General features: G+C 36.9%; 2 protein-coding genes across 3 annotated transcripts; one reads left to right on the forward strand and one right to left on the reverse strand.

Moving 5' to 3' along the window:
* The first annotated feature begins 54,929 nt into the window (after positions 1–54,929).
* Positions 54,930–96,434, forward strand: camkvb (CaM kinase-like vesicle-associated b). 2 transcript variants are annotated; one of them, XM_065240976.1, is made up of 11 exons: positions 54,930–55,108; positions 83,798–83,905; positions 86,619–86,750; positions 89,965–90,039; positions 90,776–90,914; positions 91,284–91,404; positions 91,612–91,687; positions 94,251–94,387; positions 94,501–94,579; positions 94,690–94,777; positions 94,859–96,434. In XM_065240976.1, the coding sequence occupies exons 2-11, from the start codon at positions 83,811–83,813 to the stop codon at positions 95,180–95,182; spliced, it is 1,266 nt and encodes a 421-aa protein (XP_065097048.1). In that variant the 5' UTR covers positions 54,930–55,108; positions 83,798–83,810; the 3' UTR covers positions 95,183–96,434. The 2 variants fall into 2 exon arrangements, with proteins under 2 accessions (XP_065097048.1, XP_065097047.1); XM_065240975.1 differs by having other exon boundaries at positions 83,803–83,905.
* Positions 96,435–115,508: 19,074 nt separating this feature from the next.
* Positions 115,509–201,072, reverse strand: sema3fb (sema domain, immunoglobulin domain (Ig), short basic domain, secreted, (semaphorin) 3Fb). The gene is made up of 19 exons (XM_065240974.2): positions 200,808–201,072; positions 197,864–198,014; positions 155,579–155,739; positions 149,807–149,869; positions 147,347–147,466; positions 145,838–145,927; positions 142,294–142,387; positions 138,142–138,261; positions 136,955–137,094; positions 132,733–132,847; positions 128,631–128,700; positions 128,237–128,381; positions 125,338–125,560; positions 124,388–124,476; positions 122,221–122,262; positions 121,523–121,680; positions 120,730–120,797; positions 118,176–118,309; positions 115,509–117,376 (listed from the first exon to the last, which is right to left on the reverse strand). The coding sequence occupies exons 2-19, from the start codon at positions 197,973–197,975 to the stop codon at positions 116,957–116,959; spliced, it is 2,364 nt and encodes a 787-aa protein (XP_065097046.1). The 5' UTR covers positions 197,976–198,014; positions 200,808–201,072; the 3' UTR covers positions 115,509–116,956.
* Between the last annotated feature and the right edge of the window lie 41,508 nt (positions 201,073–242,580).

Below are 242,580 nucleotides of genomic sequence, written 5' to 3' on the forward strand. Positions count from 1 at the left end.
GTGTTAATTTCAAACCAAATGCTGGGCTGCTTTAACTCATAGTTGGGTCAAATGTTGACAAACCCAACAGCTGTGTTAATTTTGACCCAAATGCTGGGTTGCTTCAACTCATAGTTGGGTCAAATATGGACAAACCCAAAAGATGTGTTAATTTCGACCCAAATGCTGGGTTGCTTCGACTCATAGTTCGGTCAAATATGGACAAACCCAAAAGCTGTGTTAATTTCAACCCAAATGCTGGGTTGCTTCGACTCTTAGTTCGGTCAAATATGGACAAACCCAAAAGATGTGTTAATTTCAACCCAAATGCTGGGTTGCTTCGACTTTTAGTTCGGTCAAATATGGACAAACCCAAAAGCTGTGTTAATTTCAACCCAAATGCTGGGTTGCTTCGACTCATAGTTCGGTCAAATATGGACAAACCCAAAAGCTGTGTTAATTTCAACCCAAATGCTGGGTTGCTTCGACTCTTAGTTCGGTCAAATATGGACAAACCCAAAAGATGTGTTAATTTCAACCCAAATGCTGGGTTGCTTCGACTCTTAGTTCGGTCAAATATGGACAAACCCAAAAGATGTGTTAATTTCAACCCAAATGCTGGGTTGCTTCGACTCTTAGTTCGGTCAAATATGGACAAACCCAAAAGATGTGTTAATTTCAACCCATCATTGCGTTGTGTATGTAAAAAAGTTGGATCCCCTCCGTCAACAGTTGGATTTGTACATATTTTACCCAACTATGGGTTTAAACAACCAATAATTTGGGACTCATTCACCAAACCCAACCATTGGGCTAAAATTAACCACAGGTTGAAACATACCAGCATCTCATTCTCATCTTGGACACCAACCTGACAACAAATAATATAACTTAACTTTTGACCCTAATTAATGCAGTATTGATTTGGATCCCAAAGGTCAATGTCGATGAATTTTTCATTAGAGGCATTGGAAGATTTACAGATATATGTAATAACCATATATCAAGGTTGTATGGTGGCTTTTACAGAAAATTGGATAAGCCCCACCCTAACTTGAACAAGGGCGGGGCTTATCCAAGAGCTCATCTCTTTATTGTAAAAGCCAACCATGATTGGCTACTTTTATATCTGGTGTGAGGCAGGTTATTTAAAGGATGGTAATATAGCGAGCTCATTGTATATTTTACTGGACAAACATTTGGAGTAACTAATGTGTTCAAATTAAACGTCCTTTTTTTGGAGGAAGAGAAACACTGACAAGTTTTAAATATGCATATCTTCAAAGAGAAATTTACTTGATCTTATTACTTTAAGAATATGAATCTACAATATGAATGCATGGGCTAAAAGCCACAAGAAACCCATTTGGTGGTGGCACAGAAATGACAAACATCTGAAGAAAAGGTGCTAAAATGTTTCATGCAGATATGGGACTGACTTTTGCAGTAAGTTCAGTTTAAATATGGCAAATCCTGCGTCTTTAAGCATTTGGCTGGCGCTAATGACTGTAGATGAAATAAGCCATTACAACTCATGACATCCTGGGATTTATCAGCATCCAGGGAGGCATTAGCACCTTCATCAGGGTGTGATGAGGAGCATCAGTGACAGACGATCAACACCGGTTTGCGGCATCTGAGAGGAAAACCTGATGCCAATGGCAGGAATGGGTGAATCTTTTTCTGAGTTTACTGCGTATTATGTTGGAATATTAGACTTATTTAAGGATATGTGTTTGTGAGGGTGTTAATGACATGGAAATGTGTGATATCACAGGTACTGTAGCTGTTTTTACTGTCATGAAATTTACTTCTATTCAGTGTGAAATCTGAAAAGAGCTGGTTTCAATAAAGATATGAAGGAAAATTGTATACTGTCATACCGTATCAAAGTGCACAATATATTCACAAGCTACAGATGCATCTCAAGAGATCTGATGCTTTAATGCATCTATCCATTCATACATTTCAGTCTGTTACAGCTTTTTCCTTCTATAATAAGAAACAGTTTTTTTATTTTAAAACTTCAGACAGTTTGTCCTAATTTTATGGAATTTGTGCATATTTTTTATATTTTATAACGTAACTTGTCATATTTGGTGGTCAAAACATGGTCCAAAGCTGTCATTGGAGCAGTACCCTTTGAAGTGGTCCAACCATTTAGGTACAGAAATGTATCTTTGAGGTACTAATATGCATTTTTTTAGGTGCAAAAGTTTATAATGACAGCTAGGGACCCTTTTTTGACCATTCTGGAGAAGGGAGGGAGGTTAATATTTCAAAATCACCATACAGAACATATATTTTATCCTCCAAAATAAACAGTGTACAAAATAAGTACACTTTTTCATGTGCTGTCTGATAAATCATCTCTCGGTTAACAGGAAGCACACTTCTGCATAAAAATTCAATATGCAGAAGTATCAGAAAGATTTTAAATGAGAAATGGAGTGTAAAAGGGTTGGTTTACTGTATACTGCTAGCATTTGCATAAAGCTGTGTTCAGCCCTGCAGGGACTAAGATGCAGTACTATTTTTAATTCACAAATCTCAATAGGAAAAGAATGGCTCAGACTAAACCATACAGTAATGATCAATGCCAGTTCTCTGGTCATTTCAGGTTATGTCTTATCTTGTATAAGCATGTGATTCAAGTGTGTGTGGTGCGGTAGGTTTCTAAAATCATCAATACTATAATCAGTCAATAGCTCAAAATGGTTAATTTTCAAGAGGCTGGTCAATATCAACATCCCTAATATCCATATATTCTTCCCCCAACACAAAGCCTATAACCGTTGGGAAAACAGCTAAAATACTCTTGCTTGTGTGATGGGTTTACTGCAAAATCACTCTTACAACTTTCAATCTGAACATTCACATCCATATTTAATATGAGTAGCCTGGATGTGCTGCCACCTGTCAAGCACTCATCACGAAACACACACACCTGACCCCGGTGGGTTTACACAGAGGGATATAAGAGCTCTTGTGTGCATCAAACTGAAGCTATTGGTTCTGCAGCATTTAAGAATGACCATTAGCTGACATGAGTCCAATGACGTCAATACTGTTACTGTTTAGAGATTTTATACTCTCAAATGTACTCTCAAATACTCTCTAAATCCGATAATTATAAGATATCCCCCCTTTTATAATACACCAGCTTCACTAGTTAGATGCATAATGTAGTTTTGATTATGGTTACTTTTTAGTGTAAACTAAAACAGGCAAATGCATTAACATTTATTTTCAGTCTCTACCTATTTTTTCGATACGCATAGGTTGCAGCTGCCCGAAAGTACATCTCTCAAAGTTAATCTTTTACTGTACCAAAAACCAATAACATATCTGATGCTGGAGAGAATATGTTATGATTGAAATCTCTTGTGAGCATTGGAGGATGGAGGGCGAGAATACAGAGAATTTTAGCTTGGTGAGATATTGCTGCATTCTGACAAGTCCACAGTAAACCTAACGTGCACTGCATGCATGCTATAATTTATAACACTGAAGACTGAATCTCATCACTTCTTTAAATACAGTATGTATAATGAATAAGTCAAAGTACACACAGCCTTTTAGATTTTTGAGCGATGCAAAATGAAACAAAAACTTAAATCCACATTCAACATTAAATTCTACGATCATTATGAAACGGCAAAAACCAATACAGTATGAATGCCTGAAAGGAAAGTGACTGTGGATATATTTTTTAATAAATTATTTGGGTTGCTTGTTGAATAATATCTGAAGGTTTTCTTGTCAGCTGGACTACAGTATGTAACTGTAAATGGGGCATTTCTATGTTTCTGTGCTGTACATTTAAATGTATGCATCATGAAATCACATCTTTGGCATGAATCCTACAGAACATTGATGGGGTAATATTATTAATTTCACTATCAATATGTTTTCTTAAGATAACATGATTTCTTAGGAATATTGTTTTAATTTGTACATTTGTATTTTATTTTTTATCCCTTTCACCATAGATATGTATAAAGGCTAGATGTCTCGTCCGCGCTGCTGGCCAATTGAGTGGAACGTCCGCATTTTGGCGGCCATCTTACCACAGGGCGCTCGCTCACTCGTAGCATTGAGTTTTAATGATGCAAGTACTTTTAAATGACCATAACTTGCTTAATTTTTTACCGATTTTCAAACGGTTTGGTTTTTATAAGCGTCAAAGATGTACCTATGACACTGCATACCTATACTAAAAATAAATAAAAAATTCATGAAACATGTTAAAGCATCCAGAATTATAACCAACCCAAAACCAAACCGTTTGAAAATCGGTAGAAAACTGAGCAAGTTATGGTCATTTAAAAGTACCTGCACCATTAAACTCAATGCTACGAGTGAGCGAGCGCCCTGTGGTAAGATGGCCGCCAGGTGATGCCGTTAGGGACTCGGCGGTAAGACATCTAGCCTTTATACATATCTATGCCTTTAACTTGTAAAAAGCCACTTCCTTAATGACATCATCTTCCAGGAAGTGACATCATTTTGGAGGGAAAGGAACCATCAGTAAGTATTAGCAAAGAATTTCTTTTTTAGTGCATTTTGCACCTGGATAAACTGTATTTTGGGTGAATATTGGGTGAATATGTTGCAGATTTGGGTTACACTTTATTTTGATAGTCCACTTTAGACATTCTACTAACTATAAATAACTTTGCAACTACATGTCAACTAACTTTCAATAATTTGCAACTATACGTCAATTAACTGTCATTAGAGTATTAGTAGACTGTAAGGGTTGGGGTTAGGGAAGAGGTTTGGGTTAGTGGAATAAGTTGACATGCACCTGCAAAGATACTTATAGACAGTTGAATGTCTGTTGAGATATCATCGCAATCAAGTGTTAGTAGATATTAAGCAGACAGTTTACTAATTATCTAAAGATTGGTAGTTGATAAGTAATTGATAAGTAGTTGCAAAGTTTCTTATAATCAGTAAAATGTCTAAAGTGGACTATCGAAATAAAGTGTTACCCAGATTTGTTATGGAAATGTGATATATGTATAATTAAGACACATCACATCATGTATAAAAAAATCAAACAAACTGATTTTTGTAATGAAAAGCCTGTCATTTTATAGTACAGGCAAGGCAAAACATACAAATGGCATATATGAACCCCTATTTGAGCAATTCTTATTGATTATTGCAAAGTTATAAAAACAAATAATCATATTTTTATGCAGTACTGTTTACATTCTTGTGAAACTTACAATGAGTAGATTTAAGCAAAATATTTATTGGGAGACATTTAAGCGCAGATATTTGGCATATTTGGCATCAAGTTGTCTATAGCTGTATTACAGTAATGTAGGGACGTTAGGGTGGCCATTCATGCCAGTTTGCCGGACACGTCCCGAACATGTTTTCGGGTGCATTCTCCGGAAGTTGTGTTGGTCGACCGCATACATAATCAAGGTTTAATATTTCGGGTTCAATTTCAGAAAAGCAACCATTACATTTCAAGGTAAGAATGAAACTACAATGACTGTATGTCTAAAAAGAAATAAATCTTAATTTTTTAATGTATTTTAACTGAAATGTGAGAACCTCGATGACGTATGCGGTCGAGCAACTCGACTTCCGGAGAACGCACCCGAAAACATGAACTGGCACGAGTGGCCACCCTAGTGACAATCTCGGCTGTCAAGGCTGTCAATTTGGTTTAACTCGACGAAACTTCGGATTACCGCAAGCGACGTGCAGAGTTAAAACATTCTTGAAATTGTAACTTAGATTTAGTTTAATTTCAATTAATTTGAAAGACGCGCAGGGGTTGTTTTACCACCCAAAATGGAAACAATGGGACAAAATAAGGTGATGATTTTCGAGTTTCAAATGGCCAGTATTTTGTTATTCTTAAACCCATAGACATGGTCTTGGTGTCATTGTAAAGTTTTTTTCAAGCTCTTTCTATCTAAACAACTAATTTTGGCATTTAAGGGAGCAGTATGTACGATTGTGGCCAAAACTGGTATTGCAGTAACAAAACTTGTGGCTAAAACTGGTACTGCAATCACACAACTGGTGGTCAATAGACCCTTTTACAGCTCACGTGATCAAATAGCCTGCGCGCGCATTTGGGCAACAGAAGTGGTGTTATTCCCCATTGGTTCTAACGTGGTAGAAACTCAGAAAGTTTATTAAAACGGTTTCTCAACATCAGAATGTCCCGTTGTTGCGTTTGGTTGCACTAATATAATATACTAATATACGTAGCCTATATATGTATCTGGCAACTTTATTTTTGGCCATCTGCTAACGTCTTTTATCCACTCCACTATAGTACACGGATCTGGTAGCTGTGTTGAAAATGTTGATAAAGTCAATTTTTTTAAATAACTTACTGTTTGTGTTGCTTCACTGTTGATTCTTACGATACTTCCGTTGCCTAAATGCGCGCGCATACGCTGCCACGTCATCATTGTGTACAAACAGTAAAAGGGTCTATACACGACAACATAAACATCAGAAAGTAGATGTATGGCCAATATTAACCATTTGCACCAATTATCTGTTTGTTTAATCAGGAATTTTTGGTTATATAATACTTAACGTTACTGTATAGCCCTTCTTGGTGCCGTCGTACATTACCTCAAAATATACAACAGGTTCTGAAAGAGATCCTTCAAAAATGATACTAGAAATTTCACTACAATTGCACCAAGTAGGATATATTAATCTTGGCTGTCTTAAACTGTCATCATATTGCAGATGGGCTCGTATTCATTCGCCTTTCTGAGAAACCCGTCTATAGTGTCTGTCACCCTCATTGAATGTAAAACACTGAAATGTAAGGTATTGTGAGATGTGTGCAGTATTCTGTCAGCAGTCATTTCATGGGCTGAAGTCATTAGGGGTCTTCAGTCATTCATCCCGCCTAACTTTTCATCCCCCTGTCACTGATTTATTTGCCTTCGGCTGTCAGTTTAGAGGAAGGCTGCTGGATATGTGACATCTACTGAAAAAAAATGTCGAAATTACACATCTTTCATAAAATGCTTGTTTAAATGTGTTTACAAAAGAATTTTAAGAAATGAATAAATCATCATATACTCTGGACATGAAGGCTTTAGCCATCTGTTACAGTACATCAAAAAGCAAAGAAGCATTTATTTTTCATGTGCATGTAGATTTCAGTTTCCATATTTTGCAACTAGTTTTGTTTATTTACAATTTGTTTACCCAAATTTATATTATAAAAATTATATTCACAATTCACTTCAGATCAATATTTTTTCATTTTTTTGCTACTGATCAAAAATTCAAGGATTTTAACTCTTTAATTGCCAAATTATAAATGATGTCACTGATTTGGAGGGAAAAACACAAAGTGAAAAAAAAACATTGGCTTTATGCATTGTTAGTTTTTGTGCAGCTTTTTATTTATTTTTATTAATCTATCAGATTTTATATTTATCTCCCTCATTTACTGTTCGTGGCTGTTTTTGCTAGCCTGGTTAGCCAGACCTACATCAAGATGTAAGGTCTGGCAACTCTTCACAGAAACGGCTCAATGCAAGGGGCGGGATATAAGGTTGTCCCTCAAAATGCCTCTGCACGCAATAGGATAGCGCTATGACGGATCAGAGCAACGAAGAAGGTGACGTAGTTACCGTAACCAGTCGGCAAAACTCCAAACACATCTTTCTTGCTTAAAAAGGACTTCAGTAGGGTTTATTTGCTCTTCTCTCAAAGAAAAACATAAGTCTAAGTCCTCCAGAGTCGCGGCCAAAGCCGCTTCAAAAGAAAGCTGTTCGCCAGCAGCAGCAGCCATTCTCTGTTTTCAAGTAGGAACCGTTGCAGCTCTGTCGTCATCATGTTAAGCCCGCCCCACAGACGCTACACACGATGTGATTGGCCTGACCAAATTTTGGTTTTTGGACCCGTTAAGTGTATTGTGAGTGCCTAGACTAAACCCTGGCAGCAAATATATTTTGCGGCCGCTAGGGTGCGTCTAGATTTCTAGGCTATGTTTTTGCCCCATTGACTTCCATTATAACGACTTTTTTTTAAAGCTCACGTAACACACGCTGTTTCTGCATTTCTGATGTTAATCTGGAGTACCTATAGAGTATGACATCCTTTATATCTCCGAAGAGTCTTTAGTTTAATCAGATTTATAAAAGAAAGATTAGCTTTACCGAATCTTTCCGATAACGTACGAAAAAATGAAGAAGGACGAGTTATACCGCGGGAGGAGCGAGTTCGAGTCATGCAACACTATGTTTTAACTTATGATTCACTACATGTTCGTGTCATTTATATAATATGCACGCGACTATATCCAACATAAGACAGAAGTCTTACTTACCGCATGCAATTCGTCATGACCCGGTTGGGAAAATCCACCGCATCAAACACACACGCAAAACTTCGCTGTTACTCCGGATAATAAACTATATCCATTGTTTTCATAAGGCTGGATTTCTTCTCCTTACATCCAAAAACACACTTCATCTTTCGTGCCATTGTTGAGTTTTGAAATTAAACAAAGCTGAGTGGCGTGATAAGCTGTTTGCAAGCTCTAGCGTCTCCCGCTGATTGACGGGTGGGCGGGGTTTTCCGCGGGAAGTGCCCATATAAAGAAATGATACGTATAGAAAACCCCTGAAACGTCAGTTGGACCTGTAATCGGAAAAACTTTCCGAAACTTGTACGAACCCTGGCGAAGTGCATTCGGCACAGAAATACTCTGTAACATGTCCAACTGCTTTTTTGACACTTTGCCTACGTTTAGCATGAGGAAACAACTCTATAACTGTGTTAATAAGTCAGAATGCTTGAAATACCATTGAACCCCCCCCCCCCCCTTAAAGCAAAGCAACGACACCATATAATCATGCATTTTTGATTGTTGGTGGTTTTTCCATTGCAAAAAAAGTGTCACTTTACTGTTAATCACCATGTGGCATCATTAAACCTTCATATAGGCTTGTGCAAAATCAAAGCAGTCCACAAGTACTTTTTCTATTGAAAATCAGTCATTTTGTGTGTGTTTTCCCCTAAGTCCGTCACATTATTTATAATATTGGCAATTAAAGAGTTAAAATCCTAGAATTTTTGTAAACATTTAGTAGTTTTGTTCAGGACTGAGTTTGATTAACACATTTATGCAAAAAATTCAACATTTTTACAGCAGTTGATTTCATCCCGAACAACACGAAAGGGTAGTGAATTTGCCCATGGTGTATTGTTGAGGTTTTTTTTACTTTTTAAATGTCAAAGCATTCCCCTGTCAATATAAGTTTTGTCAACAAAAATTTGCCAAAGCCAAATTAAGACTCAAAAACCCCATGATGGATAAAAATGTCCCTATACATAAGGATACTGTTTACCACATTATATATATTATAGTATACAGGAAAACAAAAGTACCTTTTTGTCACTGGGACGGTACCTTTTAAAATGTCCTAATATGTACTATTTAGGCACTTTAAGGTACAGTACCAGTGTGTACATATACCTTTTAGGTACCAAAGTGTACTTTTTGAAAAGGTACATGTACCGCTCCAGTGACAACTTTGTACCTTCGTGTAATTATTTTTTGGAGAGTGTATAGTATAAGTGTTGTAATCTTGCTGTGCCACCGAGTAAAAGCACATCCAGCGCCTGTCAACACTCATGTGTGCTACCATTGTAATCCACATAATCGGATCAAAAGAGCCCATAGGCACTCAACAGTGTGCAGATTATGTGCTATACACTGGGCTAAACAGCAGGACACATGGTTTTGTCACATATGACCCATTTCTCCTCATGATAATTTTTATCCATATCCTGCAGTGGTTTGATAGAAATATAAACATATTTGGGATTGGGAGTATGTGTGTCTAAATCCATATGTTGGTCATGGAGTCACATTGCCATAGAGACCTGCCGGACCTCATCACATCCTCTAGATACTGTAGTCACCGCCATGACCGTATTTCTGTCTCTCTGTATTTGATCATATACAGAGGTGGGGGATATACTGTAAACAAGGTTTCTACAGGATTTCAGCATTGTTTTTGCTATAGGCACATAGTGGGTGAAATCACTTTAGATTTGATTCTGTATTGGGAAGATGGTGACATATTTTATAAAAGATAAAAAGGTAAAAAGTTTATGCCAAATGGGCGAGTGCAGTGTGAGTCATTAATATTTTTTATCTGTATTGCTAGAAAAAAAGACTGTAGATTTTGTTTTTAACATAATCAAAAATATCAAAAATTACGACTTTATTCAGCATTGTCTTCTCTTCCACGTCTTTTGTGAAGCGCATGCGCGAGACTAAAGTCACGTGACTGCAGTGACGCGGCTGACGTGTTATCTGGTGCGCCCCATCTGTTTTTTTGGGGGGGGGCTTCGTTTACAGTCTGAGGAAGACGCATGCTTTAAGTTTGAAAAAAGAAACATTTGCAAACATGTCTGAAGATAACACTGCAGTCATGTGACTTTAGTCTCACGCATGCGCTTCCCAACAGACGTGGAAAGTCGTAATTTTTGTTATTTTTGGACCAAAATGTATTTTCGATGCTTCAACACATTCTTACTGACCCACTGATGTCACATGGACTACTTTGATGATGTTTTTATTACCTTTTTAGACATGGACAGTATACCGTACGTAGTTTTTCAATGAATGGTCAACAAGCTCTCGGACTAAATATAAAACATCTTAAACTATGTTCTGAAGATGAACGGAGGTCTTACGAGTTTGGAACGACATGACGGTGAGTCATTAACAGTGTTGGGGAAGTTACTTTAAAAAAGTAGTGTTTGCTCGTTACTCGTTACTTTTTAAAAAAGTAATTCATTACTTTACTTAGTTACCGGCTTTGGAAAGTAACTTTTTACGTTACTCGTTACTTTTACGTTACTTTTATGTTGCCTGTATTTTGAAAATATTTTGGAAACACACACAAACACACGAACACATACACACAATACCCTGTTACTCAGGCATTTGATCTTGACATTGTTAAAATCTTGTCTTTTTTACATGTTTTAACACTGTACATTTAACTTAAAATATTTAATTGTGTACAAGAAAACAGCTCTTATTAATGAATTATTAGTAGCATGTTGTAGTGTCTCGGGAGATTGTGCTCATTGTTAAATAGCTTTGTGGCTATACTGCACTGGAGCGGCAGTTTAAAATATAAACCCAGAATTCAGCGAACGTCAAGAACAAGAAAAAAACAATAAGGCCAAGACGCTGCACTGGAGCTGCAGTTTAAAAAATAAACCCAGAATTCAGCGAACGTCAAGAACAAGAAAAAAACAATAAGGCCAAGACGCGGGATTTAAATTACGTTACACGGACCATGTATAAATTTCAATGTTTCTGGACAGAAATACCAACTTTGTCTGGTATTAATAAGCTGCACATTGGAGTGCTGGCTGCTCCCCGCGGTGCTGAAGACGCGTGATGGCACATATACACAGATATCTACGTGCAATCTATTGGAAAGTGGAGGAGTCATTAGTTGGGTTAGTAAAATAACGAAATTACAGCTTTTAAATAGAAGAAAAAAAGGTTTTTTGTAAAGAGATATATTTTTTAAGTTTAAAAGTGCAGAACTCTTCTCAAGGGGAAGAAAGCTATACTTTTCCCCTTACGTGCAACCTATCGGAAAGCCCCGATGAGTTAGTTGGGTTAGTAAAATAATGAAATTATAGATTTAAGTACAAAATAGTATTTATATAAAGAGAAATATTGAAATAAAAAGTGCAGAACTCTTCTTAAGTGGAAGTAATAAAGTAAAATAACGAATAATAATTATATAGTAACGAATAATAGTTTCCAATAGGTTGCAGGTAAATATCTATGCTGCCACCAGACTCCGTCCGAGCGCGTCTTCAGCACCGCGGCCAGCACTCCAATGCGCAGCTTATTAATACCAAACAAAGTGAACAAGTTGGTATTTCTGTGCAGAAACATTGAAATTTAAACATGGTCTGTGTAACATTATGTAAATTCCGCGTCTCTGTCTGATTGTTGTGTCCGTTTTCTTGTTCTTGACGGTCGCTGAATTCTGGGTTATATTTTAAACTGCCGCTTCAGTGCAGTCACAGAGCTATTTAACAAGCACGATCTTCCGAGATACTATGCTAAGATACAATTAATACAAAACGAAATTCACTTCAAACGGAGTGGGTAGACATGATTTTGACCACTTTATTAAGTTTGTTTTCGTAGAAACCTTTCTCTAAAGTGAATTTCGTTTTGTATTAATTGTATCTTAATTTCAATCAATGTTTTATCAACCAATTGCTTGAATTTAATAAATAAGAAATAAATAAAAGAAAACGTTTTAGTTTTATATTTATGTTTAAAAAAATATTTCATTTAAACATAAATATGAAGCTGAATCGTTTTCTTTAATTTATTTCTTATTTATTAAAATCAGGCAATTGGTTGATAAAACATTGATTAAAATTAAGATGCCTCCATCCCTCAAAAGTTAGGGTAAGCTGCTTCTTGCTTGCCATGATTTCTTTGCAGACTGATACGAGCCTCTGTCGTGTGTGGACGTTGTGACTATTGCACAAGCGCAGATGGCAGTGTCGCTGTCAAATCTAACCAAAAGTAACGTTGCGCTGAATTGGAAAATGAACTACGTTACGTTACCAAATTTTCAGTAGTAACGCGTTACACTACTTTTTTCTCAAAAAAGTAGTTACGTTACTGTAACGCGTTACTTTGTAACGCGTTACACACAACACTGGTCATTAATGACATTATTTTTTATTTTTGGGTGAACTATGCCTTTAAGGATGTTAAACTGTAAGTATCTGCCCAGTCAAAACTGTAGATCTCTCTGTCAGTAACATAATGCTTATATTGATCAAACAAATGTATCGGTGCCGGCTCTGGCCACTCTCTCTCCCAATTACACAGAATAACATCAGCAATTACTCTCCAGTTTGAAATATAGTCCAATATTTGAGCGTGTAAAGGCATTAGCCGGCAGTGCAGATAGCATTTTATACTCGACCACAGTCATTCGCACCCATAGAGAGAGATAGACAGGGCAGTTGTCTAAATCAATGTCTTCTCAGCAGTCTGGGAAACTATAAAAATGAAATAATGAGCGTTATTTTTTAGGCAAGTGGTCAGAGTTGAACGTTCATTCCGATATCGAGTTCTGCCGGGTTGTCTGATGTCAGAAACTTGAGCTGGAAAGTTACAAGTGATCTGTAGATATGGAAAGAAACAGAGCAGGCCAACAAAAAAGGTTACTTGCTGAAGTATGAGTTAATGGGATTTCGCTAGCAACACAAAGGTCATGGGTTCGATTTCAAATGAACACCTATAGGGGTGAGCGGGGCACAAACTAACGCAGGGTTAATTGTTACACGGCTACTTTACATATTTATACAGGGCCGAGCAATCTGTGTTTTTGGTCAGAAGTTGATTTCCTGTTAAAATTGGTGAAAAGCTTTGATGTGTTTTTGTTAAGATATTGAACAAAGAGTGTTTTGGAGGCATAAAAGGAAATGTGCACAACATGGTATGCTTGGCAATAAGACCACCATAAATATACATCGTTTAAGGCGATAATACAAAAAAGCACAACATTCTGTTTTTTTTAAATGTTTCATGAATAGACCAAATTAGCTGTTTTGCCGTTGCTTGTATTTCTTTATAATTCTTGTATTATGAACATCGACTCCATGTTTGCCTAAAGTTATTTTTCACATTCCTGGCTTGCGTTGCAGCATAAGGCTGATTAAATCCTAGAAAAGATTGTGTTGTAGTATAATTTTCGTGGAAATGAATCACCGTGTCCTGCCGAGACGTTGTTCATTTAGGACTCGTAAAACATCACCTGCAGTTTACGGCCAAGTCTTTGTGTTCGCTCGAATCGCATAAGAGTTTAATAAACGTCAACGGCGGTGATGTGACATCCGTGATGTATTGAGATCCATAAAATTTGTGTTGCCGTTACAGCGTCCCCTCTTGGTTGCATATAATTGGATTTTGGATAGTAACTGTCCTCTAGGTAAGAGAAATATAGGTCGACCACAGAAGGTCTCAACCTGAGGTAATGGTGTGATTGTAAGTCTTAAGATGATTTGAATCATCATAGTTTTTATGCACTAACACCTGTTTTTGTCAGAATGCATTTATATGCAGTAAATCATTACATTAGCAGTACAAAGATCACAGGTTTGATTCCCAGAAAAAATGCATACTAATGTATATGCGGTGTAAGTCACTTTGTATGAAATCATCTGCCAAATGCATAAATGCGCAGAACATGTGACATGGTGTGTTGTGGTTTTGCATTCTCTTTGACTATAGTGCTTAAAATGAGATGTTACCAGATCTAAACTCCTCTGATCATTTCTGCTTTTTTGTTCTTTTGAACAGTACTACACATTCAACTCAATTGTAATACCCAGAGGACAGTTATATTTCTCAGATGTTGCTCTTTAGCTCAGTGGACTATAGTGCTCAGTTATGTATTAACTTGCTTTCAAATGTTTCTATTTGAGCGAGTGTTTCAGTGTCTGACTAGACGTCATGCTCTAATTTTGATGTCATAGATCTGCCATGCATCTGAAACCGTGTACTTTCCTACTATATAATAGAGCCCGACCGATATGCATTTTTTTGGGCCGATGCCGATACAGATATTAGGGAGTAAAAAAAGACCGATAATGATATATCCGCAGATATTCTTTATGTATATATTATAGTACAGTACACAAATATTACAGTATATTATACTACAGCAGGCTACTGTACATATAATACACTATATACATTAACAGAATATACTATATATAAATACTTTTTTTGCAATGATCACTCACAAATGTGGTGATCAAACACTTAAAATGACGTGACAAAGATATGTAATATAGGCAGGTGTGTTTTACAAGTTAACAATAAACTTTATTATCCAAAATGATTCTAATATAAGTTCACAAAACAGTAAACTTGACTAATTATAAATAACTTTAAATCACAAACAAAACAAAATACATATAACTTAAATGATTGGCAGTTTTGACGAGAATAATGTTATATTGGGCATATTTTGAAAATGGAAACTTATAAAGTCATTGTTTATTAGCTTTACAATAAGTTATGTACTTCACAAATTATTTGGAAATTTACCGTTAAGACGACAATGCTTGACTTGCTAACAACATACTGATGTAGGCTTATGTTTAATGTACTGCACAACGTTTTTATAACACGAACCCACAGTGTTCTGCCGGGACTTTAAACTTTTATAAAACTAAAGCGTCTTCTGTCCGCCTCTTTAATTTAACGAGGGTGTAAAGTTGCGCGAGCTTATTTAATCAATTGCTTTGAAATGAGCATGTTCAGTAACAGCACAAGCAGCTATACTCCCACAGACTGCGCGTCAGTTAAAGCGCGTCCTTTCTCCGCCTCGCGTCATTTCTTCCGCTTGCGTTTTAAACAACTCGCAAGTGGACAAAAGAGACGGATTAAAAACACCAAATGTAAAACGGAATTTATAATCCAGAGCTTATAATAAAGCAATAAACCCCCTCGAAGCAGTGGGGTTACAGTGCATTTTATAACAGCTAAGGGGGTTTTAACAAAGCTCCTTAGCTGTTATAAAATGCACTGGTAACCCACTGCTTCTTGGGGTTTATTGCTTTATTATAAGCTCACTAAACGATTTTTATTTTACCAAAAAGTTATGGATTGCAGCTTTCTGACATAAAAAAATACACACTTCACTGTAAGAGAAACTCCCCTTAAAGAAATTTTTTGTCTCTCGCATTACAGGTTTTTTTCTTATTAGCTGTGAAAAGTTACATTTTAATATTTTCACCTAGCGTCAACACTGTAGCTCCAGCAAACCTAAACCTGCGAATGCGATATGTAAGCATGCAACAGTTCGGCTTATTGCATCATGATCCCCCAAATCTCATGTTTCCAAATACCAGAACATTCCAAATGTTCCATATGGGCTGTTTTTCTTTTGCTTGAATTGTATACGGCTATAGACAGAAAGGACTGCAGCTGTGCTTTTTCGAGCGTTTCCGTGGAGATGGCATTGAGAAGATCAGTACAGTAGAAGCGTTCGTGATTACGTAAAAGCGTCTCACCGATTCAGCCTCCACTCTTTGCTATCGCTACGTTTGTTTCTACCCTACCATGGCCTTATTGTCGTGATCCTGTTGCCTAGGTAACAGATATTTTGACAATGAGGATGTGTAGGTTGCCAGAGGCAAAGCCAGAATTTCGGTTTTATAGATGAACAGGGTGTGCATGCGCTTTATACGTGCATTTATAATACACACACAGAGAGAGAGAGATTTAGTTCTTGACTGACTTTTATTAAAAATATTTGCAACTCAAACTCCCGTTTTCAAAACATCTCCTCTAAACCAGATCAAATAGCGTTTGCTTGTGCTGCTTTGAAAGATATAGATGTAGTGAATAATGGATTAAGTTCACCATGAAGAGGGATCTGTGTGTGCTCGAACAATCTGAACTCCAGGCAAAAGTGTACCGTTTTTCTAGAAATGTTTATGTTACATAAGATTTATTGGGTCATAAGCGTACATGTTTATCAGAAGTAGTACAAATACAGAAAGGCTATAAGGACGGAGGCGTGCAGCTCTCGCTGGATTGTTTCTTTTGTCTGACTGTGCGGTCAGGGTGAGATGAAGCATTGGCAAACAGCGAGTCTAGCCTGTGGACTAGAAAAACTCTTAGATCTGTTAAAACAACATGAATATGCAAAATCTGGCTACAGGTATCTTTAATATTGACTGAGTAAGGTCAAGTCTTGAAATCAAACTTTAATACTCCTAATATTCTGTAAACAAAGACTATGTGTTTCTCCATGAATACTGATCATGGTTGTAGATGTTATTAGAATCAGATAATGGTAATGATACAGCCAATGGATGCCAGTAAGGCCCCTAAATTATTTATTTCTCACCGGTCGGTCGAATGATTCACGGTGCAGAGGGTTCCCGCCTCCTGCCGTGTCTCTCAGTAGAGATGGAGATGTAATTGCTCCTGTCCAGCGGGGTTGTTCAATTAAAGATTACACATAGACCTGCACCTCTGTACCTGGAAAAAACCCCGTTCCCTCTTCCAGAAAGCCTTGAAAGCCGTGAAACCTGCAAATGTCATCTGCAGGCGAAGAGGTCCACCTGAGTTAAAAAGCAAAGCCAGACAGCAATGCCTTGTTAGAGGTGTGAGTGCACTCAAGCTCATTGCACTTTTCTTAAGGACCCCTGGGAGCTAATAGTGCTCCATTTCGAGTGTCCTGACATAAATCTACCAAAAAACAGCATCCTTGAGGTGAAGAAAACACGAAGGAGCGTTTTATAAACACAAGCTAAATGAGTAATCAATTAGGCAGATATTCAAAACAGTGCACTGTTGAAGGACTCTCATCCATCAGCACTCCGTCCGACCTCTCCTGCTTTTCCGAGCACGGAGGACCTCAGAAACGTGAGCGATGCGGTTCCCATGGCGATTTGTTATGAGGATGAATGCGGTGGTCTTTCATCATTGTCATCTTCACAGGTTATAAGAGCCCTGAACTCTTGAGCTCGCTTGGTAGACACTTCATTAAACGAAAATCAACTTAAGGGCCGCGGTGAACCGAAGGGACGTTCTTGAGAAAACAGCCTATTTTCGGTTTCCTCGCCAGAGCGAACATCTCTGATTCAGTGTATGAATGTGTTTCAGTGCTTGAAAGAATTCAAAAATTTTATTTAAATACTGAATAAGTGTTGCAAGTGGTTTGAAAGATTGTTGCTGAAATACTGCTATGTTGTCAAAAGCAATGCTTTAAAATAATCTATTAATAATAGCTAATGAGCCTATAATTTTGATGCATAACGATTAATCGCAATTTATCAATAGCAGAATAAAAGTTTTTGTTTACATTATATATGTGTGTGTGAACTGTGTATAATAATTATGTATATATAAATATACACACATGCATGTATAATTTTAAGAAAAATATATATTTATATATTAAGTATTTATATATAATATAAATTATATATAAATCTACAAATGTGTAAACATTTCTTAAATATATACAAAGTTATTATACACAATTCACACACATATATGATGTAAACAAAAACTTTTATTAATCGCGATTAATCGTTATGCATCCCTATGTTTAAAATATTTCAAAATATAGGCTACAATAAATTACCAAAAATATATGTACTGAAATATATTTTAAAATGTTTACAAAAATGTATTTTTACCAATATATTTTTTGGGCTTTTTGTATATTTTGAAAAATATATTTGAAATTTGCATTGTGTAACTTTAAGAAGAATCTCTTGAAAGATATAAAATATAATATACATAACTATATTGTCAGTGGTGTATAAATCCCTTACATAATGAACGGTATTGTTTTTATTACCTGAGAGAATGAGACGTTTTTATCTCCATAAACTAAATATATTTTCAAATTCAAAAATAGAAGCTTAATCTTTACTTTCTACAAAACGCATTTAGCATATATTTAAAGCATATTTTTGGCCGAAGAAATTTTTTTCTTTTTGCCGTATGGGAGTGATCAATGATGATACAAGCCTTTTCTATAGACGGTTTCTTCGGACGCACGTGCGCTGACGCGATACACGTCTGGATCCGAACTTTACTTCCGGTTTCATTTTTTTAATGGTCTGACTATAGTTGCTAAACTGATCTCTTGAACAAATGCCTCGTCGGAAATAACAAATGTTTTGGTTTCCTAGGTAATCTATGTGTGTTGTTTTTTGCTTGTTATATAAATAAACTACGTTGAAATAATTTTTTTTAGCGGAGTTTATCGGAAGTTACGTGCGGACCACGACAGCCGCTTGTTTATGTTGTTACTGCTAAATCCGTCTATAATTAAATCAATAAAAGTTATTCATAAAAATGTGATCTTGTCTGTGAAATTCAGGTTCAAGTTGTTGTTTTTTTCTTCTTCTAAAAACAAATGCATCATTGCATTGCAAAAACAAACTCTGCAGAACAAAGCAGATCTTGACACGTGTTAAACAGGATAGTGTATTTCACTTCTCATTGCATTCTTTAATCTCTCATACAGGCTGTTATCATAAACGCAGCCGTGCTGTTCTGTTTACCTGTCATTTGTGAGAAATATCATCAAAGTTTATTTCGCTACCATCACTGCTGTTTTTCCATTACCTCTCTATAACTATGGCAACCCTGATATGTTGGATATCTGTACTGCGTCTTTACTAAAACAACAACAAGCAGATATTGACTGCTGACTTCTGGCTTTGTAAAGATAGACCATCTCACGCAATTTTTCCGTCAATGGATAGTGAGAGAGAGAAAGCGAGGTTAAAAAAGCCGCACAGACGAGCAACCCACGAGCAGACGTCAACAGCACCTCACCACCTACCAGCTGCTTGTGATGCAGACACAGTGTGGGGGAGAAGCGTGCATCCTTGAAAGTCTGCAGATTGATATTCCTCCCTCTGTTTCTACACATCTGCTCTATCCCACTTCTCCTACATGTTGCTTTTAGCTGTTCATTGCAACTCATTACTCAGCATAAAAGAACAAAACGTTGGTAGTGTTCTTGTAGCTCAATTGGTAGAGCAATGGTTCTCAAACTGGGAGCTGGGGCCGCGAGATGGTGCCAGGGGGGCCCATGTTTTATAATATTTTATAAAATACATTAATTTATCATGAATTCTGTGTAATTAAACCAAACAAAAATAAGGCTAACCAACAGCACTACTTTGTTTAACTTAATATTGGCGCTTTTCCATTGCATAGTACCCCACGGTTTAGTTTAGTTTGGGTCGGGTCAGTTTACTTTTGGGAGCTTTTCCATTGGGTGCAGTACGTAGTACCCGATACTTTTTTTCATACCACCTCGGTTGGGGTTCCAAGCGACCCGAGCTGATACCAAACGTGACGCGAAAACACTGTAGATCACTGATTGGTCTGAGAGAATCGTCACGTCATTGCTATAATGTAAATATTAGCTTTAGCTTACTGCTAGCTTGCGCTGTCTCAAGCAAACATGTTGTTATCTGAGTTCTGCTATAAGTTTCCAAACACCCTTTTAGCGATGAAAAACATCCACAGGTTGAGAATCCGGGACACCATAACAGTTTTTTCCAGACTTGCAGTTTGTGGCGGCACATTCACGACGTGCACGTCCGCATTATATATGCTTAAATGCAACTTGAATGAGGCTCAGCGGAGCGCCGTCGACTGACGCCACGGGTCGGGTGTTTGAACAGAAACTGTCATGTGAGACAGAGGTAGTTATAAACGCGATGTGCAAACATCTATTTGTGGTGGCCAATTTTAATTTTGTGGCAGACTGAGAAATAAATGAATGTATGGGAATGTACAGCAACGCTCTCACGTGTATGATGTCACAGCAGTAGGCAGCGTAAATATAATGACACGCCTATAATCCCTCCCACTCCGAAGTGATACTAAACTCGATGGAAAAGCAAACCACGCCAAAGTGAGGTGAGGTGAGCTGACCCGACCCAAACTAAACTAAACCGTGGGGTACTATGCAATGGAAAAGCGCCATATGTTTTGTTTAATTAAAATGTAAAATTTTAGAGCAGTTTTTTGTCATACATTTTCTTTGGGGGGCCGTGAAGGAATGCACCGTACACAAGGGGGGCCGCACGTGGATAAAGTTTGAGAACCACTGTGGTAGAGCATTATGTTAGCAACGCAAATGGTCAAGTGTTCGATCACAGGTAGCACACACATTGATAAAAGATATGTCTTCGGATAAAAGCATCTGCCAAATATATGAATGTAACATAGCATTCCTGTAGATCAAATAGTAGAGCGTGGAGCTGGAAACGGCAAGATCTGGGTTCAATTCCTTTCTGCATATTGGTAATAGTACTATTTGGGTGTTTGGGCGGAAGTTTGATACCGTGGCTCTGCCTCCGGGCTCCACAGACGATTCCTTTTGCGCAGACCCAGTCTCCAAAATGACGTTTTGCGTAACACATTCAGTTCATTACAATGGAAGGAAGCGGTGTCATGGCATCCTTTTTTTTTACAGTGTATGTTAAGAACACAAATCGCACATGTGAACTGCTATTAAAGAAACGTGTGGCCGTGTTTGTGCTCATTAACATTGATGAATTCATGAAACATTTTGATAATAAAAGTAAATGCTATCAAAATAATAAGCATACAGTAACAAACATCTCTTCATGTACTATTTTGCACATGATTCCAAATTACATCATACAAACCATTTTTTTTCCATATTTAAGGGGAAAATTCTCATTACCGCAACGTGTCCATGACTGGATTTGGGTTCTTTGACATGGAAATATTTATAATTAAAAAATCTAAAAAATAAAACGCTTCAATGCATGTTATACTATAAACATTTACAGTAAAGAAACATGTGGTATTTGGTGATCATTGGTAAATGTAGAGACAATAATCAGGAATATAAATGTGTCCAAGACCAATTTTCTCATCCTCCGCAACAATTTTCAATCATTGTTTAAGCCCTCAAGCAACTAACATTTTCAAAAACAAAATGTTGGAAGGGACATAATTAACTGTGACACTCAAGATGGCTACCAGGTAAGCAGTTCTTATTTTTTTATCCAGATAAAAGTTGAAATTTTGTCATAACCGAAACATGAGTTTGGAAATGCATATATTTAATGTAATACCATGTTGCGGTAATGATAATTTTTATAATATATTTTTATATAAAAAAATTATATTTTTTAATCTTCTAAAAAATAATGATTATAGTAAGTTCAGACCTTAATCTTATATGTGCAAAAAATGGCTTCAAGGGCTTTTTGAAAATTCTGATGCTGGACACCTTCTAAATCTGGATTTCGTAAGAATCACCCAGATGAATGATTAACTTTTTAAATTGTGACACTAAAAAAGCTACTGTATTTGTCCTGTAAACACTGGAGACTGCTTGTGGAGGTGTGGAAACATCACGACTGCCTAAATGATCGTTGCCTCAGAAATGAGTTGGAAGAGAAATCTCAATGCGCTTACATGCAGTATTTTGTGACGTCACATGAAGTGCTCCCTCTAGCACGATAATCTCAATAATATCTTGAAGTGTGTGATGCGTCAAACCCTTTTAAGCACCTTTATTTATACTGTGTGCATCATTACTGCACCATAAACCATCTGCATTATCCTGAGATTGCAATATTATCAATCACATACAGAAGCAAACAAACCAGGTAAGGGAAGGAGTGTTAAACCCCTAAGCAAAGATAGTTGAGGTCTAATCAATGGCTTTGGGCATGGGGACTTGGAGATGTAGGATAGCTCTCTGGAGGAATTATACAGTAGACATCCTCAATCTGCGACTTTGAAGCTTGAGGGCAGCAGGTCTTAACATTCAACTGCTGACACACATCTGAGACCCCATCGATCGTGGGAGGTGGGGAAATGTAATGATGTAACACCTAAAGCATTTCCTTTCATGAGATAAATCGCAAACAGTCATACCCTGAGGACACAACAAATGACACTAAGGTGTCACCTAAGGTTTATAAACTCGTAATTATGGTAAATTATTTTTTAAATTAATGTATAAGAAAATGCTACCGAGGGAATGAGAAAAACAGATATTCGGTGGCATGTTTGTGAAAATGAATAAACGGGGCGATTTAATAGAATTGTTGTTTTGACAGGTTATAGGCGAGCTGGTAAAAAGCACGCAAGCAATTATTGCTCTCCTCGTGGCACCAACACCATTTCAGCAGAGCAAACACGACAATCGGTTTTGTTTCATTTTGAATTAGTCTCTCAGTATCTGTTTAAATGGGTCTTCGTCCTGTAATCCTGCTGCGTTGAATGTCTGCAGGCTAAATCATTCGCTCCAGCTTTGTATTATCTGAAAAACGCATTAATCTTGTGTACTTACAATCTTGCATAACCTCGAAAAGATTTTCTTACTGTCCTAAACCTTATTGTGACAGCGACAGTATCGGTGGCGTAAATGAGACCTCTTTCTGTAGGAAGCAAATATCCATTAGTAACTTTAGGGTGATTGGTTTAATTTTCTTTGTTAAAATAGTTTCTCATATGGCAGCTTAATTTAAGATATTTAAAGGCAGAAAAAATATGTCGCTGGGGCTTTACCCTTTCAAAGAGTACACCTATAGGGCCCTATTTTAACGATCGAAGCGCATGGTCTTAATAAGGTAGTCCTTCCAGAAAAACGCAGAGTTTTTTTGTAATTGTTGTGGGCAATTTCTGTGATCTTGCGGCCCATTTTCAAAAAAAAATTGATGGAATAGCAAAAAAATATGCGCGAACTTGCAAAAATTGCACAAACTTGCAAAATTGCGTGAACTTGCAAAAACTGCAGGAACTTGCAAAAACTGTTTGCAGTTTTTCAGTGATGTTCACGTCACATAATCACGTCACGTTCCCATTGCAAGAGGGGACATGGCTGCTCTTGTGTGAGGTAAATGCAAAATTTTTCAACTTTTTGCTAAGATATGTGATTTTTGCTCCGCATATTTTGCGCACGGAAATCTGCAATTTATGCTGCGAAAGTGCGGCGTATTTAAAAAAAAAGCGTCCCCCGCATAAATATGCGGACTTTGGCTGATTATGCGTTAAATCTTGCGATCGCATAATCACGTTTTTTGGAGGGACTGATAATGTGTGTCTGAATCCACTTCTGCTAATTTAACAACAGGAAAATGGTCTTTGCGCCTGGCACACAGTCTAAAACGGTTGTTCTTCTTCGTAATGAGTAATGGGTGTGTTTTGGGCGTAACGTGCAATAAACCAATGAGAGTCTCATCTCTCAACCCCTTTTAACCTCTCGACGCGCACTAGCTCGCGGACGGAAAGACGTCAGTTTTTTTTAATGCTGCTAACAATATATATATAGCCTACTGTGTACAAACAACAATAATAATAACACTACTATACATCGTTTAAAAGGTCTAAGGGTTTAGCATCAGTGTATGGTGTCCGTTTTGAGATTAAATTGCTCTAGCATCATAAATATAGTATTTTATTACAGAAGTCCAGATAACAACATGCATAATATAAACTGACTCCTTACCTTTGTGCTGGTATAAGGAAGGCGAATCGAATCCAGTCTGTTTCAGATGTGTGAATAACCCATAAAAACTCTCCAACAAAGTACATCCAATGACCATTTTTGTCCACAAATGCGTATAATCCGTGAAATATGGATATATTTTCCATTGTTTACATCAGATTTCAGATGCACGTCTTGTAATAGATTATAATATACAATCTGAGGACTATTAACATCGTAACACTTGTATATGAGATCACACTCGCGTTCAAAACCAGCGGTCAAACTTGATTGTACAAGTAGGCGGGAGTATAATACATAATATCCAAACAGCGCTGTCAAATATCGTGACGTCATCTGACTCGCGTGTTCCTCCAATGACTTCATGGAAAATATTGATAGACAGAACGTGTAGCCAATTAGAACACGAATTCAACGATCTTTGTGTGAAGCTTTATTTCCTGGTGTGGATACGGCATTTTATACGCTTATATAAGGATAAACAATAAAAAGAACGAACGTGTATGCATGTAAACAAAAGACTTTTATTTTGTGGCTGACTGGCACTTAGAAAAGGCACTAGTCTTACAAAAACTCTTGCAAGAACCTCATTTTTGGGTCTATTGACTTCAAACGTGAAATATAACTTCTTTAGACTTGTGGCCTCATTGCATTTCTAGGTTTCACACATTTATCATTAAGATTTTTAGTGTTAAAAAAGATGTTATGCAAAAAATGTTTTATTACAATGTACTTCAGCCTCTCTAACTTTTTAAATTTTTAACTTAAAATAATTTTGAAACATGGAAAACGAAGCTCCAAGTGTCTTCTATCTAATGATACCACAGTTATGCTTATACTATAAATGGTTTAGTAAAAACAGCCCTTTTAGTGAAAGTAGGTATTTTCATGGTTTCGGGCCAGAATGGGGGTGCTTTTCAAGAGGTTAAAAGCCAGTTGTGCTCGTGCCAAGGTGGATTGTCTATTCTATAAACAATTGCGCATTGTCGTCCCGTTTATAGGTGCATATTACGAATGTGCTCTTTAAATAACAAAACAGTATTGCGCCACTGACCTAAGACTTAGAGCAGGTTTTAGTTGGCCAATGGCGTAGTCTATTTTAGTTGCCTCAAAATAGCAACGTGCCAGTTTTACATCTGGTCACATCTAAGTATTAACAACCTATACCTAATAAATATAATAAATATTGGGATTTCAGAAACACTGAGGTATTTCATTTTCCTCCTACATACTCTGTTGAATGCAAAGGTTTGGTGCTGTATCTACAGATGTCTGGAGAACATTAAAATTTCATGTCTTGCCTCTGCATGTTGGTGTGTATTCTCTCGTATTTTCGCACTCGGGCTATTTAAAACACGGTTGTGCACTTCAAGAGACCCGTAGAGATTGTTTGAAATCCGCACCCATGAATAATGCAAATTTAGCTCTACCTGCATTTATATGATTGTTTATTATCTACCCGGTTGGCATGATGTGAAAAGCATCTTAGTTAAAAATGATTAATGTACTGCAGGAGTCTTATACCACAGATCAAACTACATCTTATCACAGATTTTAATAGCGGCTCTGGGTAACTGTGGCCGTCTGTGAGAGCTTTGTTGTTTCTCGTTCTGCACGTGGTAAACCGAAATGGTTTTCTGTAAAGCGCTGCACTTCCTTTCACAGCAGCAAGCTCTTCAACCTGAAATGGTTGCTCATTTGTCAATGTCTTGCAGTTGTTTTGGGTGTCCGGCTTGAGTTTTAGTTTTGAACATACATTATTTGCAATTTCGCACAGGCAGCTGAAGGCAAAAACAATAACTCATTTTACTCTCTGTGTTTGTAGACCGTAAAAAATGTTAAGCCTGCACTTTTTTTCTTTACTTAACTTTTTGGCCAAGTAGTTCACCTACTGTAACTCAGTTTATTGTGTAATGTCACATGTCTTTCAACTGCAATACAAAAAAATGCGGGGGGAAATGGTTTTTAAAAAGTAATGTACTAAAAATATTATTTTAATTATATTATTTACACTATCTCCTTAAAAGAAACCAACACATTGGTGGGTGATTCTCGCGAAATTATGAGGTGTCATGAAACATTTAGATAAAAAAGTAAATGCTATCAAAATAAGAAGCATACAGTTACAAACATCTCTTCATGTACTATTTTGCACATGATTTCAAATGACGTCATACAAATCATTTTTCCACATTTAAGGGGAAAATTCTCATTACCGCAACGTGTCCATGACTGGATTTGGGTTCTTTGACATGGAAATATTTATAATTAAAAAATCTAAAAAATAAAAAACTTCAGTGCATGTTATACTATAAACATTTACAGTAAAGAAACATGTGGTATTTGGTGATCATTGGTAAATGTAGAGAAAATAATAAGGAATATAAATGTGTCCAAGACCAATTTTCTCATCCTCCACAACAATTTTCAATCATTGTTAAAGCTCTCAAGGAACTAACTTTTAAAAAAAAATAGTTGGAAGGGACACAATTGACTGTGACACTCAAGATGGCTACCAGGTAAGCAGTTCTTATTTTTTCTCTTCAGATAAAAGTTGAAATTTTGTTTGACATAGTACCTAGACAACTTTTTAGTTCTCATCACCGAAACCTGAGTTTGTAAACACATATATTGAATGTAATATCATGTTGCGGTATTGATAATTTTAAAAAATGATAATCTAAAAAATGTAAATAATTCTATAGTTAATATTTTTTAAATCCTCTAAAAATTATGGTTATAGTAAGTTCAGAGCTTAATCTTAAATGTGCAAAAAAAATTGGCTTCAAGGGCTTTTTGAAAATTCTGATGCTGCACACCTTCTAAGTCTGGATTTCGTGAGAATCACCCAAATGTGTGTTTACTATGTATAATAATTCTCTCTCATTAATATAAATTATATATAAATATAAAAATGTTTACACATAAATGTTCACACTCTCCTTAAAAGACACCAACACATTGGTTTGTTTTTATTGCACAGCATCATACACTTGGACCTTAACAACAAACACACAAACCTTAATCTTGGTGACAATTAAGAAACATCAACTCTGAACAAAACAGAAAACTATCAGAGACAATGACAACAACATAAATAATGCCAGCGAACACAACAATAATAGTTTTAAAACTGAATTGAACATGCAGCAATGCATGCTGGGAACTTTCACTCCTTGTTTATTTTAAAATGTTCAGATTATACAGTTTGGCAAACCTTTTGACACATTTTGGACAAACACTTAAGTATTTAATTGAAGATTAATCATATAATTTAGTTTATAAGATAAATTATTTTAGTTATATTTAGTTAAATACTAGCTAAAGCTTTATTCACAAAGTGAATTTGCCATAATGCAACATACTGAATTATGTAGGATTTTAATAAGAATAAATTTTTTATATGACTTGATTTAACCTATCAAGAGTTAGATTGTGAGGTGTTGTGTCTACAGCAGTGTCGGCTCATGACTGCTCATCCGAGGGGCGCTAATCTAAAATAAGTGTTCGGAGTGTCATGTGTGTAGCTTGCGTTTATAAAATATGTGTTTGTTGCGTCATGTGAACCATGTGCATCACGTGTTTTGTCAAAATAAGTGCCTGATTCACACGCGTCAAAACCGTTTATGATAAAAGAGACGCTCACATTCACAAAATACACAAAAGACACTCGCCTAACAGTAAACTCTGATTACGCATGAGATTATGCGAGTATCTGGCCAAAAACACGAGCGTCTCTTTTATCATAAAGCCTTTAGATGCATCTGCAGGCACTTATTTTGACAAGACACGTGATGCACACAAGATCACTCAATGCGCAGAACACATATTTTGAAATGACAAACCACACACATGACGAGCTACATGCATGTTTTGGCAACCTGCGCATCGAGCACCCTCGAAAAAAGAAGTCACCGGCCGCCACTGGTCTACAGTACATGACAGGTGGTTGGAAGAGAATGCTTGTAATATAAAACCTCTTAAGAGGTCGAAACGGAGAGCAATTTATTACATTCTGATGAAAGATTTACAAAAAAACATGTTTTTTTGAATAATGTGCTCCAATAAATCCTTGATTTAAATCGTATTGACGAATAGGGCAATTAATAAGACATAGGAGATATCTGAAACGCATTGCACGGTGGTTATGTGAGGTCACATGAACAGGAAACTATTTTACAGTAAGGGATTTAAGAGAGGAGCTGCTGGAAATCTATCTGGAAGATAAGTTTGGCTTTTCAGTAACGGATGAACAGTTGACTAACCAAAGCTATCAGGAGCAGCATCTCTGCAGAGTCAGTGAGCGAGAAAGAGGAAGATGTATCTGATGATAAATGATGTTTTTCTTAAGTGTGTGAGTTAACTTGACTTCGATCTAAGCAGTATTGCATTATGAATGGCGCGCAGTCGTGTGTTTCTGGCTGACTTATGGGAACAGAAGTTCAAACCTGAAACTGTGCCAACAGCCCAACGCAAAGCAAAAAAGCCATAAAAAGCAAGTGTAATACATAATGTGTCTTGTTTTGCTGATGTTGGTTTCCGGGTCTTTTACTTTTATCATTTTTTTTTACATTTTCATTGTAGTAAGCCGACATGTACCAAAGCAACTACAACTTCTAAGCTATAATAAATTTACTGGCTATTATGGATGAACCATCAGGATGAACAGCTTGGAATATGCACAGTCTTCCTTAAGATGCTTCAAGCTTTTTTATTAAACCAAATTTAGTTGAAAGAGGACCTATTTCATTAGTAAAAAAGATAGTTTGTGTATTTGGTATAATACAATGTGTTTGCGTGGTTTGTGGTTCAAAAACACATTGTTTTCCACATACTGTACATTTTTGTAGCTCCAGATTTCACTCTCTTCCTAAACACACGGATTTGAAAAGCTCTGTGTCCCTGATTGGCCAGCTAATCTGTATGTTATGATTGGTCTGAATACCTCTGACATCAGCTGGAAATGTGACGCTCCTTACCATGTTTAAAAGATTCGGTTGCTAACAGGAGTTAACTTACAGGCTGAGTTATAATGTCGGTTGTCTACATCACCAATCCCAGGAAGTAGGCTAAACCAAATGTTGGAGACGATAACTCGCTTAATCGTTTACTTTGGGGTTTGTACCTTTTGCATATCGTTAACATGTACTAATACACACTTACACACCAAAGGAAATGTAAAATCGTAAAATCGGACAATAGGTCCTTTTTAATAAAATCTTTTATAATGCATCTGTCCTTCCTCAACCTTTGAGAAGTTTATCCGGCTGCCTATATCGTTTTATTAATACATTTAGGTCTCTCACACAATACTGTCAGAAAACTTCAAATGGGGTGCACCAGTCATAATGTTTCTGATACTTTTGCAAGCTTATTGAAGATTAAAAACTTTGGCCGCCATTTAGTGCAATTTCTTAAAAAAGAGTGACAAAATACAGTATCTCCTGTGTTTAACAGATGAAAAAGTCATAAAGGTTTAGAACACCATAGTGAGTAAATAATGAAATAATTTCTTTTTTTCCTGACAATTTATGTAACTAGATTTATAGACTTTAGTACGGTATGACTCTGAGCTTTGTGTTCACTTCTAACCTCTCTTGGATAAAGAGAAATGAGCAAATTCTCCAGGGACATTAAATGACTGCCAGCAAACCTATGAGTCTCTGAGTTTTTTCCCTCTGGTCCCAGGCAGTCTTATCAAGCATCTATCATTTCTCTCTTAAAGCTGTGTGTTTCTCTGCTATTGCACGAGTGCTAAAACGCCTGGACTCACTGGGTCACACACTGCTTATATTGGAACAATTCATCATAGATTGGGTGTAAAATTTTGAGAGTTATACTGTAACTGCATTTTTACACGCAGGTTATTTTGTAACCGTTATTGCCTCTGGAAATTCACTCTATTAATATTAAACAGTGAAGTGTATTAAGTTTAATAATTTTTCTGTTATTTCCATATAAAGAAATTACATTTACTTAAACATTAGAGCTTTTGAATAATTAAAGTCGCAATGAAATTAAAATGAAAACTAATTTGTTTTAATATTGTGGTATTAATCTGTCTGTTTCATTATTTTTTTTATTCATGTGCCCTCATAAACTTTTATCAAAAACATAAATCTCCTCCCCTCCTCGAACTAATCTCTATTTACTGCTGGTCATATGGTATGGCAGGTGGGTCGGGTCCGGGAAAAGATCACAGCAATTAGCAAAAACTTATCATTGCCAGGGAATTGGCGTGCTAACTTGTTAATGGCAGGGAAAGAGTTAATAAACTGCTTATGTTTAAATCATGCACATGCATAAAACATTTTCCTTTATCATCTTGAAAGTTCATAAACGGTTAAAGCAAAATTGGTGTCACAGGAGTGTCACAATTCTCCAAATCCTCGATTCGATTACTTTTTCGATTCTTGGGTCACAATTCAAAATTGATTTTTTTTTTGAAAGCACAAAAAAAATGCTGTGCAATTTTTAGACTAGACTTTTATGAAATATAAAATCTGACCTTGAACCCGGAGATGCCCTGCCATGTTAGTCGTGCTACCAGTGGAAAAATATGGTACAAGCACAAACCTGATAAAACGAAACTTCCTGTCAGATGAACATCTGTCAGTACTTTGCACCTTAAAAAAGCGCTTTTATTACCATCAGATGAGGTTATGAGACTATAACCCAATAAGTCATGTTTAAATGCTGTTTTCATAATAAATAAAATAAGTTGTTGTCAAACTTCGAAATCATGACACCTTTAATCGGCACAGGTGCAATTCTGCCCATTACCAGAATTTTGCATTATGTAACCCTGTAATCTCATCACTATGGAGGACCACAAGAGTCAAAATTCATGCATTTTGCTTGACTCTTTTGGTCCTCCACACATCACTGCCAGCAAGAAACCTTACAAATCTCCAAATCCTAATGCAGTTTTCTGCGTAGCTGGTTTATTGATTTGCATGCAAATGCGTGGAAATCAGCTAGATACCTACTTATTTTGTTTAAATGCACTTTTTCCTTTTGGCCTGGTAATTTTATAGGAAGCATTTTTTCTTTAATAAAAAATTATCATAGTAGCTATCATTTTATTCATTTTTTTTAGATAAGTACATTATAATTACATTATTCACAATTTAATGTTTGTATAGATAGTAGAAATTGTAATTAGTAATTATTGTTGCAACAAGTTATGTACTTTATATTCAAGATTAAAAGCGTTTATTGTCATCTGGAAAGCAAGTTTCCTTGAGCAATGAAATTTTTACTTTGCCATCCACAAAGAATGCCAGAACTGTACATACACAAACTGTACATACAAGTGATACTGTATATAGGCAAGTATTACTTTTTTCTAGTAATAATCAAAGAAAAAATCTTCTTTTGTGTAATCTAATTTTGTGTAAACTGTGGTCACCGCGGTGCGTTTATAGAACTTGACAAGAACAGATGTTAACCGATGTTTTAACAGTTGTTAACAATCTCAAAAGATTGGCAGTATTTAAAAACCACTTAAAGCTTAAAGGCTTACCTTTTACTTTGGAGTGCAATACTGTTATGTAATTAAATGTGAAAGGCTTTTTTCGAATGGCAACGTATTCCCTAGTGTCAAGGAACTTTTATGTTGTGTTTGGACCAAAGCCACCAATGTCAGGTGCTTAGCTTTATAAGCTGATTTAGTAGAACTAGAACATTGATCACATTTATAAGCGGTAAAGAAAGAATTTACTATCAGAAACACAGTAACTCACCTTAAACTCTGTTCTGGGCTGTGTTTAGTCCTGTTTGTCCTGTTATTAATGCTGAATTGATACCCTCTTCAATAACCTGTCCAATAATTTTTTTTACAGTGGTTTGGAAACTCCCAAAACACCCAATGTCTCCTCCACACGCTCATCGATTCTTTAGGACACTTTCTGAAAATATATTTTTTGATTCAGTTGTAGACATTGGCATGGTATCGCTGCAGTACAGGAATAACACAAAGCATAGATCTACAGTCCCTATAGCACAGTTGACTTAAATGTTTATTTGCGACTTCAATATAAAGTTATCCACTATGTGCTTGCCAAACAAAAAAACATATTCCTAAGTTGTCCCTCAAACCTCATTGGCACAAAGCTAAACTGGAATTTCAGTGAGGATAGAGCAAGCGTTGGGATAAATGTATTTCTGTACTTTTCATTTCAAAACGTCAGCTTAGTTGTGGCTCAGTTAAACTGCTTCATAAGATGATGTATGCGTGAATCAACGCTGTTCAATCCGAGGTGGGACCGCCGTGCTACTTCCCAGATGATAACAGTTAAGCATGTGTTGCAGGAACTGCTGAAGCAGCTCGTCCTACTGTATCTCTCCGTCACGGTAACGCCTGCGGCTCACCGTAATCACCTGCATCTCAAATATTCATGGCCTGTCTTCCATTCTGAGAAACTGAAATCATGGATTTCTAAACACGGTGAAAAGAGGGAATGATAGATTTGTTTTTAATGACTTCGTATAGGAGAAACTGGAGTATGAAAGCGATGATGCACAAAAACACTGTACCTGTTTTGTGTTATTGTATGTTTCTCATTCTGCGTTAATATTTGTACATTGTTTACAGGTAGACACTGTGTTCCTGTAGCTCAGTGGTATTGTGTTAGCAGCGCAAAGTTCATGGGTTCGATATTCACGAAACATACTGTACACTATAAAAAAGTATATAACAGTGAATGCACTGTAAGCTTTGGATAAAAGCCATCAGCTAATAAAGTAAATACACATAAGTGTAAATGTAGGAACAAACTGACTGCTCCTCTTAGGGATTATGGAAGAGGATGTCTTTTAGGGACAACATATAAAAAAAAACCTATAGAAAATTGTGCAAAATTCATAATTTACATATGCATTTGGCACACTTCCATCCAAAGTGACTTGCAGTGCATTACAAAGTATAAATTTTTTATCAGTATGTGTGATTCCTAGGTTCAAACCGGGTGTGCCTCATACGTCTTGAAAGTAAAGCGGCTGGCTCTTTGATCGTCCCCTGGTGGCTGGCTGCAATACAAGTCATAAACCCCACCTTTTCCATGCAAACCAACATGGCAGCGACCATGGTCAGACATTCATTCAACCAACGCTTGATATTGTCCGTAAGCAGTCACCCGGAGCTATACGACACAAGTTCTTATTTCAATAGAGGAGACAGTAATAAAAAGGACCTCGCTTGGAAGAGTGTCAGTGAGGACATTGTGGTAAGTTGTACCTGGTAAGTTGTAATACACATTTCACTTTTGAGTCATGTGACGTTTATCGACCCGCGCCGTTTACTTTCCCCCTATAGTAAGATTACCAAATATAAACTGGTTACTCTCTCGATAAATGCACAATCAACATCAGTCATCTTGCAACAGACAACCGCATAGCACTTGCCCCTCACACAAGAAACGGAGTTTGCCTCTGACGCGCGTCAAATGCTTTCTGTTTTCCGCGCGTCTACTTCGCTCTACACGCGTGAATGCATTCAAACTGTTCAAGCGGCAAACTAGGCGCGGTAGATGCGATTTTGACGCCTGAAACGCGGTTGGTGTAAACGCAGCATTAAGCGTTGGTGAATAGCGCGTTGCGCGCGAATTGAGTGTTTCCGCGGGAAATGCGCAAGTTGAAAATCTGAACTCCCGTTAACCAATCAGAACCTTGCTGTAGTAGTGACGTGATTACAGGAAGCGAGCGGAGTCTCAGCAGAGTCGCAGAAGCCCCTCCCATGATGTGAATTTCCGCGTGAGTGTCTCGAATGACTAGAATTTCATGCGCAAATGAAGCAAGTTAACTCAAATGTTCAAGCGTCCAACAACGCGCGAATAGCCTCTACCGGGGCTGGTGGAAATGCACCATTAGTGTTTCATAAGGTGGTTAAGAGGGATATGGATTGCCGTAAAAAATCGTCATTGGCAGGAAAGCATTTTCTCTTAATTGACGCGATAACTTCTCAGAGCGTTTGGGCGGATTTTAATACCACAGCTCCGCCTCTGGCTCCACGGACTATTCCTTCTGCGTATACCCTGGCTCCAAACTGACATACGTAACATGGCAGCGACCAAGATCAGACATTTTTGGCTTCAATTCATTACAAAAGAATGAGGCGGCGGCGCGGTGTCCATTTTTTTTCAGTCTATGGTTCAAACCCATGATCCTTTGCACTGCTAACACTGAGCTCTACAGAATTTTAAATGATTAAAGGTTATTTACTTATCCTCTCTTCATCTTTAAGACCTGAATGATAAAGTGTATCTGGTATTATTAAGTTAATTTATTCTGAATGTCACATAACCCTAAAAAGCCCGTCCACCTCTAAATCTGGCAGTTCTGGTCCCATAATGCATTTCCACTGGGTTTACATTGAGTTTTAATTGGGTTTCTCGCTGTCTTCCCTACAGCTGTAGTGTGGTTTTTGCTCTTGGGGATAAAGGAGTAACGTCGCTACAAAGGAAAGTCTACAGGAATAATGGAGGGATGAAGAAAGAGTAAATGATCTGCAATGAAGAGCATCATTAGCGCCCAGGCCGTATTAATGCTGATCGGGTTAAAGCGAGAGCCTGCGGACCGCCTTTATCAGCTCCAGCCTTAATGACTGCTAAATTCTAGAAACGGGAAGAGACTGATGGTGCCTACACAAATTAATGCTACAGAACACTGTGCTAGGATGTAATGGGTGGTTGCTAGGTGGTTGTTAGGATGTTGCTAAAGGACCTGGAGCATTGCTGTTGCACATGACATTCTTTATAGGAATTCTTGCTAGACTGTAGCAAGATAAGAAAGAAATGTGACACTGGACTATTGCTACAAAAAATACTCGTGCTACTTATGACCGGTTTTGTGGTCTAGGTTCACAAATGGTTTTTAAGGATCTCTGTTGATCTAAAGGGTTCTTTGGGGAACCAAAAGTGTCTCTTCTGTGCAAAAAACATAATGCGTGACCGGGTTCATTTGCACGATTTTATGTCATCATGCACTCCATTAATCTACCGATGGGTCTATACGCAATACCGCGTAAAGTCGAATACACACACTCAGAACCTCAAGTAGGTGTGGTCATTAGATATTGCAGAGATGAGAGATAGAGAGAGTGGTAGAATTCCTAAATTTATGCAAAAAAAAAACTTTACTTGAAAACACTTTATTTAAAGGGGTGTTCATAAGACTGACACAACACCTTCATAATCATGACATGACGTGCTATGAACATGAAGGAGATTTTATGGACGTTTATGACAACTGTAAATAAGTGTTATTCATTCATTCAAATATGTCATTTTTAATGCAAAGATTACATTGTTTGAAATGTCTTTATGACAACTTGACATAAACTAATACATCATAATTTGTCATGACATCTTGACATAACCAAGAAACATAATCACTTGATCACTTGATACAACTTGAATGTGTCATTAAAATGTCATTAAGTGTTAATACTCTGTCATATAAGAGTCATGAATATTTTTCTTGACCTCATCTACAGTGGTACAAATATAATTTGTCATTAAAATGTCATTAGGTGTTAATAATCTGTCAAATAGTTTTATAACAGCGTCACAAATATTTTTCTTGACCTCAACTACAGTTGTACAAATATAATTTGTCATTAAAATGTCATCAAGTGTTACTACTCTGTCAAATAGTTTTATAACAGTGTCATGAATATTTTTCTTGACCTTAAATACAGTGGTACAAATATAATTTGTCATTAAAATGTCATCAAGTGTTAATACTCTGTTATATAGTTTTATAACAGCGTCATGAATATTTTTCTTGACCTCAACCACAGTTGTACAAATATAATTTGTTATTATAATGTCATTAAGTGTTAATACTCTGTCAAATAGTTTTATAACAGTGTCATGAATATTTTTCTTGACCTCAACTACAGTTGTACAAATATAATTTGTCATTAAAATGTCATTAAGTGTTAATACTCTGTCATATAGTTTATAATAGTGTCATGAATATTTTTCTTGAATATTATTTAGTTCATAATGTTTTTTTTAAGTTTCCTCCATCTGTTCAACAATTAAAACCAATCATTTAATAATAATAATAATTAAAATTGATAAAATTATATTTTATTGCGATTCACCTAAAATTAATTGAAACCTGTTCAATAATGGGTTAAGCCATGCAGCTTTGCGTCCATATTGCTGGAAAAACAGTTAATTACATTAAATGTATTAAAGGTGACATAGAATGATTGAACGGGGTATTTATCCTTGTTCTGTGATGTGACATGTAGACAAATTTTTTTTGTTTGGGTCTGTAATGCCTTAGAAGCTTCCTAAAAACCTCTCTCAGATAGCTCTATTAGGGTGGGGGATTTTAAACAAGTGGTTTTGCACCTATTTGGCTTCCCCTACTGGCTTAACTTGCAATCTCATTACTGATTGGCTGACTTTGCTGCCACTCAAAAAATGTAGCCAATTATTTTAAAGTGGAGGGGCAGTCAGATGCCTGTGATGTCATAAGCATCAGTTTTTCAGATTGGGGCGTTTTCTGGCTGACATTTCTAAAAGAGGAATTTCTATGAGACTGAAATGTTTAGCATGTCTAGCACTTTTTGTATGTTTGTGAATGTGGGTAGACTACCATTATTCAACAAAGACAAGGTAAAAATGGTTTTTCATTCTCTGTCCACTTTAAATCAATGAAATGTTTTGATAGTTTTTTCTTCTATGTCAGAAAATTTCAGAACTCTGAAGTTATGTTTGTTGCATTTTGTTGAGGTATTTACAATTATTTGTCATGTTTATGACAGATTTTAACAAGTTATGATGTATTGGTTTATGTCAAGTTGTCATAACAAAGACATCTCAAACAATGTCATCTTTGAATTAAAAATGACATAATTGAACAAATGACACTTAAAGGTAGGGTTACAGATTTGATCCTGAAACATTTTTAGTTATGCTGGTTAAAAGTCTCCTCACATTCTGATAGCAATCACTGTGTTAAGTTCTTTAAATGTATTTGTAAAAATTTATGTCATCTGTGAAAGGCGTAGGACCAAAAAATGTTCAACAAATCATAGATTTCGGTCCGAACGGATGTTTCCTTTTATGTCCCTCATACGTAAGCGTAATTTGAATTCCCACCGCGCAGCGAGTCCACGCAGATACCATACGTCATCGGCGCGTTCACGTGCGCTCTGTCTGTAAACAGCGAGAACAGCAAACTTTTCTGCTGAATCGACAACCTACACAGGAGCAACAAAACTAAATGCATCTTTTATAACAACAACAGCAAAAACTGCCTGGATCAGCAAGAGCAAAAACCCAAATTAACATCGGAAACTTTAGTGCTTTACCACGAGATGCAAACAGCTACAGGAGGCAAAGGGTCTGTAAGGGTCGTTGCACTGTTTATTTTGGTAAGGTAGGTACGCGATATGTTTGTATTGAGATGGATTCAGATATTCTACTTTGATGAAACGTTGTGTTGCTTATGAAATTTGTGTTCGTTTTCCGGATTAGCATAACGATATAGTTACTACGTCTACACAATCGAACGGGTGCTTAAACTAATTCTGATGTAAACCAGTTGTTTATGTTGGTTATTTTGGAAATGTTATTCACTTTGTACTGCAAAGTTTTCTCACTGGTGAATGAGACATGAGAAGTGACCGTCTGATCTGTGCGTGTTCATGTGTTTGGAAAGAGGCGTGACTTTGGATGGCGATTTGACTTGAGGGTGGGATCGGGATTTCATTGCTAGGCGGCTACCGTTAGCATTTTTCAAAATGTGTTACCCTACCTTTAATGACAGTTGTCATAAATGTGCATAAAACTCCTTCATGTTCATGGGGGGTGGCACTTAAAATGTGGTCACCGTAGGGCACTACATTTGGTTAATCTGGGACTGCTTCTGCTGTATGGCATTGCTGTGAGGAACCCTTTGTACTTTAGCACCTTTATTTTTTTAGAGCATACATTTAAACATATTGTGTTATCCAGTTTAGTTGTCTAGATTGCAGTGGTGGAGTGATGCTTTACTACAGTCCAGGTGTAGTACTTTATGCTAGATCATGGTCTACTGCATCCTTCACAGCCAAGTACACAGAGGAATTGTGCTGTGCAAATTCTGTTTGTGTCATTACTTGCCTAAACCCTTTAGTGACTCGGGCGCTGAAACAACAGACATTGTTATCATTCACAGTGGCTTTTAAAAATCAAATGCACACATATGTTTGTAACTTGAATGAACGTTTGCAGAGTGACTTAAATTCAGCCTGAAAGACAAGAACAGGCCTCCAACAAAACCAGGGGTTGCTTAGAAATGAACAAACATATTGCTGTCTTAATCTACTCACCGCAAAGCCCAGTAAAACCCGCTCGCTGCCAGACATAATGCTGTAATAGAATTTGAACTGTGCTTCGCATATGGATGAGCAAAAGATGTGAGAAAGAAATGATTCTGATAGATCTCTTTGTAGCGTTTGTTCGACAGGCTTAAAGGAGAGCCCCGGGGAAGCGAGAAATCTCATTTAGATAGATCTGTCCTTTACCCTTCAAATCTTTCAAATAATAATGTAGTAAAGACAGTGAACAATTCTTCCTAATACGACCAATGTGAGATTCAATTAGATGCGAACAATAATAATGACGGCTTGTAGTGGTTTACAGTTAAGATGATAGATGAATTGTTGCAGTTTAGTACTTTTTTACATTTACATGATCTGTAGTGTTTTAGCTTACAGTCATCACACTGTTGAGTGTCCTTGAGCTTACAATGATTTTTCATCTCGTGTGATGCATTACTGTGGATTGCTTGTTTAAAGAGATTGAGTGTCATAAGCTGCTACCTATTTTGATGGGTTTTGAATGTCGTCATTTCAGGCTTTAGAGCCGTTTGCACATAACTGACGTCCTAAGAGACGCTTTAGCGTTTTATAAGAAACAAAAAATTCTTTTCAGCACACATGCCTGGTCAAGGTGAAGTTTATATTCGAGCTGTTTAAAGGAGCTGTATGTAACATTGACTTGGCGGTTAAACTTGGCACCGCAATCTAAATAAAATAAAATATTAGAGACATTTTTCCCTGCCTCCCTCTTATGCTACGTACACACCAAATGCGGGGCATCGCGTTACTCGCTCTAGATTACTTGCGGGATTTAACTTCGTCTCATGCGAATTTTTCACTCGTTGAATATTTTCAACTTGGACGAAGCCGCGTTTGAGGCAAATAGCGTGTTCTCACGGCAAACGCGCGGCCCATATCACGTCATTCGCATCACCCCACGCGAAGACACATCTGATCGCGTCTTTGCATTGACTTTGTATGTAATCTACTCGCGCAAATCCTTGAACTCGCTAACACAGTCTCACCCCATTTCGTCAATATTTGACGACACTTGACCATTCGTCATATGTTGACGTGAAGGGTATACCTTTCGCGTCATTTTTTGACGAACTGGGGACTTCAATACTATTACGTCCGTTGCATTCTCTTTCCTATTTTATTACCGTTTGCGCGTCGGTTTAGGGTTAGATTACGCGAAATTAAACAGTGTACGCGAAATTAAACAGTTGTCACCTGGCGTTGGGGTTAGAAACAGTTGTCACCTGGCGTTGGGGTTAGAGTTAGGTTTGGGTAGGGATGTCATTATGTAAATCTAACCCTAAACCGACGCGCAAACGGTAATAAAATAGGAAAGAGAATGCAACGGACGTAATAGTATTGAAGTCCCCAGTTCGTCAAAAAAGGTATACCCTTCACGTCAACATATGACGAATGGTCAAGTGTCGTCAAATATTGACGAAATGGGGTGAGACTGGGTTGAACTCGCATCTTGTGCAGTGGCGGCTGGTGACTTCTTTTTTTGAAGCGCATGATGAAAGTTCGTCACAACATGTATGTAGCTTGTCATGTGTGTGGTTCGTCATTTCAAAATATGTGTTCTGCGCTTTGAGAGATCGTGTGTGCATCACGTGTCATGCCAAAATATGTGCCTGCTGCCTTGAACTTGAAAGGAGACGCTCGCGTGTGCCAGATACTCGCACAATCTCATGCGCAATCAGAGTTTACTGTTAAGGGAGTGTGTTTAGGGAACGTGAGCGTCCCTTTTATCATAAACGGTTTTGACGCGTCTCCAGCAGGCACTTATTTTGACAAAACACGTGATGAACACAGGATCTCTCCACACGCATGACACATATTTTGGAAAAGGGAACCACACACGTGACAATCCAAACACTTATTTTGAATTAGCGCATCCTCAGAAGAGCAGTCAAGAGCCACCACTGGTCTGGTGTGACACCACACCAGGTTGCCAGACATATACAGGCGCGCAACTGATGATGGAAAGCATAGATTTAAGTTTAATTTGCAGTAGCTTTTGTAATTTGCAAATTGCATACACGCTCGTGTGGATTTTTATAACTCTATCTGTGGCTCATTTCATAGGTTGCGTCCACTAGAGGTCGCATTTATGCGCCATTGCGGTCTCATTTATGCAAACGTGATAACTGGCAACCGAGCTGTCGAAATACACTATTGGGTAAATTGGCAGTGGACATTAATACTTTATAGTACGTTATTTTTCAGTTAGTACATTGAAAAACCTACATACAGCTCCTTTAAAGGTGCAATCTGTAACTTGCCTCTATCGCCATCTGTTTTTGAAACATTACATTGCATGTTACTTTACTATATATTTGTTTATTGGAAAACAACTGACAAAATCTGACCTCCCCAAAATCTGCCCCGACAGGACAACTTGTATATCATTAAGATAAGCGTACACATTTTTGAATACTAATTGTTTCAGCAGATTTTTTTATCAAAAAGTTATAAATTGCAGTTTTGAAGGATTAGTCAATTTTCTTTAAAAAAAAAGATAATTTACTCACCATTCAAAATGTTGATGTCTTTCTTTATTCAGTTTCAGGTTGGAGACCCTGTATGTTTAGTGTTCAGTCTAGTTTATTGTTAAGTGTATCCAGTTTAGTGTTTAAGTGTAGTTTTGTGTCTTGCCCAGTTTAGTGTTTATTCCTTCTCATTTAGTATTCCTGTTTGTGTTGTTTTGCCCCCTCGTGGGTTTTATTTTCTGTTTTGTATATAATAAAAGTATTTTGTGTATATCCACTGCCGTCTGCACTTGGGTTCATCCACCACCATCCCTAACACATTAAAACTGTTAAGTATTGGGGTCCATTGAAGTCCATTAAAATTAGAAAAGTCCTGGAATGTTTTCCTAAAAAAAAAAACATAATTTCTTCTCGACTGAACAAGGAAAGACATCAACATTTTGGATGACATGGTGGTGAGTAAATTATCTGGATTTTTTTAAGAAAATGGACCAATCCTTTAAAAAGGAAAGGATAGGAAAGATAATCATGTATCTGCAAGCATTGTGTCTGTAGCTCAGCAGTTTTTCTATGTGTAATGGTTGTGAGTTCAGTTCCTGAACACACAAAGTGATTTAAGACAAAACTAATCTGTGTCGTCAATGCGCTGTAATTCACTTTGGATAAAGCGTCTGCCTAATGTGTAGACGCAAGGAATAAAGCTTTCCTTATTAAGAACAAACAGATTGTGCAGCAATTTAGCAGCATTTATTAGCTAATGTGCCTCATCCTACGCAAACGAGTGCAAAAACAGAAAATCTTTTCCTGCAAGCGACGTCATCCCAGTAATGAATTGTTGACATCCGTTACGGAAGGCCAGGAATTTATGACGTCATTCCTCAGGGGCAAAGCAACGTCGCAGACAAACTAACTGCTTTTCTGGAACCCTGCCTGAGCAACAGAAGGCAGATAAGTGACTGTTTGGTTATGCAAATACTGATCCGATGCCCAAGATGATGTCAGTGGCTTTAAATTTATTTTATAATTTAAATGACATCACACAGTGGGCATGGCCTTTGAAAGCCACACTTCTGAAGAACAATGTTGTATTGTTAGTTATAATGGCTTTGTACTGTGGCCATTTTGGATCTTGATTTGTTTGTTTTAATGGATACTTATGAAGACTATTGTAAAGGAATAGTTCATCCAAAATTACAATTTGACATTACTCTCCATTTAAAAACCTGGAATTCATTTGTATGTGTAGCAGTGGTCCAATCTGTTGAGCAGATTTGTTTTGAAGTTTGTATAAAATCATATATAGTTAAAATTATGCACATTACGATCCTCTGGTTTCTCATGATCAACTGTGATGTGCAAAGACAAAGGCTACTGTATTAAGAAAAAGTCACGCTGATGCTAAACGCTGCAGAAATAAGCCTGGAGACATCTGCGTATATTCTGTATGCTGAACTTTTGGCTATAGATAGCACTGTTTAGCTCTGCAATGTGTCAGACGGATACAGTTTTTCTGTTTAGATTCTCAGACTCTAATGGCAAAGCCCTGACTTAACAGCTGGTGCACTTTCTGGTTTTCCACATGGTTTCACACCTAAACCATCACTTTAACTCAGTCAAACATGCACACAAAATTCACAACAGTGTCTGAGAGTGTAAATGTATTCAAGCGAGAAAAGTTATGAGGTTTCCCCTTAAAATCTTTTTATGTTAAACCATTCTTTATTATAGTATAAGTTATTTAATTTGGTTTGTTCGTTTAATGACTGATCAAATTATAACTTTCAGTAGATAATGAATCACATGTTTGGCCCAATTCTGCGCTATTCACCGAACAGTACGTGATGTTCTTGTCGTGCTTTAATTTGCCATTTAAAGGAGGCTGTAGGAAAACATGTTCTTCCCTTTTTGACAGTGACATACCTTGTGAGACAGGTGGTTTAACTATCTTGTCAAAGTGACATGAACGATAATGCTTTAACGGTATCTGTCAGAAACATCAACAGGCGCTACTTTTAGATTAAATATGCCACCTAAATGATTATGCACTTTTAGGCTTTGGGTAAAGTGCATCCTAAAATAAGGATGCTTATCAATTATATATCTGCTATTTTGAACAGCTGTTTCTTGTAATTAAATTGCGCTTATTTAACAGCATCCAAGTTAACGGCTTACCTTTTGTTGCAATGACGTGGGTCACGTGTTGGGTCAACATGATGGTCCGAATTTCATCTACACTACCTATATTCATACTATATTTAACATACTGTTTTAACGGTCAGTGTGTAGGTCATTTATCTAATTCAGTACTGTACAGTATGCAGTTTAGATGCAGGGAGCAAGTCCCCAAAATTGACTTAAAGGATTAGTCAATTTTCTTTAAAAAAATCCAGATAATTTACTCACCACCATGTCCATCCGTCTTTCTTTGTTCAGTCGAGAAGAAATTATGTTTTTTCACTAAAACATTCCAGAATCTTTCTCATTTTAATGGACTTTAATGGACCCCAACACGTTACAGTTTTAATGCAGTATAAAATTGCAGTTTCAAAGGACTCTAAACGATACCAAGCGAGGCATAAGGGTCTTATCTAGCAAAATGATTGTCATTTTTGACAAGAAAAATAAAAAAATGCAATTTTAAACCACAACTTTTTGTCTTCCTCTGGTCGTGTGACACACCAGCGTGACCTCACGTAAAACGTCATAAAGTCAAGAGGTCACGGATGCAAAACTACGCCCCAGTCTGACGTTGTTGTATGTGGAATGATAATAATTAATGTGTTTGCGTCAGTTTATTGTTTAAAATGGTCTGCAAATGTGATTTTCATATATGTTACACATGACCTTTCCACAGCATTACGCAATTACATGAGGTCGCGCTGACGTGTCACAGGACCGGAAGAAGACGAGAAGTTATGGTTTAAAAGTGCATATTTTTTATTTTTCTTGTCAAAAATGACAATCGTTTCACTAGATAAGACCCTTATGCCTCGTTTGGGATCGTTTAGAGTGCTTTGAAACTGCAATTTTAAACTGCATTAAAACTGTTACGTGTTGGTGTCCATTAAAGTCTATTAAAATGATAAAAATCTTGGAATGTTTTCCTCAAAAAACATAATTTCTTCTCGACTGAACGAAGAAAGACATCAACATTTTGAATGACATGGTGGTGAGTAAATTATCTGGATTTTTTTTAAGAAACTGGACTAATCCTTTAAGCAACTTAGAGTGCATTTCAAGCTATATATTTACTGTATTTGTATATGATTCTCAACCACAAAACCAGTCATAATTTTTATTTTTAACTGAGGCTTATACATCATTGGAAAGATGAATTATAAAGCTGTCATTGATGTATGGTTTGTTAGGATATGACAATATTTGGCGAAAATACAACTATTTGAAAATCTAGAATCTGAGGGTGCCAACAATATCAAAATACTGAAAAAATCACCTTTAGCAACCAACATGATTTCATGGAAAGTCGTGTTATAGTCACGAAAAATTGTATTAATTTATTTGTGTCCATGGCATGAAATTCAGCTTTTGTCCTTGCCTTGAGCATGAATGGCTTTTTCGTGTCACTCGCACAAATTTCTATAAATAGTTTGCTTTCATTTTTGTGTCATTTTATAAATTGTTTTCTCATTTTTTTTCTATTTTGAAATCATTGTCACTTGGGATTGGGGTTAGATTTGTCGTTTGGGTTAGGATGTACTTTTATGTTTTGGTTTTTACATGTTTTTCTTCCACTTTTAAAACTATTCTCGCCTGGAGTTGGGGTTAGGATGTCTAAAAATGTAACAGAAAGTGATTCTAACCCCAACCCCAAGCGACAATGGTAAGAAAATAGGAAAAAACTATTAGAAAACAATACATAAAATGACACAAAAAACTATTTATCGAAATTTGTGCGACTGATATGAAAAAGACATTTGTGCTCAAGGCACAAAGAAAAGCTGAATTTCGTGCCATGGAGACAAATAAATTGATATGTTTTTGTGACTATAACACGACTTTCCGTGAGATCAGTCTGTAGCAACACGTATTACTAATGATGATAAATACATTTTTTATAAGTTTACGTGTGTTACAATGTATTGTTGGCTATTGCCACAAATATACGACTTATGACTGGTTTGTGGTCCAGGGTCACATGTGTTACCCAGGTTCAAACCCATGACCTTTTATGCAGCTAATGCAATCCTCCATTAACTGAGCTATACAGAAACATCACAGGAAAATTTTCCATCACAGCCACAAAATCGGACCAAGCTGCACCCTGGAGTTGTCACTTTCAGTGGCGTGTTTACCATTTTGGGGGCCCTAAGCAAAGTCCAAGGACCTGGGGCCCCCCATGCCCCAACATTAAGAAAAAAATTCTTGGTTTAAAAATACAAATAGTGCCCATTGTCTTATTCAAAAGAATAAAGAATCATTATCTGTCAAAAACATAAAGGTCTTGGTTTTACCGCAGTGGTTTCCAAACTTTTTCCAAAAGGCCTCCCTTTTGTACAGAAAAATATTTTTAAGCCTATCTCAGATATATCCTTTGCTGGCAAATTCCTTATAGGATGTATTTAAAATGATGTTATTAATACAGTACTGCAACTTCAGTGTGTGATCTTAAAAAAAGATAAAAAGATCTTAAAAAAAAAATAAGAAAAAAGCGGAATGCTTACCACGCAGACTTTTTATAACTCTGCAATCATTAAATAAAAAAATCATTAAATAAGTTAACCGCTTGTGGACAGTAGGGGGCCCCCCAAGCCCGTGGGGCCCCAAGCAATTGCGTGGTTTGCGTGGTGGGTAAACACGCCACTGGTCACTTTATGCTGGTTTGATATATAAGGGTATGTTTTACAGTTTACCGAACCGTAGGTGCTATTTTTGGAGATATTTAGTGGCTTTATTTAGCTGTCCTGTGAATCAGCGAGTGGGGGAGGGTGTAGTCCTCTGGGGTTCATTACGGTATTGTGATTTTCCAGCATTTGTAGGGAGGTCTCTCTGGAGGTTTGTGTTGGTTAAAAAGTGCCTTTTTGCTCACACTTTAATGAGGTTATGATCTCTGTCATAAATCTGTCTCATATAACAGGCTCTTCATTTTGGTAACACATCTGTAATCTTCTATCAGTTTTATTATTCTGATTCATTCAACGCTGTTCTGAAAAGTTATAGGTCCTACTCGGCAAATGATGCAAGACGAATTCAATATACCACAGGAGAAGATTAGATGGAGTAGTCTAGATAACTGTTAGGCCATCACAGTTTCTAATCACTGTCCTGATGTTTATTTATCACCACCAAAAAGAGCAACATATTGGTCAGCAGAAACCAGTGTAATTCTCAATTTCCATGAATTGTCAAAGCTGTTTACTCCAGCTTCCAGGAACCCTACAAAATAATTTGAAGTTGTTGAAAGATGCTTTAAAGGGACACTCCACTTTTTTTAAAAAAAAATATAATTTTTCTGCTCCCGTACACTGTAAAAAAAATCCGTAGAAATTTCAATGTTATTGCAGCTGCAGCAGGTTGCCGGTAATTTACCGTAGATTTACATTTATGTTATTTACTGGCAAGAGTTTGTTCAAAGTTAAATAAATGTCAAATATTAACAAGTCTTTATCTTTACAGAATAAAACTATACAATAACAGCCTCATGCAAAGCATTCTGGGAACCAGAAATCATCATCAACCTTTTTCTGTTTTTTGGTCCAGATTTTGTTTCCCAGAATGTTTTGCTTGATGCTGTTTTTTAGTTTTACTCTGTAAAGATAAAGACTTGTAAATGTTTAATTTTCATTTAACTTTGAACAAAATGTTGCCAGAAAAAAACATAAATGTAAATCTACGGTAAATTACCGGCAACTCAGCTGCAATTTCTACGGAATTTTTTTACAGTGTAGAGTTAAACATTTGATTCTTACTGTTTTGGTATCCATTCAGCTGATCTCCAGGTCTGGCGGTACCACTTTTAGCATAGCTTAGCACAATCCATTGAATCTGATTAGACCATTAACATTGCACTTAAAAATAAACAATAAGTTTCAATATTTTTAGAAAATTGCAACTTTTAATTTTCTTAGTACACAACGTAACTACAGAAGAGTCAAGTTTTAAATAGGAAAAATATTTTTGAGGGCGATGCTAATGGTCTAATCAGATTCAATAGATTCTGCTAAGGTATGCTAAAAAGTGGTAGCGCCAGACCCGGAGATCAGCTGAATAAATTCCAAAACGGTAAAAATCAAATGTTTAACTCGAGGGGAGCTGAAAAATAAGCATATTTTTAAAACAAGTGGAGTGTCCCTTTAAAAGCAGGTTGCATGATTTTTGAAAAACACTTTGGAAAAGGGAGTCGGGCCGATTACCAAAACACACTTGTAGCCAATCAGCAGTTCCATGAAACGAACGGATTTGAAAAGCGCAGTTTCCCTGATTGGCCATCTAATCTGTACGTTGTGATTGGCCTGAATACCTCTGACATCAGATGTGACGCTCTTTACAATGTTTGAAAGATTCGCTCACAGTGCAATTCTAACAGGAGTTAACTTAGAGGCTGTGAGTCTGAAGCAGGAGGAATTATGATAATGTTGGTCTTGTCTACATCATCAATCCCAGGAAGTAAACCGTTGCATACAATCCGTGTGTTTGATGTAGTCCAAGAAAAGAGATTTACGTTGGAGACGTTAACACGTGTCATCGTTTACTTTTGGGGTTTGTACCGTTTGCATATCGTTAACATGAACTAATACACACTTACGCACCAAAGGAAATTTAAAATTGTGAATCGGACCATCGGCGCTCCTTAAATAAAATACTGTCAACGAATAGACACAAACCAAAATTGAACCAAACCCATATAAAAAAGAATCAAATCGAACGGAATGGCCACATTGGTTGTTATACCCAGCCCTAATTTCCGGTTTATTTGTTTATTATTTGAAAGACAAAAATCACACTGCAATATACAGTGTCTATTGAATTAATAAAATGTTTCTTAAGCCGCCTTTCCACTGCACACGACATACGGAAACGACAGTCGGAGTTCTCCCCCTAGTGGCAGTCGTAATGAGTTTTCGGTTTAATCGTATATGGGAGAGAAGCTCATTTCAGCGCAAGAGGCTTCATTCTAATATGTTTACCATGGTGGAATAAATAAATGAACGCAATTGAATGAAACGATAAACAGCTATGCATATATGACAAAGATTGACAATATTTTTTGGAGAGAACATATAAAGACAAGATTAAAATAATAACGTACACGAATTAAATTAATATTGTATTACTTATCAGTAATCAAAAGTGTTTTTTTAAGAATTCAAGTGTTACTAATAAAGTTAAACCAAAAGGATTAATCATTTTCACCTCACACACAGTTTGTGATTGGAATACAATGAAAAACATAACTTCCGGTCGGCATATCGCATGCGGTTTAGTCGCACAAGTTCAAATTTTTTAACGGATCCAACGCTCAAAACGGATCCGATATTTACGCATCCGCAGATGGTCGGCACCTCACGCAACCCCTTTGCGACTCTCCATAGGAAATGAATGACTTCCGGCTTATCGGCCGTCGTTTGTCGTGTGCAGTGGAAAGGCGGCTTTACTAACCTGTCAGGTTAAGGATGCTAACTTCAGCCTTTACAAATATTACAAAGCCTTTGCAAACATTACAAATAATTTAAAAATACGTCATTTAAAATCATTAAACTTACACATGTAACTTATTTTCACCACTGACTGCAATTAAAGCTGACACCGTATAAGAGGAAAGAAGCCCTTTATTTGAGATGTGGAAGTTAAAAATAGATGAGATGATCTTGGCTGTGAATACCTGGAGTATATAAACAGACTGTGACAGATTTCAGTGATTTGTGTGAGGCAGTTGGTGCAAGTTTGTCACGGAGGAACGCTGTGAACTTTATCATTTTATGGTCGATACAAATAAGCATATCTGCAGGATGTAAATGTGACTTGATGACACTGAAAGTTGAAGAAGGTCTGCCAGCAGACAACAAATCTGACACAGTGACACTTTCTTACATCCTCAATGGCGTTAACTCTGAATTTCAGCATTTTGTCAGAATCTGCGATTTTGAAATGAGAACAAATCGTTTCTGACATGTCACTTCTTGGAAGCAATGCAGTGTTTATTTATTTTCAGTTTCTTATTTAGGTTTTGTAAACATGATGTTTGTAATATGAACATCTTGCAGTGGTTATTTTAACAGCTCAGGTGAAGATCATGTCAATGTGAACCGTTTTACCTTCAGCTTTGTTTTTGCTTCAGGCAAAACAATGTCAGTAAAAATTCTGTAGACATGATGCAGACATAGCTGGGTCATTTCTGTCTACACTATGCAGTGCCTCATGATCTCCGTAACTTTTTAAAAATAAAATTGCCTGTATTTTACAGTAGAAAAAGTAGTATTGACTTTGCTCGAACTAGACTTTACTAGTTTATCCAATATATGTGGGTGTATTTGATGGAAACATAAAATACATCATAATACAAAAGCATTAGAGGGAAATGGATGAGATCTCTTGGAAATGTTTTATATTTCAAGATCAAATCTCTTATAGAGAAATGAGAATGTTGACACACAGATGAAATAGACAATAGACCCTGCAAAGTGACGTATTGTACAGTCAGCCCAGATGATATAGAGAGAATATGTGAAGTGAAACTTATAGTCAACCCTGTTCAACTTTCCTTTTTTCTGTGCACGTTGTGAAGTAAAAGTTTGAAAACTTTGCTCCTTTCATATGACATGTGTCAGAACCTCGACATGTTGAGAAGGTAGTCTGACAGGTGAGACGGTCTATCTCCACATTGTGTTTCCGTCATGCATCGTTTTTTCCCCTGCATGTCATGATTTGCTTTGACGTTGTGTTGTGCAATCAATGCATCTGGATAGACAGGAGATTGGCCTCTCAGCTATTTCATTGCTCTTACACCACCCATATATTGATAGGTTTTGGTTCTACAGTTCAGAAGGTCACAGACAAACAGGGTCAAAGGTCATCACAACATGCAATGTGGTACAGTTGGGGAGGAGGTGATGGTTTGGCTCTTTAGTTTATTGGATCAGGGCACACTTGGAAAGACAAAGGCAGCATCCGAAATCGCATACATGATCCCTGCACAATCTAATGTGTCTTATTATTTCATTCTCTTGCACTGTGTGCAACACGTTTCGTCTCCCTCTTCGCGTTTTGTCCACTTTCCCTGCTGCTTATGAATTCTTAAGCTTCTTAAAAGTCCTCGACATAACAATTTTGGACCTTAAGAGCTCTTTTAGGGGATAAGATGCTTTCTGAATTACTTTTTTCACTAGATTATTTTCTTATTTTTCAGTGGAAACGCACACATCTATAAGAAATGTCTTAAAGGAGACATATCATGAAAATCTGACTTGTGCTATAGTTGGGTCCACAGTGCTTTTATCAACCTAGAAATAGGAATAAGAACGACCCAGTAACTTAGTTTTGGTAAACCATTCTCCACAAGCATGTGAAAAAATAGGTAATTAAAATGTGGCTCCCCTGGTGATGTCAGAAGGGGATAATACCTCCCCTTAATCTGCACTATCCAACCACGCCACTGCCATTTAGTACAGAGATCAGCTCATTTGCATGTTAAAGGACACACACAAAAACGGCACATTTTTCCAAACACCTACAAAGCGACAATTTTGCAACGAAGTATCACGAAATGACGTACCTATGCTTATGCTTTCTGACGCGGTTTTCCGCCTCATGTCATGCATTTCTGTTTACATGTCACTGTCACGTATTTGTTACTCAACTGTTTTGTCCTATTTTCTTACCATTGTCGGTTTAGGGTTAGATTTACATAAAATGAGATCCTTACCCAACTCTAACCCTAATGCCAGGTGAAAAAATTTTTTAAATATAAAAAACAATCATGAAAAAAAGGTATAAACCAATACTGGAAGTGACATCCTAACGCAAACACCAAATTTAACCCTAAACCGAAGGGTCAATGGTTTGAAAATAGGACAAAACAGTTGAGTAACAAATATGTGACAGTGACACGTAAACAGAAGTGCGTGACATGTTCACGCAAAAAGCTGGAAAACCGTGTCAGTGTAACGTATAAGACTCACACATTTACGTGACTATATAATTTTGTGATACAAGGTTGCAATTTAAACATGTTATAATAAATTATCTATATGATATTTTGAGCTAAAACTACACATATGTACTCTGGGGACACCAAAGATTTATTCGACGTCTTAAAAAAGTCTTGTATAATTTCCCCTTTAAAATTTTGTCACTAAAGGGTAATTTAGTATTTTTCCTGAATACGGGCCCTGGTTTGTAGTATTGTGCAATGCTATCTTTGTTGCTAAATTATTCGAATGTTTATGTGTCATATTCAATGCAAGCATTGTAAAAAGTTAATCACCTTTCATTATAATCACCAAACAATACTAGATGAACTGCTGCTTGTCCCATTGAGTTTTCCCAGTCCTCTCTAGAGATCATTGTTATATTTCATTACGTTGTGCATGTGGCTTTACAGAAATCAAGATGTACATGGAGTGCGGTTTAGGAGTTGTGTGCACATGGGGGAGCAGAGTAGCTCCCCGAGGCAGATTTCACATGTTTTCCTCTTGAATTCAAACAATCTCTGCTACGGTACAATCCCTACAGCTGCGCTCTCACAAGGCGGTTAAACACTAAGTGAAATCAAGTTGAATTACTTGACATCTAATACGTGGATACTGTATATGCGAGAGCTCAAGATGATTTGTGACTTCATCATAAAAGCGTAACACGCATGGCTGTAAAAAGTCAGTTGCTTCGTTTTCTTTAATGTTGTTGTGTGATTAATGGGCCTTAACTTAACGTCAACTTAAAACATCATTAACAACCTGTTTTACTTCTTTAATGTGATGTATTTCCAAGTGGAAAAAATGTTGGGTGGTTTGGAGATAAAGTTGTATCATATTATGTAGACAATTTTGAAGTAACATGCTTAATAAGTGGTTCACAATAAGACTAAAAAAACGTGTTTTTTATATTTTTTTCTTTTTTGAGTAGTAATAATCATTGAAAAAATCAGGGTGTTTATCAAATTTATGCCATATACTTAGCTAAGCGTTCTAGTTTTTCAAGCAGGGGATCCAATTAGATCAACATCAACCTGAAACCCAGAGTTCTTTCATAACCTCATAATCTCACCACCGGCTAGCATATCACTTTGAATTCCTGTGTATCACTTGCCCAGTTCTTCTAGTGAACCATCTGTCATATCAGTTTGCACTGATTTCCAGCCCTATAGCACATAATGTGCTCCTAAATAACAAAGCATTACTGGATGCCTCATAAATTGTGATGCGTCGATGGAGATCTAAAGAGGATTTGTAGTGCGCTAGATCGCTTCCCGCAAGAATTCATGAACAGTTTGAATACTCATCATTGTGAAGGGAACTATGAAACCGTAATGCTTCATTTTATATGCACCGAATTGTTTTATCATTAGGTGAATATATTGTAAGACCTTCCAGTACTTTTTAACTTTAAAATATGTTGAGATGATTCTGACTGTCTGTATTTTTGAAACCAGATTGATTTAGAGATGAAATCCATCACTTTTTTGTCTCCCCCTTTCATTTCATCAGTCATAATATCCATGCTGTGCATATTTGCCTGTGATAATCGGTAACCAAAGTAACACAGGCTTGTGTAATGTGGTGATGTTAACAGTGCATGAGCACTGTAATGCCACACATGAGCACTATCCTATTAAAAAGCAGCGATCGCAGTTTTGTGCTGCTGGTTCTCAGCAAGAAATTTAAGAGAAAAATTAGATTCTAGCTTCTGACCACAGTTCTTCTTATAGCGTTATTACGGGTCAGATTTAAGCAATACTTGCTTTTCTGGTTCCTACAGGGCCGATTAAATCAGTTAGGTGTTTTACATCTAAAAATAGTAGGTTTGGGGAACTGTGAAGTGCTGAATGAGTAAAATGTCAAATCTGTGAGGATGTACAGATCAGTGGTCTCTGGTGGATTTTGGAGTTAGTTTTAACGTTTTTAATGGCAGGAGGTACACAATGTGTCAGTCATCTGCACCGTGTCTGTAATTCAGTTGTCACTACATGATGTTTAATTGTCTAGCTGCCCTACATTAATCCCAATGCTAATGTAGCTGTCCATGGTGCTGAAGTGAGAAGCCAAAAGTGAACGGCGCTGTCCAGTTAACCACATGCTTACACCAACCTTGTGTCATTAAAAATGTACTTTGCCACAGGTTCTTCTCTCTCAAAACAGGTTCAGCTGTAAGTGTGCATATCAAACTCTGTCGCTCATAGATTCAGTGGTAGCAGACTTTCCAAGCAAGCCTATTGGTCTATTTACAGTTAAAGATATCAAGCATAGACATACCTTTAGAAAACTTTCCTAGAGGAAACTTTACATTTGACTTTTTGTTGTGAGATGCAGTGCATTTTGGTGAACATGAGAAACCACTCAAGCAGACACTATACACATATGCTTCATCTAAGTCTTTTAGACGTTGAGACCCTAAGGGCCAAGCTGCTGTTGCGAGTAAAGGCATAGTTTACTCATCAACCGGTTCCCCATGGTAAAGTGTTCGAACACTTCTGCTCAATGGTTGCATTCATTTTTGAGTCAATGTCTTTAGGAATACTTTAAACTTAAGTATTATTAAAATGGCGGTGATTCTTTCTATGTATTGATTTTATTCTTTGTAAAGCACTTTGGTCAACTTTAGTTGTTTTAAAGTTCTCTATAAATAAGTTTGAGTTAGTAATTTGAGTTGAGTGATCTTATATCTGCTTGAATCAAATTTTTACCTCATTTTAGACGAATTAATACATACCTATCTTTTTTTTCAATGCGTGCACTTAATCTTTGTACAGCGAGTCGTGACAACTTTGTACAACTTGGCGCGCAGTAACATTATCACTCCTGACCACTCCCCCTCTCGCTTAATCTTACGTCAATATTACTGCACCCGAAGTCGAAGTGCTGCAAACTGTGCTCTTCTGCCATACTATACAGTTATAATTTGTTTTATCCACATAAATCACCACGTTTTATTTTGTGCCACCATACTTACTTGTGCATCTACTCATGTAACAGTCTTTAAATAGGGAAAACATGGAAGTGTTTGGTGGCTTCAGAATTCATCCCTGTTTGGATCCTAAGGAATGAATGGGGCTAGGCTAAATGCTAACACATTCACAACGCGCTGTTACTGTACAACGATTAAGTGCACGCATTGATAAAGATAGGTATGTATTAATTCATGTTCAGGTAAAAACATAGTCAAATATAAAAAAATGGTGGTGTTTTCCTTTAAGGTATGAAAAAGAGAGATTTTTATTTTCTTTATTTCAGTTTATAAGGTTACGGCATTAAGTTTATAGGGTTATATTTTTGTGTGCTGTAGCTATGGGTTATATCAATAGACACTTATTAAAAATAGTAAACGTTTAACAATTAGGCTACTTGAAGAGTCATTAGGTAAAATATCGATAATTATACTTCGTAAAACAATTTGGGTCTTGAAGAGTAAGTCTTAGTTTTGCTGTTTTGATATGATTTATCAGAAAATCACCCCACTATTGAGCTTAATACCACTTCTTTTGTACACACTGTTAATAATTAAACATTCCCAAAATTGTTATTTGCCAGGCTGTATGGTTCCATAAAGAAGCTTTAACATATACAAAACTTCAGTTCTGTGGAAAAAGGTTCTTACTATAAAATGTAAGACGGAAAGGGTTTTTGGGAACCCCTACTCTGAACTCTTCAAAACTTTTATTTTTTAAGCTTGGAAACAAGGGTCAGGACAAATTATTACAATAACCCCTATTCAGTTTATGGACTTTATTTGGTTTATTATATGGCCACCCCTCTTTAAACGCCTGCCAGATTCATTCGCATTATTATCTCCCCAGCGCGCGTCTCTCTCTCTCTCTTTCTCTCTCTCTCTCAATCTCTCTCCCTCTCTCTCTCTCTCTCTCTCATGCGCGTGCGACTGAGAAAAAACCGCCGGCGTCAAACAGATGGGAAAACATCCGCGCGCTTCACGACCGTTACCGCGCAGAGGTTAACCGTCAAAACTCAACGGTCGACGACACCAAACTTCGGTCCGTCCAAAAGACTTCTGGACCGAGGACTTGAGGACATTCGACGCCTGATACGACTGATAAAGTAAGTTTTGCGGTAAATTAGATCGTTCTTAAAAACACGATGGACCAAATTTAAGTCTGTGAAGTGTTTTCATAAGAGTTATACTTAAAGGAAAGCATTAGTCAGCTTTATTAGACAAATAATAACTTGAATGGGGAAGCAGTCGATACGTTGTTTCGGTCACACTTTACGTGGGTGTTTAGGTATTAAGTGCTGAGATTACCAACAAACAGCTTTGAAATATTCTGTAGAGTTTATTTAGACGAAGTATAGTAATGTTGCACGTAGCAATGAAAATGCAAGTTTTTAACTTATTTAAGAAAGACGCTTTTAAAACGAACAAAAAATAGTGAATGGATGTACAGTAGCCTACAGGTATATAGATTAGAGTGTAGTTATTTGATGCGCACTACTGCAGATTGATTCATAATACACAATGCGCATCTGTACCTGTGATGAGGCAATGTTTTACGTGTTGGCGTCATATATTATTGTAGTATTTCGTTAAAATTGTACTTGAATAATCTTAAACCCGATTTGTGCATAAATATAACGTAGACACCGAAAAGTAGTTGATCTGAGCATATTTTGTGTATTTTTATTTGACGAGGTAAAATAGCCTAATTATTTTAATTATGTTAGCAGCGTGTTTGTAGTTTATAAAGCATTTAGTAGCTTATAATTAAAAAATGATGGTACATTGTACTACTTGTTGAGAGACGAATCGTGTGAAACTCGTCGGCCGTTATTAAATAATGTGTTGATAGCCACATGCATTCATTCATGAAGCAACCAAAGATCTTATTCTTATTTGTGTGGTTATTTGTGTAAGTTTTGAGATGACATTAATCATGCTGTCTTTTATGTTTCATAATACTGTATTTGCAAACTGTTTACAATAAATGTATCTTTTCTCTCAAAATTAGAAACCTATAAGAATCTCTTACACCATACAGTATAGGGTTTCATGAGTCAGATTATTTGGCAGATTATCAGTTTTAATGTTTATCTGTTGTATTTATAATGTTTATCTATGCCTTTTGACTTTATTTTTTGACTGCAATCAATTACTTAACCAATTGAAACACACACACACACACACACACACACACACACACACACACACACACACACACACACACACACACACACACACACACACACACACACACACACACACACACACACATTATGGTGTATGTGGTTTACGGGGTTCCCCTTACCTACCCCAGTCCCTAACCCCAATGTCACAAAAACATGTTGCCAGTCTTTAATCTATGAAAAACTACCATTTAGTATGTTTTTTTAGCTTTTCCGTTTATGAGGACACTCTCTGTGTCCCCGTAAACCACCTTTATAGCATAATAAACATGTCATTATACACTCATGTCCCCGTAAACCACATAGACCAACCCACACACACACCTATCTATCTGTCTGTCTGTCTGTCTGTCTGTCTGTCTGTCTGTCTATCTATCTGTCTATCTATATGTCATTTTGACATTTAAAATAGATGTAAGAGCGATACTTGGTGTCAAATATTTATGTTGCACATAATAACAGTGATTCACTGTACTTACAGCATATTACAGAAACATAAACCGTGCTTGGTGGTTAGGCACATTCAGAATTATGAAAATGTGTGCAGATGTGAGTTTACTTCTGTGCTCCGAGCCGTGTGTTTGGCCCCTGAAACAGATGGGGTCCAACCCTGGGTCTCAAGTGGTCTTTAGGAAAGGCTTATGGAAAAATGTTGACTGCTTTAGTCACTTTGTTACAGATTACATTTCATTGACTGGGAGATTTTCCCAGTGCTGCTGATGGTGTGTGGTCACTCATCTTCTGACGTTCTGTAAGATCTTGTGCTGGAACAGAGCTGTTTGTTATTAGTTTATCCTGTGAAATGGATAGTGACATAAATGTTTCCACAAGAGCAATAAAATATTATGATAATATAACTACCCTTATTAAATTGGCATTTGATTGGTGCCATTGGGAATGGTTGGAGGGCATGTAATTAGGATTAATGGGATCATGAAATGCACATGGGGCTTGAAACGCTAGCATGATCACCACCATGGGCTCTCTAAAGGTGTTGGTAGATGTGCCGTGGCTTTAGTGAGTTTTGTGGTTTCATTGACTGGAAAAGTAGGCTCAGACAAATGTTACCATAAAGTGAACTGTAATTTAAACTGTTGATGTAATAAATGCTGGTTGTGATTTCTGCTCCCCAGATTGGGGATTTTAGTGTAATCTTTTTCACATTAGACACATACTTTTATACTGAATTATAAAAAGTTTACTTATTGGAATGGAAAAGCTTTGGGCTACATTATGGCTTAAAAAACCTGCTTAATGTAGCATATCTCTGCATAACGCCTAATCTTGCTTGTTTAAACTCAAGAATACACGTGCACACCCTTAAATAATACTATGATAATATTTGACATCTTTGACATTGTGATGTCTATTGTGAATATTTTTTAAGTCTTAAAGATTATAAGAAATGATAAGGAGAGAGAGAGAGAGAGAGAGAGAGAGAGAGAGAGAGAGAGATCAAAAATGTAATAAACGAACACAAGCCTTACACGACAACACCCCCATCGTCTATCACTATTGACAGAATGCTCCAGTACATAATCATTGCATAGGCTGTTACCTGTGTGCACCAAAAACACACTAGCTACAAGAACTGAGTAGGATAAATAAGCTTCTGGACAATTACAGGTGAAGCTACTGTACACAAAAACGTTTTTAAAAGCTTTTAAGGGGTTTTTCACTCCATAAGATGGAAAAAGGGAGCTATAGACTAAAACAGTGATTCATCCTGGTTGTTATCTCTCAGGAAGGTAAAAAATATGTAAACTGAGCTGAGTTGATCCATACTGAGATGAAATACTGCAGTTTAATGGTGCATTACAAAACTGCAAAAAAAAAACTGTGAAACAAAAGTCAACAAAAAAGCTTGGCTTCAAATAGCAACAACTTGCCAATGAATAAGTGCACAGAATATTTGTTTTAGTTTCTCTAGGTGTAGGGATCAGCACACTCATTTGTGTATCATATCGCTGGCCATTAGTCTTCAAGACCTCAGTCAATAGGTAGCTAACCCCCATGATGCTCAGATTGCATATTTTTGACCTTTCCTGAGAGATAACAACCAGGGTGAATGAGTGTTTTAGTTTATAGCTCCCTTTCTCCATCTTATGGAGTGAAAAAACTGAAAAGTATTATCGTCAGCAAAAATGAATGAACGATTTTGTGTACAGTAGCTTCACCTTTAGTTGTCTAGAAGCGTATTTATTTTAGCAGAACCCTGAGATACTCCGTTATCTTGTAGTTGGTGTCTTTTTGGTGCACACAGGTAACAACAATGATTATGTACTGTAGCTTTCTGTCGATGGTGATGGATGATGGAGGGTGTTGTGGCCGTACATTCACATTTAAGCGACTTTGTCGTTTTGTGTCGCTTGTCTCTTTCAAAAGAGGCGTTTCTAAATCTGGTTGTCATAAACAAATGAGTACCGTCCACTCCAGTAACTGATGAGAGACAATGACGTGAAATCCACTGCTTCGTTCTCATTGGTAGTCACTCCTGAATGCTGCTCATAATTTGCATAGAGTTACACATTTCTCAACTTTGTCGCACGACTGGACACGCCCCATCCAGTCGCCAACGGTCACTGTCGCTTGTGTTGCAGGAAGTCGCTGCTAGTCTGAATGCAGCTTAAAGCTTGTGTTTATTTATTACATTTTTGATTCTCTCTCTCTCAAGAATATAATTTTTTATATTCTTTATTAACAAGCTATCATCACAGTTTTAAAGATGTCAAGGATTTAAGTCAATTGATTGTGACTACTTTATTTCTGTGGCAGATTGAATTAAGAGAACAATCCCACTGAACTCCGTATCATTGACCAGGACAAAAGATCAAACAATAGAGATTATAATATTATTGAAAATGTCCCAGTTGGAAGATTTTTTTCTTTGCCACTGTGATTGAGTCCCTGTGTGATGAGCCCAATATGATGTCACTTATTTTTCGTCAGCCCCCCTTGCTGTAATGACAGAAGGAAAAATGAAAAGAAATATCCACAGTCACATTCACTGTGGATGGATTTTTTTTCTCATGAAAAACAACAAGCAACATGGTCTGCAATGACGTCAAGACCTTCTAGAGACAAAAGGAAAGTAGACTGTAGCACAGCTTTCTGTTGAAAGGGTTACTTGTGGCATCAGGCAACTTCAAAGCCCCACTCCAGCTGATAGCCCCCCTAAATAGCGAATTTGAAGGGGAATTTTAAATCAAAAATTGATACATATTTCACCTCCACATTGATTCATGCTGCCACGAAAGACATTTTTATTTCTCTCTTGAATTGTTTGTATGAGGAATTATGATAACTATATTCCTGATCCATTACAGGCTACATTATCTAAGCATTTTGTTTTTGTATAACATTACATTGTCTTAAGGTCATATCATTTAAATTAACGTCTGGCAACTAAAGTAAACAAATATAGATATAATGATCATTGCATTCTACTTTTACTAATCAATCCCTCCAGAAAAATGCAATTATGTGATTGCATGATTTAATGCATAATCAGCCATATTTCACCACAAAAATACGCAGCACTTTTACCGCATAAATTGCAGATTTTTGTGCGCAAAATATGCAGGCTTTCATGATTTCATAATCCCCGCATTTTTGTAGGAGAAAGTCACGTATAACTTAGCAGAAAGTTGAAAAATGTTGCATTCACTCCATACAAGCACAACCATGTCCCCTGTTGCTATGGGAACGCTATGAAGTGACGTAATTACGCGACGTGAATATTATTGAAAAGCAGCAACCCCAACCGCATGTTTTGCAAGTTCCCGCATGCTTTTGCATGTTCCCGCAGTTTTTGCAAGTTCCCGCAGTTTTTGCAAGTTCCATCATGCTTTTGCAAGTTCCCACAGTTTTTGCCAGTTCACGCAGATTTTGCCAGTACCCGGAGTTTTTGCCAGTTCCCGTATGCTTTTGCACATTCCCGCAGTTTTTGCAAGTTTCCACAGTTTTTGCAAGTTCCCGCATGCTTTTGCAAGTTTCCGCAGTTTTTGCAAGTTCCCACAGTTTTTGCCAGTTCTTGCAGATTTTGCCAGTTCCCGCAGTTTTTGCCAGTTCCCGCATGCTTTTGCACATTCCCGCAGTTTTTGCAAGTTTCCACAGTTTTTGCAAGTTCTCGCAGATTTTGCCAGTTCCCGCAGTTTTTGCCAGTTCCCGCATGCTTTTGCACATTCCCGAAGTTTTTGCAAGTTTCCACAGTTTTTGCAAGTTCTCGCAGATTTTGCCAGTTCCCGCAGTTTTTGCCAGTTCCCGCATGCTTTTGCACATTCCCGCAGTTTTTGCCAGTTCCCGCATGCTTTTGCACATTCCCACAGTTTTTGCAAGTTCCCGCATGCTTTTGCACATTCCCGGAGTTTTTGCAAGTTTCCACAGTTTTTGCAAGTTCTCGCAGATTTTGCCAGTTCCCGCATGCTTTTGCCAGTTCCCGCATGCTTTTGCCAGTTCCCGCATGCTTTTGCCAGTTCCCGCATACTTTTGCAAGTTTCCGCATGCTTTTGCAAGTTCCCGCATGCTTTTGCACATTCCCGCAGTTTTTGCAAGTTTTCACAGTTTTTGCAAGTTCCCGCATGCTTTTGCTAGTTTCCGCACTTTTTGCAAGTTCCCACAGTTTTTGCCAGTTCTCACAGATTTTGCCCGTTCCCACAGTTTTTGCCCGTTCCCGCAGTTTTTGCCCGTTCCTGCAGTTTTTTCAAGTTCCTTTTCAATATAGACTTTTCAAAGTCTTATCCGTTTAATTAGCACAATGTACTGTATGTTAGCTATATTTTGGAGATGTTTTCCATAGGTTAAACAGTTTTGTATTCCCCAGCATTTTTTTTGAAGAGATTTATTTTGTTTTGCTATTCAAGGTGTCTTTCACAATCTTCGTTTGGTTGTCCACCAAAATGAAAATATTTGCCGATTGACAGCAAGCAATGGATTAAAATGTCAATGGAAGTTATTGCCTGTCATCCAGTTTTTCTTAAGTTGGCTGTCAACACAAATGGTGTAATTTAATTTAATTTGCAGATGGACATGGTTTCTCCTGTCCCCTCTGTGATCCACTAGCCAAAGAAACACTCTTTCAGGTGAAGAAGGCGTAAATCCATTTTCATTAAAATCACCAGGACTCCAGGATTTGGCCTCTGTTAGCATGTATGTAGAGATCAATAAAGGGCAATAACCTTAAGGCACACACAGGTTCCATATTTGTATGCATTCTGATGAAGTTACAGCCAACCCTAGTGTATAAACGCGTGTGAGTGAAGTGCCTAGTTTTCACTCTTGCCAAAATTTTATAAGCCCTACTTGTCATACTGCACTAAACTTTGCCAAAGGCAATTTTATGGTTCTAAATTTTACCAGGCCACATGGTTTCATAAACAGCTTTCCGAACATGTGGCACATATAAAAGTTCTTGTCCAAATCTTGCATGATTTAATTCAGAGACAGTTCTCTATGCATGCTACGCTGAGCGTACCTTTTTATAAGTGTCGCATGGCTGTAACCATTAATCAATGGTGAATGTTTATAGCGGGTAATTAATTCAGTGAGGAATAAGACAGATGCAAGGTTGCGTCTTGCGAACAATTTTGTTGTTTTACAAAGATCTAGTCGACTTTGTCAAGCAGAACATATCCACAGATGAATTGAGTTTGCGTGGGATATGTCGTCAAACACTTCCAAGCCTTTTAAAAGCAAGCACTAGCTCTAATTCAGAAGGATTTCATTCACATGATGGTTTGCTGTGCTTCCAGTTACCCACACAAAGACCTCATCTCCATGTGCCTGTACATGTAAATGTACTATTTTAACCGTCTGATCTTAGATAAAAAGCAAGACGTTTTTTTAAAGATAAGTGCTGAAACAGGCGGCTCCTAAATTTAGCCTCGTATAACATCATGCTCCCAAACCATGTGGGTTTTATTTTTTCGCGCTCTGATTTACTGGAACAGTAGAGTGAAATGCCATTGAGGGACTTTGTAACCAAGGCAACAAACAATAGCAGAGCAGAATGGTCAGATTAGTGTATGAGAACTGAGGAGCTTATATTTGATGTTTTTTGTATATAGCGCTTGGGTGGGAGCCATGCTGTGCCACTTAGGGCCTTTTCACACCTGGTCACTTCATGTGTTTTCTGGGATCAGATAGCTATCTGTTTTGTAAACACTGTTACATTTACATTAGGCCAAAATTGATAATTATTTTGATCTTTTACTTCTGCGCAAAATGCACTATTCATGACTCCACCTTAAAAAACTTAAGATGATGTTTATGCCACAAAAGGCAGCACTTACTGTATATTGTACTGTATGTTGGGCAAGGGACGCGCATCTGCTTGCACGGCATGAGCTGGACCGCACAGTACAGAGCACCAGGAGAGTGAGACAGCGTGATAACTAACAGGACCATGGCAGAAAAAAGCGCTTCACAAAACGCTATCTTGAAGTTTTATTTCTTTGTTGAATATCATCGGACTATTATATTTGTACTACAAAGCTTTTTTAACAACTGTCGTCGCTCCATAAAGCAACAAACGTGTCGTCTTTGTTTGTTTGGCTCTCTTCCGGCTAACTTGCGAGTGACGTGCTTACATTTGGGAGGAGTCAAGAACTGACATGTGTGGTTTTATCAACCAGATGAATTTACACTTGTTCGGTTTCATCTGAAATGTGTCTCAGACCACCTCCTGAAGTGGTTTGAGCAATTGGATTTAAGTCTATCTCGGAAACATTTCGGAGGCCATTAGCACCTTTTTTATGATCAGGAAGCTATCCTATCAGAGAAAACGCATGAAGTGACCAGGTGTATTCATTGGATGGCAGGGTTTAAACTGGTACAGCTACAGATTCCCAGACAAATGTTTTATTGCAAGAAATGTAATGTAAATGAAAAATATTTTGATTTATGTTTGATTTATCGACTAGTGTTTATCTAAAAATTATATTGCATACTAAATTCTGCTGTTTTTTTAACACAATGCTGGGTAAATATTGGGCCAAACACATTAATAAATAAACCTATGCTGGGTTGTTTTAATGCAGTGTTTCTCAATCTTTTTGGAGTATTTGACCCCCATGATATCTGAAACCAGCCTCGTGGACCCCATACCCCTGTGCTTACCCGTTTTCTTTCCAATCACAATGATTTGCACAGTTAAAAGCTATAAATGCAATATAAGTGAATGCAATTTACGTAATTAAATAATTTTTTTAATGACTGGAAACTAGAATTGCATGTAGCCATTTAATTTGATTACATTGAAATGGCACAACAAATTACACAATCAATCACTACAACATTGTTAATTCCAGAACAACTCAGGGCTCCAGACTAACTTTTTTCACTAGGAGCACAGTGGCCCCCAACTGAAAATTTTAGGGGCACAACCAGAAAATTTAGGGGCACACACCGTAACTCAACATGCTAACCAAATATTCACATTTCTATAATTTCCACTGTATTACTAATAAATACTTTAATGATAGATCCAGAAAGTACAATGTGCTGTTTCAAATCCAGTGTCACATTTTATTGTGCACTTTTGGAAAAAAAGGTAAAATTTACTGGTTGCACATGTGCGACTGGATGTAAAATTCAGTGGCACACTCTCAAATTTTAAGGGCAAAATGCCACCATTTGGGGGCAGTCTGGAGCCCTGCAACTGCATGTAAATTAAAACATCCGTTAATGTCCAATCTGAGATTTTTGAGTAATTTGAAATTTACTTTCATTTGTGAAATGACACTTTTTTAATACTAAAATTTAATTCTACTGCATTGAAATAATTACACAACACATGCTTCATATACAACCAATTCTCTGGAACAACATTTTCTTAAATTCAGATTAATTTGGCAATAACTGTTTGACATATCCATCTGAATGCTATGTTACTTGAATGTTACTTGAATCTTTTGTTTAATGTAAAATTTGCTGCAAAAATAAAAAAACGCACGAGGTCATTTAAAACAATTTCTATTTTCAACCTTAATTCTGGTTTATTCTTTTACTCAATAGAACAAAACAAAAATAATGTAAGATACTAATTTTTTTTTTATGGTTTTACGGACCCCCTGCAATTATGCCACGGACCACTAGGGCTCCGCATACCCCCCGTTACGAAACACTGTTTTAATGCAATGCTTGGTTGTTTCCACTCATGGTTGGGTTAACAAAAACCCAATTTATAGCCCAACATGTGTTCTGTCCAATATTTACCCAGCATTGTGTTGAAAATATCCCAGAGAATTTAGAGGGTAGGTTTAAGACATGAATGCAAAGCCACCTCCGTCAAAAATGAGATAATGATGTTGACCGAATGCTCTTGGCACATATATGTGTCACGGTGATCCGTGTCATGTTTTGTTTGTCTCTCCGATTACGTCACCTGGACATTCACGGACTGATTCATCACACCTGTTCCCTGTTAAGTGTTGTGTATTTATACTGCTGTCTGTTTCTCACCTGTCGCCGGATCATTGTCATTGTCATTACGTTCATGTCTGTTCCCCGTGTCACATTTTGGATGTTCCTGTGTTGCTGTTTTACTCCTCGTGTTTTGTTTCTGTTCATTTTATATTAAATGTTATTTATTTCATGGTGAACCCTGCACTTGCGTCCTGATTCCTGTACCCAGTCATGACAGAATGATCCGGCCAGACTGGACGCAGCGGGTTCACGGAGGGCGGCTCCCCCAGGAGTTTCGTCGAGGGGGAGTAGTGACATCGGGGTTCATTCCCCATCAGCCCCGATGTCTCTTGGGGACCACCGTGAGCGATCGCTCGCTCCTGCGAGCATGCGGGAGGAGGATCGGCCCAGGCGGTCCCCCAATGGTTGAGTCGTCGTCGACGGTCCCTCGGAGGACCACCATCCTGCTCGCAGGGGGATCCGGAACGGACCACGCCCGATCATTTCCCCGGGGTGGCTACCGTGAGAGGGTCTCCGTTTCCGCGAGGGGATGGGAGATGACTTCCGGGGGCAGCTGATCGTCGGCGATTCCCAGGAGGGGGGTAATTCGTCTGCCTCGGTTCTCGGAGCGATCGCTCCGGTTCTCCTGGCGCAGTCCGGCCTACCGTTCCTGTTGGTCTCATCCCGGCGGCTGCCGGCTTCGCCAGGGTCCCCAAGCCCTCCACCCCTCCCTTGGACTCTCGCTACCAGACTTTTGTGTTTGTTTTGTTTAGGTGAGTGTCTGGTAGCCACTCTTAGAGGGAGGGGTCATGTCACGGTGATCCGTGTCATGTTTTGTTTGTCTCTCCGATTACGTCACCTGGACATTCACGGACTGATTCATCACACCTGTTCCCTGTTAAGTGTTGTGTATTTATACTGCTGTCTGTTTCTCACCTGTCGCCGGATCATTGTCATTGTCGTAACTTCCTTGTCTGTTCCTGTTGGTTTCTGTATTGGATGTTCCTGTGTTGCTCCTCGTGTTTTGTTTCTGTTCATTTTATATTAAATGTTATTTATTTCATGGTGAACCCTGCACTTGCGTCCTGATTCCTGTTCCCAGTCATGACAATATGTTCATCAAAAACTCTGCTTAATCCCGGCCTTATGCCATTCAAAATTACCGGTTTGTTGGCAGAAAACGTTAAACGCAAAGTCCTCTAATTATACGGATGACAAATGTGAAACATTCAAATTTGGGTTCCTTGTGAGTACTTGGACTTGAATACAACCCAGATTTATAGTGCCTCCTAATGTGTGCTTCAGTTTGATCATTTTTACCTTTTGAAATTCATTTGCAATGTTTCTAGTTGCATCTTTAATGATTTTGCCAAAAGCTTGCATGCACTTAGAGGGTTTTGCAGTCAAATTGGTTAAATGCCAATGAAAAGATGAAAGTGACGTGTGAAGGCATTTTAATAACTGACTAATAACCTTTTTATTGCCATTAAGGTGAAATTATCGAACATAAACATAAGAGCTTGATAAAAAATGCTCACTTACAAGAAAACATCAGACGCACTTAAAGGTTTTTGGATCTGAACTCTTAACATTCAGACGTAAATGAGAAAATTACTGACATGCATTAAGATTATGCAGTCATATTGTAAACATACTGTACTTTTGATTGAAGTTGGTATCTTGTAGCAAATCTTGATGGAACTCTAGAGAAATGTGCAGTGGTCTATAATAAATAAAATCTAAGATTCATAACAGAAAAGTCTATTTTTGGTCTCCTCTTTAGCTCATTGGTGTCTTAGAGAAAAACAACCAAGAAATCTCTGGTTTGTTTCATTCCTATTTTGTTTGGCAAAGTGTCTGCAGTGTAATTTTAATAAGCGAACCAACCATTATTCAATAGCAAAATATAAACGCAGTCATGCAGCGAGATGCCTCGACTGGAGTGCAGTCAGACAAACACACAAAAACACACGCATACACACAAACACATACACACACACACACACACACCAACACATGCTCTGCTCTGGCATTAGCGTAGCACGACTAACGGGGGCGTTCTCCTCCATTAACCAACCTGTTTCTTACCTTCATCACTAAGCACTCCTCATCCTCCCACCATTCTGACCTCTGTCATCTATTCAGTGACTCATCCTTCTCTTTCTTTCTCTCTCTCTCTCTTTCTCTCTCTCTCTCTCTCTCTCTCTCTCTCTCTCTCTCTCTCTCTCCCTCTGCAGAGCCGTGTGCTCCATACACACTGTATGCTGACAAAAGCACTGACGAGTCACTGTCCAGTTCAGCCTAGCACCACAGCACTGCACCGCCGTTTATATTTAGGCCGCAGGAAAATAAAACAGCTCTCACACGCAATTGACTGGGAGAGATAATCGAGCGAGGTGGGCTCTTTCACCCATGTGGGTGTGAGGATGCTGGAATTCATCCTTTCTAAAGCCTGGTGGGGTTGTTTTGAGCAGTGAAACTGCTTTCAGCTCTATTAACATATGCTGCAAAGGGCATTTTTGTTGGCTCACAATGCCGGTCTGAAACCGTATGAGAGCATCTGTCCTTCTTTCATCTCTCCATTCTGGCTGTAACTGCCTTAAATTGCCTCGCTAATAGATAAGGCATATTTAACTGCAACAAGGGCAATGTATGTATGGTTACACAGAGCAGCAGGATGCTTTGCCGATAAAGTAAAGAGACACTTTTCTGTTTTGCTTAATTGGATCTCAGGCCTTTAATTCAAGAGAAAGAGAGAGGCCCTGCTGTTCTGGCCGATTTTGAGAATTTGGGACAGATTTATGCAGACAGCATGTGTGAGACATGCTTCATTTCTCAAAGCACTGTGTGTGTATATGTGCGTGTTAAATATGGCAAAATGGAGCAGGACACCATGTTTTGAGTGTTTGCGCAGTTCTTCCTGATACACGAACATGGAGGCAACCGTCATTTTTTTAATTAGCAGTTTACCACTTGATAAAACGTGCTAGCAGCCTGCCCTGAACACAGCACAATTATACAGTATTTACCCATCTAGTGCTGTATATGGTTTCTACAGTACCTGCATTTTTTTTCTACCTTTACTTAAAACTTTTAGGAACTTTGTATGATAAAACTCTTACATTACTGCCCAACTCTTATTGGCTTTTGTCCTAACCAACATTTAAAGGTGTATTGCTCTGTGATATCAAAATTTGAAAAGCACATAAGCAGTATGGACTGCTAATGGCTCGCCTCTGTAAAGCAATAATATGGCTAAAATAATCAGGCAATGAAAATACATAAAGGCTCCAATAACTTTGCTAATTTCAGTCTTTGGCTTTTATTCTGGGCAGTAATGTGTTTGTGGGCTGCTTCCAATCTAATTACAGCATTTTGCAGCACCCCAAGATGTTCAGAGACATGCATAGGCACATAATGACACTTAAAACCAAAGCTAATGGTTACAAAAATTAGTCATATTCAAACACTAGACTGAAAGCTAAACCTTTAAAAAAAACAATGTATGTGGCACTGTTTGAGCAAAATGTTTTAGATGACAATGTTCAAAATGATCAGAGCATGTGGAGGAAGAAGACGAATTATTATTATTATTTGCTGCATAATAGTAAAGCTTAATACAATTTTTATAATTACATTCACATCGTTGTAAAATAAATAATGAATTTATTTATTTATTTGCTTGAAATCCTTTATAAATAAAATTAACAAATACCTCCCAGTGCAGTTTGATAGTAAGCCACCATATTATACATTTTTAAGTTATTTTATATATAGTAAATACTAGGAAAAAATTATAATTTTTATCTGGTCAAGATGGGAATCTGGCTATGTTGTACTGTTTAATAATAGTTGAATAATACATTTTGCTAATGCTCATGTAGCTAGTTTCCCTTTTTTAATAAACATCACAGCCGCATGCAGACAAGAAGCACAGATCTGTGAGCAGCTTTTACAAATCAGTGAACAGATTATAAATTTTTATAGATTCCTCATTTACCAGAGTACTGCTTTCTGAAACATGCTCTCCATGAAGCTGGTGCCAAATTCCAAAAACCCAAACAGCATCTGGCAAGTTCTGTATGACTCTTCAGTCCTTAAGATAGAAACAAACTGTCTTGATAAGTAGTTCATCTCAACCTGCTGTGCTTTTTGGAAAGACTGATAGTCTCAGCTTAAAGAGATATCAGATTGAAGGTTATGGGGCACTGCTTTTAATATTAAACTGGGAATAGCAGATGGCACCTTCAGCTCCTTTTAAAGAAGAGGCCAGCAAACCCTTAATGAGACCATTGACAGTTATCTCATAAATCTGCTACATGCAAATAGGGAGTGAGCTTTGATTAATATAAAAATTTTCTCATTTGTGACCCTGGACCACAAAACCAATCATAAGTAGGACAGCTATATTTGTAGGAGTAGCTAAAAATCCGTTCAAAATAATCAAATAGGATATTAGGTAAAGATTGTCTTCCATGAAGAAACTTTGTAAATTCCTATCATAAATGTATTAAAAATGTATTTATCATTAGTAATATGTGTTGCCAAGAACTTTATTGGGACTTTAAATCTTTAAAGGCGATTTACTCAATATTTTGTTCTTTTGCAGCCTTAGGGGGCGTGCACACCAAAGCTTTTAAAAGCAGCTGAAAACGTCTGGAGGACGCCAAATGCCAGCTGTTTTTTCAGCTGAGCTCCAGCTTTCTTCAGCTTAGCGCTTTGGTAGCTGTGATACTTCTGCTTTGTTTATCAGTTGTTGTACGATGCGGCGGTTGGTTGCTGTGGTAATGTCCCACCCCTTCTCCACTGTGATGAGAGGGCCGTGTGAGAACTGACATTGACAAGCAGAGCTGTTCACCCAAAATTGAATTATTGGCCCTGTCCCAAATGGCACACTCCGGACTTGTGGACCTCCTCAGAGTCCACACTTTGATGAAATCATGTAGTGCAGACCTTAGGGACCCTTTACATGAGTCCAAGAGGGTGCACCAGGGTCGTATTTTGGGACAGCATCACACCGGAAAGAGGGGAAGAGAAGTTGCCTATCAGTGTGAACTCCTCCCTTCCGTCGTTTGACTGGTCTGATTGCTCTTTCGCAAGGACTTCTGGGTTGGTAAAGTGCGCGAAGCCTGCTACAGTGCGAGCTTCACCGAAGACAGCATCAAGGGTGCAACGTGGGCGCTGATGAACACACTTCGGGGCATAAAAATGACAGATGGGACAGACTCGTAGACTAAGCAAGCATGCGCAATTTGAGTCCACATGAAGTGTGCCATTTGGGACAGGGCCTTTCTCAAGTCTAGGCACTCAGCATTGAACGCGGAAAAACCGCAGAGTGCCGGTTTTCAGCGCGGAAGAAACCCGCTAGCTGCTGGCTTTTTTGAAAAACGCGGGCGTAAAAGCTTTGGTGTGCACGTCCCCTTATGCTGTGTTTACACCAACCACTTTTCAGGCGTCAAAATCACATCTACCGTGCCTAGTTTGCTGCTTGAACAGTTTGAATGCATTCGCGCGTTGTAGAGCGAAGTAGACGAGTGGAAAAAGCAAGCATTTGACGCGTGTCAGAGGCTAAATCTGCTTTTTATGGGAGGGGCAAGTGCTATGTGATTGTCTGTTTGCAGGTTGATTTTGATTGTTCATTTATCAAGAGAGTTACCAGTTTGTATTTAGTCACCTTACTATATGGGGAAAATAAACGCTGCGGGTTGATAAACGTCACGTGACTCAGTGAAATGTGTATTTACAACTTACCAGGTTGCTCAATGTCCTCACTGACACTCTTCCAAGCGAGGTCCTTTTTATTCCTGTCTCTATAGAAATAAGAACTTGTGTCGTATGGCTCCGGGTGACTGCTCATGGACAATATCAAGCCTTCATGCTGAACGAGTGACTCCGGGCGGGGCTGCCGCCACAGCAGCAAGCAGGCTCCTGATTGGTTAACGTGCCGCGAAAATCTGCCAAAGTTCAAATTTTCCAACTTGGGCGTCAGACGCAAATTCGCGTGAAACGCAAAATGCACAAAAGCACCATTCACGCGTACAGCACTCAATTCGCGCCGTCTACCTCGCCGAGCTACACGCCTCATCCATGCCGCGGGACCTCCAGACGCGCACCAACGCGTCTTCACATTGATTTAACATTGAAATCACTCGTGCTTGGCTGCCTCTACCGCGATTGGTGTAAACGCAGCATTAGATTCCAGATTTTCAAATTGTTGATATTAAAAAATGTGTATCTCGGCCAAATATTGTCCTATTTTAACAAACCATAAAACTTATTTGATCAGCTTTGAAAATTACAAAATGTGAATAAAAAAAATTAACATATGGTCCAGGGTCACATTTGTAAACCAAATATGATTGACACCTTTTAATCTCCATTTTCTGCCTAGAACATTTATTTCTGTGTTGTCTCACTTCAAAGTGCAAAACGTATCTGTGTTAAAAGCGATTGTTTGTCAGTGTTGTAGAGAGGTGGTTGTTAACTTCCTATTTAATTCTCTCTTTATTTACCATCAGGCTTTGTTTGACTAAATGGAAGATGTCTATATATTTTCTTAAATGTTAAAGGTATAAGGCAAATTAACTTTGCAGCTGTGCACTTTTACTGAACAGTAAACAATCTTTACTTAGACACTTTGTAGCCTTTGCTGAAGACATGTAATGCTTACTATCCAAATAATACAACTAGCATTTCCTTAAGGAAATATTCCTGTAGTGATCAGTTTTAGACAAAACCTTATTCTTGATAAACTAAAGTATTATCTGTAAATATTGAGCAGGGCAAATGGCACAGCAATTACCCCCAAACAATGCAGAATAGCTATTGATTAGTTATATTATTGATTTACTCTTCCAAATGACTTCACAACCGTTTCTAATGTCACACATAGGGACTTTTACTCCAAAGTAAAGGCTCAGCCATTTATAAATACATTTCATTGTTTATTACCCAAACTATGCTTTACTGCTAGTTACACAAGTGCAGTGAATAAATAGAAAGTTATTACTGAATAGAGTAAAACTAAACTCAACTTCTGTTTGAACCTACATTTGATCATGCATTTGTAAAGCAGATGGTGGAGTCTTTGCCAGCTGACACGTCTATAACTATATATAGAATGCGAGAGACAGACTGAACTATAATATAGAGGACAGCAATTGGGTGAGTGTACTACAGTGCTCTTAATAGTCCTGTGTGCGCCTATCTTTTGACACCTGTATACACCAAGGATCCGCATGCGTACATGAATAAGGACATGCATACAAAATGCATTTTGAATAGGAAGAATATTCCATCTATGGCTTGTCAGACAAACCATTCTTGTTAGGGATTCAGTAAGATATGATGGATGCATGAGTGTCAGTAAAATGCAGCAGTGAATATGACAAGTGTAAATGATATTTGAAAGTATATCCCCCTCACACACATCAGAATTTACAGCCTGTAATTTATCTCAGCAGTCAGCATTTCAACTGGACCGTCAATTACCATGCGGGTTGATTTCAGCCCTACTTCATTACTATTTATTGGTGGCAAGAGCTTAAAATATTTCTCGTAATGTCAATTTTATGCAAGCCGATTAAATAGTCTGTAGCTGATGCATATACAAAATGGACATCTAATAAGATTGGAGCATGCACGCAGTTGTTTGAGTGGGGGGACATGCTCATAAATATACACTTTGTTCCATAATGAAGAGACATGTTTATGGCGGTCGTTCTGGAAAACGTCCTCAGGAGTACTAGAAAATGTGCACACGTCACTCCTTGATGACCTGGAAGATTAATAAGGCCATCGTGCAGTTAAATTGCAGTCGATATTAAGTGTAGCAGGATGTGAGAAGGCATATAAAAACAAAGTAAATGCTTAACTCTTGTCAAATGAGAATGTAAAGGCTGACAGTAGTAGATGATACAAGGATGAGAATGAAAAGGATCTTTTGCTGGATGCATGGTTGGAAGTTACAATTCAGTGTGCTACAAATAGAGATTAGAGAGCAATGCTGTTGTCTTTGAAATACTTTGTGGAAACATCTGCAAAAATGATAAAACTATTGAATTAAACTGTAACAGTAAATGTATACAGCTGAATGTGGGAGCTTCTGTCAGAGATCTCAGAATTCAAAAGATGTTGGTCATGGTATAATGTAATGGGCCAGATTCGTATTTTAGACTGCCCAAGTCCTGACCTCAATTTCTTCTGAATACTTTGGTGTGAATTGAAACAGGCCAGAAGGTGCCCCAGAAACATACATACTGTAAGCTGTAACTATTGCTTAAGGGGAAATGAGAACCACACATTGAGGATTTAGATATATTTATATAAATGACATAAGAGTATAGTTCAATAAATTACTGAAATTTTTATGATGACCAAAATGAGAACATGTCACTATTTTTATATTTACACATTTGGCAGACGCTTGTATCCAAAGTGACATACAATACATTACATGGTATACATTTTTATCAGCATGTGTGTTCCCGGGTTCAAACCCATGACTTTTGGCAGTACTAATGCAATGGCATTCCACCGAGCTATACAGGAGCATTTGTGAAGAATGTGTCCGTAGATCATTGAGTGTAGCCTTCACACTGTTGTCTACAGTCAGAGCATGTGCCTTTACACAAACTCAAACATACAGTATAAGCGGGAGTTGGACTTATGATAGAGATCCCTTCTGTTGTACCACATCTGCACTTCTTCATCTGCATTAGGCTTCCTTGTGGCACAGCTGTGGTATCAAATAAATAAATAAATTAGGCATTAACATGAATTAGCGGGTGTTGTAAACATGTTGTACCCTTGCATTATTGACAGTTAAACTGTACATAACCTTAGATTCTATAATCATAGAAACTCCCATTAGAACATGGAGCTTTTAGACCTTAAGATCTTACTGTATCTCGGTGTTGGTAGTGGCATCATGGATGGATCAGCTAGTTCTCCAACCCATACGATTGTTTAGGTTATTTGCCAACTCCCCAAATACCACCCAAAAGGTCATGAGTTCATCATTTTGTACAGTCTCAGATGGATATATAAAAATGAGCTCAAATGCAAAACCCTCTAAGTGCATCTGATATCTATTTTCTTGTAAATTTCTATTTTTTTATCTCTTAATGGAGTTTGCCAACATTGTGTTATTTCTGAATGGTCTATGGGTGGGATTAAGTGTATTTGAAGTGAAAGTATTTGATGAACACACTGATGTGTCAAGTTTTTAGGGTAAAACCCCCCTTCCACTTGAGCAATAGCAGGAAACTGCAGGATCTCTTAAACCTAAATCAAATTAAATGCTAATTTCTAATTTTAAAGAAATTAGTCTTTTTACTTCATTCTGCTCAAAAACGCTCAAGATGTGTTTAGTGCCAAGAGAGGTCACACTAAACACAGACGATGCCTAAAGAAGACATTTAGTCCTGAAAATTTTATTTTATATTTTTTTGGTACATATTTCCTGTATTTCCTGTTTGTATCTTAATAAAATAGATGGAAAAATAAATATGGATGGACAAAATAACAAGTTTGGTGGTGGTGACCTAAGACTTTTGCACAGTACTGTATACAGTAACAGTATCTCTCCACCAGTTGACTAAAGAAGCTTGTGCCAGTATGCTGTATTGCTCTGTGGTTTCCTCTATCTTGCACCATCTTACACAGAACAAGATAAAGGCTAAGAAAGACAGTGAAAGATTTATTGTGTTTGATAAAGTTTCAACAAAGGAAGGAACATCAATGAAGTGCTGTTTGTGCATTTACTGTATGATGCATGAATTTTATTTTTCTTCCTTAAAAAAATGAGCAGCAATAATGGAGTTTACCATTGCAATACAGACAGCCAGAGTATGGAGATGACTGTTAGATGGAGAGATAGACATGCCAAAGCGGGAATACCAATGAGAAGTCGGAGAGTTCAACAATGCACAGGGAATAACTGTCTGCAGGAGCCGAGGCATGCTGGAAAAAGTCAGAGAAACAGTCATTCCAGAGCTGCACTAGACAGAAATAATTGATAGAGTATCGCTCTTTTATTTTCACTTGCTCTTTATTTTGTTTTGTGCCTCTATCGGGCCAACAATGCAATGAGGCTTGAAGCTTCATGTGGAGGCAGTGTCTCAATTTGTGCCCGTCCTCTTACTCATCCCACATTTGAGGAGTGCACGACTTTGCTTTTATACTGGTCTTAAGATCTCTGAAAACACTCGAGAACCAAAACAAAATAGAATCAAGGCCAAACAAGTGTGAATAGACAGCAGACCTTTCTTTCCTCTTCATAGGTATATGAAAGTAAAAATGTGCCAATAAGCTGTCTAAAGATGAGATCTAAGACTAGACATGAAATTTCAACAGTTTGACAGTGATGCCCACAGTTCATATTGCTTGGAGCAAAGAGTTATGATTGTTTAGTGAGCATCCAGAAACTGAACACTGTTGACCAGATGCTTTATTCTTCTCGGCACCAAATAGTCTTCAGTCCAACCTTAAATTATATTATATGATACAGTAAGGCAATATCTGCACTCTGGATTTCAAATATATCTATTTATACAATCAGTTGAATTTTCTGCAGCCAGTCCTAATATTAAACAGAGAAAAAGTATTTGCCAGTGGAAGAGTAAAGTTTGTTCTATTTTACCTACCCTATAACGCACATTATTTGTTGTGATTCATTGTTTAAAATCAGCAAAACAATGACTAGTACTTCCCATTGACATTTTCTCAGCTGGTGCTGCATTTTGCTATGTGAATTAAATTAAAATTTACAAATGCTCACAACACTTAAAGGTGCAGTGTGTAATTTTTAGAAAAATCTCTTGACAGAAATGCAAAATAATATACAAAACTATATTATCAGAGGTGTATGAAGACCTTTCATAATAAACTGTTGTTTTTTATTACCTTAGATTCTAGAATGAGACGTTTTTATCTACATATGGAGGGTCCCCTTACATGGAAGTCGCCATTTTGTGCCGCCATGTTTCTAGACAAGCCCTTAACGGACAAACTTTTTTACTAATGGCGCTTTTTCATTGCATAGTACCCCACGGTTTAGTTTAGTTTGGGTCGGGTCAGCTCACCTCACTTTGGCGTGGTTAGCTTTTCCATCGAGTTTAGTATCACTTCGGAGTGGGAGGGATTATAGGCGTGTCGTTATATTTACGCTGCCTACTGCTGTGACATCATACACGTGAGAGCGTTGTTGTACATTCCCATACATTCAATTATTTCTCAGTCTGCCACAAAATTAAAATTGGCCACCACAAATAGATGTTTGCACATCGCGTTAATAACTACCTCTGTCTCACATGACAGTTTCTGTTCAAACACCCGACCCGTGGCGTCAGTCGACGGCGCTCCGCTGAGCCTCATTCAAGTTGCATTTAAGCATATATAATGCGGACGTGCACGTCGCGAATGTGCCGCCACAAACTGCAAGTCTGGAAAAAACTGATATGGTGTCCCGGATTCTCAACCTGCGGATGTTTTTCATCGCTAAAGGGTGTTTGGAAACTTATAGCAGAACACAGATAACAACATGTTTGCTTGAGACAGCGCATGCTAGCAGTAAGCTAAAGCTAATATTTACATTATAGCGATGACGTGACGATTCTCTCAGACCAATCAGTGATCTACAGTGTTTTCGCGTCACGTTTGGTATCAGCTCGGGTCGCTTGGAACCCCAACTGAGGTGGTACGAAAAAAAGTATCGGGTACTTCATACTGCACCCAATGGAAAAGCTCCCAAAAGTAAGCTGACCCGACCCAAACTAAACTAAACCGTGGGGTACTATGCAATGGAAAAGCGCCATAAGTTGTCTCCGAAGATGACATGTTTGTCCGGTGGAAGCTACTGTAGCTTCTCTATGCGTTTCAAAAGTGAGGGGTGAGCAGTGGACTGAGCCATTAGTTGTAATTCGCAACCTAACCACTAGATGCCGCTAAAATTTACACACTGCACCTTTAAAAAAAGCAATCGCAATTGTTTACCCTACAATTGTGTACAAATGATGGTTCAAAGTCAATTTCTTAATTGTTTTTATTGTTTTAGCTAAACATTTAACAACACACTTCTTTAAGACATACTGTACAGAGAAATAGAGAGAATAGAGGTATCTGTGAGCTACAGGTCAGTATACCTGCACTACACCAATAACTAGAATGGCCTAGAGCAAAATATTATGAATCGTCAAATGTCAAATAACAGATTAAAAAACAAAGGGAGTCACTATGGGAGCATTTCTGGCTCCTACGCTTTAAATTTCTGAGTCATTTTTGATGGCATATTCTCAAATCCTAGTTAATTTCTGACCCTGCCCAGTGTGTGAAAATCTCTCACGGCGTCTTGAGATCAGATATCTGAACCCACCTGCTGTAAATCAATCTGTGTCATCACAAGCCCTGCGATCTCTGTCTCGGCCTGTTCTCAGGCCAAACCGATGTCACGGATCTACAAACTGAAGGCAGATGGGATTGATAGAGGGAGGCAGGGATTGTGCCAGCACAGAACTACCATGGATTGTGTAATTATGCATACATAGGATACACAAGATGGTCATTTATGAGCTCTGAGCCCCTTTTTCTTGAGAGAAACTTATGCTGATGCGAATAATGATTACTATCATCTCCTCTTTTTCAATTTCTGTTTCTTTTTATCAATCTTCACAACATTCTGTAATTCCCTATACACTGTAAAAAATAAATTGTTGGCTCAATGAATTATTTTTAAGTAACTAGTTCCACAGTAATTTTACGTTCACTCAATTTCTGACTCCAAAGTGTTTCCTGGATTGATGTTTTTTAGTTGGCCCAAACTTGACTCAAATATAAAAAAGTATGTTTGCTCAACCAGCTTTATAGTTCATTCAACTAAAATGTTTTAATCAGTTGAATCTTTAAAAACTTACAGTAAATACTCTGTCAATTAAAATGTAAGTATTTACTCAATGTTTTATGTTTTACTTCAATTAATATTTATTATTTGGATATTTATAATAAACTTTTTTAAATTATTTATCAAATAATTTATGCTGGTGTTGTTAACAAATAATTAACTTCAGTCACATAAAAACAAAAGCTTTATTCACTTATCATACAGACTGAACATACAGAATTAAGTCTTCTCTTAATAGAAGGCATAAAACAGTCCAAAAAGCACTCCAAAGTCAGTCAGAACATCTCCAGGGCCATTTAACTTCTTTCGCCATGTAACCCTCTGGTCTGCCTCTCTCCACATCATCTCTGGTTTGATAAACAGAGGAATATAAATACACACACACATACATAGATGTTTAATATAATAAAGCTTGACAGTGAAAGACTTTATACCCTAAAATTGCCAAATTTCCCTCAGACATCACATGTAATTGAATTAAACACTATTGGGCGGTTTTCTCAGACAGGGCTTATCACTGACTAAAATACTGACATCTCTTAACATATGAGTGCTATTGTTTTGTCTCAAAATGCACGCCAGTGTTGTATTTTATAAGGTTTGTTTGTAAAAATGTCCCAATTATAATTAAGAGTCCTTAACCCTGTCCGGTAACGTTAACTAAAATAGCTCCACTTTAACTCGGACACATAACATAACACACCTTTATATAACTTATATCTTTACAAAAACGTTGCGTATTTGCGTCTTTGCCAATTTAATATAGTCTAAAATTAACATTTATTTACAAACACTTACCTGACGTGAACTTGAGGAAACGGCTGATGACTTGTGTCCTTGTGTAAAACAGTGAGTGATTCCTGCTGTTAGGTGCGGATTGATCTCAGATGAAATGACCTGTGATCCAGATCCTTCCGAGTTAAGACATTTTAAATTAAAAACTCACGCACATACTGTACATACACACACGCTTGCGAGTGGGTCGCGCGTATGCGCGCGCAAGCGAGCGCGCACACGGGTACACACACGGGTATATTTAAGTTTTATTTAAGATTGTATTATATTGCTCTGGTGATTGTATAATATTGGGACTATTTCTCCACCCGCTCCTTCAGCTCTGAAGTTCAAATTCGCATGCAGTCCGGTTATAACAAATGTAAAAGATATGAAACATCACTCAACAGCGATATCAATTAAGTGCAATCCTAAAATATGATTTAAAACATAACCATTTCATTGTTAAGTATGAGAAATTAAAATGAATTAAATCACGTTTAAACGCCACAGAGATATCAGAGCCAGCAGTCGATTTCTGATGCGCTTGCCGAGGCGAGGCTGCGCTGGGCGGGGTGTGAGCGCTTAAGCGCCGGTGATTTTCTGGAGCTCATATGGAGCTCATATGGAGCTAATCTCCGTCCGAAAGTGTCGGAGCACACCTTTAAATAGACGCTATCTTTATTAACCGACCGCATATTTAAACTTTAAGCACATACATTCACGCCTGAACAACTCTTACAATTACATTTTGTGACCAAATAACTGTAATATTAGGAGCATTTTGTTGTCAGGAACCATAGCTGTCATAAGTCCACATATTTACCTGATTTGTCTTTATTAGTTCAGTCAACACAATCCATTCTGAATGTTGACTGGATTTGAAAATAACCATTCATTTAATGTTTTAAACACAGATTTATCTAGATTTAAAATAATATGTCTTCTCAACTAGCTCAAACAAAAAAATTGGTTTAACTTATATGTTTTTGCCCGTCCAACATTTCATTAATTGGATTTTTTACAGTGTATGAGATTATGATCACTCACGCTCCCAGTCTCTATTTCTCTATGGTCTGGAGAAAGGTTGAAACACAGTCTAATGTATCAGACGCAGGGTTTAATTAGCAGTCACAGTGCCCTTGAGATAACCAAGGAGCTTTCATTTCTTTTTCTTAGAAGTTCTTGTTTTGAGTTAAGTTCTGGATCGCCTGATTCCTTTCGAGAGCCAGTAATGAGATGGTGATGATGATGTTGCAGAATGCACTACCATGCTGTGCTCTTTTTTGCTCTCCCTCCCTTTCCCCCTCTGTCGTTCTTTTTGCTTCCCCAAGTTTTTAGGCAATTAAGTTCTTTGCTTGTTACACAGAGGTGCATGTCATGAAAAGAGAGATAAATGCTTTTTGGATTCTGCTGTGTTTGGATATAAACTGGTCTTGCAATTATGCAAACTGTGTTATAAATTACTTCATTGTAATTGGATTATATGAGAGATAAAACTAGGCTGGCAAATCGAAGACAAATCACATGGTCTGAAATGTGTTGTTTTATCATAATTTACAGTAAATACAGTGCAGAATTGATGAATTACATTACACAGTATACCATGATTTCATTTATATTTTATTTGGAATTGGAACTTTATCTGATGTATAATTTACCTAATAAGTCACCTCAGCATGTAGCTTCATTTGCCAGATTTAACATAATAATTCACCAAAATAATTAAACTCACTATTCGATCATCCCAAATATGACTTTACTAATATCCTAAATGAGATGTTCATGTGGCTGTTCTTGAAAAATAATTAAAGAGTTTTTTATTGCGTTTTATTACTTAGCTGTATCTTTTTAGTTATGAAGCCTTAAATAAAAATATATATATATATTAATTGGAATGCACAATCAAATTTTTGTAAAAACAGAGATATCTCGTTTTGGAACCAAACTTTTTAATTATTCAGTAACATAATGTTATATTCTTGTTATAGTCTTATTAGTGACACCAGATGATTTTACACCAACAGAATCATCATTTTTTTTCACTGTACTTATTCTTCCTTTTTCTCAACTGAGATTGCTCTGTTAAGCTCATTGATTTGAGGCAAAATTTTATCGGCACGTCATGCACAAATAAGGAAAAAATGTATCAAGGGTGCCAGATGAATCTTTTTTCTAAGCGTAGTCAGCAGAATGTCTCTAAAGGTATTGGCTGGTGGTCACAGGCGTCTGTAAAACATCTTAGATTATTGATCTCCATATCTTCCTCTACCAAAGATGAGCAAGCCGGATTCATAAATGACAATTCTGCATATACTGTGTGTGCATGCTGTTGTGCTCATACCAAATGGCCCTTTATGCTTTGTTTATAATATCAAAGCATACGGATGTGGATACACTGTAAAAAGTAAAACATGGCTGTTTTTCGTTTAATGTAATTTTGTTCATTCCAATAGCCTAAACTTATTAGATTGTTAAGAAAAATTACATTTTTTAATTTGTAGGTGTCTTTCAATCTATTTTATTAGATTGATACAATATAAAATTATAACATAACAATGAAATTCAAATTATAAATTCGATCAAACGACTTTTATTAGATTGATACAATATAAATTATAACATAACAATGAAATTCAAATTATACATTCGATCAAACGACTTTTATTAGATTGATACAATATAAATTACAACATAACAATGAAATTCAAATTTTACATTCGATCAAACTACTTTTATTAGATTGATACAATATAATTTATAACATAACAATGAAATTCAAATTATAGATTCGATCAAACTGCTTTTATAAGATTAAGCACGTTTTGCGCATGCGCACAGATAAAAACTCGAGAGAATTATTCTGGGAGAGACCGAGTCGACGGTTATCTGCTGAACAACGCGAACAGGACCCGTTTTTCAGGTAAGGGGGAATTAACCAAAATTGCACGTCTGCGTTATCCTTTCCCTTTATTTCGGCACTCACACTATAATTTTTATAAGGTAGTTCAGTTTTTATAAGGTGACTGTCACCGTTTTACCTATAGCCAGGTTTACAGGCGAGCGTGACCTAGCATAATGTAATAGAGATAATATTATATAGACTGATTTTTTTTTATTTAAGCCAATTTAAAATATTTGATTTACACCAAATTCAGAAAAGAGTTTGCATGAAATGCAAAAAATTAGTTTGAACTGAATGGTTTCTGAACATTAGATCAATGTAAAATCTTTATTGTGAATGGTTACTCCAATTTTATTAGGTTAATCAAATGTTTCACTTTTTACAGTGTAGAATGTGCTATAAATGTGCTTTAAGGGCACAGCAGAAGAACTTCACATAGTGCCAAAAAATAAAATAAATGACAGTCAGCAAAAGAAGAGCACTAAAATGCATCAGAAACAAAAAACGGTGAGTCAGGCCTTAAATAAAGTCCCAATGAAATCAAAACTGACAATTTTTCTTTTTTAATGTAAAATAACAGTGTTTATTATAAAAAAATTATTAGTGTAAGTCATTTTTTTATTCATGTGCCCTCATAAACTTCAATCAAAATCTGAAAATGTACTTTCCTCTTATGATGATCATTCTCTAATGACGTCAGCTAGACGGCTTGGGCGGGAACATCTGTTAACTCCGCCTCCTCCAACTGCCAGTTCCATTTCTGAATGCAATTCCTATTTTTCTATATCCAATCAAAGCACAGTGGAAAACCAAGCCACGCCCACTATTTTCCTCACGTGATATTCTGTTTTACTCAGAAATATGTCACAACACGGAAGCCAAGTCAATCGTGACTTACAGTTCACAGGGACTTTAAAGCCACAATATGTAAAGGGGGTTTCGGACCACTTAGTTCAGGTACTTATTTAAAGGAAGGGTATCTAATTTTGAAAAATGTTAACGGTAGCTGACTAGTAATGAAATCACGATTCCACCCTCCATTCAAATCGCCATCCAAAGTCAAGCCTCTTTTAAAACACATGAACACGCACAGATCTGACATCCACATCTCATGTCTCAATCACCAGTGAGAAAACTTTGCAGTACAAAGTGAATAACATTACCAAAATAACCAACATAAACAACTGGTTTACATCAGAATTAGTTAAAGCACACTTTCGGTTGTGTAGACGTAGTAATTATATTGTTACACTAATCCGTAAACGAACACAAATTTCATAAGTAACACAATGTTTCATCAAAGTAGAATATCTGAATCCATCTAAATGCAAACATATTGTGTACCTACCTTACCAAAATAAACAGTGCAATGACCCTTTCAGACCCAATGACGTATAGTGTCTGCGTGAACAGGCTGCACGATGGCATTCAAATTGCGCTTACGGATGAGGGACAAAAAAGGCAACGTCCATTCGACGGAGATCTATGATTGGTTGAAAATTTTTTGGTCCTACGCTTTTCACAGATAACATAAATTTCTACAAATACATTAAAACAACTTAACATAGTGATTGCTATCAGGATGTGAGGAGACTTTTAACCAGCATAACTAAAAATGTTTCTGGATCAAATCAGAGACCCTGCCTTTAATTTAACTTAATATTCCCCAGTATAATTTTCCTGGTTGCATTTGCACTGCCAGTCGGGACTCTGAAGCAATATACTCAGTGACGTACCGTTTTTACCGATCTGAAATCAGCACAAATGGCAGGCGAATTCACAAAGTGAAAGGGGATACAGAACGAATACAATTCTTGTTGTCGGTTTCTATACAAATATATTGTTTTTTGTATTTAAGTTTGTGTGGAGTTTTTGGCTGTGTGGTGAAACAGACAAAATTCCATTTAGTTAAATGTATGCTTATGTTAGCATCTAGATTAAAGACCAACTTTGTTTACAGCTGTTTTAATATGACTACGCCATCAAATTTAGTATTATAATATATGTTAATCTGCACAACTTGTAATTGTTGTTTATTCAGGTAAATTGTGGGAAATCTCTACTCAGCAGAAATCCAGAAGTTATTTAGTTCTTAATTTTCTCTGCGTGCAATGTAAGTTTTCATAAGTACAAACACATCTTTTGCCAATTAGTCTGGCTATAAACTAGTCCCACTTGCAGCAACAGAGCGAGCGAGAGAGTGCTGTCTAATTGAATTTATCCTGGCTGGGGAGAAGAGAAGTGATTTAAGTTTGTAAGTGTGGTTAAAATCTCACAAAGACTTTACATTTGTCTTCATCTTCACTTTCCTTTGACCATGATCACACAGTTTCTCTCTATCCTGACTCCATACTACATAAGCAGAGGGATATGTTTAACAGAGGGAATTTACACTCTCTCTCTCTCTCTCTCTCGCTCTCTCTGCATTTACTCCCTCTGACTGCTTTACCTTAAATAATCTGTTTTGTACTAGATTGTAATTATGCATAATAATGAAAAATTCCTTGAAGGGGTCGTCTAATGTATATTCACACAATGAACAATAAATTACCAGCTTTGATTACTTGCTCCATACCCTAATCTCTCTCTCTCTCTCTCTCTCTCTCTCTCTCTCTCTCTCTCTCTGGAGGGCAGGGTGGGCCATGCCATTCAGCTGTTTAAAACCTGGTGAAAAGAAGGACTACAGCAGTCCTACAGAAATCACAGACAAATATGATCTGGGGCAGATTGTTAAATCGTAAGTACATTTTGATAGATATATAATTCCTTCCCTTCATTTCGGCATGTTAGATATTCCTACATGAGAATATTTGACTTGATAATTGTTTCTTATTTGGTCGTTGGCCTTAAAGGGGGGTAGTTCACTCAAAAATGAAAATTTTGTCATCATTTACTCACTCTCATTTACAAACCTGTATACATTTCTTTGTTCTGATGAACCTGAAGAACAATATTTAATGTTTGTAATTAAATCGTTTGTGAGCCCCATTCACTTCCATAGTACTCTTTATTTCACTATGGAAGTGAATGGGGCTTACAAACGGTTTGGTTACAAACATGAATCAAAATATCTTTCTTCAGGTTCATCAGAATAAAGAAATTTGTGGGTCAGTGACAAAAACGGTTTGGCAAGATGAGAAATTCAAAATTTTTTAAACTTTTTTTAAAAGCATGCATCGGTTTATTTCAATGCACATGGTGTATTTATGGTAATTGTATGCAATAAAAAATTACATTTGCACCATTTTTATGAAATTTAAGACCGAATGGACCTGAAAATGTCAAATGGTGTAACCGCCAATTGTGCAAAAGTATTAGAAATATTAAATATTTTATCCACCTTGATAGCAGATAAGCTTAAAGTGCGTGTTGCAGGTTTTTTTTTTTACAAATTTGTGCAACTTGCTTGTGTGTAATAACCATTTAAAGTGTTATCCATTGTATTTTATGTTGTTGGGTATCACAAAACCCGAAAAAGTATGAAAAAGTACAGCGGTTTGCAATGATTCTCCTTTCCCCCACAACGCACTGTATGACGTCACGCTGGGGAGAGAATTTACCAAAGCCGCATTGAAAGACGAGTAAAGTACAGTTTTGATAGCGCAGATTATAGATAGATAGATAGACAGACAGACAGACAGACAGAAAGACAGACAGGCAGATGGATAGGCTAGTATAGAGAGATAGGCAGACAGCCAGATAGCATAACGTTAGCATATCTTCGTGTAGAAAGTAAACAAACAATTAACATACTCGTGCATGCTGGCTTGAGGGGGTCCATGATCCTGCCTGAAATGGGTGTAACTTTATGCGATCTTCAGCACAAACGGTTTTGGCAGCATGTCTCTAATCCTGGAAGGTGAGTGAGGCACGTCACATCTGTTCGCGGGGACCAGCGACCCAAACGCACTCACTTTCTTACAGCCAGTAGCGGAATGGCAATCGAGAGAGTCGGGACTTTCCCTGTGGGTCGATCTGATAATAGTTATACGTTTCGAGTTAACAACACCGTCTGGCGGCGTGATGTGCGCCGGTTCCCGCAGCCCGCTGGTCAAAGTGCAGCCTCTCTGCTCAACAAAGTATATGAAAGTGCTCAACCTGTTCGCAGGTCCAAACATGTACAGGATTTATAAAAATACGGTGATCAATGAGCGGTTCCTCCTCAAATGGCATAGTCTGTCGTGATGTAAAAAGCCGCCGAACGCCTGTTTATTACAGTATGTATGCGGTCGGATCCGAGTGTGCTGCAGCTGCTGACTGCTGCGTATAAAATGATCGTGTGATTCGTTATAATCGCATAAACAATATAACAAAGCATCCTTTTATTTCACAAAACAATATATTTGAGATATTATTTGATAGACTAGTAAGTGTGGATTAAGGATGTTTAAAAATCTCTAGCCTGGTGGTCAGGACATGAATGGATCAAATCAGCAGATTTGCGAAGTTTTATTTATCTCCACAGATATCATAAATAATAATTAGCATGGTAACTTTGCAGTATAACACATTATATATTTCCTACGATGTATATATGATTTCCAAATTGTATACGTAAGTATTAAACAGCAATAAATGTCTCATCTATCTCTATGGCTCTGGCTGAGGCTTTCTCCACTTCTACCCAACGTGACGTCATCGCAAAATTGCGTAAAAAAAAACGTTAATACCAAAAACGTAAAAAAAGTGTTCTTTAAGACCATTTTTGAGACATTTTAAAAATTATACACATATCTTGAGTGATTTATGTACCCATTAATCGACAGTGGTGGTTAACCTGCAACACGCCCTTTAATAATAAAAAAATAATTTTAAAATATCATTTTATTAGTTATTTCAAAATGTAAATTGTAATGCGTTTTTGTAATATTTGTCCTGACATATGCTGAAAACAGCTAAGTAATTTCTAAATAATCTTTGACAAATTATGTAAAAATGTATGTAAAAAAATTCATATTACACTTAACTAGATGATTATATTTTATTTCACATTAAATGTTATAAATATATTTAGATTTTAATAAAAAGTTGTTAAACCAATTGAAACAGACCGGTTACACCACATTGACATTTTTGCAATTATCCCCCAAATATTCATTCAAAATGAAATAAAACCAGAAATTTTAGACTTGGTCCTCAAAAAAAAGAGAATGTATGCAAGAAATCTGTACATTTATTTTGAAATGTTATTACATTTAATTTATCCATACGGACACAAAATAATTAACGTCACATCTTGACCCTACAGGTTTATAACAACATGAGAGATAGTAGATGATGACAGAATTTTCATTTTTGGTGAACTATCCCTTTAACATTAGTCTAACAAAAAATGTAATTAACTGGTAGGTCAACTGGTAGCAAAGCAGTACCAACACAATGGTCATGAGTTTGAACCTTGAATGACCTCTTTAGATTAAAGCCTAATGTAAAATTGATTTCTTTTCAAGGGAGGAGTTCTGTGAGATCTTCAGAGCAAAGGATAAGAACACGCTGAAAATGTACACCTGCAAAAAATTCCTCAAAAAAGATGGAAGGAAAGTGAGGAAGGCTGCGAAGAATGAGATTGTTATCCTGAAGATGTGAGTTACGAACGTTTTCCTTCTTAAAATGCATCATAGTCTACACCTTTAGAATCATAGTTTGAGATTTCATCTGATTTAAGATCGCAAAGATCATATTTTTTTACTTTTCATTTGCGAATAATGAAAAGTAAAGCTCCATTAGGCTCTCTTTTCCCTCCAGGATGATTTGTGCACTGTAAAAACAGATCTTTGTGCTGACGTTCACTACTGTAAAATTGATTCAAATAATATTTTAATGAAAAAAGTTATTTAATAATAAAAACTCTGCAACTTTGCAAATCAATTTACTTTGCAAATGATGTAATTTGTTAATCTTTTATTGAGCAAGGTCTGAAAGATTGTCTACTTACGTATGCACCTCCAGGAGATTTATCTACCATAAGCGCATCATCAAGATCTCTAATGGCACTTTGATACTGCAGTTATGCGTTTCTGTCCCTCCTAACAAATCACATCAGCTCATAAATAACACATAGATATAAAGTCATTTTTAGACTGAGCATTTCTTATGAGTTCACCTTTAGTTGCCCTTCTCTTTTGATTGCATAAACACACATAAAGTGCCTTCAATCTGCAGATTAATACAGTGGCCTGATTTATTTTCCATGGTCAAACATTAATTGGAAAGCTAAGTTAATTTTTAACTAAGTTAAAAAGAGAAAGTTGCTATTTCAAAGGGAAGTAATCTTTTTTTCAAATATGATTATCAATGCTGAATTGTGACTTGTGTTTGTACTAATAAAACTATTAAGATTGTTTGGATTATACCAAAAATATATAAAATATATATTAATATTAATAAAAAAATAATCAATGGCGGTACTAGACAAATTTCACTAGGGGTGCCAAGGAGGGGCCAGTGTTTTACCAGAGGGGCACATAAAAAATGGCAAGAAATGATATTTAAATGTTATAGGGGTGGTTACAGGAATTAGTTTAAGACAGGACAAGGCTTTAGTTTAATTAGGAAATATAACTAGTTTTAACAAACATGCCTTTACTAAAAACATTACTTGTGTGCATTTTGAAGCAAAACAAAGGGCACTGATATATTTTAAGATGGCATTGCAAGTTGTTTTCAGTTCGGACTGCTCTTACATTTATTTTAGTCTAGGACTAGTCTAATGCCTTTACGTGAAACCACCCCTTAAAATTATTTTACATTACAATCATATAAATATTTATTTAATACAAGAGTGAGTGCAGGTGCAAAAGAGGAGCTGGACTCTTTTCTAAAGCCCTCCAACCGAAAATTATGCGAGCCTACTCGATAAACTTTATGAAATGCAAACTTTTAAAAAGACAAACGTTTGTTTTAGTTTACATATAAACACACATTTCTACACTGTCAGAAAAAAAAGGTACAAAACTGCACCTTTTGTGTCACTGGGGCTGTCCCCTTTCAAAAAGTACAGCTTTGCACATAAGGATTTCATTTTAGTACCTCAGAAGTACATTCTGGGACCAAAGAGAGCTTATTAGTACCTCAAAAATACATATTAGTATCTCAAAGGTACATATTGGTACTAAATGTTTACATATCTGTACCTAATGGTCCAAACAATTACCTTTTTAAAGGTTGCTGCCCCACTGACAGCTAGGGTAGATATTTTGACTTTTTTCTAACAACGTAGGTCCTTAAGGTACGGTAATCTACAAAAAACAACAAATTTACAAATTGTAAATATTTTTGTATGTAACATTAAATTATATTCCTCCAATTTTATGCAAAGTTAGCGAGATGTTGGTTTTGGCGGTTGTTGATGAGTAACAGCTGTGAATGATCACAACGCGCTTTAGCAGCCACGTCACAGGAGAACAAGTGAACAGTGTCCCAATGTCAAGTGAGCTTAGAGTCCTTACCAGTGCCCAAACCTGCATACACATTCACAACATCGGGAGATTGGGAACGAATTGAGACACTCGCCAAACAGCACCCGCAGGGCGGCTACAGTGACTGGGTGCGCCGCTCTAATTTGCCTGTGTAGAACGTTGCGTCGCATTAGTTGTAATGTTAGTCGCGTGTAAAATCAAAATAAATTTATTCTTTTTTATTTGGTCAGCACGGGGTGGCCACAGGGGTGGCCAGGGACATGTCTACAGTGGCAGGGGCCACCCTTGGCCTTCGTGTAGATCTGCCACTGCAAATAATATATTTGATTTGTTATTTGTGCCTTTCGAGACACCCAAGGACGCCTTACAGAACAAAAATAGAAAAAGACAAACCCAACCATTTTATCAGTACTAAAATCAAATGGTTAAATAAATCAAGATATTACATTAATAAAAACTTTAGACCATAAATAACAACAACACTGAGACCATAACGTCAAATATGATGCAGGTTATGATGTACTGTATATGCTAATCTGAACAGGTATGTTTAATTATGATTTGAATTGCTGAAGAGAGCCTGATCTTACGGTAATTTGTACGTATTTAACAGTTGGCTTATTTGTGTGAATTTGTTTGAAGTGGCGTACAAATATCTATGATTATGATGAATAAAAACCATAAAGAAACCCCACCCCTAACCCCAACGTCACGGAGGCTGAAGCAAATCATACAAAATTTACGAATGTGATTGTACAAATTAATACGAATACGCCAACTTGTAAAATATGCACAAATTGCCCTGAGATTCTTTTAAATATTTGCACTACACGACTTGCGCTGAAAAGCCGTGGACATAGTTGTTTTAGCGACTGCACATTTTACAAAAGGACAAAAGGGTTTTATAAACACGGGTTTGTTATAAGGCTGGATGTACAAAGGCTTTGTCTAAAAAGTGGAGCAATTCCAACTTTGCAAGTACATTCTGGTTCTTCTGACTGACATCCTGTAAGTAGCCGATGTTGTCATATTTAATGAATATGATACTGACGATTAAAATGCGAGAGTTACAATAGGTTCACACACCGCACTTTCTCAGAATGTTGAGCTTGTACAAAACAACTTGTTACAGATGGGCACGACTTAGAGGTGCTAAAATATGTATGTGGAAAATATTATTTTTTTTTAAACCATAAACCACGCTAACACATTGTATAACACCAAATCCACAAAATAATGTGCTTTTTAGCCACAAAATATGGGCCTTTTAATTAATTTTTGCAATGCGAAATGTTTTAAGTAGAATCCATATCTGCTACATCTGCTATATGTGAAATGTGTGCGACAAACTCTCTTAATGTTAATCTGTCTTCAACAGGGTGAAACACCCTAATATCCTCCAGCTGGTGGATGTCTATGAGACGAGGAAAGAGTACTACCTCTTCCTTGAGCTGTAAGTATAGACATATGTTCATTAAATGAAACGGTTCTTCAGTGTTATGTATATTGTGTGGTTTGATGTGATGTATAAGGTCTATGGTGTATGGTCTGAGCGTACTGTAGAGCAGTTTCAAAGTTTAGCAGTGCAAAAGTACCTTTCCAAAGGAACGCACACACTTTATAGCTTGAATGCACCATATGTCACTTCAGATTAAAGGGTCTGCCAAATGCATAAATGTAAATGTTAAAGCTCAGGGACCCTCAGAAGAAACAAAAATCCACTAGCCCACGTCATGACATGTAGCATTAAAGTTCTTCTGCTCTTTGTATTGACACATGAGACCAAAACAGCAGAGACATCAGAAATAAACCCTGAGCACAGACTGTATATAGCTTGATTTTACCACAGAGCCTTTGTCACACTCTTACCTGTCTGTTTGGATTTGCATTTATTATCGTAATACCCAGCCCCTGCTGTACAGTGTCCCTGCGACATGGATTGGCCGATTTGATGTGCAAGTAAATCTTTTGAGGGTGCGATGATGTGAATAATTTGGATTTTCACAGAAATATCCACTCAGCATGTTGTGTCCACTTAAAAAACACAATACGTACATGTTATGCTGTTAATGGTAGTCGGGTGGTAGTCTGAAGGTCGATTCTTCAAGGCACTTTTAAAGTGCACTGTGAGTTGCTTTGGAAAAATGTGTTGTTGGTTTGCTTTAATGGCCTTTTGTCCTGACTTACAGAGCTACAGGTCGAGAGGTGTTTGACTGGATATTAGATCAAGGCTATTACTCTGAGAGAGACACCAGCAATGTGATCAGACAGGTGATGGAAGCTGTGGCTTACCTACATAGCCAGAAGATTGTTCATAGGAACCTAAAGGTACAGTGTCTATGCTATAGGTGGTCACTAGCAACACAACCTAAAGTCTGTGTAAAGTAATTTCAGAGATTTGTTTAAAAAACACATTATAAATGTTAAAATGTATGGGTAAAACGCGTTGCGAAGACGTGAACTATGTAGTACTGAATTGTGGAGCACAGTTTTCAAAATTTTTCTGGATTTTAACCAAACCATTGTAATATACTTACTATTATATTAAATCATAAATGATAATTGTTTTCTCGTTATCTCACTACTGTTGTGTAACGTTTATTATTTCATTTATAGCGTTCATTAAATTTATAATCTAATGTTGTATTTTGTCTGTTTTGACAAAAGGGACTAGCATGTCATTCTTATTTCCTCTAGCTTGAGAATCTCGTGTACTACAACCGACTGAAACATTCGAAAATAGTCATCAGTGATTTCCATCTGGCAAAACTAGAAAATGGACTCATCAAGGAGCCCTGCGGAACCCCAGAGTATCTGGGTAAGACACTCTTCAAAACAGACAAACCCCTTTTTAAAAGCTCACGGGGGGCATGCAGCAGATGGTATTGTTGTTTTTCATTTTTTATAGAGAGCAACATGATTTTCTGAAAACTGTATGATCATAATAAGTTTAAAATTAAAATAGCAGACTATGGTAACCAAAAAGGTTCCAAAAATGATTTGGTTTATTGTCTTATTTCTTCAGCCCCAGAAGTTGTTGGGAGACAGAGATACGGGCGACCTGTGGACTGCTGGGCTCTTGGTGTGATCATGTACATACTGTAAGTTAACATTTGTGACCCTTGCTGTCAAAATTTTGAGCTACAGGCGAAAAAGAGTATAAATGTTGATTATGAGGTTTAAAAATAAGTACATTAGGCACTCGCGACCCCAATGCTTTAAATAGTCATTAAACATCTAAAGTTATTTTTATTTGTACGTTTTCTGAGAGGTGTACTTTCCTAAATCCCAAACCTAATACAAAGATGCGTGCATCCACTTGCACGTCAAACATTTTGGTTTTAAAACATGCAGGAATTAGAAAATAAAGTACAGGACTTGCTTGATGTTAAAAGAGTTATTAACTCTTTCCCTGCCAGCTTTTTTCATGATTTTCACAAAAGTTTAATGCCTCCCAGAAAATGCTCTTCTTTAAATATATAAACATACAATATATCAAATGAAAGAACAGACCCTCTGCTTTAAAAAAAAAAAAACTTTCATCCTACCTTCATTAGTTCTTTTTTTGTCACCTCTCAAATATGGGTAGGTTTCTTCAAAAGTCACTAATCATTAAAGGTATCGCTACCTGCTCTTAAAGCTGTTGGATCAATTTTAGGATATTCATCTCCTTAGCCAAGAGAGCCATATCCTAATATTATCTATAGTGTCTTACTTAACATTTGCTGGATGAGTGTTGGCCAGACACCCAAGACCTTTATTTGATCCACATACTTATAATTGATTGCAATCCATTGTAAGTCTTTTACATTTGAGCTTATGTTTGTTTCCTTTAAGTGGGATGGTGGAGAATGTTCTTAAAATATTAATAATTAATATAATTAATTATTAATTATCATAAGCCCCTCCTTTAAAATCGCTACAGTAGTAAAAACATGGACTCTAAGGGCCCTATTTTAACGATCTAAGCGCATTGTCTAAAGCGCACAGCGCAACGTGTAAATGGGCGTGTCCGAATCCACTTTTGCTAATTTAACGACGGGAAAAATGGTTTTTGCGCCGAGCGCATGGTCGAAAAGGGTAGGTCCTATTGAAATGGGAGTATTTTGGGCGTAACGTGCAGTAATCCAATGAGAGTCACAGCTCTCATCCTCTTCAAAAGCCAGTTGCTCTGGCGCTATGTCTAATCCCTATTTAGATGACGAACTTTGTAAACTGAAAAACTAAGCGGAGGAAGAAGATCCCCAGTTTAAGATTAATGTTAAATAATTATGTTGTTTTCCCACTTGTATTGAAATTGTTTTATTAAAACCTTTAAAACCCGTTTTCTTTTAGTCATGGAAGTAAAAAAGCAGGCTTTTAATTGCTTTAAATGTATGGCTATCCAATATCACCAAAAAATAATTTACAAGTATGTAAGATAAGGTTTGTACTCTAAAAATACTTTATTTGTAACAAACAGGAGATAAAGAATTTACAAACGGCTCTATGCGCGTTTCAGCACTTTGGACAGCGGTAGAGTTTTTTTAAGCATTATTTAAAAATGTTTCTCTTCTCACCATATCCACAGGTTTCATATACAATACAATCATATACAATAAATCCGTGAGGTAGCATAAAAAAAAACATTTAAAAACAGACGCATTTGTTCAAAGCAAAGCATTTATTTACTTACCAGGCTGCAGGTGAAGCAGCTCTTTGTGCCTTCTAACGTCTCATAATTAGTCCTCATTTATGTCCAAGAGACTCAATAATAATCTTTTACATTCAATCCTTTAATCTTTCATATTTAAAAGCATTTTTGTGCTGCTGCGCATTCATGTACCTTGTGATAAGCAAACCCGCGTTGTCCTCCCGTGTATAGGCGCATTTTACTAATGCGCTCTTTAAATAACATAAAACACATTGCGCCATTGACTTTAGACTTTAGACCAGGTTTTTGTTGGTCAATGGCGTAGTCTATTTTAGTTGCCTCAAAATAGCAACGCGCCAACAATGCGCCTGAACACACCTCATTTTCAGACCAGAACGCCCATGGGCGCAAAAGGGGGCGCAAATGCATTTGCTATTTAAACAACGCGGCGCTAAACGTGAAAATTAGGGTGGAAACTAGCGAAAGACACTTGCGTCGCGCATTGCGCTGCATTGCGCCGGGTGTAAAATAGAGCCCTAAATGAGCCAAGGGGAATTAACTGTTTGTGGCTAGAAGGGTTACAGCTATGGCCAAAATCTTGTGAAATCTTGAAATCTTCAAATTCCAACAATCATACATTTTTAATGTTTGTTTTTTTTAATAAAGAATGTCAAATATAAATTACTCATTTTTGAAAATAGCTAATTCCAACTCAATTTGCCAGGTTGGGCCACATTTTTTTTCCTCCCAAGAAACTAAACTAAAACCCACCAGGAATGCTTTGCAAGAAATACATTCATTTGAATGTGTCAAATCTTTGATCTGGTCTACTTGAAAGTATACTTTAGATAACAATGAAAAGATAAATGTGTGTAGACTTTGTGGTCTGACATTTCTGTCTATTATATTTTGCCGCGTACAATGGCAAGTTTGTGTGTAGTATCAGACAGCCGAAGGGCTGTCCGTGGGCATACCATCTGTTTCTGAGACTACCATTAACCAGACAATGCGATGATTTCACCCGTGCACAGGCTTTCTGGAAATCCTCCATTCTATGATGAAATGGATGAAGATGATTATGAAAATCATGACAAGAACCTCTTCCGGAAGATTCTGGCTGGAGACTACGAGTTTGACTCTCCATACTGGGATGACATTTCAGAATCCGGTACTTTTTATGAATGATGTACTGTGTAGTGCAGAAGCCTTCCTCATGTAAAACTTGATTTTTTAATTACGTGAATTTTCGCATAGTTATGTTTTCCATTCATTTCCATGCAGCTAAAAATCTAGTGTCACGTCTTATGGAGGTAGATCAGGACCAGAGACTAACTGCTCAAGAGGCCATCAGCCATGAATGGTATAGTACTTCCAGTATTAATAAATGTATATAGACATTTAATTTTGTTAAAATAAGCTTGTTATATTCTATTTATAATATATGTTAAAGTCGTCCTTTTTGCTTTTCAGGATTTCAGGAAATGCCGCATCAGACAAGAACATAAAAGAAAACGTGTGCGCCCAAATCGAGAAGAACTTTGCAAAAGCAAAGTGGAAGGTAACTTATTGGTGCAGAAATTACTTTGTTTTGAGAAGTGAAGTTTGTCCAAATTAAATGTGCCTTGCCACTGCCTTACAGAAAGCCGTACGAGTCACGACCATGATGAAGCGTCTGAGGGCACCAGAGCATCAGACAACAACAGCGACCGTACCGGGTGCGAACCCCGCTGCAGGGACCCAGGAAAACCCTCAGGCTCCACCAGAGGCCTCTGCGGCCGCATCGAATATAGCTGCAAGTGCAGAGCCGCCCGGTGCTGGAGCTCTTTGCACCAACCCAGAAGCGGCAAAAGATGCCACCGCGTCCTTGGTTTCCGAACAGCAAGATCCCACATCGCGATGCAACGGAGACACTTCATCCACCCTGCCGTCAGCCACAGACACCAGTGAAGAACCAAGCGGTTAAGCGCGCTACCTCTCACACTTTTTGATCCAGTTTTGATCCTGCACACTGTACATAAGCAGCTAGCATGCTAATACCGAATCCACAGCACATCACACACTCTTTAAAGAGTTGGGAACATTGCAAACATCTGTTTTTTACTGATCCACAAAGGTGTGACTCGTGTTGAAGGCTTTGACCACTTTGCTAATCTTGCTTAAAAAGAAAAAAGCTGTTTTATGCTTACATTAAGCCAGGATTGGGAATTTTAGCACAGATCTGCTTATATGTTTCAGAAAAGATTATCATAGCAGACGTTTATAAAATTCATTTTCTAACGTATTTCATACCATTTTTGTTGGCCAAAATATTGCTATATCCCTTCTAATCTGTGTACCACCTGTCTTTCACCAGCCAGGTGATGTCACCAACGGCCTCAAAATCACATTTCATTTCAGTCAGATGTTTTTCAAGTGTATAGTTTCTGTAAATAGCTTACTAACCTTTGTAGATTAGACAACGCCAAGACCAGCATGCTTTTTCAAATCTAGCTTTTCGAAAGCCAGTACATCTAGCTTTGCCTTTACGCGGACATGTCATGGCTTGATCAAACACACTGTTGGTTTATATGTAAAATACTTTTGCAGCATTCTGAAGCAACAAAGGCGACCACATTAATCTTGTAAAACTAATGGTTAAGACATGTGGCCCAATAAATGGAGCAGAGTAGGTAAATGTACCAAATACCTCGAAACTGCTTGGTAGCTTTAGCCACATGAACAGTGATGTGTTCATATAATGTATTATAAAGCCATTGGCACACGTTGTACATGTTTTAGATAATATAACGGTCCATTGTAAAGTATATACGCACACATAGTGATGTTCATTTAGCTGGTTTTCATACATGCGCCGTCAGAAATAAATGGTCAAAAAATGGTCCCACGTTGTCACAGGGGCAGTACCCTTTAAAAAGCTATTTCGGTACAGATATGTTTACATTTGGTAAACAATATGTATCTTTGAGGTACTAATATAAACTCTTTAATTTAGTTCTTTTAAAGGGAGCCAACTTAGTAACCGCTAGGGACAATTTTTTAACCATTTTTTCTGACAGGTGTTTTAATGTACTTAAAAAACAGAGGTCATTTGTTGGTTGTAATATTTACTTATAGTCATATAATTTCTTCTCTTTAACTTTCCTTTAATAAGCCATGATGCATTTAAATATAGTTTTAGATATATTAAATATTATTCATTATTTATCACACACTTTATCACACACTTTATCACAGGTAAACCTTGTTTGACTGTAACAATTTGATTCTCCCTCAGAACAGCTAACACCTCTTTTCTCACCATAAAAAATTGTTAAAAATATTAAGGAATATAAAGAGTTTGGTTCCAAAACGCGATAAACGTCATTAAAAAAAGAGTCGCTGCCAAAATCAGTATTGTATCAGGTCAGTATTAAAAAGTAAATTCTTAATTCTACGCAAAATCGGATATCCGCCGTGTAATTCTGTCATCTTTTCTCCCTTTTTTTCCAAAACGCGATAAATGCCAGTCCTCCTTTTCTGCAGAATGCAATAAATCCGCTTAACAAATCACAGCGCACCATTCCAGCGTGTTGTAAACAATAATGACGGCGCAATGAATACACACAGAATCCTAGTTTTCTTCATCTACTTTGTACTTCAAAAAACAAACAAAAACAAAATAATACTTTTGATGGCATAGATAAACATGTGGCGGTTTTCTGTGATGGGGAAGAAACGTAAGCCATCAAAATCAAATAATTTACGCGAGAGGCACTAGGGCGAAGGAAAAATGCCGGCTGTTGTTTGTTCTCACACGACAGCATCAAGCTTTTGTCATGCTAACACATTGACCCCAGAGGATCTTATGAAAAACTTTTCAGAATTTTTTTCGAAGCCAACGAAAATCGAACAGGACCAAAACATTTTACAGCTGATCGCTGTCAAAAAAAATCAGCGACGACAACCCAAGGATGACAGCAGCAATGACAGTGTTAATATGACAAATTAAGTGTTGTTTTAATGCCATTAATGTTTATTTTTTTGTCAGTGTATACCACTAGTCAACTAAATGAATGTAACATAGCAAAGATGAATGCACATTTATACATTGATTCAATAGATTTATAGAATTTTGAAAAAAAAAACTTGTCATGGATTTATTGCATTTTGCAGAAAAAAATATTTGTTTTTATAATAATCTTTGAAAATCAAATTATGGATTTGAATTTTTTTATGTTTTTATAACCTAAAGATGATATGTGAAAGTTATTAGTAAAAATAGTGGTTTTCATCTTGTCACTTTCTTGGTATAGAAAACTAATTTTTACCGGAATTAGTCACAATGGATTTATTGCGTTTTGGCACCAAACTCTTCATATATTTCTCTACATTGTTTTTTTTAAACATTGTATGCAGATATACACATCCACTGGTGTGTATGATAAATAAGAAGGCATTTATACCCTAACTCAGTGATTCTCAAACTTTTCGTCTTGAAATTCTTAAATTATGATAAATTAATGTTTTGTGTAAAATGTCATAAAACGGAATCTTGCGGCGCGGGGGGCCCAGTTTGAGAGCCACTGCTCAAACCAATGTAACCCTGATAACCAAACTTGGTACCACTTTAAAATAAGATTGTATTTGTTAACATTAGTTTATGCATTAGCTATCGTAAACTAACAATGAACAATACTTTTACAGTATTTATTAATCTTAGTTCATGTTCATTTCAGCATTTACTAATACATCTTTAAAATCGAACTATAAGTGTGAACATTTTTCATTAAAAAAAGAGTCGCTGCCAAAATCAGTATTGTATCAGGTCAGTATTAAAAAGTAAATTCTTAATTCTACGCAAAATCGGATATCCGCCGTGTAATTCTGTCATCTTTTCTCCCTTTTTTTCCAAAACGCGATAAATGCCAGTCCTCCTTTTCTGCAGAATGCAATAAATCCGCTTAACAAATCACAGCGCACCATTCCAGCGTGTTGTAAACAATAATGACGGCGCAATGAATACACACAGAATCCTAGTTTTCTTCATCTACTTTGTACTTCAAAAAACAAACAAAAACAAAATAATACTTTTGATGGCATAGATAAACATGTGGCGGTTTTCTGTGATGGGGAAGAAACGTAAGCCATCAAAATCAAATAATTTACGCGAGAGGCACTAGGGCGAAGGAAAAATGCCGGCTGTTGTTTGTTCTCACACGACAGCATCAAGCTTTTGTCATGCTAACACATTGACCCCAGAGGATCTTATGAAAAACTTTTCAGAATTTTTTTCGAAGCCAACGAAAATCGAACAGGACCAAAACATTTTACAGCTGATCGCTGTCAAAAAAAATCAGCGACGACAACCCAAGGATGACAGCAGCAATGACAGTGTTAATATGACAAATTAAGTGTTGTTTTAATGCCATTAATGTTTATTTTTTTGTCAGTGTATACCACTAGTCAACTAAATGAATGTAACATAGCAAAGATGAATGCACATTTATACATTGATTCAATAGATTTATAGAATTTTGAAAAAAAAAACTTGTCATGGATTTATTGCATTTTGCAGAAAAAAATATTTGTTTTTATAATAATCTTTGAAAATCAAATTATGGATTTGAATTTTTTTATGTTTTTATAACCTAAAGATGATATGTGAAAGTTATTAGTAAAAATAGTGGTTTTCATCTTGTCACTTTCTTGGTATAGAAAACTAATTTTTACCGGAATTAGTCACAATGGATTTATTGCGTTTTGGCACCAAACTCTTCATATATTTCTCTACATTGTTTTTTTTAAACATTGTATGCAGATATACACATCCACTGGTGTGTATGATAAATAAGAAGGCATTTATACCCTAACTCAGTGATTCTCAAACTTTTCGTCTTGAAATTCTTAAATTATGATAAATTAATGTTTTGTGTAAAATGTCATAAAACGGAATCTTGCGGCGCGGGGGGCCCAGTTTGAGAGCCACTGCTCAAACCAATGTAACCCTGATAACCAAACTTGGTACCACTTTAAAATAAGATTGTATTTGTTAACATTAGTTTATGCATTAGCTATCGTAAACTAACAATGAACAATACTTTTACAGTATTTATTAATCTTAGTTCATGTTCATTTCAGCATTTACTAATACATCTTTAAAATCGAACTATAAGTGTGAACATCAGGTAAAGCTAATGGACTTGAATAAACAATTTTAATGTTTATCTTTGTTCAGCCGAGAAGAAATTATGTTTTTTGAGGAAAACATTCCAGGATTCTTCTCATTTTAATGGACTTTAATGGAGCCCAACACTTAACTCAACACTTAACATTTTTTTTCAACAGAGTTTCAAAGGACTCTAAACGATCCCAAACGAGGCATAAGAGTCTTATCTGGCGAAACGATTGTCATTTTTGGCAAGAAAAATAACAAATATGCACTTTTAAACCACAACTTCTCGTCTATCTCCGGCGCGACCTCATGTAATTGCGTTATAACGTGGAAAGGTCACGTGTTACATATATGAAACGCACATTTGTGGACCATTTTAAACAATAAACTCACACAAAGACATTAATTATTATCATTCCACATACAACAACATTGGAACGGTCCTCTTTCTCCACACTTATAAACACTGGGGAGTAGTTTCGACATATGAGGTCGTGCTGGCGCATCACAGAACTGGAGATAGACGAGAAGTTGTGGTTAAAAAGTGCATATTTTTTATTTTTATTGTCAAAAATGACAATCGTTTCGCTAGATAAGACCCTTATGCCTCGTTTGGGATTGTTTAGAGTCCTTTGAAACTACATTAAAAAAACTGTTAAGTGTTGAGTTAAGTGTTAAGTGTTGGGGTCCATTAAAGTCCATTAAAATGAGAAAAATCCTGGAATGTTTTCCTAAAAAAAACAACATCATAATTTCTTCTTGACTGAACAAAGAAAGACATCAACATTTTGGATGACATGGTGGTGAGTAAATTATCTGGATTTTTTTTTAAGAAAATTGACTAATCCTTTAACAACAATTATGCTGAAAAACTATATTGCTCATAACAAATACAACCTTTTTGAAAAATGTTACCCTAGACATTACCAACCAAACTAATAAGTAATGATCCAACTTTAATACATCTCAGATTCCTATAATCTTAATACGTAATACCACATTACATAACCTAATACATGTAACCTTACCTCAAGCCTACATTTAGCGTACTAGATGACTTTTTACCTGTAACATAGGTACGTCAGTTCCATCAATAACCAACATACATGTATTTGGTTACATTCTAATATGTAACTAATATACTGATATAAATATATAGCTTGAATACACTGTAAGTCTAAAACCGTAAGGGTAAAAAAGCATCTGCCAATTGCATAAATGAAAATTAATCCTTTTTCACTTTTTACTCTTAAACAGATGTTTTATGTATCATTTACTGTAAGATAATACAATGGTCATTTATTTACTATAATTACTAGTAAGGGTGACCATGCGTGCCAATTTTCCAGCCAGGATTTCGGGTGCGTCCTCAAAGTTGCATTTGTCGACCTCATACGTCAACAAATCGCCGCATATTTCAGAAAAGCAACTGTTACATTTCATGATAAGAATTTGTATGTCTTAAGAGAAATAAATGTTAATTTTATAATGCTTTTAATTGAAATGTGAGAACCTCAATGACGTATGCGGTCGACAAATGTGACTTCCGAAGGACGCACCCGAAATCCTGTCCAGGACGTGTCCGGGGAAAATGGCACGTATGGTCACCCTATTACTAGTTTATTCATTTAAGAAATGTTGTAAAACTCATTTGTGACGCTGTCTGTAAAATCCTGGCTAAAGTTTTATAATCTAATTTTGAGATTAGGAGCATCAAATGATTTCACCTATTTACTTGACTATAGGTGGGTTTTCACAGACTGGATCACATTCTGGTCAGAATTTATATTTATATGCGAAAAGGTTTCAGCGTTTTTGTTATACAAACATCTCATTTTAATTTAGCACAAAGAAATGACAGGTAATGTCAGGAGCATAAAGAAACGGTCGCCCTCTTCATGAGCAATAGTCTACAACTGCGATACTGTGATGCGGTTTTCAATGTGTCAGTGTGTCCGTGTGAACACACAATCTCTGATTGGTGTGTCCTCTGTTAAAGTGGCCCACTGGCAAGATGTCACGAGGAAGGGCGTGATTGGTTTAGGCTTTGTCTTTTATTAGTTAGCACACAAATCCCTAAAGAATAATAAGACTCTGTAGGGGTACAAATTATGCCAGTTTGCTGTAAACAGCCACTCGTCGAAATGATTTGATGTAGCCTGTCATATACGTGAAGATAAAACAATAATGACATGAGAGGTTTTTCTCCAGTGGCCAACAACAGTTTGTAATTGTTGTGCAGTGGCTTCATGCTGTAGTTTCAAAATGATGAAGACCTTGATATGCAATTATGCTCTGTCAGTGGTCTATTGATTTCAAGATGATAGGGGTTGTGTTTGTGCCGTCACAGGTTCCTGCTAAAGTCGGTATCTTTTAGATCTCGGATGTGTCATGTCATTTTGTATTTTGCTTTCTATCTATCTTATAAAACATTCCTCTGCTCAAATCCGTCTCGTGCTTTTGAGACTTATGAGATGTTATTTGTTATTCTGTCTTTGCTTTTATATCAAACTACTAAAGGCTAAAAGTACGACCTAAAATAAAAAGAGTGACAAGCAATGTTATATGTAAGGTCTGAAGAAAATCTTTTTTAGCATTCATGTATACTTAAACCGCAACTAGATACTGTGTACCACAATTTAAAGCAATTTTTTAATAGTGCTTCACAATTGCCTTTGGTGTTCGATGTCTGTTGATTTTTTCTCCTATTTTCTCTGATATGTAGTTGACTGTGAACCTGTGAATACATTGAGGTCTGGCCTCCTTCCACCTCAACCTCTGTATTCTTTAACTCTGACTGTCATGCTTTTAAGGGAAATAAACGAAATGATCATCTATTTGTAGTTGTAATTCTTTGTTATTATCTACACACGTTTCTTTTATGGCTAATTTTTATTTTGGAGTAAATTATTGCTTTAATATTATTGGATTTTAAACTCTCTTGATTTAAATGATAATCAGTTTAGTTTGTCATTCATCCCATTATCACGATCCAGTAAACCTAAGTATGTGTTTTAAATAATTAGACTGATTTGACTTCATAATTTTCCCTGTCTCTGCATTCAATTCTTAATTAAGAAATATTGAAGGTTTCTTGATATCTTTAAGATGAAAGATAAATAGGCTTTATGCCCAGCTGCACTACTTCCTGAACTTCAGCCAGCTCCATGTTTCCTGTCTTCCATTATTGGACAAACTGATTAATCCTGGTGTGTCTGATTATTGTTGTTGTGACTACTGACTGAGGTCAGGCACACCTGGATTAATCAGTTTGTTTGTGACTACTGAGGTCAGGCCCACCTGGATTAATCAGTTTGACCAATAATGGCAGACAGGAAACAAGGAACTGGCTGAAGTTCAGGAAGTAGTGCAGCTGGGCATACAGCCTATTGGTTTCGTTTTTCAATTGTATAGCTTCAAGTTTTTACCAGGTTAAATGAGGTTTACAAAACCAAATTTTTAAAACCTTTTACCTTTACTGACAAAGGACAGTAGTGACCGGAGAGAGATAGGGTGGGATTGGGTAACAAATTTGGTCCCTTCTAAGAACTTGAACCTGAATGTGGTTGCCACTTGTGTCTCAGCTCGCTCCTTTATGTGTGATTTTGTTTATTCACTTTTACATTTTCAATACTGACTTTCATCTTTTGCAAGTTTCTAGTTGCATCTTGAGTGATTTTGCAATTGTTTACTGTCCCCAAAAAAAGTGTATTGTTTCGCAAAAAAGCATGCAGGCACTAGAGGGTTTTTACAGTGAACGATAGTAAAATTTGTTAAATACTAATGAAATAACTAAAGTAACATTTGTGGAAAAAAGGAATTTCAATTACAAAGAAATAACCTTTTCATTCCCATTAAACTTAAATTAATATTTTAAAATATTAATATTTTTTAGGAAGAGACTGTCCTTCAAAAGTAACAACCTAAAATAGTTCGTTTGTGCAAGCGTCATATTACGACGTCAAGGTACATGTAAGCGATTAGTGCCCTCTAGCGGCCAGCAGTTTATATAACATGTGGTTACGTTTTAATGTTGTTGTTTTTTTGTCTTAATCAGACGCATTTCATTCTCTGCATTTGTAAATGTATTAATAGTTTTATAAACATTTATGGTTTTAACGATATTTTGTAGAATCTAAACCCACTCTTACCTAAACACAACCAATAAAGCATATAAAACATAAGAAGCAAGAAAAAGTAGTCAAAGGTTTTTTTTGCATAAATGTTTACCAAAAAAAACCACAGTATTAAAGTATTACAAACAATTCGCATTGCGAACCTTGCCATATAATCACTTTATATGAAGAAATGCATGCATGAATGCAAAGTACAATCAGATTTCATTCAAACATTTACCGGAACATTAGAGCATGACACAACAGGTCACGAGTCATGGCAGCCAATAGCGTTTCACATTCTTAGCTAATGTAATGATGCAATTGGTCATGATGAGACACATGAGAGCCAATGGTATTTCAAAATCAAAGATGACGCGTATCATCACTTTTTCTGGCGGCACTTTTTGAACCGTCCGGTGTACAGAATCCCAGATCTGATTTACAGCGGATTGTCATCACGTATTTTCTTCATATAAATCGATCGTTTGACCACAGTACACTTTTAATAAGTGTTTTTTTTTTATGCAGAAAGGCATCAAGGCACGTCCGAATCCAGGCCGTTTCTCAATTTAAAAGCTGCATACATCATCAAGATCAAGTCTTATTTCAGAATATTACCAATTATAAAGTTGACTGTTATTCTTAGTTAATCGTAAATTGGTGACCTTGGTGAGGAGGCTGCTGCTGAAATGTGATTGGTCGAAAAAAAAAAATGTGATTGGTCGAGCCTAGTCCAGTTCGAAACAATAAAATGGCGGTCAAGATAGTGGCTGTAATTACAAATTTAGTGTAAATAAAGTTATATTTTCTATTTTTTTTTTTTTTGAGGCAGCGAGGCAACAAGTAAGCTGCCTTCGGTTTCGGACGCAGGAAATATGTTTTATTGGTATCCCAAATGACATAATTCTCCAGGAAGTGACACCGTTTTAGTGGAAAAACAGCATAAAGATCAGTAAGGTAAGTACTAGAAATTACTTGAAAAACTGCATTTTCATATGGAATGATTTAAGTAACATTTACGATCTCATTCCTTTCAAGATAAAAGTTATTTGAGTTTGGAGTGACGCTGTAAAGAGAGAATATGATTTCTTATGAAAGGATAAACAAATAATCTTCTTCTTCTTATTATTATTATTATTATTAAAGCATACAATATATAAAACCCTTTAATAGACCAATTTCGTGTTTGCAAACAAAGATGACGTTTTTTGTGGGCGGAGCCAAACTGGTTGCAGAAAGTGACTGCTCCGCAGTAGGGTTGTGAAGTGTTTTAGCATTAAACCGTGATTTTTATGGATCCGGTGTTCTGTCGAAGTCTGATTCCTATATGTTTCCCTTTAGTGCAATGTTTCTTATTTTAATCACGTAACGTTTATTTTTTAGATAGATAAAAAGTTTAAATGGCTTGGCTACTGATATGCATGTATGTAATGTATATGTATTGTTCTTTTTTGCTAAATCAAATATTTTTACAGTCTGAATCGCTAAAGTACATGTAAAAGCAATACTATCATGTATTATATATTATAGCGTTTGTTAAATATTTCATAATTTTCCTGTTTTCTATTATTTCTTCCTTAATAAATTATAATTATAATTGTAACGTGATAAAAACGCTATAAGAAACACATGGAGGGAACAGACTTCAACAGAACACCGGACATCTTCTCTACTTATTTTCTATTCTAATTATTAAAGGAGCGGTGAATCAAATACTCAATTTTAACTTGATAATTTGTTATATAAGAGGTCATCATAGTTAAATGAACCTCCTGCAAGTTTCAGAACTGAAAACGTCCGTGCTACTGAAATATAACAGTTTTTGGCACCAAGCCAGTAAAACAAGCCAGTGTGGAATTCGGAAATCTATGACGTCAAAGTAGAATTGAAGCACCGCCCCATAGCCAAATACAAGGATCACTTTTGTAGCCCCGCCCACAGCTTCGCGTGACACACGTGTGTCTCAACAAGTAAATATGTCTTTAAAGATTGACAAATGTAACCAAAATGCCTTTTAAATACATTTGTTCTGAGAGACTTTTATTTTGACGCGGTGATCTGTTATGATAGACTGGAAACGCATTTTCGGTTGTGGAAGAACCGCGTGGGAACAACACAGAAGCTAAATACTTTAATTCGGAGGCTTGAAACATAACATTAAATGCGTGGAAAAAGTTTGCTTTTGAAGAAGTTCCAGCTCGTGTGGGGAGTGTTTGTTAACTTTGTGTACACAGATTCATTCGTAAAGAAGTCGATGCTGGATTTGCAGAGAGACTGTGATTAAAAGCACCACTTATATTGGATCTGACAACAATGACACCGCATTATACACAGTAAGACATTTTACTTTATTTAAGTTACTGCGTTTCACTATTGCTTTGTTAGAAGAAATTGCTTGATATGTCCTGTTGTAACATCCGTGTCTAAACACGTTTGTTTGACTGTTTTAATTTACTAAAAACATTAAACGATTAATAAAGGTACAACACTTAACAATACGACTGTAATTTAAAGGTAGAAATATACAAAGTTAGTTATAAGGAAGGATTTAGCAGCCACAGTTTAGATTCTGATGCCCGTTTACTGTGTTGTATACGGTAATTTAGGCGAGTTACGTTTGAAGAGTCAAACACTCAACAAAGCTTATTTTTTATCATATAACTGTGGTATTTAACATTACGTGAACGTAAAAGCAACCTCACAAGCACAATCGAAATATACAAAGTTATTGATAAGGATTTATTAGCCGCAGTTTATAATCTGATGCGCGCTTAGTATGTTGTATACGGAAATTTAGTCACGTCGAGTTTTGTTTCTACTTTAATATACGTATTGTCATTTATGTGTATCATATTTAGCACCCAGAATCTTTTGTGGCTCAAACATATTTGTGTTCGGCTGCTATTTTTATCACATTAATGTTTTTAAAACATTTCCCCACATGTAATGACGGGGAATGAAGCCGTCCAATCATAGCAGTGGGTGTTTACGTCCAGGTCTTCAATGCGGCCCGCCCCTTCAAACGAACCATTTCTCCAGAGAGCCACTAATCCATGTTACAAAATAGCCTATTACTTATTGCTTTTGATGTTTTTGAATGTAAAAACCACGCGGACATCATAAGTAGACATCAGGCAACAGTATAAAACAATAAAATCGACAAATTCACCGCCCCTTTAAAAGATTTCCAGATGATTTTCTCGCTCCATTCTGTCAGTTTAAGGGCTTATTGTAATCATAAACACCTACGTTTATCTTTAAATGATGTCTTCGACGATGGTATTCTATAAAAATGAAAGCCATCTTTTTTGGCATTCTTATTCTGACACTTAACAGCACAACCGGACATTTTCTAGTGAGTTATCTTGCTCTTTTCACTCGTGTCTAATTCATTTCCACTGTTTTTCTGTAACCGCATTGCGCGCGCAGCTTGCAGTGACGTAACTGTGACGTCTACTCTAAATTGGTCTATTCACCTTATTCCGCCACGCCCCTTTTCAATTCTTCGCTCTTCCGCATTTTGTCAACCGACTTCCGCTGCTAATATGGCACAGTGCATTCGGTAGCTAGTTTGGTGGTTAGAAGATTGTTTGTAGTTCACTATAACTTTAGCAAAATGACAAATATCGCACCTGCTGTAAATGTTTTAAATTAGGAGCACGGAGAAAACTTCATACGACGCTCGGATAGTATTATAATGTCCCATCAATCGTCTCCTTTTTAGACGATATGAAGCAGCCGCGGCAAGTAACCTATGGGACATATTTCATTACCTCGTCCTGTCAGAAGGAGCAGCATTGAAAATTTTTAAAGTATATATACCTACCAATATTTACACCGTGATTTCGTCTTTTTTAAAGCAAATGTGCACCTTAGCCAGTCCAATAACTATTTCATTTTTATGTGGTAATGTACCATGATAGAATTCATTTGCAAACTTGCCAACACTTATTCCTTCAAATCAGGAGACTTAAATCCTTTTAAGTGGAATCTACAAAGCTCACATATGGTTTAAGAAATTCCTTACATATAATATCTGATCACACTGTAAAGGTTTATATAACTGCATGACAGGTAACATCTGATCACATTGTAAAGATTTAATATAACTGCACAATATCTGATCACATTGTAAAGGTTTAATATAACTGCATGGCAGGTAATATCTAATCACATTGTAAAGGTTTAATATAAATGCATGACAGGTAACATCTGATCACATTGTAAAGATTTAATATAACTGCACAACATCTGATCACATTGTAAAGGTTTAATATAACTGCATGGCAGGTAACATCTGATCACATTGTAAATGTTTAATATCACTGCATGACATCTGATCACATATGAAGGTTTAATGTAACTTTACAACAGGTAAAATCAGGTCACATTGTAAAGGTTTATAAAAATAACTATGGACTAAGAAACTTTTCAGCAAGACCACCCTGCAATGAATTAAGACGCAGCTTTATCAGAGTCATCAGGAGCTGATCCCAAGTGTTTATCTGGAAGCTGTTGGTGTATGTACTGGTGATGTGCTTAGCGACTGTGTAATGCATGCAATATCAACCCTGTTTAAAGCTGACAAAGATGGTTGTTTCTCAGCAGAGATATGTACATTTGTGCCAGCTCAACACATGAAGCAGAAGCATTGAAGCAGTTTCTCGGACAGGGTTTACAGGACTGGGCCTTAATTATATTAGGACATTTTAGTTTTTACAAACAAACCACATCTTGTGATAAAACAATGGCACTCATATGTGTTGAGGTATGTGAGTACAAGGTGTTTTTAAATTATCGTAGCTCAAATAAGCATTTTAGCCTGGGACCAGCATAAGCCCTGTCCGGGAAACCGCAAGTTTGTTTTCCCATGTCAGATGTAGGTTGCTTCAGGTTGAGTTGTGATTTTAAAGTGTAGTTGTGTTCAGAGACGGATTGATCCTCCCATTGTGTTTCAGGAACATGTTGATTGTATATCATCCTCACAGTTGTCCACTGCATCACTAAACATCAATGCATCTGTGAAAATAATATAACAATAAACATTTTTATGTTAGTATTTAAAAGAAACTTGCATCATGAGAATTAATATATAAATGACATCCATACTTAAAGGAGCGGTGAATCAAATACTCAATTTTAACTTGATAATTTGTTATAAAAGAGGTCATCATACTTAAATGAACATCCTGCAAGTTTCAGAACTGAAAACGTCCCTGCTACTGAAATATAACAGTTTTTGGCACCAAGCCAGTAAAACAAGCCAGTGTGGAATTCGGAAATCTATGACGTCAAAGTAGAATTGAAGCACCGCCCCATAGCCAAATACAAGGATCACTTTTGTAGCCCCGCCCACAGCTTCGCGTGACACACGTGTGTCTCAACAAGTAAATATGTCTTTGAAGATTGACAAATGTAACCAAAATGACTTTTAAATACATTTTTTTCTGAGAGACTTTTATTTTGACGCGGTGATCTGTTATGATAGACTGGAAACGCATTTTCGGTTGTGGAAGAACCGCGTGGGAACAACACAGAAGCTAAATACTTTAATTCGGAGGCTTGGAACATATCATTAAATGCGTGGAAAAAGTTTGCTTTTGAAGAAGTTCCAGCTCGTGTGGGGTGTGTTTGTTAACTTTGTGTACACGGATTCATTTGGAAAGAAGTCGATGCTGGATTTGCAGAGAGACTGTGATTAAAAGCACCACTTATATTGGATCTGACAACAATGACACAGCATTATACACAGTAAGACATTTTACTTTATTTAAGTTACTGCGTTTCACTATTGCTTTGTTAGAAGAGATCGCTTGATATGTCTGTTGTAACATCCGTGTCTAAACACGTATGTTTGACTGTTTTAATGTACTAAAAACATTAAACGATTAATAAAGGTACAACACTTAACAATACGACTGTAATTTAAAGGTAGAAATATACAAAAATAGTTATAAGGAAGGATTTATCAGCCGCAGTTTAGATTCTGATTCCCGTTTACTGTGTTGTATACGGTAATTTAGGCAAGTTACGTTTGAAAGGTCAAATACTCAACAAAGCGTATTTTTTATCATATAACTGTGGTATTTAACATTACGTGAATGTAAAAGCAACTTCACAAGCACAATCGAAATATACAAAGTTATTGATAAGGATTTATTAGCCGCAGTTTAGATTTGATGCGCGCTTACTGTGTTGTATACGGTAATTTAGTCACGTCGAGTTTTGTTTCTACTTTAATATACGTATTGTCATTTATGTGTATCATATTTAGCACCCAGAATCTTTTGTGGCTCAAACATATTTGTGTTCGGCTGCTATTTTTATCACATTAATGTTTTTAAAACATTTGCCCACATGTAATGACGGGGAATGAAGCCGTCCAATCATAGCAGTGGGTGTTTACGTCCAGGTCTTCAATGCGGCCCGCCCCTTCAAACGAACCATTTCTCCAGAGAGCCACTAATCCATGTTACAAAATAGCCTATTACTTATTGTTTTTGATGTTTTTGAATGTAAAAAACACGCGGACATCATAAGTAGACATCAGGCAACAGTATAAAACAATAAAATCGACAAATTCACCGCCCCTTTAAACAGAACAGTGTGTGTGTGTGTGAGAGAGATGCATTAAAAAGAGACAGTAACATTATACACACAACCCCTAACTTCAGTGTTAAATAATATGTCGTTTAATAGGTCATTATCATCAACATCTGAATGAGAAATGAACTGACCTTCTAGCATCTGAAATCTCGGTAACTTGTATGAATTATAATTGCATTTTATAAACTTACGTTACTGATCTTAAGTTTATTCGTAGAACGGACTTCACGAATCTAACGTTAGGCGAACGAGCACATTTAGCTAAGAATGCTTACCTGAAACTGACCACCTTTTCAACACCCGGCGTGGTTTAAAGTTACCGGGGCTTCCCATCCGTTAAAATTGGTAAGAAACAAACATTAAGGCGCTTGAGTGAGCTTTTTAAGTTTAACGCGTCGCCTTCAGCCACTGCCTCAGCTGCTCATCATATGCAACCGGAAGTACGTTGACAAAATGAGCGCAATGGCCCCGCCCTTGTTGTCGTGAAAAATAAGGTGAATAGCTTAGTGGTTTTCAATCTTTTCGGCGTGTGCTCCCCATGTGTAGGGTGCATACCTTCACGCCCCCTACAAACAAAATTGATGACACAATTAAACAAAACCAATTAAATGATACAATGTAGTGCTGTTGGTTGGTAGCCTTATTATTCTAAGGTTTAATTGCACAGAATTTATGATAATGTATTTTATAAAATGTCATAAAACTGGGCCCCCCGGCACCATCTCACACCCTCCAGTTTGAAAACCTCTGGCTTATAGGATCCTAAAAGCAAAACTGGATGTGCAGAAGCAGAAACAACTAATAGATTTAGCCAAGTTTGCCCTCTGCTGGTTGACATCACATATTACACATGTGAGCCATAAAGTAGTCAAACTAGTAGTGAAGCAAGCTGTTATAAATATCTATAGAATAATTTTGGCCTGACCTCTATTACTTAATAATGTTTATTTGTCTGTCCAGCGCTTCACTATGGCATCAGATCAGCATTTGAGGACGAATCAGTATTTATCATCTGCATCTAAACCACTTTAAAAGACTTTTCCTATGACATCAGAGTCTAGTGTCCTGCTTACTGCATGTCCTGACCACAAAACATTACAAAAAACTCATGAAGTTTCCCAGCAGTCCTGTACACAATTCCTACTGTTCCATTTTGCATCCGTCTCTTTATCTAATGCATCTAATCTTCTCAAAAGGATCACACACTGTGGAGGTTGTAATGGCATTTCTGGAAAGTAATTTGCCCCCGCTGCGGCCTTGATTTCAGACAGATAAGACCAGCGGTAAATGTTTCTTCTGATGTCTTCTTTTCAGACCGATCAGGTTACTTTAAGATGTGCCAGTCTAAGCTTTTTTGCTACACTTCTAAAAACATCTGCTTGGACATAATATCAACCACCAGAAGTTATTTTTCCCAAGTTTTAAAACTGTTAACAAAAGACTTCGTAGCTCTGAATAGAGGCCTTTCCAAAATAATGACAGCCTATGATGGCATGTTGAAAGGATGAACCCCTCCTCCTTCTCCTCAGATGGGTTGGGAAGATAAGTATGTGGGATTTCAAGCCATTCTGTCCTCAATATGTTCAACTATTCACTCTGATAATCACCCATCACCCCAGTGGGTGAGAACAGGCAGCTATTACTGACTGACAGGACTGTGCCCACCATCGGCATGCAGGCACCAGAAACAAGGAATCATGGGAGTTATCAGATAAGGCAGAGACAGTAGTTTGTCTGTTGGGGGACAAGCGTGACAAAAGAGGCTAGTGATGATGAAATGTGGGGGTAACAAGGTCCTCGTACCATGAATGCGCTGCCCGCTGTGCCCGAGAAAGAACAATGCAGTGACGGGCAGACACGCATTACATTTTGCAAAACCATGTGCGGTCACCGAGAAAAATGTAGCAACATTGGTCTCATTTCTCCTATCATCTCTCTCAGTTTATGTGGGTGGTGTAGTGGCTCAAGTTCAGGTTTGGCAACCAAAAGGTTGCTGGTTCGAGTTTCACAAAGTATTACTTTGCTTAACATTATTACTGTTAACTTTTAACTCTGTTCATAACTTTTTTTATTATTCACACACAAGACAAAATAGTACAGTATAGAGTAGACGATTTCATTGGACGCACGCGCGTTGCAGCGGATCCCATACAGCAAAAATATAATTTTAAATATATTTCAAAATGGTCAAACATGTAGAACTGGGCTGGGGCGAAAGTAACATTGGACGAAAGTAACAAATTGATTTTTTCAGAGTTCTGACAACATTTGCATTCCAAACTATGATAGCATCTTTAGCACGCAACCCTGACAGAGCTGACAAATATCGCGTTGTTTCGTCATAGTTTCTAGGGCTGAACGATACATCGAATTTTTATCGTCATCGCGATATGAACTCACGCGATGAACACATCGCAACAGACAGCTTTGACGCGATGAATGAAGGGAAAACGGTAAGCGCATGTAATAAATGTTTGACCTATCACGTTTAGTCCTGAAGACATGCCCTGCGACCCAAACCGCATACTTCCATACTATATAGTAGGAGAAAAGCACTACTTCTCTTACTCTTTGCATACTATATAGTATGGAAGTAGGCAGTTTGGGACGCACGGATGGTTTGCGCGTTCATGCTATTATGCCAATCAGGGGAACCCCCAAGTCAGCTACGCTCATGATTTGTGAGGTGTCAGTTGCGACGCTGTGCCTGTTAGCAAAAACGATGGCGAGAAAGGAGAGAAGAGTGAGGAAGATGTGTTGTCAGACGAAGACCTTGTGGTGAAAAGGAACAGCACTTCAGCCATATCATGGAATTATTTTGGATTTAGGAGAGATGACGCCGCAAACACAGGTACTGTGGAAGCAGTGATTCACATATTGCGTCTATTGCGCGCTCAAGTTCATTATTTCAAATGTATGTGCGCTCTGAAAGCGCCGCGGTCGCGACTCGCACGTGGTGCGACGCGCTCGTTATTTCCAGGTATCTCAAAAACATTTTAACTTTTCAGAATGACACAAGTGCAGCGTGCAGGTCATGTCACAATAACCTACGTATCTAGCGTTTTCCACGCGTTTTTAGGTGCGACATGTGAATGGCCCCTAAAACATGAAAAAATATAAAATATTTTTCGCAACTCACATCGTCATCGCAACATCAAATAATGTCATCGCACATCGCAACTTTTCCTCACATCGTGCAGCCCTAATAGTTTCATGCATGTAGGTTTAGAAAGTTGTTTTCGATGTGAATTCCTAAAGTGGCAGTTTTTTCTACGCGTTGTTTTTCTGGTTTTATGTGTTACAGTACTGATCAATCTACAGGTTATTTAGTACTGTAACACAAACTTTGAGGCTTGCATTCGCAGAGTTTTTCAGAATATAAGAAAATAGGGATGCACCGATACCACTTTTTTGGAATACGATTACGAGTACTTGCATTTCAGTACTTGCCGATACCGAGTACTTAATAAAAAACATGATTTAAATTTACAGGTAACAGCTTTAGTCATAATTTAACAAAAAAAACAAGGGACTAGTTTTCCAGTTTGTTGTAAACTCTGCCTCTTTGGACAACACGAGGCATTAACCCCTTACACGCCACTCAAACATAGACATTTCTCAAACCGTGGTATCGATCCCTGGTATCGGGGGCCTTTTAACTAGTACGAGTACTTTAGAAAATGTGGTATCGAGGCCGATACCCGATACCAGTATCGATATCGGTGCATCCCTATAAGAAAATGGCGTGTAAATATAAGGACGAAAGTACGTTTTTCCCGCTGTTGCTTTATGTTGAGAATTGATATTATGCTAATTTAATTTTCAAAGTGTTCTTACTGTTAAAAAAAATTCTCAACAATTCAAGTTTGTACTGTCAGGTTGCTTTTGAAACATTTGATGAAACTGAAATTTAAAATGAAAATCTAATTTAATTATTTAAATTATGTAATTAAAGCTAAAGGACAAAATATGTTTGCAGTTACATATTAACTCTTTCCCCGCCGTTGACTAATTATTTTGTCAATTAACAGAAACATTTGCATAAAAAGTTCCTGATTAATTTTTATGTTAATTGTAAACAATTATCCACTAGATGGAGCACTAACCCAATTTATGAAAAAACTGAAGCCAAAACATAATTTATTAATTTTAAACTCTGTGTATGTTTTGATAATCATTCTGAATCTGATCTCTAAAATTTTTTTTTCACAAAAATGCAATTACTTCAGTTTTTTGGAAAAAAAAATTTATGAAGAAAAATACCCATATTTAAGAGTTTATAAGCAGAGAAAAAACGTTTTTTTCCTGTTTTGTTTGTTTGTTTGAAAGCAGAGGGTCTGTTCTTTAATTTGATATATTTGCATATTTATATATTTTTAGAAGAAAACTTTCCTGGAAGGCATTTTGTGAAAACTTTGGGAAAATCACAAAAAAATGCTGGCAGGCAACAAAGTCATAGTCATGTATAGAACAAGTGCATCGTGTAAAAACAAGTGTTACACAAAAATCTATCTTGTTCATATGTGTTACTTTTGACCCACCTGTGTGTTACTTTCATCCCAGCTGACATGGTTAAAAGTAACAAATTATACTTAAAAGTCGTTTTACATTTTAAAAATTCCACCTGGTAATTATAGGCCACACTTGTGAGTTATTGACCACAGCAAAAATATATCTCTGTCTAAAACATTATCTTTTAAAATTATGTTTTTCTGAAAAATGGTACTTTCGCCCCTGCTCTCCTCCACTGAAATGTATTATGAAATATGTTTAGAAATTTTTTTTTTACCAATATATTCTTTGGCTATTTTGAAATATTTTTAAAAAACAAATTTATATTCACATTGCATTGACAGAAAAACTTTGTTTGTTACAAACCTGTAAAAATATACTTTTATGTTTCGTACATTTGATACTTTATACAATTTATACAAACTTTTATATTTTGACCAGAACATTTTTTTTTGTCGTATGGGTTGTCAAATGAGAAATGTTTTTGTTGCCCCTAAAATACATTTTTTAAATACACGAAATATATATTAATTTATAAGGATTAAAAATATATATTTTTTAAATTCAAAAACATTAAACCCAAAAATCTCTGTAAACCCACAATGTCTTTTGATTTTCTTTAGAACCCAAGTGCTGATAAAAAAAAAAATTCTGGTTGCTCCACATCCACTTTCATTTTACTTAAAAAAAAAACAAGCTTCAAAAGTGTCTCTATTTGGCTTGTGTTATACATGGGTGTCCTGAAGACATTTACTCTACTTTCGGTACTGTACTTTCAACGTCACTAATTTACTACAGTTTGCTATGGTAAATTATCATTCAATCATGTCATTAAAGTATAGCCTTCCAACAAACAACTAAACAGCAAGAATAATTGGTTAAGAAAAAAATCAACATCTGGATTACTATAAAATATAGAGCTTTAATTTATTAGTTAGCAACAGCAAGAGGGGAAAGAAAATCATTTACACAATAATCACCGTAACATCACCTGTGCTTTAAGTCTCAAACGGATGACAAAATAAAAACACAAACATTTCTAAAGACACATCTTAAAAATACCTAGAAATTGTACAACCATTTTCTCTCAACGTAAGACACTGCTTTAACTGGAGAAAGAACGTATGGTATTTCACAAGGAACGTAACCTCATCATCGTTGTCGTTTTACTGCGAGTACTTGCACTGTGTGGCCAAACACTGACCTTACAATAAAATATAAGAACAGAAAGATCTGCAACATAGCTATCTTTAATTTCACCCAATACACAATGTACCACTACATAATCATGCACACAATGAAGCCAGCTTCCCGAAACCATGAGTAGTTTAAAAACTCGGATCAAATGTTTTTATACAGTACAGTGTGTACACATTTGAAAATGTGAAGCGTGTCATATTTGGAGAACATGTTTATGACATTTCACCTCAAATTTAGAGGAAATAATGCTTTTAATTTATGACAAAAATACAATGTTTACTTTAAAAAAAAATACTGTATGAGGGAATCATCTTTAAGAATGTGAATCAGAAAAAAATAAAATGCCCAGATGAATAAATAAAATTTGCTTAAAATTGGTACATGGTAAAACAACCTAACTATAGTTTTAATTTTGGGGTGAAATGCAACTTCACACAGATTTACACAGATACTTGTCCGTGTGGGTCGATTTGTGCTTTTAGTCTTTTCCAAAATAAAAAATACAAATAAAAATGCTACTACTAAAACCCTCAGCAGCGCTTCTACACATCTGACTAAACTTGTTAGTGTCCGTTCATGACACATTTTAACATTTGTGCAATGAAAACAAATGTGTGCATACAGTGACATCATGGAAGACGATATGAGCCGGTGTATCATTGTAACCAGTAAGGGACCAGAATGCACTTGGGGGTGGGACTAGTGGTGAGAAGCATCATGACGTCCCCGCCTTTCCAAATGTCTTTTCCTGTGTAGAGTCCAACGGGCAAGGTGCCCGGTCGCTCTTCCCTTTCCCATCTCAACCATTTAAGTCCGACTCAGTTCATAGTCAATGGAGTTATGTCAATGTACACAACAGTCATCAATGCCCGGAAGATGAAAAAAAATTGGCTTGACAAAAATATTACAATAATATTTGCCCATTACGTACTTACGGTATACACAAAGAGCATTTTTTCTATTTAAGTACAAAGAAATCCACAGAATGGTACTATATACAACCTACAATAAATACTGTGTATGATATCATCTTTATGCATTAAAAGGGAATTCCATTTGGATTTGCAAAGTTCATTCGATGGAAGTTTTAGATTCCAGGTTTTTCTCTTTTAAAACTTTATAGTCTTTTTGTGTTTTGGACCACCACCCCTCATGTTTCCTCCTCATCCCCGTGATGTCTGCGATTCCGTGGTTTCTTCTGTTCCTTGAGCTCTTTCAGGTCTTTGGACTTGATGCCTCCCATCAGCGGGTCTCCGTACTGCCAATAGTCCTGGCAGTACTGGTTTATGAGGCCCATCTCGGGCTGGCTAAGGATGGTGAGAAGGTCTTTGTATTGTCCGGCGCTGGGTGTCCAGGCGCTGGACTGAAGCGAGGAAGCTGCCGGGCGGCCCGTTTCCACCAGGATGTTATTGACGGCCTGGTTGTTCAAAACCAACAGCTGAAGTTTGACCAACGTGTGCTTGAAGTTTTTCTCTGTGGCTGTGCAGACGTAGATTCCAGTATCTAAAGCATGTAGAGATCGGAGCAGTAAGCCCTGGTCCGTCTTCAACACACGGCCATCGCTGCGAACCTGGATAGAGAAAGAATGATGAATTAATATCTAAAGTCACATGACTTTGTATTGATGAAGATATTCTGGCCAATAGCAATATCCAAATATCAATCCAGAGATATACACGCTTTGGGTGAAATAATGAAAACAGTATAAAGTAGAAAAGTTGTACTGTTTATTTTCTTTGGAAACACTGGATAGACAAAGAGTTTACTTTCTGGTTTAGAAAAAAAAACTGATAGCTCTGATATTGTTGGCTTTCAATATTGGGCTGATGTCAAACATGTACAAAAAGACCACAATTGCCACATACCAACATGTTACCAATAGGATTTTTTTGGGCCGATACCGATTTAAACAGACAACTTCTGGCCGATACCGATATTAAACACTTGTATACAATACTATACAGTTGGTCTATTAGCTAGTTTATTTCTGCATCAAATAATTTTTACTGAACATGGATTGGATCTAATTAACATTCAACTGACCAACATAATAAGAGAGGCACAAATTAAGCTAAAACAAATATAATAAGACAGCATGACAACCTTAAAAGGTGGTTTTTGCTATTCAGCATTTATTTTATTACCAACATTAACTCATTTTTTGCATATAATGGATTTCTTTATGCAGTTAATTAATAAACAATCGGTATCGGCCTTTCTCGTGCTATTGCCGATATGCCAATGGTTTCAAATTCATCAAAAATCAGCCGATAAATATCGGCGGCCGATACATCGGTGCATCACTAGTTACCAGTATAATGTCCATATCCATATGATTGAGTACAGTATGTATGGGTTTGTGTACTTGCCTCTCGTCTCCGGTCACTGTTGTCTCTGTGAAGATGCCATTTGACAGCAGCGTGAGGAGATTTGGCCTGGCACTCCAGAAATGTGCTGCTGCCCTCCACCCCGTACTGCACCGACTCCAGTGTGTTTTTATTAGCTGGACAGTGAGAAAAACACATCATTTATTATAGACATCAACAATACACTACAATTGAAATGAGATCTGATCAGGAACTTTTAGGACACGAATCGGCTGTCAATTAAACTAAAAATCAATCAGACTACTGTAAATACAGACAATTTCAGAATTATGAAACAAAAATACTGCACTCGACATCTGGTATCCATTATATTATTCATATCAGATTATTTACTGTATATCATACTATATGTGACCCAGTCTATGAAAACCCAGTTAAAGTCACTTTTTGCAATTTACAAAATTATCATACATTACATTCTGTAATAATCTTATATTACATTAGTAAGGCCATGTTAAAGAGTTCAGCCTGGTTTTCACAGAGAGTATCACATGTCTTAACTGTCTACTTCTTTTACCGCCAGCCTTTTTTCTTAAAGTTGCCTGCCAGCATTTTTTGTAATTTTCACAAGTTTCACAAAATGCATTCCAAAAAAATGTGTCTCTTCAAAAATATATAAAATATAAACAGATAAAAGAACAGACCCTCTGCTTTCAAACAAACAAACAAACAGTGGAAAAAGTTTCATCTTATCTATTTTTTTTTCTCTGCTTATAAACTCTTAAATATGTGCAAAAAGCTGAAATAATTGCATTTTTGTTGAGGAATTTTCTTAGATCAGATTCAGAACGATTTTTAAAACGTACAGAGTTTAAAAAAATATAAATTGGGTAAGTGCATCACCTAGTGGATAATCGCGATATTACAGATTAACATAAAACCTCATCAGATAACTCGTCAATGGTGGGGAAAGAGTTAATAGTATTTGTGTCCCTGTACCATGAAACCAGTAATAAGTCACTAGTATATTGTAGCAATAGCCAACAATATTTGACCCCTGCTGGCAAAATGAGTCAAAATTTTGAGCTGCAGGGAAAAGAAAGTATAAACATCAATTTTAACTCTTCTCCGTCATTGATGAGTTAACTCGTCAATTAAGAGAAAACGCTTCCCTGACAATGACAAGTTTTTCCGGCAATCCGTATTTCCGCTATTATCCACCAGGTTGCACTCTTATCCAACTTATAAAACCCCAAAGTACATGTTTTGATCATCCCTCTGAATTTGATATTAATAAAAAGTTCTTCACAAAAATGCAATTAGCTTTTTGCTCAAAATTTTGTATTTTTTAAGAAACCTGATATTTGAGAGGTATCATTTGATAGCCTGTTTATATATTTAAAGAAGAACATTTTCTGGAAGGCATTAAACCTTTGTAAAAATCATAAAAAATGCTGGCGCTGGCAGTGGCAACATTAAAAAAAAACGCTGTTGGGGAAAGAGTTAATTAAAATTTAGTTTTTTTTATTAAAACAAGTACATTAAAACCCTCGTCTAGTGATTCCAAATGCTCTAAATAGTCATTAAACATTTAAAGGGATCTTTATTTGTACATTTTCTGAGAGGTTTACTGTTCTTAATGCTTAATCTATACAAAGATGCGTGCATCTCTTAGTGTCAATCAAACAATAAAAGAAAAAGTGTAACACATATTTTTCCTATAGATATTGTTTTTGACTGTGTGCGCCAAATCTATTTGTTTTACAAGGGATTTAAGGTATTTAACTCGATCTTTCTTAAAATTGACTTTGCTGACTTTGTCAACTTCAAACAGGTGAACTCTCATATTTTTATGTCAGATAACAATCATACATCGTTTTGAAGGTTTTTTTTATGAGAATGTCAAAATATAAATAACTCATTTTTGAAAATTTGCTCATTTCAACTCAACTTGCCAGCACAGGTCACATTTATTGTATGTTTCAAAATTATCTATTTTTATGAAAAAAAAATCAAGGATATTAAGTAAAGATCATGATCAATGAATATATTTAGTTATAATAATTATTTAGCATTAGTAATATGGGTTGCTAAGGATCTCATTTGGACTATTTTAAACTGTAAACTTTTATTTTTTCAGTATTTAATTTTTTGGCACCCTCAGGTTCCAGATTTTCAAATGGTTGTATACCCAAAATATTGTCCTTTCCTAACAAACCATACATCAATGGAAAGCGTATATCACTTTCAGATAAAAAATTGACCCTATGACTGCACCTTATTACTGTAAAGCTACTTTATGCAGTAACTTAGATGTTTGATTATTTATTATTATACTACTGCAGTTTCCAATATTGACAATTGCAAAAAATGAATGTTCTGGGATAAACATATTTTAATATTTTGAGAATGACATGTTTAAAATTGAATATTAAACTTCCATTGAAGTCAATGTGTTTTGTTTGTACAAAACTGTTGGTTGAGCAAAAATGATTTTCTGTTATAATCAACAGCAGACTACAATCTCTGACAGTAAAATTTTAGATTGAACCCAGAACATTCCTTTAGATTGGCTGAATTGGAGACAAAAGCTTACTGTTGGAATTGTATCCTCTGCATTGCCGTATGGGGTTCCCATACTTCACGTCCTGCCGTCGACTGCGTCTGAAAAGCACCCAACATACAAGATACTGTAAGAATTTACATTAAATCATCCTAAATAATTTAAATTATAAAAAATATTCTGTGAAAATATAACATTGATATCTTTAAAACTGACCGAATAAGATCATTTCAAATATTGAAATCAATCATTAGATTCATATCATCTTTAGATTATGAGACTTTAGATTAGAAGTCAGGTCTTTAAGGTCAAACAGGGTCACATATAAGATCAAGACAAAGTAGCCAATAATGTAAGTCATCAATGCAATACAATTCCGGTGTTTCATGTTTTTGGAAACTCTGGGAAACTTCTATCCTGAATAAAAACAACAATTTACTTCTCTTGCACAACCTGAGGTCCACACACAATCTGTCCAGATGTGGATCACAGGAGGTTGAATGACCAACACAGAGCTCTGATCTCAATCTTATGAAACATTTAATAAAGATCTTTTCACTGTGATGTCCATCTTCTGACTCCACAGAAGCAAAACGTTCAGTAACAATATCTGACGTGCAATCTTTACACAATCTTCCCAGAAGTTTGGAGCCTGATTGTATATAAAAATGAAACCCACATGAACGCTCAAGCTTTTGGATAGTGATCTTTGGGCAGGATGTTTGTATCATTAGGGACAGTTTACACTAAAACCTGTGACTTCATTTTGGGGTGAACGATCCCTTTAAGCATCATTAAGCTTTTCTGACTGTTCGGGAAAGTTTACCTTTTCTGTGAGGCCGAATATCGAGAGCAGGAGGATCCGTCCCAGGCACAGTAAGGGTCCCGGGCCAGACAGCAGTCTGCACACGCCTCGCCATAGACGTCACACCTGTGCAGGGCCAGGTGAGTCACGCCCACCTCAGATGCCACATACAGTTGTTGCTGCAATAACATTAAAAACATGGACTTGATCAGATAACTAAAAAAATGCAAGAACAGAAAATCGATCAAACATAAATTGATAAGAAATGTTTCAAGATGATAAAATCTTCTTTTGAAAGAAGAAAACCCCACTGTCTCTAATTAAGCCAATAGATGCCGTGAATAAAAAATGCAAGCAGGTCTGCGCAGGTTTAAAAAAAAAATTGTCTGTTTTAAATCAATTTTTCTGGCACGCCACCGAGCTGCAATTCTGACTTTCTTGGATTGTTGGCAGATGTGCTATGACATCATTACAAAGCGTGATGAAAAGCGAAACTCAAATGAAATGTACACATCTCTCTCAATACTTTCTATTTAATTGTTATTCCCATACGAGAATGAATTACATGATTTTTAGACAGTTTAGCTCATGGTTGCTATAAACCGGTTTGTTGTTATTGTACCCTTATACTCATGACCTTAGGTTTATTTCATGACTTTTAGGACTTATTTAAACCCATATAAACAAGTTATCATGAACAGTAACAAGCTAATTCTTACCCGTTTTGAAGATAACTTCATAGTTGTGACAGGAGCAGGTACCTGACAGAGAAACAGAGGAAAACTGTAAAAATTTGCTGTTATGCAGCTGTTTGCCAGTAACTTACTGTAGATTTAACTTTGTTATTTACTGGCAACAGTTTGTTCAAAGTTAAATGAAGATTAAACATTAACAAGTCTTTAACTTTACAGAATAAAACTAAAATAACAGCCTCATGCAAAACATGTGGGAAACCAGAAATCCTCTTGAACCTTTTTCTGTTTTTACTTTGGTTCCCAGAATGCTTTGCACGAGGCTGTTATTTTATAGTTTTATTCTGTAGAGATAAACATGTTTAATGTTCATTTAACTTTGAACACACTGTTGCAAGTAAATAACATCAATTTAAATCTACAGTAAGTTACTGCCAAACAGCTGCCAGTAATACTGTCATTTCTACAAAAATTGAAATATTAAATATTTTACAAAATATTAAAATAATGCACACCCAAAGTTGTAATGCGCATTATTTTAAATAATTCAAAGGACCGGAGTCAATTATTCCTCTTATACCACCATTTTTTCCTACTTTTTCTTTTGAATGGTTATATTTTTATTATTTAAATAATTTGATACTCATTGTCATAAATCACAAGATGTTATAGGCCATAACAATATAATATTTTCTGTAAAAAAGTGTATTGATGGTCCTGTTGGTGATGTACCCCTTCAAATTAATATAACTCTAGCATTTTTTCAGAAAAAAATAGTTTCGTCTTGTTTTTTAAAGTTTTTTTTAAAGAAGTGTAGGGAGGTGAAAATATTAAAGGGATAGTTCAGCCAAAAATAAATACCTTCCGGTAGCGCCGCCATCTTAGTCGCGTCCGCATTTGGGATGAGAGCTTACGCAGCCTACGGAGGCTACTCTGCTGCTGCTCTGTGCACCCGCCCTCCGAATTTGTCATACGTCACTAAGAAAAGTGCGTACACTACGCTAATACTCTCTCCTGAATGCGGATGCGACTAAGATGGCGGCGCTACCGGAAGGTATTTATTTTCGTTAATAAAGTTTTAAATATGGATATTTCTACAACAAAACCGCGCCGAATTGCCCTCAGAAGACCTTTGTTTATCATCCTGGAGCCGTTTGGATTTAATTTGTGAAGGATGGACGCACTTTTTTTGCACTTGAAGGTCGTGGACTATGGGTGGACTCCGCAAAATTACATTTAATCAACTGAAAGATCTAAAACATTTTCTAAAATATCCGAAAATGTGTTTGTCTGAAAAACGATGGACATATGCAACTACGACAGCTTGGGGGTGAGTAAATCATGGGTTTAATATTATTTTTGGCCGAACTATCCCTTTAAATAAGAAAAAATGTTATAGCAGTTTAAACTTATTGTAATAAATAAAAATAATGCAATATAGTATTATTTTATACATAAAATGATCAGAAAAATGCTTTGCTGCATACTCTTGTCACAAATGAATAAATTACAGTCACTGCATTATTATTACTGCTAAAAGGTTTTGAAATATGAAAACTACATTCTTAGACCTTTCCAACAATATATAGTTTGTCGTGATAGATTAACATTTACATGAAAAATATTAAAGTAAACTCGGGTATCCCGCTCACGGGACAGTGGCAATTAACAGGTTAAGCTAAATAAGACCCTTTTAGAGACAGTATTGGGGAAAGTTACTTTTAAAAGTAATGCATTACAATATTAAGTTACTCCCAAAAAAAGTAACTAATTGCATTACTTAGTTACTTTTCATGGAAAGTAATGTTTACGTTACTTTTTAGTTGCTTTTGCGTTATCTTTTTTTGGCTGAGGCTTGATCTCTTTCAGGCCTTGCAGGTGTTTTTATGACTGAAATGTTCTGCATTTAGAATTTGCATATTTCATCATGCATATTTCATTACATTTAAAAAGTAAAAGTAAAGTTACTTTACTTGTTACTTCAGAAAAGTAATATTATTACGTAATGCACATTACTTGTAATGCGTTACCCCCAACACCGTTTACAGAGAATATTACATCCATGACAATGAGTACCAAATTATTTAAATAAAAATATAACTATTTAGAAAAAAAGCAGACATCAAATGTACCTGCAATATACAATCACCCATAAACCTGGGCGTCTTGAAATGGTTTATTTTGTGTCTCTCACCTTAAAGACCTCAACTTCTTCCAGAACCAGTTCTTCTGTCTGCAGGTCATCTCTAGGCAGGACAATGACTTTTTGCACTGTACCTTTATCTGTGGGCCAAAAGAGAGTCAGATTAATAACAGAGCATCAACCAATATCAAAAGATTATCTGTCTCCATTTTCCAGTCGTCTTTCATAAATAACACGATAAACCTTTCCGTCAATCTTTCATTACATCGCATTTACCTCAAACACCCTTCCCATTTCCATCTAACCATCCCTTCCTTTCAAAATCCCTCTTTTGTCTTCTGTTTTCACAGCTTTTCACGCCATACTCCTCTTTAAGCTCAGCTGTACCCTGTCAAAACCGATCGGAGGGCATGTTTAATTTAAACCTGCCCTTTGCATTCCTCCGCGTGTGCTGTTAGAGATTTATTGCGACCGGAGCGGTGACATCGAACCTGAGCTTTGAATACAGAGGTATGACAGTAGCTAAAAGCCGAAGATGTTCCTGTGGGCTGTTCTAGGTGTAATGGGCCATGCAAAGATGATTTAAGCAAAAAAAGCACAGATGAAACACAAATGTCATTTTAAACTAAAGGTTAAAAAAACTTAAGAGAAGAAATCAAAGCGCGTGCACGAGCAAGTGAGAAAATGTCGCAGTACTGGCTGGTTTAGACCCTCTGGCTTTAAGAGAAACATAATACTCCTCCTTTGTGTTTGACATCCAAGAAGCGTCAGATCTGTGTCTCTCTGATAAGTATTACATCAACTCAAAGGAATGAAACCGCTTTTTTCATCTTGTAAACATACACTTACTCTTAACAAATGTTTTAGAGGGCAGTCATTTTAAGAAGAGATACGATATAGCATAAAACAATACATGTTGAATTTGAAACATTTTAGCATTATGTGACATATATACAAAATAATATACATAAAATTCAAAATAAAGATGGTTACCGACTCACCTGTTCCCAAAAAGAGCACCTCATAGTTTCCATCAGCCGCAGTCACCTGGTCCACAGTGATGGTGGTGAACTCGTAGTCCACATTGGTCCTGACCACCAGGGGGCGCTTGTGCACTGGATACACAGCGTTGTACATGGTGGGATGGTTCCTCATGAAGTTGATGACCTCGTCCGGGTAGTCTTTTGTGGACTTCATGTTGGGAGTGAAGGTCCCACCAGGACACTAATGGAGGAGATGGAAACGTGTCGATGACCCAAATGTGGTTCCTCTTTACTGTACTTACTGTATACTTTTATAAATAAGTTACATTTATTACTTTATACCATCCTAATGTACTTTATAGTCTCAAATAGCATTTACTGTACTTAGTGTACACTCTTCTAAAGTTGGGCGGTTTCCTGGACAGGGCTTATCCCATTCCCAGACTAAAATGCATGTTTAAGCTGCTTTCACTTAAAAACTCCTTGTCCTGTTTCATTTTAACATATTTTGTTGACATGGTTTTGTCTTAAAGGGATAGTTCACCTTAAAATTTAAATTCTGTCATCATTTACTCATCCTCATGTTATTGTAAACCTGTATGAATTTCTTTTTTTCTGATAAACACAAAAGAAGATATTTTGAGAAATGATTGTAAACACACAGCAGATAGTGACCATTGACTTAAATAGTAGGAGTAAAAAAATATGATGGAATTTAATGGGTACCGTCAACTGTGTGTTTAATATTTTCTTTATCATTTATTACAATATTTTTATAAATATTTTTTTCCCACTATGGAAGTCAGTGGTCACTATCTGCTGTGTGTTTACCATCATTTCTCAAAATATCTTCTTTTGTGTTTATAAAAAAAGACAAAAAAACAACAACATGAGGATGAGTAAATGATGACAGATTTTTAATTTTAAAGTGAACTATCCCTTTAAGATGCACACCTGTAGTGTTTTTTTTGTAAGGTATGCTTGTAAATTTTTTTAAAAATAACCTATTATTAATAAGGCCTAGCGCTGGATTAACCTAAACCCTGTCTGGGAAACCACCCCAATATCAGCGGTCTCCAACATCTCCACAAAGCACAATCTATAAATAGCCCTTAAATTTAATATTTATTTATTCATCATTACATATTTTTATATAAGCTTAGCTTCTTTTATGTACACTGTAAAAAAATTAGCTGTAATTATGCAGCTTCAGTTTTTGTTGTTATTTTAGTTTTATTCTGTAAAGATAAAGACTTATAATGTTTAATGTTTATTAAACTTTAAACAAACTGTTGCCAGTAAATAACATACATTTAAATCTACAGTAAGTTACTGGCATCCAGCTGCCAGTTATACTGTAATTTTTTACAGAACTTTTTTACAGTGTATGTTAACATTTTAAACGATGATAAAACGAGTAAAATAAAATAAAAACAAGAAGTAAAACAAAAAAGTTTTAAGCAGACTATAGCAAAAAAATTAGCTCTTCAGTTCAGATTGTATTATCCATTGTGGTACTGTAGCCCTTGCTCCCAAAAAGGTTGGAGACCCCTGCTCTATATCCTTTAAATATGTAATTTTTACTAATTCTAATGTACTTACTCTATATACATTAAAAAAGTAACATTTTTTTTAAGTGTACACTCTTCTAAAGGAATTACTATATATATATATAAAACAACTTTCTCCCAACAGGTATTGTTACAGATTTGCGAAAACATGTAACTTGGTATAAAGCACTTGTTGTCAGTGTTGGGGAAAGTTACTTTTAAAAGTAATGCATTACAATATAAAGTTACTCCCCAAAAAAGTAACTAATTGTGTTACTTAGTTACTTTTCATGGAAAGTAATACTTGCGTTACTTTTAAGTTAGTTTTGCGTTACTTTTTTTACTTGGCTAAAACTTGAACTCTTTCATTTGCATATTTCCATCGCAAAAATGTCAAGTTCTAGCCTGCCATCTCCATTTCTGACTCAAAGTGTTCTTGCTCAGTCGCACACACATAGATTGCGTAATTCTACGTGACTACGTTCAGTATAAATGCTTTAAATTTTTTTATTAAACAAATAAATTAAACTGAAAAGTAACTCGCATTACTTTTTAAAAAAAGTAACTCACATAATAATGTGTACATTTATAAAGTAATGCGTTACTTTACTTGTTACTTCAGAAAAGTAATATTATTACGTAATGAACTTTATTTATAATGCGTTACCCCCAACACTGCTTACTATTGCCCTCGTAATGTAATGTTCCTAATTTTTGAATGTCGCTTTGGATGAAAGCGTCTGCTAAATGTAAATAGACTTTTTATATACGTTTTACTGTTATTACTCTAAACTTTTTCTAAAGTTCTTACTCTTTACACTTATAAAGCAGTAACTTCTTTTAGTGTACACCAGTGATGCGCGGGTCAATGTATAAACAATCCGCACCTGACCAACGTTTTCAACTAACCCGCCCCCAACTCGGACCGAAATTATATATAAATTGTAGTAATTGTTTAAAATTGTTAATTGGCATCTTTATTTAAAAAACGACCTGACTGACGCGACCCGAATATCAAAATATTTTTGGATGACTCGTAACCGCGGTGACCACAGGCACTCGCTAATTTGGGATCAATCCAAACATCACTGGTGTACACTCTTCTAAGGTAGTTACTCTCTATATACTTTTTATGTACTTTTTTATTGTCATTACTCTGTGCAGATTGCATTTCCTCCATAGTTTGCGAATATAGTCTCTTTATACTTCCCCAATGCAGTAGCATAAAGGCTAATCTAAGACTGTTATGCTTCACAGGGTAAAAATAAATAAATAAATATTTTTTTTTATCTTTACGAACCGGCCTAGATTAATTTTAGCACATCACAATCCATATTATTGGTACTGTATTATGGTTTACAACTCACTGTTCCTGGACGAGGGTATGGGATTTTGCCACTGTAGGCCACCCATTGATAATTGGGCCCTTCTTTGTGTGCAAACGGTCCGTTGAACACCATCCGAATGTCCGCCATGGAGTACACGCAGACGGCTGAGCCTTTGAATACAGAGCTGTAAAGAAATTACAATGCTGTGTTAGAAGTTTAACAAAGAAAAAAATCAAAGTAAGGTGACGTTGCTATCAAAGCATTTTATATCACTGGTAGTAATTTTCTTAATTTTCCTAATTTGCTTTGCAGGGATAGACTCGACCTCTCTCTCGTGCTTTGTGTGTCACAACCTCCCATGCTAAACAAGACCTCCAGTGTTTACACATTACTGGAGAAGGTTCCAGATGGAGAAAAGCACATTTAGACTCACCCAGAAACAGAGAAGACCCCATAGATCACCGGATTTTTCGTGTCCTGAGTGGGCTGTATGTACACATCCCCTAAAACACACAAACAAGGAACATCTCAGTGATAAAGCTGGAGGACTTTGCTAATATTTGCAGAGCAAAACTCAAACATTTACTGAATCTTTCCTCTTTGTAAAACAACACTTCCTGTGACTCACTGTGTTTTATTGTTGCATAACATTTCTTTACCCCTCGTGCTAAATCTTCACTGTAGCCAATGGATTTTATTTGTAATTAGATTCTAGTTGCAGGGACCCTAATAAAACATGCCGTCCTAAACTTACAATGTAGCTGAAAAACTATAAAACATGGAGGGACTGAATTTGTAATGCAAACTACTCATAACATACATTTATACATTTGGCAGATGCTTTTATCCAAAGTGGCTTACAGTGCATCCAAGCTGTACATTTGATCATTATGCGTGTTCCCTGGGAATCGAACCCATGACCTTTTGCGCTACTTACTCAATGCTCTACCACACAAAAAACCTTTCAGCTTTTCATTATGAAGTCGGCACGGGTTTAGATTATACGAGACTGTGTGAGAAGACATTGTGTGTCATTATCATGGAACGTGCTGAGCTGGCTTACATAAACACGCATGTGCGCATATGAGGCTGTTTGTGTGGGAGCGTGTTTAAGTGCCAGTAAAGTGTTCCTCGGAGACAACACGGAGGATAACAGTGATGAGGATCGCAAAACATATGGTTGCCGTTACCTCGCACACACTAACTCCGTGCATCTTGCCAACCTCAATATCTAGCTGTGTGAGCAAAGCAGGTGAAGAAAGTATGTGTTTGGTTACATTCATACTAATCTACAGGGTTCCCACACCTTAGTTAACTTCAAATTCAAGGACCTTTCAAGGACTTTCCAGGTCCAATACCCTCAAATTCAAGGACTAAATTTGGGGACACATTTCAGGTCAGAGCAAGGTTACATCGTGTTACATTTTAAGATACATTGTTACAGTTCCCTTTTGAGGGAACTCGTGCTGCGTCACTGCGGTTACACTTTGGGGACACCTCCAGGGGTAAGTGCGTCTGAATGTGTATATCAAATTCAACCAATGGTGAGGCTTAACAACAAAGACAGGGTGACGCGAGAGCCAGGAAGTATATTGCTATCTGAAATATTGCCAAAGACGGCGTTACAGGGACGCAGGAAGTATGGCAAGGGAGACGCAGCGTCTCGTTCCCTTCTCAGGGAACAACAGTTACATACGCAACCAGAGACGTTTTCGTGTGTCAAACACAACTATGCAAAAAAGCATTTTGGTATGAATCAACATTCGCATACAGAAGATATAAGCATTTAAAGTGAACAGTTAGCACGTGTGCTTAAAAAGTCTAGAATTTTAATGATATTATCCTACACTACACAGGGAATAGTATGGATTTTTTTCCAGAAAATGTCTTGCATAAAATAGATTCAAGCACTTTTAATACCCTGCATCTACAGTATGTATATTTTAAAAACTTCCCAGGGCCTTGATTCCCCCCCCCCAGATTCACAAACTTGAAACTATATATGTTTTATCAGTATGTGTATTCCCTGGGGATCTAACTCATAACCCTTGCGTTTCTACTGCAATGCTCTACCAATTGAGCTACACATACATGGGTGATTCTCGTGAAATTAGACTTGTGAGGTGTCATGAAACATTTTGATAAAAAAAGTAAATGCTATTAAAATAAGAAGCATACAGTTACAAACATTTCTTCGTGTACTATTTTGCACATGATTTTCAAATGACATCATACAAACCAATTTTGTTTTTTTTCCACATTTAAGGGGAACATTTTCATTACCGCAACGTGTCCATGATTGGATTTGGGTTCTTTGACATGGAAATATTTATAATTAAAAAATCTAAAAAATAAAAAGCTTCAGTGCATGTTATACTATAAACATTTACAGTAAAGAAACATGTGGTATTTGGCGATCATTGGTAAATGTCCCATGTCTCCAAGAAAAGTTTTCTCATCCTCCGCAACAATTTTCAATCATTGTTTAATCCATCAAGGAACTGACTTAAAAAAAAAAAAAAATAGTTGGAAGGGACATAATTGACTGTGAGACACAAGATGGCTACCAGGTAAGCAGTTCTTATTTTTTCTCTCCAGATAAAAGTTAAAATTTTGTTTGTCATAGTACCTAGACAACTTTTTAGTTCTCATTACCGAAACATGAGTTTGTAAATGCATATATTTAATGTAATATCATGTTGCGGTAATGATCATTTTTGATAATGATAATCCAAAAAATTAAAATAATTCTATAGGAATTTTTTTTAAATCCTCTAAAATAATGTTTATAAGTTCAGACCTTAATCTTATATGTGCAAAAAATGGCTTCAAGGGCTTTTTAAAAATTCTGATGCTGGACACCGTCTAAATCTGGATTTTGTGAAAATCACCCATATAAAAGAGATAGGGATCTACAGTACTGTTGAAAAGTCTTAGGCCACCATGCCAGAATTAGATTTGTTGATTTTGCAATGTTATAGTGATCATATATAATTGTTTTTCAGTCTCTTTAATAGAATACATCCAGAAAATACAGAAAAAGTGTATATAGCATTAAAAACTGTATAAAAATATAAACTGATGTGTCAAGTTTTTAGGGTAAACGCCCCTTCCACTTGAGCAATAGCAGGAAACTGCAGGATCTCTTTAACCTAAATACAATTAAATCCTAATTTCAAATTTTAAAGAAATAGTCTTTTTACTTCATTCTGCTCAAAAACACTTAAGATGTGTTTAATGCCAAGAAAGATCACACTACACACTGACGATGCCTAAAGTTTGTATTTTTTGTACATATTTCATGTATTTTTTGTTTGTATCTTAATAAAAAGGATTGAAAAATAAATATGGATGAACATTAAAACTTCTAAAACAACAAGTCTGATGGCGGTGGCCTAAGACTTGCACAGTACTGTAAGTCAACAAAAGATGATAAAAACAATCGTTTTACTCTGCAATAATGTGCTCGAATATATAAAAATACAAGTGCAATTAAACCAAGAACACAAAGTAATTACGTCAAATTTTATTTCATGCAGTTTATACCATAATGTCATTGGTTATATAAAGTCTTTGCTTTTTAAAAATGTTTCAACTAAAACCATCTAACTATTACTACGGCACGCTGTATAAGCAACACACTCCCTCTCTCTCTCCCTCCTAAATAAAAGCCTAATCCTATTCATTAGTAGCCTGCCACAACTCACAATGAACTGCAGATTTACTGCCTTAACAAAAATACGTTGACATACCACCTTTAACACACACGCACACCCTGCTAAATCCTTACCTTTCCGTATGCCTGTCTAAACATCCTTCCCGCTAACAAACCTGTTTATGAGCACAGCTCAGGAGCAGAGACTTGTTCGCTTTATAAGAGCAACAGCAATGAAATCCAGACCGTGATCATAACCTGCTTTTTCCCTACATCACGGGGGCCAATTAGTCTAGAAAATAAGTATAAACGAAAGAAAAAGAGACCCTTAGGACCTTTATGAACCCAACACCCTGCAGTTCATTCGATCCATCCACAGGGCACGGACGACACCCGGAGTCTCTATGTAGCTTATGGCACATCTCCCACACCTAAAGATGCTTTTGTTTGGAGAAAGTGGGGAATTTCTTTAACAGGGAGATTTTCCATCTTGGCATATGGACCAAGTGGGGATCAGGTGCCATTTGGCGTCACCTGGCCGGACAGACGTAGACATTGGGGCCCGTGGTGTTCGGGATGTGGTGGGTGGGGATTGGGGGTTGCGTGTGGTTTTGGAGTAGGGCGTGTGGGTAAGGCTATTGAAACCTGATTAGGTTGGAGTGGATCTTTTTCATTCACACAGTGCTCAAGTGATCCCCAGCTGGCCGCCCGCCAACGTAAACCATCCAGCCTTTCTACTGAAGACTCTTTTTGGCATTATTAAGGACGAAGTGCGTGTGTTTGGATCGTGACTGCTTACATGGACCAATGGCTTCACATTTGAAAATGAGTGAGACAGAAGAGCTGGAGGGGGGTAAAGATGCAATATACTGTGACTTACGGAGCTCGTCGAAATGCGTTTCAATCCCATCAGCCCCTGGGACGGAGCAGATAAGCCGAGCTTTCAGGAAAGTGCTCCACTTGTTGACCAAACAGCAGTGACCGCCGTCATCGTTCTGTAAGCATACATTGAGACACCTCAGTATGAAACGTAATCAAAGGCAGATGAAACTTCGTCTTTATTTCTCCACAGGATGACAGAAAGGCAGAAACATGAGAGAAAAGTGACCTGTGAATAAACTAATGGTAAAGAACGTCTGATCCACATAACAGACTCATCTCCTCTGATGTCAAGCCAAATGTATCATCGGACTTCCTAAATCAATGTATTTGTTTTTAAAGCATGTTTAACTTTGAAAGACATTTTACAAACACACAGCCACTTTTTATTAGTTTAGTTTATAGTGAATGCATGACTTCTAATTAATAAATCAATGTGAAATTCAGAACCCGTTGTGAACAGAAAAGTGAACATTACATATCCACCTGGATAAGAAATCATTTTAAAGAATTAGATGAAGTATATTAGAAAAACACTTTACAATAATTGTAATATTAGTACATTTATTAGTTTACATGAAGTAACATGAGCAATGTAGTTTATCAGCATTTATTAATCTTTGTTAATGTTAGATAATGATATTAATATGTGCATTAGAGATTAGATTACTCCACTTTCATAAAAAAATCTAAAGGCTCTAAAGGATCCCAACCGAGGCATAATGGTGCGTTTACACCAACCGCGGTAGAGGCGTGAAGCGCGAGTGCTTTCAATGTTAAGTCAATGTGCAGACGCGTTGACGGCGGTCAGGAGGTCCCGCAGCTCGGAAGAGGCGTTCGGTGCGGAGCGGAAGACGCGTTTCCGCCTCATTCGCGCGTGAAGCTCGAGCGAAAGGCGCGAATTGAGCGTTGTGCGCGGTACGCGCGAATGGTGCTTTTGTGCATTTTGCGTTCATGCGAATTTGAGGCTGACGCCGGAGTTGAAAAATTTGAACTTTGGCGGAATTTCGCGCCGCGTTAACCAATCAGGAGCCTGCCTGCTGCTGTGGTGGCAGCCCCGCCCGGAGTCACTCACTCAAGCAGTCACTCGAAGCTATATGACACAAGTTGTTATTTCTATAGAGGAGACAGGAATAAAAAGGACCTCGCTTGGAAGAGTGTCAGTAAGGACTTTGGGCAACCTGGTAAGTTGTAATACACACGTCACTTTTGAGTCACATGACGTTTATCGACCCGCGCTGTTTATCGACCCGCACTGTTTATTTCCCCCTATAGTAAGGTTACCACATACAAACCGGTAACTCTCTTGATAAATGCACAAGTAACATCAGTCATCTTGCAAACAGACACTCGCACAGCAGTTGCCCCTCCCACAAGAAGCGGATTTTGCTTCGGACGCGCGTCAAATGCTTGCTTTTTCCGCGCGTCTACTCTGCTCTACTCTCGCGCGGCAAACTAGGCGCGGTAGACGCGATTTTGACGCCCAAAACGCGTTTTGTGTAAACTCAGCATAAGAGTCTTATCTAGTGAAATAATTGTCATTTTTACACACTCACACAAAAAAAAACACAAATTCTCGTCTTTCATTAGCTGTGTGATGCGTCATCCCGTTACATACCATTAACATTACATACACGGTAAAAAATTATTTGCTGCCTTAAATTTGGTTGTGTTTTGTTGTTACTATTATTTATCTTGACTAGAGATGAGCTTTTATAACTACAGATGAGTTGTTATAAACGTATAAAATATAGTTGAAAAAAGTAAACATTTTATAAGTTGTGGCATTTTTAAACTCATTCCCCGCCAGCCATTTTTTTGTGATTTTAACAAAAGTTTCACTAAATGCCTTTGAGGAAAATTTTCTTCTAAACATATATAAACATACAAATATATCAAAAGAAAGAACAGACCCTCTGCTTTCAAACAAACAATAAACAAAAAACTGGAAAAAACTTTTCATCCTATTTATATTTTTTCTCTGCTTATAAACTCTTAAATATGGGTATTTCTCTTAAAAAAAAAATTTAGCAAAAAGCTGAAATAATTGCTTTTTTGTGAAGGATTTTTTTAGAAATCAGATTCAGCACAAAATTCAAAACATACACAGAGTTTAAAATTAGTAAAAAAAATTTTATACATTGGGTAAGTGGGTAATTTGCCATCTAGTGGATAATCGCGGTATTACAGATTAACATAAAATCTCATCAGGAACACGTTTTTAATGCAAATGTTTTCTCTTAATTGACAAGATAAGTCATCAATGGTGGGGAAAGAGTCAAGATAAATAATAGTAAGTTGACATAACATGTAAATCTGAGTTGATACAACAAAAAGTAGATTGTTTTACAGTGTAATCACGTTTTACATAATCACACTTTTCCTCAAAAAACTTAATTTCTTAATGACTGAAGAAAGAAAGAAACAAGTGGAGTATTCCTTTAAATAATGTTAACAAATACAACGTTTGATTGTAAAAACTTATTAATAAATGCTGAAAATAACATGAATTAAGATTAATAAATGCTGTAAAAGAATTGTTCAGTATTATCTCATATGTTAGCTAATGCATAAAATAATGTTAACACGTACAACCTTACTATAAAGTTTTGCACAATAAGAGAGCTTGGTGTATGGCGGCAGGAGTTGTTAAGAGTGTGGATGGTGACCAGATGGGTGTTAAAATGAGATCGGCTGGTTCTCCTGAGGGTGATCCATAAGGCCTGGCGAACAGGGGGGTGTTTACCACGTCACCCGATTTATAAACAAAGACTTTCCGGGGGGGTGGGGGGTGGTGGGTGAACAACAGACACCATGCAATGATATAAACACACACATAAAAACAAAACATAAAGTGCATAAACACAAAAAACCCACCCACAAACGAAAACCCATTCATGACGTACAATTCAACAAAAATAAATGACTATGTGGCTGTGCATATGTAAGGGCTCAACGAGCACACACACACACACAACAAAAAAACAACCCACCATCTCATAAACTTTGTATGTGAAACTGTTTATGAAATCCAGGATAAAGTTTTATAATCTAATAATGAGTTTAGAAGCATTAAAGGAAAACATCACCATTTTTCAATATTTTACTATGTTCTTACCTCAACTTAGATGAATGAATACATACCTATCTTTTTTCAATGCGTGCACTTAATCTTTGTACAGCGCGTTTTGAATGTGTTAGCATTTAGCCTAGCCCCATTCATTCCTTAGGATCCAAACAGGGATGAATTTAGAAGCCACCAAACACTTCCATGTTTTCTCTATTTAAAGACTGTTACATGAGTAGTTACACACAAGTAAGTATGGTGGCACAAAATAAAACTTTTGTTTGGAGCCATAAGAATGAATGGAGCTAGGCTAAATGCTAACACATTCACAAAGCGCTGTACAAAGATTAAAAGTGCACGCATTGAAAAAAAGGTATGTATTAATTAATCTAAGCTGAGGTAAGAACATAGTAAAATATTGAAAAACAGTGGTGTTTTCCTTTAAAGTTTGATTTCACATTGATTTCAATCCTTACACAGTCAACATTAAAGACATTATATTTTCAACAATGTTCTTAACATCATGTAGGATAATTTTATGTAGCCCAATATTTCCCAAAACGGGGGTTTGTGAGAATATACAAAACTATTTTATCTTTTCACTTCATTTTGAACATTTTCACTATTCATGTCAGGACATTCCTCAAAACTTTGGCCCTCCTAGGTACAAGAAAACAAACGCACGGATATATACAAAAGCCTTAATTAAGCCCAATAATGATCACTTTAAAGCCTTTACCCCGTCGTTCTGCGTTTCCTCTCGATGTTTGTTTTTACTGCCCTGCTCAATTTGTGCTCGTGGTCTGGCACTTTTACAAATGAAGTTCTTGTGGTTAAACTCCACACTTGAGACCAAGCACAATGACGCTGACAGTATACGCTCTTTGCCGAATGCCCTCACGTACCTAAAGATTCACTTATACTCAGAACGGCTGACCTGACAGGTCAAAAGGTCACAGGTTCAGGGGTCATACGGATAGAGAGACATATTGTACACAGGGAGGTCAGATATGTGAGAATTTCAGCATGTCAGCGTCAAGCAAACAGTCTGGTATAGAAACTGAGTTTAGCTGAAATCTCCTTCAGAAACTTGCCATGCTTTGGCTCATATTTAACCAATTGTATTTTAGAGATTTTTCAGTAGATTTCAGCTCACCAGGCAGATTCGGCCAATACGGGACTGGGTTTTGGGACTCTGGCCCATCTCGGAAGACTTCTCACGGAAGAAAAAGTAAAGTTTGTCATCGTTTTTCTCGTTGCTGTCGGGGATGAGGTGCACGTGTACGAAGGATGGATCTGAAAAGCAGAGATGCTGTTTTAGTTGCGATCAGATGATAATTCTGCAGACATATATTGAATGTTTTGAACTATGAAAAAAATTTGCCTTTGCTTTTTTGGGATAATTTGCAGGACTAATATGCAAAAGAAATTTAAAGGGATAGTTCACCCAAAAATGAAATTAATGTCATTAATGTCTCACTCTCATGTCGTTCCAAACTCGTAAGACCTCTGCTCATCTTCAGAACACAGTTTAAGATGTTTTATATTTAGTCCGAAAGCTTGTTAACCCTTCATTGAAAATCTACGTACGGTATCCTGTCCATGTCCAGAAAGGTAATAAAAACATCATCAAAGTAGTCCATGTGACAACAGTGGGTCAGTTAGAATGTGTTGAAGCATCGAAAATACATTTTAATCCAAAAATAAAAAAAATTACTCTTTTAAGCATTGTCTTCTCCTTCACGTCTGTTGTGAAATGCATGCGCGAGACTAAAGTCACGTGACTGCAGTGATGCGGATGACGTGTTATCCTCAGACATGTTTGCGAAGTTTTTTTATCCAAACTTACAGCGTGCGTTTCCCTCAAACTGTAAACGAAGCCCAGGCGCACAAAAAAAACAGCTGGGGCGCACCAGATAACACGTCAGCCGTGTCACTGCAGTCACGTGACTTCAGTCTCGCGCATGCGCTTCACAAAAGACGCGGAACAGAAGAAAATGCTGAATAAAGTCGTAATTTTTGCTATTTTTGGACCAAATGTATTTTCAATGCTTCAACACATTCTAACTGACCCACTGATGTCACATGGACTACTTCGATGACGTTTTATTACCTTTCTGGACATGGACAGGATACCGTACATAGATTTTCAATGAAGGGTCAAAAAGCTCTCGGACTAAATATAAAACATCTTAAACTGTGTTTAGAAGATGAACGGAGGTCTTACGAGTTTGGAACGACATGAAGGTGGGTCATTAATGACATTATTTTAATTTTGGGGTAAACTATCCCTTTAAAAGTTATTGGCATGCTATTTGTCAACAAAACATGTTACATTTTTACCATTCAGCCATCTAGAGTTGTACTGATCGGTCCGCATGATGGCATTTTTCCCCAAGGTTCGGAAAATAGCGGAGTCAGTGCCCATAAAGTCAATGTAGACCCCTGCATACAGCTCTCCATCTAGAAAGAGAGAGAGAGAGAGAGAGAATCTGTGAATCTTCCAGGTTTGATTTATGAGAATTTAATTCCTTTGATGAAACTGCAGTCACACCCTTAGCAAAATCTAGGTGTCTTTTATAACCCGAAACTGTGCCAGGAGATCAATGTGAGCACAGTAAATGCACTCTACATGCTTTGTCATTTAACTGACACATTTATCCAAAGTAAATTACTGTACTAGCAGTACAGTTACACGGGCAAACCTCCAAGACTACAGTATATTGCCCATGGGAACAATGCTGATTGTTCATATATCAACCCTTACAAAGTCCAAACCAGCAACCTTCTGGTTACAGGCCAAAATCTTTCACCGCTAGGTTACACCCATATGATATGTAGCCCCATAAATCCACAGACGCATATAAACACACATACTGCAATTCTTTAAAATGGAAATACGGCGCAGAATCTCATATTTTAGGCCAAAATTAGATATTGCAACATACTCCCCTTTTGTTTGTATTTGAGGTGAAACATGACCCAGTAAGGTCTCATGAGATTTACAAATAACATGCATAAAATCAGCCAATTGTACAATAGTAAAAACCTCGGCTTGGCTTTACAGCAAATGTCAACTTGCATTATACAGCACCGAAGATTAATGCCCGCTGTTTCTCACATGCACGGATTGTTTCGTGTATGCATCCGAGTGCCTCCGGAGGAATTCCTTCCTTGTTAAGTACTAGGCAGGCCAAGTGTATGTATGAAAGTACAGGTCATTTGAGCAGGTGTCCCGGTGGTGTGCAGTTGGCAGCGTCCGTCGTGGTTATTAAAGACCTGCGGTCGAGCGAAACTCTGTCCCTGTGCTCATGATTAATGAGGAATCCAGAATATGGGGCCTGTTGGTTTTTGCCCACACTTGCTTCTGTGTACAGCGTGTGAGATACAAGTTCAGGTGAAGAAGTTTCGGAGGAAGCAGACTGGATGTTGAGTCTATTGACTGTAATTCTTTTTTTTCTAGTCAAAATCTGTCAGGATGTCTTGTAAATATCTATTTAATATATGAGGTGGTTGTTAAACATAGAGTTCCTAGAGGACTGTTTGTTAAAACCTGCTTGTCATGTTTGTTTGTGGCTTTAAGGTCATTCCGGGTGTTGAGAGGTTTTCCGGGCTTAGCTAAGTGGTTTTACTAGTTGTGGGCTTGTGGAGATTAGACGGTTCAGTCAGTTGTTTTCATAGGTCAGGGTTTTGCTGAATAACCTGCTGTGCTTAATCAGGCCTTGGGGTGTTGTTTGGTCTTTAATGATGATGCTTTAAGGATTTAGTCAGGAAAAGCTAATCTACCATTTTTTTTTTTTTTTGGGAAATACCTGGGATCCGCCAAGGCAAAAATCAGACCCAACTGCTTAGCGAAGTAGAAACAAGAGTGTATGTAAGGATCCAGGACAAGTGATGTGCCAAAGTTTAATACTTAAGTGTAAAGATTTGTTCAAATCCCCAACCCACATTCTTGCCAAGTATAAGCAATAGCAACACTGATGCTTGCCAAACTAATAAAACCAGCTGCTTTACTTGTAATATAATCCTTTTCCATGTAAATATGGACTATAGCTGACTCTAGATAAGCTCTGTAAATGTGCAGCCTTTTATAATATACTGAAATGTTACCCAAAAAAATCAGTCTTAAAGGTATTTTACACTTAAAGCCCTGTTTTCAGATTGTTTATGATGAAATAGAACGGTTTTGACTGAAATTTGGACATATGATGCTGGGCCGAGAATTTTCAGTTTCTGTTGTATCACCCTACATCTCTACAATGGCTGCATAGGTGCACTGAAACAATCCTTCCTAAAATGCATTAAACTTTCGTTTACAAAGACGTGAAACCCACCGAGTGGTCAGGGGTGTTCACTGATACGCTCACACAAAAATCGCTGCAAACGCTGCTTTCCAACAGGTGTTTTACCATTCTTTGTAAACTTGTGGACCTATTTTTCCAAACGCCTTACACCCGTACATTCTTCCGTTGAGAGCTTGAATAATAGACATTTCAGCCTATTTGGTGGCGATAATCCGCCTTTGCCAATTGCAAGAATACAAACAACGTTCCTGACGGCGGAGTAATACCGTACCTCACAACACACAAGTCAATGGAGCTGGACAAAAACTAAGATAAAACTGTAATCCATTGTACACTGAAAAAACGAACTTTTTGGTGTAGTAATATTTATTAGATTAACTCTCATAATTTCTACATAATAATATTAACATTTATCGAGAACTAGATTTTCCTAAGTAAAATGATGATAAATACACAATTAATTCATGTAAAAATGAACTGTGTGGGAATAGTAAGTCGTATTAGATATTTTCTTATTATTTAACTGTTTTATAGTCACTGCACATAGTCCTAAAATAATTAAGTAAATTTTAATCAAAAACTTTAGCAGATTCAAGTAAAAAATCTTAGTTCATTTAACTTTATATCATTAAATCAATTAAACTAAAAAATCTAAGTAAAATTTACTTACATTTATTTGCACATGTTGTAAGGAATACCCACAATTCTTTGCGCCTGAATATTTTTATTTTTTAAGCTTTATCACAGAATAAGAACTTTAACTACTTTAATATTTGTTAGCAAAATGTCATAAAGGTTTAAGCTCTTATATTATTGATGTTGTTTTGTTGTAAATAATAATTGAGTGAAGTCACCGTTCAGGTGATTAGGGTTTCTTTACATAAACCCTGTTCAGAACATTATATTGTAATTCTCTCCACAGTGCTGATAATGCATGTCAGAAACGCAGTTTCTGTGCGTTTCTGTTCAGAATCAAGTTTATTCAATGAGTAACTTGTTGTCAGTCATGAATTTTGTGTTATAATGCCATTTATAACACTAAAAATAACTAGGTCCATAGAAATATGTTAAAGAAAATAGCAAACAGTAAATACGATTTATTTAATATTTTTAGGACAGCAATGCTTCAATTTTCAAAAAGACTACCTAAACGATTAAAATAAATCTAACTTCTAAATAAAATAATTAAGTAACATTTAATTAGTTATTTAACATATGTTTTATCATGCATTATTAAGTAAATTTTATTTGATTTTAGTAGGTAAGTTTTACTTATAAAAAAGCAGTAAATTTTACTTAAAAAAAGTTCGTGCAAATTGTTACGAGGATTTTGTTAAGTAAATTTTACAAGTTGTTTTTTTTTCAGTGTATCTGATTAGACCATTAGCATCACGCTCAAAAATGATATTACGTGCCCGAAAATAGTCCCCACCTACTGAAAGTTACCAAGAGGACTATTTTCGGGCAGTGCGTAATATCATTGCGCCTGCTGCAGCCATGTTACAGCAGCAAAGTCCTTGATTATTACATCACAATGAGAGTATAGTTCCTAGTCATATCTGCCTAGAAAATCACAACTTTTAATTTTACGTCTGTCTTAGTACACAATGTAACTACAGAAAAGTCAATTTTTAAATAGGAAAAATATCAAAACTCTTTGGTCATTTTTGGGCGTGATGCTAATGGTCTAATTCGATTCAATAGATTAAGCTAAGCTATGCTAAAAGTGGTACCGCCAGACCCGGAGATCGGCTGAATAGATTCCAAAACCAAAACATAAACTCGAGGGGAGCTGGAAAATGAGCATATTTTCAAAAAAAGTGGAGTGTCCCTTTAAAGATGTTTTTAACAGCAGGATAAAAAAGACTCACAGAATTAAAGGTGCAGAAGCTGTCACTGGGATAGAACCCTTAAGAAAGGTTGAATATATCCTACATATATGTACCTATCAGGTAACAATATGTACCCTTTGAGGTACTAATATGCACTTTTTAGGTACAAATGTGTACTTTTTGAAAGGGTACCGCCCCAGTGCCAACTGAGTACCTTTCTTCTGAGAGTGACAAATATTCTTGAAAAAACTAATCATGAACACTTTCAAAATATTACCCTGAGATCCGATTTTATATTTTTACTTAAAAAGTAGTATATTTTACATAGTGTTGAATGGAAAATTTGACCAATAACTTACTGATCAACGTAGAGACGCTGTTTAACTTTGGGTCATATGGACACTTTCCCTTCCCAGAATCCTCTTTTCCTGGCTCCAATTGGAATACTGTTTCCTAAAAAACAAAAGCAAAGATATATGTCAAAAATCCTATTAAAAAAATGCACTCGTTGGCATACGTCCTCACAACATGGATTTCTTCATGAAACACGGTTAGACACGGTTAGACAGCCGGTGCGTGTTAAGAAGTTTTAACAAGCAAGACTGAATCACAAATCAAAAAGATCAATATGTAAAATCTCTAAATCTACATGCAGAAGTTTGATGTTTTATAAAGTTGCTCACTAGTTCACACACTAGCGTCCTGTTTAATCCTGCTCAGTGAGCATGGCAGACTGACACCAGATCATTCGTTCCAGCATCCCTCAGGCATGATGCAGAAACTTTGACTGACAGGTATTTGGATGTGCGCTTAGGACTACCATGAGCCTGTGCTGACAGGCCCTTAAGACTCATCGTGAGCCAGATTCCTAACTTTCCTTACCTGAGATTTTCTCATCTTATCTATCAACATTCATACGATGGAGAGTGAAACGCCCGTCAAAATATTCAAAGCTGTCCAACATTAACAGATTCCCTTTCACGTATTATTAAAGTCAACACTGCAGAAATAACCAATGTTGGCAGCTCCTGCGAACAAAACAGTCAGGGGTCGAAGTCCCTTGAAGTCCCATTTCTGATACTACAGTATCTCCTGTTCAAGTTTAATATCCAGAGATGACAAATCTATTGATAGGTCGATTTTGCAAAAAAAAAGTGTAAACCTGAATCCCTGTGGTGCTATCAATGATCACAAACTGTTTCGCTTCCAGACCAGCCTAACACAACATTACTCTTTTTTTGTTATGATTGTTATTGTGGCATAAAGTGCTGAGTCCTCATCTACCTAATGTACCTCCTAGAGAGTAATGGTTTTATCAGTACTGTATGTCTTTGTAAGATACTGTTGATTTCAGTATCATAAGTGTGTACATTATACAGTAATACAGTATAGGAAGCGCAGGTCACAAGAGGGTTAAGAGCTTCTTCCTGTGATATGATATGTGGGACGGCTGAAGTATTCGAGTAATGTTTAGCTATGTAGGTCTATTATTTTCTCTGGTTTCTTGGGTTTGCTACAGCAGCCTTGTGTTTGCGCTGAATCAACTGTTTGAAAAGAGAAACAGGTCAAGAGTGAGTGTGTCAGAGAGATAGATAGAGAGAGAAAGAGAGGGTGTGTGTTTAGCATTCATTCCTGTGAAGGCTGGAAACTTGAAAGTGGGTGAGCAAACTTAAACTAAGATGGGTATGTATTGTTACTCATAAAGAATTGGAACAGGTTAAACACAAAAGATGATATGGCATCAGTTATGTAATGAGCAAGAAAATTTGCAGGTCACAGAAAAACATGAAACAAGTTAAGAGACCAAGAAGACCAAAACATAAACCAGCTCACGGTTTGAAGATATAAAGTTGAGTCCAAAAGTCTAAGACCAAAATCTTTTTTCATTGTTGGATTTCGATGTGAAAAAAAAATGATATGAGGTAAAATAATGAAGAAAAGACAAATTTTCTTATTTCTAGGTCAAGATTTAAAGGGACAGTTCACCCAAAAATAAAAATTCTGACATCATATACTACTATATTAATTTCTTTCTTTTTTTGAGCATTGTTTGTAAGCAAACAGTTTCGGAGCACCATTGACTTTAAAGGGCACCTATTTCATCGCAATATTTTTTTTATTTTGTATATTTGGTATAATACAAGGTGTTGGCGTGGTTTATGGTTAAAACACTTTATTTTTACCGTACATTTTTGTAGTTCCAGATATCCTGCCTTCCTCAAACACATTGATTTTGTACAAAACTCATCGATCTGAATAGTGCCGTGTCCCTGATTGGCCAGCTAATCTGTACGTTGTGATTGGCCTGAATACCTCTTTATTTTTTTAATCAATTAATTTTGTTTATTTGAAGAGGATTAAAATATCCTTTTTTTTGGCCTGAATACCTCTGTCGTCAGCAGGAAATGTGACGCTCCTTACCATGTTTGAAAGATTCGCTCACAATGCAATGCTAACAGGAGTTAACTTGTAGTTACTGTTGTAGTCCAAGAAAAGAGATTTACGTTGGAGAAGATAACGCGTCATTGTTTACCTTGGGGTTTGCACCTTTTGCATATCGTTAACTAAATGTACTACTACACACTTACACACCAAAGGAAATGTAAAAACGTGAATCGTACCATAAAGTAGTTGATCTTTAATTGTATTGTTTCATACTATGCAAGTCAAAGGTGCTTCTGCTTCCCGCTTGATTACAAATATCTTCCTTATAACAAAATATTTCCTAAAAAAAAAAGATTAGCACAAAAAAAACAGGAACAACTTGTGGTTCAGTAAATGACCGAATTTAAGTTTTTAGGTGAACTATCCCTTTAAATGTTAGCTCTTTTGTACAAAAGGTCAGATTTTCTCGCTTCCATTGATACACACAAAATGTCATTATTCTTAAATTATGCTGTTATCATAAGTGTTAGGGGTAACGCGTTACAAGTAACTTTCATTATGTAATAATATTACTTTTCTGAAGTAACGAGTAAAGTAACGCATTACTTTATAAATGTACACATTAATATTTCAGTTACTTTTTTAAAAAAGTAATGCGAGTTACTTTTCAGTTTAATTGATTTGATAAAAAAGAATGTACTGAATTAAATTGAACATAGTCACGTAGAATTACGCACTCTTATGCGTGAGCGCCTAAGCGGAAACAGTTTGAATCACAAACGGAGATGGCAGGCCAGAGCTTGACAATTTTGCAATGGAAATATGCGAACATCTCAGTCATAAAAAACACCTGCAAGGCCTGAAAAAAATCAAGCATCAGCCAAGTAAGATTAAGTAACGCAAAAGTACCTTAAAAGTAACATAAGTATTACTTTCCATAAAAAGTAACTTTTTAAGTTACTTTTTTTGGGGAGTAACTTAATATTGTAATGCATTATTTTAAAAAGTAACTTTCCCCAACACTGGTTTTCATTAATTTCACTGAAATTATACTGATAATATGGTTTGAGACATCGCTAAAGCTAATGAAAAGTCAGCGCTATCTCATGCAATTCATACGTTTTTTACGAAGTGGCTAATTCTTATTTATTCGTATGACCACATTGGTAAATTTTTTTACAATTTGCTATTTCGCCTCTGTGACGTTGGGGTAAAAGGCAGGTTTCGTTATTGTTTTTTTTAAAGCTAATTGTTGTTTTTTTTGATAATCATATGTTTTTGTACGAATTAGCCAACTTGTAAAATACGTATGAAGACTTGAGGCTGGAAAAGCACAGACCATAAGACATGAGCCAAAGAAGAAAGCTTTACAGAAAATATGTGTTAGAACAATGAAAGACAAATATTTGCAGTCCAAAGATGCTAGAACAAATGTGAAACAAGAAAAACAAAGAGCATGCTGGTTATCATGTCTTTAGAAGACAGAAGAGCCAATGAACGGCCAGACTCGGATCCCACCTGTAATCCTGTATCATCAAACACTATTTCTGGTTCAGCTGCACGACTTGCCCTTCCTTTGGTCTGGGGCATCTGGAGATGCATGGCCGTCTAAAACACAAGTCATACGATTTGAGTTTCACTCATCTAACACACATAACTTACAACTTTATTAAACCTCCACCTGTGAATAAAGATCTTGATATTAAACTTTATGTCAATGACCAAGTGGACAAAGTCTGATCAGGTTGTATGTGTGCAAAAGTGACCTTACTCAGTCAATATTAAATATTAAAGATTTACATTATGTAGAAAACAGTAAATCCCTATGAATGACATTAGTTGGGTATTTACAGACAGGGTGAATACCCTTATACTGGTTTAAGATGTTTGTTTAAGCAAGACCAGCTACTGTAGTGATTTTAAACAGAGCTAGTGTGCTAAAGATATCAGACACAATTGATATCTTTGGGTGTAAATCAAAACCCTAGTGGGATTGTGGGGTCATGTGTAAGAGTAAATGTGGGAGTTTGCGGTGTTATTGTAGCATCCTGCAGTTGGTTGGTTTAAGGCGTGATGGGATACGCATCTGGGTTATGAAAAACCCCAAAAATCAACATGTCTGCTGCGGCCACATCTGTTTTCTCGGGTACAGTCTGAAAGAGAAGACTGGCCTTACAAACCACAGCATCAAACCTGCTGCAGTTGGCCACATCTGGATGTCTTTGGGTTTATATGTGACTGACAAGATGTGCGTTGTGCTCATTGGGGTGGGGGGTGAGATTGCCTGGATTGGGGTGCTTTGTGGACACAGTCTGTGACCCGGGTTTCCTGTCTGAAAAGAACAGGGAGTTAAAAGGGTGTGATACCACCTCTCGGCTCTTTAACCCAAATTCACATACGGAGGGTATTAAGTGAATTCTTGGTGACTGGTCATTATGGTGAACTCCGGAACACCAGGATTCAATTGGCACTCTATAATGGGAGCTCCCATAGCAAAATCCAACATAATACAGCATTCCTAAATCCGGGAAATTACGTACTGTAGTGTAACTCCAGGTAGGATAACTTTAGCTTTGGCAAGACTGTGTGCATGCAAAAAAAAACAAAGGTAGAGAAATTATTTGATTTTCAACCTGTGACTCTAATGCTGTTTTAAAAGTCCCAGGACTGTCATTACAAACCAAGAGTTGCAACGGGAGCAAAAAACAAGGGTCCTAAAAAAGCAAAGAGAGTCCGGAGAGCGATGCCCGACTCGAGCGGAGAAACTCAATCTCTCCAATTAAAGAGTGAAACTAAAACAGGAGAGAGAGTTATAGTGCATTGGGGAAGCCAGCTGCTGGCAGTCAACACCTGGAGGGTTTACTGTCGGGGAAGTGAGAAATGATGTCTGATGAACTGTAAGAGTCAGTAATGGACAGATGTGTGGAGATATCTGGAAAAATGGATGTGTGTCAATAACACCTGTGCATGTCTAATGTTTATGCCACACCTCTTATTGCCCCATTGCACATACTGTACGGTACTTACCATGGGTTTGCGTCCTCGGTTCACATAGGTGCACACAGGGTTGTAAGCGCCCGTCCCGCACACATACAGGTGCGTCCTGTTCCACGGCTCGATCAGACGGACGAAATTACCGCACTCGCCCTGAGAGGGGAAACAACCGTGTTAAGTATTTTCACAAACGTCTGTGAAACCCAACAAATGAGTCATTAGGATGAACATTAAAGGACCCCATGAAAACAAACTGTATGTTTTTTGCACATGTACTGTATGTTATATCTGGTGTATTTTAGCTTTGAGGTTGCTTGCCAGAAAAGTTACAAGTTTAAAGTATAGGGATGCTCCCGTCCCATCGGATGATCAGGGCAGATTACGTCCTGGCAATCAATTATTACTATTAATAAAAGGATCAATGACGTGATGTTAATTATTTTGTGTCCGTATGGTTCAATTAAATGTAAAAGGGTTAAAATTTCAAAATAAACTTGCAGATTACTTGCATGCATTCTCTTTTTTAAGGACCAAATAAAAAAATTCTGGTTTTATTTCATTTTGAAAGAATATTTGGGGGATAATTGCAAAAATGTCGATGTGGTGTAACCGGTCTGTGTCAATTGGTGTAACTAGTATTTTTTTAAATGAAAATATAAATATATTCATAAAAAAATGTGGAATAAAATATAATCATCTAGTTCAGTGTAATATTTAAAGAAAAAAAAAGAAAAAAATAACATACATTTTTACATCAGTTGTCAAAGATTATTTAGAAAACAGAGCTGTTTTCAACATATGTCAGGACAAATATTACAAAAATGCATTAAAATTTACATTTAGAAATAACTAATATTTTTTTAAAATGTTATGTTTATTACACTTACATGCCATCAAGGTGGATAAAATATTTAATATTTTTCATTCTTTGGCGCAATTGGCGGTTACACCATTTGACATTTTCAGGTCCATTCAGTCTTAACTTTCATAAAAATGTTGCAAATGATTTTTTTATTGCAGAAAATTAACATAAATACACCTGATGCATGCTTTTAAAACAAGTTTTTTTTTTTAAAGATTTTTAAATTTCTCATCTGGCCAAACCGGTTTTGTCACTGGCCAACAAATATTCAGTTAATAAAATAAATATTAAATTATGAATCAAAACAAAATTCAATACAGACTTTGTTTTGCTTATATGTAACCCTGGGCCACAAAACCAGTCAAAAGGGTCAATTTATTGAAATTCCAAATAAATAAGCTTTCCATTTATGTATGTTTCTAAGGATAGGACAACACTGGAAAATCTGGAATCTGAGGGGGCAATTTTTTTTTTTAAATCGCCTTTAAAGTTGTCCAAATGAAGTTAGCAACACATATTACTAATTATATTTTTTAATATATATATATTTACGGTACGGTTATGAAACATGATCTTTACTTAATATTTTATATGATACTTTATATGATTTTTGGCATAAAGAATCAATCATTTGGATCCTTGCAATGTATTGTTGGATATTGCTACAAATATATGACTGGTTTTGTGGTCCAGGGTCACATATGGGTGTACTGTGTACACAATTTTTTAAAGAATAAGATTCAAAGCATCTTAAACTACACATGGATACCAGTATCCTGGCCTTTCAACAGTAATATCATGTTCAAAGAAGAAACACACAAAGGTCAAAATCACAAATGTCCTACATATATGAATTCATTTCACAGTATATTTATTCAACACTGTTAATAATTCATGAGATGTGGTCGAAATCCATCACGTCCCACAGTGACACTAAGTATCCTACCGGTGAGCAATCCACACCAACCCCCCCCCCCCCCCCAATGAAACAAACCCTGCAGATGTGCTGAAGATCAGGTGATGGACACACGGATGTATTCTACACGTTTGCTGGCCCTGGAAACCACGTCTAACTCCACATGTGAATCTAGAAAACTGACGGGTTTCACAGCATATCCAGCATGTGTTTTCGTGTATGTGCATATGCTTGCGTGTGTGTGGTTTCTGACCATGCAGGTTTCTCACATAAATATTTTGGGGGTGCATAGCTATCACAACTGTACATTGAGGATGGATGGCAGCTCAGATGCGAATAATACAATGTGATGAGATGTCATGAATCATGAATCGAGTGAATTATAAGAGAGTTACACTTACAAGAGATATCAATTGAAACAACCCAGTATAGGTCAAATTACAACCCAGCAGGTTGGGTTCGTCCCTTTTTGACCCAGTGCATGGATGGAAATAACCCAGCACAGTTCACCTGAATGGTGTGGTGGCAGCCATACTGTATCGCCCTAGCATATGCTCAGCACTTACTGGATAATAATGAAGAAAATGTGAATTTATGATGGGAAGACCATGGACAGGATGGTGGGATTGAATTTGGGTTTGAGCGATAAAACCAAGCATTAAAACAGTATTGGAAAGTAGCAAAGTAGCTGAATGAAATTAAAGCAAAAACTCACATTTGTGTCTTTGCCACTTAAAACACACTCAGTCTTCCTCTGTTGTGAAACAGGCCAGTGTATCTGAAAGAGAGAGTAAAAGAGAGAGCGAGAGGTCAATCCCATTTGTCACAACAATGACACACTACCTCAGAAACAGTCCTGTTAAAAATTCAACAAGCTATCAATGTAATGAGCTCAACTGGCCAGGGACTGTTCAGCTTGGTCTTTTATAAGCCCCTTGGGTTTCCCCACATCCAGGCTTAAGTTTTATAGCATCGAATACTTTACTGGTTTAGCAAATCCTCAGTGATCTACAACAAGGGTGACTTTAAGTTAAAACTGAATCAGCGAATATCTACATCTAGTGCTGTGACGGATCGCAGTTGATCTGTGATCCGTACAGATCACAACCCACGGTTTGGCCTGCATGCGATTCACGGATTAATACGAAAATGTAAATAGGGAAAGATTATCATTTGCACGTGTTTCAAAGGCTTGCAAATGTTAATACTCAAGTGATTTTACACAATTTTAGCAGGTTTCTGTATGCACAGGTTGAATGTGTCCAGTCCAGCTCCAATCAGAAGTAATCATCCATATGCCCTTCAACGATCAGAGCTCTTGATGTGTAAACCTTACAGAAAGTTGCGCTACTGTGTCTCATACTGTAGTCCATTAATGTGCATTTGGCGATTAAAGCACTGAAAACAACGATTTTTTTTTTAATAAAGGGAGCGCTGTTTGGAATTCACCCTTCGTTTGTGCGCACGTGCATTTAAGTGCACTCAAAAGTACACACATGGAGATACGTGTTTCAAAAGCAAGCGGACATAGAATAATTAATTTCTTGACAGGGCACATACAAACAAAATGATCTCCACCAGGGGCGTCATGCACCAATTTTTTTTAAGGGGGCACAGTGTGCACAGCTTACAGAAATGTGTGCATACCTATTTTTTTTACGGTCTATGGTGCATACACGGACAGCAAACGAAATATTATAGAGCTTTCAGTCTTTTCCATGGCTTTATTTTGAGCCTTCCTGCCTTCATGACAAAAACCTCCAAAATAAAAGTGTTGACTAACTTTCATATCAAATACTATTCAATCGGAATAATGACACATTGGCATCATATTTACATCTGGAACGGCATGTTTTGTTTATTTACGTTTTGTTTAATGACTTGCTTAATTGTGTCTATGCAGTTGTTGTATAAAAATGCATTATCCTATAAAATTAATGTAATTTTAAATCCATAAAGTTTATAAACAATGAAAATTACATAAGCTATAACCACGTGGTTGAGTTTAATGTTCAATAATGATTCAAAAAATGTTTAGATAAAAATTATATTAGAGGAACGGATATTTGCATTCAACTTTACCTCATATGTAAACGTGTGATTCCGCGTCCCCGTGAACTCTGGCGAACTTTGGCGTTGTACCAAGATGAATCTAGAAATCTCTACTAATATTACGTTGAGACGGTCACATTTTAAACCATACATTTTCTACACAGAGGAGGTTAACTGCACATTACCGTACTGGGGTTTGGAAACGTTTTAATTCCTCAGATAGCAAAGTGCAGCAGCAACAGTAAAGAGCTCGTGAGCGTGCTCAGACGTTGATGACGTCAGCGACTGCGCTGAATGCAGCCTGCCGCCAGAAGTAATGTAACACGATCAACACTATCAAAACGGCGAAAATCTCCGAAAAGTGACAAGGATGCAGCGAAGAATTAAGAATATTGTGCATATTAAACAGATTAAAAGACAAACAACAGATTAATGGACGCTTCTTTGATTTTGAAGCTCAAAAAACCAAGGGGGCAACTGCCCCCTCAGTTTGAATGGGCATGACGCCTCTGATCTCCACAGTATTCCTTTTCTAATAAAAACATTTGTTTATGTCTTAAAGGTGCAGTGTGTAAATTGTTGCGGCAACTAGTGGTGAGTTTACGCATTGCAACCAATGGCTCAGTCCACTGCTCACCCCTCGCTTTTGAAACGCATAGAGAAGCTACGTTAGCCGCCACCGGACAAACATGTCATCGTCGGAGACAACTTAGTAAAAATTTGGCCATTAAGGGCTTCTGTAGAAACATGGCGGCACAAAATGGTGACTTCCACGTAAGGGGACCCTCTGTGTATGTAGATAAAAACGTCTCATTCTACACTGTAAAAAATAATATGCCCCATCTACTCAATAAAATTGTGGCAACAGATTACAAGCAATATCATTAATTACATTAAACAAATCAAAATTGATTTAGATTTACTCTATAAACTCCTTAATATTTACATATTCAAAAAGCCAAACTGCAATTTGCAATTAAAATTTTTATTAAAATTTAAACAAAAATATTGGGTATACTAGACAAAGATCTAGCACTATACAATAAAAAATATTATGCCATATCTACTCAATAAAAGTGTGGCAACAGATTACAAGCAATATCATTAATTAAATTCAACAAATAAAAATTGTGTTAGAATCACTCCATAAACTCTTTAATAGTAACCCATTCAAAAAGGTAATCTGCAATTTGCAATTAGAAATTAATTTAAATTTAAACAAAATATTGGGTATACAGGACAAAGACCTAGCACTATACAATAAATTCTATTCAATTATACTATTTTAATTTAACATCATCCATTAATATTTTTATTAGTAATGAGTATTATATCTGATTTCAGAATGACAGACAAAGATAAATCAATTCTTATTTTATTGCAGTCAAAAGAACAGAAAAGCATCTCATTTTAATGATGTATTTGTAACAGTGTAAACTTCAAAAAGTATTTTACAGTCTTTAAAGAAAACCGTCCACATTTCCCGACGAAAGGTTCCATGTTTGTGTTCTGTTACATTGATTCACACCCAGAAAATCAGACAGCAGTTTAGACTCACTGTACTGTAATCAGTTCATAAACTTTGAAGAATCCAGCTCCAAGAAAAGTTTCTGAAACACCTGAAAAGATGCCTGGGATACTGGAGATTCAATGCATAGATCCAAGGATAAAGCATGCCCTGTGAACACCTTTAAGGCCTCAATAACAATTCCAGCATCCCTTGAGCTGCCACTCCTAGAAGATCCATTCTTTACAATTACAGCCATCACAAGCTGCTCAAGGCCCGCCTCTTCATCTTTATCCTGCAACATTAAACAGCAAATATGTCTTAAAACCTTTATAAATGTATACAGCTTGAATATTGAAATAATCCACACATTAAACTTGTATATTAAAATGTTTTAAAGAAAACTGGAAGATATGTGCAATGGAGTTCATCTGAGTTTGTGGCTTATTAGGTATGTTTGAAATGTGCAATAATATTGAAAACTGATAAAAAAATTCTCATTGGAATCACAAATAATATCAAAAAATGTTTGAAAAGATATATAATCTATATTTATAATTAGGGCAAATCTTTTCCCTACATTTTTTTCTGTCACACGACAGTCACATATTTATTTGTTAACCAAGTTACTCACATGTGTATATACACACACATACACTATATACACAATATAATATGTACAATATATTTATTTAATAATATCCCTCACCTTTTGTTGTGAATAAAGTTCTCCCTCAGCAATGTTTCACGTTGCCTGCAGGAAGCTGCAGTACTGTACGTTACAGGCCTTCATGAACACACAATTTAGATAATAGGTCGCGAAATTAATAGTGAATGTTCAATTTACATTATGTAGAAAGCTTAAACATTTTAAAAAGACAACTTATACATTTAATATCTTACTCACCTTTTGTGGAATTAAATGAATAATGTTATATTTCCCTTCAGTAATGATACTGTACTCGCGGGAAAATTCAACACAGGGCGTCGCAATTGAGCACACAATTAATTTACAGCGAAGAATAGTTTTACATTACCAATTTATTCGAAAACTTTGTGGATATAGTTAACACAAAACTAAATAAACCGAAAAAGACCGCAGCAAAGTCACATTTATTTTTATAACACGAACCAAGCGAGAGAGCGAGCAGAATTTGTCATAATAGATACATACATGATACATATCTATGAGAGTTAGTGATAAGAAAACCCACCCATTCAGAGGAACTGTATGATTGTTCAGTTTTTCTGTCACTCAAAATGAGTTGCATCTGGACCACCAATCGCAGCATGCGAATCTACGAATGCATCCTAGATATGCGACCTCCTGGGTCCTAAAGCTGATGTTACGTCCAAACCCAGTTCATATGAATCCTTATTGTAATTAATATTTACAAATTACAAACAAATTATACAAAGAAACCCTGCTTATAGACATAAAACTAAAGATTGCCCGTTAAATTTACCCGAAATGAATTTTATCCACAGTTTAAACACTACATTGACGTCACAGCCAGCGGAGATTTTCAGCGACACTGGCCGAGGTGAGGCGACGTTGTCCGGTATATTTACGCGCGGAGCGCCCGCTGATTATCTGGAGCTGGAAATGTTTAAATAGGCGATATCTTTATGAACCTACTGCAGATTCTTGTTTAAAAAACATACATTCTCGACTGAAATGCTTTCAAAACTTTGAATTTTGGCACAATAACAGAAATATTTCCTAAATCCGTCTGCTCAGCGCTCACGACCTGCAATACAACCCGGAATGGTTTTTGATTTAAAACAGCTGATTAATATTACGTTGGATTTATTCAGTATTCGCTACATGCGCAGATACACAATAAGAATAGCTAAATCCTTCACAAAAACAATAAGTTGTTTTTATTCCAGTCATTTTTAAAGAATTTTAACACAAAAAAATAACAAACTACATGAAATTAATTTTATTAAATAAAGTTTACATATTCAATTTCATAAAATCTACAAGCCTGCAGAATGACTTTTTACAGTGTAAGGTAATAAAAATATAATGGTTCATTGTGAAAGGTCTTTATACACCCCTGATCATATAGTTTTGCATAATATTTTGCATTTATGTCAAGAGATCCTTCTAAAAATTACACACTGCACCTTTAAGTGTATGTATAGATTAGAAGCAGAAACCAGTCTGTGCTTATTTGGTCTTAAAGAGACAGTAACCTCAATTAACCTACTTAAGTCTGTGTCATTTAATCAAACCACCCAAGACAAAGAGAAAATTACTTCTGTAGCTCTAAAAAATAATAATGATATTTAATTTATACAATAAAGACAGTGTTATAATTCATGTGATTCGATTTCTGTACCTAATGCTAATTTTAGACCTTACTTAATGTGAAACTTTATTCTTTTTTATAAATGTTTGGAATTTTTTTTATTTGTTAATAAATTTTCCTACCCCTTTTTCTTGCTGATCCTAAAAATTATTCCATCCGTGCTTTAAAAACCGTAATGTGACTCGAATCATGAGTTTTGTCATCAAAAATCAAAGATTTTGGATATAACAAGAATGAGTACTCCTTTTACTATAAATAGGGAACAATGCATTGCTCAATATAACTGCTCTGGCGACAGAAGTCCCGCCTTTCAATTAAAAGAACCAATCATCAATCGAAAAAACTGATGATTCTGAGAGGGAGGGTCTCTATATAGAGTCTAGACGTAATGATGTCTTTTAGCAGAATTTGAGCAACATGGTATAATTGATGTCAGGTTTATTTGTTTGCCAGAAATATGTTGTTTAATTGTGATTTTTTTATACATGATTCCTCATTCAAGTAGATAGAACTTTAGTCTTTCAAGTGGTGTGACTTCCCTAAAGTGACATTGTAGATCCCCATATAGACTCTATCTGTGTATGGAGGACAGTATATTTGTTCGGCTTACTATGAGGGGCTCTCGGTTGATGTCGTGGAGGTCAAGGGACAGAATGTAGTCTTTGCTGCCCACATACATGCGGTCGTGGTCTTCATCCATGCGTAAGATGCGATAGTCCGATGTGTTCAACAGAAAGGAGAAATGATGGGCTGTATCTGTAGACTTCAGATCTGGAGAGAGAGGAAGAAAATATTTTGTTAGCCTTTAAAAAGAGACAACCCATTTATTGATATGCCATTGTTTTGTGATTTAAGGGGGACATTTCACAAGACTTTTAAAAGATGTCAAATAAATCTTTGGTGTCCCCAGAGTACATATGTGAAATTTTAGCTCAAAATATCATAAAGATAATTTATTATAGTATGTTAGAATTGCCACTTTGTAGGTGTGAGCAAAAATGGCAGTGCTGTGGTTGTATAGTGCAGATGAAGGGGCGGTATTATCCCCTTCTGACATCACAAGGGGAGCCCAATTTCAATGACCTATTTTTTAACATGCTTGCAGAGAATTGTTTACCAAAACTAAGTTACTGGGTTGATCACATTTTCTAGGTTAATAGAAGCACTGGGGACCTAATTGTAGCACTTAAACATGGAAAAAGTCAGATTTTCATGATATGTCCCCTTTAAACAAATACAGCGAGTGAAACAAAGAGAGATGGATCTCATTACCAAATTCAGTCCATTACATAACAGTTTGATAGAATATCAAATAAACATGGCTGCTTGACAATGACAGATGTTTTTGTCTTACTTCATAACAATGAAATCCCCATATAATTCATTTGATCAGATAATAGGTAGTTTGTTTTTGGAATCGCAAAACATGACACACAAATCTGTGATTGTCTTTATTCATCTTGTCTGACAAAAACAGTGATGTCTGACAGAAAGCACAAAGCAAATAACAACCGATACACACATACACGCCATTTACAACAATAAATTAAACACAAACATTGAATCATTTACTAAGATATTAAACTATGATAGGGATAGATAATACAGGAGTTGTACAAACACACACCACATTGGTATCTCTTCCACTCAGGATGTCCCATCCATAAATAACCCAGAGATAATGGTTAAAAATAAACTCTAATCTTAGCCATTTATCAAAACAAACTAAACAGGGTCTGAATTTATCAACACAATCTATTGGGATTAATTCTATTTGTATAGTTTGATTTAATAAATGCATGAGCGATGGTTCTGATAGACAGCTGTCAGGTTTGTCAGCAGACTCCATCAGTGAGATTATTTGTGTTTGAGCTCAAAGTTAAACAATGTGTCCCGTAAAACAGACTATAGATGTGTAGATGAACAAAGACTTATTCATTTAATACGTTTTGGTTGTATATGTTCGATAAGCATGGCTGTCTTTGTAAATGTGAATGGTTTGGAAATACAAATGTACAATTTTCTTCAGTTATGTGAATAAAGAGGGAGAGAGAGAGAAATGCTTACTGCATGTCTGTCAACGTCTCTTAAACATCTGTTTGTTTTAGGAGTCTTCTGACAGACCATCTGCTGGCTTAGACCTCCCTCTGAAATCTGTGTGTTTTTGACACGAGACCATCAGGTTTCCTCTACTTGCTATAACTACATTTTATAAAAAATGTCAAAGTTTACACCATGTTGCTAAAGGTTTTTTGGGTTGCTAGTGTACTGCTAGATGTAGGTATGGTCTCCATGATATTCCAGTTTTTTAAACTTGGGTAAATTTAACTTGTCAAGGGAAAGATTGTAAGTATAAACACTAAGAAAAGCAACAGCACACCTTTCTTTCATTATAAAAACACAAATTTAATTCTTACAGAAAAGTCACATGCATTTTACATGAATTTGCACATGAAATGTGTGTTTTTGGAACATTTTTGTGTGAATCCCATTTTTGTGTGAATCCCATGTGAAACCCATGGATCATGGTGACATGTTGTCCATATGTGATCACATGTAAGATAATTGTCACCACATTATGCACATGTGATCACATGGGTTTCACATGTGTGTCACATGTGTTTCACACAAAAATTTCCAAAAACACATGTGAAATTCATGTGGTTTTTCTGTAAGGAAAGAAATGGAAAAACAAAAAGTTCCCCTGTCTGGGAAACCCATCTAAATCAATTTTTTGCTATTTTATGTTAAAATCACCCTACACAATTTAAAAAAACATTCAGTGAAAATATAACTTTATTATATAATCTTTATTTTATGGCACTCTAAAATGCTTGACCAATTGGCCAATCACAAAGTTTCAAGGTTTATTCTTTTCAGATAACTACCGCTCAAAACGAATTACACATGGCTTCAAATCATTTGACAGGTACGGTTTAATATTACACAAAAAATAAATATAAATATGTTTTTAATAACATATATGACATTATATTTACAAATGATTAAACCAAATAGTGTGATCATGACATCTGAACGTCTTAAAACTAAAAGTAAACGGTTATTTCTGACAGACGGTCTGCATTCGTTAAAAATTAGCAAATTAAATATTTTTATAACACTTTACAATAACTACATCAGTTAACATGAACTAATAATGAACTGCACTTATACAGCATTTATTAATCTTTGTTTATGTTAATTTCAACAATTACGAATACTTTATTAAGATTTTGTTAACGTTAGTTAATGCACTGTGAACTAAAATAAACAAACAATTAAAAGCTTTATTTCTATTAACTAAAATTGAGAAAGACTTAGGGGTTGTGTACACCAAAACTTTTAAGCCCGCGGCCGGCGCATGTTTTCAATTGTTTCCAATGGAAGCTCGGCGTTTTTCAAATAAGCCAGCACCTAGAGGGTTTTTTCCACGCTGAAAACCGGCGCTCTGCGGTTTTTCCGCGCTCGGCGCTGAGCGTTGAGAGTTGAAAGAGATTCAACTTTGGGAGAAAAGCTCCGCTCGTCAATGTCAGTTCTCACACGGCCGCCCAATCACAGTGGAGGAGGGGCGGGACATTACCACAGCAACCAACCGGCTCACAGCTGAAGTATCACAGCTACCAAAGCGCTCAGCTGAAGAAAGCTGGCACTCAGCTGAAAAACAGCTGGCATTCGGCGTCCTAAAGGCGTTTTCAGCCGCGTTTAAAAGTTTTGGTGTGTCCAGCCCCTTATGTAACAAATGTATTGCTCATGGTTTGTTCATGTTGGTTAATACATTAACTAATGTTAACTAATGAACCTTATTGTAAAGTGTTACCAATATTTCAAATCAAACTTTCATATCAAACTTTCATGCTTATAATCTCATCATTAGATTTGGATTTTTGTGTAACAAATTATCAACATATAAGGAAAATCATCGCAAATCATTTGCACATGCAGTGTGTTGTACAACTTACACCAAACTTTAATATATCCAGACCTTCATTGGCAATGCCAAGCACCATTAATAATAGATTTCAGAGTTTTCGGAGGGAATTCCTTTTACGGGGATAGATGGCTTACTGTAATTTTACCACAGGACGTCTGTAATATTAATGGTCAATTCGCACGGGATTAGAAATCTCAGTGAAACATTCAAAAGTGGGAGGGGTAACTCGATTACCCAGCACGTCAACTCCCTCGTCGTTACAGATACTTTGCTTTCTGATATCACATGTGCAAACGCACAACATAACGCAGACGAGAAAACCTCAAAGGGGACCAACGAGGAAACACGACATTTAAGTTCGGTTTGGGGAGAACGCCAGTTTCAGAAAATGTTTTGTGCCTCTGAGGTGATTTCGATTTTTTTTATTTTTTTATTACAGGAAATGACAAAATTTACGTGTATATTTACAACTGGTCTATTTGCACTGGATTAGTATTACCTGAGGTAATTTTCTCTTAGGTAATACTCACCATTTAAAAGTCCCCGTAATGATTGTGAAATGATAATGATTACTGACATGGAGTATTTGGACGGGACTAAAATCAGAAGCTCTGATAAAAATTGCTTCACACCACCTCCCTATGTAAAACTAATCCTGTCCGAATAGTACTTAAGACAGTAGAGCTATTCTGTCCATTACAATCTAAACATAACACCTCTACAGGATAATGTGTATTCAATGTTTTTTGCAAGGCCGAGCAGCAAATCCAGTTCCTGTAAAGCTCTAAGAAAACACTTCTGTTCAAAGTCTGGAATGTTCTTACGGGAGGGGAAATGTAAGTTTACTATTGTAGGAATTCAAGTAAGCACTTTGTGTCTTGGAGCTGAAGTGAGCTTTGTGGACTCAAAGGCTTGGCATACGGTTGGGACTGACGAAACCAGAGCAAATATGGGGCCGAAACTGTGCCTGCCAAAAACTAAATGCAACCCCTTATCTCAGTCTCTTCTCGCATTTTCTTCCTCTCATTCAACCCCCGCTCTCTTTCCATCTCTCTTTCTCTCTTCTGAAAGACCGAAAACCACCTGTGGAAACAACAAGAGCAAATGCCTAAAGATCCCTGTGTTCTGAGATCAACAATACCAACAGCTACACATCAATCCGAAATCTATCCAGACACACGACCCGATATTCAACTAGGTACGTAGCACACTAGGTTTTGAAAAGAAGATAAAGTAGGGACTGACATATGCGAAGTAACAGTTACCAAATCCAGCCATCTTTGACAGATCGACTTTCAACCTATAGGTGAATCCAGATAAAGCCGTAAGGATCACAATCACACTGTGAAGTATAAGTAGCTGAATACTGGGAGGTCTGATCTACACACACAGAAGACTTTGTTTCCAGAATGGCCTCTCACTTTTCTTCGCTTCCCTAGCATAAAATGACCTGCTGGAGAGAAACTAGAACTTGGTGTTGCAAATGAGTAGTAACCTGACCTGTACTTTTGCTTTTCAGACTTTATCCCAACTTCCACTTTCACGGCTTCATGCATTCCCTATTTCCCTGCTTGATCGGTGTAGCAGGAAGAGGCCGAGATGTTCAACAGCGGTGCTACTGTTACGCTCCTTGATGACTTTTCGTGTACCTTCTCACACACCCTGTCTTTCTTTGCACTCGTGACACTCGCTTGTGTCCAACCAACTGAAAAGTTTCTCCATTCTTTCACACCCTGACAACATGGTAATGCTGTTAAACTAAACGTGTACTGTTTGTGAGATCAGGACTAATCCTTTGCATGCTTCAGGTGATGGTACCAAGATTTCCTGAAGGGCTTCACTGATCACTTTCTTTCTCATTGCAGTTTTCTTTCTCATACGACGGCAGAGACGATATGCATGCGTGGTCACCATCCGTATCCCAAGACCAAACTAAGGGTCAGCCCTGCTAAGATGCATGAAAGTACATATTTTCATGGCATTGCCAAACAAAGTCAAGCGTCGCATTTACTACTTAGTCACATTTAACGCTGACATGGTTTTGTCGGCAACCCCACATACATTTTTTTATTGATGGATGGCAACAGATTGAACAAAATAAGCCAAATTGTGCATGACCTAGATGACCTACAATGTGTTCATGAGTAAAAAAAAAAGTTTTGCTATAATAACGATAAATATACAAAGTTTACATTTGCAGAGGTTAAAAACTTGTTTTGTTGAAGAACAATTTGATTTGTCTACAACAAATTTGGCTCCTGATAAACAATAAAGTTTATATAAAATAATAAATCACATCAAAACAAAAACGTTTTTATTCTTACAATAACTATGCGTTCTGGACTTCCAAACAGTGATTTATTTTCCACTGCAGGAACTTCCCCGCTGCACATTTCTCGAGTTTCAAATTTGGTTAAATGAAAGAGTCGCTGCCAAGCGCTGCGGAGCAAGTTCCTGCATGAAACTCAGCCTGGCCTGGGGGACGAAGCCGCAAGGAAGAGGAAGAGAAGGATGAGGGCGGTTTGGGATTAGCGTGACACTGATGTATGCAGGCGGTCCGCGGACAAAGCCAGAGCCCACATCATTTCTCTCCGCGGCGAACGCATGTGTGCTGGCTCGCTCGCCGGCACGCACACGCAAGAGTGACATAACCATAAAGTGATAATTGGGGTGTTTAAGAGCGGACGCACATACCCATATACTTAAACCTTCATATAAACAACAGGTTCCACTTAATTTTAAACATCATCAACATCATGTCAACAGCCACATATATTTATACAGGCTGAAATATCCAGGCTAAAGTTAAACTTTCAAATATGTGCATTTGTCCTAGATCACAAGGAAAAGTAGCCAAAGCAAACAGCTCTCCACTAGTGAAGAATGCATGTGAAAAAATCTGGTATTGCTTTTTTTACTTATTTATAAGACAGGATTAAACATTGAGCAGACAGATGCGTTTTAAAACCTGCTTAGCATCAATTACAATTTGCAGGTTGTAACGTGTTCATCTCTTCTACAAATTAATTTCAGTGCAAACTGACATTTTGCATAGTGAAGCACAACTTTTTATGACAATCCAACTTCTAAAAGTTTGACTGGTCATGATTGAGGAGAAAACAAAGGCCGGGAAAGGGAGAAACGGTGTTAACAACTTCATCCAATACATTGCAAACCTCTGCATGCATGTTAAGTGCAAAACACAGTCCATTAATGCCCTAAAAGTGTTTAGTGTATCTGCATGTGACCCTCATCGATGCACAGCCATGCAGAACAGCTTGCCATGGTAAAGCGAGTACACGCACATACAGCAGAGATGGCATCAGCCCAGCGCACTGCATGCCGGCGATGCCGCAGAGCACTTGTAGCTCTTATTGTCCAGACAACTCACACATGCTGGTGTCCTGTAAGCCTCTTGAGGAAGAGAGAGAGAGAGAGCAGGAAAGACCGAAAGTGAGAGAGAGAGAGCGATAGCCGTGTTTATCCCAGATATACTCCGGACGGATGTTGCACCTGATTCCTATCTAAAGTTCTGGCAGGGTGTTGTAAGCGGTTTATTTATCAGCCCACACCTTCATTAGTCTCACTGCTATGATTCATGGTGATAAAAGTTTCGCTTTAACGGAACACCATGTCATATCATAAATATACAGGGTTCCCACACCTTGGTTAACTTCAAATTCAAGGATCTTTGAAGGACTTTCCAGGTCCAATACCCTCAAATTTAAGGACTTGATGTGCAGACATATTTTAAGTGAGAGCAAGGTTACATTGTGTTACAAAAGGAAGGAAGAGTAAACTGCACTTGACAATCCGGTGCGACCAGAGAAGGACGGAACAATATAGACAAAAAAAGGGATCGCCGGTGCAGCACAGATGTCTGTATAAAAAAATATTTTAATAATGGTGCACAACAGTGACTAACGTGTCGAAACGTTAGTCACTGTTGTGCACCTTTATTAACTCTTTCCCCGCCATTGATGAGATATCTCGTCAATTAAGAGAAAACGCTTCCCCGCCAATGACGAGATTTTCCGTCTTTCCGCAATACCGCTATTATCCACCAGGTGGCGCCCTTCCGCAACTTTTTAAAACCGGAAGTATTGCCCTATGGCAAGCTGCTGCATGTCCGTGTCTGTTTTAAAGATCGCTCTGAATGGGATCTCTATGAAAAGTCCGTCACAAATATGGAATTATTTTTGCTTTTTGCTCAAAATATGGTGTTTTTGCAAAAACTTACCCATATTCAAAAGCTGATTGCAAAAGAACCACTAAAGGTAGGATGAAACTAGGGCTGAACGATGTGAGGAAAAGTTGCGATGTGCGATGACATTGTTTAATGTTGCGATGACGATGTGAGTTGCGATAAATATATATAGTTTTTTTTCATGTTTTAGGGGCCATTCACATGTCGCGCCTAAAACACGTGGAAAACACTAGACACGTAGGTTATTGTCACATGAACTGCACGCTGCGCTTGTGTCATTCTGAAAAGTTAAAATGTTTTTGAAATACCTGGAAAAACGAGCGTGTCGCGACCGCGGCGCTCCAAGAGCACACATACATTTGAAATAATGAACTTGAGCGCGCAATAAACGCAATATGAGAATCACCGCTTCCACAGTACCTGTGTTTGCGGCGTCATCTCTCCTAAATCCAAAATAATTCCATGATATAGCTGAAGTGCTGTTCATTTTCACCACAAGGTCTTCGTCTGACAACACATTTTCCTCACTCTTCTCTCCTTCCTCTGCCATAGTTTTTGCTAACAGGCACAGCGTCGCAACTGACACCTCACAAATCAATCTGAGCGTAGCTGACTTGGGGGTTCCCCCTGATTGGCCTCATAGCATGAACGCGCAAACCATCGCTGCGTCCGAAACCGCCTACTTCCATAATATATAGTAGGCAAAGTAGTGCTTTTTGCATACTATATAGTATGGTAGTAGGCGATTTCGGACGCAGCACATGTCTTCAGGACTAAACGTGATAGGTCAAACTTTTATTACATGCGCTTACTGTTTTCCCTTCATTCATCGCGTCAAGGCTGTCTGTTGCGATGTGTTCATCGCGTGAGTTCATATCGCGATGACGATGAAAATTCGATGTATCGTTCAGCCCTAGATGAAACGTTTTTTTTTGTTTGAAAGCAGAGGGTCTGTTCTTTCATTTGGTATATTGTATGTTTATTTATTTAAAGAAGAACATTTTCTGGAAGGCCTTAAACTTTGGTGAAAATCATGAAAAACGCTGGCGCTGGCTGGCAACTTTTTTTAAAAACGCTGGCAGTGAGAGAGTTAAAATATTTTTATACAGACATCTGTGCTGCACCAGCGATCCCTTTTTAGTTTACATTGTGTTACCTTCTAAGATACATTGTTACAGTTTTCATGTGTCAGTTTGACAGTGTCAAACACAACTATGCAAAAAAGCATTTTGATTGTATAAAAATTGGCATAAAGAAGATATAAGCATTCAAAACAGTTTAGCACGAGTGCTAACAAAGTCTTAAACATCATCTTATGCTACACAGGGAATAATATGAATTTTTTTTCAGAAAACTTATGCACAAAATAGATTCAAGTACTTTCAGTAACCTGTATTTGGGTGATTCTTGCGAAATTAGACTTAAGGGGGTCGCACACCGTTCTAAAAAACACATTGTTTTCTATGAGTATACGCACACCGGCGCCGCCAGGTGGCACCCGTCCGCGCCGCCCAGCTGTGACTCAGGAAGTTGCTCAAATCCCTGTCGCGCCACACAGCACCACTCACATAGTTTAACATTAAATAACATCATATTTGTCCCAAATCATTAACGATTAACATTGGCTGCTAACGTATATTTTGCATTTTGAAGTAGATGCTATCTGACGAAGCTCGTGCTATTTAATGCGCACGTCCGGTTCACAATACCTCCGAGTTGTCCTAGACGCGACTCGACACGGCGCGGCGCGACACGACACTGATCTGCGCAGCCGGTGTGCAATCCCCTTAAGACTCTCGGTCTCGCTCTCCCACTGATTGACGTGTGAGCGTTGTTTTCCAGAGGAAGTGCCCATAAAAAGAAGTGATAAGTATAGTGTACCCCTGAAACGTCAGCTGGACCCGTATTCGAAAAAACTTTCAGAAACTTGGACGAACCCAGACGAAGTGCATTCGACACAGTTATACTCCAACTGCTTTTTTGACACTTTGCATTTGTTTAGCATGAGGAAACAACTCTTAAACTGTGTTAATAAGTCAGAATGCATAAAAAATACCATTGAACCCCCCCACCCCTTAAGATTCTCCTTACTGTGGCTTTAAAGGGGACAGAGAATGAAAAACCATTTTTACCTTGTCTTTGTTGAATAATGGTAGTCTACCCGCATTCACAAACATACAAAAAGTGCTAAACATGCTAAATAATCTCAGTCTCATAGAAATTCCTCTTTTAGAAATGTCAGCTAGAAAACGGCCCAATCTGAAAAACTGATGCTTATGACATCACAGGCATCAAACTGCCCCTCCACTTTAAAATAATTGGCTACATTTTTAGAGTGGCAGCAAAGTCAGCCAATCAGTAATGAGATTGCAAGTTAAGCCAGTAGGGGGAGCCAAATAGGTGCAAAACCACTTGTTTAAAATCCCCCACCCTAATAGAGCTAACTGAGAGAGGTTTTTAGGAAGCTTCTAAGGCATTACAGACCCCAAAAAAAAAAATGTTTGTCTACATCACAGAATAAGGATAAATACCCAGTTCAATCATTCTATGTCACCTTTAACAACCTTGGTACTCAAGGGGCAGACAGAGTTACCTTTGAAATGCCTGTGCTGTTAAAGTGGATACGTTATTATTCAGGTAGCCAGCTATAAACATGTCAACGGCTTACAAGGTAAGAACCTGATAGATCACTAAAACATGTGTCCTGAGAAATCACACCTGTCTCTCTGACACAGCTAGGCTCTATTAAAAGATATACAAGCGGGTCGGTCAACACTTTTTTGGCCAATCAGAAATGCTCTCTGGGTCTTTTAGTAAGCTTGAATATTAGGATTGCAAAAAATCATATGCTGTGATAACTTGCGATAATGCTTTAGGTTTGTATTATTGTTTACAATTGTAATTAAATATATTTAAAAACTGGAACACGTATGTTGAAAAGTAAACACCTGTTTCACCAGTCTATCTTCTATCTGAATCAACCTAAAACTTTGACTACAAATGACTTTAAGTATTAAAACCATCAACTCATTGCTGTGCATATTGCAATATGCCCACATCAGATATATTAATGATATTGCGATTATCTATTGCATATGCACTTGCTCTCCAGAACAAAAAACTCACAATGCCCTTAATTCAAGACACTTCTTCCGGTTTCATGCTGAAAGTAAAATGAACGACAGATGAAAATAATATAAGCTTCGCTGTTGTTTAAAAACCGAACATCTGATGGAAAACCCATTTCCTACGAACGGCCGCAATGTCAATAAACCACGAATGGCTTTCTCTCACAGCGCACGGTATCAGTTAAGACGGTCTGGGTTGTGATGACGTGAACGAGGGAGAGGGACAGCTCATGTTAAATCAGACACATCTGTAAAAACACGACTCTCTATCACCACAGACATGTTTTATTAACAAGCATTCTCTCAACAGCAATCAATCTCGGGCGTTGCGCTGCCCTCTGGTACCCTGACCTCAAGATGGTGGACTGCCTTAGCTGTCCAGGCATCAGGTGTATGCTAGAAAGAGATCATCATTTTTATGATTGACATATTACTACCCAGAACAGCCCAAACAGTCCTGTGGGTTTTTTAAATATGGACTTTATTTGATATCTAGGCAGAACAAAACACAGGATTACACGGTTGTCATGGTTGTGACTCTTTCATTTCTCTCGTACTCTAAAAAACTGCCAATGCAAATACATCATAGTAGGGCTCAGAGGTCGTGAGGCGACGGTAAAGACTCCACATTAATCCGGGATTAGCCCCAGGGTCAAGGTCACCCGCCCCGGCCTGAGCAGAATCAGGAAGCAAAGATTGCAGAGGCAAATTGGCATTACTGCAACCCAGCAAGGAATACAAATGAGGTTTATGAATAAAAATAAGATGGCCAAAAAATAATATATATGAAGAGTTTGGTTCCAAAATTAGTTACCGTCAAAATCAGCATTGTTTCAGGTCAGAGCTTAAAAGTAAATTCTTAATTTTACGCAAAATCCGATATCTGCAGTGTTATTGTGTCATCTTTTCTCCCTTTTTTCCCAAAATGCAATAAACGCCAGTCCTCCTTCTCTGCAAAATGAAATTAATCTGCTTAACCAATCACAGCTCACCATTCCACGCACTGTAAACAACAGTGACAACTGTATCAAGCTTCTGACATGCTAGCACATTGACCCCAGGGGATCTTATGAAAAACTTTCCATTATTTTATTTGAAGTCAACCAAAATCGAGCAGGACCAAAACATTTTACAGCTGATCGCTGTCAAAAAAGTTCAGCGATGACAGCAGGAATGACTGTGTTCTTAATATGACAAAGTAAGTGTTTTGTTTAATGCTATTAATGTTTATTTATTTATCAGTGTATACCACTAGTCAAGTAAATGAATATAACATGGCAATGATGAATGCACATTTATATATTGATTCAATAGATTTATTGCATTTGCGAGAAAAAATTATACGTTTTTATAATAAATCTTTCAATTTATGTTATTATAACCTAAAGATGCTATGTGAACGTTTGTAACAGAAAAAGGTTTTCATCTTGTCACTTTCTTGGTATAGAAAACACATTTTTACCGAAATTAGTCAAAATGGATTTATTGTGTTTTGGAACCAAACACTTCATTTCAGTGGCGAAGCTACGGGTGGGCCTGGCCGGGCCTGGGCCTGCCCACATTGAGTTGTGGCCCATCCAATCAGAAGGCCATTTTCCAGACAAATGTGTAAATAATTTAACAAAAATAAATAATAGTACTACGAATAGACGTCTTATCACAATATAATTTCATATATGTAATAAAATTATAAATATAATTAAAATATAAAATATAAATAGCAGTTTCGCAGTTTTCTTTTACCCTATTGGTGCACACGCTTGTCAATATGAAACGTTGAATATGATTCGTCAGTCATTGTTAGTTCCGCCTACGCGCGGTTGAACTGAATTTGAAAACAGCGAGTCGCAAATCATCGCGTTTAACAGCCTTTCCACGATGACATCTGCTGTTGTCTGTTTACTTTTGGAGACAGAGACTATACATCACTCATGGAAATGTTGGATTACTGAGGACATCTTTTCAAACGTCGTCAAAATGAAACGAGCACTTATTCTTTGATAAGACGTCATGCTGTGTCAAAGACTGTTCTTCACCACATACTGTATAAAAAACATATAACGTTACGCTCATCGATGATAAATGCTCGTCTGAGAAATGTATTTCTGCTTTTCTTTGCGCGAAGGGACATTATGATCAAAGATATTGGACTTTGTTATTATGATCGAGACTTTCTCCATCTTTAACCAGAAGCCCCGTCTCAGACTAATACAGTAGGACATCTAAAGGTGAGTTCAGACATTTTCGTAATGTTTATAGTGGTGTCATTACTATTTTTTACAGTTTATACTCAGGAGTATTACTCCAGTCAACTATTTAAGGGGGCAGACTCTGTGTTGTGTCATAGGCTGTATGATTTAATGTTGTTGGAATATTTACACATAAATGACAACACATGCAATTTTGTATTGCGCCATGTTGTTTGATGGCCATTTTCTCATTAAATAACAATCTCTCAAACGAGTTCTTTAGTAAAATCAAATCACTAACGTTACCTGTTGAATCTGGCGTATCCTATGACGCTTTCACGTCATGCATTTTGCTGACGAGGAATGACAAATCATTGTTCGGAACTATGTTCACGTAACGTAAATAACGTAAAAACTAATTCCTTTACTAATTCAGTTTATATTGAGTTCTGTGTTTTCAAGTGGATTAATAATTTGGTGTGGCACTGCCCATAGACTGTATAAAACAGGCACAGCCCCACCTGCCCATATACTGTAGACAAGCTACTGTTGGTTATTTATAAGTTGTTTTATAATTTTGGCTGCGTGCACACCAACGTTTTTAAACGCGGCTGAAAACGCCTGGAGGACGCCAAATACCAGCTGTTTTTTCAGCCTAGCGTTTTGGTTGCTGTGATACTTGAGCTGTGAGCCGGTTGGTTGTTGTGATATTTGTCCCGCCCTTCGTCCACTGTGATTAAACGGCCGTGTGAGAACTTACATTGACGAGCTGAGCTTTTTCAATAAATGGACAGCTGCTGGCTGTTTTGAAAAACGCCATGCTTCCATTGGGAAAAAACATACGCCCACCACGGGCGTAAAAACTTTGTTGTGCACGCCCCCAGTTTATGTACATTCTATGCTTTGCCCACCCTGTTTTATAAAGGCCCACCCACTTAAACATTTCTGGCTTCGCCACTGCTTCATTTGTATGCAATAAGTTTTCAACTACACAATCTAACACAAATATTGATAATAAGATTTATTTTGGTATTCATTTTAATATTTTTCTACTAAATAATAAACTTTTATTAAACCATGAGTGTATCATCAGAAAAAATGGTCCAACCCAAGCTGACACTGGGGCAGTACCCTTTAAAAAGGTTTCTATACCATTTAGGTACAGACATGCATACCTTTTATTTAGTACCAATTTGTAGAAAAGTTAAATGCAAATAGTCAATATGCTTTTGACTATTCTGCATTTATGGTAAAATACAAAAATCACAAAAGTATTAAATCATTTGCAGAGGATTACAAGCGTAACAGAATCCAAAATTTCCAAGCAATTATAGATTACGTTCTTTCAAACGTCATTTACAGAAAAAAATCTAAACATCCTTTAAAAGTAGACACATTAACTTGAAAAAAATAACATTAAATAACATAAAATATTTTATTCTGTGAAATTACATTTATTAATTTTCCACAATCACACAATCCACAGTGATTCACAAATGAGACCGTTTAACATTTTGTCCCAATCTAATAATTTAGATTTTCAAATTTGGAAATCTCTATTGAATAACGAAAGATACAAAAGTCACTGCACTGTTATTGTTCGCCAGCAGCACTTAAAGTGAATGACCTTCAGCTACAGTATTATAAAAATAGATGTAAGTATAAACCTGCTTTACATTCAAACCAGCAGTCAAAGATAACACAAAATATGCTTACATTGTCAATATAGAATATATTATTTGGATATTTGGCAGCTGTTTTGAATTACAACCCAACAGTTAACCAAACAATATCCCTAAACTGTTGACAGTTTAAGGTTCTGGCTGCAAATAATAGATTTTATCATTATTAACAACATAGTAGCTCCTAAAGCACTTTACTCATTTGAGATTTCCAAGTCATCCTTTATTTCACTTACTTACTCCCAAAACCCAAATACATTTTCGCCATATCAGTATGAAGATGTTTTACTTGGCCTAAACCAGAGCAAAGTTTAAATTTAGCGAAAACGTCCTGCTTCACTGAAGCCTGTTATTATTAAAATACAAGAGAGTTGTGAAGACGCAGACGGCATCAGCCACAAACTCCCAAAGCAAAAATATGAGGAAAAGGTTTGATTTAATTTGACGTTCCTTTTCCATTAACAGGTCCAACGTGAACATCATTTTGAGTCAAGGGGGTGGTTTGAGACTTGTCTGCACCATAGCCTCTTACTAGGAAAAACTGCACCATCATCTTTTAGAAAAAATAACAATGCACCCCATAAATAAACACAAAAGCTCAAGAAACCTCCAGGAAATGGAAAAACACTTGTGAATTTCTGTCTGTATCCTGAGACATGTCTTCAGCTAATTTACAGTCCTGGATATCCAGGAAGGTGATGTTTTGGTGGCCCTTAAGATGATGGGAAATGCCCTACACACACACACACACACACACTGGAGAGGGCACCAGACCGCTGGGCTATCATAACCAAGGTCAGGGGTCGTGGCGCGGCAGAGGTGGGCGAGGACCTGTTACCCCACTTCCTCCGAGGCAAACAGAAAGGAATGCAAAAAGTGACAGCAGGCATTGTGAGAGAGTCCTATCCTTCGAGTGCACCGCCCGCTGCGGGCTCTCTATAGTGGTGGCTCTGTGTTTGTCGCCCCAACCTATAGGACCTGAAGAGCCTGTATGGCTGGCTGTGGCTTTTGTAAGCGGCAAAGCCTACATATAGAACAGCTTTTCACAACATTCAACGTATAAGACATGGAGGAAATCATCATGAGCCAATCAGCAAAGACCTGAGAGAGAAAGCCAACATGGTGTTGGGTTTGGCAGAAGCTTTGGTTACGTTTGGAGCTGCATATGTGCCGTTTCCCAGGCCAGACAGGAAGGAAGTGGGATTAGGATTGAGCGTCCGTTTTCTCAGGCTTATGTCAACACGTTCATCCATTCCGGCCTGTCGCGTTTCCTTTGCTTTGCGCAAGCGCTCAACTGAGAGAGAGGCGATTAGCTGCAAACAAACAGTGTTGGGATTTGGTGCCACGTTCGGCGGGCACCACGCATGCTCACAGATGCTACCGTGGGAATAAAAGGCAGATGGTTAACCCTTTCAGCACCGACTGTCACCATGGATAAGTACTGACTTTGGGGGCGAGCACATAAGGCTGTTCAGACCTTGAATATACAAGGGGTTAAAAGGAATTGTCAAGCATGTAATCAAAAATATCCAATATACAAAAACTGTGCATCCACCAGAATAAAGTGCAAACAACCTCCCAGTAGTTGGTTCAAATCCAGCACTCCATTGGAAAGCGAAGGTCTGAAGAGATTTGTTTGTCTTTGGTTAATCGGCTGAGGGAGATTAACAATAAAAAGAGCCCAACAGAGTACAAAACAAGAAGCTACATTAAATAACAAAACAATACGGTTTCAACTCAGAAAAAACTTAAGTTAGCATAACCTCGTCTGCTTCTGCCAATCTCATTTACTGACTATGACAGAAAGATCTCCATTTCCTGCAAATCCCATCCAACTGCGAAACCCAATTATAATCAGTGAGCATGTTTTAAATGCTCATTTTGAGAGCGGGCAGAGACGAAATTTCAATTACAGGTATGGAAAATTCAGCCTTATGAATAGTTTACAGTACAGCAGGCGAATGAGGTAACCGTGCAATCAGACCTGGCGTGAAGGTAACGTCAAATGATTTACAACCCAAACCACGCCAGCTTCAAGACGCAGTGTTGTACAAATACTTCTGCGATGTGATGCCTTAAGTGTATTGAGCAGAGAAATATTGCAAAAGAGCTCGCTGGCTCATTTAAAGTTTAAAGATTAATTGAAATGTAAGAAAGAGTTACCATCTTGGTTACCATCAGTTTATAATGTGTTTGAATGTTGTGCCGAATGAGTAATGAGCAATTTAATGTTTATAAACGTTAAAAAAATGTTTTTTAAATTGTAAAAAGTGGGCTGTTGAGTGAACGTACAGTAATGTGAGCGTGCAGCTGTGTGGCACAGCATCTGATTAAGGCGATTCATCCATGAGAACTTAAAGCTTAATTTGTTTTGTGTCAAATAACAGCATTTCTGAAAAGTCTAGATTGTTACAAATCACTTTCCTGTGCTTTAATTCCAGCTGGGTGGTTCCAGAATCATCAATGATGAAAGAAACTACTTTTAATTCATTTTTAATTCATCAATAAAAGCCCCAGAGCCTAAACAGGACATGGTGAACTCACTAACCTTCTGGTCCAGAAACTCTGAACTACTATTGATTTCTGCCATTGCAATGGTGCTATAGCATCAATTAGGTGACCTGTTTTTTCCTCTCTCCTTTTTTAAATGTTCAAATCAGGCTTTAGCTTGCTTAGGAGTCAACCAACACTGTCCACAAAAAAATTGTCAAAATATGTACCCCAGCTGTCACTGTACCCTTTCAAAAACAACAGATTTGCCCCTACACATTTTATATCATTATCTCAAAGGTTAGGGGTGCGCAAGGCAAAAACTAACGCAGGGTTAATTGTAACATGGATCGTTTACATTGTTGCACAGGGTTGAGCGAGTTGGTTTTATGGTTTTGATTTCACGCTGCCAAAAGATGATCTCCTGCAAATTATTGGAAATGTATAATGTTTTTCCAGAGAGTTATTGATGAAAGAGTGTTTTGGTAGCATGTAAGTAAATTTTTTCATCATATGTTTTTTTTTTTAGCGTCGCCATCTTAGTCGCGTCCGCATTCAGGATGAGAGCTTACGCAGCGTACGGAGGTTACTCTGCTGCTGCTCTGTGCCCACGCCCTCCGAATTTGTCATACGTCACTAAGAAAAGTGCGTACACTACGCTAATACTCTCTCCTGAATGCGGACGCTACCGGAAGGTATTTATTTTCGTTAATAAAGTTTTAAATATGGATATTTCTACAACAACACCGCGTGGATTACCCTCAGAAGACCTTTGTTTATCATCCTGGAGCCGTTTGGATTTAATTTGTGAAGGATGGACGCACTTTTTTTGGACTTGAAGGTCGTGGACTATGGGTGGACCCCGTAACATTACATTTAATCAACTGAAAGATCTAAAACATTTTATAAAATATCCGAAAATGTGTTTGTCTGAAAAACGATGGACATATGCAACTCGGACAGCTTGGGGGTGAGTAAATCATGGGTTTAATATCATTTTTGGCCGAACTATCCCTTTAAAGGCCTATATGTTATCTCTACGTTTGTCTTCTAGAGACAAAAGGCCATACAGGAGAGTATTTGTGGAAAGCCCATATATGGACATAGCCTAGATGTGATTTATTCATGTATTTGTATGAACTGCATGCATGCACTTCCTTGTTCACGATAAAGCAGATTAATCAACACTGGAACAAGGTGAACTTTGTGTGTGTGAACACCAGGTGGAAATTTTGCATGAGACCCATTTTTGTGCAGATCTGAAATGGTGGTAAACAAGTGTGTGTGCATGTGAGTTCCCATTTTATTTTAGACATGCGATGTCGCCCGATGGCTGGGAGTGAGAGTGAGGTCATCAGGTTATCTCAAAGATGCGTTATGAGGGAGACTCACAAGCTGTCCACCCTCATCCACAAGACATTTAGAATGATAACAGTACACCCACAATACAATTGCATCTCCTTATGCTGCTGTCTGCCATAGATAAACAGGCTCCATCTTCAACATTAGCTATAGATAGCAATGAAATTACCCAGAATGCAGTGCACTGCTATCACTGCAAACGCATTAACAAATGCCAAATATATTTAGAGACAAATGAAAAGGATTTCTATGAGACTGTGATAAAACAGTACAACATACCCACATATATCTCTGACACAGTTTGCTGTTGGCATAATGGATACTCATTTTAATACTGCTGAAATATTATTGTCCTCTTGTATATAGTTGAAATGTACAAATGCATTTATTAATGTATCCAGAATATACTGATCTGATAGCTTATTCACTATAGGCCAGGCCTACACTGTAATGCTAGTACAATAGTACCAAAAGTTTTCTTCAAGCAAAGCTAAATATTTTATTCTTGAATCTTAAAGATATAAATGTAAATGTTTTTAAACTCATTCATAGACAAATCTTTGCACTTAGCTCCTACATCCTTCTTTAACACTCCCATGATATTTAGATATCTAATGAGCCCCATGCCTCCCCAGCAAAGTGCACTTACTGGCCTGATCTCTGGAGAGGAGAGCCGAGAAGAGCGAGGTCTCATCCATCACCAAAGGTCTGTCTGGATTACCAAGGCCTCATAACTTCTCAGTGCCTAACATCGATGTAAACCTTCCCTCCCTGCCTTTATCATCCAAAACCTAAAACCGTTCTCTGTATCGGTGCAACTTACAGCTGACCCTTAAACTTCCAATTAATAACAGAAGAAGTCAACACGGCCTTCCTAAAGTGCACAGATGTAATCTATAACCCGAGGTGCGATGGGAGTAGAATGGTAGTTATGAAAAACAGAACCAGTAATACATGGAGGAGGAGAAGGTGTCCATGAAAAAATATGGTTTTGGAGAGTCAATGCTCCCTAGACTCATTACAACACGGGAAGCACAGGCTCATGTTCACCAAAAGCAATGTAAACTTTTAAAGTAATACATTATGTTCACACAAGAGAATAGATCTTATTTCAGCAAGTTTCTTTGCAAAAGTTATTTCTGTAATTGTGATGCAATGATATAGAGAATGTGATACAAATAGCCAAGAATTATTTTTAGCATGACTGATAACAGATTTAATGGTGGACATTATAACGCTGCATTGTTTTGTTAAAAAAAAAATCACAGAAATATTTTATTTTATTAGTTTTGTAGTTTTTATAGTCTGTCACTTATACAACATTGCATCAGTAGTGCAAAAGGCCATGGATTCAAACCCAGGAAAGACATGTAGATACCTTGTACGTAATTAGGGTTGCATACTGCATATGCAAATCACAGGATTATCGATAATTTGCATATTGCAATACACATACCACAAAGGTTTGCAGTAACTGAATGATTTTAATACTTCAAAAAAATTATGAATGGTCTGAATTTTAGGTCGAGACTGGTGGGGCACAAAAAGAGATTTTTTGTGAAACACGTGTTTGTTATATAACTTTCAGTTTGTTGACTAGATCTTATTTCAGCAAGTTTCTTTGCAAAAGTTATCTCTGTAATTGTGATGCAATGATATAAAGAATGTGATAAATAAATAGCCAAGAATTATTTTTAGCATGGCTGATAACAGATTTAATGGTGGACATTATAACTGTGTTTTGTTTTGTTAAAAACATGTTTTAAACGAACAAAAATCACAGAAATATTTTATTAATTAGTTTTGTATTTTCATAGCCTGTCACTGATAAAACATTGCATCAGTAGTGCAAAAGGCCATGTATTCAAACCCAGGGAAGACATGCAGATACCTTGTACGTAATTAGGGTTGCATACTGCATATGCAAATCACAGGATTATCGCTAATTTGCATATTGCAATACACATACCGCAAAGGTTTGCCGTAACTGAATGATTTTAATACTTCAAAAAAATTATGAATGGTCTGAATTTTAGGTCGAGACTGGTGGGGCAAGATGTTTTGTAAAACACACAAAATATATTTTTTTATTATTCAAACTGATTTTACAAGCTTGAAGCATTAAGTTATCCGACACTGTAAATATCACCATTCGGCATTTCGTAGTTCCCTTTAATATCTTTCTTTGGATGAAAGCGCCTGCCAAATGCATGAAAAAGCATCATCACCCAAAATGCACTGCTTTCATTCACTGCGTACATTAAAGTTCACCTATTTCATTGCTAAAAACAATGTTATTTTGTGTATTTGATATAATACAATGTGTTCAAGTGGTTTATGGTTAAAAAACATTATTTTCCACACACTATACCCTTTTGTAGCTCCAGATATGCTTCCACAAACGCTTTGATTTTGTACAAAACTCATCGATCTGAAAAGTGTTGTGATCGACCTGAATACCTCTGACGTCTGCAGGAAATGTGACGCTCTTTACTATGTTTGAAAGATTCGCTCAAAATGCAATGCTGACAGGAGTTAAACTACAGGCTGTGAGTCAAAGCGGGAGGAATTATGATAATGACCGTCGTGTCCACGTCAACAGGCCCAGGAAGTAAATTGTTGTTTACAATCTGTGTGTTTGATGTAGTCCAAGAAAAGAGATTTACGTTAGAAACGATAACTTGGGTCATCGTTTACTTTGGGGTTTGTACCTTTCTCGTATCGTTAATATGAACAAATACACACTTAATCGCCAAAGGAAATATAAAAAATTGTGTATCGGACCCAGTTGCTCTTTAAAAATGGCATCTCTTTCTAAGAAAAATTGACATTAATCAGGGAAACACAATTAAGTGCCACATTTTCTTATTCAACTTCAGCATTAACTACACCAAACAGAAAGTAAATGTAAACCAAACCCATCCAACTGAACTCAATGCGCGCAGAAACAGTTAACCGTGGCTGGCCCTGTCAGACGTCCCAAAATATCTCCCCGATCTCATAAACTTCCAACCCCTGAGGCTCAACTCTCACACTGTTTGAGGTGAAAGATAAACAGCGAGAAAAAAGAGTGACAGTCCAATAAATTAACACCATCTAAAGAGCTCATGTATCTCCCCCATCTATCCCCAAGCAGCCATTTCAACCTTCACAAAGCCTCCAACCTGTCAGAACTCATTCCTGTTTCATATGACTGACAGATGAAACGCCCAATCACGCTTGACTGGCAGGCAGGACATCCTAAACCGTGACCTAATGGTTGACCTCTCACCTCTAGCAGTCAGGTTGCCAGACATAAGGTTGAGAGAGCGTTTCAAGTTAGCGTCTCGGTTAACAAGAAAATATTGAAATTTAATCATCTCCAAGGTTCCAGAGTCTTTATTGAAATATTCACCTCAGTGTAAGGTTTTCAAACAATCAACAAGCCAATATGTGGTCCAAAAACAAGTCGTCAAAGAACCAGAGGCTTTCAATTAAAAGCGAACTACGGTATATAATGAAGTACCTATGGATAAAAATCTCCAAAGCCCATTGAGTTCCAGCAGAGGGGAAAATTAGAGTCGTTTCTAAATCTCGGAGGCAAAGATCTCTCTATCTGGATCTCTGGTCACGGTTAAGCAAGATCAAGTGAAGAAGAACCTCCCTCTTTCTCACACTCTTTTGTGGGCTCCAGGTTTTTGCGAATTAAGCATAAAATAAGCGTAACTGGCTCCATTGAGCGTGCTCTCTTGTTCATGGAACGAGATTAATGAAATTCCCACACGGTGCCAAAGTGAACAAATACCTCAGTCACCGTGTTGCCCATTAATATGGCTTGTTATTGTTGGCTCGGTTTTGACAACAAAACGCAGAGACCCTCATAAAAACTCATATATTTCCATCACAACAGTAATATAGAGAGGCCACCCCAAGGTAATTTCTCTATCTTGGACTGATTGCTGTCAAACTAGCATTGTTAAAAATTAAAACCTATTTTTTTATATAACAGGATAGATATTTGATAAACATTGACCTGATTAGGAATATCAGAAGAAGTGATCTTCTATCTTGACATCGTGTCACAAGTAATCTGTCTTGCTCTTTTCATGTTAACATCTTGGCTACATCCGTCAGTCAAGATAAAAAAGTGAAAGCCTCTTAGGATGCTGGGTAATATGCTAATCTGATCTGGGTAAGAGCCAATGATGCTTTTCTAGTTTGTTGTTTTTCCAAGCTTTTCTTTCCAGCTCTTTCAGAGATAACAGTGAGCTACAACTTAGTAAAAGAGAAAGAGAGAAAAAGAAAAGAGAGAGAGGGAGAGAAACAGGCGCCACCCCATGATGTTCAGTAGAAAACATTTTAATTGCTTCGGCAATTAAGCAAGACGAGTCAAAAGCCGAGCACGCCTGAAAACTCCCCGCAGCAAGACGTTAATCTACTTCCCAAAGCAAACTATTCCTCAATGAAACAACAGCAAAACGAAAAAAAAAAGCACTAATAAATGAAAAACTAAAGAACAATGAAGATACACTGAAGTCTGAATACAAAATGCATGTATTAATAAGGTCAGGTACAGGTTAGAAACTGTATTTTGTTAAGCAGGTATACTTGCGTATGTGAAACTTGCACGGCTTTATCACTGAGCAATCATAAAACCAAAATTAAAGGTGAAACCAAATGGCCCCTGTAGGCGTTGGATTTTATGTTGAAATATTTAAACACTTAGGAATTCGGTTAATCTAGACGTATGAATTTCACCTGTAAAATACAATTGGCCTTGTTCAGTGAAAGGGTGTCAAGAAAACACATTAAAAGCCAGTTTTACAAATGTGTGATAAAATTAAGGTTCGCCTTAACAGATCGAAAGTGTGGATGTTGGCTATGAATTCTAAAACCGAGCTATTCTAAGAGAGATCAAATTTGCCATTGTGACACTTCTGTATATAGATCAAGCATGACCTAGACATAACATTAACTCAATATGCAATAATGACCTAAAAAGGAAAAGTCTAACATTTTAACTAATGAAGATATGATGGCTACTTCCGTGCACTTAGCATGCTTACAGTACTATATACGTTCATGTTCGCGCACACACACACACACACACACACACACACACACACACACGCACGCACGCACACACTCACACACACACACACACACACACACACATACAAATTGATGGTACATTAGAGAGTGAGGAATATCAGTCTCTCAGATCTTGTTCAGGAGATTACAGCACAAAGCATTTCATTAAGGGGATACGTTCGTAATTTAATCCTCCATGGATTCACTGAGGGCTCAAGATTATGGATTGAAAAGAGCTTTTGGCTGAACATTTTAAAAACTGAATCCCTGAAGCATTTAATACAGCATGAAGCTTACATTTAAGACCACTTGAGCTCATACCCAGCATTCCATAAAGACATGACATCAAAACTGATTCAATAAACAATAATTCTCCAGTCAATGTCATTCTGGAGATAATACAGATTCAACAAATAGTGATTCACTAGTGAACGATAGATTCAGTCAACAGTGATTCGCCAGTGAATGTCATTGTAGAGAAAATACAGATTCAACAAACATTGATTCACCAGTGAATGTTATTCTGGAGACAATAAAGATTCAATACATAGTGATTCACCAGTGAACGATAGATTCCACGAACAGTGATTCATCAGTAAACGATAGATTCAGTCAACAGTGATTCACCAGTGAATGTCATTGTAGAGAAAATACAGATTCAACAAACATTGATTCACCAGTGAATGTCATTCTTTCAATACAGATACAATACACAGATACACAGGTTTCATTTTCTCTTAAAGATCGGAAGGTGACCCTTATTTACCATATATACCCTCGCATTGGGCCCCCAATTTGCTAAATCCTCAACTGTGGATAATATTATTATGCCGCAATATTTAGTCTGTCTGGAACTAAGCTGAGTTAAATCACATCACTGTGTGACACTTCAATACATATGAACGGCTGCTACGCTAATACGATTTTGTTTTTCTCTCCCTGTCTCGTCCTCGACCCGAGGACGAGACAAACAGACCCAGTCCCGGTAGATGTGAAAGTCGGCACACCTCTGATCTACTGGCCGTCCTTCAACGTTATGCCCAGCTGATACCTGACCAACGATCACCGGCAGAACCGCTTAATCTCCGCTAAATCTCCATTTCCGTTCTCCCAAGGGTTTTTCCCTCCTAGGACTTATTTTTCCTCGGATAAAAGCACAGGGTTTTTTTTCTCCTAGGGGGTTTTTCACCCCGGGGAGGCAGCCTTTTTGGGCTTTACCTAGCTTCCTCTTCTATACGTTGCTTTAGTAATACGTGCAATTATAATATTGAGTCATAGCCGCAGCAAATTTAACTGCTCATGCTATCATGTATTCTGTTGTGCTATCTGTCGTTTTCTGTGCTTTTCACTGCTTCTATTTATGTAAAGCTGCTTTGAAACAATTGACTTTTGTGAAAAGCGCTATATAAATAAAATTGAATTGAATTGAATTGAATTGAATTGAATTGATTCACCAGTGAACGATAGATTCCACGAACAGTGATTCATCAGTGAACGATAGATTCCATGAACAGCGATTCATCAGTTAACGATAGATTCCATGAACAGTGATTCATCAGTGAACGAAAAATTTAGTCAACAGTGATTTGCCAGTGAACGATAGATTCAGTCAACAGTAATTCACCAGTGAACGTCAATCTGGAGACAATACAGATTCAACAAACAGTGATTCAATAGTGAACGACAGATTCAGTCAACAGTGATTTGCCGGTGAATGTCATTGTAGAGAAAATACATGATCGGATAGCTATCGCATCGTAAAAAGACCAGGTGCAAATGCCCTTCGAAATGTTTTCGAGACCATAAATACCAGTCTATGGTTTAGAATCTATTCTAAAATGTAAGCGTCCTCATATTCTCCTATATGTCATAAGAAGGGCACTTTAAAACAATACCTCACTTCCTCCATTTAAATAATTCTAACCATTTCAGAGTTCAGACTGGGTAAGGAAGAAAATGCTGGTTTTGTTCGAATCAAAACAATAAATGTGTGAACTCTAAATCAAGTTGAACTCCGACTGGGAAAAGATCTCCCAGAGAACTCTCCATTCCAAAACCAACCTCCCTTTCTGCGTACGACCGAGCCATTAAAAAGTGTGACTGGAAATAATACACTCACCTTCTGAGAAAAGCATACTCAATCCTGAGAAGTGTACAAACCTAATATGACAAGTTTTAAACATCACATTTTCCATTGCTTTCTGTGGCCCCTCTGGCTCGATCTGACAGACACATGTGATGTGATGAGCATTGTACAGCACAGTTCACACAGCTGTGCCCAAATCATAGCAGAAGCGATCCATCTACATGAACATTGAGTTTCCAAGTGCAATTCCTTCTGCCATACTGAGTCCAGCGGGGTGAGGACCTCGGCTACAGTGAATCGGACACAAGGTTCATGATTTTTCCTGAATTCTAATGAAATGCCATAAATCAGAGCAGACGAAGCTTGTTAAAGTCTCCTTTCAGCTGTTAGGACAGCCCTGCTGATGCCAGCTTCAGACTCCAAGTCATTTGTACTGTATGTTTTTCCGAGCAGCTGGCACTTGACCTTGAGAGGACCGCAGCTGGTTTGACTCACTTCTGACCAAAAGACATGGAGCAAGTTTGTATATGGATGATTCTCGCAAAATTAGACTTATGAGGTGTCATGAAACATTTTGATAAAAAAGGAAATGCTTTCAAATAAGAAGCATACAGTTACAAACATCTCTTCATGTACTGTTTTGCACATTATTTCAAATAACATCATACAAAACAATTTTGTTGTTTTTCCACATTTAAGGGGAACATTTTCGTTAACGCAACATGTCCATGACTGGATTTGGGTTCTTTGACATATTATAAAAATATGAAATATTTATAATTAAAAAATCTAAAAAATAAAAAGCTTCAGTGCATGTTATACTATAAACATTTACAGTAAAGAAACATGTGGTATTTGGTGATCATTGGTAAATGTAGAGACAATAATAAGGAATAAAAATGTGTCCAAGACCAATTTTCTCATCCTCCACAACAATTTTCAATCATTGTTCAGGGCTTGACATTAACTTTTTGAGGAACTTGTCCTTCGTATTATAGGTGCATTAATCACAATGATGTATAACATACAATTTCTACAATACTTGTACATACAAGTGAATTGAGATTAACATACAATTAATAGTCATAATTGAACCTCAAGTTTTTTTCTAACTATTTAATCAAATAAAACTTTTGAAATTTACTTTGAAACCAGAATTTATATCTCCCATTGCTGAAAAAACTATAGAGACCAGAAAATCATGTGAATTTTGTAGGCCACTTAAATGTATTTTACTAAGATTCATTTGCTGCTTCTTGCTACTCTTTCTGAAGAAGGATGCTATATCTGCTGCCTTTCTCTTTATTTTTCCCACATTTCAATGATTCTCTGACATTAAAACGGTAAATGTATCCAGATTATCGGTTATATATAAAATCAATCTTAATCCTAGCATTTACGCTGTAATGTTTGTGTGGGATTTTTTTAATGTACAGTGACGAACTCTGTCAGATTAAAATCGGCTGTCGCGCGGCGCGCGCACGCGCGCACGCACACACACACACACGTAGGCGTGCTGAAAGAGAGATTCTGATTATAAAACAGATTCTTAAACAAGATTTTAAACCCATTATGTGTTTTTACCGAACTTTAGAAGAGAAAAAATACGGACTGCGGTTGAAGTGTCTGTCATTTATATTCACGCCGGAGCCAGAAGAAACATCACTCTCCACTCCATGCCGCCCCGCCGCCCCGCCCCTCCGTGTTCGGCGATCAGGTTTCATGCGCGCGCAGCTTGTTTAGTAACAATAACAGCAAGGTGTAAATGTGTGTGTGTGCATGTTTGTGTCGGCACGCTGCGCTCTCTGTTCAATATTCCGCTCGGTGTTTGTGCTGCACGTTCTGCTCTGTCGTTAACGGCACATAACGTTAAGTAACATTGTTTGAAATTTAACTTGTCCAGTCGGACAACTAATTTTCTCTTACACTTGTCCTTCAAAAAATCCACTTGTCCCGGACAAGCGGACAAGCCTTAATGTCGACCTCTGATTGTTTAAGCCCTCAAGGAACTAACTTTTTTTTATTTGTTGGAAGGGACATAATTGACTGTGACACTCAAGATGGCTACCAGGTAAGCAGTTCTTATTTTTTCTCTCCAGATAAAAGTTTAAATTTTGTTTGGCATAGTACCTAGACAACTTTTTAGTTCTCATTACCGAAACATGAGTTTGTAAATGCATATATTTGATGTAATATCATGTTGCGGTAATGATACTTTTTGATAATCTAAAAAATGTAAATAATTATTTAGGAATTTTTTTTAAATCCTCTAAAATAAATGGTTATAGTAAGTTCAGACCTTAATCAGAGCTTTTTAAAAAAACTGCTGCTGGACACCTTCTAAGTCTGGATTCCGTGAGAATCACCCAGATTTATTTACAGAACACATTTTGGTTATATGTAACATTTACATGTTCACGTTCCCAAGGAATCGAACATGTGACTTTTCTCGTTAACTCAACCTTTAAACTCAAAATCACGGATGAGATCAACATAAACTAAATCTAAAGTAGCCCATCTATACGAGGTAGGATTTAAGAAACAGTAATGCACTTTTAATGATGACAAGGCCCTCTTAGATGCATACACGTGAGAATAAACCATGCATGACCTTTTAAGTAGTTCCTCTGACATTCATCTTCCCCTGGAGTGTCATTATCTGCTGAATCTCTGATCCCAGACCTGCTAATTAGTTCCAATCAATTACAACCAGTGCTGCTCTTTTTCCTCCATGCATAAACATGATTTTTTTGTGTGAAATCAAGATCATGGTTTCGTACCAGGAACTATGTGATAAAGCAAAACTTGCAAGTGAATCTCTTTATTAATAAAATACTATTGGCAGCAAATAATGATGCACATAGCTATATAAAAAGTATCAAATATGTTCAGATTAGCTGTTTAATCACTACGAACTTTCAGAAATGACATTACTTAGGGTCACAATATGTTAGAACAATGTCACAACTGTATTTCATTCAGGTAATCTGAAATGTTGTGATGGGTCTCTCCCATGTTGTTAAAACACCCAATGAACTTAATGGAACATGGAAGTAATGACGGAAAAAGTCTTTCAGAGTGTTTAAACAGGCCAACGTCATCACTCCAGCTGTTCAACCGGCTAATTAATGGAGTTATTGGTCAGTTCATACAGAAAATAAACCAGACAAGTGGGTGATGACATTCATAATCCTGTGTCACACGCTCACATATTCCAACAAATGCAATTCCCGAGTCAGGATATGTTCTTAATGGGAGCTTGGCTTACGCACACATCTGGAGCGCAGCCTGATTATGCACTTGCTTCACGACACCCGAGAGTCACAACCACACGTCCACCCAACCGTTTATGTACTGTTACTCAACACTCAATGTATGTGTGGAAGATGAATTCTAAACCTGTCCAAACGGGACCGATGGGGCAGGAACAACTCAGAGGCATCAACCTTTGGGAAATCCGATACCGACTGTATCCCCATCCTGGACAACCACACAAACACACACACACACACACACACAAACAGCCCGGTGGGCGTGCAAATCAAACCTCTGCCCTTTTTCATGCACACCACCCTCCATTGGACTCTCTCTGCGTGCATGCGAGTCTATTGCCATCTTCTCACTTGCACTCAACCCACATTTGTCTTTTGCACAAAAAGGACATGCAAATGCGCCGTTTCCCTTCTTCTCTGGGAAACGCCACAGGGCGCCTGGATAGAGGAATTAAACAAAGTCGCTGTGATGCATGCGGCAAAGTGGCAATAAAGTATTCATTAACGGCCATTCAGACGCTAAGCGGGCGACAAGTGGTCAAGTTAAGAAGTTAAACAGGGACTTTATGCGGTAAAACCTCCCCTGGGCTTATATATTTACAAAACAAAGGAGCTCCATTGACGGGTCCTGCAGTGCAGTGCACCTTGCTCGGGGGGAGACGGCCCCGTGTAAAGAGGATGCAGAATAAAGTGAGTTTACCTAGAGAGCGGGTCTCACTTTGATGTCAGAAAAGCGGTAAACAAACACATGCATGTTTAGTATAGAGACCCAAACTATTGCATCTGAGGGACTCTTTGTTGTCCAGTAGCTAAACACTTCAATATAATACAAAAAACACCTTTATGTATTGTATGTAATCATATACACATATATTAAATAGGGCTGCATGATATAAAAAAAGTGATACTTGGTTAATCAGTCCCTCCAGAAAAAACGTAATTATGCGATCGCATGATTCAATGCATAATCAGCCAAAGTCCGCATATTTAAAAAATGCGCCCCCTGCATATATACGCTGCACTTTCGCGCATAAACTTCATATTTCATAATCCCCGCATTTTCGTGGCAAAAAGTCATATATATCTTAAAGGAAAGTTGAAAAATTTTGTATTTACTTCACATATGTGCAGCCATGTGTCCCCTGTTGTCATGGGAATGTTAGGAAGTGACGTAATTATAAACGATAATTATGAGCGACATGAACATCATCAATTAGTTGTTTTTGCAAGTTCCCGCAATTTTGTCAAGTTCCCGCAATTTCATCGCATAAAATTGCATAAATATCCCGGATATTCCATCACATTTTTTAAGAAAACGTGCCGCAAGATCAAGGATTTTTATCCTGCAACTATTACAAAAAAACTAGTTTTTCTGGAAAGACTGGTTAATAGAGCATATACTGTATCGTATGGTATGCTATGCTATATAATAATGGCTAACTTTAAGGATTTAAAACCTTCAATATATATATAAGTATTCAAATCATTTAGTTATTGTTGCATACTATTTATATACTGTATGCATATTGTAGAATGCACATCTGCAATATTTTTTTTTATATATTGCATAGCCATAATTTATATTTTTTATCTACAAAATAAGTAAGGTTCACAGGAAATAATAAAATTAGGATTGTATTTTTGTGATAATTACGCCCAAAAGAGAAATATTAGGTTGTACAATTGGGTAATTTTTTCTTTAAGCCATGAATTACAGTTTACATTAGCAAACTGTCCATTTTAAGGTTATGCATACTTTCTTCTGTCCATCAACAGTCTTTCCATTCATTACTGCACAAATTCAGCAAGTTCTTTTTATACCCATTAACATCGGCTTTTTATGGTTCATTCAGTGATTGTGAGCTTTAAAGTGTATGAGAGTCTGTGTGTGTGTTGCATTGTGTGAAACACTCATTGATGGTAAAATAATGGCCCAGTGCCAGTCACAAGCCCACCCCCAGGTCTCCCAGAACGTGAATGAAGTGTTATGAATGGGACGATGAACCCACACAAATGCCCTCTTCCCACTTACACCCATCTGCCCGCTCACCCGCCCTTCTTATAGGATGAGTATGGGGGGCGAAACGAAACAACAACATCAACAACCACAACAGGGAAAATAATATGCTCCGCCCCATCTCATTCTACCTTTTCGAACCCCAAGGACCAGAATACGCCCCCCACTCCAGACCAATTCCACAGCCCACGGGGAACTTAAATAGTTGTTTATGTCACAAAGCCATACCTCCGCCCTTTTCCCACCAGGAAGAGGGGTGGATTGTGGGTGGAGGGTTAATGGGAAAGCGGGAGGGCCTGGCACGGCTTCAATGAGAGAAGAAGAGAGCTCATCTCCTCCCATGACAATTGCCACCCACTCCAAAAGCACGCAGTGACTAGTGACCAAAGAACGCAAATCAGCATCTCAATAAGTTCATAGACTCATGAAGCAGAGGGAGATGATGAGTTCCTCTGTGGTGGATGCTAAGGTTGTGTCGTCTCCACACCCTCGCTGGTTGAAATGTGGGCTTGGAGGTGATTGAAAGAAAAAGCAAGAGGATTAACCTCGGAGAACCCAAGAACTCTTCTCTTAGCAGCAATTAACATTGGCCAAATTTGACCTGTGGGTTCTCCAGGGTTAAAGAAACTTTAAAAAAGTGAACAGAAACACAACGTTTCAACCCATAGTTGGGTGAAATATGGACAAAACCACTGTTGGTTCAAATAAACCTAGAAAATGTCCATATTTGACCTTGCAGCCCAGCATACAGTATAGTAATTTCATTTAAGCCCAATGGTTGAGGTTGGTCCTATTTTACCCAACTTTGGGTTGTAACAACACAGCATTTTTTTTTAAATGTAAATCTTAATCTAAACGTAATGAAGATGGATAGATCTAAGGAAAAGGTTCGGGAATGACTGACAGATCGCTGATTAATGATGTTGAGCTCATTAAATACAGCCACACTCGACCCCAACCCACAGAGGGTCAGACCCTCCCCATAAAATCTCAGGAGCTTGAGCTTTGAGAAATAAATACCACAGTCTGAAAAATACTGAACGGTTGTGACAGACATTTTAACATAGGTCCAATCTGTCTACAGTATGATTAAATTTCGTACATACTTTTACAATTTATACATTCGTATCTATATGTGCTACTGGGTTGGATACCTTAAAGAGTGACAATCATTGAAAGGAGCTGTGATGTTACTTTTCTTACCATACAAAATGCACAATTGGGTGATTCTCGCGAAATTAGACTTATGAGGTGTTATGAAACATTTTTATAAAAAAGTAAATGCAAAGTAAAAGTTTTAAAATAAAAAGCATACAGTTTCAAACATTACTTCACATACTATTTTGCACATGATTTCAAATGACATCATACAAACCAATTTTGTTATTTTTTCCACATTTACGGGGATCATTTTCATTACCGCAACGTGTAAATGGATTTGGGTTTTTGACATGGAAATATTTCTAATAAAAAAAATAAAAAGCTTCAGTGCATGTTATACTATAAACATACAGTAAAGAAACATGTGGTATTTGGTGATCATTGATAGATGTAGAGAAAATAAAAAGGAATATAAATGTGTCGAAAGCCGATTTTCTCATCCTCCGCAACATTTTGCAATCATTGTTTAAGCCCCTCAAGGAACTAACATTTTCAAATACAATGACAAATTTTCAACAAAATGAAAAAAACAAGATGGCTACCAGGTAAGCAGTTCTTATTTTTTCTCTCCAGATAAAAGTTGACATTTTGTTTGTTATGGTACCTAGACAACTTTTTAGTTCTCATTACCGAAACATGAGTTTGTAAATGCATATATTTAATGTAATATCATGTTGCGGTAATGATCACTTTTGATAATGATAATCTAAAAAATTTAAATAATTTTATAGGAAATATGTTTTAAATCCTCTAAAAATAAGTTCAGACCTTAATCATATATGTGCAAAAAAATGGCTTCAAGTTTTTTTTATTCTGATGATGGACATGGATTTCGTAAGAATTACCCAATTGCATTATGAGCTAAATTAATCCATAGACTTAAAAGTCTGTATAAAGTCTGATATTAAATGTGTTCTTCAGTGACACCACAGAAAAATTTGATATTAACCACCCAGACAAATTTGAATGATTAAAAACATCCACCAAATAAGTCAAATAGGTTATGAAATTCTTGGAAAAACTGGCAAGATTCGCTGCTCTCAAAGACAGGGGGCGTGTCCCGCTGTCTGTACTGAAACCACGCCCATTCATATGGAAGCTGCCGTCTCTCTCAACCAAGCGTGCCGCACAAGCCCTGAAAAGTGAAGCCAAAATGTCTCGATCGCCCCCCAGTGACTGGTCCCAGTATAGGTCATAAACCCCGCCTCCCCATGTAATTCAATGGGACTTGAGACCAACTAAAAAAATTAATTACACTTCAATTATCTTTTTTCCGAAGCTGGTTTCTGTCATTTACTGTAGTTTTTATCACGCTGATGTAAATTCAAATGTTTGTTTTTAAAATAGGTGTGTGTTTAGTTAGTTATTTAATGATATAAAAACGGTGGTGTCACGTCATGATTGACAGCTGTGATATCGTGTGATATGCGCATTCTACGAGAGCGAGGGCGGGGTTTTGACTTCGCGGCTTCCCTACCTGCTCACTACTGCGCATGACTGGTCCCGAAATCGTTATTGCGCAGATCGGGACCCTGGCGGCTTCACTTTTCACCAATGGAAGAGAGCGAACAGGCGTCGTCCATCTTTTTTTACAGTCTATGCTCTCAACTTTTAAATACCGCTACAACCTGATTGGATATGAATATGAATTAATTCATTTTGAATAATAAAAAAATATGATTATCAAAAAAACTCAATAAAAATGTATAGCTCAGTGGTACAACATTGTGTTAAGCACAAATGGTAATGGGTTCGAACCCAAGGAACACACATACTGATACATTTTTTATACTTTTGTAATGCACTGTAAGTTGCTTCGGATAAAAGCATCTGCCATATGCATATGAATCCCCATCCCTAAACCAAACATCAACGGGCAGAACTGAAACATATTATACAGATTCATATAAACTAACCACCTTGTAAAATAGTTACAATGGTTCACTCTCAAAAACGCTTGTGTTTACAACTGTAATTGAGAGACCAATGATTTATACTAGACTGTATATTAGATTTAAACAAGACATACTGTAAATGCTGGCCAACCCTGTGGTGACCATAGTTGCCAATGCCCCGGTCAAGACCCAATTACCTCCTGCTAAAATCACCCACACTCCCCACGGAGTCAAGGCTTTTTCCACAGCACTACACACACACAAAACGTGTCCGTAATGATCACACACTCCTAATCCAAGTGAACCATCATTCTGTCTAACACTTTAATCTGAGAACATTAGCATTAAATCTAAATATACTCTGTGTAGTACGTCTATAGTTGAATTCAGAGCCAAGTTTCAGAAGTCTGTGAATACCCAGCTAAAGTCATTTTTTGTGATTTACTGTTTTTACATAAAATTGCTATGAAGAACATTCTGTTAAAATATATCCTTGATATCTTTAATATTAACTGAGTAAAGTCATGTCAAACGTTGTAATCAAACTTTGATGCTCTTAATCTTTTCATTAGGTTATGCCTTGATTTCAATCAATCAAGCAATCAATCAAATCAAGTTCTTTTTAATCAGCCATGATGTCATTACAAACACAAAATAATAACATCCACAACAAAATAATATCTTTCAATGCTGAATAGGAGCATGAAGAAAACATCTTACATTTCATGCCCCTTTACTCAATAATGTTGGATGGAATGTATTTCACAGATTGTGTCACATATTTCACCCGTCAAAAATCCAAGACATTGCGATTTCTTTAGAAATCATGCATGGCACGGAAGGTTCCCCTGCTTAAACCAGCACATGTCCAGGCCCGTCTTAAGTTTGCCAATGACCATTTGGATGATCCAGAGGAGTCATCATGGGAGAGAGTCATGTGGTTAGATGAGACTAAAATAGAACTTTTTGGTCATAATTCCACTAAACGTGTTTGGAGGAAGAAGAATGATGAGTAGTGCAGATTAAGGGGCAGTACTATCCCCTTCTGACATCACAAGAGCAGCCAAATTTCAATGACCTATTTGTTTACATGCTTGCAGAGAATGGTTTACCAAAACTAAGTTACTGGGTTGTTCTTTATAACATTTTCTAGGTTGATAGAAGCACTGGGGACCCAATTATAGCATTTAAACATGGAAAACGTCAGATTTTCATGAGCTTTCCCCTTTACAACAGTTATGTGAATATTTTCCGCTAAAATATGATTCGCAAATGTTCTTGACCATTTTTTATGAGAATTACCATTCCAAAATGACATATTTCCAAATAATATGGACAATGCAATGTCTTTACACAAAGAGAAAGAATGTCATTTTCTGCATCGGTCTGCATTGTGGCACATGGAATAGATGGAGAGGTATAAGGAGCTGTAGCATTCCTAAATTTTTCTGCTAAGGAACAAATCACACCTGAGCAGTGACAGACAGCGAAACTCAAACCCCCCAGAAGCACACAGGTGAGAGTCCTGAACGGAGTAAACCCAACATCACTCTTCCTGTGAGCTCTGTAAGTGTGCAAGGCTACCACCCAAAGAATTCAGAGTATTCATCCGTCCTGAGATTCCCCACTGTCAACACATCAGATGAGAGGAAACAAAGGGGGAGAAAGTCACACAGTCCTATTGGTGATAGACTCTAAAAATATCTGCAGATATGGAACACCGTGGTGTAAATTTAGTTAGTACAAAGTCACATACAGTTTCCTCAAATTAATAAACACATCAGCAAGTGAGAATCTATGTGGAATTGTGAATTTGGAAAGAGGAGGGAGGAAGGAAGAAAAAGAGAGAGAAGAGAGAGGAGATACTTCATTCACCTTTAGCATCTGTGTGAACACAATCCCCACACACATACGCACACAATCCATGTCCCAAACTGAAATGAAGACCACCCATGTGACATCTAAAATGCAGATGTCACATTTAAATCTCTTCATATCCTGATTTTCAAAGACAGAATCCTTTCTATCTCCATCTCATGATGAACCGGTTGACCTGAAACTCATGAGAAACGGCGTCATAATCCACTGACCTCACTCTTAGCGCTCACAGCGCAGGCTTTGGTTTTTGAGGGGTTTTAATGCACAGCTGCTGTTGTGTCCTTGCACAGACTGATGATATTCAAACAGGTTGCATTATACAATGCAGCTGCAGGGATTTCAGCAGAGGTCTGTGGGAACCCCGGGCACATCATCATATCAATTTAGATTACTGAAACACGTCGGTCTGTGCCATCAGATACAATTAGATAAACAATGTGGGTCAAAGAGACAAAAAACACCTAATAAAACAAAGGTCATGTTTGAATTTTTTCTTTGTGTTTCCAAAGTGGTGCCAAACTACTTTCCTATTTAATTTATACGACACCTAATATTGTTTAATAGCATAATTAAAAAAGCATTGCTTAGATAAACTTCTAATCATCAACCAATTGCGCTATTTGTTTAATATTATTAACCAACTCAAAGTCTTTATCTGTTTCCAGGTCAGCAAGTTCATACTTATCTTTACCAAGAGCAGCTATTTTAATACCAGGAGTATGACCTGGCCCATTTTAAGGTGAAGGGTAGAAGCACCCTTACAGGGTTAATGCTCTCCCTGTTTTGAATGCCAAAGACTCTTAAAGTGAATCAGAGGTTCTGTCGCTATAAAAAAAACAGAAACCCGAAAAGCTTTGGAGGAAATGGTTTAGATGAAGAAAAAAAAAGAAAAAGAGACACTCTTAGTTTCTTTTCTTCTTATCGTGCATCTGCCTATTCATCCATATCAGATCTTTCTTTGGGATCCTTAAGTCAGGTCTGAGCGATCGTTCCCCGCCCCAAACACAATTCGCCCAGTGTTCCTCCTCTAAAGGCCTGGAGAACAAATCATCCTCCACTGACTTCATTTCAAGTGACCTGATTTAACATGACAGCACTAAATGGTTCGCAAGGATTCTGTGTCCTTCAAAACTCATTGGAAGGACAAAAGTGATAACGGTCTAATCGGACGATAAACGTGACGTGAATCGTAACATTTGGGTAACCCATAACTACTACTTGCCCATAATCTGACCATATGCGGTTATGTTTCTGATCATAAAAGTGCTGGCACACATATAGGCTGAGCACATCCATTATATTGTATTACGGCTATATTTGTTATGGCTGTATTGGCTGTAAATGCCAATGAGACGTGTAATGTTCACAAGCGCGCCGGCCAAAACCTTATGCCTCAAAACCCACTGCAGCTATTTTAAGAAATTAAAAGTGTTAGTGGGCAAATGCGAGCGCCACAGGTTTAGGATACAGAGGTTAACCACATGTCATAACAAGCTGCGAGTGGTATGAGGCTGCTGGGTTTAATCCATTTCAAAGGATTTAATGAACAAACTCAAGTCATGGATGCTACTGACAGAAGCAAAGGAATTAAAGTATTGCATTTGAATGCAATCTGATCTGGACTTATCTAAGTACAGCACTGTTAATTATCATACATTTGCTACCATGCTTAAAGTAGTGTAAACTGTTCTAGGATCAGACCTCTTTCTTAGTAAAACATGACAACATCCCAAGGGAAATAAATAAAACCGCAAGCGATACAATCATACAACCACAGATTTTGTATTGGTTTCCCCAAACACTCCCAACAGATCCCAGTAACTCAAGTCATTGACTAACAGCTCTCTCCTACAAACTGTACTGTCACTGGGACGGTACCCTTTCAAAAAGTAAACTTTTGTACCTAAAAAGGTGCATATTAGTACCTCAAAGGTACATACTGGATCCTAAAATATGTACTTTTATGTACAGATATGCATTAATTTAGTACCAATATGAAGCCTACATTTGATGTATTAATAATATACACTCTTTAGGTACAAAGGTTTACTTCTTTAAAAGGTACCGCCCCAGTAAAAGCGTTTGTACCTTATTGAGAATGTGGGTCATGTAAGCCATTTTTAAATAGCTTGATTTCTAAATAGTACAATAAAAACAAAACAAAAATGTATTATCCAGGTACACTCCAACAAATATTGGGTTAATATTAGCAAAAATATCGACACAGCTAACTATCGTGATAATTTTCCACAATAGTGTGTCGATATTTCTATCACTAGTGTCGATTTTAAACAATTGTAATAATAATAATAATAATTAATACTATTAAATAAATAAATAAATATAGGGATGCACCGCTAGGATTTTTTGGGCCGATACCGATACTGATTTAAACAGACAACTTCTGGCCGATATCGATGCCGATACCGATAATAAACACTTGTATACAATACTATTCAGTTGGTCTATTAGCTAGTTTATTTCTGCATCAAATTATTTTTACTGAACATGGATTGGATCTAATTAACATTCAACTGACCAACATAATAAGAGAGACACAAATTAGGCTAAAACAAATATAATAAGACAGCATGACAACCTTCAAAGGTGTTTTTTTGCTATTCAGCATTTATTTTATTAACAACATTAACTCATTTTTTTATATAATGGATTTCTTTATGCAGTTAATTAATAAACAATCGGTATCGGCCTTTCTCGTGCTATTGCCGATATGACGATGGTTTCAAATTCATAAAAAAATCGGCCGATAAATATCGGTGGCTGATACATCGGTGCATCACTAATATATATATATATATATATATATATATATATATATATATATATATATATATATATATATATATATATATATATATATATATATATATATATATATATATATATATATATATATATATATATATATATATATATCAAATCCCTCTGTGCGCGTCAAACAACCTCCTCGCTGCTGCTGTAGTTGTCGCTGTCCAGTTGTCTGTCGTATACGGCCATTCGGCAAATGTCTCAGGAGTTAGCGGGAGTGAGAAAATGGGAGAACATTTTAAAACGGCTGCAGCATTCAAAGCTGACGTGTGGAAGCAATTTGCTTTTAATTTTTTTTTTTTAAATAGTCAGCTTTTTTTTACGTTTTTGATAAAAAAGAAATTAAAAGTAATGCAATGTATCGCATCATGCAATGTATTGTATCGTATCGTAATACACTGTATTATGGGCAAGTATTGTGATATGTATCGTATCATGAGGCCCTTGCCAATACCCAGCCCTAGTTAATATGGTCCATATCCAAGGGGTGGGTTTACCCAGATTTTACTAATGCAACCATGGGTTGAAACAACACATAAGTTTTAGGGTGTAATGTAATATTGAGCCAAAATAAAGTGTCCTCACAAGATGGAAATGTATCCTCCATAATGACGTCCTCCTAGCGCCCAAACTTGAACAGAAAGCATACTTCATGTCATTAAAAGCTTTGTTGGCTATGAAGTGAACTTTGAGTCCTGGTATTGCATCACAACAGTGTGAACTCAAAGGTGCCGCCCATGGATTTCTCCTCGAGAATGTTTCAAGCATGTGTCTTCTGTTTAACCCTTTCCTGAACAAGACTGACCTAGTATTTTCATCTAGTCTTGGCCACTTTCGCGCCCCCAGCAAAACTTACTTTGAACCAGCATGAGGATGCAACACCAGTCTAAACAATCTGTGAAAAAAAAACCCATCTAAAGTTACAGAGCCTTGTGTGAAAATATAACCTTTATATCTATAATATTGACAAAGTAAGGTCATGTCAAAAATTGGATTCAATGTGAAATCAATAATTTAAATTAAACCGTGATGCTCTTAATCTTATCATCCAGAGACTGGATTTGCAGGATCACTTATGTGTGTGGAGCTGATGGGAGTGATAAACCCCTGGAGGTCGGCTGGCGACAGAGATTCGTACAGCTTTAAATCAATTGTGCATGCTGGTTCACCTTTCAGTATCACCTTTGTGATGTATGCAGTGGGAGGAAGAAGCTTTATTGAGGTTGATCACACACTTAAACGTTGTAGTCCATAACCCCTTTCGCATCATTTGGTCATGTGGATGCAATCATCCGAAAACTGATCGTCACCAAATCAGTGTCAATTCAGTCACCATGATAATCCATTTCAACACCAGACCAAACAGGATTGGGTTTCTCCTAAACCTGATATGGAAAACGTACAACACATCTGACTTTGGTTTGGAATCCTTTAACATTGGCATCATGGGAAGTTTCCCTCGGGAATGAGCGCAATGAGGAGGAAGGAAGTTGCGAAGCTCTAAGAACAATTAAGATGTTTTTGATTTACTCTCCAAGTGGTTTAAGACCACTTTACTAGAAAAGTGAGCCCCACTCGTGTGAGGGGTCACAACTCCTGACCCTTAAAGTGGGTCGACTGAGCGAATCGATTTAGGACGGCATCGTAGACTGTCAGATGCGAACCTCTTGTTGAAAAGGTTTATACTTCAGTCACAAAGTTCTTAAAACTTATAGCACTGTAAAGTGGAAAGCAAACCTATCAAAGGTGATAACATATCTAAGACCGGTTGACTTACTGACACGGTTAACTAAACACAGAGGGGTTGGGTTTAACTTTTTATGAGATTTGAAAAGCCATTATAAAGTTGTAGAGAAACGCTTCAATTATCATACACTGTGTTATGACTCAACTCAAATGAAATGAGAGGTTTATATATCTCTGGTACCGGGCGTGGTTTTAACATTAATTTGCACATTCCTGTGTGTGCAGTGAGGCGTTACGAAGTGAAAACGGTTGGCCTGCAGTTTGGGCGGACGGCAGGTGCTGTCTTGTGATGAGGTTTGCGCTCGCTCTCCAAAAACCAATTAAAAGACCTAAATGTGAGATTGGCTCGAACTCTGCCACTGCAAAATCCAAATACTGACAGGGCACAGAAACTGGCAAGCAAACAACGCATCAGCTTTTCCTGATAAACACAACCGTAAATCCAGACACTTTCAGCCTTAAAGCAAATTCTAGCAATATTTATGTTGGTATAAACATGCATTTTTTTCCATGCACAAAAATATTGCAGCCAATAATGACCATGTGCTGTATACAAATACAACATGATCTGTAACATGAAGGCGAGTAAATCTTCATTTATCTTTCTTTCATTTATCAATGACCACCACATTAGATCCCACTGATAGCAAAATGCTTCACGCACTATGTATACAATTAAGAACTTTAGGGAATGTGCTAATAAAAGACTGCAAGCCGTGTAAAGGGCGTACCGAATGCCGAAACATGGGGCGGGCAGCACAGCGTCAAATGGGAGACCAATACATTTTTTAAATCCTACAAAAATGACTTGATCTACAAATATGCTCAGTGGAGTGTTAAATCCATCTTGATTAAAGCGGAAAAAGTCCTGAATGTGAAATGTGCCGGCCTTAGTAATTAAGTCTGCCAGTGCATTCTGGTCCAAGCTTGGCAAACACGGGAACTGCCCGGTCCCTGATCTCAAACATTTAATCGCAGACCTGATCTCCAACAGTGAAGACCTGGGGCACATTGATGTGCATGGCTGATCTGGACAATCTTACTCTACGTGACAATTAAAGCAAACCAGATGTAGCCCGGTCTAGGACAAACTTTAAAAATCATAATTTCTTTACAGTACCTACTGTATAGGAGGGTTCAGTAAAGAAACGTATAGAAACGCTTCTTATATTCAAGTTATATTCAAGATTAAATGTTCAGGAGATTGTTTCTTAAAAAAGCCAGGATTTGGAAATCCATGGAATTCTGTTGATCGATATGAACAGTGAAACATTCCAGAGTGCCTTGATAAACGCCACTTGTCCAAACAAATTAGTGGACTGGAACTTGCTGTTGTATAAGAACCACAGACTTCAAAAGGTTTTTATAACTGTAAAACAATACCTGAAAGGTGACTTTTAATATGTAACTATGCCTACTATACATATCTATAGTAAGAATGCATTGCCTAGAATCAGAAGGCTTATCTGAATTTTGTTTTGCATCTGCGATTGGTTATTTTAGAAATGTGCCTGAATACATACTACTGGGAAACCAGCATGGTAAGCGTTCTGTAAATTGTTCTGACTCGTGTTGAAGGTTCGAATGATAGTTTATTCAATTTTTGTTTGTGTTTTTAATTACTCCAACATGGAACGAAAGTGGACGCAGCTGACTAAAAACTCTCTGACTCTGTTCGACGGCAAAGCCATTAGAAACGCACGGACGGTTTCCACTTATTCAGCGAGTGGTTAAACTGGAGATTCCGTCTACGCTGTACATTTACACAACTTTCAAAACATTTATTACCGCCATTTATCAACTCATCAAACTCAGCCGTGAAAACCAGAAGGTAGCATGTGAGAAAATTATATTCCAGAATGTTTGCATGGCTCTTCAGAAACCACAAAACCATGATGGAAAACCAAGAGCAGTATATAGAGTACCTTAAAGCCAAAAAAGTTTGCTCTTACCTTTGAAGGACAAGTAGACTCGAGGGGCGTTCTGGGTGTCATTGTCCAAACCCAAAGTCAGGACAGATAGAGCCAGGAGAATCTGGACTTTCCAAGGACTCTCCAGCTTCATGATGCATCCAGTCGGGTCCGACACGTTTAAGAGATGTCACTGAAAAGAACACATTAGTGTCAATTTCATGAACTTTATAGACCAAGACAGTACAAATGAAAATACTCTAGTCAACTTTTTCAGTTTTGCAACTTCAAACATGGTATTGCAGCAGAACAACAGGTCTAAGATTCTAACAATCCAAGCATACATCAAAAGCACTGTACTGTATTTAAATTAAGTCATTCTTTTTAAAACAAATGTGCCTCTATTTTATGTAAATTCGTTTTACTTTAGCACCTTTGTAGGGCAGATAAGATATTTGACTACATATTCTGATGGTAACACAGCAGCAGTAACTTACAACGTAATATAATAATGCCAATAATAATGTTTAAATTATTATTCACATATCCAAATCCACAGCACTGTACATCACACAAAGGCCTATATATGAATTATTAAATTTCATGATTTAACTCTATGGTTCATTCTTCAACACAAGTATCTAGGAGGCCGTATGCAGTAAACATTTCACCCAAAACAGGGTTTCGGTTGCATTTGTTCAAAACATACAGTAAAGGGATATTCCCCATGGGACGGCGTTAGCAAAGCTCACTGTTGTCACGTACTTCATCTACTTCAGATGGAAAAGAACAAGGCTGCCACCCATAGAGGGACTGTGCTCATGTTGCCAAAGGGTGACACTAACCTTAAAACTTTAATTCTGAACGGAGAAATTTGAATCAACTTTACCAAATCCACCGACATTCATGACAGCTTTAAACCTGGTGCTCCTTTAAAAAGACAAACTCAGAATCTTACACAAACTACTGTAGCGCTGGTGGAGGAAGAGTCTTCCAAAAAATCTAAGCCGAGCGTTTATGATTGGAAGCAGCTGTTTAAACCTCAACTATTTGAAGGCAATTTGTTAACTGTCCCGCTGTTTATCCAAATTCTCTGCCTCTTTACCTCACACAAGCCAGTGAAATTAAACAACAATTATATAAACACAAGTGCACACATGCAGTCTCTCACAAACACCCAATACACTGAGAGAATAGATATATACACATCATCTATAGTTTTTTCTCTTTAAAATACATCCCATGAGTGAAATATCATTAGAGAAGCCTTAAGGATGCATTTAAACTGTAAAGTGTCTCTATTTTCCCATTATTTTTAAACAAGACAGCTATGTTAAGATGAACCTCCAGAAATTGGCGTGCAAATATTCAGCAAATACAGAATTATAATAAACTTCTTAACTATTACATTTTACTAAATATAATGAAACTGCAATTTAAATATAAGGCATATATTAACCTATCCATATATATATATATATATATATATATATATATATATATATATATATATATATATATATATATATATATATATATATATATATATATATATATATATATATATATATAATATTCAAGTTATATTCAAGATTGGGAGCACGCTGCATTAAATGTTCGCATCAGGAGATTAGTACATAAATTTGGTTCATACTTATATGAAAATTTTTCTTTATAAGCCTACATATAGATCTATGGGAACATAAATTTAATTGTGGAAAGTTTGATTATTTGCATACACCCTTGGTTTACTAATGCATTTTGCAAGTAATGGCATTGAGTATTTCTAGTGCATACATACTGTAACATTTTAACCAACAAGGCACATTTCGATCAACTAATCTGGTATAAGATTAAAAAAAGCGCTCACTGAGTAAAGTAGCTGGCAGGGTCTTACACACATACATGTCTATTATGTCTATTAAAATCTTGAAAGGCTGCAAGGTGACAACATTTACAAATCTCTTGACTGATCAACAGGTTGCTTATTTATTTTCATCATGCTTATTCTTCTACTACTCGTTTTCTACATTTTTTATATATCCGTAATATCCACAGGCAATATCTGCATTTATTGTCAGTGTGCAATATATATATATATATTTTTTTATTATTACTATTTGATCCATGCACACTGGGTCATAGAGTTTGCATAAACTACTTTGGTTTAAGTGGCTATTGTGCTGCTACAGTACATGTATAATGCCTAGTTAACAGTGGGAAACAAAATAATCACAAGATGTGCAAAGTTAAGAAATTACACCTTGAAATGCACAAAAGTAAAAACGGTAAAAACTAAGGTTAATTTGTTAAGAGTACATGGTGATATTGTAGGCACTTAAAAAATTAGTGCATACATTATTATGGTAAATGTACATTATTATGCATTATTAAAGCATTATTATGGTACATGTAAATAATCAGATTTCCACAATTAAAATGTTGTGCACGTGCAACATAAAGCGTTGGTGAGGCATTTCGTTAGCAACGTAAAGGTCGTGGGTTCAATCTCAAAAGACACACATAATGAAAAAAAAATGTATAGACTGAATGCACTGCAAGTCGCTTTGGATAAAACTTCAGAGAGACAGCCTTATCTTTGTGCAATAAACCGTATCGTAAAAGCAAACAATACGCAATATTTTCAATATAATATACAATAAATCATAAAGAATATTAAACATTGGGAGCCAGTTTTCTATATTTGGTTGACAGGAATCACATGACAACGCAGGGAGATGATTAAAAAAATCACCTTAAATAAGTTTACAAATAAAACTCTTGAATGTTAAAGGTAACCCATCATGAACGAGTTCCCTTGCTACAATAACCACAGTGTAACCATGATATTTATAGTAAAACTACGGTAATACTAATTGTAATCAATCCGCCAAAGAAAATAGTTACTACCTTAACTAAAATAAAACCATAGTACGTTTATCAAAGTTGCTATAACTGTTAACACAGAGATATACATGCGCTTTACCTGCCCAAAAGATCCAACAGGGAATCCAATGAAAGTTTCTCTCTATATGTCCCAGCAGGTATAGTCCTACAATGAACACCTGAGCGCGGTGTGCTTCCTTTATTTTATAGTTTTCATCTGGTAAAAATGTTATAAAATCCCGTTTAATCTTGGTCTAAGCAGCGTTAAGGAAACGTTAAAGTCACTGACAACTTCGCGTACAGCTTCAGTTCGTTGTATGTGTGTCCATATATCCCCAAAGACAAGCACGCTCCGATCTCTACGCGCTCCCTCGCTCACTGCAGCTCATTCAGCCTGGCAGGTGGATGCAATGGACGTGATTTGCATAGGGTACGCCCACGGGGCGGAGAACTTACCTTGGAGCTCCGCCCCCTTTGTAGCGAACTACTGTTATCTTCAAAGCCAGGGACATTTTTTTCATTTATGCGGGTTGGCAAAACTCTGTAATCTGTCACAACAATTCACATATGATGAGAGTACAACAAAACCAATTTTTTTTTTAAACCCGCATATAATTAAATTATTTATTTTGAACACAGTGATAACCAGTTTGCATTCACATTGGTGAAATATATAATGATAGAATTTAGGTTTTAACTGGGTTCTCAAAAGAAGATTTTACTTAATTATAATTAAGTAATATAATAAGTAAAATGTAATAATAATAAAAGAGCAAGCTGTTACATGTATTATAAATGTTATTACATTTTACAATTTATTAGTTACAATTTGTTGGCCAAAACAAGTGTAAATTTTTTTAAGCTTCATTTTGCACATTTAATATTACAGCATCATTTGGTGCTTTTATAAATTATAAAACTTTTAATGTCTCATTCCATTGTGACAACTTACCCCGCATAAAGTAACAACATGTCCAGCTTTAAAAGTGTGACAACAACAAAATGTGTGCTCTACTGTATTTGTGAGAAAAGTGGAAATTTCCCATGACCAAAAAAATATTTGTTTACATGTTAAAGGTCAGAACATGAGAATATTATACAAAATATGAGAGGCTTTTAAACTTAAGCGATTTCCCTTGAGGGACTGCAGCAGTGAGTTTCATTAAAATAATTCTGAGGAATCTAAAAATCATTGTGATTGGTGTTTTGCATCTCAAACAGGTTTTTACTTTAAAACACTGAATAAGCAATGCAATTATTTAGGCAATTACAGTTTCAAAGCCTCAGGTTTAGTTGGTCCAGGACCGTTTGTATGCCGTACACGCACATTTACACAGTCCTTTTGGCTCAGGCTGTAAGCAGAAACACATTCTTGTATTTGAGAGTAAATGTGATTGCATGTTAATACATGATGGGGTGACTGATAAAAGGCATGCCGTGGCTTAAAGGTTGAAAAACTACCTGAACAAGATATAAAGAGAATTTCAGTATGCATTTGCCTTTTTCCCATAAGACAGGAAAAATGACACATGATTTGAGCTGTAAAATCTTGGAGAAAGATAGGAATGAAGTTTTATTTTCTTTGATGTAAGCGATGTACTGTAAGACAAGCAGAGACATAACATTCACCCATCGCAAATAATCACATATAACTTCATCCATTAGGACGATAAAAGCTGCTATCTCCGCCTTTCAAACTGGTTGATGCAGAGACTGTTGTCCCAGTGTGGAATGTTTGGGAAAACGTCTGGATGGACTTTCTGTCTTTACTGTAACATAATGAAGAGGAGCTAATGTCTGCAGAGCAATCTAACATTTAATATTAAAGCAATCTAACATTTTTTCATTGTAAATTGTAAACTTTAACATATATTGTCAACTTACGGCATGTCTCTTAATGGCAGGGTTCCCATGGGTCCTTGAAATTCAAGGCAAAAAAAAATTCAAGGCCCTGGGAAGTTTTTGAAAATATACACACATAGATACAGGTAATTGAAAGTGCTTGATTTTATGCAAGAAATTTTCTAGGAAAAAAATTCCAATCCAAAATGTAGTGTAGGATAATATCATAAAAATTCTAAACTTTTTAAGCACATGTGCTAAACTGTTCACTTTAAATGCTTTTATATTCATACCAAAATGCTTTTTTGCATAGTTGTGTTTCACACATGAAAACGTCTCTGGTTACGTATGTTACTGTTGTTCCCTGAGAAGGGAACGAGACGCTGCGTCTCCCTTGCCATACTTTCTGCGTCCCTGTAACGCCATATTTGGCAATATTTCAAATAGCGATATACTTCTTGGCTCCCGCATCACCCTGTCTTTGTCGCTAAGCATAACCATGAGTTGAATTTGATATACACATTCAGATGCACTTACCCCTGGAGGCGTCCCCAAAGTGTCACCGCAGTGACGCAGTGCGAGTTCCCTCAAAAGGGAACTGTAACAATGTATCTTAAAAGGTAACACAATGTAACCTTGCTCTCACTTGAAAGGTGTCCCCACATTTAGTCCTTGGAATTGAGGGTATTGGACCTGGAAAGTCCTTGAAAGGTCCTTGAATATGAAGTTAGCCAAGGTGTGGGAACCCTGTAATGGGTACAGGTATAGTATCTTTAAATTACTTTTAAAGGTTTACAGTAACATACTATATAATGGTGTAGATATCTTAGTAATGAGTGCTTCTTCAGGAAGGTTGAATATATCACATGCTTCAATGCAATCTCACTTGACATGCAAGAAACTAATTTATAATAATTCTGTAAACTTAAAACCTTAAAGGGGGGGTTTAATGGTATTTCAAGCATTCTGACTTATTAACACAGTTATAGAGTTGTTTCCTCATGCTAAACGTAGGCAAAGTGTCAAAAATGCAGTTGGGCGTGTTTCAGAGTATTTCTGTGCCGAATGCACTTCGCCAGGGTTCGTACAAGTTTCGGCTAATTTTTTTCGATTACAGTTCTAACTGACGTTTCAGGGGTTTTCGATACGTATCACTTCTTTATATGGGCTTCCGCCAGAAAACTTCCCCCGGAAAACCCCGCCCAGCCGTCAGTCAGCGGGAGAGGCTAGAGCTTGCTAACAGCTTATCACGCCACTCAGCTTTGTTTAATTTCAAAAGTCAACAATGGCACAACAAGAAGTGTGTTTTTGGATGTAAGGAGAAGACATCCAGCCTTATGGAAACAATGGATATAGTTTATTATCCGGATTAGCAGCGGAGTTTTGCGTGTGTGTTTGATGCGGTGGATTTTCATGACGAGTTACACGTGGTAAGTAAGACTTCTGTCTTATGTTGGAAATAGGCGCGTGTATATTATATAAATGACACGAACATGTAGTGAATCATAAGTTAAAACAGTGTTGTATAGTGTTGCATGACTCGTACTCGCTCCTCCCGTGTTATAACTCCTCCTTCTTCATTTTTTCGTACGTTATCGGAAAGATTCGGTAAAGCTAATCTTTCTTTTATAAATCTGATTAAACTAAAGACTCTTCAGAGATATAAAGGATGTCATACTACTTCATAGGTACTCCAGATTAATATCAGAAATGCAGAAACAGCGTGTGTTACGTGAGCTTTAACTTGAGGTGACTAGTAAAAAGCTATCCCGCTATTGTCAATAAAGTTTGAAAAAGCAATTTTCAAGCTTTGCATTACTCGCTATCCGTGGCCTACATTCTTTATTAGCTTCCTATTTAATCTACATTCTCCGCAAAATTCACATTACAGTCTCAATGCAGCGGAGAGACTGGACTCAGGCTGGAGAGGTTGAATGGACCGGACCGGAGAATGCAGGAGAATCTGTCCTTTTCAGTATCGTTGGACCATTCATTACTCTCTCTCTCTCCAACCTGCACTAAAACTGTTTTGAAAGACGACTTGGCAGAGGTCAAATGGAGAAACTCTTTGAATGAAAGCAGGCTGACTTCGTTTCTCTATGGTGAACTTTGACAACTTCAACAACTTATCTTTTCAGCACGGGGCACTGGAAGAGAGGCCGATGTACACGACTGTCTCTGTACCCTTCAGCTCATCCTTTGTGTGGAAATGAAAGGCATTTCAGATGTCAGGACTGGATGTGGAGGCCGAGTGATCATGTGAACCTGTTTTTGTTTTGATCCGGCTGTGTTGTGTCGACATCGAGTTTCTCCTCATGGGTTCGACCTCTGATGTGGCTGCAGAAATTTCTATGACTAAGGTAACAGAAATAATAGGCTTGCATTCCAGTGGTGCTGCAAAGCCCTGAGGTGTTATTGTACCTTCATGTATCTGTAAACTGAGGGTGATAATGAAGGGTGCCGACACTTTAGACACAAGTGTTCACACTGTGATTACCTTAGGGGTCAATAACCTGACACGTTTTTCCCACAGTGAATATGTGTGTAGAATCTAAGGGCCCTTAGATAAGTATTTACCAGAAGTAAGTTTTGTGGATGTCCTTAATGGGAGAAGTGGTTTATAAGTACTGTTAACAATGATTTTGGTTTGTTTCCTGTCTGTCTATCTATAGTTTCTGTCCTCCTGTCTGTCTTTCTGTCTGTCTTTCTGTCTGTCTGTCTGTCTATAGTTTTTGTCTGTCTGTCTGTCTGTCAATAGTGTTTGTTTGTATGTGGTGTCTGTCGTGTCTGTCTGTCTGTATTTTCTGTCCGCCTGTCTGTCTGTCTATAGTTTCTGTCCACCTGTCTGTCTGTCTATAGTTTATGTCTGTCTGTCTGTCTGTCTGTCTGTCTGTCTGTCTGTCTGTCTATAGTTTCTGTCCACCTGTCTGTCTGTCTGTCTATAGTTTCTGTCCACCTGTTTGTCTGTCTATAGTTTTTGTCGTCCATCTATGTTTCTGTCTATCTGTCTCTCTGTCTATCTATAGTTTCTGTCTGTCTATCTATTATTTCTGTCTGTCTGTCTGTCTGTCTGTCGATCTATAGTTTCTGTCCATCTGTCTTTCTATAGTTTTGTCTGTCTGTCTATCTATTATTTCTGTCTGTCTGTTTGTCTATCTATAGTTTCTGTCTTTCTGTCTATTTATGTTTCGTTTGTCTGTATGTCTGTCTGTCTATTGTTTCTGTCTGTCTATTTGTATGCATGTATGTATGTATGCTGTCTGTCTATAGTTTCTGTCCGCCTGTCTGTCTATAGTTTCTGTCCACCTGTCTGTCTGTCTGTCTGTCTATAGTTTCTGTCCACCTGTTTGTCTGTCTATAGTTTTTGTCTGTCCATCTATGTTTCTGTCTATCTGTCTCTCTGTCTATCTATAGTTTCTGTCTGTCTGTCTGTCTGTCTATCTATTATTTCTGTCTGTCTGTCTGTCTGTCTGTCTGTCTGTCGATCTATAGTTTCTGTCCATCTGTCTTTCTATAGTTTTGTCTGTCTGTCTATCTATTATTTCTGTCTGTCTGTTTGTCTATCTATATTTTCTGTCTTTCTGTCTATCTATGTTTCGTTTGTCTGTCTGTCTGTCTATCGTTTCTGTCTGTCTATTTGTATGTATGTATGTATGTATGTATGCTGTCTGTCTGTCTGTCTGTCTATAGTTTCTGTCCACCTGTCTGTCTGTCTATAGTTTCTGTCCACCTGTCTGTCTGTCTATAGTTTCTGTCTGTCTGTCTGTCTGTCTATAGTTTCTGTCTGTCCATCTATGTTTCTGTCTATCTGTCTCTCTGTCTATCTATAGGTTCTGTCTGTCTGTCTGTCTGTCTGTCTGTGTGTCTGTCTGTCTGTCTGTCTGTCTGTCTGTCTGTCTGTCTGTCTGTCTATAGTTTCTGTCTGTCTGTCTGTTTGTCTATCTATAGTTTCTGTCTGTCTGTCTGTCTGTCTGTCTGTCTGTCTGTCTGTCTATAGTTTCTGTCTGTCTACAGTTTCTGTCTGTCTCTCTGTCTGTCCGTCCGTCCAATATTTTCTTCAATATGTATGTCTGTCTATCTATAGGTTCTGCCTGTCTGTCTGTCCATTATCCATCCATCCATCCATCTGTCTGTCTATCTGTCTGTCTGTCTGTGTATCTATAGGTCCTGTCTGTATATAGTTTCTGTCCGTCTGTCAATCTATAGTTTCTTTCTGTCTGTCTGTCTGTCTGTCTGTCTATAGTTTTTGTCTATCTGTCTGTCTATAGTTTCTGTCTATCTGTCTGTCTGTCTGTCTATAGTTTCTGTCTGTCACTCTATCTGTCCATCCGTCCATCTGTCTATCTATCTATAGTTTTCATCAGTCTGTCTGCCTGTCTGTCTATCTATAGGTTCTGTCTGTCTGTCTAAGTTTCTGTCTGTCTGTCTGACTGTCTGTCTATTTATAGTTTCTGTCCATCCGTCCGTCCAACTGTCTATCTATCTATAGTTTTTGTCAATCTGTCTGTCTGCCTGTCTTGTCTATCTATAGGTTCTGCCTGTCTGTCTGTCTGTCCACCGTCCATCCATCTGTCTGTCTCTCTGTCTATAGTTTCTATCTGTCTGTCTGTCCATCTATTTTATCTGATCAAACCAAAACTCTTGTGAGAAATTGTCATACATCTAATATTGCTTTAATATAGCATGAGTATAATGGACCACTTTTGGTGCTTTTATGATGCCTTTATATCAGGTTACTTGACTGGCTGCTGTTGATCTTCCTGAAACATCAAACCAGACATTAACTTAATTTTCTGCTTTTTCTATCCTCCAGAGATCAGGACAAATAGATCTCTGTTCCTGTACAGTCATCAACCAACAGTACAACCTGTAAAAAGCAACAATTGTTACCTGCACAATTCGTCTGGACCGGTCCCACCACTAATGGTCCTGATCAGTCACCTGTACTGGTTTCCCCCAGGTGCTGGTACATTTGGAAACCATCTTGTGCCCTTTCTAATTCATAGAGGTCTATAAAGTCTCTCTTGTCTCGGTGCTTAAGAGGTTCTGGTGAATGGAGCTCTATTTGTACCCAACCAAAGACGATGTATTACACCAGTCACTCTTGAGGCATTAGAGCTAATAGTGCTTGTAAATAAACACCGCTCAAAGCTTTTCTGTTGGGAATACCTGCTTTCTTTAGTTTGTTGAAATCAAACTCAGTCACCCGCAGTGGTTCACTCACTTTTGTCAAGAGGAAAAAATGCATTTTGAGCTCACGAAAGCTCTCTTGGCTTCTCATCATGAATCCTTTGGGTCAGTACTAATGTGCTATTGTCATAACAATGGATATGGCTGAAACAGAACAGCCTTTGTCTCTGAATCTGCAGAGACACAAACTGGAAAATTATTTATTATCTACGAGACTCAAAAATAAACTGCTGAAAAACAGCCAGCCTGATCTCACAGGAATTTGTACATACTAAATATTTATAGCTAAATCGTATTAATTTTGTATGAACTGAATTGTACTAAAATGTACAGTTGTCATAAAAAAAACAATAGTGAAACCACATCCCTAAACCCAACCTCATGGAGCGAAAACTAATCATACAAAAACGTAGCAGTGTGGCCATACGAATTCATACGAATAAGCCACCTTGTAAATTGCGAATAATTCATTCAAAAATAAAAACTGCACCATAATTTCAATTTAAAACTTGCATTATTAATCTCGCAGACATATTGCAATGTACGAAACAACAAATTGTTGCAGGAACTATATGATGGGGGGGGGGTGTTTGCAAATAAAGACAAAACTTAATGCTTTTCTTCATACAAAGCAATTATATTGTGCATAAAATGTTCAGATTAGTTTTTTCCATCGTGCATTTTCTTTTACCATGGCTGCTTTAGTCCAATCCTGTTTTCGTCTATTTCATGTTTACATTTTTGGAGATTTTGCAAAACATCCCATCTCACTTTCTTTTAGGAGAAAACAATATGAGTTTGCAACATCATGATGAGGTAAGTTTTATTTTTGGAGGAACAACTCCTTTACAGTAATGAATCACAGCTCTTCTGTTACATGGACCCGAGCCATCAAAAATACCAGTGAAAGTTGTCACACACATTTAACATTCAAGAACTTCACACACATCCTTAACAGTACGGCAGATTAAATTGTTAAATTAATGAGTGAACATGTAGTAATCTCGCAGCCTCAGTAGGAACCTTATGCTTTGACAAGATATGACATAAAAGCTGCCTCGCAGCCCGGCGGTGAAGCCGATGTCCTCTCTCTCTCATTAGCATATATATGAGAAAAGTTCTTCCTCTGCCTCTCACCTTGAGCATTCACAGGTCTTCATCTCTGCTCCCAATAACTCAGAGTTTCACATCTTTTACAAAGTTCTGATTTTTTTGTCTCATTTTCTCATAGCAGCTGCTTGTCGGCTTTCGAAATAAGAAGTTAAGTTTTATAGACGCTGTTCTGGTTTGGCAGAATTAAATGTTATGAGTCACTATATGGACCTGAAGGAGGAAATAATACTAGAGTATGTTAAATCAGAAGTGTACAGCATTTAAATCAAACACCAAAAAGGTTTTTTTAGATTATAAAAAATTGTATGCAAGAAACTGTTGCAAGAAGTACAAGAAACTCTTTCCCCGCCAGCATTTTTTTAAAAAGTTGCCAGCGCCAGCATTTTTCATGATTTTCACAAAAGTTTAATGCCTTCCATAAAAAATAAAAACGTTTCATCCTACCTTCATTAGTTCTCTTGTAATCACCTCTTAAACATGGGTAGGTTTCTTCAAAAACACCCAATTTTGAGCAAAAAGCTGAGATAATTCAATTTTTGCGAAGGACTTTTGATAGAGATCAGATGCAGAGCGATCTTTAAAACATACATGGAGTTCTTTCTCTTTCACGTGAAGCGCTACTTCCGGGTTGTATAAGTTGCGATAGTGGAATTGCTGAAAGACAGAAAATCTCGTCATTGGCGGGGAAGCGTTTTCTCTTAATTGACGAGATATCTCGTCAATGGCGGTGAAAGAGTTAAATGGCGGGAGCTTAGTCAGATAGCATCTACTTCAAAATACAAAATATACGTTAGCAGCCAATGTTAATTGTTAATAATTTGGGACAAATATGATGTTATTTAATGTTATACTATGTTAGTGGCGCTCTGTGGTGCGACAGGGATTTGAGCAACTTCCTGAGTTGTAGCTGGGCAACGCGCACATGTGCCACCTGTCGACGCCGGTGTGCATATACTCATAGAAAACAATGTGTTCGATATTTTTAGAACGGCGCTGCGCTGAGCTGCGCGTCTGGTGTGCGACCCCCTTTAGGATCTAAACATGGATGAATTTGGAAGCCACCAAACATTTTCATGTTTTCCCTATTTAAAGACTGTCACATGAGTAGTTACACAAGTAAGTATGGTGGCACAAAACAAAATGTGGCAATTTTTTAACAAATAAAAAATGAGAACTATATTTTATGGGGAAAAGCACTCAGTTTGCATCACTTCGACCTTGGGCGCAGTAATATTGATGGAAGTTTGAGCTAGAAGAGGAATAGTCAGGAGTGATGATATTACTGCGTGCCAAGGTCGAAGTGCTGCACACGAAGTGCTCTTCCGACATACAATATAGTACCACATTTTATTTTGTGCCACCATATTTACTCGTGTTACTACTCATGTAACAGTCTTTAAATAGGGAACACATGGAAGTGTTTGGTGGCTTCTAAATTCATCCCTGTTTGGATCCTAAGGAATAAATGGGGCTAGGCTAAATGCTAACACATTCACGACGCACTATACAAAGATTAAGTGCACGCATTGAAAAAAGATAGGTATGTATTAATTCGTCCAAGTTGAGGTAAGAACATAGTAAAATATTGAAAATGGTGGTGTTTTCCTTTAACGCTGTTATTAAATAGTTTAAAAATTATCCCCCTTTAAATCTCGGACTATTCTGTTAGGATGGCACCAAAACCATTATGGGATTTGAGGGCTGGAATTTTGACAAATATCATTGTAAAATATAATTTGAGAATGTGAAAAGTTCAGGTTTCCTTGTTTACTTCTTTTTCTGGTTTCCTCGGAAAGAAAAGAACATCCAGACTTACGAACCAGAACATACAAACCACACTCCAGGGTGAACTGAATGTGTGATTGTGTCACGCTCACTGATTCATATGTAAAACTAAACTTCCATCCTTAGCTGCACTACATCAATGCTCAAAAATCTCTTTGCACAGCTTAATTTAACAAAACCACAAACCAGTTTTATTGCGCACTGCTAACTACATTTCTCTGTAACTTTTTGTTTCGGACTTTATTTTGGTTAATTTTGTGCATGGGAATACACACGATTGGGCTTCAAATGCACTCATTCTCCCAAATTCAAACATTGATTTATTTAAGTGGAAGTGGAATAACCTTGACGGACAGAGGCAAACACATTTTCTCACTTATATAAATCATAGTGGTTTATATTATGATTCATTTATGTGTCATGGTTTGGGTTCAGTCCAACAGTCTCAGGTCTTTTTAGCTCAAGCTCATGTTGTCCACTGAGTTAAAAAAATATTATCTCACCATTGAGCATAATAACAGCTGTATTTAAAGTAAGTCTTAGTTTCACATGTTGAAGGAGAGAGATGCACACCTGTGAATGTATATTTACTTTTTCCAGATGTGTTATGAATTTTATAGTAAACATATTTTATAATTATTATTCAATATTTTAATAACAATTTAAATAAATCAATTATATTTGATATTTATTCTTATCACGCTCTTACCAGGCCCACTGAAGTGTATTGGACTGCGCAGCATTTATGATGTGGTGATGTCATTTTAAATGAAACAGGAAGTCAGAATAGAACTATCAAGAAGACCCTCCCCCTTTTTTAAAATAACCAATAACATTGTTTATGGCCCAGTCCAGCAAAGACGCATTTGACAGCTTGTGTATCCTGAGTTGTGCCAGAAATACAAGTTGTAACTAACCCTAAGTTGCATTAAAATAAAGACTTTTTTAGTGCCAAAATGTAAGTTTTAAATGCTTATATCTTCTGTATTTGAATTTTGTCAGCGTTTTGGACCATACCAGTTTATGTATGTCCTTATCCTAACATATTTGAAATAAAAATAAAAAAGTTTAATTTTGCTTTCATAGGGACTTTAAGTGGGCTACCCTGAAATGCTTTGACATTTTGTCTTCACGTCATCAATATCACAGAGGAAATAACATCGTGTGTCAAACTCATAGCTTTAAGGCAAGGATTTTTTTTGAGATTCAGTAAAGATTTGGAAAACTTGTCAAGATCAAGTTACAGAAATTGCTCTTGCAAATCACAGGAAAATAAACCAGAGTTTGTTGTAAATTAGGCCTGAGTAACACAGAGAGAGTAATTCTACTCAAAACATTTTCAAGCTTCAATTCAATGGCAAGTGTTTATATAAATTTACGACGGGCATGTGGAAAAAGGCAATCTGGGCTTTGAAAGTCCAAAATTAAGAGGTTGAAATCTAAAGACTATGGAAAGGTTCATTTCTAATTAATCATTTAGCCCAGTTCAAAACAACAGCCCCACTACCCTGCTGAAAAATCCAGCATCAAACCAGCATGGATCAGCATGGGAATTATGCTGGTCTATGCTGGTTAAGCTGGTAGTCACCAGCATACCAGCACCAAAACACAACATATGCTGTGTCTTGCTGGTATGACCAGCATGGGATGCTGGTTCTAATGCTGGTTTGGCTGGTGCTAATGCTGGTTTGGTGCTGGTTTAGCTGGTGCTAATGCTGGTGCTGATGCTGGTTTAGCTGGTGTTCACTAGCAAACCAGCACCAAAACACAACATATGCTGGTCTTGCTGGTATGCTGTTTTTTTCAGCAGGGTACCTTGAGATTATGTATATTGATCAAGGACATATTGGTGATAGATGCATCAGCCCTTGTAGAGTTTGATCCTTAAATCATTTGATTAACGAGCTCTATTAATCCTACACCCCATATGGTTGAGGTGGATGAAGGCTGAATTTACAGATGGAGGAGGTAAGGTATGTTTTTCATGTACAAACTATTTTCTTTATGACTGTTGTATTTAATAAATCCCTTTAGGAACTATAGGCGATCCATCTCCATTTCATGTTTTAATTGAGAGCACTGTATCATGCAATGACATGTAAAACAATGTCAAGAAAGTTTTAACTTTTGACAAAAGTTTAAGATGAAAAAACATGACTTAACTAAAATGTATCTGTTGGTCAAACTTAAGGGAAGAATAAAAAAAACTCCCAAATTTTTCACAGTTGGTTTGATATATGAATTTAGATAACCACAATTAATATTTTGTTTTCCTTTTTCCATTGAGTAAACAAAGACAAATACGTCAGTCTTACCCTCATAATGAAATAAGTTCAGAGGCATCCAAGATCGTACCTCAGCTAAACATGTAAGCAAGGTTTTTAAGCCTTGCTTGTTATTATGTTTTAAAGGTAAATAAATTTGGGTGTCATCTGCATAAAAACGAAAAGACTAAAAACTGAACATAGTGGAGCATGTAAAGTGAAAACAAAACGGGAGCCAGAATAGATCCTTGGGGAACACCACAAGTTAGGGGTGCTACAGATGAAACAGCACGACCAATATCTAAAGGTTCTATTACTTAGATCTGAACCAGCTAAGGGCCGTTCCTTGGATGCCCACACACTTTTCAAGGCGTGATAAAATAACTCATGTCATCAGTGAAATCTCTCCCATGTGAAGAATAAACAAACAAATATCTACTGCTATAGATGTTTCTCTTGTAATGTGGGTTTAATCAAATCATACTCAATCCCCCAAAGACTTGTAATTATAGAGATTCAGCGATTAATGTAAGACTTGTAAAAAAGTGCACTGCAGAAATTCAAGTAAAGACTTGCGCATACTTAAAAGGATTTAGGTGTTATCGTAAATTAATGACAGACAGGTAGACAGACAAACAGAACAAAAAACATAGGGTGAGAGACAGACAGTTAGACAGACACAGGTACAAAAAACAGACAGGTAGACATGCTGGTAGACAAACAATTAGACAGGTGGACAAAACGACAGACACAGGCAACACAGACATACAAATACAGACAGACAGAGAGAAAGACAGGGACAAAATGACTGACAGGCAGAGAGAATGACAAACAGACTGCAACAGACAGACAGACAGACAGACAGACAGTCATATAGATAAACATATTTACAGGCAGACAGACAGACAGACATACATACAGAGAGACAGACAGACATATAGATAAAGACAATTATAGACAAACAGACAGACAGAAATATAGATAAACACATTTATAGACAGACAGACAGAAAGAATGAAAGACAAACAGAGATAGACAGACAGACAGATAGACATACAGAGAGACAGACAGACATATAGATAAAGACAATTATAGACAGACATAGAGAAATATAGAAAAACACATTTATAGACAGACAGACAGAATGAAAGACAAACAGAGATAGACAGACAGACAGATAGACATACAAAGAGACAGAAAGACATATAGATAAAGACAATTATAGACAGACAGACATACAGAAATATAGAAAAACACATTTATAGACAGACAAACAGACTGAGACAGATAGACAGAGACAGATTGACAGACAGACAGACATATAGATAAAGACAATTATAGACAAACAGACAGACAGAAATATAGAAAAACACATTTATAGACAGACAGACAGAAATAATGAAAGACAAACAGAGATAGACAGACAGACAGATAGACATACAGAGAGACAGACAGACATATAGATAAAGACAATTATAGACAGACAAACAGACTGAGACAGATAGACAGAGACAGATTGACAAACAGACAGACATATAGATAAAGACAATTATAGACAAACAGACAGACAGAAATATAGATAAACACATTTATAGACAGACAGACAGACAGACAGAATGAAAGACAGACAGACAGACAGACAGACAGACAGACATATATATAAAGACAATTATAGACAGACAGACAGACAGACAGAAATACAGATAAATACATTTATAGACAGACAGACAGACAGACAGACAGACATAATAAAAGACTGACAGAGATAGATAGACAGGCAGACAGACAGACATACAGAGACAGACTATCAGATAGAATGAAAGATAGACAGAAAGGCAGACAGAGACAGATAGACAGACAGACAGACAGACAGACAGACCAGCTGATCATCTGTTCTCTTTTTCCTTTCTCCTGGTTACATCATAATCAAAGAGGAAGAGAAACATTGTGTGTCCATTATGCTGGTACAGGTCAGTGTGAGTTCACTTCCTAAGGATACAGTGTCATGAGCCGGTAAGAGGAAAAGCTAAAATACTACTATTGAGTTTTTTCTCTTCTTAGTTCAGCTTATGGTGGACTTCCTTTCATTCTGCAATGTGGACATGTGGGTGACCAGAACTGGGCATCAAAAGCTCTGGCCTACTTTTGTGTGTACCAGCGCTAATGCATGTGATAAAGTCACGCTAATCTTTACTGAGAATAATAATGACTAGCACTTCTGCAATGTGCCAAATCTACCAGCATAATTACTGCCATTGTAAAAATTGTATACACACAAGCTTCCTTATGAAGTACTGCAAACAATCAAATACACAGACAATATTGCATTGTTTATAGAATAGTAAAAACCTCCCTGAAAACCAGCTGACTGATAGATGGCATAAACTGCTTATAAAAATTGCAATTAAGCATTTACAATCAGAAGTGTTTGAACAGAGAAACAAAAACAATGACCTCAGGTCTTGAAATGGTTTTATCTACAGAAAACTCATTTTGTGAATTTAAGGTCATTTAAATGGTATGACACCAGGTTGGTGTAAATTAAGTTGATTAGAATAAGCACAATGGGTTGTTGTTGTTGTAAACCTGTATTTTATGCTTTTGTAAGAAAATACAGTGAGAACCAATCCTGTGTGAACATCTCTCTCTTGTTCCCTGGTTTTATTTTCCATCTTTCTACTTTCTCCAATGACACCACACACACCACACCCAGAACTCTCCAAAACACAAAGACTTGGACTACGTTGGGGAGAAAACCCAAACTCCTGCATGCAATAAAACAGAAATGTCTCACATAAAACATGATTAAAGCCATCAAGGAGGAACCAATGGCCTATACAGAGACTCACAGCATCATGCATACTACACTATGCCATTCTGACGGTCTTGGGTTGTGGTATTCGAAGGCATTGCATGCATCTTAAAGGAGACATTTAATAAAAATCAGAAGTGCTATAATTGGGTCCCCAGTGCTTCCATCAACCTAGAAAATGTGAAAAAGATCAACCCAGTAATTAAGTTTTGGTAAACCATTCTTTGCAAGCATAGGAACAAATTTGTAATTGAAATTTGGCCCCCCTTGTGATGTCAAAAGGGGATCTTATTATAATAATACCGCCCCTTAATCTGCATTATCCAACCACGGCAGTGTGATTTAGTGCAAAGAGAGACAGATCACCATCATGGTGATCAGTCTTTGCATTTTATCAGCTCATTTGCATTTAAAAGGACACCCCCCAAATCGGCAAATTTTTGCTCGCACCTACAAAGTGACAATTTTACAACATGATCATGTTATAGTCACGAAAAATTTGGTTAATTTATTCGTGTCTATGGCACAAAATTCTGTTGTTTTTTCGTGCCTTGAGCGCAAATGTCTTTTTCGTGTCACTCGCACAAATTTCTATAAATCGTTTTTCGTGGCCGTGGCACGACTTTCTTTTTCGTGTCATTTTATGTATTGTTTTCTCATTGTTTTTTCCTAGTTTTTAATCATTGTCGCTTAGGGTTGGGGTTAGATTTGGGGTTTGGGTTAGGGTGTACTTTTATGAATTGGTTTCTACATGTTTTTCTTCCGCTTTCAAACTATTCTTGCCTGGAGTTGGGGTTAGAGTTGGGGTTTGGGTTAGAAAGTCTAAAAATGTAACAGAAAGTGATTCTAACCCCAACCTCAAGCAACAATGGTAAGAAAATAGGAAAAAATAATGAGAAAACAATACATAAAATAAAACGAAAAGTAAAATCTATTTATAGAAATTCGTGCAAGTTACAAAAAAAAGATATTCATGCTCAAGGCTCTCAATAAAGCTGAATTTCGTGCCATGGACATGAATAAATTAATCACATTTTTTGTCACTATAACACGACTTTCCATGAGATCAGTGCAATTTTAACATGCTATAATAAATTATCTGTGGGGTATTTTTTACTAAAACATTACATACGCAGTCTGGGGACACCAATGACTTACAGTATGTAACATCTTAAAAAAGTCTCACAGTATGTCCCCATAATATGTTACCATCCAAAATCTTTCCTTTTTAATTCCACATTTATGCATTCGGCAGATGCTTTCAAATCCTTAAACCAAGCAATACCAATGCTTTCAGGGAATTGAACCAATTGAACTATGGCTGCAATAGTCATGCCCTATCACTTACAACAAGTGTGACACTCTCATATGTTCAACCTACAACTATTAACCCAGATCTTTGTAAAACTGGAAATTAAATTGGACAGAAAGTTTGTCTATACTTACAAAATGTACAGTAACGATAATGCTGAAAAATCATGGTGCATGTCTAAAAACATGGTATTTTGTAAATGTAAAGCATATCCTATTGTTTTGTTTGTTTATTTTTTGCCATTTATAACAATCTGTGGTTGTCTTTCTTTAGAAGGTTCAACATAAAAATAATTATTAGTTCATTGACTTTAATATATAATGAATGCACTCAGTGGTGCCGTCTGCTCATGTAATGATCGGACTTCATTGTTTTGCTTGTAAGACAAAGACTAAATGACAGCACACACAGTATGGCTGCTGGCTCTTGGTCTGGTGTGAATGGAAACCTCAGGGCTCTGGCAGCCAGGAGGATTAGGCGTGTTAAAAATGCTTTTGTTACCAGGGTGCTGTGACTGTTGACTTAGGCGCGTCTGACTCGGTCGCCCTGGCTTGGTTGCATCAGATCAGCAAGTGTTGACGAAAGTTTCATTATTGTAGTCTATGCACTAAAGGACAATGGCAGCGTGCGGTGCTCTTTCTTTCCCAAATACTTCCCCTCCCACTTCGCTCACAGGATGGGAACAAGGGTCCCAATGTTGCCGAACGTGACCTGGTGATGTCACGGTGTGCTTTTAATCTTTCATTTCTCTCACGGCTTTGACACACACCATGTGCACAAGTGTAATGCGCCTCATACACACGGCATCGAAGCAGGAAAGATAAACTAAGTTTCCTGAAACACCCTTTTCCTCCTAATCTGCTTTAACCAGGTACACATAACGCCTTTAACTTCCAAACTTTGTCACTTTTTATGTTGCTGGTACTCATCTTGTGTTGGGAATGACGTGGAGGGTTTTTTTCTGTGAGCGCCCCTGTATATTAGCTTTTCATGATCAAGGAGCAACATTTATAAAATATGGTCTTAAAACAAAAAAGATTTAAATAATGGAATGTATTTTAATTTTGTTGGGTTAGTTTAGTGACATAATAGAAATTGTCAAACGTTCAATATGTTTACTGCACTCTCAATAACATAGGGGAGAGCGGGGCACAACCTAACGCTTTTTGGGTTTGGCTCAATCATTCAAAAAATATTTGAGTTTAATTAATTGTATTTTTACACAAGTAACACACAAATCTCTGCTACAAATAAACATTTGAAGTTTGTTTCTAGCACTTACAATTCTTGGACAATTACACCAAACGTGACAGAAGTGCAAACGTTACAACTTACCCCATAGGTGGGTTTAATTGTAACAGGCAGGGGGGTAGTTGTAACACTTGCTAAAAATATAGTTCGCAGGCAAATATTTCAATACTATTTTGTCTATATACTTGAAGTGGATATTGTTTATATATCTGTCTATAATAGACAAGTATACACACTGCATTCATTCATCCTGCCCTTTTCTAACAATACTTCAATTATAAATGGATACAAATGTCTCCATATGTGAGAAAAAGCAGCACGATGTATGGTAATCATTTTATTAAAGCAATATGGGTGAAGGGATTGCACTGACTTCGCTTTGCGTTGTGCCTAACAATTAAGCGGCATGATCTCACGAAAATTTTTGTTAATTTATTCGTGTCCATGCCACGAAATTCAGCTTTTTTTCGTGCCTTGAGCACAAAGTTCTTTTTTTATGTATAGTTTTCTAATTTTTCCCCCTATTTTTAAATCATTGTCACTTGGGGTTAGATTTTGGGTTTGGGTTAGGATGTACTTGTCTTTATTGGTTTCTACATGTTTTTCTTCCGCTTTAAAAACTATTCTCGCCTGGATTTGGGGTAAGAGTTGGGGTTTGGGTTATGATGTCTAAAAATGTAACAGAAAGTGATTCGAAACCCCAACCCCAAGTGACAATGGCAAGAAAATAGGGAAAAACAATGAGAAAACAATACATAAAATAAAGCAAAAAAAAAGTCATGCAACAGACACAAAAAAACTATTTATAGAAATTACGGACACGAAAAAGACGTTTATGCTCAAGGCACAAAAAAGCTGAATATCGTGCCATGCACACAAATAAATTAATCAAATTTTGTGTGACTATAACACGACTTTCTGTGAGATCAGTCTGTTTGGTAGAGCAGTGCAAAACTTGTGGGTTCAATCCCCAGGAAACATACAGAATAATAAAATTTATAGATATAATATAATGTATCCTATATATTTCGCTAAATGTGCCTGTACTACTCTGTATTTCTGGTAAAGCTACTTTGTTAGAAAGTAAATTTGTGAAAAGTGCAATAGAAATGAATGAAATGCACTATAAGCTTAAAAAAAAACCTGCCAAGTGTAAATCTGTATTTTTGTTGAACTCTTTCACTTTCACATCGTCGTCATGATGAACTGCTTACAACTCTGTTGTTTATATAAGAGTTTCAGCATTTAAAGTAAAATGCAAATGAGTATAAATGTCAACATTACAAATTATGTCAAAGGATATGAGCTTGTCACTAAAATCATGAGCTCATGCATTTACTTTAAACTGTTACACCTGGTCAGAAGCCTGTGTAAATATCTAGATTTGTACATGAGGTTACTTTAGTACATGAGGTTACCAAGTTTAATGTGGTATTAAACCACATTTTGTGGCCATTTATGCCAACTGACCTCTTGACTTTAAACTTCACATACAATATGTACATCTGAAACTTAGTTTTTTCTTTTAAAAGTGTTGGCTTTTTAACATCAAGGTGATAGCTAGCTGACATAATTACCTCAGAAGCCTGGGGTGAAAAGGATATCTGAGCAAAAAAGTCTGAATACGCTTAAAGAACGAACACAAGTTTTCATCCTGTCTGCCATGATACTTGAGGGGGTGATAACATGCATGTCTGAGCACTTCTGAGTTTTAGCATCAGACCTGTTAAATCTATTAAAAACGTGTCTCAATGTAACACTGACTGATGATGTCATGGGAGTGGTCTTTCAGCTAACAGACCACATGTGTGCAGAGAGAAAAAAAGAAAGTCAGAGAGAAAAAGAGGTGAGTGAACCAAAACCTTGAGACGGAATTAGAAAGAGCTGGGATGTTTTCGATATTCACCTTTCCCTTACAGAAACATTGTACACCGCTGATGTTGCCAGGAAATAAGCTAGCGTGAATCCCTCAAACCTCAAGACACACAAATCCAAGTGCACTGGATTCAGGATGTTAACAACCAGGTCAAGACTCGCTTATAGGGGTAAACAAATCAGCTGTCACTTTTCTTGGGTAAAATTCAGGAGTTAGCTCATGCCACTGGCAGGCAGTCAGCCTGTCACAGTAAGCGAGCAAGTTTGCTTACACCGTGAGAGTGTTTTCACACTAAAGCGAACCCGAGTCTGTTTTGGTATGATTCATGTGAACTCGATTTTGCATGTCATTCGTCTATATAATTGCTTGTCATTATTCATCCATAATTTGGAAATAAAAAAAACACATGAAAACAATGAATCTCCACAGTACATTGCACCACAAAATAAACCGTTTATCAATATCGTTTATGGGATTGATTAGGTGGTAAACCAACATAGTTCTGGATTTTTTTCTTATATAAATCTAAATAAAAATGCATGTTGATTCAGAAAAGGGTACTTTTTTTTGACAATGTGTCTAACAGTGTAGCGTATGAGTTACTAAAATCCCACAGATTAATTTAAAGAAGATTAAAATGTAATACTTGCATTGAAGGTTCCAACAATTACGAAATACATAAATGCTTTTTATATTGAGTTAAAGCACACTATACTTAAAATTGATGTAATTGCACCATTTAACTGGAAAACACTTTATACGGCTATAATATAAATGTCATAGTTAGACAATCAAAAGGCTGTGCATGCAATGTGTACATTAAAAGAACATTATTTTTTAGCAGTTTTATGAGAAAATGTGGAAAAATTTTGATAGTTGTCCCCAAAATGAAAATATTCAGAATTATAATGCCATTGGATAGTGCCCCACTGTTAAAATAAATAAATTGATTGCAACCACTTACCTTAAAAAAGTGAGTAAATTGAATGAATTTTTTTTCAGTGTAAGTGAAAATTTACATGTATAAAAATGAATCCAAGATTCTTTTTCAATGTTGTCCTCTGCATTTACTTTAATTTTCCTCATATTCCACTATGGAAAACAATAAACATTTATTGATAAAAGCAGTGTGAGCAGGTTGATTGCCTCTGAACTCATATAAATGGCAGCATTGTCACAAAAGCTTTCCTTTTGCTCTGGGGCACAATGCCATCACAGCCACTGACAGCTTGGCACTGTTACTAACTGCCACATGGTTTTATTAGACAGCAGCCTGCCATGACCTTGACATGGGCAGTTCTATGCATTACACAAACATAAGCGTAATGATGTTGGCAGGATTTACCCACGGGCAAGAAAAAGTCCACATACAGTTTGCCTGGTCTTGTTTGATGTTTCTCTGCATTAATATGGAAATCAAAATGTGTTAGTGGGATTGGAAAATCCCACCCAACAAATGTTGCGTGATTTATAGCAATGTATGCTGACCACAAAGCAACGTGATGTTTTTGATAGAGTAATTACATGTTCAACATGTGGCATTAATAAATAATAATAATCAGAGTATCAATATGCCTTGTACTCTCTACTATGCCATTTTGGGAAAATGAGCTAAAGGAGTTTAAATTAAAATAGGGCAGTCATGATTTAGGGAGTCCTGCTGTGCAAATATTCAGATTGAAAAATGGACTAGAAAAGGTTTTTTTTTAGATACATTTTAGAACAGGCTTGCCAACTATATCTCATACGTTTACTTATTTTGTGAATTCGTATGAATTCATATAATTTCATTTAGTTCACTCTGTGTTCGCTGAAGTAACATTGGGATTAGGAGTTGGGTTTCATATGTGCTTTATTCAGATTATCGTACAATTTCGTACAATTCACATTGTTTAAAGCCATACAAATCACACAAATCATTTAACTGTGAGATCGGACAGGTTGTGCAAGCTTATGCAAAAGTTCCCATTACAACTTGTTGGTGTTCAGAGTGGTTTAAGGATCTACAACAATTCCTTTAAATGTTAAAGTTTATGTATTTTAAATAAATCATTCTCATAAAACAAATTTGGTCCAATCTAAAAAAGTAAGTTACCTGGTTAAAATTTTGAGTTAATTCAAATTTAAATTAGTTGACACAACAATTTTTACACAACTTTTTAGGTTGAATTAAACTAAAATTTTAACGCATCCAGGTTAACTTATATTTTTAAGTTGAACCAACAAATCTTTTTCACAGTGTGTAGTAAAAAAGTGTCTGACTATGTCCAAAACTTGTGAGTGATTCTCACGAAATCCAGATTTAAAAGGTGTTCAGCATCAGAATTTTTAAAAAGCCATTTTTTTTGCACATATAAGATTAAGGTCTGAACTTACTATAACCATTATTTTTAGAGGATTTAAAAAATATTTCCAATAGAATTATTTACATTTTTTTAGATTATTATTATCAAAAATTATCATTACCGCAACATGATATTACATTAAATATATGCAATTTTAAACTCATGTTTCGGTAATGAGAACTAAAAAGTTGTCTAGGTACTATGACAAACAAAATCTCAACTTTTATCTGGAGAGAAAAAATAAGATCTGCTTACTTGGTAGCCATCTTGAGTGTCACAGTCAATTATGTCCCTTCCAAATTTTTTTTTGAAAATGTCAGTTCCTTCAGGACTTAAACAATGATTGAAAATTGTTGCGGAGGATCAGAAAATTGGTCTTGGACACATTTATATTCCTTATTATTGTCTCTACTTTTACCAATGATCACCAAATACCACATGTTTCTTTACTGTAAATGCTTATAGTATAACATGCACTGAACCTTTTTATTTTTTTAGATTTTTTAATTATAAATTTTCCATGTCAAAGAACCCAAATCCAGTCATGGACATGTTGCGGTAATGAAAAAAAATTCCCCTAAAATGTGGAAAAAACAACAAAATTGGTTTGTATGGTGTCATTTGAAATAATGTGCAAAAAAGTACATGAAGAGATGTATGCTTCTTATTTTGATAGCATTTACTTTTTTTATCATGACCCCTCATAAGTCTAATTTCGCGAGAATCACCGTTGTGTGTTTATTGAGTCATTAGTGAAGGTGCAGCAACAGGAAATCACTTCCAACCAGTGTTGGGTAAGTTACTCAAAAAAAGTAATCCACTACAAATTACTAATTACTACTTTAAAATTGTAATTTGATTACATTACTGATTACTACATGCAAAAAGTAATCTAATTACTAATTACTTTACTTTTAAGTTACTTTGACAACATCAAATGTAAAAAACTACAAAGTGAAACTGTCAGAAACAAGGACAGATAAACCCAAACGCAGTGTTAATGTGAAAATGTTTCTTGTAACATTTGAAAACAGTAATGATTACAGTGCATATTTGAATGCTTAAAGCTATTTTTGGTGTGATTTTGCCCCCTCCTAAAATTACTGGTCATATAGTGATCCAGAAATATTTGTAGCTTTTATAATAAGTTACAGATGTTTAACATTTCTCATTAAACATTCTACATTCATTAACATCTATCTATCTATCTATCTATCTATCTATCTATCTATCTATCTATCTATCTATCTATCTATCTATCTATCTATCTATCTATCTATCTATCTATCTATCTATTGTAGCAGTGTTTAAAATGATGTTCTTGGATGTTTATTACAACTCTGTTCTGTAAGGGTTAACGCTGAGTTTCTGTTCTCTTTGTCATGTATTCCCTGAAATGTGATTGGTTAGTGCAACAAGGGGAGGGTTTTTTTGTTTTTGTTTTGGGCTATGATGTTGTGCACGCTCTGGCGCGGGCGCGCGACTGGATGTGCGTGAGCATCGTCCTACGGGTGCTCTGTTAAAATAAAGCCAGCAGTTTACTTAAACGAGTGTCTGTGCATTTCTCTTGAATGCTACACTATCTACATCCATTCGCGGTCGCGGAGACAGAAACTATAGTTTTAACACGTCGTCGCATTCGCGAGGGCTTTTTGGTCAAGTTAAAGAATGTTAATATTCATGTTAGTTCGTTAAATATAACAATTAAAAGTTGTTTTGGTAATTGTTTAAATAAACATATGATTACTTAATGCAGTGCACGCATTGAGCTCATGATAAAATAACATAGTTAAATAATGTTAACAAATAAAACCTTATTGTACATTAGTGATTTAAAAACACACCTGTACGACCGCTTCTAGCAGACCAGATGTCATCGCGCAAAGCCCACTCTGAAATGCCAAGGTTTTGGACATGTATTGTCTGTATTCCACTTGAAGTATCAACCACCTCTCACATAGCATCCATTTGCTTGCGTCTCAGACGAGTGAGTACTAGCATATGCTCGTTAACTGACGCTGCGCGCATGCTCGCAGACGTTGCCGTGCAATGGCAAAACGTCATTTTAAAATACATTTTAATTAATTTTTCAACACTTAATTTGTAACGCTAGTAACGTAATTTTGTTGTCATTGGTAACTGTAATCAAATTACATACATTTAAAATGTAAAGCGTTACGTTACTGCGTTATCAGGAAAAGTAATTAGAGTACAGTAATGCGTTACACAGTAACGCGTTATACCCAACTCTGCTTCCAACATATGTGTGTCAGTAAATAAGCCTCCACTCCAACCAATCAAGATAAAAGAAACTCTTTGTTGTTTCCCTTCAGGGCAATGAAATACTGGAAACCCCAATAGAATAAATCTCACAGTACAGCCCTGGGTCGTTCTGACCAACATAAAACAAACCCATAATGATCAATGCTGACAATGGGAGTTAAAATCAGTGTTGTTCTAACAATACAATCAGATAATGAAGAAATAAGAAGGAAGTCGTCTGTTATTACAAAAGCACATAATGAAAGAATGAGAGAGAGTGAGATTGGAAGCTGATAACAAGAGAGGGCGGAGATCAGGTGAACCACATTTCCCAAACGCTCCCTTTTGGATCTGATAAGGTGCCAGGCTTTGTAGGCACCCATATCGCTCAGAGCGGTATTAGCGTGAGAGAATCAGGTTTTGGGTTATGGGACAGAACATGTTGTGAAGAGATAATTGGGATGGAGATGATACCACAAGATGCTGATGTGGCCACACAAAGGGACAAGCTGGTGCTTGGCATGCGAATTATGCACGACATGTGCATTAGTGTCGGATCCTCAGCGCACACAAATGCTCCCAAATACCACCCAGACCACGACAAGGAATCGCCCGTATCCTAGATGTTTGTCACGGTGAGATATCTGGTGGTTCTTTGTTCAGAAGCAGCAAAACATATGTGTTTGCCTTCACTCGTATTCAGGAGGACCACTTAGCCCTGCATAACATGAGGGACAAACACTTTGATGTCATGTCAGGGCATTTTATCTATGAAACAGTTTTGATTAAAGCTACTTTAATTGTCTTACAGTGCAAGAACAACAAGAAGTCAAAAACGCAATGACGCAATGTGATATCGTCTTCATTTTACATTTACATTTAAATGCTATGTATTTTAAATATAGGCTACCTCATAATATCCATAATGCAAGTAAATAGTAAAAAATGTAATGCTAAAAACTACTTATGCATATTTTTAAAGCAATATTTCCAACTCCTGGCCATGGAAAATAAATACAAGGATACTTGAACATGACCTTTAAATAAAAACGCATACATTTGTGAGGTCGAAATCCTGCTTTTTATAAAATATTAGCTTCACATTTCTATCTCAGTAAATCTCTTAATACCATAGTAACTGTGTTACTATACCTGGGACAAGACGTCATTATTTTCTGTGCCATTGGACATTGTTTTAGCTTAACATCTGGGCACTGAACATTTTAGCTGTGCTTAACTGACAATAGCTATTTTCAGAAGTTGAGAAGTAATGGTCAGGAAAACATTTAATAAAACAGACCCCCGACATACATTGAATAATTTTGAGATTTAAAGGCTTTATGTATGTCCCCTGCTGCTACATGCTGTTGTTATTTACATAAGAAATCTCTCCAGGAGTCCGTGGAGTCTTTCATAGAAAATCATTGAAGGTAGGCGTCCTGTGGTCAGTCCTTACGAATCAAAGCCTGTCCCGAACACATGAAAACCCGTTAATGTTTCTCTCCCTATGACTCAGTTTTAAAGCTTTGTCACTTTGAATGCGTAATGCAACGCGTAAATGCCCGAGGCATCTACACCAGACCACATCCTGACCCCTGACCTGATAAAACACCACACACTGTGACTATGTATTGTGACTCTAAAACCTTTCAAATATTTGGCATCATCTTAGTAATTGTTCAGGTTATATTACTTCAAAAGTGACTTAACTTAACCTGACTGTTTTTGTTGTAACCATGTTTTACAATGGGCAAAACCATGCTTTTACTACAATAACCATGGTTTATCCATGATTTTCCTGGAAAAAACATTGTTATTTTGTAATAACCATGTAGTAAACAAGTTTATTTTTTATGAACAAAATATGCAAAAAATCTCAAAGATCAAATAACCCATACAATGGCAAGGTTTTTAAGTCACATTAATTCATTCCCTGCCAGCTTTTTTTTTTTTTTAAGTTGCCCGCCAGCACTTTTTGTGATTTTCACAAGTTTCACAAAATCAGGAAATTTTTCTTCTATAAATCGTCGCTGTCTGATGAAAACCATGTATGGCCATTTTGCCGATTTTGAGATTTTTCGACGGATTGAATGTCCAGGTTCATTTCCGTATACACTATGCTTCACATATCTAAATGGCCAATGAAAAGTTGTGAAATCATGTCATCTGATTTTCACGTATATCCATTTGGTGTCAAAGCTGTCAATCACGCCGCGTATCTCTCGCCTGTGGAAGCATCTCGCCGGTCTCGTGAAGTTTCATCGAAGCTCGGCACTGGATAGCCGAATAAACATAGCTTGGTGAGACAATGACTTTCCTTCATCAAGGTAAACGTTTCCCCCCTGACGCCAGACGTACGTCTAGGAGTGACAAAATTACGATAGGACTGTGCAAACAAAGTATCTGTCTAGCATTATCATGTCAGTGTATTGATTCATTGTCCCTTGCAAGAGACATTTAATACATTTATAATTAATATTAAATAAACTAAGCGTATTTACTAAGACATAGGCTATTTAATAAACTGAGCGTATTCATCTGTCAATATGAAATGCGACTTGGCCATTCTAATTAATGATCGGAAGAACGTGTATCGACCCCTGTTACTGTAAAATATGCAAGTATGTCCATTTAAACTCAAATAATGTGGATTATATCATTACACTGGCAAGAATATGGTTACATGTAAAGATGCCGTACCAAGTATGACAAAGCTAAATTCAACTGCTTTTGAAACACTGTTTTTTTCACTTCCTGAAAAGTAACCGTTTTGGACATACGCGAGTTTCATCGGGCAGCGACGAAATATATAAACATACAATATATCAAATTAAAGAATACACCCTCTGCATTTACACAAACAAACAAAAAACAAACAAAACAGAAAAAAGTTTAATCCTATCTTTATTTGTTCTCTTTTTATCACCTCTCAAATATGGGTACACTGAAAAAAATAAAGGCTGGATTTACTTAAAAATATAGTGCATCATTTTTGCATCCATTTATGCAATTTATGCAATTGCTTAACCTTTCAAGTAAAACTTATTTAAAAAAGTGGATGCAAAAATGATCCACTATATTTTTAAGTAAATCCAGTTTATTATAATTCTTCAGTAATATCTAATTTTAAGCAAAAAGCTGAGATAATTGCATTTGTGTAAAGGACTTTTGACCCAGCGATAAGATTCAGAACAATACTCAAGACAAACACAAAGTTTACAATGTTGTTTAAGTAGTTGATGCTTCAGTTTTTTATAAATTGGGTATAAGTGCCACCTAGTGGATAATTGCGGAAATATAGATTACCGTAAAAACTCATTAGCGTCATTGGAAGGGAAACTGTGAGGAATAACAAAAATATGAACCCAATCGCAGACGTAGACACAAAATAATAATTTATTGACAACAAACAGGAAAAACAAAACCCACGAGGGGGCAAAACAAGACAGGATGAGGGAATCACTAAACTAACATTAAACTAACAATAAACTTCACACTACATATAACAGACTAGACTAGATATTATAAATACTCACAAATGTTAAACAGGAACACGACAAGGATTGCAACACGGATACAACAAGGGAAGTAACAAGACGCACACAGAACAGCAAACACAAGGACAATAAATAGGGACAAAGTAAATTACATACACCTGGAAATCATTACATTAAGGGATCGGGGAAAAAGTGACGAGACCCGGGAAATGCGTGGTCAGAATAATTCAATACTAAAACCACGCATTTCCCACATAGAACATGGTACTGCCAGGACCCCGAACACAAAGACTAGATATAATTAAACACATGATTTTGATGGATCCTGACAGTAACGTTTTCTCTTAATTGATGAGATAATTCGTCAACGGCAGGGAAAGAGTTAAGAATTATAAGCTGACAAAACATATTAGCCTAAATATATCCAAAATACGCTGCATACTTAAAAGCAAAGTCGGAAACTGTGAGACTCTATCTATTGTAAAAGACATATCTGACCCTGGACCACAAACCAGTCATAAGAAGCACAGGTATATTTTTAGCAATAGCCAATAATACATTGCACAGGTCAAAATTATAATTTTTTTATGCCAAAAATGATAAGAATGTTAAGTATATTAAATATTTTCTAAATTTCTTACCATAATAAATAAAAAATATATTTATTATCAGTAATATGTGTTGCTGCTACCCAGTCTCACGAAATGTCGTGCTATAGTCACGTTACTTTTTGATTCTTTTTTCTTGATATTGTCACGAATGTCCGTGTTTTTTCGTGATCGAATATCACAAATTTCTGTTTAGGTGTCATTGTCACATATTGGTTACACAACAGCTTTTTCCTATTTTCAAACCATTGTCACTTCGGTTTAAGGTTAGATTTGGTGTTTGCGTTAGGATGTCACTTTAAGTATTGGTTTATACATTTTTTTCTGTTTTTTTTATATTTTCTGATTTTTTTAACCATTGTCGCCTGGCGTTAGGGTTAGAGTTAGGTTATGTAAACTACCCCTAAACCAAAGCAACAATGGTTAGAAAATAGGACAAAATGTTGAGTAACCAATACCTTACAATGACACGTAAACAGAAATTTGTGATACGATCATGAAAAAATGCGTAAATTTGTGACACTATCACAAAAAAATCAAAAAGTTACGTTACTATAGCACGAAATTTCATGAGACTGGGCTGGTTGCTAAGGACTTGATTTTGACAACTTTAAAATTGATTTTCCTAAATAATATAAATCCATAAAATCAAAACTCATAAGACTTTTGTATCAGGATTCCATTTTAGTAATGTATTGCCCATCTGCAGAATTTCATTAAAAAGTATGAAATTACCAATTTACCATGTAAATTTCCTATGTAAATACATGATTTCATTTTTCATGTATTCACAAATGACACACTCGTGATGCATTAAATCCTTCTTAAAAACAGCTTGGCATCAGCTTAAGAAAAATTACATCTAGAGCTGAAAAGAAGTGAGGTTTGAGTTTCATTCCGGTGTAGGTGGAGGGGCGAGACAAATTTTAAAGCAGCCTTTGCTTTCTCCGTGTCTCTGTCTTTCTCTCTTGAGGAACTCAGCAAAAGGAATATTTGATAAAACAGGAAAAGTCTGACTTGGAAAGCCTGCTGAGTAGTGAATTAGTAATGGAGAGGCCTTTCTGCTTTGCTTGGTGCATCTGTGTGTATCTGTGCATGCAGGTGTCTCTACAGTCTCTCTACTGACAGTCAAATTTATTGCAAATATCCCCCTACCAAAGCAATACCCCATCCCTGAGAGCATATATGGAATTTTTCATTGAATGAAACAATGGTCCAGACTGTCCTGGACACAGCACATCATCATAACCCAGTCAGACATGAGAAGCTGGACTTCTTCCAAGACACATTTGTCCCCTTCTGTAGCTTTATATTTGTGGTCTGGTAATGTTTCAAGCTCGAGTATTTACACCCCAAGCTCAGTCTGACCCTAAAGCTCCTTCGTAGCAGCCACTCATACAGACAGCTGTACGCAACACTCATCTGCCAAATCAGTTTGAAACGACCATGAAGAAAATAGCGTCACTCACAACCCGTGTTCACTGATATCTGTTGACAGTCCATATTGTCAGTGCCAAGAAGCAACAAAGTTAAAAGTAGGTCTCAACGTTTCGTAGGAAAGGTGACGGCACAGTCGTGTTTGAACACGATTCATCACGTCTATCAAAATGGGACATGTTGTAGGACCTTGGGTTCTGGTATAGTCTTGTAACCCAAATGCCAAACTGGATGAGAATTCGGATAAGAAATACGATCCCTTTTAAGACCCAGAGAATGATAAGATAATGTAGGTCTTCACTGTCTGAAAGGTTGCTTGAACCCAGAATCCCTTCATTACTACAGTCCTTTACAAAGGTATTGAGGTTAAGGTTACTAAAAAATATAGGTTGACAGCATTTGATAAATATAGACAGTTCGTGTCATCTTGCTTTAGAAAGAGACAATAACTCATTTCAACACAGAACAAGTTCACATCTGAGATGTCCAACGAGCAATAAGTTAAAAACAGCCTTTGACACATCAGCGTTGACTTTCCACACTTCAAAGGTTCTTAATGGCTCCTAATTTACGGCCTCTTCGGTTAAAGAGCCTTGTGTTTATTCTGTCGTAAACCATCATTATTCACAACCTTGTCATCTTGCCTCCCCCAAACGTGCTTTGAGACCACGACTTGACACCGCTGAAAAGTGAGTGTGTGTGTGTGCACGTGTATCTATCAATCGCTGAGATAAGCTTCTCAAAGCAAAAACATAGATGTCTACTAATACGTTGACAGAAGAGAGCAGAGGAGGTCACTGCATTTAGATTTAAGCATTTTGCAGATGATTTAATCCAAAGTGACTTACAAAAGCGAGGAAAACAACAAAGTTATTTGTTGTAAGAAAGCAATAATATGAAAAGTGCGGCCATACAAAGTCACATTCAGCTTACGAAGTTTCATAGAAGCTGGTAGCTGGTTTAAGCTGGTCCTCCCAGCATGGCAAAGCTGGGTCAGCTTGTCTTCCAGTCTGACCAGCCAAGTCCAGGTAGACCAACTTAAAAAGTGACCAAAACACAGCTAGACCAGCTTGCTTCACCAGCCAAAATCAAGCTGGGAGACCAGCTAAAACCAGCTCACCAGCTTATGCTGGTCTTAACTGGATTGTTTAGTAGGGATCCCTGACATTCATGTTAATTTTGTTTAGGATGAATTGATCTATCATAGCCCAGACAACCTGCTTGTATAAATAAGCAGTGACCCTACTCGTAGAGCATTGTGTTAACAGTGCAAAAGTTAATGAGTTCGATTCCAGAAACACTTAACACATACCGATAAAATGTATAGCTGGAAAACTCCAAATTGGAGTAAAAGTGTTTATACTCTTCCCAAATCCCAAAATGTTGTTCCAAAACAAACTAAAGATCCACAAACATATTCTATCTGGCAAAATCACTATCATCAATATGCAAGTCTGTTAACCTAGCACACTTCAAAAAATTATTTTCAAGAAAAAAAATTCTTAGTATTTTTGTCTTGTTTTCAGTAAAAATATCTACAATTCTTAAATTAAGATTCTTTTTCTTGAGCATAACAACCCAAGAAAATAAGTCTGTTTTTTGACCAAAAATATCAAATTCAGTGGGGTAAGCAAAAAAACTTGAACATTTTTCTTAAACACTAAATTCAAGAAAATTTCAAGAAAAATTTGCTTACCCCATTGGCAGATTTTTTTGCTGGTTTTATGCACAAAATCACTTAAATTTGATATTTTTGTTCTAAAAACTAGACTTATTTTCTTGGGTCGTTTGCTCATCAAGAAAAAGCATTTTAATTTAAGAATTTGTAGATATTTTTACTGAAAACTAAACAAAAATACTAATAATTTTTTTCTTGAAAATCATTTTTTGCAGTGCAGCGCTTTTTTAAATCGGTTAGACTTCAAAAAAATAATTTCAAGAAGACATTTTCTTAGTATTTTTGTCTTGTTTTCAGTAAAATGATTTTGTGCATAAAACAAGCAAAAAAATCTGCCAATGGGGTAAGCAAAAAATCTTGAAGATTTTTCTTAAACACTAAATTCAAGAAAATTTCAAGAAAAATTTGCCTAAACCATCGGCAGATTTTTTTATGCACAAAATCACTTACATTTGATATTTTTTGTCTACAAACTAGCCTTATTTTATTGGGTCGTTTGCTCATCAAGAAAAAGCATCTTAATTTAATAATTTTTTGATATTTTTACTGAAAACTAGACAAGAAAACTTTTTTTTTCTTAAAGAGGCCCTTCCACATAAAACCGTTTTTACTTGTATTTTTTGATATGTGTTAGGTTCATATGTGTTTGTGTTGTGTCGTGAATGTGAAAATTAACTTCCACCTCCTCTGTCAGCTCTAGCCACTGAAAAGAAATAAGCGGAGAAATCAGGTCAGTTTAAAAAGCTTATCAGTGTGACGTGGAACTGATCGAGGTCATTAATATTCATGAGCTCTTCAACTTGAGACCGCGCCCACATATTACGTGTAGTTGAGTTAGTTTTCATAACAAGTTACTGCAAGGATGGCTAAACGTTAACCGTACCATATTCGGGCCATTGTTTTTCGTCAAGAGACATCATTCCTATTAAACGAGGTAATCATACCAGTTGCTACATGTTTGGATGTTCAGAAGAACGCTGGATTTGAAGAGAGACTGCGATTAAAAAGCAACTCTCCTCTATCAATATTGGATCCGGACGTAATGGTGGCGCAGCTTATGTGAGTAAAACGCTTTAGTACTATGTGTCACTGTGGCGACCGGTGTTTTCTCTTCCGAGGGACGCGAATTCATGCTGCACACTCTTTGAAAGGGTTTATGATAAAAGACACGCGTGTTTGTGGGAGTAAAACACTTTAGTACTATGTGTCACTGTGGCGGCCGGTGTTTTCTCTTCCGAGGGACGCGAATTCATGCTGCACACTCTTTGAAAGGGTTTATGATAAAAGACACGCGTGTTTGTGGGAGTAAAACACTTTAGTACTATGTGTCACTGTGGCGGCCGGTGTTTTCTCTTCCGAGGGACGCGAATTCATGCTGCACACTCTTTGAAAGGGTTTATGATAAAAGACACGCGTGTTTGTGGGAGTAAAACACTTTAGTACTATGTGTCACTGTGGCGGCCGGTGTTTTCTCTTCCGAGGGACGCGAATTCATGCTGCACACTCTTTGAAAGGGTTTATGATAAAAGACACTCGTGTTTGTGTGAGTTATTAAATGTGATAAAAAAACACATGTGTGTGTTTGTGCATTCGTTACACACGCGTCAAAGGGTTTATGTAAAAGGGTTTGTGTGTGTGTGTGTTGCTACACGCACAACGAAAGGGTTTACGATAAAAGACACGTGTACGTTTGTGTTTGTGTGTGTGTGTTTTTGTGCGTGGATTTACGATAAAAGACAGGCGTGTGTGTGTCAAAAGGGTTTATGATAAAATATGCGTGTGTAAGAAAGACACTGTGTCTTAAGACACTCACTTAACATTAAACTGATTACACATGAGATTAAATTGAAAGTTAGTTTGAACGAAAAACTGTTATCCAATCATAGCAGTGGGCGTTTACTTCCAAGTCGTCAATGCAGCCCGCCCATTAAAACGGATCACTTCTCTAACCAGCCTCAAAATCAGGGTACAAAATAGCCTATTACTTATTGCTTTTGATGTTTTTGGATGTAAAAACCATGCAAACGTCATGAGTAGACCTCAGACAACAGTCTAAAACAATAAAAACGCCAGAGGAAGGGCACCTTTAAAAATCATTTTTGCAGTGTACAGTGTATTTTTTTCTTGTTTTTCTGGTATAAATATCAGACAATTCTTAAATTGATATACATATATACATTTACTTGGTAAGCAATTGGCCTAAGGTTTTTAAATCTTGTTTATTGAAATAAATGATGAAAATCAAGAGGGTTTTTTTACTTAAAGGAACAGTATGTAGGATTGTGGCCAAAACTGGTATTGCAATCACAAAACTTGTGGCTAAAACTGGTACTGCAATTACACAACTGGTGCCCAATACACAAAATAACAACATAAACATCAGTTAAGGGGTGCAACTCCACTTTTTAAATGACAATATCCTGGCCAGACCACTGTTGTCAGTGATATAAGTATTTGAAATTAAAATGATTTCTTAATGTCTAGTGACATATCAGGGCCATTTTATGATTAATTGATATAAATTTCTTTCATACTGTTCCTTTAAAACAAGTCAAAATATCTGCCAGTGCAGTAAGAAAAATAAACTTAATTCCAGTTTCAACTTAATTCAATAAACTTAATTTAAGTTGATTTTTCTTACTGCATTGGCAGATATTTTGACTTGTTTTAAGTAAAAATCTCTTTATTTTAATCATTTATTTCAATAAACAAGACTTAGGTAACACTTTATTTCGATAGTCCACTTTAGACATTTTACTAACTATAAGTAACTTTGCAACTACTTATCAACTACCAATCTTTAGAGAATTAGTAGACTGTCTGCTTAATATCTACTAACACTTAATTGTGATGATATCTCAACAGACATTCAACTTTCTATAAGTATCTTTGCAGGTGCATGTCAACTTATTCCACTAACCCAAACCTCTTCCCTAACCCCAACCCTTACAGTCTACTAATACACTAATGACAGTTAGTTGACGTATAGTTGCAAATTATTGAAAGTTAGTTGACATGTAGTTGCAAAGTTATTTATAATTAGTAGAATGTCTAAAGTGGACTATCAAAATAAAGTGTAACCGAAAAGAAGACAAAACCTTACTACTTAGTACTGTCTTACTTAGTACTTACGTAGGAAGACAGTCATGTTTTGCAGTGTATATGTCATACCTTCATGTTTTCACGGTCCTTAATCTCTATCCGGAATTTTGGTGACCTGCCACCGAACAGGTGGAGTGGTTTAGATGTGGACCTTTCTCCAACAATGCCTTAAACTGTTCATGAGATCCAGGAAAAGAAGGGAAAGTGACTTGATGAATAAATTCAAAATATTCATAATAAGTACAAACAACAGCGTTAAGTTCAAACATTCCCCTTATTAAAAATGTTTTTGTCACATTTGGCACTGAACATGTGTTGACCTTAAGACAAGCGGCTAACAACATGCTTAAGCATAGGGCGACTTCAGGACACACACCCGCGTGCTTTCCCACGCCCCGGCCCCACGCTAAACATGACTGACACAGGTCTGTATGAGTGGCTTGTTTCATACCGAGGACAGCTGTGGACAGCAGGCCGGTTCATCTCTGTTCGTCACACATGAAGTTACATTTAGTGCTTTGGTCTTACTGCTAACAACTGGAAACAGAGCATCAGATCTGCGGAAACAGATTCATGCTTTCACCTGTTCATCAATCGGTTTCACCTTTAAATCAACCAATTATATCACAGATTCATGATTTCACCGGAATGATGGCAATGATGGCATAAAATTAATGCAAAAAAAAAAAAATTCCTGTATAGCTCAACTGGTAAAGCATTGGGTTAGCAATGTGAAGGTCATGTGTTTGATCCCAAAAATCACAAATAGGTTTTTATTTCATGAGACACAAAGCAAGTAAGTTTTCCATACAATTCAAAGTAACTTTAGTTCCAGACGGACTGAAAACGATAGGGTGAACTAAGCAAATTAAAATGAAACCTTCCTCTCCAATGTCTTACATGATCTTTCCAAGCTACTTTAATCTAAAGCCCTAAATTGGGGCTCGATCTATTATTGAAGCTTAACTTATTTTGTTGATTAGGGAACCCAGAGGATCGTGTTTATATGTTTAGTCTTTAAATTCCAAAATTTAGCTTAGGTCTACTTTGTCAAAACCTGATCTCCAAAGCCCCTCAGACCAAACAAGTCGAGCAGACCGAGCGTCAGACTGGCTGTGGCCGTGGCGTCAAACCACCAGAGAGGATGTGACCTGTAACCTCAGCTTGTGCTTTTAATTAATGAATAGCACTTAGCAATGGCCTTGAGCCGTCTACACACCCAGTGGCTGTATTTTACTATTACAAGTCGTATTTTTTATCCCCACCCACCTGGCAGTAAAATATTAAGGACCGTCAGCCAATATGGGGGTCTGACATAATATACAGTATAAGTAGTACAGTGCAAGTATTTAGTTGTAGATATTAATTTGTAGTCTATGGCACTCGTGTGTAAAGCAAATGTAGTGAAGTAATGTACAGGTGTTTTGACACTAAAAGAAGCAGACAGTTCTGACAGCATGTGAATAATGGCCGTGCGGTGTCACATGTAAAAGTGATCATTTTGGAAGTAACGCCCTCTGTGGGTCATCTTTAAACGGAATTAAAATGGAAAGGGCAAATATTTTGGAGACACAAATGCACTTCCCTCTGGCCTCTTTCAGTCCAGTTCCCTGTAATTACGCACCACTTGCAAAGACTGACAGTTCAGCCCCTTACACTTCAAAGACCCACACTCATCACACATCAGCATGGCCTCTTCCAGTCAAAGGTGGGGTAACATGTAAGACCTCCAAAAAATGGTTGAAATTTTTAACGAGCTTCAATATGACATCCTGGCTTTTTATAGATCACGGAAAGTCCCATAAAATTGCCAGTGTGCTTTTTGTGACTTCCCGCAATTGTTTCTGGGATCGCTAACCAGTGTATCTAGTAACCAGTGGTGGCTCGTGACTGCTCATCCGAGGGGCACTAATTCAGTGTTCGGAGTGTCATGTGTGTTGCTTGCGTTTTCAAAATATGTGTTTGTGGCATCCTGTGAACCATGTGCATCACGTGTTTTGTCAAAATAAGTGCCTGCTGCACACGCGTCAAAACCGTTTATGATAAAAGAGACGCTCACGTTCACAAAATACACGCAAGACACTCCCTTAACAGTAAACTCTGATTATACATGAGATTTTGCATATATCTGGCAAACGTGAGCGTCTCTTTTATCATAAACCCTTCAGACGCATCTGCAGCAGGCACTTATTTTGACAAGACACGTTATGCATATAGGTTCACTCGACGTGCAGAACACATATTTTGAAATGACGAACCACACACATGACTGCTACATACATGTTGTGACAAACTTCGCATCATGCGCCCTTGAAAAAAGGAGTTTTTGAGCGTCTCTTTTATCATAAACGGTTTGACGCGTGTGCAGCAGGCACTTATTTTGACAAAACACATGATGCACATGGTTCACATGACACTCCAAACACATATTTTGAATTAGCGGCCCTCGGAAGAGAAGTCACTAACCACCACTGCATATTAGTATCTTAAATGTACACATTGGTACAAAATGTATACATATCTGTAACTAATTTACATATTAGGAGAAGGGACCTGCCCCAGTGACAGATGGGATACATATTTTGACATTTTTTTCTGACAGTGTATACCCAGCCCTCAGTGGTATGATTGACACATGCCGTAAGCCAATCAGATTAGGTTTCCCTTTTCTTTATCCTCTGTAATTATAATAATGAAAAATCTAATTACACACAAATAAATGTTTGTGATTATACACTATGTGTGAGCAAAAAAAATAATAAGAACAGTGAAATCTTGCCTATTCTTTCAGAGATCTCTGAGCGGTGTGTTGGACTTTCTATTCTGGTGCAGGATTTTTAAGAGGGAACAGATGTGTTCTGGTCTGGTTTCCCCAGTACTGTGTTTATTTGACTATGTGCATGGTGTGTTAGGACCCCTAGGTCTCCAGAAACTCCCAGTCCTCATAAATTGTCATTTATTAAAGTTGCACCGACATGACCACAAACAGACTGGTTTGTGCTTCCGTTAGTGTATTTATTTGCAAAATATGCCGTGTACATAAATGGAAACACACAATACCATGCAGCAGACCATATCGGTGGCTATAAAACCTGGCTAGTAGTAACAAGGTAAAAAAATTAGGAGCCCTTGAGAGGTCGTACCTTTGGAAATGACTTTCAAAAGGAAAGACCCCAAATACCAGACAAAGACAATCATTCTTATCTGAAGATAAATAGCTAGCTTGCTCTCATTCTGCATGGTGGTTTCAGTTTGACTGGACTGGCTTGCGTCTGAATAACATAAAGGAATTAAAGAAGACAGTGATCTGAGAAGTTCATGTTTCTATCCTGACCTCCAGCCAACGGTTAAATGGATTTGGTTGGATAAACCGATCTAAGATTAGAGTAAAAGAGCAAGATCAGAGCAGATACAGAGCCAATCAATCAGTCAAACAAAGACAGACAGATAAAGGTGTGACAAAAGGTTCTTCGCTGCAATAATAGAAGAAGATTTACGATTTCTTTTTTTCCCTTTTTATAGTTAAAGATTCATTATGGAAACATATTATACAGCTGAAAATTGATCTTCTATTGCAGTGACTCCCAAGAGATATAGCGAGCAAAATCTAAATAATTATTTAACACACAAGAATATTTTAAAGGAAAACACCACGGTTTTTAAGTATTTTACTATGTTCTTACCTCAACTTAGACAAATGAATGCATACCTATCTTTTTTCAATGCGTGCACTTAATCTTTGTACAGCACATCATGAATGTGTTAGCATTTAGCCTAGCCCCATTCATTCCTTAGGATCCAAACAGGAATTAATTTAAAAGTCACCAAACACTTCCATGATCCTAAGGAATGAATGGGGCTAGGCTAAATGCCAACACATTCACAATGCGCTGTACAAAGATTAAGTGCATGCATTAAATAAAGATAGGTATGTATTAATTTGTTTAAGTTGAGGTAAGAACATAAAATATTGAAAAACTGTGGTGTTTTCCTTTAACTACCTCATCTTGGCATTGTTAGCATATGATCACATCGCGTGCCCCCCTGTATACTCTGCCACCCTTCTAAGGGGTCCTGGACCCCAAGTTGAGAACTTCTGTTCTATGGCGTCATTTAGCACCTTTATGTGTCATGTGATTTCTATAGAGATCTTATGTAACTGTGTTGTCTCTTTTACTACATATTTGAGAAATTTAAACCACAAATATCTTTCCATAATACATAACCACTGCCTGTACAGTACTTTTAACAGGATTACTCATGTACAAAATAGTTGCTACACTATGGTTACTAAGGTGTTGTGATTGATTGCTAATGCATTTTAAGGGTGTTGCTGTTTGCCAAAAGAGCCTTTGGGTCCATATGATATTTTGATCTTTATAGTCTATATGGCATGGGTCTCGCCTCCATTGCTTTTTCATTTGTTTGATCATCCACCAAGCAAAAATAAGTCTGATCGCTTACGTTAAAATCCCCTTCGGCTTCTCATTACGATGTCCAGATCGATTTGTAAAACAACAGCAACAGAACAGTGAAGGCAGAGATGTTATTGCCAAAGCTGTGAGTGGATATTAGAGAAGATGAAACACAGCAAGAGAATTCGTTTTGGACCACACTTTAGGAATTCCTCTGGGATTTTACAGAACTTAAATCCCGCTCCTGACATTACTTTTTTTTTTTTAAAGCGCACTGCAACATTGCATTGCTTATCACCACTCTGAGAATTGAAAAATATTAGAGTTTGTCCCGGAAAACGGTTTATCACTGCAATAAATTTAAGAGAGGGGGGAATAGGGAAAGAGATTATTTAGGGAACCTCTCCTTATGGAAGTTGCACTGAAGCTTAAAAGGCTTTCTATATGAGAAAGGATGTCATGTTATGCATTACCTTTAAAGGAACATTTCGAATGAAAATGTTTGATCTGATCATCACACAAAAATATATGATGTCACCAAATATTTACACTCCAAGCAATGGCGTAGATTTGGCTTCAACATTGGCGGGTGGAGGTGTAACATTTACATTTATGCATTTATGCTTTTATCCACATTTTATCCAATATACATGTGTTTCCTGGGTTCCCTGCAATGCATTTCCACTTAGCTATACAGAAAGCAAACTGTACATACATCTTTATTAATCATAGTATAATTATTGGGAGGTTGCTAGTTTAATTATACGGGGGTTTGATTAAGGATTCCCCCTTTCCTCATGGCAAGTTTAAGAAAAAATCATTTAGCTCCAAAAGGTACACATTCCCAAAAAAGTCCTTAAAAGCAGATAAAAGAGAGCAAGTTCCAGTTTATTTATGGTTTCACAGTGTATTGTGTGTGTGTGTGTGTGTTATTCAGAAGACAAGAATCACTATCTCAGTGTCTCGGTTCATTTCTCATGCTATGAATATATTTTCATTCGGCCAAAAATATCTCCCTCCCCTTGCTATTTAAAAACAAAGAGGCTTCCAAGATCATTGGAAACATTTAAAAGGGGGTTTTGAAAGCATCTTTCCTCCACCTATGCTGGCTATTACCAAAACAAAGTGAGGATAATATATTTATCATGCATCAAACTGAACATCTTTGAACACTCCCAAATCACATATGATGTGCCCAAACACAATGTTATAAAGAGACTGAAATAATAAGCTTGATCTCACAAAATAGTTGAAATATCATGCATTGTTTTGCTCAGTTTAAGTGGCATTGTCACGTATTTCCACCATTTTACGTGCCCGTGCCACTTATTTCTTTTCCGTGTCAGTTTCACCTGTTGGTTACTCAACTGTTTTTTCTTACAATTGTCGCTTGGGTCTGGGGTTAGAACAACTTTCTGTTACATAAAATGACATCCTTACCCAAACCCAACTCTAAGCTAACGTCAGGTGACAATGGTTTAAAAAGCATACGAAAAAGTAGTATAAACCAAAAGTGACATCCTAACGCAAACAGCAAATCTAACCCCAAACCGAAGCCATTAGTGTTACACAGAAAAGAAATGCGCGGCACGGGCACGTAAAATGATGGAAATATGTGACAATGCCACGCAAAACTGAGCAAAATAATGTGTGACTATTTCATGGAAATTTGTGCGATCGGGTTGGAAATAATGCAAAAAACAAAGAGAAGCAGAGATAAGTATCTGTCCCTTCCATTACCGGACAGTGTGCAAGGGCCAACTCTGGTATGTCTCCTCATTTCAAGTTTAACTAATAGTTTTACAGGAGTAATTTGATATAGCTGGCAAAACAGCACATAGCGATTAACTCAACCCCTTAAATCCGTCCAGTAGAGACAAGTTAGTGGTTCTGCAGACCCGAATGAAAACCACCTGGGAGGAAACAGACTCTCGGTCAAACAACAAAGTTTGAATCTGATTAGGGCGTAAGGACGAATGACAGAATCAGGCCTGAGGCATGAGAGCGAGAGAGCAGGAAGGCACGTTGTTTGATTTACTTGAGCTCCTGTCCGAAACGTCGGCCAGCAAAGACGCAGCTTAACTCTTCTAAGAGTAGTTTTGAACAGGAGCCAACTCGGGATGAGGGTTTGGTGGAGCAGAACAATTAAACAAGGGTGGCATGAAAGGTTTGGATGTGAGTGGAGACTACAGGAGTTTCATTACCGCAGTTTAACCACAATTACTGAATGATCTCGTAATCAATGTAAAGATGAGCGCAATTGCATTCTTTCGTATGAAGAATGTCTCATGGCAATTCGTACGTATCTTACATTTAAATGGACATTTCACAAGACTTTTTTTAAGATGTAAAATAAATCTTTGGTCTCCCCAGAGTACATATTTGAAGTTTTGGTTTAAAATATCAAATGGATAATTTATTATAGCATGTTAAAATTGTCACAGTCAAAAAGTGCAGTTTTTGGGTGTGCCCTTTAAAATGCAAATGAGCTGATCTCTGCACTAAATGACAGTGCCGTGGTTGGATAGTGCAGATTAATGGCCGGTATTTTCCCCTTCTGACATCACAAGTGGAGCCAAATTTAAATGAGCGAATTTTTCAAAAGCTTGCTTAAAAAAAGGTTTACCAAAACTAAGTTACTGGGTTGATCTTGTTCATGTTTTCTAGATTTATAGAAGCACTGGGGAGCCAATTATACATAAACATGGAAAAAGTCAAAGAAATCTTAACAGTATTATATCTATGCCCTTGGCCGGTGACTTCTTGTTTTTTTTTTGAGGGCACTCGATGGGAAGTTCGTCACAACATTTATGTAGCCCGTCATGTTTGTGGTTTGTAATTTTAAAATAGGTGTTTTGCGCGTCGAGAGATCGTATGTGCATCACGTGTCTTGTCAAAATAAGTGCCTGCTGCAGACGCGTCTAAAGGGTTTATGATAAAAGAGACGCTCGCGTTTGCCAGATACTCGCAAAATCTCATGCATAATCAGAGTTTACTGTTAAGGGAGTGTCTTGCGTGTATTTTGTGAACGTGAGCGTCTCTTTTATCATAAACGGTTTTGACGCGTGTGCAGTAGGCACTTAT

Source organism: Paramisgurnus dabryanus, chromosome 14, assembly GCF_030506205.2.
Source record: "Paramisgurnus dabryanus chromosome 14, PD_genome_1.1, whole genome shotgun sequence".
NCBI classification, from domain to species: Eukaryota; Metazoa; Chordata; class Actinopteri; order Cypriniformes; family Cobitidae; genus Paramisgurnus; species Paramisgurnus dabryanus.

Coding starts and splice junctions, on each gene's coding strand:
- camkvb (XM_065240976.1), top strand. CDS start 83,811: ATGCCATTCAGCTGTTTAAAACCTGGTGAAAAGAAGGACTACAGCAGT. Junction 90,915..91,283: donor TTGTTCATAGGAACCTAAAG/GTACAGTGTCTA, acceptor TATTTCCTCTAG/CTTGAGAATCTCGTGTACTA. Junction 94,388..94,500: donor GGATGACATTTCAGAATCCG/GTACTTTTTATG, acceptor ATTTCCATGCAG/CTAAAAATCTAGTGTCACGT.
- sema3fb (XM_065240974.2), bottom strand. CDS start 197,975: ATGAAGCTGGAGAGTCCTTGGAAAGTCCAGATTCTCCTGGCTCTATCT. Junction 155,740..197,863: donor AGTCTACTTGTCCTTCAAAG/GTAAGAGCAAAC, acceptor CTCTCTCTCCAG/ATCTGAAGTCTACAGATACA. Junction 125,561..128,236: donor CATACCCTCGTCCAGGAACA/GTGAGTTGTAAA, acceptor CTCCTCCATTAG/TGTCCTGGTGGGACCTTCAC.